Below are 270673 nucleotides of genomic sequence, written 5' to 3'. Positions count from 1 at the left end.
GCTCAATATTTTCATGACGGACTTGAACTAAAAGCACACTCAGATCTTTTGCCACCGAGAGTCCCAACGTCGAGGAGTCTCCAGGAGCGGGGTGGATGACACAAGGCAGGCTGGCTGGGTGCCTTGGGGGAGCACAAACCCCCAACACACGAAGGTGGAATGTGGGTTCAGTGCTGCGTATCTTTACATTTTGAAAGAAGAGCTGCAATCCTGATTTTTAGGCTAAATCTCTCAAATTCTAAATGGTACCAGCTGACTCAGAAGCTGATAAAGCACCACACAGCTGAACATGCACCTGTCTGATGATCCAGCAATTCCAATCCTAGGTGGATACCCACGAGAAACCTGCACACATGTTCTCCAAGTTGCACGGCGGGCTGGAACGCTGGTCACAGCCCTGTTACGGCAGGCACAGATCGGAACACCCAACCCCAGGAGGAAATGAAGCATGGGTTCACATGATGGAATACCAGACCGCAACGAGAACGCACAGACTTTGACCCTTGGCAACCACTCGAAGAATCTCAAAGTCATCATGTTGAGTGAAAGACACAGAAAGAGCAGATCCAGCAGTGACTCCATTGATAGAAAATTCGAAAACGGCCAGAACTAATCTATGGTGATCCCAGTCAGCTCAATTGCCTCCGGGGGTCTGGAGCGGATTCTGAGGGCTGGTCACGTCTCCTGATCTGTTTCCCTTGGGGGCTGCGTACACATTGAGTTGAATCTGTGCAAGTGACTGCTGCACTTTCGTATGTGTATTGTGTTTAAATTGGAAAAGTGGCTTTGTTTTTGTTTTGAGCGCCCACAGCCGTGGCGGGCCGGTAAGACAATGGACAGGCTGGATTCAGCCTCGGGCTCCCTGTTATGACCAGTTTGTCACAGAGAATGGCTTTGAAAGTGGCCGGGCTCCAGCCCCAGAACCGCCGTCGCGCGCAAGTGCCCCCAGCTCTGTGCCTTTTACCGGGACAGTCCTGCCCTCCCGCCCTCCCTCCCTCCTGGAATCCTGCGATCCCGAGGATGGAGACAAGTCAGCGGTGAAGGTCGGCCTACCTCCTTCCACCTCCCTCTACCTCTTCTGGAAGGGATGAGAGAGATGGTTGGGCCATTTGCAGTCACTTGTGCTCTCTGTTTAAAAATATTGCTCAAGGGGTGCCTGGGTGGCTCAGTCATTAATCGTCTGCCTTCAGCTCGGGTCATGATCCCAGGGTCCCGGGATCAAGCCCCGCATCGGGCTCCCTGCTCAGCGGGAAGCCTGCTTCTCCCTCCCCCACTCCCCCTGCTTGTGTTCCCTCTCTCGCTGTGTCTCTCTGTGAAATAAATAAATAAAATCTTTAAAAATAAAAAAAAAATTGCTCATGATGTAATTATCCCCAGCGAATGATGCAAGCTACCGAGGGGTGTGCATGCCCGGCAGCTGAGCTCTGGCAGCTGAGGTCTTCCTGTTGGAGGAATGGTTGCCCGCCTCCCCCCGCCCTGCTCCCCACCCCGGCCGGAGACGGAACATTATTGCAAGGTTACAGAGCAGAACATGAACTGGGACCTCAGCCCCCCACCCCGCCAAGGTGCTGGTCGCTTTTTGTGAGGACATTTTTCAAACAGGTGGAAAAATTGCAAGACGAGTCCTGCCTTGGCTCATAATTACTAGCATTTTGTCATGTTGACGTTATATATGAACGTATGGTTTTTTTCTGAAGCATTTCGAAGTAAACTAGACACTATGACATTTCACCTTGAATTCTTCAGCACAGACATCCAGAAAAATAAAGGTAATTTTCTATGGAACCACAAAATCGTTATCACATCAAACGCCAACTAACAAAAATGAACAATTCCCTAATGTCATCTGTGTCCCGTCCATCATCAGATTTCTGTGTTTCCAAAATGTGAGCTCTCGGCGCTCATGGACACGATTTTCACGGCTGAGAGACAGCAGGTCTAGTGGTTTCTCCTTCCAGACTCAGACAGGACAAGACTGGGGTGTGGAGAATGGCCAGCACATCCTCACCGCCATCGATCCCTGAACTCTTTCTGTGTACCCCACACTGAACCAAATACACATTCTCACCCTTCCAGCAGCCCAGAAATCAGGCAGATCCAGTTATTCTTCCATTTCAGAGATGGAAACACTGAGGCTTGAAGAGGTTAAGGAACCTGTCCTTGGCATCTGGGACTCCACACTTGGTCTGTCTGCTGCAAACCGCTCTGGGAGACCTCACCCTCATTTCACATTCCACCGAGACTAGCTTTTCTGGGGCTGTGTCCCTGCCTTGCAAGGGCAGAGGCCAGGAGAGGGGTTCAGGTTGAGAAAGAAACTCAAGGTGAGGCCAGGTGAACGTTCACCTGTGTTTGGTAACCTTAAGATTCCTCGGATCCTGCTTTTTACTGTTTAGTTAACCATTTTAAATCTTCATGTATCATTTTGAAACCTTTTTATGATAATAATGACCCGATACAACAGATATTGGTGACTATAATGAAGTTATGATTTCATGTATGTTTTAGTCAGGACGGTTGGCTAGTGCCCTGGGCCTGTTGCAGAAACATCTGCACACATCTTGTGGAGATGCTCAGCTCCTGCCGGAGTTCTCGCCCTGCCCAGTTGTGCCCCAGGGGGAAGCTAAGATCCCTTAGCCGGGGGTGGGGGGATGGCAAATAAGACATAGTCGTAGCCTCAAGGACTGCATGTCAGGGAGACAGACACAACTTACTGTAACAACAGCAGATTTAGATAAATATTCATGGAGTATAGCCATTGAGTTTTGGGAGTACAAGGAAATTTGAGATGGATTCTAATTGAGAGAATCCGAGGAAGATTTTTGCAGGCAGGGGCATTTGAGCTGGGTGTGGAAGTATGAGTAGGAGTTCGAACAGTGACTGAGAGGCTGAGAGGCGGGGGTGAGCTGGGTTTGGGCCTGAAGGGCGTGGAAGTGGGCTGATCCCGGCATGTCCCCCATGGGACGGTGCAGCACTCATGTCTGGTCATGGGGAGCCAGGCCGGGTCCTCTGCCTTGAAGAGCCGCCTGCAGTCCTGGTAGGGTGTCCCAGGGATGCTCAAGAGCAGCCTGGCTGAGAGTCTGTGGACCAGCAAATGAAACCCCCACAGGGTCACAGCACGTTTTAGGTCACAAATTATTTCCTGTAAAGTGTGAAGGGGGCCATAGAGGGTTCTCTCCTCCACACCCCCTCCCTTCCATGCCCCCCAGCCCAAGAAACATTTGTGTTTGCACAGCTGTCCTCAATGGCCTGTGGTCTGATGACCCTCCCTGGACACGTGGCCACAAGGTCTCTAAGGAAAAGGGTGTTATTCCAGGGCCGTTTGGGGTAAGTGGGTCAAGTGCGGTTCCCCGGGGTATCTGCTCAGCCCCATGAACAAGCCGATGTGCCAAATGCCTCTTCTAGACCCAGGCTGGCTGGCTGGTTGCAGCGTCATTCCCCCCCTTCCCCCGCCCCAGCTTCCTGCCTCCTGGATGCCCCCTCGGGGACAGGCCCCTCTCTGCTCTCCATTGCTGAGGGGGCACCTGGGACACGCCGTTCTGCGGGAGAAGGTCTGTCCAGGGATGAAGGTGGCAGAACGTGAAAATGCCACATGGCAGGAAATGGGACAGTTGAGGCCCAAGGCCTGCCTGTGATCTTGGCACTGGGAGGCTCTGGGGTGGGCACAGGGAGGGAGAGACGCCCATTGCTGGCCGGTCTTGCCTTTGGAGGCTGCATCTCAGGTGACATCCAACCTCCAGCAAGCACCCTCACCCCACATCCAAGTGCTTTGCTTTGCAAAGATGTGGCAAGATGTTTATTATTGGGCTTTAGGAGCTCATCTAATTTGTGATCCGTAAGGCTCCTCCTCCCCGCATTCTGCACCTCCTGCAGATGGGCCTCTTCAAAACGAGACAATAAAGCCACACAGTGTTTTTAAATGTAATGAAATATTTTGGCTGTGAAATTGGCCAATGAACAAATGGATATGTTAACCCTATTAATAGCAGTTGGCTTTTTCTCCTGATTTGGGCACTTTGTCTCCAGAATCATCCATCTTTTACTAGGTCTCTGAGGAGAGTGAGGGTCCCGGGGTCCTGGGGGCTAGAGGTGCCTAATGCAGGAAAGGGGGGCCGGGGGTGGACTGGGGGCCCTGGGGAACCAGGAGGGGCTGAGAGCCCACATCTCTGGGCCAGTGCCTCCTGTCCAAGGTCAGGATGTTCCGAGGAAGGTGCTAGAGTCCGGGGCCACCTGGCAGTGTGTGGACAGGGTGGTAAGGGCTCCGCTGCCAGGATCCTCAACAGGGAAACGAGGATAAACTTGAAAATAAGGCGAATGGATGGATGCCTGCGTGTCCTCTCAATGTGACACCAGCCCTACTAGCAGGCTGGCGGGGAGTTATTTATACTTCGTCCCCCAAGGAATCGTGCCTTTGTTCGACTCTTCTTAACTATTCATTAGGGTCCCGATTCTGAAGTGAACATCGTTCACTGGCAAACTCGCGTCTGGCCCAGGTGCCCATGACTTCTGTCTGTTGGCAAAGAAAACCAGAGGCTGTGCTTTCTCTGCCCTCCCTGCAGGACCCTCCCCGGGTCTGTGTCTCACTCAGCCCCTTCCCCACCATTCCTGGGTGCCTGTGAGCAGGGGGGCCTCAGGCGCTCCTTGACCAGCTCCCACCACCCCCGCTCCCTCCGTGAGGTGCACACTAGGTTTTTGGCACATGTTCATTCTATATTGGTGTGAGAGAACTAAAAAAAAAAAATCTTACAAAAAATTACTTTTTGATGCCCGTTCATAGCCAAGCCTGCTCCTGGAGGTCCAGGGGGGGAAGGCCAATGGGGCCGTTGGTATTTTTGAGGGGTTTTTGGTCTCCTGACACTTGCAATGCTTCAGAGGCAAGCAGAGTAATCCCCGAATGCAGCTCAAAGTTGGCTCAGGTCAGTCCCCATTCCCAGGCACCAAATTCTGGTCCAGGAATCTATTGCTGTTAAACAAATCGCCCCAAACTTATTATGGACAGAAAAAAAGAATCATGGATTCTGTGAGACAGGAATTTGGGCAGGGTGCAAGAAGGGCTTGGTGCACTCCTTGATGTCTAGAGCCTGTGCTGGAAGACCTGAAGTCTGGGGTGACTCCAACATCTGGGGCTGGAGGAGCCACTTCCAAGAGGGTGGGGTTGGCAGAAGGCTGGGCTCAGCTTGGACAGGGGGCCAGAGTGCCTCCAGCTGGCCTCTCCAGCATGGTGGCCGCAGTGGGTGGCTGGACTTCTCTAACATGGCAGCTCAGTGCTCCTGTGAGCCAAGTGGGAGCTCCATGGTCTTTTATGACCCAACCTCAAAATTCACAGGGCATCACATCTGCTGTACTCTTTTGGTCCAAGCAGTCAGAAGCCTGCCTGCACACCGGGGGAGGGGCCACAGCCCCCCTGCCAATGGGAGGAGTGTCAAAGAATTTGTGGTCATGTCAAAGCTACTACTCTTTGGGCATTTCTGATGACTTCCAACAACCCACAGAAGCCAAGGCAAGAGCAGACCTCCACATGTGATCTTTGCTCCCAGTTTGTCTTTGGGGTTTTTATATAATCATGTTCCTTCTTTTTCTTGGCTCCTCCAATTCTGGGGGCAGGGGGAGTTGTAGAGCTTCCAGTAACATCTGCCCATGGAACTCAATACACAGCAGACAACATGCCTATGTTGACGGGAGAGAGAGCTCATACTGCATTCGGTAAGTGAAGAAAACCAAGGAAAACTGAAACAGAAGAATATAAAGGTGCTAAGTGGTTATCTCTGGATAGAAGGTTTAGACATGAATTCTATCTTGTTGCTGCATATATAATTCTTCCCTTTTTTGTACAAAGCTCAAGTACCACGTGGGGATTAAGTTTGCGGGCTCTAGAGTCACACTGCTTAGGTTCACAGATCAGTTCTTTCCATTCCTAACTTTGTAACCTTGGGAGTTAGTTTGATTCTCTGAAACTCAGTTTCCTCATCTGTAAAATGGGGCTATTAGGCCAACAGTACCTGCCTCCAAGTGAGGATTATTGTAAAAAATACGCAAGACAATGCAAAACAGTGCTGAGTATAGTCCAGCAGAAAGTGAGCAACTGAAGTTAGGGATTAGTCTTAGTGGTATTATTCATAATAACTTTTTAAAGAGATGACAGATGGAAGGTTGTACAATTATACAAAAATAATAATAATAATAATAATAATAAAGGCAAACAAACCGTAGAATTACCCAGAACCTTTAAAAGTCAAAAGAGAACAGAGTCTTAATTGTTTCTAATGTCCTGAAAACAGCATTTTGTGTAGGTGTGTATGTATGTTTTATCAGAAGCATAAACCCCATTGTGTTGCTGGAAAAATCTCATAATTTGCTTTCACATCTTTTAAGGGCTGTTTGCTCCAGACATCCTGCTTTCATGAAGATTTTGAAAAATCTAGGGCAGTGATTTTCCTGAGAAGGGAGGGAGAAGGTCACCATGAGAGCGACTTGTCCTACAGATCCTCAGTCTTCTAGAGTAAGTACTCGATCAGGCAAGATGGAGAAGCTAAAAGCAATAGAATAATTGACCTGATTTTTTAAAAAGTACAAAAGCTTTGTTCTCTGCTGGAACACAGAAACATTTGTTACCCTAAAAGGAAACGTTTCTTTGACTTGCCTTGCTGTCAGCAGAAATTTTGGCGTTTGCATTCAACACCCTTCAAGACTAAATAAATAGGAGGGACAGACAGCCCAGAGCAAGTCTGGACAAGGAAACAGCGGTGCAGAAGTAGGGCGATGGTCCCCTTAGCTAGCAAGAGGGAAGACTGGGACCCCGGAAGCACTGTGTCGGGGACCCGGGCTGGCCTGGGTCTAAGGAGGTGCACTTGAACCTACCTCGGTTGCAGAGCAGAAAGTTGGGCCAGAGCTGGAAGTCTGCTGGTTATGCCCCTGGCCCGGGGCCGACATGGGAGGGGGTACAGTAAGCCCGGGATTGATGCATATGCAGAGGAATTGAATGGAGTGGGGGAAACTCTTGACCTCCGTCTCCAGGGGATCATGCTTAGATGCTAGGACCAGAATCCAAAGGAAAGGACACTTTTTGTTCATTTTTCTGCATCCCATGTAGGGCTTACCTGGCTAATGATGCGGATACTTATTAATGGCCCAGCATCTCTCCCTTGGAGAGACGGTGCTGGGGGGTTACAGGAAATAAGATTTATTTTCTTCCAAATAATTTTCCACATTTTCTAAATTTTCTACAATGAGCATATGTTGCTTTCATATATTTGTACAGAATATATCTATGTAAAAAAATCCAAATACACACCCTCCTCTCAAAAAAGAATCCATTCCCATCTTGTCATGCGTATCTCCAGACCTGTGTGGACACACTTCCTTCATAGTAAAGTCTTGAGGGCTTGCCGCACGCCTTTCATCACATCCTCAGCGCTCCCAACAACCAACAACTGTGAGATATGATCTTACAGATGAAGGAAACACGCTCAGAGAGATTAAGCAACTTGTCCAAGGTCACACGGGGTGGGGTGAGTCTGACACCTGAGTCCTTGCCCTTAAATATCCTGCTATACTGCTCCATCCTTGTAAACATAATATAGCAAAATTAATTTGCAATTTTTTTAATGTTTTAAAAGATGAATGTGTTTGCTTTTGCTTGTGTGTTTTTTGCAAGTAAAGGTGAGGATTAGAGGCAGCTGATACGTGCAGAGGACCTGATGACTTCTTTTCTTTTGTCTGAAAATGGCAGGGAGCCATTTCGCAAATGGCAGAGACCACCTGCCCAGAGGGGCCTTCTGGAACACCCCGGAACTGGACTTTTATGATCACCATGGAAAACACAGAAAGCACAGAAATAAACATACTGGTGGGCCTTTGGGGCTGCGAAGACCAGGATGGCCACCTCTTCCAGAGACCCTGCTCTCCCTGGCACACCAGGCTATTTCTGTGCTTTGTCACCTCTGAGTCCAACCCTTCCTTTACTTCCTGGTGCCCTCTGTGGCCCGTCCAACCAAAAGGCACATGATGTCACACAGGGGCCCTTGGGCAGGGCCCTCTCCGGTGGCCAAGCCGGCAAGTGGGAAGAAGGTACGGAAGGTTCTGGCTCAGCCCACTGCCCAGGCTCCAGAGGAATGCCCAACCCCGCCCCCAGCCCGCGCCCCGCCCCCGTCCCTTGCCCCGCCCCACGCACAGCTCCGCCCCCATCCTGCCCCCCCCGCCCCCCCCCGCCCCCCCCGCCCCCCCCAACCGGCCCAGGTGCAGCAGGGCCTCGACCTGGGCGAACTGGCTGAGGAGGTTGAAAGGCAGAAGAGTTGCACCTCCTTAAGTTTTTTTTTTTTTTTTAAGATTTTATTTATTTATTTGAGAGAGAGAATGAGAGACAGAGAGCATGAGAGGGAGGAGGGTCAGAGGGAGAAGCAGACTCCCCGCCGAGCAGGGAGCCCGATGCGGGACTCGATCCCGGGACTCCAGGATCATGACCTGAGCCGAAGGCAGTCGCTCAACCAACTGAGCCACCCAGGCGCCCCAACACCTCCTTAAGTTTTGAAACCCAGGTCCAGCCCGTCCTCTCGGTCATTTGGATGGAGCTCCGTTCCAGGGGGTCAGTAATCATTTTGATACCTTCAGAAGCTATTTCCCAAGCTGAGCGGGTGGGATTTAATTTAGCTGTAGCAGGAATGTAATTGTGTTAAGTTGCACCGCCTTACTCCAACGGCAGGTGTTGAGGGCTTTGAAGATTAAAGTATGAAGAGAAATTAATTATTTAAGGAAAAGCACTGGAACTGGAGACAGAATAAACCTAGATTAAAAACCAGGAGGTCCAAATGCTCTTCATGCTTGACAAAAGATGAGTAGCAGCTCACATCTGCGAAATGCGTTATAATTTACAAACTTGGACGATGTGTTTCAGTCTTACCTGATTTGGCAGGTCTCTGATACAGTGGTAGCACTTCAGTCTGACAGATGAGGATGTCCAGGCCCAGAGAGGTTGAGTGCCTGGCCCCGGGTCACACAGCTTCAAAAGACCAGAATAGAAAAATGGAACCCAAGGTCAAAGGTTCACTGTGTCTTTGAGGCCAGTTCAGTAGAATAATATATTCGTTACTGCAGAAAGTGTTCAGTGAGGGTCTCCGTGACTCTGCTTTTCCTATTCATGATATATTGATTTGTGGTTGAGAAACAACAATTTGCCAATGTATTTAGAAAGAAAAATAAGCTATCAGGATTTGCACGGAAGCCTTAACTCTTGCTTTGGGTAGAACGTGGGCTATTCGTTATGGAGTCAACGGATGATAACAGCACCATAAAGAGGCAACCAGATGGTTTCCCACAGCCCAATTTTGATCCTGGGCGCGCGGAGAAGCCAGATTTCCATCTGAGCTCAGAATCATCAAGCCCAATTGTCTTCCAGCCTCGAAGCTATTGAACGCCTGGGGTTGATGTAATTTTTAGAGGGTGAGATGGTAACTGTCTTTTAATGGGGCAGAATTTGCAACTGTGGTTAAGCACTGGATAATTGGACAGACCCACACAGAAAACTCTGCGGAGCCCCCTCCAGGAGGTATGGCTTCAGGAAGGACTCTTCCCTCCTGGGCTAAGCCTCCATCGCATGGTCCTCCCCTCGGGATGGTAGTAGTGTGGTAGGGGGAGGTCTGATGGGTGCCTCCTGGGTTCATAGCAGGTGATCAGTTAACATTCAATGGCTGCTACTGTTGCCAAGGGCCCTGGGTTGTGTGAGCACGTGCTTGCACACACGTGTGTTTTAACGCCATGACAACAACTAGAAATAAGGAATGAGATCCCAGAGACCTGATTTCTCATTTCAGCACAGCTCATGGAGGACTCTGAAACCCTGGGCACCTTGTTTATCTTCTTTGGTCTCCCAAGTTCCCCATCTATAAAATGGACTTAATTGAGATTATCTGTAAATTTCTTGTCTATATAAGAAATTCTTAGAATCTGTCATTCTTGTTACATTTCATATAGTTGGCAAAAACCTCACCAGTGGGGAAGGGGCAAAAACCAACAATGGGCTGTGTGGGACTGGGAGGCGATAGGGAAGGGTGGGGATTGTGGTAAACTGAGGAGGGTGAGTCCCAGCTGAAGGGGTCACCACTACTCCGAGCTGCCATGTGGAAGAGCAGGCTCCATCATGCCAGACTTTCTTGTTTGTTCAAGAGAACTGGAAAGACAGATTTTTATGTGAAATTTTGCATTTTTAAATGCTGGCAGCTAATTCAAATGAAAATCGAAAGACCTGACATCCCAAACAAAGCTGTCTGAGCATCAGGTTCAGAATCAGCCTGTATCTATGGTCTCTGAAACAGCCACATCTCCAGTCCAGCATCATGTCCAGGCAAGATCACCCTGAGGACTGGTGATCTTTTATTTTAACATTGTTTTATTTTAACATTAAGACCCACATTATAGCCTCAATAGCGCCAAGGGGGAGACAAAAAAGGTCCCTGTTCTAGAAATCGTTCATCTGTTTTTAGCTCCTGGGCTCAGCGTGGTTGATGACATCATCCTGCAGGGTTGCTCCTCTATGCAGAGTGTTTCAGGGAAGCTGAAAGGTCCTGGTGCCCCTAAATATTCCTCAGACACCTGCATTTCCATGATTTGTGCTGGCGCCTCCAACCTCCTTGGGTCCAGCCAGGGTCTCCCACCTCAGTCTGTTACCAGACATTTTTACATTAGTACTGATGAGTTTCAGAGTCCTTTGGGGTGCTTTAAAAAATCATATAAAAATATATTTATAAATAGATATTTACAAAAAAATACGCATAGCATAAAATTTACCATTTTCAACATTTTAAAGTGTATGGTTCTTTGGCATTAAGTACATTCACACTGTCGTGCAACCATCACCCCCGTCATCTCCAGACTTTTTCACTTGCAAAACTGAAACTCTGGCCCCATTAAATTCCCCAGCCCCTGCCAGCCACCATTCTACCTTCCGTCTCTACAAATCTGATGACTCTAGGTACCTCCTGTGAGGGGAATTATACAGTATTTGTCTTTTTGTGACTGGCTTATTTCCCTTGGCATCATGTCCTCAAGGTTTATCCATGTTTTCGCAGGTGTCAGAATTTCCTGCCCTTTTTAAGCTGAATAGTACCCCACTGTATGTATAGACCACATTTTGTTTATCCGTTCATCTATCGCTGGCCAACTTGGGCTCTTTCCACCTTCTGGCTGCTGTGAGTAACGCGGCTATGAACATGGGTGTGCAAACATCAGTGCATGTTCCTGCTTTCAGGTCTTTTAGAGATAGACCTAAAAGGGGACATTCCTGGGATCCTAAGTAGTTCTATTTTCAATTATTTGAGGAACGACCCTATTGTTTTCCATAGCACCTGCCCCATTTGACATTACTTCCGGCAATGCACAGGGTTCCAATTTCTCCACATGCTCACCAACCCTTCGTATTTTCTGTTTTTCGTTTTTGTAAAAAATAGTAGCCATCCTAATGAGTGTGGTGGGGTACGTTTTTTAAGGCTCAACATAAGGGGAAGAGGGAGAGACCATGAAGGCCCTTAAAGAACCTTCTGTAAAGAAGTGCATAAGAGGAAGCGGTAGAAACCACTTGGTCACATGCAACAAGTGCTCCAGAGCTGTGTTGTCCAATAAATGCAACTAAAAATCCCGGTCCTGGATGGTACCAGTACATTTCAAGTGCTCAGTAGCCACGTGGTGGTGGGGGCGGTAAAGGAGGCTGGTGGCTGCCATATTGGACAGTGCAGATCTAGAACATTCCATCATCACAGAAGGTTCTATTGCAGATCTAGAACATTCCATCATCACAGAAGGTTCTATTGCAGATCTAGAACATTCCATCATCACAGAAGGTTCTATTGGACAGTGCTGCTATGGAATTTACAAGATGCATTCATGCAAATATGTCTCACTTTGATGCTTGAGAATCAATATTGGCCCTGTTTATAGGTGAGCGCACTGAGGCGTGGAAGGCACGGAGACTGAACTAAGGCATGCCACGTCTGGGTGGCAGGATGGAAAGCAGAGTCCCCCAGATTCCTGGGCCAGCAGGCCATGTCCCCCAGCCCCCTCCCCCCACCGCAAGCTCACGTGGAACATGGCGGCGGGTGAGGGGAGGGAGTAGGTTACAAAGGGTACAGGCTCCACGGCATTTCTCAGGATTTCTTTCTAAAGACGAGTAGCCTGTGTGGTGATTTCCTGTGTGCTGTGCCAATATTTCTTGTCTAGCGATTTATTAAATGTAATGGACCAGATGTTCCAAGGATTATATCGCCCTCCTGGCTTGGTGGCGCTGACAGCCTTTAGCTTCAATCAGCTTCCTGACTGCAGCAGGCCCCGGAGATTTCATGACCTCCTGCAGCCAATTCTCTCTTCTTGCGCAGTAATGTAATGTCAGCTGGGTGCGTGGCCGTGCAGAATAAAGACTACATTTCCCAGCCTCCCTTGCAGCTACCTGTGGTCATGTGACCAAGTTCTGGGCCAATGGGGTGTCAGTAGAGGGTCCACATGGCAGCACCTGGGAATCTATTTTAAGATGCGGCTGGACTGCAAGCGCCCTCCACCTCTCCCTTTCTCCCTTATCCCTTTCTCCGTACTGTTGTCTGCAGCTGTCACCGTGGCCCCTGAGGACGAGGTCAAAGGTTAGGGATGGGGGAATGGAGCAGAGCCACCACGAAGCCCAGAACTGCTGACATTTGACTTTTTATGTGAAAGAGAGCCGAGCTGCTGTCTGGTTCAAGCCACTGTTACCTGCGGGCAGACCCGGTCTTCACTAATGAACAAGGTAGCAACAGCAGCTAACTATGTATCGGGCCCTCTCTAAACTGTTAACATTCAGAATAACCTTAATAAAGGAGAGATTGTCAACCGGGGATGATCTTGCCCCAAGGGGCCATTAGGCAGTGTCTGGGGTCAGTTTTGATGGTCCTGACCGAAGGGTGGGGTGTGTGCTGGGATACTTGGCGGGTGGAGGCCCAGGAGGCTGCTCAGCGTCCTACCACGCATAGCACAGCCTGTCCTACAAGTAAGGAAATTAAAGCCAAAGGGCTTAAGTCCTTTGCTTTTGGTGATATAGCTTGTAGATGGCAGAGTCAGGATTCAGACCAGGTGAAAGGTGGTGTGCACCATGAGCAGGGCATGGGATGCATTCAATAGGTTCCCCAAACACCCTGCATGTTCCCACCTCATGTCCAGGAGTCCAGCAGTCTCCTTGTCTTTTGGGGACTGGCTTATTGCCCTTGGCATCATGTCCTCAAGGTTTATCCATGTTTTAGCAGATGTCAGAATTGCCCGCCTTTTTTACACCGAATAGTATCCCACTGTGTGTATAGACCACATTTTGTTTATCCGTTCATCTATCGCTGGCCAGCTTGGGCTCTTTCCACCTTCTGGCTATGAACACGGGTGTGCAGGTCCTGGCTCTGCTGATCCCAGGAAGACTGACTTTGAGCTGGTTACCTCCCCTCCGGCCCCCCGGTTACTTCCACTCTATCAATGGGGATGGCCAAGCCCACATCCCTGTTGAGAGAATTGGTGAGCTCAGCAACATGGCACTGACCAATCAGTGGATCCAGCGGGCCGTAGGGTCCCAGGGGCTCTTTCTGTCCAGGGTGAGCCCTTCTGTTCCCGTGGGGAATCTGAGGGGCGGGATCATGGAGGCTGGAGTGGGGGGGCACCTGGGGATGGAGGGGGTTGGGCTGTATGCTAATGGATATGGAAAGATTTCAGTACTTTAATCACCTGTATGGTGGTTCTGGTATGCATGGGCCACCTGTCAGCTTGAGTAGGGAGATGTAGAAATTGCTCACATTGGGAAGGTTTGGAAGAATGGGTCTGCAGAGCCAGCCTCCTTTACCTCCAAGTTCTCCCCCTGCTGTGAGTTTAAAGAAATAAAACACAGGCACCACTCAGATGAAAGATGAAGGGCGAGAGATGATGCCTGATGAGCCCCACCTTAGACGAGGGGCTATGGCACTCACTGAGTTCCCTCGGCTCTCCTGGGATGGGGGTTTATTATTTGCTTTCATTTTGCAGATGAGGAAACAGCGACCAGAGGGACTGATACCACTTTCAGGATTTTGGAGCTGGTAGGTGAACTCAGGCATTTAAGCACCCACCCTGTCAGAAGGCAGGGGAGTAGGATTGGGGGTCTGAGGCCATCTGGGATTTGTGCAGTCAGGCAGCCTTTACGGTACCTCAGGAAAAATGGGGAAAGGATCTGGCCTCAGAGCGCCTTTGGCTCAGTAAGCATGCTCAGTGGGCCTGGCACCTAGAGTTCACCAGGGCAGAGACAGATGCTTTGGGACCTTGACCCCAGGGCCCACCTGCCCCATCTGCACTCCCAGACTGGCTCTCTGGGTCAGCACCAGCTCTAGGGTCTTCATGCTCCTTTTCCACACTCCCTGGCAGGGTTGAGCCGCCTTTGGATTAGGAAGGTGCTAATGATTTGATATCTCAGCCCAGGGATTTAATTGATCCTTTAAGCTCAGCTGGAAAAATTCCCTCCCTCAAATAGCTGTTTCATCTTCCGGCCCTTGTCACCACTTTAATTATACTAAGTTCTCATCAGATGCCTCCAACGAGAGGGAATTAAAAAAAAAAGAAAAAAAAAGGAAAGAAAAAGACAAGCTGTCATCGGGCAGGCTGGGTTTCCTTTCTAGACCATTTGGAACAGGATTGCTTGTTATCACCCTCCAGTCAGCAGCTTTCACCTGGAGATTAAAAGGCGTTCCCCCTGAGACCACTTGAGATGAACAATGAGGCGCACGGGAGCTTAATCTTCTCGGTGGTCGTGAAACCCATGTTTTATGGGAAATTGCAGCCTCCAGCCTCCCATTTCCCTTAGCAGGCTATCAGTCCCTGTGGCAAAAACGGTGCTCTGGGAAAATTCATGCCTCTACAAAGTGGTTAATGGTGCATGAAATCGTTTCAAAATGTAACTAGAAAGCCATTTCCAACATTAACCTTCCGTAGAAGGACACTGTGGACACGACTCAGGGCTTTGCAAGTTCCCAAAACTGGAGGGTGAATGCCTTTGTTTTCTTTTTGGTGTTTGATGTTAATGTAAACTTGACTTTAATGAAATTAAAGAATTGCTTTTTTTTTTTTTTTGCTTTTAGCATAAATTAAAATTTTTATGATTGACTTGGACCTTAGTAAAATTGGAAAAAAACAAGTTGAAACAACAGATGTGTGATTCAGAAGTTTCGAGACGGAACTCATGATTCACGGAACTCCTCTGTAAGTGGTGTGGGTTTACCAGAACTCAGCCATCCAAATGCAGTTCCTCGGCATTTGGAGGAACATGATGGGGCCTGACCTTGGACGGGTTGATATTATAACTTAGCCCTGTGAGTTCTTCAATAAGAAGTGTCAGCAGCCAGTGTTTACCAGTGGGCATGGGTTTTGATGGAAGGGGACGGACTCAGAGTGAGATGTCCTGGTGGGCAGGAGCGGCGGCGGCAGCAATGACAAATCCCATCTATTAAGCGCTCAGGTGCTTTCCAAGCAGCATTCCACCTGATCCTCCCAACAACCCCATGTAAGTGTGTTATTATTGCCCCATCTTACAGATGAGTACATTGAGGTTTGGAGGGTTGAACAATGTGCCTATGAACGCGGTGTTACTAAAACACAATGTGCATGAAGTGGAATTTGGAACAAACATTGTGAAAACCTGTTTGGCAGTATCTACTAAGCCGAGCATATGCCCACCCCATGACTGCCACCTCCTTACTCAGCACAGTGAATACTCTGACCAACAGACACGTCCCAGAAGAACGTCCATGGCAGCTCTCCTGGGAGTAGCTCCAACACAGATGTGCCCAAACGCCCAGCCACATGGATAAGTGGATTATTGTGTGTTTATACAATGGAGTACTCTGCAGCCATGAAGGTGGACCCTAAGCCAGATCCCCACAGGGGTGAATCTCTCCATTGCCAAGTGATAGAAGCCAGACATGACGGAACACATGCTGAATGATCTCATTCGTGGGAAGGACTAGAACAGGCAAAACTGGCATATTGTTCAAGGTCAGGATTATGATTACCTTTTAAGAGGGCGGGGGAGAGTGCAGAAAATGAGCTGGAGAATCAGGGGGCGATTTGGGCTGCTGGCAAGGTTCTGCCACTAAGCCGAGTGGTGGGTACTGGATGCACTTACTCTGTGAAAATCCATCGAGCTCCGTCCTTTTTCTTCTATATCCTTTTCATTTTTCGAACAGCTTTGTTGAGATGGAACTCACCTACTATACAATCCACCTACTTACAGTGTAAGATTTCATGGGTTTCCGTGTGTTCGTAGGGTTGTGTAACCACCTCCATATCCTGCTTTGGAACATTTTCATCACCTGCTAGTCATCACTCCCCATTTACCCCCACTCCCCCAACCCCGGGTGATCACTAATCTACTGTAGGAGTTAGATGCTTGGATGTGTATCTGTAGGGTAAATCTAGATTTACAACGTACTGAAATGACCACAGGCATTGCACCTACCTTCTAACTTCTATGTCGTGCGCTTGGCTGTGTTGCATAATCAATCAACCGCCTGGCCCTGTAGCCATTCAAAACTGTGACTTCTGGAATAAATGATCTTGAGAGTGTTTTCCAATGGGAATATCCCTTTTTTTCCTCATTTCTCCTGCGTGGGAGCAGGTCTGAGTCAAATCATCCTTTAATTTAGAGAGTTCAGTGAGGATGCGTTTTAGAGCCCGATGCTGACGTGGGTCTGTCTCCTGCACCCAAGCCGTGGGTTTCCACGGGTTGACGGGATGGAGTCATTTCTCTGGACTCCTTCCCTGGCCCCCCAGGGCCCGCTGCTCTGGGTGACTGGAAGACATCTGTCCCCATCCCCATCCCCGTGTGCCTGGCTGGGACAGCCCAGCACCAGGCAGGACACAGAAGGACAAGGCAGGGAAGAAAACAGAGTTGTGCGTCTGGGCAATTTGGGCACAAAAGAGTAGCCTGGACATGGGTTAGAAGGAACAGTTGTTCTCTTGGCTGATCCAAAGTTAAAAACTGGCAACCAACAACCGACCATCTTCATTTGCGAGGTACTTTCACTTAATCCTCATATCACACCCCGAAGGTAGGAATCAGTATCCCCTTTTTTCCTGAGAAGGTAAGGCCTCCTCTGGGGTGGCTCTAGAGTCCAGGGGCTAAGAGGGGGACTCTGGGGTCAGACTCTCTGTTGGATTCTGGTCCCAATTTCTGTTGCCAAGACCTTGAACCAATCACTTGAGCTCTCTGCCTCCCTATCCTCACCTGTAAAATGGGGAGAACATTTATCCCTGCTTCATAGAGTTGGGCCGGCAGGATATGCCTGTAAAGCATTTAGCACTCTGGCACATAGACATTCTCCAGTGTTAGCTGTCGTCACTAGTATTCTGGTTAACATGACATTGATGATGTGATATTGTTGAGGAAGATTATCCAGGCTAAGACGGGTAGGGAAGAGTGTTCCGAGCAGAGGGAATAGCCTCTGCTAACACCAGTAGCTGAGAGAACCTGAAGCCTAGGAGGAATTAAAAGGAAGCCAACATAGCAACAGGCAGAATTTGGGGGGATGGAGGCACACTGGTGGGGTAGGCATGGGGTAGACCAAAAAGCCCTTGTGGGGTCAGGAAAGGTTTAGGGGTTTTGTTCTAAGGGTAGCAGTGGCCTGCTGGCAGCAGGTTAAGGCTCTGTTGGGGTCTGGCTGGTTGACTGCAGCGGGGCTGAGTGGACAGAGCCAGGATGGGGATGGGGCAGTGAGTGTGGGGGCCTCTGCCTCATCTGGGTCGGAGGGAAGGGACCTGGTGGTGGCAGAGAGGGTGGGGGGTGGGGGCTGGGGGGCTTGGGTACTGCAGGAGCTAGGGCAGCTGACACTTGGCATTTATTGGGGGTAAGAAGGATGAGGGAAAGGCTGGTGTGGATCCTCCTGGGTCTCTGGTCTGGGGGACGGGATCGGATTGTCCCGATGGATGAGTGTGTATACGTGCTTGGAGGCCTGGGGCAGCAAGGTCTGTTCTCAGATTAGGAATCTCATATGGTGGCAACTGAGAAATGGGCCTGGGGAGGTGGGCGAGGGCCAGGATGTGAAGGACTTTGAGGGCCCCGGAATTTGTACCTGTCCTGTGAACCACAGATTGCTCCCCGGGGTTGCCAGCAGAGAAGTGATGTGAGCAGCGTTTTTGTTTTTGTTTTGGAAGAAGGCCAGAGCATGGAGGGACCCTGCTGGTGGTGGGAGGAGTTAGGGCTAATGCTTTGAACTGGGATTATCAAGCACTGTGATAAAGCAGCTAAATCAATAGCTGGGTGTGGGGAGCCAGGCATCAGGTGGGGAGTTCATTAAATATAGATATTTGCTGATGAGTTAAGACGATTATGGAGTCTGATTCAGAAGATTAGGGGCACAAACAGCCTGTTGACTTCTGTCACTTGGCAACAGAAGTCCCCATCAGAAAGGTACAGAGCAACCAGGCCCCTTCAAACACAGATGGGAGGTGTTTAGCATCAGCCATATCAGCTCAGTCTGGTAACCACTTCTTGGGGGATTTTACATCTCTCCTCCTTCCATCCATTTACCCATCCTCCATTTACCCATCCAACATCCTATCCATTCTTCCATCTTTCCTTCCATCTACCAGTTTTCTGCCCATCCATCCTTTTATCGAGCTATCTATCCATGCTTACATCTCCCCATCCATCCATCCATCCATCCATCCATCCATCCATCCATCCATCCAGTCATCCATCCATTAATATATGGATGTGTACGGTATTCCAAGTTCTTTTCTAGTTGTCAGTGTGCAAGATAGACAAGGTCTTCTCTCATGCAGCTGATCTTGAGCAGGAGGCAGGCAACACACAAAATAAAAACGAAAATGTGTGAGTGATAGGTGTGGCAGGATAATTAAAATATAGCCGTGAAAGTGATGGGTGACTGCTTTCGCTAGGGTGAGCAGGAATTCCTCTCTCTCTCTGAGGGGGTGACATTTGAACTGAAGCTTAAATGATAAGGGGTCAAAGAGGCAAACACTTTTTTTTTTTTTTTTTTTGGTAGGGGAAGAAGAGCGTTCTGGGTGGAGGGAATAGCAAATGAAAACGACTGGTCCAGAAATGGATTTGGTTGTTTGAGGGACAACAAGGCCAGTGTGACTGGGAAGGTGATGGGCTGGAGGAGGATGGAGCCAGGGCTAAGGGGACCACTAAAACGAGACCCTTCGACATGTCAATTGCAGTAAGCCAAACTGGTGTTCTCCTCAGGGCCTTTGCACCTGCTGTGTCCCTGGCCTGGGAATATGCCTTGACCTTTCTGCACAGGTGATTCTTTTTCATCACTCCCATCTTGACTAGGATGTCACGTGTTCAGAGACATCTTCCACATTTTCCTATGCACACATGCATAAAAATACACTTTTTTTGGCAAAAGCTGAAATATGCATTTTGTTGTATAACTCTTTTATATGTCTTAGCAATATGTTATAAACATTTTTTCTCTCTCATTTTTTTTTCTTTTTCAAGTCGGTGGAGGTACGCACCACTTTAGTAGAGGCATGGAATTCCACTGCCTAAATATATGGAGGTGATAGATAAAAGGTAGACTGGCGCTAGCCAAGTTAAGACAAATTTCATTTTATTAAGGTAGGAAATGAGTTAACCAGGCCCTCTAGCTTGGAACAAGTGTTAATGGGCTGTTAGTGTGAATACCCACTCCTTTCTTCAGCAATGGCTGGCTGCTTCCAGCAGGTGGTGTCGTGAGCCAGCCCCGCCTCAGTCCTTGACACCTGCTGCCAGCTCGGTAATTAATGGTTGGTTCCTGTCCCCACCGGATATTACCTGGGGCCGCTAGATTTCTCAGCAACTCCAACTCAGATAAATGTCCTTCCTCCCTTCCTCCCTTCCTTCTCTTTCTCTTATTCTTCCTGCAAATTCAGTTGTGCTCACTTACTCTACCCAACTTGGACCAATTTTCCCAGACTTCTGTTAGACACATTTGTCAAGAATCAGAGATGTTCCTCCTTGATCACTAGGGGACTTTAAAAACCCACACGGTGAATTAAATAAGGTAATATAAATGCCTCAAACAGTGGCTGATTCACGGAAACTCTATTAAAAAATACATGAGGCTGTTTTTAATTACTAAGATTGTCCCCCAGAAGTTATGAAAACTGCCCAGTTTCCTCCAGGGATGGGACGTGCTGGGTGCGGGTGGCTTGGTGCTTGCCCTGGGAGGGTCCTTGCTCAGTGAACAGGTGACACTGGACGGAGGTGATTGCACAGCTGCTCTGGTTGAAGGAAAGGGTTTCATGGTTCATGACTGAGGGCCTCACCTACTTGCCCTCCAGGAGCTGCCATGTCCTTTCCCCAACCCTAAGAGGCCCCGGGCCCTGACAACAGGGAGTAGGATTTAGTGAGGAGCAGGGAAGGGCACCAGCGAAAGCAAATTGGTGGGAGTGTGCCTGGCACAAAACACACACTGAGACTTCACCTCGAAGATGCTCAGCGAGGGTCCGGGTTCCCTTGCAGTCCTGGGGGAGCAGAGCAGGGTGTGGGCCCTTCTGCCAGCCTCTGGGAGAGAAAGTTCTCTTCAGCTAGGCCAGGCTGGCCCCAGGGCCAGGGCGGTTGTGTTGAAGTGGGGTCCTCGTTTCAGGGAATCCTGGGCTCAGGTGACCAGAGGTACCTGTGTGAGTGTGTGTGCGTGCGCGTGCATGTGTGCGTGCTCGGAGTGGGGGTGTGTGTGGATTGTCCAGGTCTTGGGCCATCATGTGACTTGGGCTCGTCTCCAAGGTGAGATGTCAGGGCAGGTGAGAGAGGGATTCTGATCATAATGGAGCCAGCTCATTCATTAAGCAGATGGGTGACCTTGGGCAAGCCACCTCTGAGCCTCAGTTTCTCCATCCGTGAAATGGGGATAATAGCAGTGCCTGCTTCTTCGAGTTTTCATATGGACTAAGTGAGTGTGTGGAGTTTTTGGTTTAGAGAAAGACTAAGTGTGATTGTTATTTTTATGACTAGAATTAGTTATTATTATAATCCTCATCCTCTGCCCTGCCCCCAGCCCCCAGCCCCCAGCCCCCAGTGGATGCAGAATTCACAGCTTCCCTTTCAGGGGAACAAGAGGTGGGTGGGGACTTCTCACGTTTTCTATCAGCTTGGAGGCCCCGGGGGCCCCACCTGCCACCTGCCCTCCTCATGAGGGTGGGGGTCGGGCACCCTCTGCTCAGCTGCTGTTCGCTTGTGGTGCTGAAGCTTTCGGCTTTGCTGGGGGCTACCTTTGATGTTGACACACAGGTCTCTTTGTCCCAGACATGTTTGTCACTCACCCCCGCCTGAGGCCCGTTCCTTCTGGCTGATCTGCAGGCATGAGATCACTCCTCGGCCTTTGATTTTCCCAGTGTCCTCAGGGAGTCACTGTGCGCCCCCAAATCACAAGCACCATGAAAATCCGTTATCTAGACTCTCTTTAGAGCTTCCTGTGAGGACACCACCCCGATTTACCCTAATAGAAGTACCATGTGCCGTGTTCTTTGCAGAGGACTCCGTGGGGTTTCTGTTCGATCTTGTGTGGCCGTCCTCCAGGGCAGATGCCATCATCATGCTGTTTGCTGGAGTGGGAGATGAGCTCAGAGCTCAGGGCATGTTTCTGGAAAGTGGCAGAGCCAGGATTTGAACCCATGGCCGTCCATTTTCTGAGTAATACTTGATCCACTGTAGACAAATCAGAAACTACAGGTAAGATTCAATGCCCCCCTGTTCTACCATCCTGAAAAAGTCACCATGAGCATTTCTGTTGGGAGATCCAAGGGTATAAATGGTATCCGCTGTGTATCTTGCTTGGGGCCTGCTTCCTGCCCACTTGATGTGTCGCACGTTGTTCTGGCCGGTGGAGCTGGGTGCCCGCTAACACCACAACTCTCAAACCCACCCCTTAGCAGTTTGCATTAGTTAATGCAGTTGAGAAGGCTCTGCTATTTTGGTTGAAAGAAGAGAGACAAGAGTCTCTGGCAGGAAGACAAAGGGCCTGAGTGCCTGGAGGGACAAGCCTGGTGTGTGGTCCCCTTGAGCCTCAAGCCTAGCTTCCTCTCCAGGAGAACTCTGAGCTCGGTGTGAGCTTGGAGTTTGCACAGGCCTGGACAGGATTTTATAACAAAGTGTCCTGGTATTGTACAGCGTGAAGCAGGGAGATTCCACATGACACCATTAAGATGTTTCCTGTTTATGCACCATTAAGTTGAGACGCTCTTACAGTGTCAATTACATTATGATTCTCACACAGCCCACCTAGTGTTCACCCCAGGACCTTTGCACCTGCTATACCCCCTCCCTGGAATATGCCTCGACCTTCTCTCTGTACAGGTGATCTATTTTCATCACTCCAGTCTTGGCTAGGATGTCACCTGCTCAGGGACATCTTCCTGCCCACCACCTTAGCCAGCTCATTCTCACTGCTCATCACCATTTCACTTTCTTCATAGTGCCCACCACTCTGGGATTATCTTGTTCCTTCATTTGCTTCTTGTTTGTAGTTTGTCACTCCCCACTCCTCCAGTTAGAATGCAAGCTCCCCAGATCCCATGGCCTAGAAGAATGTCTAGCGCCTAGTAGTTGCTCAGTGAATAAGTGTTGAACAAATGAATGGAAAATTTCCACCATCACTCTGGGTTCTATCAGCCTTTGATCTCATTAGAGGAAGGAAGAGAGGGAGGGGAAGGGAGAGAATGCAGTCACCTGTGTGTGTGGCTGAGGATGTGACCACCTGTGCTGGGCCTGGGCCTCTTTGCTCCTGGATCCACCCTCCTCGCCCACTCTGGGGGACGTTCCCAGGGGACTGACTCCTCAGGCAGCTTGTCCCTTGCTCTCATGTCACTGGGCTCAGCCTGTGGGAGGCCCTGACAGGAGGCTGGAGGGCAGAAGGAAGGAAGAAGGCTGGGTGTTTCTCCCCTGTCTCTGGGCGGTGGACAGGCCTTGGGCAGTGGCTGAGTCTCCTCTGTGGCTCCAGCGTCCCCATGCAGCCTTCTGTGCTTCACATTCTTTGGGATGACCCCAGGTCTGGGGCCCGAGAAACACCACCCCCTCTCTTTGCCCCCCGCCCCACACTGCGAGCTGCTTTCTGCTCTGTGTAATAGAGGTCCTGCAGGAATCCCTTTGTTGTAAATACCTGCTGTCGTTTCTACTTTCCCATGGATCCAAAACCTGTGCCTTTGTAATATGAACGATAGGTGAACAAAAGTTAGGAAAGCTGCTGACGGTCGAGGAACGGATGAAGAAGACGGTTGGACAGTGGGCGCAGGGGCTGGGCTGTCACCTTTCCCTCCTGCCCACCAGGACTGGGGCCCTGCATGCTCAGCCAGGCAGAAATCACTTTCTGAATTTATGTGCCCGTCACATGGTGACTTATGGCGGGACGGCTTGTGTTGGCCAAGTGATAGGTTTATTCACACCAGGCACTGAATAATAAGGGTGAAGGATTCTTGCTTTCTCTTCTTTTCCCACATTCCTGCCAAGCTAAAGCATTCTCCAGGGTCCCTGCTGGGAAGGGCGGCAAGAAGCTCAGGGCATCCTGGGGCGCCTGGGTGGCTCAGTTGGTTAAGCGTCCGACTCTTGATTTCGGCTCGGGTCATGATCTTACGATCGTGAGATCGAGCCCTGCGTTGCGCCCTGCCTCAGGCTCTGCACTCAGCAGTGGGGAGCCTGCTTGAGATTCTTGCCCTCTGCCCCTTCCCCCACTTCTGTGCTCAAGTTTCTCTCTCTCTCTGTCTCTCAAATAAATTTAAAAAAAAAAGCAGCAGCTCAGGGTGTCCTACTGTCCCTGTTGACCACTCCTGGCCAAGGGGCCTGACTTGTTGACCCCAGGGAGGAAGAAGGAAGAAGGAAGGGTCCACATGGAATTATTACGTGGGTCATGACAGTGGTGTCTCGGCAGTCAGATGGGACCCAGTCAAGTTCCCCACCTCTCTTGGTGGGCTCCTGGCTCTGGGAGCTGCTGGCTATTGGGCAGATCAGCATATTTTTAGGTGATGACATGTTGGCAGACAACAGTGTTCGGCTCAGGCTGAGGCCCCTCCCCTGCTGGGGCAGCAAGGTTGCACCTCTGGAAAGGGGCTGGCCAAGTGCCGAGGCAGACCTGGTTCAAGTCCTGGTCCCGCACCTTGAAATCAGGCAAGTGTCTTCACCTTTCAGACTGTTTCCTTTTCTCTTTAAGTGGAGATAATTGGGTGGTAGCTGCCTCGAAGGGCTGACCTGAAGATTAAGGTGGGACCTATGTAACGTGCCTGGCGTGCAGCAGGTGCTCAAGAAAGGCCACTCTCCTCTACTCTTTCCCCTGCAGCCTCTGCTTTCATGGTTGCTCGTCAGCCAGGCTGGACGTGAACTTGGTGTATATCAGTGAGGATGTATTTGGCAGTCAGTAACAAAAAGCTCCAACTCAATCAGCTTACTTAACCCTAAGCGAGATGAGTTTGTCCCATGTAGCACGAAACCCAGGTGGGATGACTCCAGGACTGGCCTCGTTTGGCAGTTCAGCAAAGTCAGCAAGGACTCAGGAATTTTTTCCCCCATGCTGCCATCTTCGTATTGGCCTCCCTCTCCCAAATGTCTTCTTATGGTGGTAAAGTGGCTGCTGGAGATCCTGGCATTGCATCCTAACTGGGTCAAGTCCAGATGCACAGAGGAAACATCACTTTCCTGCACGTCTGCCAGGTGTGAGGACCACCTTCCCAGAAGTATCGCACCTGACTTCCCCTGACACCTCATTGGTCCAGACCAGAAGGCCGACCCATTCCTGAATAGATCACCAGTAAGAGGGTGGGTGGGATACATGATTGGCTCAGGCCTGTGGGGGAGTCAGGCACCCTCACTCCTAGATGACTTTCCCTTGCAAATCTGCTCCCACCACCCCTTTCTCCACTTCCTCCCCTAATCTCTGGACGCAGTGAGTGCTTCCCCCTGCCCCTCAGACCCCCATGAGTTTACGGTGCAGTGGTTTTGGGGCCAGAAGCAGGTGGCCCCTGCCTGGAGGATTCTTCCCACCACACCCTCCCCCTCAACTTGCCAGGCTCCTTCTCATTTCTGGGTTTAGATGTCACCCCTTGGATGCTGCTCCTTTCCACCCTCTCTAAAGGGGGTTCCCCATCTGCATTTAGCACAATTTACCTGTTTTCTTGGTCTGTGTCTTCCCACCGGATCGTCTCCTTCCTGATGGGATGTCTCTCACGCCTTATCCGGGTCCCACTGGGCAGCAGGATCTGTCACCGGGGCCTTCCATGTTCCAGACATCCCAGGACAACACAAGATGAGGCTGCTGGACAGGAACAGGGGGGAGCGTTTACTTCCCTGGAGGGTGAAGAGTTTTCTCTGGGGAAGGGCTCTGAAATCTCCAGCTCACCTCCAGGCCATGAATCCTATCAGCAGAGAGGGAATGTTCTGATGCCCAACTGGTCTGAAGTCAGAGGTTTTCTGTTTTGTTTTGTTTTGTTGCTTTTGTGTTTTTTTAAGGACATCCTTAGCAAATAACATGTTGGATGGCCTGGCCTGGCTCAGGTTTTGTGGAGCCAACATCAGCGTCTCCTGGGTTTGTCTGACCTTGACCCCCTCCATCAGGTTGACCTTGAGCCCCCACCTGGACCACAAAGGCAGGAGGGGGCCCTAAGCAGAGAGTCGAGTGGCCAGACAGAAGCTACACACAGAGCTCAAATCCGTTTCCGCTCATCTCGTCCTTCTTAGTTTTGTTTCCACTTTACTTTTATTGAAGTAAAATTTGCGTTAAAATATTAACCATTTTAGGGGCACCTGGGTGTCTCAGTCAGTTAAGCATCTGACTCTGGATATGCGCTCAGGTCCTGATGTCAGGGTCGTGAGATCGAGCCCCACGTCAGGCTCCACACTGAGCATGGAGTCTGCTTAAGATTCTCTCTCTCCCTCTCCCCCTCCTCCCACATTGCTCAAGCTCTCTCTAAAAAAAATTTTTTAACCATTTTAAAGTGTTTGATTTAGTGGCATTTAGCACATTCACATAGTTGTGCAACCAGCATCTCCATGCAGTTCCAAAACCTCTTCATCACCCCCAAAGGGGACCCCATCCCCATTAGCCATCACGCTCCATCCCCCTGTACTCCCACCCCCGGGAACCACCAGTCTGCTTTCTGTCTGTAGGTTTGTCCATCCTGGGTATTCCTTCACTTGGCATCTTCTCAAGGCTCATCTGTGTTCTGGCGCAAATCAGTACTTCATTCTTTTTTATAGCTGAGTTTCCACTTTTTGGCTTTTATAAATGGTGCTATGAATATTTGTTTACAAGTTTTTATTTGAACACCTGTTTTCAGTTATTTTGGGTATTTATGTAGGAGTGAAATTGGCGGGTCATATGGTAATTTTGTGTTTACTTTTTTTTTTTTTTAAAGATTTTATTTTATTTGACAGAGAGAGACACAGCGAGAGAGGGAACACAAGCAGGGGGAGTGGGAGAGGGAGAAGCAGGCTTCCCGCGGAGCAGGGAGCCCGATGCGGGGCTCGATCCCAGGACCCTGGGATCATGACTTGAGCCAAAGGCAGACGCTTAACGACTGAGCCACCCAGGCGCCCCTAAGCAGGACCTCTTCTTCTTTTTTTTTTTAAAGATTTATTTATTTGACAGATACAGCGAGAGAGGGAACACAAGCAGGGAAGTGGGAGAGGGAGAAGCAGACTCCCCGCGGAGCAGGGAGCCCGATGCGGGGCTGGATCCCAGGACCCTGAGACTATGGCCTGAGCCGAAGGCAGACACTTAATGACTGAGCCACCCAGGTGCCCCTTAAATTGGGTTTGAATTGTCTTCTTGTTGAGTTGCAAGAACTCTTTATATATTCTGCCCTTTTAATTTTTTAGACCTCTTTATCTTGATGTCAGTCAAACCGAGACATGTGAGAATACTACAGGAAATATCGACACACCCTTCACCCGAATCTGCCAATAGCTCACATCCTGTCTCATTTGTGTCCTCGTCATCTGCTCTGCTTGGATGTCACATCTGTGTAACTCTATAACTGCTGGTGGCAGGGGTGCTAAGTGGCACTTGCACCCCACTGTGAGCTCAGTAACCCAGGGCCGAGGGGCGGCTGTGGTCTCCACTGTGGACAAGGAGCCGAGACCTGGGGAGGACAGGGTCTCGCTGCGGTCACCGGCCACAGCAGGAGCAGAAGCTCAGGCAGACCCCTAACCTCGGCTCATGTTTGCTGCCGAATTTATTACTGGGTGCTGCTTTTTGTTTTTTTCTTTTAATTGGGAGTGTGTGTGTGTGTGTGTGATTTATACAGACAGACAGACAGACGTGCACGGTTCGGCAATCTCTGTAAGGCAACGTCCCGACTCCACTCTGTTCTGCGCTCAGCTCCAGTGATGCAGGCATTCAACCTGGGAGCGATTTGGCTCCCAGACTAGGGGGCATTTGGTAATGTCTGGTGGGAGGGAGACTACCACTGGCATCTCGTGGGGCGAGGCTAAGTGTCCGTCAGTGCACGGGGCGGTCTCCATGACAGGATGAGCCAGCCCCGAACGTCAAGGATGCCGAGCAGCCTTCCAGCCCGGCTGGCAGAAAGGGACAGATGTGTCCCCAGCTCCTAGGACGCCGTCTAGCACAGGTAGTGGCTGGGGCAGGATGACACTTTGGCAGCAGGTGTGGCTGCAGGGGTTCACATCCGTCCATTCAGCTCAGGGGACTTCGGTGCCAGGAGGTGGGGGGTGGTGGGTGGCTCTAGGGACACTGACTGCCATTAGGAAGTCCCAGCAAAGTCACCTGGGCAGGAGCCCTGGGTGGGTCGTGGGAGCATCCCTTTAGCCACACAGTGAGTGTTCGCTGAGCTCCTACTATGTGCTGTGGGCCTGGGAGGTGAGAAAGAAAAAGACCCAAACAATGAAGAGACGATCCCTGCCCTCGGGGTACTCACTACCTATTGGGAGAGTCAGGCATGGTCACAAGAAACGTCACTTCTGTCCTGTCCCATGGGTCCTGTCCAGCAGAGGCACGTGGTCCATGAAAGCCTGTTCTCGGGGAACCAAGCTGACTTGGAGCTCCGGGAACATTCCTGGGAGGAAGCAACCCAGTGTTTTGATGAGAGTGGAGATGTGCGGAAGCCTGAACCAGTTTCCTCAGCAAAGACAACAGGGAAGGGTCTCAGGGAGAGGGACCAGCGCATGCAAAGGGGCAGGCGAGCAGCCTGTGACGGAGGCCAGGCTGCTGCGGCAGGGAGGCCGGAGGGAGCCTGGAGGTGGGGCTGGGGGCCCATCCGGGAGACGCCAGATGCATCAGGGCTCCTGGCCCCGGCTGCTCACTGAAATCAGCCAGGGACCTTTGGAAACGACTTGTTCTGATCTCACTGACCTGGGCTCTGACTTCTTTGGTCTGGGCTTGACCCGGGTGTGGGGCTGGTTCAACCCCCCTCCTGCAGGAGATGCTAACGTGCGGCCAGGTTGAGCGAGTCCAGGTTGGACCTGCAAGGCCTGTGGGGTTGCACCTGTTTGTCCTTGACCTCACAGGGCCAGGCCATGGTTTGGGGCCTAGGAGGTGGGCCGTGGAGGGGTTTCACAATCAGATTTGCTTTGGAGGGAGAAACAAAAACACGTGGCCGAGTCACACAGGTGTGACCACCTGGCCCAGCAGCTAGAGAGGCGCTGCGAGGACCAGAGCGTCGGCCGGGGGTCCAGGGTGCAGAGAGCCAGGCGGGCCTTTAAACCTGACCTTTTGACCCTCGTACATTGGCTTCAGGTCTTCCTACTGCCTGAAAGGGGACACTTTCTCCTGCAGCCACGCTGAATGGGGAGGAAGCGGAGGAGTTCCCATCGGCCAGAGCCAAGGGGTCAGCTCCTGGGAGGTCTGGCCCTGGGACCACCGGTCACTCTGGGGCAGGGGCAGGGGGACAAGGCGAGCAGGCTTGCTGGAGCAGGGACAGAAGCTGGGAGTTCCCTAACAGGGAGGGCGTCAGCAGTGAGTGGAGGGGGAGACAGACAGTGAGTGGAGGTCAGTAACGGGGCGGGGGGGGGGGGGGGGCGGTGAACGGAGGCCCGAGTCTAGCTATCCAAGAACAAGCAGCTCAGGGGACATCTGTTTTCATTCAGAGCTGGCAGCACAGCTGGGGACTGCCCGCTTGAGGCTCTCTTCCGCTCGGGGCGCCCTGGCTTTCAGAGGACATGGTCAGGAGGGGCCAGCACAGACCGGGCACCTCCCAGGCGCCCGGTGGGCTCATCCACACCACCCAGCTCCCTGGCTCAGAGAGTGGAGAGGCTTGCCCCACGTCACACAGCGCTGTTTGGCCCCAGGGCTATTCTCAGGCACGCTGCCTAGGGCCCAGGAGACTTTTAGGGGCTCAGGAAAGTGTCTTAATTTCTCTTAAAATCAGAACAAACAAACAGAATATATTCCAGCTTGGGTTCTATTTGTCTTTTCACTGATGCAGTTGTAATAGATCCTTGATACTTATTTATTTCACATAGAGGGCAGGCCCCACAGCAGCATGCTCTAACAGAGTCCATCTGTCCAGCCTCATCCTCCAGCGCTCAGGTGTGTGACCACTTCCACAGGGAGCCCCACGAGGACTCCTCTGTCTAACACCCCCCCCACCCCCTCACCTGCAGCTTGGCTCCCCTGTGAGCATATTGAGCACAGGCTATGAGAGCAAACGTCTGGGAGTGACTCCCAACTCTGCCAATTGTCTGTGCTGTATATTCAGGCAAGCTGTTCATGCCTCTGACCCTCAGTTTGCCTGTCTGTAACATGGGGATAGTAAGCGTACCCAACTCACGGAGTTCAGGTAGTTTAAATGAGTAAATATTTTTAAAGTCCTCAAAGCCATGCCTGGCACTGAAAAGTGTCCTCTAACTGTTGATGGAAATCACGGTTTGATTAATACTTGACTTCTCCAGTGGGCAGGAAGCCCCAGAAGGGCAGAGGTTGGGCCTGGTTTTACTGTCCCCGGTTTCCCAGGCCAGGCACATGGTAGGGGCTCAAATGTTTGCATGGATGAATGAATGTATCCTGGTCCTCTTTCTTGTGCCTCTATATTTCTGCTGCAAGTCATTCACACTTTAGTATGATTTATGGATGAATGCCACTCTGACCCCTTTCCTAGAGCACTTACTTTCTTGATCTGATTACCATGGAAAACATATTCTGCCTTCCATGGAAAGCCTCAGTGATCGGGTGGGGGGTTTTATCAGGGGTGGTGGGGCAGGATTTCTTCCTAGACCCTGCAACTGTGATTCCTGTCCTCTGCTCTGGAGAGGGAGGCCCCTACACACTTGAGCCCTTTATATTTCTAAAGGATACTGTTTCCTCTTTTTCCAGAGGGAGAGAAGCCCTTGGCAGGCAGCCGTGATCAGACCCCAGTGGGCCCCTCACTCAGAGCAGACTTGATAAATGCCTCCCCCGCTCCAAGGCTTTCCCAGAGGAAACCTCCCCACCCCCGATCTGCAGGAAGTCACACTCATGGGTCGGTGAGTCCTGGGACGACAGCCCACGAAGCTCGGGATCAAATCCAGGTCTCCAGAGCTCAGATAAACTAGAAAGACCTCCGCCGGCTGGAACATAAAGTTCTGAGGCCTGGCCGAAACCCGGGTGGAGCTGACGGCCCCGCAGTCCCTGCAGGCCGCAGACCCTGGCTGGTTTCGTGGGCGCCCGCAGGGCCATCCAGCCTGGCTGTCAGGCCAGGATCCCGCCTCGTATCTGATCAAAGGAAAGCGGCTGGTCTCCTGGGCAGGTTTGTTCAATGTTTACTTCTCTCCTCAGAGCCTGTCTCCTTCCATATCAAACCTGGAGCACATGTGTCACCGGGTGTCACCCCTCCTGTCCTGAAGGCTTTGAAAGGTCATTTTTATGAGTTAATCGCTGCAAGAAATGAACGGACGGGTCCCAGCTCGGCGCCTGGGTCCCTGGGATCCGAATACTGCTGTGGAGCTGATTTCTCAGCTGAAGAACATGTATTGAGCACCTACTGTGTGCCAGGCCTGTATCTTGTACTGGGACTGACTTTTGCCCTCCATCTCTCATCTGTAGATGAGGCATACTTCCTTGCAGGGTCGTCCTGATGGCTAAACTTACTCCGTGCCCCGAGCCAGGACTTGCTGAGGGCTGATGCAGGCCAGGCCCTGTGCAGACAGTAAGAGATGCCTGACCTTGCAGAGCTCACATCCCCCTTGGGGGTGTCGGCGCTCCTCCTGCCACCGTAGCTAAGACCACAAACCTAGTGTCATGGTTGAAAGAACTAGGGGAGGCTTTCCCAGCACCACGCAGACACGGCTGAGCTGGGATGCCGCCCGGGCGTGGCTAAGTCTGGGGCCCGGGTCCCTTTTGCTTTCCTGACGGTAGGTCACAGTGGTCAGACGGGCCTGGGGCCGAGCCAACTCGGCTACCTGCTGCCTGACCTCAGGCACGTATTTGTAGATTCGTACCTCTGTTTCCCCATCTGTGAAATGGGGGTTGCTTCGAGCAGGCGGCAGAATATTAGATACTGAGCATAGCACTTTATGTATGTGTACAGAACATACACAGGCCGACACACACACTCACGAGGCGTGACCCGGGTCACAGTCAAAACGTCACTGAACTCTCCCTAGGAACACATGACATAACTGGGCACGCACACACGAGGGAGGAGGACAGCAGGGTTCAAGGGGGTGAGTCTTCTTCCCACGGCCACGTGCTTAGCCAGTCCCCATCCAGCACCGGTCTCCCGAAGAAGCTTCTACGGGCAGACAGTTTGTCAGCTCAGCTCAAAACTTGGACGAGGTAGAAGCCGCGAACCCCCACCCACCCTGCTGGGCTGGTTCCCCTGCGTGCCCGCCCCCACCCGGCCCCCGCCAAGCCCCGCAGCCAGCACACCTCCTCTGGGAGGAGAGACCGCCCCAGCCTGCCAGGAAGTGCTCATTATCCCAGTGGGACAGGGCCACTCCCGGCCACGTCTCCAAGCCAGCCCGGTGCCCCCTCCTTTTGCCTCCACCATCTGAACTGCCTGGGCTGCAGACGTCTATGGTGGAGCCTCTGGGGCCAGATGTTATAGGGGCCAGCTAAAAATAACCGGGCGGGCCGGCCACCATCGGGGGTGGGGTAGGGGTGGGGGCACGTGCTGGGCGCTGACACATGATCCCAGCGACCCGGCTGAGTGGAGCTGAGAGTCCGGCGGACCGTGCACACTTTGGCTCCCCACTTACAGGACCCAGCCGGCCAGAGGGCCCTCTTCCCTGAACATGTGGGAGGAAATGCCTTTTTCCAGCCGCAGGATGGGCAGCGGCAGAAGGAAGGTCATCTGGGCTCTGTGCTTCCTACTGCTTCTCCTCGAAGCCGGCTCTGCCAAGAATCTCTGGAAACGGGCATTGTACACTAGGCTGGCCGAGAAGTCCCGCGTAAGTGCCCGGGAGGGAGAGGCGGGGAGGGGCTGGCTAGGCGACCCCCAGATGCTGTATGTTCTGCAGGTGCTCCCCCCAAACTCAGGCAGGGCAGCGTCTTTATGGGACTGTGCCGGGGGCGGGGGGGGGGGGGTTGGCAGATGAACTCACCGCCCTCAGAAGGCTCCTTGTCTGTAAGTAGACAAGCAAAGGGTGCACCAGAAATGTGCAGGGGGATTGGGACATGCTTTCGCCTACCAAATAGACTTTCTCCTGACAGCCCCCGATTTAAGACTCCAGGGACTTGAAACTGAGTGTTGATTCAATCAATAACCAAATGTTTATGAAATATAATTAGACATTTATGAGGTTATTTACTCATTCAGTAAACAGTGGAAACTGCTCCAGGCCAGGCACTGTGTGCGGTCCTGTGGGGACGAGATGGAGATACCAGCTCCCACCCTCGGGGGTGACATAGTCAAGTGGAGAAGGCAGTTGGATGACATGTGGTGGTGGTATGAAGGGACAGCGCAGTGTAGCGAGTGGCAAGAAGCATGCACCTTGGAGGCAGGTGTCTGGGTTTGCACCCAGCCTCTGCTGCTCACCAGCTGTGTGACTTTGGGTGAGGTGCTTGACATCTCTGAGCACCAGTGATCTCATCTGAAAAAGAAAGAGCAATGCATTCCCTTTGACAAATGCGTTTGATCACCGCTGTTGACCAGGCACCATCCTAGGCTGTGGGCACACGGAGCACAGATCTCTCCTGCTGTGGGGAATTCGTGATTTAGTGAGAGAGGCAGAGAGTGAGTAAGGAATAAGGAAAACATAGTATGTTTGGTGACAAGTGCCAAGGAGAGGACTAAAGCAGGGAGGGGACTAGGAGAGAGAGTGGGGGAGGGAGGGCGTGATTTTAGCGTCCTCTGCCTCCCGCACAGGGAGCACAGAGGCATGGAGGGTTCAAGGAATGGACTCTGGTGCTCTTAGGGTGAAATGACTCACAATGCATGAAGCACTTAACACCTAGCAAGTGCTCAGAGCATCTTGGTGACTTCATTAAATCATCCTGAGATTGGCTAGTGCTTGCCTCCGCAGGTGGAATGTAGGCTCCTCAGGGTGAGGCCTGATTTTGTCTCATTCAGTGCAGGGTTCCTGGTGCCATGCCAGGTGCCTGCCATTAGCTTGGTGCTCAGTACATTCGTGTGAGTAAAGTATGGGCAAATGCATTGGAAGCACAGAAGAGTGGGTTCAGCTTGGGACGGTTTGTTTAACGGCAATAGATTCCCGGACCAGAATTTGGTGCCTGGGAATGGGGACTGACCTGAGCCAACTTTGAGCTGCATTCGGGGATTACTCTGCTTGCCTCTGAAGCATTGCAAGTGTCAGGAGACCAAAAACCCCTCAAAAATACCAACGGCCCCATTGGCCTTTTTCCCCTTGGGCTTTCAGGATTTTGGAGCCGGCAAGTGAACTCCAGGCATTTATGCAAGAGTCAGGGAGGGTTTTCCAGGGTTGGGGGGCATTCAACATTGGGCTTTGCAGGATGAATAGGAGTTTGCCAGATAAGTGGGAAAGGGGAATGTTTAATGATTGCTGCTGTGGTGAGATGCATGAAACTGTATTGAGACTAATCTTAGCCCCCTAGGCTCACATTCTGCAGATCAGGCAGGCAGCCACTGGGAGTGGTAGCAAGTGAAATGATGGTAGTTGTTTGGAGAAGGGAGAGCTTGTATGGGGCAGTGTAATCACAGAAGGCTTCCTGGAGGAGGTGAGACCCTGGCCAGATGTTGAAGAACTTTTAAGAATTGGGAGGAAGGACATTCCTGGAAGAAGATTCAATGTGGGCAGAGGTACTGAGGCAAAAACAGTGCATCTGGGAGCCCCTGAGAGGGCAGTCCTTACTACAGGAGAGGGTTTGTTTGTGCAAGGAGGGAGAGAGACCCTTCTCGGGTTTGACACCCCCATGCTCTTTGCTGGCCTGACAGGACTATTTAGTCCTCCAGGGTAGTTAGCACTTTGGTTCTAGGACCACAAAGGGATTTTCAATACATCATCTGGTCTGATCCCTGCTTTGTCCCAGCATGTCATAGAAGCAGATGTTGTGGCATCTGTCTAGGAGGAACGGGGAGGTGGGGCGGTTGGGGACAATGTGCATGGGGGCCGGGGAGGTGGGCTTCAGAAACCACACTGCTTCTCGCCACCATTTGCCAGAACACAAGTGCTTCATGTTTGCCCTTCCCTGGATTGGAGCTCTCCCCGGTTATCAGCAGATACCAGCGCCCCTCCCCAGTGCTTGGACGCAGGAGAGGTTTGTGCCAAAAACCGGCCTCAGAAAAAGCATCTGGGGAGGGTTATGGGCTGTTGACTTGTGGGCACCAGGCCCAGGGATTCATCTCCGTGACATCTCTAATGAGCTGTGCAGCCTTGGGCCGCTCACTGCCCCTCTCTGGTCATTACCTGTGAAATGAAGGCAGAGGACCAGATGACCTCCAGGGCCCTTGCAAATGTCCAACAGGGAAATTAGGAATATAGGAAACAGCTCCCCCACACTCAGAAGCATGACTTTCGCATGCAGCACCCACCGCCCCCACCCCAGACTGAGGCAGGTCTGCAGCCTTGGCCATGGCCCCTGGAGGGCTGTGGGGCAGGTGTCTGGCTGTGTGCTGAAGCCCCGTGCACGGAGGGGCTGCTGCACGGCCCTGCCCTGCTCCTGGCCCCCCACCTGCACTCACGGGGGGTGCTCTCATCACAGGGGGACAGCGAGGCTGGTCCCTGGAAGAGCCCTGGGCTCTTCCTGAACCCTGCGTCCGTCTGACTGCCCAAGGACTTCGAGACACAGCAGCGTGTCACTGTGGCTGAGTCTGCTTTATCCCCTCAGCTAGAAACGGCTGGGCAGTTTGCACCCTGCCCCAGAGGGCCTGCCCAGCAGAGGGGGCCTTGAGGGGCTGCAGCAGTAGGATGCTTTGTGAGGCGTGCTGCCCCACCAGGACCCCTTCGCGCGCGCGGGCAGCTCTGGGCCCTGTAGGAGCTGGCCACCAACCCCTGCCCTGCAACCCGGCTTCCTCAGTCTCCCCAAGCTGGTTCTCCTTCCCCTTGTTACTTCTGGGAGCTCCAGAACCTTCTATCGCGTCTCTTATTTTTTGTTCAGTTAGCAAGAGTCGTCGGAAGACCATATCTCTCCGTTGGGGGGGGGGCTCGCCCAGCTTGCACCCAGGACAGGCCAAGACGCTGGGGGGGGGGGGTTTACACCATGGGAGCAAATGGAACTGAAGGACAGACCCTAGCGCCTTATCCTTGGGTGGGACACCTCTGAGGAGCGGTCTGTCCAGTTTCTCAGAGTTTTCCCTTGGGTCTGAGCTCCAGGCGCCCCCTCCAGTCTCCTGTGTACTAACCCTCCCTGGGTGGGCCCTGCCCCTTCCCTGCCTTACTTTCCCGCCTGCTGGAGCTTCCTGGGACCCCTCCCAAGGGCATGCCCTGCACTAGAGTCCTAGTCTCAGCTCTGTGTGCTGGGTCTGTGTCCCTCAAAAGTGACATGTTCAAGTCCTAACCCCTGGTACCTGTAAACGTGACCTTATTTGGAAACAGTGTTGTTGTAAAGGATGAGGATGTATGGGAGTAAGGGGGGCCCTCCCTTAATCCAGTGTGGCTGGTGAGAAGAGAGGAGAAGAGACACAGAAGCAGACACACAGGGGGAAGGCCAGGTGAAGTCAGGGGCAGAGATCGGAGGGGTGTGTCCCTAGGCCAAGGGATGTCAGGTCACCAGGAGCCACCAGAAGCCAGCAGCTCCCACGGAGCTTCCAGAAGAAACCAACCCTGCCAACACCTTGATTTCAGACTTCTGGCCTCCAGAGCCTCAAGAGTACGTTTCTGTTGTTTTCAGCCCCTGGCTTGTGGTACTTTGTTAGAGCAGCCCTGGGATACTCCTACAGTCTGCTTCTGAGCTTACAACTAGCACCCCGATGATGGATGTTTCCGGATGAGGAAATCGAGGCCCTGGGGAGGAGTGTCCAGCCTGGGGACTTCCCTTGCTCCTTGAAAGATGTGAGATCACTCCCCTGTAGGACCCATCAACAGGACTCTAGGATGCCTCCACCTAGGGTAGCAGGGGCCGCACCTGGGCCCTGGGGTGTTCCTGGCCAAGGCCCCGTGGCTCCTCCCTGGGGCAGGGGAGGGGACGAGGCCTGCGGAGGTGAGACAACCCCACTGTAGGCTTGGCCATGGCCTAGTGTCTAGCACGGAGCCTAGCACAGCACAGGCATGCAGAAACATTTTAAGAATGGGGCGGGGGAGGGGTGAGCTGGCGGCCTGGGCGAGTGGGTAGATGGAAGGAAAAAAGAAAGAGTAACTGGATAGTGTGACTTTGGGGGTGACCTTGGGCAAATCACTTTCTCCTCTCTGGACCCGGCTCCCGCAACTGAGGTTCCAGTCCTGAAATTAATCCCAGGTGGAAATGAGCAAGGGAAGAAGCATCCAGGCCGTGTGTGGTTATAACCTGGGAGTGTGCGTGCAAGAGGGAGTCAGGCAGGTGAGCAGAGGGAAAGTGTGTGACTGTTCGAGCAGCACTAGTCAAGACAGCCAAAGCTGGAAACAGCCCGAAGGTCCAGAAGCTCCGAATGAAATATGGAAACGAAATATGACCTCTCCACGCGGTGGAATATTATCCAGCCATGAAAGTGGGAATGAAGTATTAACACCTGCAACAGGATGGATGAGCCCTGGAAACATGCTGAGTGAAAGAAGCCAGTCACAGAAGGCCACGTGCCGTATGATCCATCTGTACGAAACGTCCAGAAGAGGCAAATCCAAAGAGACGGTGGACTAGAGGTGCTACAGGGGCCAGGGGCAGGGAATGAGGAGGAACTGCTTGATGAGAACAGGATCTCTGTTCGGGTGATGTAAGTATCAACATCTTAGAATATTGTGAATGTTGCCCAATATTGTGAATTAATGCCACTGAATTGTACGCTTAAAAATGGTTAAAATGCCAAATTTTATATTACATCTGTTTTACCACATTCATTCTAAAGAAAGGGTACATTGGAAACCCAAGGTACAACATCTTAGGGATTCTGAAGGTCCACGGGATCCATGTGGCCAGGGCCCTGGACCCTGGTCCCCGCTGTCCCCAGCATGCCAGGCAAGCGTTCCCAGTGCTTGCTCCAGGCACCCACCCTGGTCATAATTGGTCTTAGCTTCACGCTCTTCTCAGAAGGCCGTTCCCTTACACGTTTGCATATTGTCCCGACCTCTTCATAGCATTTAGCTCCATTACTATTATCTGCATGATTTTTTTTTTTTTTTTACTATGGCTTTAGTTTTTCATTTAACTACTTTTGCAGATGACCAAAACAAACAAACCAAAAAAAAAGCAATTTATTTGCTTTATCTGTGTGAGGTCTGGTTTGGGGTTGGTCACTCGTCCTGGAACTGAGCCATGTGAGGGCAGGGACATCTTCTGGTCCAGCTCAGCTGCCCTCGGAGCTAGCCCAGTGCCTGGCATTCCCAGTGCCTCGGCCTGGGAACTATGAATGTACCATGAAGTGAAGGAATAGATTATGCTAAAACCTCCCGGAACAGGATAGGAGGGGACGGAAAGTTCCAGAAGACTTCCTGTGCACAGCAGGGCGCGTGGACGCTGGGTTGCTCTGGTCATGCACTGCGATGGGGTCATCCCTGGCGTGAGATCCGGGTTTTTGAGTACCTCCCTGAGGAAGTCCCCTTAGCGGTGCACCCAGTTCCGCTCCCTGAGCCCAGCGCTGAGGTCCCAGGGCATCAGGAAATGGCATTCATCAAGGCACACTGAACTCGAAGCCTCTGTTCCAAGGAGAGACATATTTTTAGAACTTTGACGTCCAAATTCCAGAGGAAGAGCGAGTAATGCTTAGAGGAAAATTGGCTTTCTTCCGGCAGCAAGCACATCAGTCCTGGGGTGCGCTTTTATTGGTCTGGCCGCTAAGTCACTGGAACATTCCAAAGAAGGGTAAAGCTCTTGCACGCGGAATGAAGGGGGTGGAGAGCACAGAGGGAGGGATGCGGGTAAATTGGGGCAGCTTTGGAGATTGGATTCTTTCTCCTTAAATGGAAGTGGTGCAAAATTGTTTCCTTGTTATAAGAATAATGTTTACTGTAAAAGAAAGTCAGACAATACAGAAAGTTATAACCACTTAAGAAAGATCTAAATTCTTCCTCCAAGACATTAAGCTCTGTTGACATTTTGGCGTGTGTGCGCCTAGACTTTTCCAGGAAACAGTTAGACTCACACATTTTTTTCCTTAATGGTATTTATTCCCACTGTTGAAAAAATTTTTTATTGGGATGAAATTCACATAATGTAAAATTAACCATTTTAAAGTGTACAATTCTGTGACATGGAGCACATTCACGATGTGCGACCACCACCTCTATCTAGTGCCAAAGCATTTCCATCACCCCGAAAGGAAGCCCGGTCTCCACTAATAGGGGTTCCCCTTCCCTCTCCCCCAGCCTCTGGCAGCTGCAAGTCTGTTCTCTGTCTCTGTGGATTTGTCTGTTCTGGACACTTCGTGTAAACGCAATCCTCCACTCTCTGGAATTTGTGTCTGGTTTATTGGTACTGTTTTCTACCTTGTGTTTTTCACTGAACAGTATATGTTGATATATTGTTCCTTATGTTGATCCGGTAGCTCTGTGTCCTCTTTTCAAAGGCTTCTATGGTGTTCCACGGTACAGATGGGCAATTATGTCTTTATCCAGCCTCCTTTGGTTGGACACCAGGCTGTTTGCCTCAGTAGAAGCCAGACTTGAACTTGAAGAATTGGGCTTTCCACTGAAAGAGTCCACACCTGGTGTCTCCTTAATGTGCTTCCTGAGGGTATCAGCAGCAGAATGGCAATGCAGACCCACAGAGGCCTCCAGAACGATCTCCCTGAGGGGTGAAAAAAACATAGCCACCCGGTGGGAAACCTTAAGGGAGTCATTTTTATCCAGGTAAGGCATACAGAACTGGAAACTTTTTGTCTACACTGTACCGTAAATGTGTTTGGACAGCAGCTGTTTGGACATGGACTTGCAATACCCTCCCTTAGCAGGAATGAAAATAAGAGATGGAAGTCACAGGTTGCCCTGGGATTTTCATGAAGGATGTTGTCAGTCTGGGCTGAGCCCCCTCGTTTGTCCGGGGGACTTGACATGCCATTGTTTTATTTTCCACTGAGTGGCCAGGGAGGGCAGGGCTGACGGGGTTGCAGAGGATGAGGGCTAGGATGAGTTCTTTCTAGAATGTGTACCTGGGCAAGGTGGTTCTATGGCTGTGTCCTGAGCTGGGGCTGGCCCACGGGCGGGCAGGTGGTGGGGGCGTATGTGGGGGGCCCCCCCGAGCTGACCAAGCAGGAGGGGACTCACAGGCAAGGGTGGGAAGCTGCTCCTCAGGTCCAGACTCCCAGCGCAGGACAGACCCAGTTGTGACTCCTGTCTCTGCTGTTCACCAGCTGGGTGGCCTGGGGCAAGTGACCGTCATGTTTCTGTGCCTCCATTTCCTCATCTGTCAAGTGTGTTAATAACAGAAGCAGCCTTGGAGGCTTGTGTGAGGATTCAGTGAGATTTAGTATGTGAGCACCTAGCTAGGCTCAGTGTTGGCACACAATAGGAGCTTCGTAAATGCTGCCTACCCTGCTGTTATTATGGATCAGACGCCCAGGTTCCGGGCCTGGCCACACCTTCCGGGGTGGTGACTATGTGCCTCAGTTCCCCCACCCGTACAATGGGGACGGTGATCGTAACTACAGAGTGGGGGTGGACGCTACTTCAGGGCATCCCCGGCGCTGGGCAAGGCTGTTCCCACATGCTCCCTTCCTTTTAGGAATTCTGCCGGTTGTTTGCCCTCGTCTGACAAAGACACGACGAGGCTGCCAAGTGCCACATGGTGTTGTTGCTTGAGCATCTCCTGGAGGTGTGTCTTCAGTTCGCAGCTAGGTCCAGACTCCTCGGGGGGCAGGGACAAGCTCTCAGGTTTCTTTAGCATCTGCCTCAGCCTCAGACCTAAACCATCCTGTGAGTGATGGAGGGCAGGAAGGAGGCAGGAAGAAAGGAAGAACTGGGGAGGTGAAAGACCAAAGCTACCCTGAGCTGACAGACCCCTGGCTGTGGGGCAGGAGGCTTCCAAGGCTGCCAAGTCGACAATAAGAAAAGTAAGCCTAATTCCAAAAGGTTGGTGTTGCCAGTGGCACAGATTCGAGCTCCCACCACAAACGCGTGCAGCAGGTGTGACTTTCATGCCCATTTTGCAGATGAGGGAAACCGAGGCTCAGATAAATCAGTGGTTTACTGATCCCAGACTTGTATGAGAGACCACCTCACACCGGTCAGAATGGCTCAAAATAACAAGTTAGGAAACGACAGACGTTGGTGGGGGTGCGGAGAAAGGGGAACCCTCCTACACTGTTGGTGGGAATGCAGACTGGTGCAGCCACTCTGGAAAACAGTATGGAGGTTCCTCAAAAAGTTAAAAATTGAGCTACCCTTCGACCCAGGAGTTGCACTGCTAGGTATTTATCCAAAGATACAAACATAGTGATCCGAAGGGATGCCTTCACCCCAGTGTTTATAGCAGTAATGTCCACAATAGCCAAACTATGGAAAGAGCCCAGATGTCCATCGACAGATGAATGGATAAAGAAGATGTGGTATATATATACAATGGAATACTACTCAGCCATCAAAAAATGAAATCTTGCCCTTTGCAAGGACGTGGATGGAACTAGAGGGAGGGTATTATGCTAAGTGAAATAAGTCAGAGAAAGACAAATACCATATGATTTCACTCATGTGGAATTTCAGAAACAAAACAGATGAACATAAGGGAAGGGAAGGAAAATAAAATAAGACAAAAACAGAGAGGGAGGCAAACTGTGAGACTCTTAACTCCAGGAAACTGAGGTTTGCTGGAGAGGAGGTGGCTGGGGGGATGGGGTAACTGGGTGATGGGCAGTAAGGAGGGCACGTGATGGAATGAGCTCTGGGGTTGTATGCAACTGGTGAATCACTGCACTCTACCTCTGAAACTAACCATACAGTATATGCTAACTAAATTGAATTTAAATAAATTAAAAACAAAAACAAAAAAACTCCAAACAAGTGCAGACTTGTCTAGTTCCTAAGCCTGAGTTAGATCCCTGCTGAACTGTTTATGAGCCATGGGCTTAGCTCCATCCACCTGGGTACTTTTCGAACATCAGATGCAGCTCCTAAGTTCTTGCTCCAAAGGAGGAGGAGGCTTCAGCTGGGGAAACTTGGCGAGGGGAGGGAACAGTGTGTGGAAGGGCCAGGAGGAGTAAGGGGTCTGAGCAAACTTCAGAAATCAAGGCCACTGATTCTAGATTTATACTTGGGATCCATTACTTGGGCTTTGGGACAGAGGAATGGAATCCTTAGGAATCCCTTCTCAGCCTATGGCCTTGGGCAGACCTTTCATTCTCTGGGCCTCAGGGGCGTCACCCTCAGTGTGGATAGTAAATAGCTGGGTAAGAGGTGCCACATGGATCCGATACAAAGGGACGGCTCCCAGTGAGTGAAGGCCACCCGGACAGGAGCGCCCACCACACAGGGCCGCTGTGCATACGGATTGATCAGTCCGACACAGAAGCCCTTAGAGGGGGGCCTGGGGAACCACCAGCAAACGGCAGCCTCGTCTTCAACAACATCATCCCCAGGGTCACAGGTGGGAACAAAACTCAGGTGGAGGGGAACGGGCAGTGCAGGGGGAGGGCACGTGTTAGTAGAGACCTGGGCGAAGTGAGGTCACAGCCAGGCTGGTGTCTCTGGCAGGAGACACAGCCCGTGCAAAGGCCCAGAGGTGGGACTGTTCCAGGGACCTCAGAGAGGCCAAGATGGCCGAACCGGGAATGAGCAAGGGAGGGGGTGAGTCTAGGAAGTGGAGGGGCTGGGGGTAGGGGGGGGCCAGCCAGCTCCATCTGACCTTTAACCCTTTGTCCTCCCCGGGCTGGGACACCATGGGGTGGGGGTGGGAGGGTGATCTATTTATCTCTCTGATAAAAGTTAGATCTTCCTCAGAACTCCGGGAAACATCTTTTTTTCAGGACCCTCTTTGAGCATCACCTTGCATGACATGAAATATTTTCCCAAACATTTAATCCTTTAATCTGGGCCCCTTGGTGAAATCAGTTCTTTATCACCCACGACCATCTGTTGTTTGGGCCGCACCGTAAATAACTCTGGAGATTTGACTTCTAAGGCGCTTATCTCTTTTGTTCTCTCCAAATTCTGGGAGACGAACGTTTGAATTTTCCTGGGAGAGGAGAGCAGGGCCACATCTAAAATTAATCTCTCTGCACCCCCTCCCCGCACCCCGTGGGCCTCCTAATGTCCCTGGACCAGGAAGCCAGACTGGGAAGCGCGGGGAGGGGGGCTGGGGGGAGAAACAGTGTTTCACTTCTGATCTGCAGGCTCCAGTGAGGTCTGTAAATGAGGCCTCATGTACGAACAGGCTAGCCGGAAAATCCCACCGGGCCTCCTGACCACATGCACACCGGGCTCATCATCTTCCCGAGGAGGTGGGGATAGCTGTCACGTTCGATTAGGATGAAAATGGTCGGACCCCAACATGAGTCCAATTTTGTTAATTCTGAAGAAAATGAACTAAGAGCTAATGGTGTGGGATTATGTCCCCTGCTTGCAGCTTGAAAATTATTCATGATGATACAGGAATTACAAGGACTGGTCTGAGCAGGGGGTGGTGAAAAGGCTGAACCAGCTTGAAAATCTAGGCTCTGGTCTCCCCTTTGTTTTGGGGGAGAACCACCAATCTCCTGAAGCCTTCGTTTCCTTAAAAGCCAATTCTTGGGTTTGTGTTCGTTTTTACATTTCACAAATTAAATGACCGACATATCTATGGGAGAAAACATGAATTCTCTGGGAGAAGCTGGGGTGGGGCCATGAGCCCCATCCTCCCCAGGCTGCCCCTGCCCCACTTGGTCACTGCTTTCTTCCCTCTCTTGCCCTCCCTCTAAGCCCACTGGGCTCCCTGGGAGGTAGTTTGAAAACCCGCTGGTCCTTGTGCTTGCACAAATTCCAAGACGCACCTGGTCTGATACTTGTCCTCGGTGACCCGACGCCCCCTACAGGTCACTGGGAGCAGCGCATGGACTTGGCAGCCACCGTTAACAGCCGTAGGGTAGCGGGGGGCTGGGGGAGGACGTCCACACATCTTTGACCTTCCCTCTCTTTACTCCCTTGAGGTCAGAGGGCATATGCATTTTGTTCCTTGCTCTTTTTTTGTTTTAACTAACACAAGTGTTTTTCCTGTCATCAAAAATTCTTCAGAAGTACTTCTCTTGTTTTTAAAATTTTTGATTGCCTTCTTTAAATTGAGAAAAAGAGTGTGTGCGTGGAAAAAATCATACTGAAGCAGGGTAAATGAGTAGGCAATGAAGAGAAATCCTCCTTGGCTTCAGAACTGAATGCTCCTCTCTAAAGGCAATCTGTGATAACACTGTCTTGTGTATTCTTGTGATATCCTTCCAAAAATGTTCTAGGCTAACCCTATACGTAGTACATGAGTGTGCATATGCTTACTTTAAAACATCGTTAAGTGTGTAGCATACAAACTGTTCTGCACCTTAATATTCCTCACCCACCACTGTATCTTGGTAATTTTTCAGAAGCGGGCTAAGGGCACAGGATTCCGGTGTGTAGATGAGCATCACTTACTTGTACAGGAGGGCAGGAATTTGAAATACGGATACATTTGGGGCGCCTGGGTGGCTCAGTTGGTTAAGCGACTGCCTTTGGCTCAGGTCATGATCCTGGAGTCCCGGGATCGAGTCCCATATCGGGCTCCTTGATCAGCAGGGAGTCTGCTTCTCCCTCTGACCCTCCCCCGTCTCATGTGCTCTCTCTCATTCTCTCTCTCAAATAAATAAATAAAATCTTAAAAAAAAAAAAAGAAAGAAATACGGATACATTTGCAGGGGCGCGGGGTAGAGGGTAGGTAGGGATTTAGATGACAGGAGCACTTTAGGCACAGGCCAGGAGGCGGGCAAGCCAGGGTGTTTTTCTCCCAATGAACCTCGTGTGTGTGTGTGTGTGTGTGTGTGTGTGTGTGTGTGTGTAAGACCTGCCCTCCACACAGCCCACTTTCAAATCCAGAAGCAGAACGGTGTCCCCAGCATGGACGGGGTCTGGTGTCAGAGGGACCCAGTGTGAGTTGCCTGGTGTGACAGAGGTCCCCGACCTCACCTCTAAAATGCTTATTTTAGGGGCGCCTGGGTGGCTCAGTCGTTAAGCGTCTGCCTTCGGCTCAGGTCATGATCCCAGGGTCCTGGGATCGAGCCCCGCATCGGGCTCCCTGCTCGGCGGGAAGCCTGCTTCTCCCTCTCCCACTCCCCCTGCTTGTGTTCCCTCTCTCGCTGTATCTGTCTCTGTCAAATAAATAAATAAAAAAATCTTAAAAAAATAAAATAAAATAAAATAAAATAAAATGCTTATTTTATTGGTCATGTGCCCATATTTCCTACTTGTTAAGTACTGCACCTGATTTTTAACGTTTTATTGGAAAAAATATCAAAAAGTGGGAAAAGCTCGTGTCCAGCTTCCCACAGAGTGAGCACCCCCAGTGTAGCCAGCACCCAGATCAGGAAGCAGAACCCAGGCGGCCCCCGGGGACCCGAGGTGCCCTTCCCGGTCCCCACCCACCAGGTGACCACTCTGCTGACTTCTCACACCAGACGTCAGCTTCGCCTGCGTTTGAGCTTCAAGTATGGATGGAATCACACTGAGTGTTCTCTTTTGGGTTCTCTTTTGGCCTTTCTCCCCTTCCGCTCCGTATCCTGCGTGTGCTTTTTACCCAAGCGGCGCGGTTTCATCCACCGTCTCTGCGATCTGGAAGCGCCCAAGCTCCGCGCAAACCCAGGGCTTGCCTGAGACGCACGGAGAAAGCGGCGTGCGTGTGTCACGCGCACGCATCCCCGAGCGTGCACGTCCGCCCCTGCGCGGCCGCGGGGCAGACGGGCGCGCGCTCCCCGCCCCCGCGCGGCCCCGTGCCGCCGGTCCCCGCCGCTGACGCGCGCTTCCCCCGCAGGCCGAGGAGGCGGCGGGCCCCCGGCAGCCCCGCGCCGACCGCTGCCCGCCGCCGCCGCGCTCGCTGCCCCCCGGCGCCTGCCAGGCGGCGCGCTGCCAGGCCGACTCCGAGTGCCCGCGGCACCGTCGCTGCTGCTACAACGGCTGTGCCTACGCCTGCCTGGAGGCCGTGCCGCCCCCGCCAGGTAGGCGCCCGGGCCCCGGGGGGGGGGGGCGAGGGGGGCGGGGCGGGGGCCCCGGAGAACCGGGGTGGGCCGCTGCGTGCCCGAGGCGCCCGCGGAACTGGCACGGCCCTGAGCGCGCACAGCCCGGGAGGGGCCCATGCCGGGGAAGATGCCCCCTCCTGAGAAGAGGGGGGCGACTTCTCATTAAAAAAAAAAAAATCCAGGTCTCCGGCTTTTCTTAGAAACCCTGGACCGCATTCCCTGGGCCGCCATCTGCTGGGACCCCGGGTGCCCCTAGATGGCGGCGGGTCCTCCCGTTTCCCCCGGACCCCGCCAGGCCCACTTCCCTCGCGATCCGGGCCCCGGGAGTATTGGAGGTGGAGACCTGGGACCTCAGCAGTCGGGATGCGGTGTGGCCCCGAGAGGCAGTGGGAGCGCAGGCTCCTGGGTTCTAGTCCACTGGCCAGCTGGGGTCCCCACCCCCCACCCCGTGAAATGCCCCCAGCTGTAAAACAGGGCTGAAATGAGACCGTGCAGCTCCTGGAGGGCTCTGAACACTCGCTGTATTGGCAGGGAGCAGATAATCAATAAGATGTCTGTTGAATCTTAATGGCAATTGCTTTGGGAGAAACAGCCCTCAGGGACTCTCTTCGAAGGGAAGGGGTTTTAGATCCCTCTGGAGAGGTTTTTTTTTGGGGGGGCGGAGCCTTTGGGGATACTGAGGAGAGGGTGGGCAATGCATCCCCCAGGGTGGAGAAAAGGTGCCCCTAAGTGGTTAGGATGGGGGCAGTAAAGTCTCCTCCCCTCTCAGTTCTGCTTGGGGCTGAGCCTTTAGGTGACAACAGCCTGCTTGGACCTCATCTCTCAGGGCGAGGCCTCTAGGGGCCCTGGGCTAAATTGCTGGAGGCCACTTGAGAAGGCAGGCCCAACCCCTCCTCCCAAGGCCCAAGCAAGAATGACTGCACTTTGTTTTCTTTGGGGTGAGGTCACAGTGGTGACAGGTAGTCAACACCCTCAATAATGCTCGTAATTACAGTCTACTTGCGTTTGAGCACTGTCTCTTGGCCAGGGACTAGGCGCGGCCAGGAAGGCTTCTATAGGGCCCTTTATAAAAAATGACAACATGGCACCCCCTCCTGATGGAGGAAGCACATAAAGGTACTTCCCTCTGGGTGGGTAAGTCAAAAAAGGTGCCCCTTCCTCTGGACTGTGACAGTGAGCAAGGATTCTAGCCTTACTTGCCACCTATGCCCGCAGATTTTGAGCAGTGCACAAACTATACAGCTGTTCATGACATTCCCAATAGCCTTTCCCTACATCATCTCATTTAATGCTCACACAGCCCTATGGTGTGGAGACTGTTATCAGCCCTATTTTACAGCTAAAGACGCAGAAGCTCAGAGAAGCAGAGTTGCTTGCCCAAGATCACACAATAGGCAAAGCTGGTATTTCAATCCCGTCTTCTGACTGTGGAGAAGTGTCCAGTGCTTTAGGCCCTGACTGCAGGGACATGGGGTTCTACTCTTGCATCTGGGCCCATAAATGGGCGTCCCTCACTGCCTGGAACATCCTTCCCCCAAACACCCACACAGCTCACTTCCTCACCGACTTCAGATCTTTGCCCAGAGGTGGTCACTTTTTCAGGGAAGATTTCCCTCTCTAAATGGCAAACTCTCCTGTAGTTGTTCCTTACCCTCCTTTCCCTGCTTAATTTCTCTTTATAGTACAATCTAGAACATTGTGTTTTATTTGTTCATTGACTATTCTCCCCACTTGCAGGTCAGCCCCCATAAGGCAGAGTTTGGTCCCTTTCACTGCTGGATGCCCACCATCTGAACTAGTCTCTGGGCACCTGAAAAGTACTCAATGAATATTGAATGAATCAATGAATCGGTGAACGCCTAGCTATTGCTGGCCAGGCAGAGCAGTCCAGCTCTTCGTTAGTCATAGTAACAATTATAATAATAACATCTAACACAGGGTTTCTCACCCTTGGCATCCTGGACATTTGGGGTTGGATAATTCTAGTTTGGGGTGGGGTGGAGGCTGACCTGGGCACCGTGGGGGTGTGGAGTAGCATCCCTGGACCTCCCCCCATGAGATGCCAGTAGTCCCCACACCCCACACTGTGACAACCAAAAGTATCTCTAGACTTTGCTGTATGTTCCGTGAGGACAAAATCACCCCAAATTGAGAACCACTGATCTAATGTGAGCAGATGACCTGAAATGCACCAGGCCCTGCTGTAAGCAGCTTACACACTTCATTGCAATTTTCAGGTAGGTTCCCTCCACAGCAGACCTTGAGATAAGGACTTGGGTGCAGGGAGTTCATTTAACAGGTGATCCCAGGAAGTTCTACTGAGGCACGGAGAGGGGAGACCCTGAGCCTCCAGGCCTTTAGGCATCTGCAAGTTAAGGGGAGACCTTGACCAAGTTTCAGTTTCTAAAAATGCAGCAAACTGTGTATGTACATCTCCCGCTACCCAGGAGCCTTTGACCAAGGCAAAGAATACAAATAGGAAATAGTAATAGTTTCCTATTTGGTAAAAACTCACACTGAAAACATTTTCTATCACGGGGTCCAAGGTGGTAGGAAGGAGGGGGGAAGAAGCAGAAGACTGGAAATCAGCCTGCAGAAACTCCTCACGTCATCCCTCCAGTTGGAAGCTGCAAACTGCTCATTTGCTCTTCTGTTCCAGTTTGCACGCTGTGAGCAACTGTCTTACAATCATCTTGCGCTCTTTTAAAGAAAAGGCTAACCAGCATTTTTACCAAAATCCACCTATGTACCTTCAAAAGCACTAGACAGCACACCAACCTCTTTATTTTGTCATATTTTGGAGTCCAACAAAAGCAGAGGTCATAAATAAATGTGATCCCAGACCAGTTTTATTTGATCTACATAATGCATAAAACTATTTTTAAGGGGGGGGCAGGGGCAGAGGGAGAGGGAAAGAAAGAATCCCAAGCAGGCTCCATACTCAGCATGGAGCCTGACCTGGGGCTCGATACCACCACCCTGAGATCATGACCTGAGCCAAAATCAAGAGCCGGACACTTAACTGACTGAGCCACCCAGGCGCCCCTGTAGTGCATAAAATTTTTAAAAATTGCCAACACTTAAAAACCAGGAGTTTGTATTTTAAGAAATATCTACAAAGTTAAAAAAAAAAAATACAAGCTCTAGGAACATGGGGAATGGCTGGCCAGAGCTGACCAGCAGCTGACCCACTGAGGCAGGGTCTGTCTCCAGTTTGCCATGGTCCTACGGGACCTGCTTTTCTTATATATGTTACCTACCTGCTCCCTGGAAACATTTGGGCTCTCCACCCCTGCTTTGGGATTTTGAACGCTTTACAGTCTACCATGTGGGTTGCTCTTTTTGTTAAAAATATATTGGCCACAGAGCAGACTATGCTGGTATGACGCAAAGACCCATGAAGCCAGGAGTCCAACCTATCAGGCATTTACTCCTCTCTTGGTTAATAGGCCAGCGTAGACGGGTGGTTCATGGCGGGTATGTGGCTCCACTCCAGTCATCCAGTTACCCAGGTTCCTTCCATATTGTTGCTCTGCATGATCAAAGTGGCTCCCCAGCTGCAGGAAGAGGGAAAGCCAGAGGGAGGAGAGCAAACAGGCATCCATGCGTGGGCAAGACAGGAAGTTGTGTCATCACCTTGGCTCACATCCCATTGGCTAGAATTCAGTCATGTGGCCGTACCTAGCTGCAAGGAAAGCTGGGAAATGGAGTCTCCAGCTTGGCCACCCAGTGCCTAGAGGAAACTCAAAGTTGTGTTACTGAACGGCAGGGCAAATATATGGCAGGCAGCCTCTGTGTTCTTCATGAAGTGTAGGCTCCCCCACTCCCAGAGACTGGGGCATTTCTCGGCTGCTTGACCGGGGCGAGGGGAGGGCTCAATTTAACCATGTATTATTTGGTTAGTTTTAGATTGGCTAGTGCAGCCGAAACCTCGATGGCTTGGCGGCAACGGCTGGCTTCTGGATGGCCCTGAGGAGGTGTTGCAAGGTACCTGCAGGGTGAAGCCCAACCTGACGTCTGAGCCAGGGTCCCTCCTTCTCAGGCTGCCTCTGCTCCAGCAGGCGGTCTGCTCTCAAATACCTCAATATGTAGAAGGGTGGCGGCTGGGGCTTGGCCCGGCTCTCACAATCCCCAGAACAGTCTAGGGCTTGACGTTCCCTGCAAATGGGGGCTCCCCGTCCCCCACCACGCCGGGATGGAGACTTGAGAGGGAAGGGATTGGGGTTGGTTTTCAAATCTCTAAAATCATAATAAGGGGCTCACTGCTCCCTGAGGATGAGGTCTTCTGTGGGTGGGTGGCGAGCAGGCAGGCAGCCCCGGGGTCTAGAGAACTGGAGGGTACGAGTGTGTCTGCTTGTGTATGCGTGGCTCTCGCTGTGACCCTGCACACATTGTGGGCACGACCGCCTCTGGGAGCGTGTGCGGCTGTGTGTGCACCTGTGGGGCTGTTCTTGTGCTGTGTGAACCTGCATCTGCACGCGTGCAAACGTGTGTGATTGTAGGTGTGAGTGTGTGTGTGTTAAGAGCCATGGTGGTGAAAATGCGTGTGTGTCAGGGTTTGTGCATGAGCGTGTGTGTACGCCTGTGGCTGCAGATGTGAGTGCACGTATGTGTGTCAGGATTCGTGGGTACAGGCACGGGATCTGGGTGTGTGAGCACGTGTGTATCTGTGAGTGTGCGCGTGTGTCAGGCTCTTGTGTGTGCACACACATGACTGTAAGTGTGAGCATGCGTGTAGGTGAACGTGTATGTAGGTCACCGCGCACGAGGGTGTTTGGGATTGTTTGGCTTTGGACCGCCCTGTGTGTTGGTGTGCGTGTGTGTGCGTGTGTGTAGGAACACGCGGCTGTGAGTGAGACCCGAGGCACAGCCTGGAAGGTGGGGTGCAGATGGGAGGCAGACCCTCTGGTTCACGTGTCTGTCCCACAGCCGAGGCCTGCAGCACCACAGAGGATGGGGCGGAACCCCTCCTCTGCCCCTCGGGCTACGAGTGTCACATCCTGAGCCCTGGGGACGTAGCCGAGGGCATCCCCAACCGCGGGCAGTGTGTCAAGCAGCGCCGGCAGGCAGGTGAGTGGGGGCGCCCAAGCCATGCTCCTGGCCCCTGCCCCCCTCTCCCTAGAACATCCCACTTGGGACACCTGTCCCAGAGACAACCGCCAGCACCCCCAAACCTGGCCAAGAGCTCCTCCTGTCCTCCTACTCCCGTGCTTCTCCCTTTGAGTCTTCCATCCTTCCCCTCTTCGCCTGCATGGGACACAGGTCTTCGAGCCCTGCCACCTCCTAGCTGGGATCAGTTGCTTCAAATCTCTGAGCCTCAGTATTCTCGTCTATGAAATGGGGCCACTGTGTGCTGTTAGGGGAATTCATTTAAATCATACGTGTAAAGCCCTCAGAGCAGAGCCAAGCAATAATAGGTGCTCAGTAAACATCAGATATATTATATCCATCTATATATCTATTTTTTAAATTGTCTGAGAACCCTTGACTTCCCAGGGTCTCTGCCGGGAGCATTCAGTGTGACTTAATTCGTGTTTGCCCCTGGAGGTGAATAGTATACAGCAAATCGATCAGGGAAGGGCGTGAATGGCATTGCTTTAGTTTGCGTGATTTTTCCCAAGGAGAGCCAGGGCCACAGAGCACAGACTGCTGGTGATACCTAACTAAAGCCCCCCGAGCCTCAGGCAAGGTGTAAGGTCCACAGGACTTGGAAGAAATGCATGGCAAGCGAAGAATCTGGAATTTCAGGGAGATGTGAGTTGGCCTTGTCACAGCTGAGCTCATGGGACTCTGAGAGCCCAGACTCAGGGCCCAGTCCCCCCTGCAGCATCTCTCAGCCCTGAGAGTGGGGCTGGCAGCCTCAGTCAACACTGAGGCCCAAAGAACACAACAGGGCACGTGATCTGCCAGGAGCGTTTCTTTTCCTGAATGGAGAATGTGTTTCCCGGAAGTGTTTCAGGAAGGACACACTTCGTGCCCTGCAGTTAGCATCATTATCGCTGCAAGTAACACGATATGAGACATTACTACTCTCTCAAGAAGCCTGGTTCCTGGGATGCTGAGCTTTGAAAACATTGCCCATAAAAGGGGGCGCCTGGGTGGCTCAGTCGGTTAAGCGTCCTACTCTTGATTTAGGCTCAGGTCGTGATCTGTGGGTGGGGAGATCGAGCCCTGCATCAGGCTCTGTGCTGGGCATGAAGCCTGCTTAACGTTTTCTCTCTCCCTCTCCCTCTGCCCCTCGCCTGCCGTTCAAGCTCTGTTTCTCTCTCTCTCAAAAAAATTGCCCATAGTAGGCATCTTGGTGGTTTCTCCTACGTTCCACCTGCTGTTTGGGGTTAAGAGCCTGTTCTCTAGCCAGGCAGCCTGGGCTCTGGTGGCCCCTTGGCCCCTCACTGCTGCGTATGGCAAATAGCCTAGCCTTTTTGGGTTTCATTTTCCTTACCTGTAAAATGGGCTCATAATAGTTAGGCTACTTCATGCTGTCATCTGTCTTAGGGAAGAGGAACTTGGCCTATAGCGTGCACAGCTAACAAGGAGCAGAGGGGGAGTTCTCAGCCTGTCCATGGCCCGCAGGGCCTGTGGGTACGTGTGGGTGTATGTGTTCTCCCCCCCCCCCCCCAGGAATGATCAGAGCCTTCCAGATGGAAATGTAAGCGAAATTCCTCCTAGCCTTGCTCCCAGGGGCTGTCAGGGAGCAACAATTGTTGGTAATTATATGGGAGTTTGGACATGTCTTGATCTCCACCAGCTTCCCTTGAACGGTAGCCTCGGGGAGGAACAGGGGCACTTGTCCCAGGTTAAGCACAAAGAAGCCTCTTATTTAAGCTTTATCTTTTTAAACTCCATATTTGAAATAATTTCAGACTTCAGGGGCGCCTGGGTGGCTCAGTCGGTTAAGCGATCGAGTCCTGCGTCGGGCTCCCTGTTCTGCAGGGAGCCTGCTCCTCCCTCTCCCTCCGCCTCTCCCGCTGCTTGTGTGCTCTCTCTCTGTGTCAAATAAATAAATAAAATCTTTAAAAAAAATTTTAAAAATCAGTAATTTCAGACTTCAGAAAAGAGGCAAAATTAGGACCTTGAACCCTCCACCCCGATGACCCATCAGTTACTAAAATATGGTCACATTTGCTTTACCATTCTCTCTCTTCCTCTCCCTGGTCCCCACTGTCTCTCCGTATAAATCTGCATATTTATTTTCGGGACTATTTGAGAATAAGTTGCAGATCTCATGCCCACCCCTTAGGACGCCAGTCTCCTCCCAGATCCGGCGTTTGGAGGGTGCCAGGGATTGTTCGGGTTTTACAGTCCATCAGCTTGGAACCCAGCATTTGCGGGGTTCATGTCTTTCCCAAGAGGAAAATGAACGTTGACACAGGCAGTGAATCTGCCTCTTTGGAGAGCAGGGTCCGGGGAGTCAGTGCATTTCTCTGAGTGGGTTTGAGTGATGGGTTTGAGGTCACTCAGGTGGAGCGTCCCTTGTCCCGCAGGCTTGCCTCTGACAGAGTGCCATGGCTGATGCTGCATGAGAAGGACAGAGGATCATGCAGCCTTGAGCAGGGAAATCTATTTTGTTAAAATGACCTGTGATCATGTTTGGTAAACGTGGAGGCATGAGGGGGGTGACCAGCTCCGCAAAGACCTCTGACTCCTTCCTGTGGCACCAGCGTTGGTCCCTGAGGAGAAGGAAGGCACAGGAATGCTTCATCGTCGCCAGCCTGGAAAAACCCAGCCATTTGCTTGAGAAAATAGTTGTGGCCGGAGTTGCTGATAAGTTGTCTACCCGAGGGTGTGGATCGGCTCCGCTGGGTTCTGTCACCTCATACTATAATGTCAGTGCTGGCCCCAAACACCCTGATCCTTTTTAGGATGACCACAACACAAAGGGAAACAAAATGTCTAGCTATTGCACAAATGTGATCTTTACAATAGAGACATAACTGACCTATAACCTTCTATGAGTTTCCGGTGCATAAGTGTGCTTTGTTGACAAGGCTGACGTGCTGTGGTGAAGGAGTGAGCTCACCCCTGGCAGCGTTGCCCAGAGAAACTTCTGCGTGACCTGGCCAGACTTCTCAGGCACAAATGGTTCGCCGCCATGATAGGCTGGGGGCCGGGGGGAGGGGGGCGGCGTGGGGTCGATGACAACCAACAGTGGGAATCCTTAGTAATTCTAGATGTTTCAAGGTCCCAAGAGTCGACCACTTTTCACATACAAAAATGGCAGTTTCGTGTGGTTCCTCCTATTATTTGCATATCTGTGGTTTAAATGAAATTATTTTCGTCCTCACAATAACTTTATTTATGAGGTGCTAATTTTTAAAGATTTATTTGAGAGAGAGCACGAGCAGGGGGAGGGGCAGAGGGAGAGAGAGAATCTCAAGCAGACTCCCTGCTGAGCACAGAGCCGATTAACAACATGGGGCTCGATCCCAGGACCCTGAGATCATGACCTGAGCCAAAACCAAGAGTCAGGCGCTCAACCAACTGAACCACCCAGGCACCCCACGTGGTGCTAACTTTATGCCTATTTCCAGGTGGGCAAACTGAGGCCCAGAGAGGATTAGGGAAGCAGCGCAAGGAGATAGCTACTCCTTACTTGGTCACACGCAGTAAGGACATTCAAGACTCCTATGAGCAGACTCAGAAAAATATCATGTGTTGCCCATGTGAATTACATAGCTTGAAATCACACTCGCTGAATAATACGTTCAAATTCTGCTTCCGGTTCATCTGTTAAGACGGTGCGTCCTAAACTTTTTGGCCTCAGGACCCCCTTACACTCCAAAAACATTGAGGACCCCAGAGAGCTCTCCTTTGTGTGGCTCTGGGTAATTACCATATTAGAAACTAAAGCCGAGGCATTAAAAATATTTATGTGTTAATTCATTTAAGAATGACAATGATAAACTCATTATGCATTAAACAGAAAGAACGTTCCTTTTACAAGTAACTATACTTTCCAGCACACACAAAAATGGAAGACTGGCACTGGTTTACATTTCCGCTGTTCCAATATGCGCACGAAGAGAAGAGAGTTCGATTCTCTCGCCTGCTTCTGCATCCCGTCAGCCGTGACATCACACGTCACACAGCCTCTGGAAACTCCATGCGCACTTGGGAGGGAGTGAGAATGAAAACACAAATAATTCCTTGGTATTATTATGAACTGGTTTTGGCTGTATGAACTCATTGAAGGAGTTTAACCCTCTCATGTGTTTTCCAGATGGACGGTTCCTCCAACACAAATTTTACAAAGAATACCCAGGTAAGAGAAGAAACCACTCTTCCTTTGCAGAGGGTGCTAAAAGGAACAGTAAGGATTTCTTGGGTGAAAAAGAAAAATAGAATCCCGTTGATTCTGTTTGACTCTGTTGATTCCTGTTGATGACTGTTCTGAGAGCTACCGTCTGAAGCTGCTGTGAAGGGAAATGCCCATACGCTTCCTAGTTACCTTTATGCCATCAGATGGCCCTTTGGGGGTGAGGGGGCGGGAGGCCAAGATGCTTCTGGTGTGAAAACCTCTGCTCCATCCTGAGCAGCCCTCTAGGTGGCATCTGACATTGGCAGGAGCCATTCTAGGCTGCAGCCTGGGACTGAGGCAGTAGCTTAGGGATGTCTCATGGGGGATAAAATGAGAACTGGGATTGGAAAATAAAGTAGAAGCCCTGTTGCCTGATGGTGAGCAGAGGAGCTGGGAGCCAAAGAGGGGCTCATGGAAGAAAAATGGCTTTATGTTAAATCTTAGAATTTGAGACTGGATATGCTTAAGTCCTTCCTACTTTCATTCAGGGGATTGAAAATATGGCTGACACTCTTCTTCTATCCAGTCATTCATTGATCCATCCATCCAGTCTTCTAATCTTCCATCTATCCATCCTTCCATCCATCCATTCATCCAATATTCCATTCTTCCATCCATCTTTCCACCCATCCATCAATCCAGTCTTCCATCTATCCATTCTTCCATCCATCCTTCAATCATCCATCCATCCAATATTCCATTCTTCCATCAATCTTTCCATCCATCCATCCATTCTTCTCTCCATCTATCCATCTATTCATCCATCCAATATTCTATTCGTCCTTCCATCTTTCCATCCTTCCATCCATCCCTCCATCCATCCATCCTTCTATCCATCCGTCCATCCATTCTTCCATCCATCATATCTTTATTAAGAATTTACAGCACATATTTATCAAGCATTACTCTTTATTTTGTACTACATTTGTGATCATGGCAGACCCAATCCCTGCCCTCCTGCAGCTAATATCAAGCAGGAAATAACAGACATGAATAGCCTCCAAGGAGTTATTTAGTAATAATAGGGATTAGGGTGATTGAGGTCACATACAGGACACTATGAAAAGGACACCTAAGACTTGGATGTCAAGGAAGGCTTCCTAAGGAGGGGACATTTAAGCTCAGTCTAGAGAATAAGAAATAGTTGGCAAAGGAATAGCCACTGTGAAAATCCTGAGGTTGGAAGCAACTTGGCCTTCACTGCTGCTGGTGTGTAGTGAGTAAGGCGGGGATGGCAGTAGATTGGGCCAGAAACGCCAGCAGGACCACACCGCACAGGAGAGGAGGTGTGGCCGTGGTGAGGAGAGGGGAGAGGCTGCAGGTTGGGATTGGGTGACCTCCTTTGGGGGAGAAGAGGGGACAGGGCCAGGGCACCTGGTATTTGGACGTCATTTGGCAGTGGCTGGTGAGCCAGGGGCAGTTGAGTAGCAGAAGACATGCCTGCCCTCACACAGCCCTGGTCTTTTTGCAGAGGGTGATTCCAAGAATGTGGCGGAGCCTGGGAAAGGGCCCCAGAGGCACTTTGAATAAGTCTGCGGGCCGGTAAGTGGGAGGAATGGTGGCCAATGGCAGGGGGAGGGTTTGCACAGCCGGGTGTCCTGGGAGCTTTAATCACCAACTTGACCAGAGGAAGGGGTGACTGGGGCTTTACCTGGGGGTAGAATTTTAAAATTCTCTTACAATATCAAAGTAAGTAATATGAGAACTTGGTGTATAGCCAGAAGTGGAAGTGTCTATACCACGTGGACCTAAATCCAAACACTAGACTGGGTTGCAACTTTCCTTTCCATTCCTTGTCTTAATGCCTCGGTGAAGAGCAGATGAGTCCTCCGTTGTGCCCTGAAGTCCATCCCTGTGTCTCTCCCTCTGTCACACGATCCTCTCAAGTACCAACTCGTGCTTCTAGGGGCTTACCTCCTTCCGGGAGGCTAAGTAAGTCAACAAGGAAATCAGCCTGCAGTAAGTGTTGTCAAGGAACCGGACAGGGGCGTGAGGAAGAGTAGGCAGGTTGGGGAGGGGCTGTGCAGAGGTCACATCTGAGCCAAGATCTGCAAGGAGAAGCAGCTGCCTTGGGAAGACCCGGGGAGCAGGTGTCCGTGCAGAAGAAGCTGGAAGAGCAAACCCGGGGCAGGAGAGATCTTGGCTTCGAGGAGCCACAGGGAGGCTGCTGGGGTAGGGATAGAATGATGGTGGTGGGGCTGGCACCAGAGGGGGATCCCAGGGAAGGCATGGGCCCTGCTCTCAGACGCTCTCCGGGGCCAGATGCGTGCCTGTGGATGCCAAGGACTGGGAGCATCTCTGCCCGTAAAACCCGAATGCCCCGCCCACCCCTGTGAAAGTCAAATGTGTGCACAGGGCAAACAAAGGCCCTTGAAAGCAGCTGATTTCCCCAGAATGTCCTTGAAAGGCAAACATCGGGTTTCAGATTCCAGAATATTCTGGTGCAAGTCCCTCTTGGAAAGTCTTGAGTCCTTGGGGATGGGTGCCAGTGTGTCTATTACCTGCTGATGACAGGACCGGTCCTTGGAGTGGGTCTGACCCACCGAGGACAGCGAGCTCCCACGGGGAAGCACTGGGGGCCGGCGGGGGAGAGCGGGCCGTGAGAGGCAGTTTGTGGTGGTGTCTGGGAGCAGCCGGCCGGCCCGAACTGGGCTTAAATTCTTGACCCACCACATGTGACCTTAGGCAAATGACTTCAACTCTCCACGTCCCAGTTTCCTTATCTATAAAATGGGAATGATGGGGAGGGATGTGTTAGTAACTAAACAAGAGGATAGCCAGAGAGACTGAAAGTAAGTTAAGAATTCAGTCTTAGGGAAACTGGAATCTTACTGGTGTATGTGGGGGGTGACAAGGAAGAAGACGACGCGGACTGTGACCTCATGTTCTGCCCCAGCAGTGGCTCACGTTCCTTCCTTCTCTGCTTCTCTTCCAGCCAATGGTGAGAACATGCCTCCAGTTTTCTGCTAAGTCTTGGAAACAGTTGGATAAAACAGGATTTGACCCCCGGAGGTCATGCCCAGCTTGACAGAGCATGACCCCAAAACTACTTAGAGGCAAGACGGCTGGCTCTCAATGCCAGCATGATGCAACTGGCTGGGTGACTTTGTGGGAGCCCCTTGCCAACCCCGGGTCCCCGTCTTATTGTCCTGAAGGTACAGCACACCTAGCAGTCCCACTTGACCTGACGGCCCCACAGACCCCACCTTGGGAGGAGGTCACTGCCTTGGTGAGCTGTACGACGCCCCTTTCTCAGAGAGAGTTCAACCTCTTGTTTACTACACATTTCTTCCAGATGTGTCTCTGGGAGCCATGTACCTATCCCAGATGTTCTCAAAATAAATTGCTCCTTACAAAATGGAAATGAACTTAGCTACTCAGGTGGGAGTCATAGTTTTAACCCCCACTGATCTTAAATTGCATGTGCTGAAGCCCTTGAGCCCTGGGTGGGTGTGGGGGGGTGGGTGGGTGTTGAGGATACTGGGACGAGGTGTCAGCTCAGCTCTGCTTCTGGGACCGTGGAATATTCGGCCACGTGTGCACTGCTCTGGGTCGGATCCCTCTGAGGCAGACCTGGGAGGAGGATTTGTTGAAAGTGATTTGTTAGGAAAGTTCCTAACTTTCCTGGGGGAAAGGTAGGGAAGTGGGGAGGAGAGGTTGGGGTGGGGAGGAGGAGTAGGAGGAGGTCAGACAAGGTGAAACGTCAATGTCCCACAGAGGGTGACTTTGGTGAGATCCCCCAGGGCGGGCTCCAGGGGCAGTTGCTCAGAGGGGCCCACACTTAGCTTTAATGAAAATCTTAGGAATTGTCCACCAAGGGGCCCGCGTGTTCGTTTTGCAAATAGTGTAGGCGGCCCTGAGTCACACTGTGGAAGTGGCCCCCCTGGGGGGCATGGGAGCCAAGTCTGTGTGGGGCTCTGGCGCCCTTCAGTGACAAGGTAAGGGCTGCCCCTAGGGAAGGGGTGGCCACTTCCAGGGGCAGCCCACCTCTGCCAGGGAGGTGAGCCCATGGGGCTGTGGGCAGAGGCCTGGAGCATCGTTAACACACATCTCAACAGCAGCTGTACGATGCAGGCTCGTGGAGAGAAATGGCTCCATTTACCAATAACTCATCCCTCTCACAAGAGCCCGAGGTGATTGGTACTGATCAGTCCTGTGGAGGGCTCGACCTTCCAAATTCCAAAGTGGGCTTATGTGAAGACAACATCCACGTTCCCATATTTCAAAAAACAAGCAGCTCCCACTCCCCACCCCGGGCCCCTGCACCTCCCCGACCACGGACGCACCCTTTCTCCCATAAAATCCACACTCTCTTAGAAAACACTCCAAGCCCACTTTAAAGTGGAGACAGGTGACGGACGGGTCTCAGTGCATCCAGGTTGCTGAAGGACTACTTTGGTTTTTGTTTTGTTTTGTTTTGTTTTGTTTTTGTGTGTGGAACGTGAAAGAGAAAGTGTCCAGCGATTCATACACAAGCTGTATAAAGTGTGCCTTGGTTACCCCACACGGGGGGTGGGGGGATGGAGGTTGTGACCTTCCCACTGAAGGACTAGAAAGACGACTTTCTCCAAGAATGTCAAGCCCGACAAGAGACAGATCTGGTTTCCATTTTGGGGAGTGAGGATCATGTCTGTCCATGGCAGGCACGAGCCACTTTGTGAGATTTGTGCCCATGATTACAGGGGTTGCAGCTTGGGTCACCCGTGAAACCCCCAGTAGCCCCCCAGCTCCTGGAGGGTTGATCTCACTGGGCTGGAAGGGAGCTGGGCCTGAGGTTGGCTGAAGCCTCTGGGGGTGGGGGGTCCACTGAACAGCCACACTGCTCAAGACTGAGGGCACAGGGCTGAGGGACTGTCCACTTTGTGCCGACGGCATATAGTGGAAGCAAACGGGTACAACCAGCAGAGACTTGAGCGTGCCCGGCACTTCCTCCATCTGTAAATTGCACTGGCGCGCTGCCCCTCCGGAGCAGGGAAACTCACCAACTTCCCCACTGCCTTGTCCCTCCTTCATTCCCTCATTCACACATCCATTCTGGCAAGAAATATTTACCAAGCATTAACCACACTTGCCTGGTGAATCCAGGATGCCCTGTTTTTTCACCTTTCCATGTCCCTGAAGTTGGGATGTGTCATAGTCGTGGCCTCCAGGCAGCGGGCGTCATTGCCCACACACGAGTATGTCAGAACAGGTGAGACATAAGCAAGCTTCGTGGAAGCTTCCAGGAACAACGGAGGAACGGCCTTCTGGGAAATTCTGTGTCACTAGCACTCTCGGGGTTGCACAGGACCATACTGGCAGAAGGACTCGGACACTGGCAACCCGGAGTGGAAGAGCGATTGGATTCGGAAGAGTTGGATCCATACGTGATGACCTCCTGGGAAATACCTTATCCCATCCATTTCACTTTTATTTCCTTTGTGAGGTATGCATAAGAATGGTACGTGACGGCTCTGACACTTGCTGGCTGCATGACCCTGCCCAGGTCATTCGCTGTGCCTCAGTTTCCCCATCTGTAAAAGGGGGGTGAAGTTACCTCTTGATGCTGCTAGGAGGGGTAAAAGCGTTAGTACCTACGCGGCTTTCAGCGCCTGGCTCGCAGTACGTATGTGTAGTGCTCCCTGCTATTGTTGTTACTATTATTGCCTCTAAGGAAGATCTGACGGCCCCCGCTTGGGAAGACAGGGCCTCACCTGGGCTTGAGGGGCGGCAGGACCCAGGCATAGAGTCTCCCAGTTCTCTCTGTCTTCTCTGAGTAGAGTGATTGTCTTCCCCATGATGTGAGATGTGGCCCCGGCAGCTCCAGACTCCATCCTGGACACCCTGCCCCCCCCAGCCCCCAGCCTGCCACCCCTCTGGCACCTTGGGGAAGGCACCCATTTCTGGGCCCATCAACCGAGGCCAAGGGAAGGCTGAAGAAAGAACTGGCAGCTCTGCCATTTGCAATAGCAATGAGCGGAGCGGTGGGATGGTGCACCAGGAGGGGGTCCTGGGAAAACACACACGTCGGGGGCGGGCAGTCTCCTAGATGTCCACACCAGAGACCTCAGTTTACAAAGGAGGACAGCAGATCGCAGAATGTCTTGTGACCTGTCCAAGGTCGTACACAGCCAGGCAGTGATAGGTGGGCAATTAATCCTCAGGAGGAACTCCTTCTGCTCCTAGCCCTTGCCCTACATTATAACATTACTCCTCACGGCAACCTTACCATAGAAGCCAGCTCCTTCTGAGCACTTACTGGCTGCAGGCGCCTCTGGGAGCCCTCTACACACACAAGCAACTCATCTGAACTCTCCCAAGCCACGAGGAAGACCCTATCAACACCCATTTTACAAGATTAGGAAAACTGAGGCACAGAGCAATAAAGTCACCTAGCAGGTGTCACACAGCTTGGTAAATGGCAGGGGAAGGATGCAGACCTAAGTGATCGGATCCTAGTCTTTGGGAGGTAGGGATTTTTTTCTTTTTCCTTATCAAAGAGACTAAGCCTGTAATTTGTGTAGTTATATGAACACATAACAGGTACTGAGATTTGAATAAAACATTTGACTGATTATGACATTCTCCTGCCTACAGTCATTCAGGGCAGAGAGATATTCCATGCTTATTGTTGTTCTCCTAGGAAGTACAAATTACAGGAAGCCTTTCTGGAAAAGATTGTAGAAAGGAAAGAACACATTTGTTCTTTTTTTTCTCCCCATTAATTGTCAGAGTCAGATTATACCTTATACTAAGGTTGTCTACCTGTTTTTTTTTCTTATTTAAAAATCATTTTTAAACACTCTTTATTTGCAATATATGCATATATTGCATAAATGCAATAAATTGCATTTACCAGACACACGAAGAGACCAGCGGTACGGGGAGGCCCGCCTCCCCCGAGGTGACAGCTTGCGTAACTAGCCGCAGCGCCACCAGGAAGATGACCCTGGAGCCTCTGCCGAGCTTGGGAGGTTTGCTCTCGGTCCACAGGCTGAAGCAATTCGCCCAAGGCCTCGCGGCTTGGAACGGGCCTATCAGGAGCCCCACCTCCCATTTTTCTTCTTCCAGAACTAGAGGAGGTCAGCTCCGTTTCTCTGAATCCACAGTCTGGAGTTTTCTCTCTTGCCATATTGAAGAGGCAACAGAGGCTGCGGCCACTTCCATGGCTGCCTGGCCACTGGTCCACCGCCAAGGGGGCAGGGGTGGCCCGGGCTCTGAGAGGGCTGAGTCCCTTCTGACAGCAAATAGGGCCTCGGAGCAGGGCCTCGAGGAGGGGATGGGTTGCTGGGAAACAGCAGGCAAGCCCGGGGGCTGTTCCAGCCCTGCCTCCTGGATACAAAGGCCCTCGCAAGGCCCCTGAAAAGTGGCTGGACCCTGGGGGCAGCTGACGGCAGGGGCTGGCCAGGGGCCTCACCCACTGAGAAGGCTCTTCCAAAAGAGCAAACCCTGTTCCTTGGGTTGACCGACTTAGCTACAGTCTTTCCTGGGGCCATTTTCCATCTGAGCTGCCAGGATGAACGAACTCCCCCACCCCAAGTCTTTTCTAGAACATTCACACAGAGATCAGCAAGGTAGTCGAAAAAGAAGGCAGGTGGAGCCCTTCAGGTGAAGACAATGTAGGACAAATCCTATCTTAGAATCCCAGGAAAGGCGTCCTCATGCTTTCACCTGGGAAGAGGCGAGTAGGCCAAAACAGATTTCCTGCAATCACCTGTGGACTAGGGCCTAAAATTCCAGCATTATCATGTGATCTCTGCTCTGTCTTCACCTGGCCTTCCCCTCAGTGTCTTCGTCCCTCTGTGTCAAGTTCCCCTCTCCTTTCTTCTATAAGGACAACTTTCACTGGATTTGGGGCCCACTCTAAATCCAGGATGATCTCATCTTAACATCCTTAATTTAAGTATATCTGCCCTATTTCCAAATAAGGCCACATACACAGGTTCCAGGGTTCTGGGGATTAGGAGGTGGGTACCTCTTTTTGAGGGGGGGGTGTGGGGGGGGCACAATTTAACCAACCGTAGGGAGTAAGTTAGCTAACTTAGATTTGGGAAGTAGAGGAAAGGCATCTCAGGCAAAGGCACAGACCAGGGAAGTTCAAGGTTCAAAAAAGGGGGCCTCTGGGAGTGGGAGGACAGGGAGCAGGTCGTTAAAACAGGTGCCAGCCAGTTCACGGCTGGAGTTTGAACTTGACCATGAAAACAATGGGGAGCCACAGAAGGGTTTGCCTGGGTTATTGTCTATCTCACTGGACTCTCCCCACATCTCCGGGAGGCCAGTATGCGATCTTCATCTACAGCTGGAAACACTGAGGCTCAAAGAGGCGAAGTCATTCGCCCAAGAACAGACCATCAGGAAAATGTCAGAGAGAGGATTTGAAATCGAGCATCATGTAACCCCTTAAGCCGGAAGATGAACGCAGCAGAGCTTTGCGTGTCCACATAAGGCTGTTCGGGAAGGAGGAAGGGAACAGAGGTGAGATCCTGCAGGGACCAGACACCGGGCCCACCGCCCTATCCGAGAACGGTCTCCTGACGCTGGGCCTGGGCGACGCCATGTTGGTGTGCTGAGATCCCGCCCTGGCCACAGCTGATTGGCCCAGGTGTGGACCACCTGACTCGAGGTAAGCCAATCAGATTCCCCTATCCCCCGGCGCCCCTGAGTTTTTTTTTTGATGCCGGAAGGTGCCCAGGAGCCTGGCTCAGGAGGGAGAGACTTGCGCGTCCGGGTTCTGCCTCCGTGCCGGGCTGTGTGTCCTCACGAAACTTCTTGAACCTCCCCCCACTTCAGTGTCCTTCTCTGGAAGTCGGAGAAATGAAAACAGCACTGTCTTCCACGGCTACTGTGGGATACCGTGGAATCGGGTGGCGAAGCTTTTTGCCCAAGGCCTGGCACGCGGGAACCCCTGGGCAGATGGCAGCCGGCTCTGCTGGTTGTGTGAACAGAGGGAGGGGCCTCGCGGCTGTGCAGAGGCCACCTGCTGCCTCGTGTGTGAGGAGGAAGAGGAAGACGGAGAAGGAGCCAGAGAGAGAGACACCGTAGGGGCTCTTGACGGCGTTCCAGAACTTGAATCCAACTGATAAGAGCCTTGGCTGCCCTCCCTGTCCTGAGGTCCCAGGAAAGACTCCGTGGTTCCTGCCGCCCTGACTCGGGCCCAGGTTGGCATAAATGGGTTTCTGTTATTTGCAGTCAAAACCAAACCCAGACATGGGCGCCTGGGTGGCTCAGATGGTTAAGCGTCTGCCTTCGGCCCAGGTCATGATCCCAGGGTCCTGGGATCGAGTCCCGCATCGGGCTTCCCGCTCCATGGGAGCCTGCTTCTCCCTCTGTTTCTCTCTGTCTCTCATGAATAAATAAATAAAATCTTAAAAAAACAAAAACCAAACCCAGACAAAGCAATACAAAACACCATCCAAAACAACAGACACCTTGATTGGGACATTTTGGCAAAATGAAGCCCCCTTGGAATCCACCGGGACAGCCTTTGAACTGGATGCCAGGAAATTCCTGCCGCAGGCTTGGTTACCACATGAAGAAACCGGTCCAAGCGTATTGTGGGGCAGTCGCTGAGGCTCCTGAGAGGCCTCACCTCCCAAGGAACACGCATGTGATCTGCCACCCCGCATGCCACACCCACACGTCCTGCTCCAGATGGGCAGGCTCCTGGCAAGTTCCACGTTCAACTCAGGAACTTGTTGAACAGGTGCTTTGAGGTGGGAGAGTCCCCTGTCCATTGGGCTCTACCCATCCAGGCCCAGGCCGGAGAACGTGTGAGAGGGGAGTAGGCTGGGCCGTCGTGATTTCCCGAGTTACACGCCCAGATGAGTGCCTAACATCCATCACCTCTTCAACCATCGGGTTGGAAGGAGGCCATCATCTGCACGGATAGCGGAAAGGATTGAAGCTCGGATATGGCTGGCTTCTTGCTCAAGGTTATCCGGTCACTACATGTGGGAGCCAGAGATTTTTGTTTTGTTTTTTGTTTTTTTAAAGATTTTTAAATTTTTATTTATTTGACAGAGAGACAGAGAGAGAAGGAACACAAGCAGAGGGAGAGGGAGAGGGAGAAGCAGGCTTCCCGCAGAGCAGGGAGCCCGATGCGGGGCTCGATCCCAGGACCCTGGGATCATGACCTGAGCCGAAGGCAGGCGCTTAACGACTGAGCCACCCAGGCGCCCCTGTTTTGTTTTGTTTTGTTTTACATGAAATCAGCAAGATTGATCATTAACACCTTCACATATAAACAAGGTGTAGAAAAGTGGTATAAAGAACCTCTTGGGACTCACCAGCCAACTACCGTCTATACCCTCAACTTTTTTTTGCCAAGGCGGAGACTGCAGTATTTTAAAGTAAATCCTGGACATCCTATAGCTCACCTAGGAAGGTTCCAGAATGCTTCACTAACGGATGAGAATTTTTTTTTTTTTTTAAACATCACCATGTGCTCATTGTCACAAGACCACTAGTTGGGAAAGTTGGTGTTGGAACCACCACCCCATGTGTCCTGGGAGGAGGCAGACAGTCCCAGCCAAGTCCTGTTCTTCCAAGGTGAGCAAGTTCCCTAGAGCAGCAGTTCCCAAAGCAGGTTCCCCAGGCCAGCAGCATCACTAGGGAACTCATTAGAAATGCAGCTTCTCAGGCCCACCCCACACCTACTGAGTGGGAGACTCTGGGGTTGGGCAAGCAATCCCAACCTGTGTGTTTTAACACACCCTCCGTGGGACTCTGAGGCCAGCTCCAGCTCGAGAACTTCTGCTCTGGAGAAAGACACCCATGGAGGTGATTCCATACTTGCTTTTTGTCCGTTTATTCCTTATGCAGGTTCTAACTCCTGCCCCCAAAGGATGTTGAGGGGCTGGTCCTAAGTGGTATTGTCTTCTGGTTAGAATTGGTGACTCTGGAGCCCAGATGGTTAGTGGGTGGGATCTGGCTCCTCCCCTCACTTCCTAGGGGACCGTGAGCCCAAGCCTCCTCATCCATACAATGTGCAGCTGACAGGACGGGCCTCTTGGGCTGGCTGTGAGAAGGGCAAAGGGTAAAGTATAGAAAGCACCTAGAATTTTTCCCGGTGCACAGCAAGTGTTAGGGAAGGACCAGCTGTTCTTACCAAACGCGGGCGGCAAGGCCAAGGCAGGATGAGGAGGAGCCTGATTCTCAGGCGCAGGGCTGGGGGTGGGCCTCTGGGGAGGTGTGAAGGAGATTGGGGGGCTGCTGGGAAAAGTGGGGAACTCCCCTGAGGCAGGGAGGCTGCAAGGCAGTGACGTGGCAAGAGATGGAGGGGAAGGAGCTCACGGTTGCCCGGGGTGATGGGCTTCCCAAAGTCCCAGAAAGAGGACGGGAGGGGCCCGCCCCACTGTATGAGCTGTGATGCCTCTGGGAGCCCCAGGAAGGTTCTCCAGTCCTCCAGGGCTCAGCGGGGAAACAGGGACAAACAATCAAGGAGCGGGGAGGAGGGGCGGCGGGGGGGCGCCTCTGGACTCCAAGAAGATTCGGTGCCAGGGGGCTGGGGCTGGGTTCAGAGCAAACACCGAGGACAATCGCCCCGGGTGTGGTTGTCCCCGGCACTTGGACTGATCCTCTGCTTCCCTCCCCTCTGGAGCCTGCTAGTTTGTTCTTTATACTGATGAGTCTATTTCTCTTTTTGTGGTTTGCTTGCTTGTTTTGGTTTTGGGGTGTTTTTCTTTATTCTACGTATGAGTGAAATCATATGGTATTTGTTCTTCTCTGACTGATTCACTTAACACAACATCCTCCAGGTCCATCCGCGTCATTGCCAATGTCAGGATGTCCTTCTTAGAGCTGAGTAAGATCCCTTTGTCTGTATACACCACACCTTATGTATCCATCCATCTACCGATGCTCACAAGTTGCTTCCATATCCTGACTATGGCAAGTAATGCTCTAACAAACAGGGGTGTGTATATCTTTTCAAATTCCTGCTTCTCTTTTCTTTGGGTAAATACCTAGACATGGAATTACTAGATCATATCGTACTTCTATTTTTAGTTTTTTTGGGGAACCTCCATACAGTTTTCCACAGCTGCTGCGCCAGTTTGCATTCCCACCACTGGGTTTCCTTTTCTCCACATCCTCGCCAACACTTATTTCTTGTCTTTTTGATACCAGCCATTCTGACAGGTGTGAGGTGGTATCTTGTCGTCGTTTTTTCATTTCCCCAATGATGAGTGATGTTGAGCATCTTCTCATGTGTGTATTGGCCATCTGGATGTCTTCTTTGGAGAAATGTCTATTCAGGTCCTCTGCCCATTTTTTAAAAATCAGATTATTTGGTTTTTGGTAGTGTTATAAGAGTTCTTTATATATTTGGATGTTAACCCGTTATGCAATATGCAAATATTGTCTGCCATTCAGTGGGTGACTTTTTGTTTGGTTGATGGTTTCCTTCATTGTGTAAAAACTGTTTAGTTTGATGTAGTCCCACTTCCTTTTTTTTTGCTCAAGAATTTCATTTAAAAAGTACATTTAGGGACGCCTGGGTGGCTCAGTGGGTTAAGCGTCTGCCTTTGGCTGAGGTCATCGAGTCCCGCATCGGGCTCCCTGCTCAGTGGGGAGCCTGCTTCTCCCTCTCCCTCTACCCCTCCCCACTGCTCATGCTCTCTCGCTCTCTCTCAAATAAATAAAATCTTTAAAAAAATACATTTATATTTGCTATAAAAAAATCTAGGAATCTATCCATTAAAGTCTATCTTTAAATTCATGAGTTCACAAAAATATTTTTAAAAATCTAGTGGATCTTCTTCAGAGGATGATGAGGAACCAACGTGTTACTTTGAAAACCATTTCCTTTGAAATGGATCAAGCAGCGGCTCTACCCATCCTGTTCCAGTGGGTAACCTGGTTGGAAATGAGCAAAAACATCTCTTTGGGAAAGTATTCCAAGTGCTACTTTGAAGGAAATGTCAGGATTAGAATATCACGGTTTTGCCCAATGAATTAGTGAATCTAAACATTGAGAGCCAGTGAGTCCCAACATCACAAAAAGAGACAACCAGACATTAGGAGCCAGGGGGATGGCGTCCGAGCCCGATCCAGCCTCCGGATCACAATCACAGCACCAGTTTGTAGGAAGGTCGGAGGACAGAGGAACGTGCAGAGGTGCACTTGGAGTTTGTGATCCGCCAAATGCAGATGGTGGGGGATTGATTCTTTTTTTTTTTTTTTAAAGATTTTATTTATTTATTTGACAGAGAGAGACACAGTGCAAGAGGGAACACAAGCAGGGGGAGTGGGAGAGGGAGAAGCAGGCTCCCCGCTGAGCAGGGAGCCCAATGCGGGGCTCGATCCCAGGACCCTGGGATCATGACCTGAGCCGAAGGCAGACGCTTAACAACTGAGCCACCCAGGCGCCCCAGTGGGGGATTGATTCTACAGGCCACATGGCCTGGGTTCCTCAACAGGTAACTTGTAAGGGGGGAGGGGTAGATGGAGTGGCAGGCTGCAAAATGGCCCCTAAAGATGTCCATATGACACATGACCTCACGTGGCAAAAGGGACTCTGCAGATGTGCTTAAGTTAAGGATCTTGAGAGAGGGAGATCACCCAGATGGGCCAAGGGCAATCAAAAAGTCCTCGTAAAATGGAGGCAGGAGGGTCAAAAGGAAGGCGAAGCAGCATGAACAAGACGCCACCAGGCATTTCTGGTTTTGAGGATGGAAGGAGGCCTCATGAGCAGAGGAATGCAGTGGCTTCTAGAAGCTGGAAGAGATAAGAGCATGTATTGTCCCCTGAGCCTCTGGAAGGAGTGCAGCCCTGCCAACACTGGGATTTCAGTCCAGTGGGACTGTTTCAGACATCTGGCCTCCAGAACTGTGAAGACTCAGTTTGTGTCATTTTAGGCCACTAAGCTTGTGATGGTCTTTTACCGTGGCAACAAGCAATGAATGCAGATAGGAAACCTGTCGGTTAAAGAAATTCAAAGGACACACCAAGTTAGCAACAAGCACAAGACCAAACTAGAGTGGCGGGTAAAGAAGCCATGAACATGTGAACGTGAAAGTCAGGAGAATGGGCACATCTGTGGGGCGGGAGGTGGTTGCTGTCGGCGGAGGGCACGTGGCGGAGCTCCCGGGGAGGGTGACCATGTCCCACTCTCTGTCCCAGCTGGCTGGTGGCTTCAGGGGGTTCACCTGATAATCATTCATTAAGTTGCACCTTGGTTTTGTGTGTGGGGGTTGTTTTTTTTTTTTTTTTTTAGGATTTTATTTATTTGAGAGAGAGAGAGAACATGAGAGGGGAGAGGGTCAGAGGGAGAAGCAGGCTCCCCACTGAGCCAGGAGCCCGAAGTAGGACTTGATTCCAGGACTCTGGGATTATGACCTGAGCCGAAGGCAGTCGCTTAACCAACTGAGCCACCCAGGCGCCCTTATGTGTTTTTTTAAGACTGTTCTGTTTTGCACTTAACAAGGTAACCGTAATAACATTTGCGAGGATGGTTTTTTTTTTTTTTTAAAGATTTTATTTATTTATTTGAGAGGGAGAGAGAACGAGAGACAGCATGAGAGGGAGGAGGGTCAGAGGGAGAAGCAGACTCCCCGCCGAGCAGGGAGCCCAATGCGGGACTCGATCCCGGGACTCCAGGATCATGACCTGAGCCGAAGGCAGTCGCTTAACCGACTGAGCCACCCAGGCGCCCTTGCGAGGATGGTTTTATGGGGTAGAATCGGACTTCATCTGCAGCCACCAAAGATGGGCATTTTCTCCCGATTTTGCTGAGATTTCTTTTGCCAACAGTGCAGGAAATGGCACCGAGAGAAAAGAAAAACAGCTCTGCCGAGCTCATGACTCACATTGTACCCAGAAGCGGGGCAGAGCGGACTTGCCAGCGAACGGAACACATGTCCCTGTAAGCCTCAGTGCCCCCGCCCCAAATGCCACTCTCGGTGGTGGGGACAACTGTCCTGTGCTGTCGCTGCAGGTTTCCTGGCAAGACGGTGCTCCAGGTGCCCAGCATGGTGACGGGCTCCACGAGGCCCCGTTCTTGGTTCCTTCCCTCCCTCCCCTGCTTCATTTCCCTGCTCCCTCGGCTGGGGTTTCCTGGGGTCACCTCCCAGATAAAGCACTTGCTCTCAAACAAAGGTTTGCATCTGGGGAAACCCAAGGCAAGACACTAAGAGAAGGTTTAACCGGGTGGGAGGAGACACCCGGATGTAGACAATGTCTGTGGCTGTTTACCTGGCTGCTTCTGGCCCGGGCTGGCACCGCCCCGTTCCCAGCTCTGCACACAACCTCTGCTGGGTAGAGATATTTGGTGCACAGACAGGTGGGGGTCTGAAAAGGGCGCCTGCTCCCCGCCCCCAGGAGCATCTACAAATCTGTAATGGGGTGGCTGGCGCCCCCTAGCCTCTCCCCAGCCTGCCCAAGCTGACCGGGCAGCCCTGCTGGGGGCTGTCCCGGGCACACTCAGGACCCGGTAATTCTCCCGTGACCCGGTCATTCTTCATGAGCACCTGCAAGGTGTGTATAATTTTCTTCCTTTTAGAGATGAGAGAGGCCAAGGCTCAGAGGGTGAGATATGAGGCCCAAGGTCCCAAAGAAGTAGAGAAGCCATGAGACTGGGGCCTGGGTGCTCACGTCACACGACTGGCTTCCCACGGGACGGTGTGACACATGGCCCTGCCTGTGAACGGTGGAGGGACACCTCTGCGGGCGTTTCCTCCAGGGCTGTGCCAAGTGCATGGTTGCTGTGATTACTTGTCAGCCTGGAGCCCCGGATATTGTGCAACTGCCCCTCTCCTGGACTGTGCATCTCCTCCCCTTCTCCCCAGCCAGACTCCTCTGCACCACCTCCTCCCTGAGCTCCTGGCTAGACTGTCACGTGCCCCTTTGGGCCCCCGCAGGGTCCTGCACGCAGTGACATTGGGTGCGCGCCATGTGGTTTGCTCCTTCTCCCCCAGACCCAGAGCTGTCAGAGGACAAGGACTCTGTGTAACCCATCTCCCTGGTGCAGGCATGGTCCTCAATGTCAGATTGTTGAATGGGTGAATGATCGAGTGAATGAACGAGTGTCTGCATGGAGGCTTATAGCATGGCCGTTCCGTGGGCAGGTTCTCGAATCCAATTCCTGGGACATAAATTCTGTCTTTCCCACTTCTCCTAGCTGTGCGGCTGTGGTCAGATGACTCAACCACTCTGGGCCCTCAAACTGACAAAGATCTGCAGATACTGAATGTTAGAAGGGGAAGCCCCCAACACTGAGGGAGGGGAGCCCCAGAATGGGGAAAACGGATCCCAAGGGATCTGGGTGGGGGACCACGCTGCCAGCCACAGTTTCCTCTTCCGTGGCAGGGGGTGTGGGGGAAGGTGTGCGTGATGAGGATTACATGAGGGCAGAAATCTAAGTGAGCGTGGACCCCGGACCCGGTCAGCTGAGCTGTTGGCTCGTGTTGCTGTCACCCCACTTCGGCGGCCTCTCTCCTCTCCGCAGGTTCTAAGTACTTGTCGAATGAATGAACAAGCTTTCCTCCTGGTGAACCAGGCTCCCAGTGCCCCTTCTCGGCCGGGCTGGTTCCTGGAAGCCTCTGGGGCTGGGCCGGCGGGTACAAACGGCAGTGGGGCTGAGTGCCAGGAGAAAGCTGGCTGTTGTGGGTGTCCCTGCAGCATCTGTCGCACTCCCTGGAGGCACCCCCGTTGTCCAGAGGAACACGGCTGTTGTCCCTGGGCCTAGCCTCCCTTCTGCGTCTGAGGCCCTCTGTTGCCTGTGCCTACTGCTTTCTCATTTATCAATTCAGCCACATTGCGAGCACCTTTGTTCAGGGTTAGGAACAAAGCACGAAGGATCCACGGTCCCTGCTTGCTCTCATGGAGCTGACCGTCCACTGCGGGGCCAGCGGGGGCGGGGGGGTGCCCCGCAGGTAAAGGAACAAAGCAGTGAAGTCAGTGAACAACAACAGTGGGAGAGAACAAATCAGGACAGGGATCACGGGGCGACAAAGATAGGGCACCATTTCTTTTAGTTTTTGAACTTTTTCTTTTGAAATTATTTCAGATTCACAGGACACTGTGGAGATTGTACAGAGAGGCCCCGTGTCCCCCTAACTCGGGATCCCCCAGCAGTTGCTTCTCACATGGTTCCATGTTAGGTAGGTAGTAACTTCGGCACCATGTCAGAGCCGGGAAATGCAGCTACAACTCCAGTGGGAGGTTTCTAGCCATCTGATCCCATGCCTAGATTCCCTCAAATTCCCGCAAATTCCCACAAATTCCCTAGATTCTCAGCCAAGACACAGACTCGCTCCTTCCCACAGAGACTCCTTCTCCCACCCGCACAGTCACACCCACCCTCCTCCCCTTCAGCCCCAGACCCCACTTGGCAGCTCTCCATCTCCATGACGGTATGCCATCAAGAATGTTCTAGAAGCCAAATCATATCACTTGTGACTTTTTCAGATTTGCATATATTTGTCACCAGATTCTCCAGGTCTGTGCATGTGCTCCCCCTGCCCACCTCTCTCCGCTTCCCTCCCTCCTTCACCCCTAAAAACGTCAGGGCTCATTTCCAAAAAGGAACATTCTCTGACATAACAAGAGTGCAAAACCAGGAAATACACATCATATAATTGCATTATCTGCACACCTGCTTCAAATCCACTGATTGTTCCCCTAATGTCCTTTAGAGCAAAAGATACTTTTGTGTGTGTATGTGGCCCAGGATCTGATCCAGAATCACAGTGACGTTGATTGTTATAACTCCTTAGTGTCCTTTGATCTGGAGCATCCCATGGCCTTTCCTTGTCTTTCCCCGACACTGACATTTTTGAAGAGTCCACGTCAGTTTTTTCCTTGGATCCCCGTCATCCTGGGTGTGATATTTCCACACGATAGGATTCACGTTAAGCATTTCAGCAGGAACACCCATAAGCGAGTGCACTTTCCATGGAGCATCATACCCAGGGTCGCGCCGTGTCGTCTGCCATCGCTGGTCCCTCGGTTAAGGTGAGGTCGGCCAGCTTCCTCCCCTGTAACGGGACTGGTTTCCCTCTGTAATTAATAAGGAGCTTGCGGGGACATGCTGTAAGACTGTGTCAGTATCTTGTTTCTCGTTAAGCTTTCATCTGCTTTTGTTTGAATTTTAATAGAATTTTTTACTGACGCAAAATTTACCTAGAGAAAAGTACACAAAGTGCTCAATGAACTATTACAAAGCGAACAGGCAGCAGGACAATGTGAAGAACACTTTAATCAGGTGCTGGGGGCGTGCTTTCTGGGGAGGGGCTCAAGCCTGAGCCTCGGTGGAAGAAAGAGGAGTCCCTGTGGGTAGCTGGGGGGAGAGCAGGTCTGGGGAGGGACCCCGAGAGCCAGGAGGCAGGGTGCAGCCAGGGGTTGCTGGCAGAAGCCAGTATGAGAAATCTGATGTTCTTGTGAGGGCTCCCAGAGCCTAGGGGTGAGGTCCCAACGTTTCTGGAGGTGACCCCACAGGAAACAGAAGTAGGGGAGTAGAAAGAAGAGACAGGGAAAGCTGATCAAGGGTGTGTGCTCCACATAGGCACCCCTGTGAGCAACTGGATCCCGATCCTTTGGGAGGGTCCTGGGAAACTGCCCAAACAATCCTCAGGGCTCTCCCTGGGCCCGGGACATTAACACCGATTTCTGGCACAGCATATGCCAAAATAAAATCCTTCATGCAAAGAGCCACAGTAAGCAAGCTTCACTTCTGGGGTGATGCTGCCCTGCTAAGCCAAGGCTAGCAGGGCTTGGGTAGGGGAAGGGCACCCTCAGGTCACTCAGAATGTTGCACAAAGGACTGAGTTCAGGGGGAGCCAGAATGGGAGTAGGAAGACCATCACCTGTCTGTTCCCTGGCTAGGAGGGATTCCAAGACCCTCCTGAAGTTCTCACCCTCAGGGAGTGAGCCCAGGCCAGACTGCACCAAACCAGGGAAAGGAAGTTTCTGCCCCATTCCAACAGCTGCTTCACTAAGAACTCCCCACAAACCGCCGCCCCCCCACCTTCAGGCCACACCTTGCTTGGGAACCCTGGGGCCCTAGGAGTTTTCAAAGGGAGTCACTGGGAACTTTGAACTCTTTTTATCATATCAAAAAACCAATAGAAATTGTTCATTTAACTTCCGATCAGGTTTCCCAGTTTAACTACATATAAACTCATTCATTTTCCATTCAGTAAATACATATACAGGGTCTCCTTTTAATATACATCTTTATTGAGATAAAATTCATGTAACATCAAATTCACCGTTTCTATCGTTAACGTGCGCAAATCAGTGAGTTTATATATTCACAAAGTCTGGTGACCATCCCCTCTACTTTATTCCAGAATATTATCACCCCAAAAAAGAAACTCTATTATCTCCAGATTTCCCTTTCTTCCCAGCCCCTGGCAACCACTAATCTGCTCTCTGTCTCTATGGATTTGCCCATTTGGGATGTTTCATAGGGTTGGAGTCTACAGTGCATGGCCTTTTGGGTCTAGCTCCTTTCGCTCAGCACATTTTCCTGGTTTGTCCACATTGAAGCATGATCAGTACTTCTTGCCTTTTTTATGGCCGAGTACTATTCCATTGCAAGGATCTGCCACATTCTGTCCTTGTATCTGGGCTTTTTGTGCTCTGCACCTTCTTTGAAACTCATAAATGTAATAATGTGCTGTGAGTTTGTAGGATCCGCAGGGAGGGTAGGGATGCCCCGACTTCCCATCTCACCTGGTCCAGAGATCCAGAGGGGCCTCTCGGGAGAAGCCACAGTCAGTTAAAACCTGGGGCGAGGGTTTGGAGTGAGGTGGCTGCTGGAGAGTGTTCCAGGTAGTGTTCTTCTCGGCAGAGGCTGCCGGGGAGGTGCCTGTTCCTGGGGCTCAGGAGAAGGGCCTGCCTGGGGAGGTGGGGAGAGAGCCAGGGGCCAGGGCTTGGTGGCCCTGCTGTGGTGTATAAGAGTCCAGACTTTAACTCAGGAAAATGGGGCAGCAGGAGCAGGTAAGAGTCTCAGAACAACACAGGGGTGGGGGAGGAAAGCTAACCGTGCTGGGATTGAAGGCTTTTCCAGGATGCCAGGGCTATCAGTGCTAGAGCTGGGACCATCCCAGCCAAACATGGGTGGTCACCTCCAAGTGACCATGGGGAGCAGAAGCTGGTGAGTGGAGATATGGAAGGTGTTGGGCATTTTTGCCTCGGACTGAAATTCTCTGACTCTGGGTGATGGGTCCGAATACTTTTGAATTTTTTTTTTTTTTAAGATTTTATTTATTTATTTGAGAGAGAGAGACTGAGAGAGAGCACATGAGAGGGGGGAGGGTCAGAGGGAGAAGCAGACTCCCCGCTGAGCAGGGAGCCCGACGCGGGACTCGATCCAGGGACTCCAGGATCATAACCTGAGCCGAAGGCAGTCGCTTAACCAACTGAGCCACCCAGGCGCCCACTTTTGAATTTTTTTTTAAGATTTATTTATTTTAGAGAGAGAGAGAGCAGGGGGAGGGGGAGAGGGTGAGGGAGAGAGAATCTCAAGCAGACTCCATGCTGAGCATGGAGCCCGATGCCTGGCTCAATTGCACGACACCAAGATCATGACGTGAGCCAAAATCAAGAGTCGGCCACTTAACCAACTGAGCCACCCAGGCGTCCTGCTCTTGAATTTTTTAAAGGAGAGTAGATTTTGAAGGAGAGTCAAATTTCCAACTATAAGACAGTCCGAAAAAGCAAAACTATAGAGATGGTGAAAGGATCAGTTGTTGAGAGCAGTTTGGGGTGAGGGAAGGTGGAGCACAGGGGAGTTTTTAGGGCAGTGAAACCATCTGTATGATACTATGATGGTGGATCCATGACATTCCACATTTGTCAAAACCCACAGAATATACAACATGAAGAGCGAACCCTAGTGTAAATGATGGACTTGATGCACAGGAATCTTCTCTTTCAGCCATACCATGCATATGGAACCTTCTAGAAGGTTCCATGACTCCCACTGCTTGAGATCATTCCTTCCTCTTCCAGAAATCTTTTGGTAAATAGCTTTATTCATGTGCCAGGTCCGAACGACTGTAGGTAAGGAAAGTGATAAGGACAAGAGTTCCTAGGCCTGTCCCAGCCAACGGGGAGGTGTCACCCCGTGAGTGAGTGGCAGTGTCCACCGTGGGTGTGTAAGAGGAGGAGCTGTGGCATCTGTGCTATGTATTTACCTCTTGGGATTAAGCACGTCCCAAGGCACACTCATTTAGCACCTGGTGTCCTGATCCACGGGGCTGTGCCTGCTCCCTCCTCTTAAATGAAGTCCCTTGGAAGCCCAGAAATGCCCGCAGCTGTAGGAAGTACTCAGCCAACATTCCCCCTCATTTTCGCAAATGACTATGGAAGAAGTAACAAGGAGAGTGTGACCTGAACAATGCCCAGAAATTGGCCGTGTGTGTGTGTGTGACCATAGTTTTGGTGCACTTCACACGACAGAAATTGATCTTCTCAAACTGAGGTGTGGGCAGGGCCATTCTCCCTCCAAAGACTCAAGGGGTGAATCCTTCCTTACCTCTTCCAGCTTCTGGTGGCCCCAGATGTTCTTTGGCTTATGGCTACGTCCCTCCCACCTCTGCCCCATCTTCATGTGGCCTGCTCCCTGTGTCTGTGTCTTTCCTCTTCTCTCTCTCTTTTTTAAGATTTTTAAAACGTTATTTTAAAGTAATCTCTACACCCAAAGTGGGGCTCAAACTCATGACCCCAAGATCAAGAGTTGTATTCTCCACGGACTGAGCCAGCTAGGCGCCCCCTCCTCTTCTGTCTCTTATAAGGAAGGACACCAGTCATTGGACTTATCGCACATCCAGTTAATCTTGAGATTCTTAATGATGTCTTCAAAGATTGTTTTTCCAAATAAGGCTACAATCACAGTTTCTGTGGGTTAGAATGTGACATATGTCTTTGGGGTAGCCATTACCTGACACTACGTTACACATCAATTTATTTGCAGCCTATCACACCTACTAGGAGAGAAAACACAGAAGTGTGGGAATAATCTTTTGTGTTCAGGGGTCCATGGCCACATAACAGGTGCTTAAAACTATTTGCTGAATGAATGAAAGTAACTTTCCCTCCCTAAAATTCCAATTTCTTCATCTATAAAATGATTATATTATTGCCTGTGTGCATGACCATTAAAAAAACAAACAGAATTGAGGATTTGCATAAAGGGCCATAACTTAAAACTAATTCTTAAAATTAAATGCACACCCACATGCACACACACGCCGCACAATACCCTTTGTATGGTGTACCCTTTCGGAAAAGGATGCCTTCAAAATGCCAACCTTCTAATTTGTGAGTGAAGTTCATTACCAAATAAATTTCAGGTGCCTTGGGATTGCATCACATCTTTCCAATAGGATGTATTGTTGGGAGATAATTTATGGAAATGAAATGACACCACTTTCATATAGTGAATGAGAGTTGAAGAGTGTGACCTCATTGTTCAAGATGCCCAGAGCAGATATTTCAGGAAAGGCTGGATGCTTTTGGCTGAGTCCTGCCCTTGACTCTCAATACAGGCCAAAGCATGGGCATCACTGTCAGAGCCACAAATTCAGAAAGTTTCCCAGCAAACCATCTTGCCTGACTTGATTCCTTCAGAGTGGACTCTAGAATTTGGCCAGCTAAAGGCAGTAAGAAAACTCTTGAAGGAAACAGTCTTGAAGTCAGTGGTGATGATCATGGGATCCAAACAAAGTGACAGAGCTAAGAATGGATGTTCAAAAACAAATATAAAGAGGAGGTGTGATTCTGGGGGAAAGTGGAGAATATACAACAACAACAACAACAAAAAGAAAAAAAATAAGGTTTATGTAATCAGATTAAATTACCAAGAGTATGAAAAAAAGCAAAGGTTAGAAAAAGAAAAATGAAAATGAAAAAACTCCTTTACACTGTAAAAAGAAATTAAAACAGATTGTATAAATATTTGTCTCTATTTCTGAAATGCTTTCAGATTCCTGATAGAATTTTCAGCGGGATGTTTATTCTGAAATCAAAGTAAAAGATGACAGCAAATAGCAGAGTGCTTGCCTCAAAATGGCATGGAAATAAAACATGAAAGAGGATGATGGAAGTCAGTGTAATGGTAACAACTATAACAATGTAGACACAATACATTTCCACATTGTAAAGCAAATAATCTCAGATTAAGAATAAATTTCAAGAGCTACAGTTTATGAGAGAGAGACACACACCAAATAAATATTTGGGGGGCATTTAATATGTTGCAGGAGCTTCATCTACCATGGTAGACACTAAGCAGACACACAATGATGAAGATGTAATAGTCCCCTGCTCTCACAGAGCTTACATTCTAGGGGGAAATGAAACAAAACAGATAAAAATAAGACACCAAGTTTAGATCATGCAGACTTAAACCATGGAGAAGAAACACTGGCAATAGTAATTCTACAAAGTGGAATTTAAGGCATATGTTTTAATGAGATACAGGAGGCATTAAACAATTACAAGAGTCATCATGAGCAGGTAAATTATATGCACTAAACAACAGGGAAGCATAATACAAAAAGCAGAACTTCAGACATACAAGGAAACAAATGGACAGGAAAGCAATTAGACTGGGAAATTTTAAACTCTTCATTTTCTTCCTATGTCAGATCAAGTAGTCAAAAGTAAGGACATGAACAATGTCACTAGAAAGTTAGGATGAATAGACACAGAACTGATTAGCAAAGAAGCATGCAGCTTACCAATACCCTTACAAAGAATACAACTTTTCTAGTGCCATTGAAATATTTACAAAAATTGTATAAAAACCAGACAAAGTCTCAACACATTAAGAGAATTAGCAGACAGGTATGCAGGCTGATCACAATGCCACAAAAACGAAAATCAAATAAGCTTAAGCCTAAAGGTACCCATTCAGCTGCTCCCAGTCACATAACTTTAACTGCTTTCGCTGTGGTCCACTCCATTTTTGTTTTTCATGCCAACAGGTCCAGGTCTTCCACAATGTCATCTACCCAGAGTTTCCTTCCTGAATGCTCTAGGTGTTCTTAAACCTGATCCACAAATTCTAGCCTTAACATCTCTGAGCTGGAGCAGAGACCACTGTGATGGGATGCCAAAGGTTGGGCTTAAAGGGAAAGGCACCTGGCCAACACATCACTCCCTGCTCATGGAGGCTGCACCGCCTGGAGAAACCACGCCTGATTGACACCCTTAGGAGAATATGAAGTTCTATGCCAACAAGGCATTCTTCCTCCCTGGATCCAATACTATCTCAAAATCTCGGAATGCCAGTTGGAAAGGACTGAGAAATAAGTGCGCTGAGTTCCCATGTATCTTTTATATTAGTAATAAAATTTCCTGAGGACCTACTGTGTCAGGGACTAGATAGTACTATTAGGAACTCTACCTATGCAAACATTACAGGACCGTGTGGTTGGTTCCCTGTATCTCCCCTTTGCTCCCCCAGACCCTCTCTCCACCCTCCTGCCTTCTCCTTCGGATTCTCAACCCAGGAGTCTGCGTCTGTGGCTTCCATTCCGTTTCCCTTCACTGCAGTTCTCAGCTCCATACAGCTACCTTCTCTGGGTAATTGCTCCCTCCTCTTGCCTTCCAAGCCTTGGATGGTAGCAATTTCTCACTGTTGCTACTCTTGGGCAGCTGCACAATCCCTTCATGTTTCTTGGCACCCTGCCCACACTTTTGTACATAGTATGGTTATCAAACTCTCCCCAAATCACTCAGGTTGAAGGTGCCACCTGTTTCCTGCTGGGACCCTACTTAGGGGTAGGTAGTGCCATCCCCATTTTGTGGATGAGTAAACTGAGGTGGAGAGAGGTGAAGAAAGTTGCCCAAGGCCCTGCATTTGGAAGGAACAAGCCTGAGATTCAAAGCTGGACCAACTCGTGCCAGAATTTTGCTTTTTCTATTATTCCTAGGCCTTTGTTGAAATTGGTGGAGCCAGGCAGCATGACCCTGGTAGCCTGTTTTCTTGCAGTCAAGGGACAAGATGCAGGAGAAACAAGAAGGGCCACCAGAAGAGCCTGTCGGATTGAATGGAGGTGAGGTAGACACGTGGTGGGGAGTTGAGGTAGAGGTGGCATATATTTGCTCAAAAAGGGCAGCACAATTTAATGGACAAACGCCCATGTCATGTTCTATAGTTCTTATAGTTAAGAAGCCCACTCTATAGATAAGGAAACTGAGGCACAGGGGAGGGGCACAGCCTTCCCCAAAGCCGCCTCCCTCCTAAGTGGTGGGTCTTGTTATGGATTCCAGTGCCACTTGGAGCCAAAGCTCCTCACAGTTTCAGGACATCCACTTGGAGGCACATTCACGCATCTACTCTGGGAGCCAGTGGAGTCCAGCAACTTCCCTATGATGATGATGCTACCACCAACATACCCTCCATTTCACTATGAAGGAAGTGCTAACACGGGCATTTTACAAATCGGTAAATTAAGGCTCGGAAAATGTAAGACGCCTGCCCAGGTCCCATGATTAGCAAGTGCAGGAGCCCATTCTGCAAAGGATCTGCTTAGAGATCATCCAAGACCCACACGGATCCCAAAGGCAGTGGGGTCCTCAAGTTCTCCCCATCCTGGTATGCACTCCCAGGGCTCTCCCTGAGGGTGAGATCTTAGCCTTCTCCTTCAATTACAGACAAGGAACCGAGGCTCAAAGGGGCCACGTGGCTCGCCCCGAGCCGCACAGCATTGGTAGGAGTCTGACTCAGCTCCGGTCCGCGGTGCTCCCAGGGCCTTAGGACTGACCGCCCTCCGCTTCCCAACCCCCCCCCCCCCCCGAACCACCGGGCGCTCATTACAGTCCAGCTCCCCGGCCAGCTCCAGACCCAGTGACACAGGGTAAGGCGACGTCCGGGAATCCGCATTTTCAACAAGCGTTCGCTGGCCCACCTCCACCCCATCCCTCGCTCCAGGTGATTCTTAGGATCTGGCAAGATTGGGAAACAGCCCGAGCTCTCAGACGCCGGCGCTAAGCCCACGGCTAGCTCCCGGGGCCGGGCCAGGTGCGCCGGGTGCAGCCGGGCGCGCAGCTCCGCCCCGAGGGCGGGGCCCCACCTGCGGCGGGCAGGTAGGCGGCTACCTGGTAACCCCGGCCTGGCCCTGGAGGTTTGGGCGCGCGCAGCCAGTCCCGGCCACGCCAGGGACCGAGGGACGCGGGCAGGGGCGGCCGCCGGCGGACGGGAGGCTGAGCGAGGGGGCTCCGCCTGGTCATCATGGTCGAAAGACGCTTCTCTCAGTTCCTGCAGAAACTCGCCTTCTCGGGCGCGGGCCACCTGTACGAGCCCCTGGAGAGGAGCGAGTTGGAAATTTTGGTGAGTCTGGGCGACCGGGCGCGGGCCGTGCGATTTGACTCTCCGCCCCACCCAGCCCACCCTCCCCCGGGACCCCGTCCGCGTGCTGCGCTCCAGCAACTCGCACCCCTGCCCCCTGGCTCTGGAAAGAAACCGACTTTGGAGCAACGCCAGCTCCCATGTCTGCCCTGAGCCGGGCTCGCGCCATTTAGGTCTCTTAGGACAGCCCATTTTGTGGATATGATACTGAGGCAGAGAGAGGTCACACGAGTCCCTTAAGACGCACCCAGCTAGCAAACGACCCAGCTAGGAACTTCACCTGGGTTTCTCTGACTCCAGAGAATTTAAATTTCTAGGTCCCCGCACTCGGGCTGCTATGTGGATTTTTTTTTTTTTTTTAAGTTACTTGAATTGGAAAAAAAATCAAAGGGATGTAAAAAACAACAAAAGCAACACCTGGGGAAAATGTTTTAGCAGTAATAGTAGTAATAATGGTGGAAATCGGGTGAAGAGCAGCCAGGCCTCCCAGCTTTGCTTCCTACATCTCCAACACAGTTTTGAAAAGCACTCAGGTTTGTGTGTTAATTTGGAAACCTCCACGGGACCCTCTAGGATAAATCAACAGGATTATTAGGCTGGGTTGTGGGAGGGTTGGGGAGAGGAGGGGTTTCCCAGCGGCTGAACTGACACAGCTGTCCAAAAAAAGCCCTTCCACTTGATGAAGCCAGGGTCAGTGGATGACCCGGCGCCTTTCTCCATAGCTTTGTAAGAGTATAAGCTTTGCATCTCGCAGGATATGAGAGCAGAGAGCACTGAATTCCCGCAGAAGCATCTCGGGGGCATTGCATTTTTTTTCTTTTCAGCCTAATCAGTCATTCAAAAATAAAATTCCTGAAATAGTGCCTTGGGTGTGCTCAGGAGAATACAGCCTTTGCCATGGCCGTCTGACTGGGGAAGGGAAACCTCCCAGTTACATTTACTTTTTTTTTTTTTTACATTTACTTTTTAATGGAAAATATCAGATGGAAAAACAACTTGATTTAAACTATTTAATTTTCCTCCCAAAGAATGACAACAGTCAAAACGGTTTGGTGGTATGATTCCTAAATATTTGTGCATTAGAAAAATAGTATTTTATACATGAAGGTTAGCAAGAGAATTCCGGCTCCAGGGCGGTAGGACCACAGGGCTGTGTAACTAGCCGTTCTCACATCATCTCTGTTTCTGAAGTGACGTGTGGGTTCAACATGGATTGAATGTGGAGTTTGATTATTTTGCTGAGATCGATTTCTAGAGACCACGTGTCACGCCCTGGGTTCTGCTAAACGAGTTTGAAGTCAGTTTGTCAATACTGTTGCCTTTTCTTCGTTACTTTTTCTATTTTTTTCTTCCTATCTTTTGGTTTTTGCATCATGCTGGGTATTTTCTCAACACTCCTGATGTGTAGTTGGTTATGATTAGATTTAATAGGATGTCCAGGTGTCCCAGGTATGAGGGTGATGTAACATGACTAGAGATGCTGGCGTGAATTTGACCTCTGCACCAAAGTGCACTTCATTTCTCCAGATCTTTTGTGAGGGGTCCTCAAGGGTATGACAGGTCTTCAACCTGGGGGGCCTCACCCACCTGGTCGTGGACCTGGATTTTCTGGGTAGCACCCTGAAGGGTGGGTGATGGGTGACATGGCGGTGGGGAGTGGGGGGGAGACTGGTGACCCAGGTCGCCGGTAGCAAAGACTGGGTGAGAAACAAAATGTCCTATCTCTGAAGGCTCCTGGTACAAACCCAGGAGATTGCACTGACAGGAGCTGGGGGTGTGATGGGGTGGGGAAGCGACCTGTTTCCCACCAGCTTAGCTCAGAGCCTGAATCTCCTTTGCTCTCAAACTTACTTCCCCCCATTTGAACCCTTTTTTGCCAAGAAAAATGGAAAAAGAAGCCAAGTGTGATCACAGTGATCATTTCTACAAGAGTTGTAACTCTCTCTGATAAGCACTTGTTGTATGCAGTGTTCTGGGCAGCCTCTGAATGCCCTCTCCCCCCCCCCCCCCGCCACTTTGCCCAGCCACCTTATTTATAATACTAATTATTACTGAGAACTTGCTGTGTCTTCTTTTGGGTCTCTCTGTGCCGAGGTCAGTTTTATTACTATAATCATATGATAGATGAGGACATGGAGGCTCACAGGTGGGACCAGGCGCTAAGGATACAGCTGTGTACAAAACGAAGTTCGTGGAGGAGGCCAACAGATGACAGAGAAACCAAGAGATGTTTAATCGGAGATCCAGGGTCTGGGGTATGATGGGGAACAAGAAAGCAGAGTGGCCAGGGGGGGACATGTGGTCGAGACGGGGGGCCAAGGAGGACCCAGTTAGCGGCATCAGAGGCTGAATCTGAGCTTAGTGGTCATGGCTCTGAAGATACTCGTTCTTGCCGTATTTCCAGTGTCACGACAAGGAGGGGGTTTGAGAGATCCTCTTAATGCAGCTACTGGAAAAAAACCTTCTCTGTGTTAACCTGAATGGTGGGTGAGGAGAATATTGGACCGGAAATTCCTGCTTCCCGATGACTTGGTGCCAACTCCAGGGAAGTTATCTTTGACCCTCAGGGCTCCCATCTCTTGACCAAGTCTGGCTGGGCTCCACCCTGTGCTGCCTTCCTGGTTGGTGAACAGATTCATCCTCCTGAGGCTCTCCAGGGTGAAGACGGGGTTCCAACAGACTGATGTAGTGGTCACCCATTCATTCAGCCCAGATTCCCGGAGCATCTGCTGTGTGTCGGGCCAGTGCTGCACACCAGGGATGGGGTATAGAAGCACACTCTCCCTGCTCTCCTGGTGGCGGAGATGGGGACCAAACTTCAGAGCACTGTTTAATGGCAGGTGTGTAACAGCTGGGAGGGCGACAGATATTTAAGATTCCTAAGAGTGGCGAGGATCTGGAGGAGTGTGCTGGGAGAGGGACAGAGGTCATGGCGGTTCTGGGCCGAGGGGATAAGGGACAGGGGTGGGTGTGAGGATGAGGAGGTTGCAGAGGTGAACCACGAAAAGCCTCTGGGCCATTATGAAGAATTTGGGCTTTATCCCTAGAGCAACAGGGAATTATTGGAGGGTTTAAGTCAGGTCATGACAGTCATTTCACTCATTCACAGATGTGCCAAACATTAGGAATGCAATAAACAAAACAGACACAATCCGATTTGCATTTTGAAGAGATCACACCTGGGTTGCAGGAGGGTCAGGCACAGGAGGGACTTATGAGACACACACACACACACACACACACACACATCCTTAGTGTTTCTCAAAATATAGCAAGATAGGACTTCTTGAAGCAATGTATTGCAGCCTTCCAGTGTTGTCTTAAGTTATTTGTATCAAAAGGTGACTTAAAAAAGTATAAACAAAACTTGCAGTAAATGTAACTGTGTGGATAACACAACTCAAAAAATCAAACTAAGTTTATAATAAAATCATAAAGTACAAATGTAGCAAGTAAATTTTGACATGACTCGTAATTTTTTTCAAACTCAGCCACTGATGTTGAATGGTTGTATTGGTTATCTATTGCTGTGTAACAAATTACTCCAAAATGCAGTGGCTTCAGACAACAAATGATCATCTCTCAGTTTCTGTTGGTCAGAAATCTGGGTGCATCTCAGCTGGGTGCTCCTGGATCTGGTCTCTCATGAGGTTGTTGTCCAGCTGTTGCCTGGGACTCTGGTCTCATCTGAAGGGTCACGGTGTGGAAGAGGGAAGGATTCACTTCCAAACTCATTCCTGTGGTGGTTTGCAGGCTTTGGACCCTTACTGTATGGGCCTGTTTACAGAGCTGCCTCATGGCTCAGCAGCTGGCTTCCCCAAGAGTGAATGATCAAGAGAGATTGAGAAAGCATCCATAAAAGCCTAGAAGCCACAGGCTTTTTATAACCCAGTGTTGGAAGTGATAACTTATCACTTCTGCCATGCTCTATTCATTATAAGTGAGTCTAGGGACTCCTGACTGGCTCAGTCGATAGAACATGCAACTCTTGATTTGGGGGTCATGAGTTTGAGCTCCACATTGGGTGTAGAGATTACTTAAGTAAAAAAGAAGTGAGTCTAGGTCTAGCCCATGCTCGGGGCAGGGTAGGGGTTTGGATTATACAAGTGCATGAAAATCAAGAGGCAGGGTTGGTTGGGGGTGGAGGCTGCCAATGGTGGAAGGGAATAGTTTCTTACATGAGATCCGTCACATAAAAAGCAGAACCACGCCGGGTGCATCGTCTGCCCAATAGTTATCTTTTTCTTGCTGTTTTCATTACTCTGGAATTCTAATCTTTATTTAGGCTCCTTTTGAATTTTGATTTTGATAATGCTTATGCTGAGAATGTCTAATTACATGTATGTGTACAAAATGGCATTTAAATATGTCAAGAGTTTGCTAGTTTAGGATAACCAGCCCTTAAGCACAAGGCACAGCAAGCGACCTGTGAATGTCAGTTTTCAAGGCTGTCACTTGGTAACTCTAGAATTGGCTCGTGAACTTGAAGGTAAGGTGAGTGTCAGGTATTGTGGGGAAAATATTCTTCCCTTGGTATTGATTACCACACTTGATGCTCATCAGCTATGGCAAGTAGCTACGTTTGCAGACTGGATTCATGTCAAATCCCACTTGCAATGTGACTACACTACTCAGTGGTTCGGTACTGTCAAGTTGACTTGTCAATACTGTGTGTTGTGTGATGGTTCCATTCTCCTGCCAGTTTTTCCTCTCTGAGCCATGGAGAACCTTTCATCCCTGCAGGATGTCCTGTGATTGTCACAGATGCACACGTAACAGTGCTTTGTGATAAATTGGCCCCCAGAAGGTCTGTATTAATTAGGGTAATCGTTGAGACACATAGTCAAAGTTCAGAAGTTCTTAGAAAACTGTGGGCTCTTGAGAATATGTCCAAAGATGCCATCTTAGAAATCCTGCCCCAAAATCCCAGTGTCATGAGCCTTGTTGTTAAGGGCGGCAGATCCTAACACCCCAGAGCTCCTCCGGGGAAGGAACTAGAAGGCTCATAGATGGCTGTCTTCTCTCTCTGTCTTCACGTGGTCTTCTCTCCATGTGTATGTGTCCAAATGTTCTCTTCCTACTAGGATGCCAGTCATATTGGGTTAAGGCCCATCCTAATGATTTCATTTTTACTTAATCACCTCTTTGAAGGGCTTACCTCCAAACACAGTCACAGTCTAAGGTACTAAGGGTTAGGACTTCAACATAAGAATTTTGGAGAGATACAGTACAGCCCACAGCACTATGTTCCTTATAGAATCTTGAAGGGTATTGGTGAGGAGGGCCTGTGGGCCATAATGGGAAAATATATAATCTTCTATAGGGGTTACAGATGCTCTTGAAATTGTGTTATTAACCTCACCCATCCGCCCTAAGTTCCTAGGTAGGATATGGATGGACTGTGTTCTTGAAGCTCCGCCATCTTCCCACTCTTCTTCCCATTGGTAGGGAACAGAGCCCAGCAAAGCACATGTTTGCCCACCTTGAAACTCAAGTACACAATGGGGAAGAATTGCTCAGGATTCATGATTCTGGATTTGCTGGGGAAAGGAAGACTTGAATCATCTGGAACAAAAGCAGGCACTACATATAATCATTCTTTTTTTTTTTAAAGATTTTATTTATTTATTTGATATAGAGAGAGACAGGGAGAGAGGGAACACAAGCAGGGGGAGCAGCAGAGGGAGAGGGAGAAGCAGGCTTCCCGCGGAGCAGGGAGCCCACTAGGGGGCTCGATCCCAGGACCCTGGGATCATGACTTGAGCCGAAGGCAGACGCTTAACGACTGAGCCACCCAGGCGCCCCTACATATAATCATTCTTTATATTTCAAACTATTGAAACCAAACCACCATGTTAATTAGATCTGGTTATTTCACAGCTGACCCCAAGATTATACCATGTACTCCTCAGGAACCTCTTTTCTTTGCTTCTCCAGGAAGACTGAGCTTGGGGGTCCTTGTGGGTAGGGGGAGAGAATATTGACCCGGGAGACCATTCCCAACCAGGAGATCTTGGTTAGGGCTTCGACTGGGACCAGAAGCCCAGAGTTCCAGCCTGGAGTCCATTATTTATGGCAATGCAAATTAAGCATATTTCAAATGTCCTTGCCTGAAAGTGGAGACATTTGTTGTAAGAATCTGTGAAAATGTTGGATTCCCTTTCTGACTTTTAGGTTCCTCACCAGTGCCTTTCACTGGCTTTCTGTGGAGCCAATTAGATTATATAATGTATGCAAATGCTTGGCACACTTCTTGGCTCATGAATATGCCTTCCTTCGGTGAATGTAGCAATTAAAAAAGAATAAATGCAAATTGTTTAAAACTCTTTGCATATGCCTCGTCCAAAAAGTGATAATTTTTATTAAAACTCTTGGTACAATGCTTAGTTCAAAAAGTGACAGCAATTTTTATTAAGTATCTGTCACTGTCTTGGGGCACCTGGTGGCTCAGTGGGTTGAGCAACTGCCTTCGGTTCTGGTTGTGATCCCAGGGTCCTGGAATCAAGCCCTGCATCGGGCTCCCTGCTCAGCAGGGAGTCTGCTTCTCCCCCCTCCCTGCTCATGCTCTCTCTCTCTAAAAAAAAAAAAAAAAGAAAAGAAAGAATCTGTCACTGTCTTGTTGTCTGACTTGAGTCGAGTGTGTGGCCCCATGCCCAGAGAAGATCTCAGTGGTGGGGGCAGGACCGTCTCCATCATGTGTGGGGTCTAGTGCAAAAGGAAAATGTGGGGGAAATGACAAAGAATTTCAAGAGGACGACAGCAGGGCATTCCATGAAGCACACACCCTTCTGAGCACACCCATGGGGCTGGCCCTGTTGGGGGTCCCTGGGCATGAAGTCAGTAGTCAGACATGCTAACAAGTTTTTACTGTTTGGTTTCCCCCTTTTCAGCCCCAACACAGACTATACCTCTGGCTCTCCCCTACTTTTGTCCATTCTTTCTGTAAATCAGCTATTGTCCAGATGCGGTCTGGTACCAGCAATCTGAGTCTTAACAAGCCCTTGGGTGGGTCTGATGCTTGAGTTTGAAAACCACTGCTCAACCCAGTTAGCTTCTCCATTCCTTGGACAGGCATCCTCCTGTTTGCCAGACTGTTTTGGAGGCGCTGGAGACAAAATAGTGAGCAAAACACTGTGGAGCTTGCATTCTGGTGGGATAGACACATAGTTCTCAAATAATTTTAGTAGTATGTGTAGAATTACAAACTGAGATAAGCCCCACGAAGGAAAGCACATGTAAGACGTCAGGCTGGACACAGCCTGTGTACGGGGGAGTGGTGGGGACTTTACTGCTGCAGTCTGGGTGCAATCCAGGGAGACTTCCAGTGGCAGGGCTTTGGAGGTGGCAGGGCTTTGGAGAGTGGAGACTTGCATTCAAACTACTACAGATTTCCCCAAGGCAAGCTGGCCTCCCTCCTCTGATCTGGGAGGTACCTGATGCCCAGGGGGATTCTGCAGAGTTCTCATTCTCGTTTCAGGAATCCCCTCCCGGCAGCTGTCCCTCTCTCTGTCCCTCCCTCCCCCACATTCCAGCATTGAAATGTGAGTGATAGTTTTGCCTTCCTTGATCACTGAAATACACTAATAGTAGTTGCTATTCTTTGACTATCTTCTATGAACCGGGAACTATACGTATTTTTCTTTCCTTCCCTCCCTCTTTTTCCTTTCTAAACTTTTTTTTTTTTCATAAGCCACAATAAAAATGTGCACAATAGAAGATGCCTCCTCCACCGGGCACTTGTTTGCTCCCATTTTCCTCCTCCTCGGTGGGGGGTGGAGGGAGGTACTGTTTGTATTTAATCAGATGACTGTTTGCCTGGGTGTTCCTGGCCCCATTTGCTATGCAGTTCCTGAGAGGCTGGGTAGGAGCCCTGACACCTGACCACTGACGCCCGTAGCCCAGGCTACCTGCCTGCAAATTCTATTTTGCCACTTGCCAGGGGTGAGGCCCCAAGCAAATTCCTTAGTTTTCTGTACAATGGGGTATTCACTGCAGCGATCCAGATCCATTGTGGAAGGGAATGATTCAGTATGCGTAAAGCATTTAGGGCAGCCCCCCCCCCCCGTCCCAGTAATTATTATTTATATACAATTACGTAGTGTCTCTTTAAAACAAACAGACATAAAATCATACTGTGCACACCATCTGCAAGCCCTCCAGCCTTTCCATGCCCCTGCAGTATTTACAGATGGAGAACATTCTTCTTCAGTGGCTACATACGGGTTTCTATGTAACCCACCCCCTGCTGATGGGCATTTAGATGGTTTCCTTTTTTTTAATTTTTAGAAGAATGTTCCAGTGAACATCTATGGGTGCACCATGTTATTTTGAATCCTTACAAAAAGCCCTGCAGAAATCTGAGGTTTGGGGAGTGCCGCGGCTTGCCCAGGGTCACGAGGCTGTCCCGGGAATTGGGACCTGGGTCAGCCAGCGTGTACTGGATGGTGGAGTTCTCCCAACTCCTCCTGGTCAGCTTTCTCTTCCATAAAGTTACTGACCTCCCCATCATAGTTAGTAAGTATTTCACGGAGAGTCCTGTGAAGGCTGTGTCAGTACCCTGTTTCTCATACCTTTTCTCTCTGGTTCTAGCATCTGTGGATGGTCCCTGCCGGGATCGATTACTTGCTGATCTTCTATTTCCTTCGCTCGCTCCTTTCTTCCTTGGTGTTCTCGGAGGAGGGAGAGCTGCCCCTCTGCATGCTCGCTCACTCATTCATTCATTCATTCATCTTATCATGAACTCATGAGTTCCTGTTTTAAGAAGTGTGCCAACATTCGTTACCACCGTTTCTATTTTGATGTCCCGGGTCTCGTGAATGGGAGCTTCTGCAGGGTGCCCGCTCCGTCTTCTGGATGTTCTTTCCATTGCTCTCTGAGCACGTCCCTGCTTCCTGGCATCACAAGAAAGCCTGGGCTCATTGGATAGTTTCCCTGCCCGACCCCAGAAGCAGTCATTTCTCCGCGGATTCTGGGCTCTTTTTGGTAGAAGAATGGTCATTACAAATCAAGCTCTGATGTCAGGTGTCCTCATGCTCGTGCGGTGTTGGGGCGGCTGGGCTCTCCCAGGGGGTGCGGTGTGTGTGTGTGTGTGTGTGTGTGTGTACACGCAGTGAAATCCGCATTTATAGCTCTGTGTGTGTATAAATGTATATATGTGCATCGATTCCATCCAGTCCAGTGGATACCACCAGCTTGGTGCCGCTCTTTCTAGATCCGTCACTCCCTTCCCCAGTGAGAGTGGCGATATGTTTACTTATTGCACAATTGCCCTGCATGTACCCCGTCTCCTCCCCTTCCTGGTGGCCCCCGGTCACATTGGCCACACCTCGTTCAGTTGTCTCCTCATCGGGTCCCTGACCACCCTGGCCATCCCCGCAAAAGATGCGTGCGCCGTGTGTCTTGAGGGGTCACACCACCATCCCACACACACAGATCGCAAACACTGCCTAGATAGAATTTCAGGGGCTGGAAAACGCATCCGGCACCCACGTCGACCTGAGGCTGGGATTTAAGAACCCTGCCTCCGCAGTCCAGGGTGTGGGGATATGATGATTCCCATCTTACAGAGGAGAAGACTGCCTCAGAGAAGTCGAGGGCCTGGGGGGTGCTACACAGCTGACAGCTGGGGGAAGTAGAAGAGAGCCCAGATCAGTGAGTCATGGGCCAAGCAGCCCTCCCTCTGCCCAGTCTGCTCATTCAGGGTTGTTTCCCCTTAACATTGCAGAGTCCTGGGCAGGCCCCTTGGGTTACCTGCCTCAGTCCTCCCCATGTGAGAGTCCCCATGTGAGCCTCCCTTTGCTCTGTGCATCCTAGGAGGCTTGTCCTCCCCACCTGCCTGAGCCCCTGCGTGGTCTTGGATTCTCTAGCACTCCTTCCACTACGAAGCCCCCTCCCCTCCTGCACAGGCTCTGCCCCCCAGGCTTGGTCTGTACCGCCTTTCCCCCTTTGAATCAGCAATTCAGGCTGGTGACTCAAGATTCAAGAAAGTGCAAAAGGGAGTATCTTAGGAGTCTCTGGCCGCCTCTGTCTTCCAGCCACCCACTTCCCAGACCCAAAGGCAACCAACCCCGGTTTCCTTTCCCTTTTCATTATCTGTAGGCTAACTTAGTACTCACAGTATCATGCACCTTTGCCCCTTCTCTTGTTAATGGGACCACTGCTTGGAAAAACCGCCTGGCAGTGTCCAGCATCACTCCAGTCTCATGTGCCGATGACCCAGCATCCCACCCGGGAGAAATGAGGGCTTGTACCTGCTTACAGACCTGCACACAACTGTCAGTGGAAGTGTTATGTGTAATAGGCCAAACCAGACACAACCGAAATGCCCCACCACATGCAAATAGTTGAGTGAATTGTGGCATATTGGATCAGTGGAATTCTTGAAATATGACAGAGCAACAAGAGAGGATGGATTACAGTTTTTCATCCCTGTTGTTCATGGAGCAACACAGGTGCATCTTGCTGTGGTAACACTGGGCAAGAGGAGACAGACACACGAGGACCTATGTATGATTTATATTCATTTCTGCGGTGTTCCAAAACAGAGTAAGTCCACGTGGCTAGAAATACAAATGTGGCTCATCTTCCAAGGGGCCATCGACGGAGAGTGGGCACGGGCAGCGTCCGGGTGCCAGAGAGGTTCTCCCCTGCATCAGCGTGGGGGGTCCCTCAGGGGTCCACGTATGCAAGAAGGTGCACACTTAATATTTGTGCACACGACCGTATGTAGGTCATACTTCAACATATGTTTAATATTTTCCATACAGGTAAATAAAAAGCTTTCACCATCTGATTTTAATGGCAGCACCGTGTTTCATGGACATGGGGGTTTCCAATAGTTGGCTGTTGTGAACAGGATTGCCATGGATGACTTTGAACAGGTACTGCACTGCAGTTAATAAGTCGGAAAAAGAAATTGATGGAACTGGGCAGTTTTAGAGCCCGAGACTGCCCGATTGCTTTTTGAAAGCTCTGTCCCCTGGCACCAGGTGCCAGACTTGCATCTCCCCCAGGAGACAGGTGACGCCCTCGGGCCATTTTCAGACACTCTCTGGTTTTCAGTGAGTTGGAGTCTCTTTTTACATGTCGAAGGTATCGCCTCCTTTCTGGGAACTCTAAGTTAATATCCTGCATCCCTTTTGTAAAAACATGAGCTGGTGGTCTTTTGCTCCTTCATGATTCAGAGCACTTGGTTTGTGCGCGGAATTATCCATCGTCAGTGTTAGGAACCGCAGGTACTTTCCCCAGCGTGATGTTTGTCTTCGGACCTTGCAGAAGACATCCCCATTCTGCCTTTGTCTTGTGCTCAGAAAGTCCTTTTCTTTCTTTTTTTTTTTTTTAATTTATTTTTTGACAGAGAGAGAGACACAGCGAGAGAGGGAACACAAGCAGGGGGAGTGGGAGAGGGAGAAGCAGGCTTCCCGCGGAGCAGGGAGCCCGATGCGGGACTTGATCCCAGGACCCTGGGATCATGACCTGAGCCGAAGGCAGACGCTTAACGACTGAGCCACCCAGGCGTCCCCAGAAAGTCCTTTTCATGCTGAGATTTAAAACAAAACAAAACAAAAAACATAGTCCATGATTTCTTCTCATGCTTTTATGGTTTCTCTTCTTCCTAATTGTCCTGATTATTCTTTTAAACCAACTTCCTATGTAATTCCTCGATTTAGGGCAAGGACCATGTCTGCTTTCCTGAGGTACCAGGCCTGGGTTCTTGCACACCTTGAGCGGTTGGGGAGTGGATGAGGGGACCGACAAGGGCTTGCTTGAAGAGGGGACACTCAGCAGAGGACTCGGGCCGGCTGCACTGGCCGTGGCGTGGGGCATTTGCTCGGCTTCCGGGGGGAAGCCCGTCGAGTTGGGAGCACCTGTTCTGTAACGTGTGCTCGGCCACGTTACAGCTGCTGCCCCCTTCGCTGTCCGCCCAGGCTCTTGTCCTTGGCAACCCTCCCTCCTGTCCTGGTCCTGGCGTGGCTCCCGGCACCTGGGGGTGTGGAGACCTTCCAGGCAGCTCCGCTGTGTGCACCTTCTTCCCTCCTTGCCTCCCTCCCTCCCACAAACATTTTTGAGCACCTTTTGTTTGCAGCACTGTGTGGGGCACTTGGGTGTACACCGATCTGAGCAGCCGCTCCCCCGAGAGGCTGTAGGGCCGGTGCTGGAGGTGGGCAGGTGGATCTGCGGTGTGCAGGCTGTAGGGAGGACAGGGAGTCTGCGAGCTCGGAGCATGGGTTCCTTGTGGGGCCCATGGTGGCTGGTGTGTCAGTGTCTTTGGGCTGCTTTAACAAATGACCACAAACAACACAAGTGGCTTAAAACAACACAAGTTCATTGTCTCACAGTCCTGGAGGTCAAAAGTCCGACACGGGTCTCACTGGGATAAAATCGAGGTGTGGGCAGGGCTGCGATCCTTCTGCGGGGGTTCCAGGAGGAATCTGTTGCCTTGCCTTTTTCCAGCTTCTGAAGGTGGCCCACATTCCTTGCCTCGTGGCCCTTCCTCCACCTTCAGTGCTGGGAATCCTGTCGCCCCCCCACCCCCTGCTCCTGTCCTCACATCTCCTTTCCACCCCCTGCATCCCTCTTACAAGGACCTGTGAGCACCTGGGGCCCTCCTGGATCATCCAGGATCACCTCCCCGGCTGAAGATCTCCTTCAGGACACCTGCAAAGTCCCATTTTCTATGTGAGGTCACATGGTCACAGGCTCCGGGGATCAGGACAGGGAGGTCTCTTGGGGGGCATCATTCAGGCTCAGCTTCTCCCCTGCTCCCACCAGCCTCTACCCCTACTCCCTTTGGGGGTTCCAGAAAGTCGTGTTTCTCTATGTGCTTTCTCCCTCCTGCCCTTTGCTCAGCACAATTCCTGCCAAGATGTTTTCTCGTGTTTTATGGCGCAGTGACAAAGTGCTGGTACGGGAGGCAGCCAGTTTAGCCATCTCTTCATCTGTGGGATGGGGATTAAAAGTGCACCCGCAGGGGTACCTGGGTGACTCAATCGTTAAGCATCTGACTTTGGCTAAGGTCATGATCCCGGGGTCCTGGGATCGAGCCCTATATCGGGCTCCCTGCTCCGCGGGAAGACTGCTTCTCCTCTCCCACTCCCCCTGCTTGTGTTCCCTCTCTTGCTGTGTCTCTCTCTGTCAAATAAATAAATAAAATCTTTAAAAATAATAAATAAATAAATAAATAAATAAATAAAAGTGCACCCACCTCAAAGGGCTGGAAGGATGATTTAATGAGATTGTGGATGTCAAATGCTGTGTAAGCTGTCTGATACCAAAATGTTAGCTGTTATATCTGCTGCATCATTGCATTACATGTTATTGCTGGGGTTGTGATATGTTATCCTCATTGTGACCTGTTAACTGTTCTTAGCCACCCGTTCCTTGGGCATCTCTTCTCTTGTCTGCCCAACTTCTAGAGGGACGTGGGGGCCCCTGCTGCCTCAGGTCTCGTCCTCACCCCTCCCCCAGGAAGCAGAAGGAACTCTCCCTGCTTCAACTGACTCCACAGCTCTCCCAGCCCAGCACTCCCAGCCTGGTGCTTGGTCCATTGGCCCTGGCCTTCTGTCTCCAAGATGGCGGCCCCTTAAGACCAGGACTGTATAGAATTGCTCTTTGAGTGCATCTCCCAGCTTGGCATCCTCAGCTCAGCTCTGGCTGCATATTAGAATCACCAAAAAAAAAAAAGGGGGGGGTGCTTTTAGGATTCCTGCTGTCTGAGCGCCACCCCTTAGTTGGTTCGCCTGGGGATAGGCCACAGTAATGTATTTTTACAAGACCCCAGTGGTTCTCTAACTTTGGAGTGCAGTGCAGTCCCCTGGAGAGCTTCTTTTTTTTTTTTTTTAAGGATTATTTATTTGAGAGAGCGAGAATGAGAGAGAGAGAGAGTACATGAGAGGGGAGAGGGTTAGAGGGAGAAGCAGGCTCCTCGCCGAGCAGGGAGCCCGATGCGGGACTCGATCCAGGGACTCGATCGAGGGACTCCAGGATCATGACCTGAGCCGAAGGCAGTCGCTCAACCAACTGAGCCACCCAGGCGCCCCCCCCCGGAGAGCTTCTTAAAGCACAGATTGCAGGATCCATGCCCAGAGTTTCTGATCCATTAGATCCAGGGTAGGGCCTGAGAATCTGCCTTTCTAACATGTTCAGGTGATGTTGGCCTGAGGACCACTCATTGAGAACCACCAGGCTAATGCATAACCGGGTAATTCACAGACATGTGCCGTAGGAGAGACCGTTGCACAAGTCTGGGAAAGAAGGAAGAATTTGCATTGAGTTGGGTCATTTGCTCCTCCTCTCAAATGTCACCTCCTTAATGACCCTGGCTGCCTGATTGTTCTTGGGTTACTGTGACCCTTACATTGTTCCTCCCCAAGTGCCTTGATTCCAATGACTGCATCCACCCACATTATGAAATTCTTGAAGAGTCAGGGCTGTGTGGCTCCTTGGGCCCTTGACTTCCTCTCTGGCTCCCTCCCTCCCTCCCTCTGAAACCTGTCAGAGCCTCACTCTGTCACTACTTCAGGGCAACTTGGGGTTCCCCAAATGGACAATTTGCTCTGCTTGGCACCTTCCTGCCTTTTCTTCCAGAGCCCAGCTGGTCCCCTCTTCCCTCCCAGGGAACTCACTCCTCTACCTTCTTCAAGGCCTGAGCCCCACCCCCACTCTGAATCACACCCCTGCATGTCTCCTTTCTAGAATGAGGTGTCCCTATCACAACACTGCCAACTGGGGCATGAGTGTCTCTCGGCTTGTTCCTTCGCAGCGTCACCAGATTTGCACAGATACCCAGTTGCGTTTGCATTTCTGATAAAGAGTGAGTAATGTTTTAGTATATGTGTGTCCTGTGCAAGCTCCCATTCTTTCTGTTCACTTGTGCTTCCCAGGGGCCAGACGCTGCACTTGGGGCTCCGTGTCCAGTTTTCTATTAGCCCCCGGAACCTTATGAGTCTCTGCTATTGAAACCCTCTTTCCAGAGGGAGAAATGGAGGCACGGGGGAGGTTTTGGACAAATATCTTAAAGAAATCAATGTCTAAGCCCTTTAAACAGGGAAGCAATCACTGGGGTCTAACTCAGTAAGTGTTTGCAATGAACTGAATCCCCTGAGCCAGACAGGAAGGCAGAGAAAGCCTGGCTCCTGGCTCAGCGTAGGCTGGTTGCCCTGCAAGGTGCCACGTGAGCACCTGCCCCGCAGTGAGCTCCCAGCTCACTCTGTCAGCCAACTCATCTTTAAGTGAATGTCATACTTGCCCTTAGTGGCTCCTCTGGAAGCCACTCCTGGGTTAAACGTCAGCTCTGAGCCGTCTTTGCTTCGTGAAAACACCCTAAGAACGCTCTAAGTCCTTAGGTTCCAGACCATTTCCTTAGGGGTTGGGAAGGCCCCACATCATCACCAGCCCTGGCAGGCCCACGTGGGTCTCTTTGCCGTGGGCAAACAAAACTTTGGATATCACCCAGTGGTCACAGAAGATCACATATTGTATGATTCTGTTCATATGAAATATGCAGAATAGGTAAATCCCTCGAGACAGAGAGAAGATCGGTGGCAGCAGCGAGGGGCTGGGGGAGGTGGAGGGGAGTGACCAATCGATCGTGCACCCCAGCTCTCCTTTTGGGGGAATGAAAATGTCTTGGAACTTAGATGGACGGGGTGGCTGCCTAACATTGGAACTATACTAAATGCCACAGAATTGTTCCCTTTAAGATGGTTAATTTTATGTTATGTTAATTTCATCTTAATTAAAAAAGAGAGAATAAAGGAGAAGGGAGAGTTGCCCCCCCATCGGGTTTGATGGGAAGTGAGGACCAGGGGTGCCCCCAGAGAGAGCACCTGACCTCAGTGAGGGTGAGCCACTCTAGTGGCAGTGGGCACGTGCTGGGATTCTCACCAGATGGACGTGGATGAGTGTGTGTTCTAGAGGGAGTGAGCCAGCCACATGTGAGCATCCTGGGCAGAGGTCCCCTGCACGCAGGTGGGGCTCGGGGGGCATGCGCTCACCCCCGGATCCAAGGGCTCTGCTTTCTGAAACTGACAGCCCCACAGCGAGATAGAGCGAGCCTTGACTGATGGTGTTCTGGTCCACACCATGCCCCAGCAGCCGTGGAACCCAGGAGGGGGTTGGCCAAAGTGGGTTAGGAAGGAGACGGGAGGTCAGAAGGTAGGGAAGGCGAGTGTAGACAACTCCTTCCTAAGCTCCACTGTAGTGAATGAGAGAAGTGAGTGCGTACGTCTCCAAAGTGTAGCCCAGAAAGGAGGTGGGTCTAGACTGCATCAAGCCCTCCACGTGCCCATGCTTGCTTGATTCTACAAAAGCACTCTGAGGGAGGCATCATCATCCCCATTTTGCAGATGAGGGAATTGTGATCAGACAGGTTGTCACTTGCCCGAGGTGACGTGCTGGCAAGTGGAGCTGGGCTGTGACCTGGGCAACACTAGGGTGAGGGTAAACTGAGGCTTGTGGCTGAGAGCATGCATCCAGTCATCCATTCAGTGGAGCTGAGGGTGCGCGCCTTTCGACTGGTGTCCTCTGCTATGACTGAGAAATGCTCGTGGAGCACTCCCCAAGTCCCAGGCACTGGTTGCCACCCTGCAGAGTGGCCGCACTTTCCGCAGATAGCGACATTTCAGTGATAATCTCTTGCTGGCAATTGTATAGGTTCCATCAGGGAGAGGTCCAGGATGCTGAGAGGGTAGAGTGGGCTCTGATCTGGCCTGGGAAGACATCAAGACAGAATAATCTTTCCATGTCTAACACGGGGTTTCTCACCCTCTGCACTACTGAGGTTTTATACCACGTCATTCTTTGCATGCCCGATGCATGTAGGATGCTTGGCAGCCTGTCTGGCCTCCACTCACCAGGTGTCAGCAGCACCCCTGTCCCCCAGTGATGGTCTCCAGACATTGCCAAAGTCTCTTGGAGACAAAGCTGCCTCTGGTTGAGAACCCCTGATTGAAAGTAACAGTGTCGTGACCATGAATGTGCCACCAGGACCCCCACAGGAGCCCTGGAACAGCCTATTCCTGGGGGACACGGGACTCCTCCAACAGGCAGCATTGTGTTTCATGGGTCTAAGAGTTAGGGGTTTTAGCTGGAGGGTGGACATGAGGTGGGGTCTGCTGCAGCCATATGGAAAACTGGGGATTTTATCCTGACAGTAAGTAGAATCTATCCAATGTTTCAAGCATGGTGCATGTGTGTGGGGTGGGGACTGGATTTACGATTTTCAGGGTCATTCAGATGCTATATAAAAAATGAATTGGGTGTGGTTATGGCCAGAAAGAAATGGCAAGACCAGGAATGGCCAGCTGGGCAGGACTGAGTCCACGTGTGGTGTGAACAAGAATGGAGTGTCTGATTTGGGGTGATGGAACCAGAGCTTATGAACAGGACAAAAAATGTTCTGTCTCATTTTGTGATGCATGTTACTCTTAAACGCTGACATAAGGAGAGGTCATGAAAGTTGGGGGCGCCTGTTGAATGTAATCGTGTCCATGCTTTGTGGTCACAGCACAAGTGAGAACAATCCCAGGAAGTGGATGTGGTTGGCAGAGCGTTTCTAAGCAACAAGGCATTTGGGAGACCCTATTGGGGATGGGGGGCCAGCAAGAAGGAAGAGGGGAATTTGCCATCTCTATTCTAGCTGAAGGAAGAGGTTGGCCACTGACTCCCTCCCCTTCCTCCTTCCCAGTGCCTGACAACCTGCTGGAAAAGGAAAAGATGATTATCATGTCCTGGGGGATCGGAATACTAGGAATCACTTTGCAAAAATACCTAGCATTTTCCTGATTGAGATCTCCTGTGCTATCATGTCTTCCCATGCCCTTCAGGTATTTCATATGACTGCTTCCCAGGCCTACCAGATACCCAGAACTCAGCTGGTTCCTCCCTTCCCTTGGGTTATTGCAGATGAAACACAGAACAGGCTGTGATATCACCTGTCATCATCAGGGGGCTTCCTCTACAATGTGGCACGTACTTGACCAAGATCCCACAAGTTCAGGAATCAGGATTCTAAATGTGTTCATTATTGCCCTCCTCTGTCAGCTTGGTACATTCCTAGTCTGTTAAATAAGTTTGCTTAAAAATAGATGCATCAGATGCAGGATCTAGTTACAATGTAGCTGTAAAGTGCTGCCTTGTCTGCCCCCTGCTCAAAATAAAGCTGTTACCTTTCTAGCCCTGTCCGCCATGGTGCTTAGCAGCCAGGGATGCATGGTCTCAGACATGTTTACCAAGTAAAACACTGACTTGAGGGGCGTCTGCGTGGCTCAGTCATTAAGCGTCTGCCTTTGGCTCAGGTCATGATCCCAGGGTCCTGGGATCGAGCCCCGCATCGGGCTCCCTGCTCAGCGGGGAGTCTACTTCTCCCTCTCTCACTTCCCCTGCTTGTATTCCCTCTCTCGCTGTGTCTCTGTCAAATAAATAAATACAATCTTTAAAAAAAAAAAATAGATGCATCAGTAATAACCAATAACTGGAAACAACCCAAAGGTCCATCAAGAGTAGAACAGATAAATAAATTGTGATAGACTCAGTCAGTGGAATATTAAAGAGCCATGAAAATTAGCAGCCATCCCTGCGTGCAGGTCATGCATGAATCTCACTAACACCGTTGAGTGGAAGGAAGCAGACATGGGAGAGTAGCTATTGCAGGTTACTTTTTATATATGAAGTTCAGACCTGGCCAAACCTATGGTGACAGAGACCATGACAGTCGTCACCCTTCCTCCAGTGGGAGGAGAGCACGAGTAGCTTCTAGGGGCTGGTAATGTCTGTTTCTTGATTTGGAGGCGGGCTGTGTGGGTCAGTTTGTGAGAATTTGAGCTGTACTTAAGATATGTGCATTTTCTCTGTGTATGTTAATACTTTGAAAACAGCATATCAGTACAAAATTACAATTCACTTAACAGCAATCCTGCTTTTTTCACAGATTGGTGGGCAGTGTGAATTGAAAGCCATCGAAAAAGAGAAAACAGTTGCAGCTCTGTCACCCAAGGAGGCAAGCAAATGCCACAAAGAAGATTTGGCCAAAGCATTTTATGTAAGTATTGAATTTGCCTTTGAGGCTAGTATGGTAAGGTTTTTAGCTTCAGAAGAAAGCAACACAAATTATACATTTTTATCATCATTGCTAGAAAATGCTGCTGATGTTGAACTGTTTTGATGTCCCACATGGACTCTCATCATCATTGCTGTCAACGGAACCAACCCTCATGGGGTCCTTGCCAGAGGACAGGAACCCTACCCAATATCTATATCCTTGTTTCTCTTACTCAGAGACCCAGAGAACATGGGAACCCACACGGTTCCAAAGGAGCACAGTGAGACTTGAATCCAGGTGGTCTGACAAGAAAGTTCAAACTTTTAATCACCCCCTGTTCACACACTTCCTCCTTTATAATCCAGGGTGTTTGCAATTACTGAAACCAAACCCTTACATGTTTCTCAAGTGAATTTGACTTCCAGGCCAATGCAAGAAAACATACACACACACAAACACCCAACCAAACAACACCTTCCCTCCATGATGCTCTTCTCTGAGGCTAAAGAATATTGCTTGCCTTCTGTTTTTAATTTACTTAGAAAACTGAGCATAGTGATGTGTGTGTGTGTGTCTGTGTGTGTATTTACGCATAACCCACCACACTTTGGGAAAGCAAATAAAAATCCACTAATAAAGGGGCATATGCCACACTCTCAAGACAATTAGAAATCCATGTTTCATGCCAGCCTTTTTTCCTTCCTTCCTCCCTCCCTCCCTCCCTCCCTCCTTCCCTCTCTCCCTCTTTCTTTTTTGGAGAGAGAGAGTTGGGGTGGGGGGCTGCAGAGGGAGAGAAAGAGAGTCCCAAGCAGGCTCCATACCCAGCACAGAGCCTGACGTGGGGCTCGATCCCACAACCCTGAGATCATGACCTGAGCCAAAAGCAAGAGTCAGACACTTAACTGATTGAGCCACCCAGGTGTCCCATCATGCCAGCGTTTTCTTGAGAATAATTCAAACATCTGTTTAAATTCAAGTCCTCCTTGTTAGTATTAAGGGAAGGAAATAGTCTTGCCTCACCTAGATGTCTTCCCTGTTCAGCAAACAAGTTTGGTTTTCTTTCTCTCTTGAAATGAATCTAGAAATCAGTTCAGCTTTCTCTGTCACCTCTTTCACCCCGTACAACTTTCTTGTGGCCGACTTTTTAAAAACAAGGATACCTTTGCTGCAACCAGAACAACAAGGTTGCCTTACATAATTATCGATTTAATGTTAGTTTGTGTAAAGGACTTGAAATTGTATCTGGTACAGTGTATATACGATATAATAATTTTAGCTATTGTTCCTATGGAGGGGCCTTTTTTCTGTTGTTTTCTTTTTAATTTTTAATTATGGTAAAATGCACAATGTAAAATTTGCCGTCTTAAGCATTGTTGATGTACAGTTCAGGAGTATTGAGCCCATTTTGTGCAGCCAGCCTCCAGAACTCTTTGCATCTTGCAAAACTGAGGTTCTGTCTGCATGAAACAGTAACTCCCCGCTGCACACCATGCAGCCCCTGGCACCCACCTCCTCCTCTTCACCTCTGGGAATCTGACTACTCGCACCACCTCATGTAAGTGGGATCATATAGTCTGCCTTTTCCTGACTGGTATACTCAGCCACCACTGGGCCCCTGGGCTGTTCCCACCTCTTGGCTATTGAGAATAGCACTGCTAGGGGCGCCTGGTGGCTCAGTTGGTTAAGCCTCTGACTTGACTCTCGGTTTCAGCTCAGGTCATTATCTCAGGGTCATGGGATGGAACCCTGTGTCATCCACCTCCACGCTCAGCAGGGAATCTGCTTGAGATTCTTACCCCCTCCTTTTCCCTCCCCCTTTGTTCCTCCCCCCACTCATACTCTCTCTCTCAAATAAACAGATAAAAATCTTTGGGGGAAAAAAAAAGAATAGCAGTGCTTTGAACACGGGTGTACACACATCCCTTTGAGACCCACCTCTTTTGGTATCTCTTCGCCAAGAAGGGTAACTGCTGCATCGTGTGGGGATCCTATTTTTAATTTTTTGAGGAATCCCCATACCATGATGTATAGCAGCTGCAGCTTTTCAGGTTCCCAAGACCTGTTCGTTTTTTTTTTTAAAGAAGAAAATATAAGCATTTCTGTATTTCTGGAATCCCCCCATACAATCCCATTGAATTCTCCCTGCTACAATCTCATTGAAATTTAGGCTTAAGTTTGTCTTTTCTGCTGTAATTATAGGGCAGAAGTGCAGGAAAGTGAGAAAGAACTGGCCTGTGGGTGTTCCTTCTCTCTCTGTTCCTATTTGCTCGGGGTCTTTGAACAAGTTCCTTCTCCATTGTGGACAATCCAATTTCCTGGTCCATTTTGGACGCGACTGGCTTCTGAAGTGGGACTTCTGTGAGGTGGGCTCCCTGGCCACTCAGGGCCCATCAGTGAGCCCGTGCTTAACCGTGTCATTCCAGGTGGACTTAGAAAATGGGCTGTCTGAGTTCTCAGTGTCACAACGGAGACAGGTCCATGGCTGGAATGAATTTGTCGCTGATAACACGGAACCCGTGTGGAAGAAATATCTTGATCAGGTAGGTGTCATTCCTTGCATTAACTTGTAAAAGCCAGAGAGGGTGGGATAGTCATTCATTCTTTAAATATTGATTGGGGGTGTCTTTGGACCAGTCTTGGGGTGCAGGGGTGCAAAGATGAAGAAGGCTCCCTGCTCATTCAGGCTGGTTTTAGCCAGCAGGAGAGATGGCCATGAGTAGATCTGAAACTACCCAGGCAGCCACGATCATGAATAATAGTTGTTACATTCATAGAGGATTTTTCACATGCTGGGCACCATGCTGAGTGAGTAAATAAGTAAGCATTAACTCACTTTATCTTCCTCTTTTTTTTTTTTTTTTAAAGATTTTATTTATTTGACAGAGAGAGACACAGCGGGAGAGGGAACACAAGCAGGGGGTGTGTGAGAGAAGCAGGCTTCCCACTGAGCAGGGAGCCAGATGCAGGGCTCAATCCCAGGATCCTGGGATCATGACCTGAGCTGAAGGCAGACACTTAAAGACTGAGCCACCCAGGCGCCCCATCACTTCATCTTCCTCTTAATCGTCATTTTGAGATGAGGAGGGTGAACAGAGAAGTTGAAATATTTCCCCCAGGCTGTGTAGGGTTGCTAGGTTTAGCAAATAAAGATACAGAATGCCTTGTTAAGTTTGAATTTCAGATAAATACAGTTACTTTAATATAAGTATGTCCCAAATGTTGCATGGGACATAATTATACCAAACAAATTGTCCCTTGTTTATCTGAAATTCAAATTTAACTGGCTGTCCTGTAGTCTGTTTGGCAGCTGGAGCCTAACGTCCCACGGCAGTAAGTGGCATGCTAGGGAGTAAAGCCAGGCAGCTGGCTCCGGAGCCCCTGCCCTTCTTGGCCTCTGCCCTCGGTGCTGGCACCGTGCCGAATGGATGGCACAAGTCGGATGCCTGGAAGCCCCTGGGAGGAGGAAAGAAAAATTTGAAAGACACATGGCTGCAAGTTCTGGTCTAGAAGTCAGCACCCCCACCACCTACCCAGTGTCCATTCAGAAACCCCAGTTAACAGGCTGACTACCCCAGATACCCGAAGGCATTCAGACTGCCTCGGTTTCCCCTCCTGGTCTCCTGAACTCCCTCCCATCCCTGACACTTGTCGCTCCAGTCTGCGGTTCCCCGGCTGCCCCAGGCTGCAGCAGCCTTCCTATTGGCTCAGCGTTTAAAGTTTCGTGATTGGTCGGTTGGGGGACCAATCACAGCCCTCCTTGCAGCATCTCAAGCTCTACTCTCCTCCAGTCCCCACGCCACTCATTGGTTAGGTCTCTGCACACTGGGGACGTGATTCCTTGATGCATTTGGCACCAAAATCAGCTCCTGGGTCCGCAGGTGGCTCTAGCCAGCCCGAAAGCTTCCCGGAACCCCAGGGTTGGAAGGACGCGGCGGCGGCTCCTGGAAGCTGGAGTTCACGGAAGCAAGCTGACACGGGCGGTGGGGATGGACAGTCTCCCTTCTGTCCCCGGGCCTCGGTCTGTCCTGCTCTGGCTGCCCCTTCCGCCAGGACCGCTCTCCCGTTTCCGCGGCCATCCTCCCTCCTGCCTCTGCCCTGTTAACACTCCTTCAGACGCCAGCCAGGGCCTTTCCAGGAGGGAGATCTCTTAAATTTCTTAGAGCAGGGAACCTGCTTATTCATCTTAGCCTTGTCAGGTCAGGGATGCGTCTGTGGGCATCCTCGCAGGACTGGAAGACTGCTCCCGATGGCCGTGTTTTTCCATCCTCAACGAGTACGGAAAATCGTCTGTGCTCACTTAGTAGTTCTTTACATTCGCTGAGCACTTGCTCTGTGCCAGGTGTTAGGATTATCCTGCCCATGTCCTCCAGTGACTGGGAGCTCTCCACAAGGCTGCCCTACCTCTCTGTCTCAAGAGAATCACCATTAGGAATTCTACCTTGGCATGACTCAAGACATGTTGCCCCAGAATCATAAGGCAGAGGTAGATTAGGGTTCAAATCCCAGTTTCTAGCCTTGTGACTTTGAGCAAGTTATTGAACCTCCCTGAGCCTCAGTTTTCCCTGTCTAGAAAATGGGTCTAATACCCACTGTTCTGAGTTTTACATGAGAAAAGGACAGCTTAGCACATGTTAAGGACTTAATAAATGTTGTACCCCCCATGCCATGTCTACCAGTTGGCCCTAATTGAAGTGTAGCAGTTAAGAACACAGGTTTTGGATCGGGCTAACCTACATGAATCCTTGGACAGTTCAGTTTCTTTCAGAGCCTCAGGTTGCTCGTTTTTCAAGCAGGGATACTGAACAGTACCTGTGTCATCGGGTTAGGAAGAGGCTAAGAAATGGTACAGGTGAAGCATTTAGCATAGAGCAGGGCACATGGGAGGCGCTCAGTAAAATGTCGGTTGGCTTTATTGTTAACTGTAGCAGACCACCTTTCTGCCTGACTCCCTTTATGTGTGGGCTTAGAAGGGCCCCAAGCCAGGAAGAGTCTAGCCATCCATGGCCAGAGCAGCCCTAGTGGCATGTGGTGGGACCTTCCCGTTGGGTCTGGCATCTGTTTGCTGGGTCTCCTGGTGACTCGCTTGTGTTGGATGAGACTGGGCAGGTCCTTGGGATGGTCTGAAGATGGGGAAGGAGGGCACCTGGTGATGTCAGTGTTGAAGGACTGTCCAGGTCCAGCGCAGGCAAGGGCTGAGCCTATGGGATTGGAATCGGGGTTCAAGGTGGCACTTGATCCAGGCCTGGCTAGAGACCAGCACCGGTCCCAGCACTCAGAGTGGCCCCGGCCAGGACTGCACACCCCTGAGCTAGCCCTGAGCCCATGGCTGGAGGGGCCTGTTGTCCAGAAATAGACCTGCTGCTCCCAGAGTCCTGGCTGGGTGTAGCCTGGAGGGAGGGGAGGGCAGGGAGCCAGGTGGCATATTATGGAAGTGACCTGCGCAGGAGGACTTGAACCTGTGCTGATCTCTGCTCTGCTAGGTGACCTTGAGTAGGAGCTCTCACCCCACCAAGCCTCAGGTTTCCCCGCCCAAAACTGGGTGCTTGCTGTTTCATGGACTCATTCGTTCTAGGTCAGTGCTTTTCATGTTCCTGGCCATGGGCTGGGCACTGTGCAGGGAGCGGCAGCCAGACCAGCTTTGCTTTGGGGCATATGTGATGCATCAGCCAGTGAGTGTGGTGGGGAGAAACGAGTCAGGACAGGTGCTAGGAAGTGATCGCAGGGCAGCTATTTTGGACTGCATGCTCAGGGGGGCCGTTTGACTGGTTCCTGAGGGGCCAGTCTTTGAGCAGAGACCTGAATGAAGTGAGGAAGGGAGCTGTGTGAGGGTCTGGAGGAAGGATGTGCAAGAGGGGGAAGTGCAAAGGCCCTGAGGCAGGGGAGGCCAGGCTCATGTGAGGATAACCGAGCTTCAGAAGGTGGCCTGGAGAATCCCGGTGCCTGGTGCGTGCTGGGTGTTCGGCCCCTGTTTGTGCATCTCTCACCTCACTTCTATCCAACCGGGTGGCAAGTCTGTGATGGGCTCAGGGCTGAAATGAAATCTTATTCTTAGCTCTGCTGGACTGAGGTGTTTTTCCTCTCTGTACTAGGTTGAATAGCGTCCCCCTCAAACTCGTGTTGGCCTGGAATTCCGAATAGCACCTCATTTGGAAATAAGGTCTTTGCAGATGTGACTAGTTCAGATGAGGTCCTACCAGATTAGGGTAGCCCCAAATCCAATGCCTGGTGTCCTTGATAAGAAGAGGGGAGATACATGGAGATGGCCACAGGGAGGAGAAGGCCATGTGACCACAGAGGCAGAGACTGGAGGGGTGTGTCTACAAGCCAAGAACAACACAATGGCAGGCCACCACCAGAGGCTGGAAGTTGCAGGAAGGATTCTCTCCCAGAACCACCAGAGAGAGTCTGGCCCTACCAACACCTTCATTTGGAGTTCTGGCCTCCGGAAGTGTGAGAGAATCTGCCTACGACGTTCTCTTAAGCCCCCAGGCTGTGGTCATTTATCACAGCAGCCCTGGATGTTGCATGGGACAGCCCTCCACTGGGCTTTCCTGACCTCGAGTTTCCCTCTGCTCTTGGACTTCATCCTACCCGGATTTCTGAAGAAAGGGGTTGTCCACCTCCACTGGCGAGTGTGTGGCCTTGGCCGTGAGCTCCGCCAGGCAGCTCCGAGTGCAGCCCCTCCCTCTGCAAGCTCCCCCAGACCCACCCACGTCCAGCACTGTCAGATGCTCTCAGAACCAAAATTGGGACTTCACTGGCCAAAACCTTTTTAAAAATCTTTCATTAGGGAAAATATCAAAACTATGCATAAGTAGAGAGAATAGTATAAAGACCCCCACATATCCATTATCTGCCTTCAATAATTATCCATCTATTTGACCCACTTTTATCCTTCCCTTTTTCTCTGTAGTATTTTAAAACAAATTCAAGATATTAAATCCTTTTGCCATCTGTACTTTCCTATGTATCTCTATCATTAGAGGACGTGTTCCTTTTTCTTGCCCCCCCCCTTTTTTTTTTTTTGACCATAACGACAATACTCTTGTCCCGCTAGTACCATTATCACTTCATTGGCCTGGTCCACTTCACGTGCCAAGTCCGCAGTCCGTTTTCCCCACAGGCCTCAAAGACACCGCTTTACAGTTTTGTTCGAAGCGAAGTCTGAACAAATCCTACCTTTGGCTTTTGGGTGATGTGTCCCTGAAGCTGTTTTAATCTAAGGCCTTTTTCTAATCTGTGACTTCATGCCCATGGAATGCTTTACGAAGTCCACAATATTAACCGATGGTTTATTTATATCCGGAAGTCTTCACCCTTCTGGAGAAGCCTGTAGCTAATTAAATAAGGTCCATCTCAGAAACTTTGATGCATGTTTCAAGTTCTTGATACAATCCTAGAAAGATTGTAGCTAAGAAGGTAGAATGTTGTCAAGTTGTTCAGTCTTGAGGATTCAAAATAGATGCTGTGGCTAACTCAGGGCTGCTGGTGACATTACCCCAAAATGTTCTGTCCCTCATTCAGAGGAGATGAAGCCCAGCAAGTCTGGGGTGGGGAGTAAGGGGCATTAAATCCCTTCATGCACCATACTGGTATGACACTGATGTGCTTCTTTTCATGAGCAGCATGAATCACACATCTGATCATGTTTCTCTTTTTGCCTTGGCTGCTGGGAAGCTCAAGGCCAAACGCACAGCCCCATTTGACACCACAAAAATAGGGCTAGCATATTGGTATTTTAACTCCTACTTTGATCTTGATCTTTGGTCCACTCTCTCTCTTCCTGTTTTTGTGAGTTTGTCTTTATGTTTCCTTTCAATGGGCTGTAACATGAGCTACTATGTAATAGATCTGTGAAACGAGGGAGTAGATACATAAGGCAATAAAGTAAAAATCCTCTTGGGAAGTTTCTGTGGCACCTGTTCTCAGGAGGGACACCCCTGGAGCCCCCAGAGGCAGTTACAGGAGCAGGTTGGTGTGATTGGGACACATGGCACTGGGGACCTGGCGTAGCAAAGGGGACCCCTTGGCCATGCTGGACCAGAGCTGGCAAGCCACCAGAGGGGCTGGGACCTGGAGTGTCGTGGAGATGTGACAGGCTCAGTGTCGTGGAGACCAAGAACTCCAAGGCAGGGCCAGGGCTGCTGTCTGGACAGGCACAGTGTTGGATGACCCCCAGGAAGTCAGTGTCAGTGAAACTGCAGTGGGGGGGGAGGATTTTGGGTGGAGGAGAACCTTTGGAGGGGGCGGGTCACTGTAGTGCTGGCCTGGAAGCCCGGCCCTGAGCGCAGAGCTGAGGGACTAGAAGAGAACCCTGCACCCTTACCCCGCCACCCTGTGTTCTCTCTGCAGTTTAAGAACCCCTTGATCCTGCTGCTCCTGGCCTCCGCCCTGGTGAGCATCCTCACGAAGGAGTATGAGGATGCCGTCAGTATCGCCATGGTGAGTGGGGAGGGTGGGGGGCTGCGCTGCCTCCCAGACCCCGCTGCCAAGGGGCTTGCAGAGTGTTGGCATATTTTATTCAAGGAAAAAGAGTGTGGCTGTAGAGAAAAAAATAGGAAATAACAGCAGAAAGAAAGGAAAGCAAATCCTCGTCCTTCTCTTACCGCCCCCCCCACTCCCGTGGAGGTGTCCTGGGTCATTTTGCCATCACTGTCTTGGTAGATACCCCGGGGGGCTTCTGGTGTCTTTCTTTGGGGAACAACACTGCCGTGAAGTCCTCTTCCATGACCCCACTGTGCATGCTGCACAAAGCTATCATTTGTAAGCCCTTCCCCGGATGTAACCGCTGAGCACCTATTTAAAAAGAATTTTTTTTTTAATTTAGGTGAAAGTCACATGGTTAAAAAATTAACCATTTTAAAGCATACAGTCCAGTGGCATTAGCACATTCCCAGTGCTGTGCAACCACCAGGTCTAGCTAGCTCCAAAATACTTCACGGCCCTAAAAGGAAGCCCCCCTCCCCCACCCTACCTACCATCCCCCTCCCCAGACCCCTCCTTTCCCCCTCCCCACCCCTCCCAGCCCACCTCCCCAGACCCCTCCCCTTTCCCCTCTCCACCCCTCCCAGAACCCTCCCATTCCCCCTTCCCACCCCTCCCAGGCCACCTCCCAGCCCCTGGCAAACCCCAGTCGGCTCTCTGTCTCTATGACCTCTGTGGATATTTTATATAATGGAATCATACAATATATGACCTTTTATATCTGGCTCCTACTGAATACCTTTTGATGACTGTCCTTCCTGCTTCCCTCTGTCTGTCATGTGCTCTTTTAAAATGCAAAAGCAGGCTCCTTCCAAGCAATAGTATTTGTTCCTCTGTTTAAAAGGCTGAAGCTTCGTCCATATCTTCTGATATCGTGGAACAATATTTATAATATGTTGTGTGAAAAGGCTGTTTATAAAAGAATGTGTCTGTATCATAGGATCCTGTGTTGTATGTCTATGTGGAAAAATCTAAAAGGGTACCCTAAAATGTGAACCTTTGGATGCCAGAATTTGGGATGATTTTTCTGTTCTTTTTCGGGGCAGGGGGAAGCGGCTCATCTGTTTTATAAATTTCTTTGTGCTTGGTTTGCAAGAAGAAAGGAAATTTATTTGGAAAGGGGAGGTGCTGTGTCCCACCTTCCATGGACTCATTCACTCACTCACCCGACAGCTGGGTGCTCACGCCACCCTCCCCGTTTGTTCCCTAGGCCGTGCTGATCGTGGTCACTGTCGCCTTCATCCAGGTGTGTAATTAGTTCCTGTGGTCGTGGTCAGGGTAACCATGGTGTGGCAGTGTGGAGTTCCCACCCTTGATTATCATGTTCCATGTGCTGCCTGCCAGGAATACAGGTCGGAGAAATCACTAGAAGAGCTAAGCAAGCTGGTTCCTCCCGAATGTAACTGGTAAGTCAGAGTTTCCCTGGAACTTTCTGATTCATCGGAGGAGTCGGTGGGCTGGTGAGTTTGGCAAAAGTTGGGCAAAGTTTCTGTCACTTGTAGCGTGATGGAAGAGGACCATGTCTGTCTGGGGGTCGGGAGACCTGGCACCTGCCCTGCCAACAGATTACTGTGTGTCCTTGGGCATGTCATTCTACCTCTCCGGGCCTCGAGTCTCTCATCAGGGTCTAATCAAGGTGCCTGGGCTGGGGCCACAGCCGGCGGGAATGGCTTGGGGAAGAGGGCGGTATGGTGGGCAAAGCTGTGCCCATTTTTCCTGCAGAGAGCATTCAGAAGTTGCATTAAATTCTCCAAGAGGGAATGAGAGGAGCTGGTGATGCAGGGCTGGAACGGGCCGAGGCTTCAGGCCGCTGGACTGCGGGGCGAGATGGCACAAGGGTGACCGCCAGCCGGCCACGTGCCCTGCAGCCCCACCAGCCTCTTTCCTGCCTGGTCATTTCCACGGGGCCTCCTGTTACCCATCACAGAGCCCTCAAAGGAGAAAGGAAGGACCAAACCACAGTGCTGTGCGCTAGAACTTGCTGGGATGTTCTGTAACCCGCGCTGTCCAGTGCGGCACCATTGCTCACATATGACCCCTGAGGACCCGGGTGTGGCTGGGGTGACGGGGGAAGTGAGTTCTTCATCTCCCTTAGCGTAACTGGCTGGTGGGGGCTCGGGGCTGCAGTCCTGCACAGCGGAGGCTTAGAGCAGCGGCTGCGGCCCCCCACACGGAGGAGAAAGGGTTTGGCACCTGGCTTTTTCTCCATGTAATTTCTAGTACGCCAGTAATCCACATGCTTACTCTCCTTGTAGAAGTGGACTGATTTCAGAAAAGGTCCAGGTCTGCGCCCCCTCCGCTGACCAGCTCTGCTGAGGTTGGGGGCTGCGTGTCTTTCCTAGATCTGCACATGTTGTTCAAAAGACAGTAACTGAAAATATCTCACGACCCCAGGGGCTTCGGAAGGGTTTAAACATATGGTAACTGTTTCCTGAAAGGTGATGTTTGGGGAAGAACCTTCACATATATTTGGATATAAATGGCACAACTGCACCCCACGGCTGGGGATAGAAAGATCTAGTGGGATGAGTTCTACCTCTCAAGGAGCCAGCAAGTGAGGGGCGTGTGTGTGTGTGTGTGTGTGTAATACAAGGAAGAGAATAATGAATAACAGAGACAAAAAGGATGATGTGGAAGCATGAGAGAAGGTGAGTCAATTCTAGAAGGTTCACTGGGGACACTAAAAATGTCTGGGCTTAATAAGTAGACGAACAGGGCTGTCAGAAATCCAGATGTGGGATGTGTGACATCATACAAACAAACAAATGTAAATGATTTATGTGATTTGAGGATCTGATCTTAAGTTTAAATATCAAGTCTTGGCCTTTCAGGTGAATAGTATGCATTATTGATGTTCCCGGAAGTCACTTCTAAAAGATGATTTTCTGTTCAAGGACAGCGGTGGCAGGCAGGTGGGTAGGGCACCGAAGATGAGCAGCCTCCGCCTCGGCATCTGAGGCCTGTTGTACGAGCCAGAAGAAACACCTGCCACGCAGGTCTCTCTTGGGTTCCCTCCATCCTCTGTGCACTCAGTGCATCTTTAGTGAGCACCTACTGTGTGCTAGGAGGAATAGTGCCGGGGTTACACGGGTGAGCCAGGAGACGAGGGCTTGGCCTTCAGAGCACTCACACTCCTCCCAGGGGAGGCAGATAATAAACTGAAGGAGCAAGTTGACTTTGGACTGTGGCAGGTGCATTAAAGCCAAAATGGGGTCCCAGAGCTGGAGCCACAGAAAAACCTCCCAGAGATGCCATAGCACGCGGTAGAAGAGTGGGAATGGCTCCGAAGAGCTGCTGCTCAGGCTGCCCTGATCTGACGTTTGGGGAGGAACTGACATTTAGGTTGAGACCAGAGGAACAGCCGGAGCCAGCCAGGGGAAGAGCTGAGAGAACAGCAGGTGAATCTCTGATGGGTGCTCCTGGCTACACGGACAGCTCAGCCGCACAAACCAGAGAAATCATGTCATCTCATGGCAAGGGATGTGAGGTGGGAGGGCCAGTGTGGTTGGTTTGAGAAGGCTCCGAGGACTGAGTCCTTTGATTTCTTCACCGTGCCATCCTCGGCTCATTGGCTCTGTTCTCTGGCTGGCTCCACTCGTGCTCCCAAGACCCCTGCCATAGCTCCTGGCATCAGAGGCAGACATGGAAAGATCCAGCAGAAGAAGGGGTCGTGTGTATGTGTGTGTCTACAGAATGAAGAGACCTTTCTCTCGAGCCCCCAGCAAATGTCCACTCATGTCTCAAAAACCAGTGTTATGGAACGTGCCTGTGCCTAAGCCAATCGTGGGAAGGGGATGGGGTCACCCTGATGGTCTCAGTCGGTCAGGACCCCCTCCCTAGAACAGACGGCTCTGGACGAAAGGGTGGATGTCTGAACAAGAGTCAGTCCTGTTAACAAAGAAGAGGGGAATGTCCTCTTCAACGTCCAGGGTTGGCCGAGACCTTGAGACTAGAAAGAGCTGGGTGTGTTCGAAGGCTGGATGGCCTGATGGGGAGCACCAGGAACGGGGGAGGAGGCAGGTCCCGGTCAAGGGGGCCTTAGCAGGGCTTTTGGGTTTGAGTCCAAGGTCACTGAAAGCCATTGGAGGTTTGGAGCAGGAGAGAGTTGTGACCTGATTTTTGCATTTTCAGAGCTCTCTGGCCACTGGGTAGGGGCGAATCGAAGAGGGCCAGGGGTAGGGCAGGAGTCCAGCTGCGGCTGCGGCGTCCGAGGAGGGGGGGCTGTAACTGGAGCCTGTGCATAGAAGCACGTGCATTGTCCCCGGCACAGCTGGGAGGAGGGGTCGTGGCCCGATGGGGAAGGAGGTCCTAGGCTCCTCCGGTACTTACGATGCTCCCCCCCAACCCCGGCTCTGATGAGGCTCTTCCATGCTACTCAGCTCTCCATTGCCAGAGTGCTGTCTTCTCTGAGGACAGAAGCGCTGCCAGCTGCTGAGTCCATTAGGAAGCTTTAGAGCTGCAGACCTACACCTACAGAAGCTTCTGGAAGCCATGAGGCTCCACCTTGTTTCCAGGCAGGGTAAACAGTAGTAGTCGCCCCACGTTTCAGATGAGGCCCGGGGTCTCCCAGAAGCCACACAATTTTCCAAAAGTCTTTCAGGGTATGTGAATTTAAAATATAATAAAACCATAAAGGCACAAGGGTTTGTCCATAACTGAAAGAGAAAGTGTGATTCTCTATTCTTTGCTCAGGTTTATTAAAATGTGCAAAAATGGGATGTGATCAGCGTGCTTTTGCTTTTTCCCATTTCAAATGCAGCATAAGAGAAGGAAAGCTCCAGCATCTGCTTGCACGAGACCTGGTTCCCGGAGACATTGTGTCTCTTTCGATCGGAGACCGGATCCCTGCAGACATCCGTCTCACTGAGGTGAGGGGTCCCGAACCCTGGTCTGGGCGATATGCAGACGCTTAGCTTGTCGGAGGCAGGCATTCTCTGTTACACGCACGCACACACACACACGTGTGCTGACACACAAGGCATGAAGTTAGCAAGCAAGGTCATTGTAAACACAAAGCCCCTCAAGTTGTATTTCATAAAATATTTATTCCCATTTTCAGTAAAAGCCTAATAACAAAGTTTGGTGACGTGAGTTTCTGGTTTACAGCAGGCTGCAGGAGCAAATTAAGCCAGGCTCGGGCTGAGAAATGAGGCAAGAGTTGCTTCTAGAAACAGCTACTCTGATGTCAGAAAGAGGAGATACCAGATTGCTGAATGACGAGGAGGGAAGCAGACCGATGAAGACGTAACTCGTAGCCCAAGCTTTTACAGTGGTGTAGTTTGGGGACATCAGGCGGGGTTGGGGGGGGCAAGCTGTTTCCCTGACCTTTGTGGGTGTCCAGGTGTCACTGGCTTACAGGACAATCCCTGAGGCTCTCGGAGATAATCGTGGGTTCCCGAGAAAAGGTTAAGTCCAGGTCAGAGGGATCTGTTGATGGGGTAATCTATTTTATGAATCCTTCCAAGAATACTAAAGAGTTGTTGAAAATTCTCAGTGATAAAGGATTAGGCAGGTTATCTCCCCGAAGTATTTCTTTCCAGAGGATGTGTTTTCAGGAACTCTAGGATTGTTGGCCTGAGTTTGAACCGAGGGCCTGTCATTCACAAGCTGGGTGACTTGGAGCAAGTTACTTAACCTGTGTGTGCCCCGGTTTCCCCATTTGTAAGATGGGCAATGACGGTGCTGTAGGGTGACTTAGCATTACATGACATCATAGATGGAGAGTGCTCCACGCAGCGCCTGACACGGGTGAGTGACGGGCATGTGTTGGAAATCAGGGGGCCCTGGGTTTCACACCCCTGCCCTGCACCTCCCGGTATATGACTTTGGGGAAGGATTGGCCGCTCTGGGCCTTGGTTTCCTCATCTATGAAAGGGGATAGGCTTCGTTCCACCTTGAGGAGATAAGACCTGCAACAAGCTCAGCCCGGTGACGTGGCTTGCTTCACTGTGCTCTCTTCCCTGCCTCCTCAGCAGTCCCCGAAACAGCTTTTAACCCCCAGGTAACTCTCAGTTTCAACGAGTTTTCTTCCTGACTTGCTTATGCTAAATTCTGTTCTATTCTGTTAAATGCTATGGACAGCACAGAATGCTTTCTTCCTTGCCACCGGGCACAAACACTACAGATTTCCCTTTTGGCACTTTGCAACTCCATTGAACAATCAATAGCTTTGTTTATTCACAGTGGGACATTTGTGTCAGCTATTAAATTCTGAGCTCCAGGAGAGCTTTATATGTAGTGTAAAGCTATTTAAGTCCAGGAAACAGCAGGTTCAAGAACGTTCTTAAAATAAGTCACCAAGTACTAGCACTCTTTGCATCCTGTGGGGAGGGGGTCACAAAACATTTTCTCTTCCCACAGTTAACCAAGGTCAAGGTCTAGGGGGAAGGCTAACCTGGGCCAGCCAGTAGAGCAGGGACACGGCTCCTTCTTTTTCCTCTCCCATTTCTGGCATGAAAAGGGTATTGAATGGGATCTGTCAGGGCTCCAAGTAACGCTTTGTGTCCGAGGTGGGAGGCTGACTGGGTGTGAGGGACAGGAGGAGGCTTGCCCACAGATGAGCAGGAAGTGACCAGAGCCCTCAGTTGTCTTCAGGTGCAACCTCCTCTGGGTGACCTCTGGTATCATGTGGGTTCTGTGCTTTGACTGTTTTCAGCCACTCACCCCCTCAGCTGACATGGTGCCTGGGAGGTCACCAGAAACTACACACAAGCACGCACACAAACACACACACGCACACAACCAGCTTTGTTCCTTCTTGGTCCAGACACTCACCCTTACTCCCTGCCTCCCTGTTTCTCTCTTCTGGAGAGAACTAATGCATGCATATATATATATGTATATGTATATATATATGTATATGTATATATATGTATATATATATGTATATGTATATATATATGAAGTCAGGTCTGTGCTAACCGCTGGGTAGAAACTGCCTCCCTCCATCTCCCAACAACCTTAAGGAAACACCACTCAATTTTCTGACTTGAGCACAAGGATACAGAAGCCTGGAGAGACTGAGCAGCCGACCTGAGGTCATGCAGCAGTAAGTGAGGGAGGAGGTTTTGAGTTCAGGTCTGGGGGCTGCAGAACCCCATCTGTCACAACCCACATTGTGTGCTTTCCTGCTGCGATCAGCTGTTCTTTCTGACTTTTTCCAGCTCCCTGTCTCTCCTGCTGGGTTCCCCCCGTCTCTGTTTCCTATGGCTCTTGTAACAAATGACTACATACAGAGTGGTGTAAGCACAGGTATATTCTCCTACAGTTCTGGAGGTCAGAAGGAAAATCGTGTCACTGGGTGGGGAAAAGAAAAATCAAGGTGTTGGAATTTTAAAAAAGAACAAATAAACCTGAGGAAGGGTTAAAGCTCATGTCTTGGTTTGGAAGGTTGAGGTGTTGACTGAGTCTCAACCTCTAAGATTCCTGCCCATCCCAAATGGGCTTTAATGAAATATATTCAGGATTAAATATGCTTAATTGAAAGATGTTCTGTAGACCAGAATAAACTCTGAGTCTTACTGACCTCTGCCTATTTCCACATGCCTACTTAGTTCCAGTTACTGCCAATTCTCTTGTTCCTCCTGGCTGGCTCTTCTGCCCACGCCCACCACCACCCTTCATCGAGAGCCTTCCTCTGTTGCGCTTGACCTGTATTTCTTGGATTGTAGGCTTCCCATCCCATTATAGCCTCTTCCAACATCTAACATGATTTTGTGATTTCATTCACCTCTCTTCTCTGCTCAAGACTTTTCCTGGTTCCTCATTACTTATAAGGTACTATCCAAATTTCTTTTTTTTTTTTTTTTAAAGATTTATGTATTTGACAGAGAGAGACACAGCAAGAGAGGGAACACAGGCAGGGGGAGTGGGAGAGGGAGATGCAGGCTTCCCGCTGAGCAGAGAGCCCCATGCGGGGCTCGATCCCAGGACCCTGAGATCATGACCTGAGCTGAAGGCAGAAGATCAATGACTGAGCCACCCAGGCGCCCCACTATCCAAATTTCTTAAGCAATGCCAGATGCAGTTGAGTTCAACCACACGTTCCACAAGTGCTCTGCTCCATGTGGACCAAACCTGTCTTCTTGCCTGTGCCCACTCCATTCAGTACTGCTCAAGGGCAGGACAGCTCTCCATCCCGCCATGGCTTCAGCACCAGGGACAGCACCCACCCCCCAGAATCTGTACCCCAAAGAGGGTGAATTGGTGCCCATGTTCAGCATACGGGGTCACTGTCCTGTTAATGCTGGTGGGGTACTGGGATAAGAGAGGTCTTTTCTTGGCCTCCCCCTCCTCTCAGTTGCTTTGACTAAGCGTGTTATTACCAAGTTCAGGCATCGTCAGTCCCCCACCTTGCCTTCTTTTCCTTCCCTGCCTGATTCACTCACCAAATGTCTGGTCATCCTTCAAGACCCATCTCAAGTCCCCGATTCCCCAGGCACTCTCCTCTTCCAGATCATCCCCCCAACCCAGATGCTCTACCCTCCTGTTCCCCATTCCGAAGCCTTCTGCTGCAGATCAGACCTGACAAGAACATCAGATTATAATAATTACATCTCCCAGATTCAGTCAATAGAGGGGATCCCTTCCCACTATTGACTTATTGTTTTTGTTACAGGGTTACTTAATGTGAACAAACATAAATTTAGGTACAGATTCCATGTGTTTCAAACTTTATGCAACTGTAAACCTAAGCCAAATTTTCCAAGTAAGTACAATTTATTCAAATTATCACATGTCAGTTAGACAGTTAAACAGTGTTTTCTGGAAACCAGATCCCTGCTTTCCATGGGGATTTGCTGATTTCTGCTTCCTGCAGTCTGTGGTGTCGGCAGCCAGGGGTGCTGGATGACTCCATCTCCCCATTTCTTCCTTCATTGTGTTAGGAGCTACTCCAGGAAGTCCTTTGACTTGCCCTTGATGTCCTGGAGATTAAAAAAACACAAACTCTAGATCAGCTGGTGGTTGTCTTTGTGGTTAATAGAGTTAAGAGAAATATATAGGCTTCAGTGGGTCAGGGATTTACTCCTCTCTCGAATAATGAGAGACTGGAATTGGAGTGTCCAGAGCCGATATGGTGGCTCCAGCATGGAATAAAGAGCCAGGGCTTCTCCCAGCCCCCTCATTCATTCTGCCTTCCCATGCTTGTACTATGGCTTCTGGAGCTACTATAATGAAGGCCCAGGTAGGGAGAAGGAGGAAGCTAGAAGGGTGAAGAGGGCCTGTCAGCTCAGCCACCTTCCCAGATCCTACCCAGGACTGTTGGTGATTTCTTGAATCCCATTGTCCAGAAGGTAGAGACATTGTGAGTTGCAAGGGAGGCTGGGAAGTAATACTGTGTGGGAGGAGGGCCACATGGCCACCCCCAACCCCCGATACCATTCCCAGTGGGGGTTCTGTTAGGAAGGGGGACATGGTTATTATACATTCAAGGAGTAGCCCTTGTCATCCTTGGGGCCTGGGATCCCAGGGCAGTGTGCATATTTATAAAAGGGGGTTATGAATTTTTAAAATTTGCAAGTATAGAGAACTCACCAGCCCCTATTTGAATAGTGCCGATCTAACTGTTCTCTTGGGAGTTTGTAGGAAGAGGGCTTTTCTAAGTTGGTCGTCTTTGCTGAAATGGCAAGGTCCTGAGGGGCAGAAATCACCCTGGACCCCTTCTATGTCCTCCATAGTATCTGGCACAGTTCTGGTTACAGGGGACTCACCTCTTGAGTGATACCTACTGGGTCTGTGTTAGTTTTGCAAGATGGTTAAGAGTGCAGTTTCTGGAACCAGAGCCTTAGTTCACACTTCTGCTGTGACATGAAGTAGCTGTATAACCTGGAACAAGTTATTTAAACTCTTCATGCCTCAGTTTCCCCATTTGTAAAACGGAGAAACCAATAGCATCTTTCTTGGAGGGTGTGGAGACTAAGAGGCCTTGTGAAGTGCTTGGTGTAAGGCCTAGCACATCATAGGAGTTCTGGAAATGGGAGCACCTCCCTCCTCCTTTCCTGGTGTGTGTGTGTGCTGTGCCTATGTGTGGTTTCTTTTTTTTTTTTTTAAGATTTTATTTATTTGACAGAGAGAGAGAGGTAACAAGAGCAGGAACACAAGCAGGGGGAGTGGGAGAGGGAGAAGCAGGCCTCCCGCCGAGCAGGGAGCCCGATGCGGGGCTCGATCCCAGGACCCTGGGATCATGACCTGAGCCGAAGGCAGACGCTCAACGACTGAGCCACCCAGGCGCCCCTGTGTGTGGTTTCTGGTGTTAATGTAACCTTAGGCTGTCACTGAATGACCTGGTTCAGTGATGCTCAAAGCACATGAATTGTGTGGGGGTCTCTGAGGTGGGCAGGACGTGGAATGTCCGGAGAAAGGCACAGATGCTTTGAAAGGTATATTCTAAATTAACCATTGCCTAAGTTTTTTCTAACTTTACACATTACATTAAAATGTTAACTAATGTTACAGAAGGTATGAGACATGTTTTTCAAGAGGGGCTACACATTCAAAGCTTGTTCAGTTCCTCGAGGCATCTGAGGCCATGTTCTGATCCTGGTTCCCTGATTTCGATGTGTTCTTTGCTATCTGTTGGTAAATGGCATGATGGGGCCAGATACTGTCCTATGTTTTCCTGGTTGCTTTTTTTTTTTTTTTAATTGTGGCAACATTTAAAAAAAGAAAAACAAAACTTTGTTACGTTGTAAAATGTGATTTGGATTACCTAGTGGCAGAACATCCTCATGAAAACAGCCATAACTTTATGGCTGAGGTTGAGGAGGGCAATCTGGCTCACTTTCCAAACCAGACATCAGAGCCAGTGTCTCTGAAGACACCTGTTCGGGAAAGGCAAGCACTCTGTGCTGGGTACCAGCAGTCCCAGCTGCTCTCCAAAGGCATCTCCCAGGCCACCCCTCTGTTCGACACGGTCAATGCCAGACCAGTCATTTTGATAAATTGGCAAAATGACAGTGATTTCTCAGAACCTAAAGATCATGTTCAAATGTAAACATAGACACAAGCTTTCTTTAATGCACCTACGATAAATGTCTGAAGTTCCTGAATTCTATATCAAACTCAGGAGCTTCTCGTTTGTGATTTTAGAAATGACCCTGAGTATCAGGGATGGTCCCCAAGAATCTAATTTTTTCCCCCTGCCAACACAGTCTTAGGAGTTTGTTCAGGAAAGACTTATTTGAATATCCTGCCAGGTCAGTACAGATAACCCAGTGAAAAAATCATTTACAGCCCAACTCTAGGTCCTAGCAGAGGGATGTTTTCTGCTTAGAGATGCATGCCTATTATATAGATGCCCAATGGTCAGACTTCATTCTTGGCAGTCAGGGGCACGATCTCTTATGCACAGGAGACTTTTCCCAGTTGAGGAGTTTTACAGGGGAAGTGTGGTCCATTCTGTGCTTTTAAAATCCGTTCTCAGGGTGAAGGGGCAGAGTCCATCGTCTCTTCCTGTTCTAGGTCACGGACCTCCTGGTGGACGAGTCCAGCTTCACAGGAGAAGCCGAGCCATGCAGTAAGACGGACAGCCCGCTGACGGGTGGAGGGGACCTCACCACTCTGAGCAACATTGTCTTCATGGGGACCCTGGTGCAGTGTGGGAAGGGGCAGGTAAGCCCCAGGGACCTTGGCTGCCCTCACCAGCGGGCTTCCAGCTTCAGACCTCACGCTCCTCTCTCCTGAACACAGGGAGTCGTGATTGGAACAGGGGAAAGGTCCCAGTTCGGAGAAGTGTTCAAGATGATGCAGGCTGAAGAGGTAAGGGCCAGTGGTGGCTTTGGTTTTTCGGTAGTCTGGGGTTTGAGATTCCTCTCAGCTACCTACACCAGCCCTGCCCGCTCCTGGGGAGCGAGGATGATGTGGGTAATACGAGTTCATGCTTTTCACGCTTTTAAAAATTTATTTTTATTGAACAACATTTATTAGGATTTTGTTGTCAAGATATAATTTACAGACGCTCACATGCACAGCTCTCAAGTGTAGAGGTCAGTGAGTTTGTATATATGTGCCCGCCTGTGGAATTGTCACTCCGCTCAAGGTATAAAGAAGCCAGGCGGAAGCTGAGGGGCGCTACTGGGATCTCCTCTCACAAACCCATTGTTCTCATCCTTTCAGACGCCTAAAACCCCACTACAAAAAAGCATGGACAAGCTAGGGAAGCAGCTGACACTTTTCTCCTTTGGCATCATTGGTGAGTGAAGCATCTGCACTGGGTCGGGGGGATGGAGGGGAGCTGTCCTGAGCAGCTATGGCTGTTTCTCGAATATCTTGCTGCTGACTTGGGTGAGGACCGAGGGATGGGACTGGAGACTCTGATAGTACCAAGAGGTTTCTCTCTTAGTCCAGGCTAACTGTGACATGCAGCCCGACATTGTAATGGCTTCCCATGGTCAGGGTGTATTTCTTGCTCACACCAGCCCATGGGCACGTTCCTGATTGAGTGGCTTTCCTGGGTAGGTCCCCTCTACACACCAACTCAGGATCTCGGGCCCCTACCATATGGTTGCTCTCCCTCCCTCCAGGTCCTCAGAGGCTGGCCACTCTCCCCACTTGTTCAGCCAGCAAGTGGGCAAAGTGGGAATGCAGAGGCTTGTGGGGGAAATGCTTAAGGCATGGACCTGCAAGTGAGGTCATCACCTTGGCCCACTGCCCAGTCTTGATTGGCCAGAATGGAGTCACATGGCCTACCTAACCGCAGAGGAGACTGGGAGGTGTGGTTTAGCGGTGCACCCAGCCATATTTCTCTGCTACCGAGCAGGCTATCCCTGGGCTTGTGCCTCTTGGCCTTTGGCAACACACCAAACAGCATCCACATGATGCTGCGGACCTAAATGTAGGTCTTAAGCCTGAATATCCCCATGGGGCCACCCTGGTCCGTTCATCGGCTCCTTCCTGCTAGCTCCAGCTCTGGCTTTGATTCTGTGTTCTTCATTCCCAGCTTTGAGGACCCACTGGCTCCTGGCCCATGGCAGATTCTCAATCAACCAACAAACCACTGCCCATATAGCACAGGCAGTGATGAGAGGCTGTACAGTGAGTCTCCCTAAAACTGTGGAGCCAGGCAAAGTTCGTGGGAGAAACAGCTTTCCCTCCTAGAAGCACTTTCATTGTGCCTTGGGCCACCCAGATGCATGAATTCATTTATCGAGTGTCTATGACACGCTAGTCACTGGGATAGGGTCAGGGGCTATCAAGATGGATCAAACACAGCTTCTGCCCTCTGAAGGACCCCAGGCCAATAAGAGAGAGATAGCCGAACGAGCATGAAATGTGAAGGTAGTGGTTAATCTTGAGTGGGAGAGTTGGGAAGGTTCCAAGGGGAATGTGACATTAAACTGGGTCTTGCGGGATAAGTAGGAGCCTGCCAAGTGAAAAAAGAGGGAATTAAGGATTCCAGGCAGAGCAAAGGGTATCTTCAAAGGCATGGAGGGGATCTGCACTCCTTTGCAACTTTTAAGAGGTAGTAAATTTTGCAGAGAAGTTAAGAGGATGTGGTCTGGAGTCAGGGCTTTCAGTTCTGTCATGCTGGGGACAGACCTGCTCGCCCTTCCTTCCCTGGGCACCCCTTCCCAAAATTCCAGCATCTAGTTGCCTTTCCAAATTTCAACTTTGGATGTAAGTGCTCAGAGTTGGCTAAATCACTAGCTTTACTGTTGTGAGGTAGCTCTGTGCCTTTTTCCCTCCTTCCCAGCCTGTTTTGTCCTGGAGCCATAATGGAAGATGGGTTATATCTTAACCTGCCAAGTCTGATCTCGACTAGTGGGGGTCTGAGCTGTGACAGCATTTTGAGGTCATGCTCCTGCGTGGTGGCAAGGAGGACTGTGACAGATTCGTGATGGCTGTCATGGACACAGGTGGGGAATGAAGCCCATGCATTGCCATTCACTGGCCATCCTTGGGGTTGCATATTGACCAGACATCTCTGGGAGAGTAGAATGCCCACGCGGTCCTGGCTGCCCGGAAGCCTCTTTTGCTCTCTAGTGTGGGGATTGGAAACTCTGGCTCCTGGACCAAAATGAGTTTGCCACCTGTTTTTATATGGCCCACAAGTAAGAGATTTTATTTGAGAGAGAGAGTGTGTGCGCACAAACAGGGGGAGGGGTAGAGGGAGGGAGAAGCAGACTCTGCTGAGCAGGGAGTCCGATGTGGGGCTCGATCCCAGGATCCCCAGATCATGACCTGAGCCGAAGGCAGACGCTTAACCAACTGAGCCACCTAGGTGCCCTTAATAAATATTTTCAGAGCTGCTCTAGCATTTTGGAACTGGGTTCCACCGATCCCTGCAGGGCCCAGAGGGGAGATGCAGGGAAGCTGTGGTGGGCTGGTCAGTGCTTAAGAACCGACTTTTCCAGGAGAGGAACGTTTGCCAGGCTCCATGGTGTAAATACCCTCCACGTGGCCACTTTCAAACCACCCATGTACTGAAGTCACTGAGTGTGGGTTTGGGAAGAGATGCGCCGCACCAGCCCCTGGGGGTCCCGTGGGCATGCTCCAGCTTCCAGCAGGGGCCTTCAGGGCGGGGTCGGGGCCCAGTGCCTGGGGCTGCAGGCTCAGCACCCCACCCCTATTTCTAATAGAGTTGTCCGTCCAGTCTCTGCATCTGGATTCATTTGGGTTCCAGCTGAGATTTCATTTGCCTACCACTACTCATTACTGTATGGAAAAAGACCCTAACAAATCAGGTCTCGTGACGCTGCCCCCCAACACACACACAACCCTACACACGTACACACACAGAGCTGTCACCCAGCACAGAACCTGCCCTGGCTCCCCGTTCCCCGTGACGTGAAGCTGCTGTTCCTTGGCAGGTCCTCCGAGGCTCAAGCAGGCGACTCCGCTCACCTTCCCGCCTCTTCCGGCCGCAAAGGCAATAACAGCCCCCAGGAGCTGTGCTGAGCACTTGGAGGGGATTGTTGCCTCTTAAATCCTGAACCAACTTCTCGAGGGAGACATGGTCATTATCCCCACCTTACAGATCCAGACACTGAGGCCGCACCTGGCGGCCCCAGAACTTCTCCCCATTGCCGGAACGTCCTGTGCATTTTCATGGGTCCCAGCGTGACTCGCGCCCCTTCTCCGACCCAAGGGTCCCTCTCTGGCAAGTCCTGTAAGCAACGGGCCCATGTGCCCGTCAGCAGGAGCACGTCAGCTGCCACATCCCACACTGTGGGGGCGTCCCCACACGTGGGGCACCTGGGGAGAGCACGGGGATCACCTGTAAACATTTGCAAACAGCCCGAGAGGAACTAACTGGCTGATCATTTCCTTCTTGAACTGGCTTGGTCCTTGCCTGAGAAAGTGAAACCATTCTTTTTTGCAGGTGTGGAAGGTCTTAAGAAACAGGAGAGTGGTTACAATACTTGAGGTTCTTACTCGTCACCTTATTCATCTATTCCTGAAACTCTTAAGGGAATGAGTTGGAAACAAGTTTGCATGTCCGAGGACGTACGCGTGTGCACGTGTGTGCGTACATACACTTCTTGTCTCTTCCCCAGGCTTGATCATGTTCACTGGCTGGCTGCAAGGGAAGCAGCTCCTCAGCATGTTCACGATCGGGGTCAGGTAAGGGCACGGCGCCGACCTCGCCTCGCCAGGGTGGCGGGGAAGGTGGGCCAATGGGGGAGCAGGACCCTGGCCCTGGGTCAGAATGCTGTGGGTTTGTTTGAAGCCTGTCTCTTCTGCTAGCTGATTCTGTGGCTCTGGGCAAGTGTGTTGGCCTAAACAGAGGGGAGGCTGGCCTACCCCGCACAGCGGTGCCCTCGCGCGGCCTCTGGGGCAGGGCAGGAACTCTCCCGCATACCACCACCCCCTAGCTGGCCCCCCGGCCACTGGCCTTGGCCCTGCAGATACTCGTTGAGCGCCCGTTGACCCAGGGTGATGGAGCCAGATCAGAGTTTGCGGGCTGATGGGGAAAGTAAGTGTGAACGAGTCAAGCGAACGTTGATAAGATAATCATAGCTCACAGTCAAGGCTACAAAGGAAAAAGCTGCAGAGAGAGTAGAAGGGGGGCAGGAAGAGACCTGTCCTGGAAGGGTGGCTGGGGAAGGTGCTCTGAGGGGTGGGAGACGAGGAGGAGCCTGCTCGAGAAGGCAGGAAGGGGGTTCAGCGGGGAGGGTCCCACCACGGTGGGGGGTGGGACTGAGCTGGGGGCCTCTGGGGACACCAGGAGGGACTGGCTGGGCTCCATGAGCAGAACCACACAGTGGAGTTGGGTAGGGCACATAGTGCCAGCCGCTTATGGGTCCCTTTACTCCTGATTCTAAAAAACATCATCCGAGCCCTCCACATGGCATGCTGGGCCATCGCTACTCTTGTTTTGGAAACGTGTTGGCCGTTCTTGACATAGACACAGGAGGTGACAGGGCTGTGAGCCCTAGCTGGCTGCAGCCGAGAGGGGGCTCCGGGGGCATGGGGAGCTGGCTGTGGAATGTGGGGTTCGAGGCCAGGATGCGCATCCTGGAAGAGTGGGTCAGTGTAGAGTAGGGGTCTCCAGAATTAGCCTGAGGACGGGAGGGTCCTGGCGAAAGTTTGCTCACCAATCACTGGTGCCCTGATTCGGTGGGTCTGGGGTGGGTGGGGAGAAGCTGAGACTCTGCATTCCTGACAAGCTCCCTGGGGTGCCAATGCTGCTCTAAGTGGTGGCCCACTGCAAGAGGCAGGGCTGGGGAAGAAGGTTGAGCCCCTGACAAGAGTGCTCAGGTGACTAAGCCTTCAGAGGCAGGTGTGGTGGTGCAGGGACAGAGGAGCCTGAGCCCTGGGGCGAACTTCCAGAAAAAGCAGAGCACTCAGAAGCCGTGACACCTAAGAATGTCCCCCAAATAATGGCACATTCCATTCCCACCTTAAAAACCATAGAAAAGTCTTTATGAGCCAAGATGACTATTCAGTATTTCCAAGTAAGTAACAGAAAAGGCCTCCATGACCCTCCCTGCCCGCCCTTCCCAGTACCATTTGCTGGTCCCTTCTGGTTCCAGATCTCGACGTCCCTTCCCTCTCACTTCTCCCACTAGATCCATGGTACGCTTGCCATCCAGAGAAAATTTACTCTGTCCATTTCACTTGTGACTTTGCAAAGATGAACATTTTTAGTGGAGTCAGCTGCTTGAAATCACTGAATCAGAAGGTAGAAATAGCAGGAGAGCTAGTGAGGAAGAGATTCTCCAAAAGAAGTAACTTGAGAATTGTTCTTTCAAACAGTTTATCCTAATTCCCTCTGCCTCAAGTGACATTCAAGATGCTCCACAGTATACTCGCTTTTCCTGGCCCATGCTAATCTTTACTACTTTGTGGATTAATTTTTTATTATCATGCAAGCATCCAAGTACATGTAAAAACGCCCTTCCCACACCACATGGGGGGAAGTCCTCATCCTAGCCCTCTGCAAATGTTTGCTTAGCTGGTCTTGTCAACCTCTGCCATAAAACCAAGGAAGCCTTCTTGCTGTCACCATAGAAACTGGGCACAGTCCCTTGATCAAATTCAGTAATCTTGGTTCGGAGAACTTGCCCCTGAATGTTCCATTGTTGCCAGGGAAAAGGCCACGATTCATGTACCGTATTTCTTTGATTCTAAGACGCACTTTCTTTTTTCACACTTCTCAGGACAGACTGCTTCTTACAAATGAGGAGATAAGAGAGCACCCTGTGTTTAAATAACTGGCAGCATTTTTTCTTAGTGGTACGCAGACAGTGGGCCCCTTCACCATCAGCCATGTCTTAGCTTAGATGAAATAGGATAGCCATGTGCGACGCAGCCAGGCTTTCTGACGCTGAGGCAAGCCCGTAGAATGCTCGCTGTGTGCCGGGCCAGCGCGGCTCTCGCCCCGTGCTCTAGGTGTGCAGGCGTCCCTCGTTTTATGGTGCTTTGCAGATCCTGCATTTTTCACCATGTCAAGGTCTGTAGCACGCCTGTGTTGAACAAGTCCATTGGGCCATTTTTCCCAATAGTATTAGGTCATTTCACATCTCTGTCATATTTTGGTAATTCTCGCAATATCTGAGATGTTTTCATTGTCATTATTTTTTATGGCGATCTGTGACCAGTGACCCGGTGTGCTGAAAGCTCAGGTGATTGTCAGCAGTTTTTAGCAATAAAGTATTTTTAAATTAAATTCTACACATTGGGTTTTTAGACATGGTGCTCTTGCACACTTAATAGATGACAGTGCAATATAAACATATAACGTTTATGGCCACTGGGGACCAAAAGGTTCATCTGACTTGCTGTATTGGGACGGTCGCTTTATTGCGAGGGTCTGGAGCTGAACCCACAGTGCCTGTGAGGCGTGCCTGTATTCACTCATTCCTATCTGTTTGTCCAGCATATATTTGCTGAATGCCTACGGGGCTTTGCTGGATGTGCTGGTGCAGAGGGTGAGCCGTGGTGGGGTGTGGCTGGTCGCGTTCACCCACAGCTCTGCACAGAGGCACCCTCTCCAGCCTGGCCCCAAAACTCTTCAGCCTCCCCCACAGGCCTGAGACCAGCCGGAAGTCCCACTCCAGCCCTTTGCCTCATCCACACCTGCTCAGGGGTGTGGAATGGGGAATCAGTCCGCCATGATGTTCTGGAACCAAATCTGAGGCAGAAGGAGCCCCACCTTAACATCCCATCACCTGCGGACACACCTCCCACAAGAAGGGATCCACCCTCTTTATCCCAATTCAGTTTCCCGAGAGAGAAGCTCACTGGTTCAGCTGGGGTCACATGTTGTCTCTAAACCAATCAGCCGTGGCTATGTGAGGGTGGGGTCACATGGTACAGAAAGAGTTGGAGGGATAATGATGAAACGAATGGACACCCAAATGGCTCTGTTATAATTGTCAAAGGCACAGCTTTGTCACACTACCTCCCTTCAACCTCAATTTCCTTGTTTGGCTTCCTTATCAGAAGTGTCTAAACAACTAGACCAGTGAAAAGTGAAAATCAGGGGAGTCAGGGAGGATCCTCTGAACCAAAAAATTCCACTTCCCACTTACTAATTCTGGAAATTCCTTTCATAGGACCCAAAGGCCTTTCTCTCTAATAAACGACAGTAAATTAAGTGCAAAAGTGCTTTAAGAGGCAAAACAACTGAGGGACTAATTTATGCTATAGTGTGGATGTCTGATAGGGGAGGTCCGTTCCCAAGAGCAGGGTTTTGCAACAGGAGAACTCAGAGCCGTGGATGCTGGAGGAGACGGGTGCATCATGGGATTGGGAACAGAGACTAGAACGGGGACGTGGGGGACACCAGAGACATGCCTCACCGGGTCAAAGTGTTGGTGACCCCAGTTGGGATTCATGTCCTCCTTCAGTGCATGTGTTAAAGGTGATCCATCTGGCCTTTTGATCCAGCCTGGCTGTGGCTGCCATTCCCGAGGGTCTGCCTATCGTCGTCACGGTTACGCTGGTCCTGGGAGTGCTGCGGATGGCCAAGAAGCGCGTCATCGTGAAGAAGTTACCAATCGTGGAGACCTTAGGTAAGGGACTTTGCTGGTTGGAATCTTGTAAATGGGACTGAAGGAGTGGTCGTTCGGCCGGGCTATTTCATTAGCTTGAGGATGAACAGTGATGGTTTCTCTGTCCTCTGAACGGGGGTTGCCTTGTGACAGGTTGCTGCAGTGTCATCTGTTCGGATAAGACAGGGACGCTGACCGCCAATGAGATGACCGTCACCCAGCTGGTGACGTCCGATGGGCTCCATGCTGAGGTAAGCCCTGTGCCGCGGACCTTTTCCTTCCTAAAAGTACATGGAACCTTCTAGAAAGCAGTAAGGAAGAGACAAAAATGGGTTATTGTACAGTTTGCTTGGTACAAATAGCAGCAAGGAACGTGACCGAGTTAAGGGAGCCAACTTTATTTTTTTGCGATGATCTTTTAATAATAAGCTCGTTACATGACATAGAAGCAAAGAAGCAGTTGCCCGTAACGGCCTGTGATGAACTGACCATGACGGTCCCTCGGGGTTTTTCAGTCTCTCCCCTGTGCCTCTGGCTCAGTCGCAAGCCCCCGGAACGTGCTTGTGTATCCTGCGGGGTTTTTCACAGAACTTCCAGACTAAGGTGTCAGCAGTGACCGCTCACGGGCCAGGGCGTGTGTCTGTAAATAGAATGTGGCCGGCCAGCTGGCACGCCCTGTGGTTTACGTGTTGTCCGTCACCAGCTCCCTTTGTGCCCCAGCCACAGGGCAGCGTGGTCCTGGCAGACCCCTGGGCTGCAAAGGCTTACACGTCCGCGCTCTGGCTCCCTGGGGAAGATTTGCCTCCCTCTGTGCTAGAACGGAAGCTCCCTTCTGTGCTAGCACTTCGTTTTCTGAAGCAGTTTTCCCTGGCTGCTGAATATCCCGGTGAGGAAGCTTTCTGCAGTTTCCAAAGCTTGGCCCTTTTTGAGGTTTTCTGATGGATAAATGTGCAGGGAACATCCTCATGCTTAAAGCCTTGTTTGTGGGTAGGAGTCTGTCCCTGGGGTGGGTCCCCCAGAAAAGAGATGAGGGGACAAGCCGGGGCGGAGGGTCTTATTGACGCTTGGTGACATCCTCTCTGCGGCTTTGCCTTGCAGGTCAGCGGAGTGGGGTATAACGGCAAAGGGACCGTCTGTCTGTTACCCTCAAAGGAAGTCATTAAGGAGTTCAGCAACGTCTCAGTGGGGAAATTAGTAGAGGTGAGTGTCAAAAGCCCCACTGTGGAAATACGCATTTAGGAGGAACTGATGGGGATTCGCCCTGAAGAGAGGGCCAGCTGGTTCTCGGTGACACCTGGGCCACACCCCCGGGGGTCAGGTGTCCCAGTGGCCCAGAAACGGGTGGTGACCCTGGAGGTGAGAGAAGAGCTATATTCTCTGTCCTCCTCCCTACCTGCTGGAAAGGCTTTAAAGAGACACCTGCCTAGAGAAGGTACTCGGCGAATGTGGGACAGTGAGCCTGGTTGCGCTGTCGATATGAGCAATATTAGCCGGACTCGTGCCTCCCACACGCCGGGTGCCCTCCAAGGTCCGGATCGAGATGTTGTCTCACGGGCTCACGGAGGTGACGAGAGTGTCCGGGATCACCCAGCCAGGGAGGGAGGGAGCCGGGATTCACCCCCACGCTCTTTTTGTGTGTGTGTTTCTTTTTTTTTTTATTATCATTTTTTATCGAGATGTAAGTCCTATAGCACAGAATTCACCCCTTTAAAGTGTACTAGCTCAGTGGCCTTAGTACATTCACAAAGTTGGGCAGCCACTGCTGCATCTAATTTCAGGACAGTTCGTCACCCAAGTGGAAACCCGTACCCATTAGCGGTCACCCCATCTCCCCAGCCTCCCCACCCCCCATGATACCGCCTTACAAGGGCCTTGTGACAACCAGCGCTCAGTGGAATCAGTAAATATTTACGGTGTTTCTTTTGAAGAGCGGGGACCCCGATGTACTTTGAAGAGTAAATCTTGTCCCTCACCCTCACCCCAACCCCCGCCCCCAAAATAGGTCAGGCCTTCAGCATGTGACTTTTTCACATGGATGAGTGAGCCCAGGACCCTAAGGGGTGCCAGCTCCGAATATTAACTACAGACATTCGGAAATCCCCCCTTTCAGGCAGGCTGTGTGGCCAACAACGCCATCATCAGAAAAAACGCCGTGATGGGACAGCCCACGGAAGGTGCGTTGATCGCCCTGGCCATGAAGGTAGGGACCCTCTGATGGTCTGCACCGGGAGTTCTTGCACTTGGGGCTGAATTAGTGGCAGAATTTGAGCTCGTGTCTGAGCAGATGAGGAATGGGGAAGCTTAGTAATAACGGGAGAGAGTGCCCTCAAACGTCCTCGGACAGTCACTGACATGCCACGTGGTTCTGGAACATTCTCCATGCCACCCTTCCTGGCAGTCCCATACGAATCCTCGGGTGCCCTGTGGCTCAGATCCCATGGAGGTGCTGGGGAGACAGAGGAATGCAACCCACCTGGTGGCCCCCGAGCCCCCTCCAGGAAAGACCCCTTCCTTTTAGCTCATTCTACTGATTGCAGGGCTCTGAGGTCAGACCCTGAGTCTGGGACTTGGCAGAAATGCCCCCACTCTGTGCCCAGTGCCACGTGCAGAATGGCTACCCCTGGATGCCAAAGCGGTGGGCAGTGGGGTGGGGTGCCAGAAGCTATCACGAAGACCAAGCTGGTTCTGTCCCTGAACAAGAGAAACGAGACCTTTTTTCTCTGAGTGGGACATTTCATTTGAAAGCAAATGGCCTTTCTCTGTGAGCTTGGATTTCTCATCTGCTGGAAATGGTTTGAATCATGAATAATTTAAGTGGACTGAGCTTTGCATAGAGATTGGTTTAGGATGACTTTCTGGAAGCTTGCATGTTATTATCCTAGATGGACTTAAGTGATATTAAAGATTCGTACGTGAGAAAAAAAGAGATTCCATTCAGTTCGGAGCAGAAATGGATGGCAGTAAAATGCAGCCCCAAGAACGAGGTGAGCTTGCTTCTCTGCCCCTTCCCACCCTCTCTCCTACACCCCAAAGGAACGAAAATGCAGGCATCAAGGAGGAGAGTTTAAAGCTCCTAGATTCTATGAAGTTTCAAATACATGAAAATACATTTGATAGCAATTAGATCGTTGATTACCTTGGGTTCTCTTCTGAGATTTTTGCCTGAAACAGTAGTTCTCAGAGTGGGGTTCCTGGACCAGCAGCATCCCCTGGGAATTTGTTAAAAATGCAGATTCTCAGGCTCCACCCAGAACCTCAGAGTCAGAAATATCAGGAGTGCGTGGCGCCTGGGTGGTTCCTCGGTCCAAGCATCTGACTCTTGGTTTTGGCTCAGATCATGATCTCAGGGTCATGAGTTCGAATCCTCTGTCAGGCTCCTCGCTGAGCGCAGAGTCTGCTTGAGATTCTTTCCTCTCTCTCCCCCCTCCGCTTCTCACCCTGCTCGCAATCTTTCTCTCTCTCAAATAAATAACGAAAGAAAGAAAAAGAGAGAAAGAAAAAAAAAGAAAGGAAGGAAAAAGAAAGAAAGAAAGAAAATCTTTAAAAAGAAAATCAGGAGTAGAGCCGGTAACCTGTGTTTGCTGGGAATTTTGATGCATGCTCCTACCATTGACAGTGACCCCCCCCTTGCTACCTTGGGGGTCCTTTCTTCACATCCTGGTGCCGAGTTCTTTACAGGTATGAGCACCTTTGATCATCACCAGGTGGGGACAGTCCTTCCCTCCTGAAGGGGGATCAGGAGGTGCATCCCAGCACGCAGCACAGATGGTGTGAACAGTGAGCTCACGCATCACATGGGTGCATATAGACACGTGCATGTGTGTGCACCTGGTTTGAGTGACCAGAGGAACATGCACCAAACTCCTCATGGCTAACCCTGCGTGGGGATGACAGCTGACTTCTTTTTCCCCTCTTTTTCTTTTTTAACCTTCTGTAGCTTTTCAGATCTTCTACAGTAAAAGGGTTTTTTAAGAAGTTTTTTTGTATTGCTTTCCACCTTTTTCTCCAGCCCTTTACTTCTCTCCTATTCTTTCTGGAACCTGTCACATCTTGCTCGTGCTGAGATTCCTCCTCTGTTGTTCAGGGCAGTGGGCGGCTTGGCCAGCGCGTTCCAGGCCTTTGCTATGAGTAGATGGGTGTACAAATCCTCTCTGCTTAAAAGGGGTTACAGATTTTTTAAATGTTTTAATACCTTCAAATCTTTTTTCTTTCCTCCAAAGACAAGAGTAATATATTCTCATTGAAATAAATTATGGAAGTGTAACTTTAAAAATGGGAGCTCCTTACAATTCTGCCCCTCTTCTCTCCTGACCCATCACCACCCCCACCCCCCCCACCCCCCGCCCAGCAGTCTGGGATGGAATATTCCAGGTTCTAAATATGCACATGGCAACATATGGGGTGGTAGTTTTAAAACTAGGCCGTGCTGTAGATAGTGTTTGTAATTTGCTTTTTTTCCCCTTACGGTGACGTCTTAGACACCTTTCTGTATGAGCTCATACGAGCTCATTCCTGCCCGCCGTGGGCACTCAGGCTCAGTGCTAATGCCATGGACAGAGTGACTCACAGCGGCACAGCGCCTTCTGCACAGAGCTTACCGTCTACGGGAGACGGAGCTTAAACACACAGGAAAACAGGGGCTTTAGGTTCCCCTTTATGAGCCATGTGCAGCGGTGAACTCAGCAGAAACGGTACGTGCCCGTTAAATCGACCTCTAGCGCGCAGTCCCGCACGCACAGGTGGAACGGGGCCTGGGCTATGCCGGGTTCGGGCCACGCGCTGGCCTTAACAAGGATCAAGGATCCGCCTCAGTCCTTCCACGGGCTCTGTGGTATTCTGTCATGTGGCCTTCCTGTGATTGATCTAACCCGTCCTGTATTGGTGAGCAGTAACGGTCCACCAGAAAGAGCCCCGCCGTGAGCATCGCTGTGTGTACGAGGTGACGGTCACCAAGAGCTGAAGCATCCAATGACAGCGGACTTTTTTTCTTTTCCAAGGACCAGGAAGACATTTACTTCATGAAGGGGGCCTTTGAAGAAGTGATTAATTACTGTACCATGTACAACTCCGGAGGCATCCCCCTTCCACTGACCCCCCAGCAGAGATCCTTCTGCCAGCAGGAGGAGAGGAGGATGGGGTCGCTTGGCCTGCGTGGTCAGTACCTTTGGTCCCCAGCCCCGAGCTTTAAGTTCAAGTGCACCACTGACTTTTCAAGTGCATTGATGCAGGGTTCTTAGTAAGGGGATTGATCAGAGCAGCAGCCGGGCGGTGTGCTAATGAAAGTAAGGCAAACATGGAATCGATGGGCAGATGAAAGACAGACAGCCGCCCCCCCCACCCCCCTGCAAGCCCAGCCACCAAATGACACCAGTTAGTCCGGACGCAGCTCATGTGTGTGAGAAAAGCTGGTGCCTCCCTGCTGACGTTTCTAAGACAGATGAATGAGGCGTACCGGAAACACTGATTTTCCTGATTGGTCGTCTTTGCTCATTGCTTACCATCAGGAAAACCCAAAGCTCTTTGAAATCAAGGCAGACATGTCATTCCTTGGCCGTTTCCAGTTTTCCGCACCAGGGGCAACGCCTCCCCTGACGAGCTGAACATGAAAGCTCACGTTTCCCAGAGCGCTGTTTGTCAGAGGAAGTATTTAAAAACACTCTGGAACCCTTGTCTTCTCTCTCTGGGGACAATGAGAAGCTTTGGGCTGGGTGCCAGTTGCCTTGGTTTTTCCCTTCAGGAAAGAGACATGATAAATTGCTAGCAGCTTGCGGACAAGCGTACAAAGTGAGGATGTCCCGGTCTGCTGAGATGGAGCCGAGCAGGGCGGGGAGGGCAGCTTTGGGAAAGGGAGGAAGGGTACCACGGCCCCCCCAGTATCAGGAAGGTGACAAAGTAAGGTCATTTTCACAACACCCCCTCCAGGAGCACTGGACCCCGGAGTCAAGGCCAGGACAAGCCAGCAGACAGCCTGTACCCCATAGTGCCCTCCTGCACCTTTTCTTCCCCTGCAGCTGCTCCCCTAAAAGGGCAGGTGGCAACAGCAGAGACCAGAAGAGCCGTTGGGACCGTGCCATCGCTTGCCAGCTCGCAGATTTCATTCTGGTCCCTCTGGTTGGGGTGTGGTTGGGATTTACGCCACCAGCGGACAAAAGTCTTACTTTCTGCCGGTCAGGTTGTCTCTACATTTCTCTCTACCTCGGGGCCAGCCATCCAGAGCCCCGGGGAGCCCCGCGCAGGCAGAGGAGGATCTGGGATGCCGAGGGACCGGGCTGCCTGGGGACTTCCTGGCCCTCGCCCCCCGTGGACCCTCTGTGGCTCTTGGTGTCTCCTCAGTGCTGGCCCTGGCCTCTGGGCCCGAGCTGGGGAGGCTGACTTTCCTGGGGCTCGTCGGGATCATCGACCCTCCGAGGACTGGAGTGAAGGAAGCGGTGCAGGTGCTCTGTCAGTCGGGCGTGTCGGTGAAGATGATAACGGGCGATGGCCTGGAGACCGCCTCCGCCATAGGTAAGCGGAGAGGGCGGGCGGCCAGCGGGTCCTCGTCGGGACTGTGAGCTTCGAGAACCAGCGCTCCACCTTCACACGGTTGGCCCTAAAATGTCAGCAGATCCTCCGAGGGGGGCAGAGCCTTAGTGCCCGCTGACAACCTCCCGCGTGCTGGGGGCCTTTATCCCCGAGCTCACACCCCCTTCCCAGGCAGCGGCATTCCCCGTGTTCACTTCTGGGCTGGCTTCTGCCGCGTGCCGTGTGCCCACAGGTCATTGAGCCCCTCTGACCTCCAGGCTCTTCGCCCACAGAGGGCCAGTAGCCCTCCTCCTCTCATTCTACTTAATACCATAATGAGGGCGTCACACCTTGGTCTGCTCCCCGCCCTGTCTCAAGGCACCCGGCCCCGAGAAAAGATTAGAGGCTCCAGAATCAGACAAAACCATATCTGGTTCCAGCATCAGCCCTCAGCAGCTCTGTGACCTTGGGGAAGTCCCTGCCCTCCCTTTCCTCACCTTTAAAGAAGGGATAACAAGGCCTCTGTTGCAAGTTAATTGCGTGGATGGCATTGAGATCTTGTGACAGGGCAGGTGCTCAGTGCATGATGTCATCATGGTTTTCTCATCATTCTCTGTGGCCCAGGCAGGGCCTGGGGGGCAGGCAGGTGCAGTGAGGGGTGGGCACAGGAGCGGTCTCAGGCTTGGGAGCAAGTGCTCAGAATGGATTTTCGGCACCGTGCAGGAAGGAACATTGGCCTTTGCAACGGGAAGCTGAGAGCCATGTCCGGGGAAGAGGTGGACAGTATGGAGCAGGAAGAGCTGACTGACCACGTCAGAAAGGTGGGTTCCTCCCAGGGGGTCTTGTTGCGGGGCAGGGGGTAGTTTCAGCTCCAAGTTCACGGATTCTGCTCTTCTGCGCCTCTGTGTCCAGGTATCTGTCTTCTTCAGGACCAGCCCAAAGCACAAGCTCAAAATCATAAAGGTAAGCTGGGTGCCTCATTTGTCTGTTAGAGTCAGTCCAGGACGATGGGGGGTTCTGCTCCAGGGCTCAACCTGGTGGGAGCCTCAGCCGTCCTCAAACTGGCAGGAGAACAGGGGGATCTTTGCCACGTCCACCAAAAACAGGAGCAGGGATTGGGTGGTGCAGAGAGAAAAATAAAAAGCAGCTAGCCTCTGTTAGCCGAGTGCTCTTTGGCATCGTTCTCATTACTCACCTCCAGGCCTCAGTTTCCCCATCTGTAAACGGGGGAATGAATGTTTGAATGATGTCAGCTAATTCACAAGGCTGGTGAGAGGACTAGAGGAGGCCAGGCCTTGGAGTGCCTTGCGCAGCGCCTGGCACACAGCGGGTGCCCAGCAGAGAACGGATGTGGTTTTCTGTCGTGCAGGGAGGAGGGCCCTGCCGCTGTGCTCGGCCTCCCACCTGTACGCGCTTTGAAGATATGCTCTGTAGCTCCGGGCTGTTTTATCCTTTATGCTATTTGGGGGGGTTTTAGTTCTCGGGAGCAAATCTCCATGCACGGTATCCCTAAGAGAAAACATTAGTACTTACTGGGCACCGTGTGGTTTCAGGGGTAAGGTGACTTTTCTTTGTTAATGGAGATGGATAACACGCATGAGCCTCCCACCCGCGGTCTTAGTGGAGCTCTCAGAGGAGGAGGGACAGTTGCCCCCACTTTGCTGACGGAGAAGCTGAGGTTGAGAGGTTCAGGGCTTGCCCAGTTCCCACAGCTGGTGCAGGTGGGGCTGGGATTCAGACCCCAACCGGCTGACTCGAGAGAGGGGCTTCTGCTGTCGGCCATGCGGTGGGAGAGGCAGAGCATCCAGAGGGAAGCAAGGTTCTGGAAGGGCTGCAGCCTCCACTCGCCTCTTCCTTACCAAGGCTTTGCAGGAATGGGGGGCGATCGTGGCCATGACAGGGGACGGGGTGAACGATGCGGTCGCCCTGAAGTCCGCGGACATCGGGATTGCCATGGGGCAGACGGGGACAGACGTTAGCAAAGAGGCTGCCAACATGATCCTCGTGGACGATGACTTCTCAGCCATCATGTAAGTTGCTCCGTAGGTGTTTCGTTTCGTTTTGTTTCGTTTTTTAGTAGCAGAAATGCCTGGCGTAAGCAGCTGCCCATCCCCCAAATCTGTTCTGCTAGGGATACGGGTGTCCCAGGCCCAAGAGCACCTGGGGGGGATGCTACAGACACGTGCAGCAGGCGCTACTTGCAGCCCGAGGGCGCATCTGGCGGGAACGCCGGGGTCAGGTGGGCGGATGGAGGCGCACGCCCGAGCGGTCGCTGCAGCGTTGATGGGGAAATCCTAGACCGCCCTGGCTGCCGACAGCGAGAGCGGGAGGACTCCGAGGCTTTTGAGAATGAGGTTTTGAGGGACGCATCAAAGACACAGAAATGCCACGCTGTAGTGTTAAGTAAAAATCACTGAAAGTGAACGTGCGTGGTTTGAGTCTAGGGTCGTGTTTGCACCGACACGGACGTTTCACGCGTTGATGGAGACGAGGCAGGAATGTCTGTGTCGCTGATGTGATCTCGAGCTGCCAGGATGACAGAGCACCTGTTCTATTCACTTTTTTCTGTTTTCTTAAAAAAAAATTGCCTGCCCTCTAGATCTAATTTTAATCCATTCTAGTTAAGTCTTTCCTCGTAATTGAAGTAATTGGGGGTGGGAGCGCCCGAGGGTGCCGGTCAGGACCTCCTCCGCGGGCATGGCCTGGAGCAGGAGGGCAAACAGGAAGTGGTGCCCAGGCATGAGGTCATCTCTGGTGACACCATCGCTTCCTGTCGCCGCTAACGCAGGCGCCGGAACCTTTCCGCCGGGCCCATCTTTGTGCATAAACACTCTGTCCTCTCTTGCAGGAATGCGGTGGAGGAAGGCAAGGGGATTTTTCATAACATCAAAAACTTCGTCCGGTTTCAGCTGAGCACGTAAGTCCAGGCCAGCGGCCCCCAGTGCCGTCAGGTGCTGCGCGCCCGTCTGGCAAGCAGCCATCGACCGTCCCTGTGTGTGCCCCGCAGGAGCATCTCCGCCTTGAGCCTCATCACTCTGTCCACTGTGTGCAACCTGCCCAGCCCCCTCAACGCCATGCAGATCCTGTGGATCAACATCATCATGGACGGGCCACCAGCACAGAGGTGAGGCTCCGGGTTGGCTGGGGAACTGCGCCACTTCCACCAGGCTGCCCCCCGCTGCAGCCTCGGGCCCCTGCACAGAGTGTGGGTGCAAACACAGTCACTGTCCCCAGGAGTCCTAGTGGGGGAAGATGGCCAGCGGCATGCCCTAGGCCTGGGAGGAAGCGCCTGTGTGTGCAGCCAGGGTCAGTGGGGGATGCTGTCCCTGTGCAGCTCCAGGGCTCAGCCCCTCTCTTCAGGTCACCGCCTCCAGGAAGTCCTCCCTGATTACTCTAACAGCAGCCTCCTGGCTCTCATTCACCTCCCTGCTTTATATTTCCCTAGGGGAGAAAATATGCACGTATGTCCTTGCTTATCTGATTAAGATCTGTCCCCCCTTGGGCAAGGTTTGTGGTTTTGTTCCCTACAGTATCCCCAGCTCCTAGAATTGTGCTTGGCACACAGTAGCTGGTCAATGAGTTATTTGTTGGATGGATCAGAAGGGAGCGTTAGGCTAGCCGAATGGTGCAGGAGAAAGAATGACCTCCACGAGCAGGGGAGGCACAGTGTGTGCCGTTTCATCTGATTATATTTGATACATGTTACTAATATTAATTCAATATCACCAGTTACAGCTGCCAAGAGTCCTCTTTCTATGCTGGGAATAGTGCCAGGAGTGAAGCGGGGTCCCCCCCAGTGCCCCCCCCACCGCTGTTTTAGTCTGCTCAGTCAGTGGGGGGCTCTGTGGTGGATCCCATTTCTCCAGCCCGCTGCGGGAACCCGGGGTGGTTCCAGGACCGTGGTGTGGCCGGCCCTGGGGGAGGGGAGGGCTGCCCGTGGGGCCCAGACCGGGGCGGGGGGGGGGGGGCACCATGGAAGGGGCTAGGCTGTTAGGGAGGGGGCAGAGAGTGTGAGGGGAGGCTTCCAGTGCAGACAGAGGGCCCTGGCTTGCGTGGACAGCCTGGAGGCGCTGGGCCCCAGCTCCCCAGCCCCCCACACCTCCGCCGTGCCTGCGAAGCTGACCAGAGAGCCTGGAAGGATCGTGCTCCGCTCCAGCTGCGCTTGTTCAGCCACTGCCCGGCTGTCTGAAGTGACCCTTCTCAGTGGTTAACGTCAGGGCGCCCCACGTCTTGTTCCGAGCAGCTTGGGGGTAGAGCCGGTGGACAGAGACACCCTCCAGCAGCCCCCACGGAACGTCAAGGACACCATCCTCGGTAGAGCCCTCATCCTCAAGATCCTCCTGTCGGCTGCCGTCATCATCAGCGGGACCCTCTTTATCTTCTGGAAAGAGGTGAGGCAAGTCCTCCCTGACTCATTAAGCCGGTATTCGCTAAGCCCCTGAGGTAGGAGACTCGGGGCCGGGGGTGTGGACAGTCCCTGCCCGGCCGTGGGGCGCAGGCTCTGAGGCGGGGAGACACGTGCACACGCACAGGGGGCTGTCAGCGAGGGAAGACAGGGGACCCGGAGCTGACCACAGAGGGGGGATGGGCTGGAGGATAGGAGGCCTCCCAGGCGTGGAAAAGAAAGGAGATTTTATTCTAAATGGGACCCGAAGCTGCTTTCTGTTCTCACGGCAACAATTTGAAATTTACTGAAAGGAAGTTTATTCCCTGGAGGGGAGTATTTGCAGGAACTTAGGGGTCACCTGTTGGTGGCCTCCGTGCCACCATGCAGTGCTCTGGCTGGAGAACTTGTTGCCACGTGCAACAAGAGGGATGGGACACGGGATCCCCCACAGGTTCTCAGTTTTTCTCCAGAGGAGCAGCCTTGCTTTTTCCCAAATTCTCACCTGCCAGGCAGGGGAGGCCTCCCCTTCCTCCAGCCTGTGTGCTCCACCTGGTGGGGACAGGGACCCAGGCCCTCCGGGCTCACACAGTGGCCCTCAGCAGAGGGTCCCCACAGCAGCCTCCACCTCTCCGGGACCTTGGGCCTCCACCAGGACTCCGGAGTCGGGCTCTAACTCACATGCGCCACCCCCTGCCCCCCAACCTGGGGAGTCTGCCGAGAATCATGGTCCAGCCGACAAGCCCAGGCAGGGCGGGCTCCCCTCCACCTCCCACAGGCAGGGGGAAGGGCGGGGGAGAACGTGCGTCCCTCTCACCTGCGGCTCCAGGCCCGGCCCTGAGAGGTCAAGGGGAAGGAGACCTGCCTCAGGTCCTGAGCAGCAGTGCGCAAGCCAGGGAGGGTCTCCGTCCCCTACCTTCCTCTGGGAAGGGATGTTCTGCTCAGGGGCTGTAGCAATGTCCCCTCCCAGGAGACCAGGTCACCTGCTGGAGGAAGGGACGTTCCCTTTCTCTGCGCAAGGTTTCGGCTCGGGTGTGGGAGGCAGCCAAAATTCCTGAGGGCGGGCTGCTGACCCCCCCAGCTGTTGGGGTTGATGGGGGGGGGGGTCCTGAGACCAGTGTCACCTGTTACAGCAGCTGCTTCCAGCCCGAGGGGAGGTTCCGGTCCGTTCCCAGTAAGGGTGCTCCCCGCGGGGTGGTTCAGGACGAGTTCATCGCGGGAAGCGCACCGCCTTCCTGGACCCGCTCAGCCCGTGCCTTTGTGTTCCAGATCCCCGCGGACAGGGCCAGCACCCCACGCACCACGACCATGACCTTCACCTGCTTTGTGTTCTTCGACCTCTTCAATGCCTTGACCTGCCGCGCTCAGGTGCGCCCCGGGCTGCCCTCTCCTTCCTCCCCTGCAGGACCCAATCCCTTCTCAGGGAGAAGCGCTGAGCCAACACGTGTCCTCTCCTCTGCAGACCAAGTTGATATTTGAGATCGGTTTTCTCCGGAACCCCATGTTCCTGTACTCGGTGCTGGGGTCAATTCTGGGGCAGCTGGCCGTGATTTACATCCCGCCCCTGCAGAAGGTCTTCCAGACGGAGAACCTGGGCGCACTGGGTGAGTGGGAGGGGTCAGCACCTGCCCCCCCATCTGCCTGCGCACTGCGGTGGGCACGGAGTGGGAGCGCGATGTGGTCGGGGAGGAGCACACAGGGAACCAGAAAAAGAGGCACCTCAGCCAGGAGGACCACCGAGGGCAGCAGGCTCCTGGTCCCCTTGTCCCAAGGCTGGTGGCTCACAGCATATACAGCAAGGCCCCGGGGCTGTACCGTGGGGGGCAAGTCTGGGCTCCTTCTGCCCCCAGTGGCAATGGGCACCATGTTCGTACTGAAATGGTGGCAACGGGCAGCCAGGGAAGGTTCTGTGGGGTCAGGGCAAGGTCTAGGGATTGACCCACTGGAACGAGTCAGGGAGGGCTGCCCGGGGCGCCTGAAGCAGGGGTTGGGGCATCTGCCTTCATGATGGTTGGGAGGAGGATGAGGGGCCTGTTCTAGCTGAGGTGGTGACATCCCCCCACCCCCAAGCCCAGAGCCACCTGGAAACAGGGAGGTCGTGGTGGAGCTTGCTCTGCCGCATCGTGCACGCTGGGTTGAGATCTGCTTCCGGGAAGGGAAAGGTCTGGTCCGCAGCTCCCGGGTCCTCCCCGCTCACCTCCGGGGTCTCTGTGACTAAGGGCAAAATGGAGGAAAAGGAGCTCCGGGCCGAGGCTCCTGCAAGCGGGCGGGCGGGCGTCATCCTGTCCTCTCTGACCCCTTTTTTCCTTTCCCCTTTTGGCAGATTTGTTGCTTTTAACTGGCTTGGCCTCATCCGTGTTCATTTTGTCAGAGCTCCTCAAACTATGTGAAAAATTCTTCTCCAGAGCCAAGCCAGCCCAGACTCACCCAGAAGACATCTAGTGGACCGCACCTGTGTAAAATCCCTATTTTTACGTGACTCTGGCCCTTCCCCAGCCCCTCGTCGGCGGGGTGCTTTTAGGACACGGTGCGGCCGCCTCCCCCCTTCCCCCCGGCTCTGCCCCGGGCTCGAGGACGGGCTGGGAGCAGACGGCACAGAAACACCTCACTATTTATTAAACCACAGTGATTTGTACGAACCTTGGCCGCCTCCCTCGCTGTACCACAGCGGCCCACGGGTGAGTAAGATGGGGAGCCCGGGGGGCCACGGCTTCTGGTCGCTCTGAGGCCCCGTCTCCTCCCCCGTCAGGTGGGGGCAAGCAGGCATTTTGGGGGGTGCTGGGCCCACGCCTCATTCGCGTTTTACCTACAAGCGGCCACGTGGGAAACCTTATGCCACTTCTGGAAATCCACGAAGCCTGTTGTTCCCAACCATGTCCCGGGCGACCAACAGTCCAGCCCTGAGCGGCTTGAACCAAGCTGCCGTCCTCTAAGGTCCACGGTAAAGGGCCTTTCCCTTGGGCCCCAGGACCCAGCAAATTTCCCGGCTGCCTAAGGATGAGCCCCAGGACCATTCATAAGGGAGGGCAGCGGCCAGGCAAGAAGCTGCCACAGAGGAGCAGCATCCGTGAAATGAGGCCACAGCTGTAACCACTAGCCCCTGCCCCCTGTTATTAGGATGGGGACAGGGAGGAACACAGCCGTGTCTAAGAGACTCGCTCACACTACTGAGGGGGCTGGCGACTCAGGAGCACGCCAACATGAGACTCCTTCCTTCCCGGGCATCCCAGGCCTTTCTCTTAAGCCTTCAACTGATTGATTGGATGAGGCTCACCCACGTTATGGAGGCAACCTCCGTGATCCAAAGCCAACTGATTGAAATGTTAAGCACACCTAAAAAATCTCACGGGAACAGCGAGACTGGTATTTGACCAAACAGCTGGGCACCACAGCCTGGCCATAACCCTCTTGCCCAAAACCGGCTGCCTGGGGTGGTGACACCTGGGCCAGACCAGGGAGAGGGAGGTCAGAGTGGACCCCTGCAGCTCCCAGGCAAAGTTCGGAATCCTCGGAAGGAAGATGCATGGCCTGGGGTCACTATCCTCCCTCCATAACCCCTGCTGGTGACACCAGAGTTAAAGGAAGAGACACGCATGTGCCGTCCCTACGAAAATAGGATTGAGGGGGGCTGCCCAAGAGGAAGCCATTCGGGCGGGGCTGATACCGGCTCAGCAGCTGCCAAGCCTTGGTAACTCCTGCCCGCCGCCCCCCCCACAGCCTGCTGCCCACCGTGGCTCTAAATCAGGGGCGCCTCCAAGCACCATGCTGCCCCTTAAAAAATAAGAACCACCAGGGTCGACTGATACTTGCAGTAACAACATAAAAAAGTACTCTTCATCCTTAATACCATTACAGAAATCCTTGAATAAAATACCATACAAAACAGCCCAAGGTAGACTGTGAATGTCAAAGATAAAATAATAACAACTACAAACAGGGACAGGTGAAATCTTACTAACCAAGACCCAAAATGCTGACCGTAAAGTAAAATGGATAAATCAGACTACACGCAAATGTAAACCATCTTTTCATCAAAATATAGCAGACTTGAACACTGTTAAGCAATTTAGCTTGACTCCCATTTATAGAATGCTCACCCCTCAGCAGCAAAGGGACATTCACCAAAATAAAAGTAGGAAACAGCAGAAATCAGTGAAGTCAAAGATTTTTGATGAAAAAAATCAAATAAAAGCTAGTTCTTTTAAAATCTCAATAAAATCGCCAGTCTTGCCAGAGGTTTATCCAAGGGAAAAAGATACAAATTGCCAATATTAGGGACAAAGGTGGTTGATCATGCCAGCTCCCTCGAGATAGTCCAACAGTAATACTGAGAATCTCAGGCACAGAAATTTAACAAAGGAAATAAACCAATTCCTTGAAAACCACAAACTATTGCAACACATTAATATGCAGTAATCTGATTAGTCCCAAAACGTCTAAGGACAGTGACGTAGTTTAAACTGTTCCCCCAAAAAGGAAATGTTGTGACTCTGGACAACAATTCGGAAGCAAGTTAATGAAGAAAACATCGTCACTTCAATAAATGGTGTTGGAACAGCAGAAAGAGCCACCCTCGACTCAAGCCTCATGCCTTCCACAAAAATGAACTCAAAATGAGCCACAGCTCAAAACCAGAAGAAAAACAGGGAAAAAAATCTTTGGGATCTAGGATTAGGCAGAGTTCTTAGACCTGACCCCACAAGACCATCCCTAAAAGATAAAAGAAACTGAGTAAATACACTGTAGTGGAATTACTGGGTCATATGGTAATTCTGTTTTTAACTTCCTGAGGAACCAACGAAAATGAAAACCCTAATTCAAAAAGGTATTTGCCCCCCCATGTTCATTGCAGCATTATTTATAATAGCCAAGACATGAAAGCAGCCTCGCGTCCATCCACGGATGAACGGATACAGAAGATGTAGTGTATATACAGTGGAGTATTACTCAGCCATAAAAAGAATGAGATCTTGGGGCACCTGGGGTGGCTCAATCAGTTAAGCGTCTGCCTTCGAGTCAGGTCATGATCCCGAGGTCCTGGGATCGACCCCGTGTCGGGCTCCCTGCTCAGTCGAGTCTCCCTCTCTTTCTGCCCGCCCCCCCCCGCCCCCACCCCTGTACTCATCCTCAAAATCTTAGAATGAGATCTTGCCACCTGCAGAAACATGGATGGACCCAGCAAGTATAATTCTAAGTGAAATAAGTCAGAGAAAGACAAATGCCATATGATTTTGCTCATAAGTGCAATCTCAAAAACAAAGCAAATGAAAAAAGAAAAAGAAGACACAAACCAAAAAACCGACTCTTAACTACAGAGAACACACTGATGGTTGCCAGAGGGGAGGGCGCGGGGGATGGGGGTGAGTGGGGGTGATGGGGATTAAGAGAACATTTACCATGAGGAGCACAGAGTCATGTACAGAAGTGCCCAATCACTATATTGTACACTTGAAACTGGTATGACACTGTATCTTCACTCTCCTGGAATTTAAAAATAATTTTTTAAGTACACTGCACTTAACACTGAGAAATACATAGAATTGTTGAATCATATTGTACACCTCCAACACTAAATTATACTTGAATAAAAACATAATTGTTTAAAAATCCAGGAAAAAATAAAGGCTCATTGAATTTCATCAAAAATCAAAACGTTTTGCCCAGGATAGTCACTATTTAAGAGAATTGGGGAAAAAAAAACCAAAAACAAAAACAGACTGGACAACAAATATTTTCAAATCTCATACTCAAAAATGAAAATAGACTTTAATCCAGGATATTTTTTAGACACTTAAAATTTAACACTGAAAAAAAAAAAGTAGGAACAGGGCAAAAGTCTTGACCTGAGTCTTCACCAAGGACGACACACACAGGAAATGATGTTCCGCCTCAGCCTGCAAGGGGATACACTACACATCTATCAAAGTGCTGGCGAGGACAGGAGCGACTCCCGCGTGTTGCTGGAGGGCAGGTGCGTGTCACGGCCACTCTGCAGAGCAGGCTGATCGCGTCCCGTCAGGTTAAACACACACTTAGCTTGTGACCCAGCAATGCTAGGTCCTAGGGTCCCAGATACGGACCCTCACGTGCACACACAAATCTGCACATGCTCAGGGCACCTTTACTTGTACGAGCCAAATCTTAGAACAGCCCAAACATGGTTCTGTGGGGGAATGGATGGAGGAACTCGGGAGCACCCCCACGATAGAGGACGCCCTGGCCATGAGGAGGAGTGGACATGGGAGCGGACACGTGGCATCCTGGGCTGGTCTCATGGCTATCATGCCGAGTGACAGAAACCAGTCTTACTGGTTATGTACTGTATGGTTCCACTGACCTAACATTCTCTAAGTGACAATAAGGGTGACGGAGAATGGAGGAGAGGCCACCAGGATGCAGGGTTAGGAGGGCGTGCCTATAAGCAGGGAAGCAGAAGGGAGTTTTGGGGGCCATGGAAGAGTTCACATCAACAGTGGTGATGGTCACATGAATCTATACATGAGATCAAGTTCCACAGGGCTGGTGCCGGAGGTCCCCAAGGCCACCCCCAGGCTTGGTGATTCTCTAGAAGGACTCACTGCGGGGAAGGCCCGGGAGCCCTGTTCTTGGAACACTCAGATTCTACCCTCGGGCTGGTTCTGATTTGTACCCTTCCCTGTCATAAGCCTGACCAACAGTACAGTGGGTTTCGGTGAGTTCTGTCTTTTTAGTGAATTGTCCAACCCAAGGGTAATTTGGAGAACCCTCTGAACTAGTAGTGGGTATCAGAAGGCTTGGGCAGCTTTGCCACCAGGAAGACTGTGCCCTTAAGCCTTGCGTTTGCCTAAAAGCAGGTGGCATTCGAACAAGGTTGGTGTTTAGCTGAGAGTATTGTATCAACACCAATGTCCTGGTTTGGGCAACTGTGCTAGGGGTAGGGAAGACGTTTTTATTAGAGGAAGCTGGGTGAGGAGTCCACAGGCACTCCCGGGACTCTAGGTCAATCTAAATTATTTCAAAGTTTATAAAAAAAAACCAAACAGACTCAAAATCGAGCTACAATCGTCAGGCAAACACCACACACACTGGGGTGACACAATGTCAGACAAGGTGAAAATCGAGGCCAAAAGCATTAGGTGAGACAGGAAGGGAATTTAATGAGACGCAATCACCACTAAAACCTCAACGTTTTATCTTGAGCGTCCAAATTCATAGAGCACCATATGGAAAATGTAGCAAAGCGCACGGAAAATTCAGTAGGAGACCAACTGGCCGTGTGTAAGGACACAGCTAAAACTCAATTCTTCGAATCACTAATCAGCAAAACTGAAAATCAACATTACCATTTGTAGGAAAATTCTCCAGCACACCAAAATTTTAAACCTCCTGGGTCTAAGGAGAAATCGGAGTAAGAACGGCAGAAAATCTAGAAGTCAACCATGAACACACGCCTCAGAATCGACCCAGTGCCGCCAAAGAAGACAGAGCTTGAAGAAGAAAGTAACACCTCTGCTTATATACCTACTTCCACTCTTTTTTATTTAGTAATTTGACAGTCAACTCAAATTTGTAAAAAAAAAAAAAAAAAAAAAAAACAAGCTGGAGAAGATAACAAGCACAATTAACTTCAAAAAACAAAACTGGTACAACGTCATGTAGAAAAAGTGACAGCAATTAAAACCCCACAACTACAGAAGATTTCACGTATTTCGCTTAATACTACGTAAAGTCATTTGAAGACTTATATAAAATGAAAAACTTACCAGGAAATTTAAAAATCTGGGACGCCTGGGTGACTCAGTCGGTGAAGCGTCTGCCTTCGGCTCAGGTCATAATCTCAGGGTCCTGGGATCGAGCCCCGAGTTGGACTCCCTGCTAAGCGGGGAGCCTGCTTCTCCCTCTGCCTCTCCCTCCTCTCCCCCTGCTCCTGCATTCTAATAAATAAAAAAAACTTAAAAAAAAAAAATTTAAAAATCGTCAGAACAAACCCCAGCAGACATTTAAAACCACCCAGATGATAAGAGACATGGATGAGGTTCTCAAGTGCTCACCCCTCCTTGCCCACCAAACCAAAAAGTTCCTGATGAATTTTACCCATACCTTAAGGGACTCTCATTTGCTTTTGTTCTAGAACCTGCAGAAAAGCAAAGTTCTAAATTGTTTTTGTAAGCTTAGCACAATGTTAAAGCATGACTTACATAAAATCAGACCCCAACAGAACTACACACCAACTCCTTTGCACACACAGCTACAGAAGTCCCGAATGCGGTCCAACTGAATTCACACACTCGAAGCAGGTCAGTTAACATACAGACGTAGCTCAGTGTCTGGCGCCCTACTGATTTGATATTCCTTATTTAAAACCTCTGAATCAGGCAATCATGGGTGTTAAAACTTTTTATAAAATTCAACATCTGGGGCGCCTGGGTGGCTCAGTCGGTTAAGCGACTGCCTTCGGCTCAGGTCATGATCCTGGAGTCCCGGGATCGAGTCCCACATCGGGCTCCCTGCTCGGCGGGGAATCTGCTTCTCCCTCTGACCCTCCTCCCTCTCATGTGCTCTCTCTCTCTCATTCTCTCTCTCAAATAAATAAATAAAATCTTTGAAGAAAAAAAAAATTCAACATCTGGACAGAAACTCTTAACATAAATACAAATAAGGAATACTTCTTTTACACGAAAATCTATCCTGCTTCATGACAAAAGACCAGAGGCGTTTCCATTTAAGTCAAGAGTAGGAAGCGGGTATGACTGCTACTGAAATTCTGGAAGTATTTGCTGATACAATCAATCAAGAGAAAGAAAAGGTCTAGAAATTGTGAGAGGAGGGAAGCTATCCCCATCTCCAGGTACACAATCATAGGAAGTGCACTCAACACATTGTAGGTATCAGTTACAGCTGTTAGGCTGCAGGGAAAAAGAAGAAATCACGGGAGGCAAAAACCAGCAGCACCGGACCTGGAGATTCATTAGAAATGTCCACTCTCAGCTCCCTCCCCAGCCTAAGGAGTCAGAAACTCTGGGGGTGGAGCCCTGCCACCTGCCCTTCAGCACGCCTTCTAGAAGATTCTGACACAAACCCAAGGTTGAAAACCCCCCGATCAAAGAATTCAGCAAGGTAGCTGGGTACAAAACTAGGTAGAAGAACTTAAAAACCTTCCTATGTTCAATCAGTCATCAGGGAAAAAAGTCCACGTCCAGTACCAGCAGTAATGAAATCTAGGTGGCACACGTAGATGTTCCCGTCCTCGGGGGCGGGAGAAAGCCACCTCTGCCAGGTGTCAGTTCCGCCTACGCTGGTCCACGTGTAAGGCTATCTCCAAAATGCAACCATCAAACTTTTTAGAAGGGTTCCCCAAGGTCAGAGAAAACAAACAGGCAAGCATAGGAAGGAAATTTCCAAAACAGAGAAGTCATCGGTGAATAGCTTTGACCCCTTTAAAACATGAGGCAGAGACTGAAGTTCATACAGAAATGCAGGGGTTGAGAAAGTGGTCCTCTACTCCCTCCCCTCCCCTTCTTTGGGGGTGGTGGGGAAAGGGCAGGCGGGGAGAGAGAGAAAATCCCAAGCAGGGTCCATGCCCAACACATGCCCTGACATGGGGCTCGATCTCACGACCCTGAGATCATGACCTGAGCCAAAATCAAGAGTCAGAGGCTTAACCGACTGAGCCATGCAGGCGCCCCAAGAAAGTAGTACTTTAAGTCAGTGGGAAAGAAACATACCATTAAATATAAAAGATACTGGAATTCATTTTGGGGCAAGATAGAGGTACATTTTAAATTACATTGTGAATGGATCAAAAATTTAGAAGGAAAAATGGAAAGCAGAGCAGAAGAAAACACAATTTTTTTTTAATCACAGAGTGGGGAAAAAAAACTTTCTAAACAAACTACAAATCTCAGAAGCCTTAAGAGGATATGCTGGTAAAAAAAAGGACAAAATGCATAATTTACACATAGGAACATAAAGCCAAACAAACTGGAAAAAATACTTAGCAAACAATTGCTTCATTCGAAAAAGCACTCCTGCAAATCAGCAAGAAGAAAACCCACGTCCCAGAAAACCAGGTGAAGCGTAGGACACAGACGGCGTTTGAAAACTGAAGCCCTTCACTGTCACTCAGAGAAGACACCAGGTCCCCAAAAACTAAGCTGTATCGGAGTGTCAGTATATACACGGCCCGCGGGCACGGAGGGACGTCAGGAGCATCAGCCGAACTCAAGAGGTTTGCTCATTTGTCAGCATCTAAATTAAGAAGCACCTTTTGATCCAACAATTCAGCTTCTGCGAGTTCATTCTTCCGGACAAAACGCACACCGAGACACACATGCGGGAGCGGGGCCCCGGCAGCGACCAGCCGCAGACACACGGTCCCCGGCCGCGGGGCCTGGGCACCAGCAACGACGGGGCGTCCGCATCCCGGGGCACGGCACGGTCCGCGACGTCAGAGAGGGAGACAGATGGGTCGCTCTGAAGCTACCTCCACCGAGAACAAGCGGGGCACGCACCAGCTTGGCACGCACAACTCTGCTGGGCGTGCAATGGGTCCCCCCGGCCGGAGACCTAAGCGGTTTTCTCCTGAGTGGCTCTGCCTTTTGGGAAGGAAAACGGCTGCAGGAAGATTCACCTTTCAAGTTACATCCTTCATAGTTCAACCTTTTTTACCATGTCCACCTATGGCCATTGTTTTAATAAAGACAGCATGGGGGGGTGGGGGGAGTAACGGTAGCCCTGTTTGCATCATGGACCCCATCCCTTCACCTCTTCCTTCCGGCACCTTCCGGGGCCCTGACTGGTCTTCATTCACAGAAAAACCACTAGCCCTGAATTCTTATTTCTGTTGCAAAGAACCACCACCTCTTCACTGTTAAAACCAGCACCGCGTGTTTCCCAGGCCTGGGCGGAGGGAGGGTGGCCAGGTATGGTGGCCTTCGCCGTGGCCACACCCTCGACAGGTTTGTGTGTGGAGAACCTCACAGCGAGAGAAGCCCACTGGCAGGGCTGCACCCCCCAGGTGGCCAAGCGCCTGGGCTGGGCACCCGCCTTTCCCTGTCTGAGCGTGCCGTCCTGGGAAACGGGTCCCCGCCTGTCACCTGCCCTCTGATGAGAAGAGGCACAAGGCCGAGTGCGCCCACAAACAAAATCCAAGCCTCTCTGACAGCCCTGAGCAGAGGAAGCGCAATGGGACTTAAGGTACAAATACCAACAGGCCTGACATTAGTGAGGTATTCAGTTGTTTTAAAGAAATTCCAGAACAGATGGAAGGTGCAGGACCGACCTAACGCTCTGGATTTATGGTAAGGATCTGAGGAGCCTCACCTCCCCTATCTGCTATCCCATCGGTTGGGGAGATCACACGATGTTCCCCAAGCAGCTTATTAAAAACTGGCTTTTTAGGAGGAAAATCCATCATGACTACGTCTGTGCGCATCAGTCTGCTGCCCCTCTGCATACTGTCTGGGCACGCACTTTTCTTTTTAAAAGCGCATTTGCAAGGCCTTCTGCTCAGTCAGGGGCACTGCTAAGTGCCAAGTTGGGGGAGCCTCCTGGGAGAAAATGCAGCACCTGCAAAATGCAAACGGCTCGGCTCACTATGGCTTATAAGCAGGTATGTTCTATAGTAAAAGGTCCCATTCTCGTCAGATGTGCAGAAGGTCCAAGTTTACAGCAAAAGACCCAAGAAGGAGGTGTAGGTCTCCAAGCCGAGCCCACGGCTCCGTCCGTGAAGGAGGGACTTAGATTCTCACTTAGAATCTAGGCTTAGATTCTCCTGCCCGGCCTCAGACACCCACCCAGGTCATCAGTCAGCATGCCGGGGTCACTCGAGTCCATTTCAAGTGAGTCCCTGCTGTCAAATGACCCGTCACCCCTTTGGGGGCTACTGGGCCGGAGGGAGACACTGAGGAGGTGGTGCCAGGGTCAGGAACCCAGGACAGTACGGTCAAGTTACGCACCACTAATTCATGCCACGGGGTGTCTCAGAGCTTCCGAATTCCCCACATTCAGGTTAGTAAGAGAACCACCTGGAACCTCCGTAGACCGTGGCACAGACTCATTTAAAAGCAGCTGAGAAAGGTGGGGGAGGAACCTTATTACAAACACCTATGGAGGACCCTACCCCCACGGGGACACCTGCTCTCTCACTGTTTATGCTTTTTTATAAATACAGAAATTTCAGGTCGTAGGAAGCTTCTCCCAAAAGGCACTGAGACATCGCAATGCCTCTGCCCTTTATCAGCTGGAATGCAACATCGAGGCATGTTTTTAACTGCAATGGCTTGAGCAGGGGCCAGGTGACCCCCAGCAGGCAGAGCCCCACCCTGCACGGCAGGAATGCACGTGCCCATCAGGCACTAACTCGGGTAGAGGTCCTGCCCGTGTCTTCGGATTCCATTGACAAGAAATAAAGAGCATATAAGGATTAAGTTGCTAACGGACACTCGGGATTTCTGCGAGATGCACCCACCAATCCATACATAACATCAAAGGAATTTTACTGTGTTCTGATTCAGCATGCCCTGGACCACCTGGACATGCGCAGTGCAGCCCTGTGTTGAACACAGTGAGATGGGGAGGGCTCCGCAGGCTGCGCTCTGTCCAGGGGGCCAGCATCCAGCTCTAGGAAGGCCCGACCTCGGGGGCACCTCCTCATTCATCCTCCGGGACGTCCCGGAGCCCTTCGCTGTGGCGACTCCGCCCACTGATTTCCAGCAGGGCCTGGGCCTCGGGGTCCACATCCAGGATGCTTTTGCTGCTCTTGGCCTTGGGAAGAAGGGAAGGGACATGAGCGCCTCCCTCACAGCCAAGAACAAGCAGGGACGTCCTGCCGGTCCCAAGCTCATGACAGTAGGACCCCTACTTTTGCCACAAGGAAAACACTGTGGGGGCTCCAGCACTCTCACGGAAGTACCCCCGACCCCGGGATGCCATCGTTGGGAGCTCTTGGGGTGCAGAGGGCCCAAGAATGGCTCATTGCAGAACCACGGGACAAGAAGGAAGCCTGGACCTTCCTCATCTGGTAGACAGGCCACATACCCAGCAGCTTCCCACCTTGCGCAGGGCCCTGCCTCCAGGAGGGTCCACTCTACGAAACCCCACGGACCCCGACAGGACTCCCAGCCCTGCTGTGCACCCACCAGCATCTCTCTGTCCAGCAGCAGCTGCTGGGACCAAGTTTAGGATAAACTACCTCCAGACGGAGCAGCAAAAGGGTAGCCTGGAGAGTGGAGCAGTGCCCCCCGCCGCTCACCTGCTGCGACCCTGAGGCGTCTCCCACTGCCCACACCTCCATCTTCTCAAAGCCAAAGTTCTCCCGGGCCGACAGCTGAGGGCTGTTGTATGTGGTGCACTTGGGCTTGGCCTTGCTGTGTCCTTTCCCGAAATCCACATCGATCCACAGCCCGAAGTAATTGTGCTGTCCTCCCATGCCCTGCGGGGGCAAGAGCAGGGCCTCCTCAGTCAGAGCTGCCAGACCCTCCGAGCCTGAATCAGCCTCAAGAACCAGGCTGACAGGGGGGCCGGTAAGAGGTGGATACAGTTTTCTTCCCTTTTTTTAAAACTGGAAACATACAGAGGGCTGCAATTTAAACATCCCATCCCAAGCTACTAAAATAACCGAGGTGTCCAGACGCCCACCCCGCGGCTCCTTCTCCCAGGGCTACACTGGCTGGGAGCGTAGGTGACGGCAGAAGACCAAAAAAAAGGATTCAGGCCAGGGCCCAGAGACCCAAAGCATTCAACCAAGAGGGGAGAGGTCGGCACCGATCCTGACACTGGAAAACCTGCGACTGGGCCCCCAGACAGGGTGCTACTCAGCCAGCAGTCACTTCCTGCGTGGGGCCAACCGCAGGGACAACCAACAGGACGCAGACCTGGGGGTGACTCACACCCAATCTCTCCACCATCCATCGCTCCGCCGTCACACTAACCTGTGGCCAGCAAGACAAAACCACCGTTCAGCCTCCGGATGACCTTCCCCGACGCCCCCCTACCACTGCCTTCTCGGGCCCCTGGCGGCCCGGGGACTGAGGTTGAGCGAGAGGCCAGAGCAGAAAATGCCGACTCTCAGGGCAGCTTCTCTCTTGGGCTGATTACTGGCGATTCCTGAGGACCTACCGGGTGCTGCTCCTGAGGCCACCCAACTGTCCTTTCTGGGAGGTGTCCGGGGTCCTCAGGGGGCCCCACGGGAGCCTTACGGTGAGCCCGGGAAGGAGCACTGGGGCCCTCTCCAACCTGACAAGCTGGACCAGCCTTCTTGGGCTCCTCAGCTCTGCAAGCACAGAGCTGGAATTTCCCAAAAGGTGCTCTGTGTTAAGCAGCAAAGGAATCGGCTGGGGTGCTGGCAGGAGACCCATGTTTCACCCAGAGTAAGCAGGCTCACAGGTGCGGGGTGGGGGGTGCACATGTGGGGACACCCAACCCAGCTCCTCCCCTTGGCCCTGGCCCCCACCCCCCTTCGCCTGCATCCTCGTCCTCTTGCCCCCATAGCTGAGTCTCCAGGCTGCAGACGGAGCAGACAACAGGTGCACTCACCCTGACGAGAGCCCCGGTTTTAGGAGTCACGCGGGGACAACTCCGGATGGGTCCAGGGAGCCCAGATCTGGCGTGCCCCTCTCCCAGCTCATCTCCAGCCACAAAGGCCACAGCCCAACCAGGTGACCCCAGGAAAACTGGCAAATCCACCGTTTGCACACAAACCATGGACACGCCTCAACCGAGCCCGACCTTGCAGGAGAGAATTCTGTCCTGACTTGCAGGGAAGTGTCAGCCTGGGCACGTCGGGACGGACCCCGTGGCAGGAAGGACATCACACAGGTGGGACAGCCCCTGCTCTCCTTAAGTCCTTACCAGTCCGTTTGGGATGGTCTGCTGCCCGTGATTCAGGTACATGTAGTGGTCGTTGTAACCCGTGGAGGTGTACACGGCCATGCGAGGGGAGATGGAGAACAGGAAGCATGTGTCATCCCCTGGAAGTGACCAGAGTGGGGACAAGCTCACATCAACGATCCCACACAGCACCATTTCGCACAATTCTGAAGGACCAGGGGCCCAGAGAAAGCGAGCCCCTTGCTGCTCAGCCCAAAGCCGTGGGTCTTTCCACCGCACAAACGGTAAACCTCAAGGGACTCCCTGGTGCTACATCACCTCACGTCTGCAAGGTTAGGACGGCTTCCAGGACAAACAGACTGGAAGGCGCTGAACAGGACCGCGTCTGTGATGCGAGGCTGCCCTCTGCTGGAATTCCGCTCATGTCTCAGGACAGCATGGACTCAAGTTTGAAAACCTGCCACTGTTTTTCCACTGTTCTTCGGGGAGCCTAATCCTGCTTCTTAATCTAACACTAAGACCAGCGGAGCCAACGTGGAGTTAATACCAGAGGAGCTGGGAGAAGCAGGAGGTCACCTGTTGGGATTCTCTGTACCCTAAAGCACAGCCTCCAACCCTGAAGACAGCAGCTCATTCCCCCATTCATCCCCCCAGACACTGTGACAAGGAAGGTGGGGGTGCAGAAGTGAGCAAACGCAGCAGGGTTGAGACTGCGGCCCCCAGAAAGGCCCCTGGGCTGGCGTCTGGGACCGTGGATTCGGGGAGGGTCCCCCACTCCCAGAAATGGCAAGTGGGGCTCCCTGTGCAAACAGTGTGGTTGATGCAGAACACCTGCTTTCCTCCCGGACTCTGGGGTTTGGGTGCTCTTGTAGCCAGCACCCAGGAAAACCCAGGTGCTGAGCCCCTAACGGGCATCGCTGGTAGACAACCCTGCTGGGGAATCGAGTGCGTCCCGTGTGAACCCCTGGGAGAGGGCTCTGGAAGCTGGTGCCTCTCCCTCTGCCGATCTTATCCACATCCTCTTGCTATAATTAATCGTGGCCACGAGGGTGACTGTACCCTGAGTCCTGCAGGTCCTCCTAGGGAGTCCCCAACATGTGGGTGGACTTGGGGATCCCGGACACAGTGGGGGAAAAGCTAGTAGCAGCTCCTGGATTAAAGATCTGACATATTCTGAAACCTTGGAGAAAACTAAACCCTAGAAACAACAGGATCTCAGGGATTCTGCTCATGATTCCCATCCCCCACCCCGTGGCTACTATGATCTCCCTCGTAATGTCAACTCTGCACCTGGACGCGGCCTCCCGGCAGGCAGAACCCCACCTCATAGAGAGAAGGTGTGCAGAGGTGTGCAGTATGACAGAGGACACACGGGGCACACATGGCCCTCCCAGGTCTGGGAAGGCTTCCTGGAGGAGGGGACCTTGGGCTGAGTCCCCACAAGGAGCTGGTCATGCAAACGGGTCGGGAGGAGAGAAAGCGCAGCATGCGCCAAGTCTGGGAATGAGAGGGAGCCCAGCCTGCAGGTAGTCTGAGGAGACCGAGCACGGAGCCCCGGGACACAGGCGTGGGTCGTGAGGCTGCGCACAGGAGATGCGCCTCCTGCAGGCAGCATTCAAGGGTCAGACGTGCTGGGATGTGGCAAATGGACTGGAGGACAAGATGGAAACCAAGGGCCTGATTAGGAGGTCCCCACAGCAACGTAGAGGGATCAGCATGAGAGAAGGTGGGGGGATGCGAGAGGACCCTCCCATTCAGACTCGCGGTCCCTGTCCCGGAGGACCATGTGGCATTGGTCTGTCGCATCTAGGGACCCGGACAGGAAGGATATTAACCATCTAGCTCCTGGGTGTGAGGGCGGGGCTGCATCGGGTCTCAGAGCCTCTGGGAAAGGCCCCCCCATTTCACCGCTGGGAAGACTCACTGAAGACACGGGCTCGGGCAGCCAGGGCCACACGCCGAGGCACCTACGGGGACGTCAGACCGGTGAAGGCAGGTGCAGCTCTGAGTCCGAGAACAGCCCACTGCCCAGGAGATAAAGGACCCTTGAAAAATGTTGATCAGGGGTGCCTGGGTGGCTCAGATGATTAAGCACCTGCCGTCAGCTCAGGTCACGATCCCAGGGTCCTGGGATGGAGCCCCGCATCGGGCTCCCTGCTCCGCGGGAAGCCTGCTTCTCCCTCTCCCTCTAATGCCCCCCTGCTTGTGCTCTCTCGCTCTGTCAAATAAATAAATAAAATCTTTAAAAAGAAAAATGTTGATTAGAGCACATTTCTTTAATGAAGGGCAAGAATTTACTTCTGAGACTTTCATCCAGTGCATTGAAAGCCACACAATGAGTGATCCAATTGCAACAAAAAAACACAAGACCGGGTGACCAGGGCAGAAGGGAAAGGCAGACCCTGCAGAGCAGATGCACCAGCGGAGAATGGGGCTGTCCAGGGATGGGGGGCGGCCTGCGAGAAGATCCATCCATCGGACTGGACCAGCAGAGGCACCACAGCCCAGCCGCCCCCGTGGCCTGGACCCCATGTGATTTAATAACGCCAAGCCCCCGCCTCCTCGCCTGAGACCCAGAGTTGGCATACCTGTCCTGTGTCCCTTCCTCCGTTGCCAGAATCACAAAAGAAACTCAGGAAGCGCTAGACCACACAGAGCAGCATCTCCTCCTACTGTCCTACCGACCATGTCCTGAGAAGCAGTCGGAGGAGCCGGACGAAAGGCTCTGGACACGCACGCCCTCGGTCGGCTCAGGGGTCCCCAGGCAGGAGCCACGAGACGGAACTCTCCAGGAGCACCGTGTGACCGCGTGTGGGGCAGGGGACCCAGGCTCACCTTGAAACTGAGGCCTGACCTCCCAGGAGCAGGAGGCAAACCCGCCGAACACCTGGCCGTCGCGATCCTCCACCAGCAGTACACAGGGGCCCCGGTGGGTGATGCGGCCGCAGAGCTGCGAGAAGCTGTGCCCGTGGAGCTCGGACGAGAAGAGCAGGCGCCAACGGCCCTGCTGCTCCCTGCGCAGGTGGGAGTTGACGTAGATGACCGACAGGACGTCCAGGATGCTCTCGAACACCCTCTCCGGGTCAACGTGACGCTCGGGGACCAGGGTGGCCAGGTCGAGGGAGGAGCGCAGGAGGAGGAAGCCTCTGTGGATGACCACGCTCAGAAACGTGGCCACGTGGGGGGTCCTGAACACCCAGTCCTCGATGGTGGCTCGGTCACACTCACAGTCCAGCTGCTGAGGCCCTGGAAGCTTCTCGCCACCTAGGGGAGGGACAGACCCAAGCCGTGTGGCCACGTTACCTGACATCCATTCCCGGCACCTGTGCAGCCCAAAGTGGGAGCCACGTGTGGCTTCTGAGGGCCTGACATGTGGCTGGTCTGGACTGAGCCGTGCAGGAAGTATAAAACACCCGATTCCAAAAAGCCGGTGTGAAAAAGCAAGTGTAAGATCTCCCTCCCTTTTTACATTGATTACCGATGTTCAAGTGTACTTTGGACATCTTAGAAATAATTCCCCTGTTCCTTTTTGCTCTTTTCATGTGGCTACTGGAGTATTTAACATTTCACACGTGGCTTGATTGGCGCCTGCACTGATCTGAACAATTCGATGTCCATACCCATCTTTTCTCTCCTCTGCAAGCTGCACATGAGGTGCCCAGGACACAGCCAAGGCTCACCCCTGCGCCCAGCCCTGAAGCCCTCTGCAGATGTTCCCGAGAGAGCCACGCCAAAAAACACTCTTCGAGGGGCTTCCACCCAACACAGCCATTTCGGAAGGCCCTAGAAGCATGACACCCTCCAGGCAAGTCAGGGTGGGGGCTGTAACTTACGGGACACGCCCACCGCCAGTTATCTGGGAAGAACGGGTATCATTAACAAGGAATTATGCTTGACCCCACAGTCTTGTTTTCTCTCTTACCCACCGAGAATGGAGGTGATATGGTGGTGATACCGGAAGGCCGAGTACTGGTATTTTACATGTATTACGTTATTCTCCTGTCCAAGTTCCAAATTCACCACTTGATTTTTGAAATAGGACCTATTTTCCAAACTGCATTTTAAAATCCAGCTTTATAATAAAATAATGCTTTTATAAAAACAAATCTACTTTGCAAAGAGATTCACCACAGGTATTTTTAAATCCCAAGTAAATTCAAATGTATATGGTTTCTCATCCAATGATAGTAGAATACACATTATTCTCAAGGGCACATGGAACTATTCTCCGGAATAGATCGTACATTGGTGCATGAAGCATGCCTCAGTAAATTTTAAAGGACTAAAATCATACAAAGTATGTTCTTCAACCACAATGGAAAGAAATTATAAATCAACAACAGGAGGCGATTTGGGAAATTCACAAACATGTAGAAGTCAAGTAACACACATCTAAGTAACCAACAGACCAAAAGAGGAATCACAAGTTAGAAGATACTGAGAGGGCTGAACACACATACACACAACACACCAAAGCTTATGGGATGCAGCTAAAGCAGTGCTTAGAGATAAATGTATAGCTGTAAATGCCTATATTGAAAAAGAAGAGAGATCTCAAATCAATAACCTAACCTTCAACCTTAGAAAACTAGAGAAAGTAGACCAGACTAAATGTGAAGCAACCAGAAAGAAAAGACTAGAGTAGAGGGCGCCTGGGTGGCTCAGTTGGTTAAGCGACTGCCTTCGGCTCAGGTCATGATCCTGAAGTCTCGGGATCGAGTCCCGCATCGGGCTCCCTGCTCGGCGGGGAGTCTGCTTCTCCCTCTCCTGCTCTCTCTCATTCTCTCTCTCGCAAATAAATAAATAAATAAATAAATAAATAAATAAATAAATAAAGACTAGAGTAGAGAGGAATGAAGAGACAGAAACCCAACTATATCAAAAGCTGGCTCTCTGAAAACATCCACCAAAATCTGACAGACCTTCAGCTAGACAGATCAAGAAAATAAAAAGCCTCAAATGACTAAAATCAGAAATGAAAGTGGGCAGGGGGTGCCTGGGCAGCTCAATCCATTGGCATCTGCCTTTGGCTCGGGTCATGATCTCAGGGTCCTGGGAAAAGCTCACTGGGGCGTCTGCTTCTCCCTCTGCCTCTGCCCCTCCCCCTACTGGTACTCTCTGTCTCTCTCAAATAAATAAAAGCTTAAAAAAAAAAAAAAACGTAACTGGGGACATCACTAATGATCTTGTAGAATAAGTATTAAAAAAATACTAGAAACAATTAATTTCTGCATATTTGTGAATTTCCCAAATGCCTCCTTACTGATTTGTAATTTCTTTCCACTGTCGTTGAAGAATCATACTTTGTATGATTTCAGTCCTTTTAAATTTATCACGAGGCGGGGCGCCTGGGTGGCTCAGATGGTTAAGCGGCTGCCTTCGGCTCAGGTCACGATCCCAGGGTCCTGGGATCGAGTCCCGCATCGGGCTCCCTGCTTCTTGGGAGCCTGCTTCTCCCTCTGCCACTGACTCTCTCTCTCTCTCTCTCTCTCACTCTCATGAATAAATAAATAAAACAAAAATAAAAAAATAATAATAAATTTATCACGAGGCATGTTTCATGGCCAACCAATACGATAATCAGAGCAAACTGGGAGGACTCACGTGTACGGATTTCAAAACTTCGCTACAAAACGACAGTCACCCAGACCGCGTGGTACCAGTCTATGTGTCAAGGGCTCAGTGGGTGAGCACGCAGGGCACTTGCCTCGAAGGTCCATCTCGGAGAAGAGCTGGGTGGCCAGCACCTGCACCCTGGAGGGGGGCCCCGGGCCTCTCTTCTGGGTCCAGCCTCTCAGCTCCTGTCTGTAGGTGAGCACGTGAACCACAGAGCCAACCAGATCCTCTGTAAACTGAAAGACCACAGTTTTACCATTCGTCACATTTCCACCATGACCCACAACCTACATCGTATCAATACAGGGAAGGACGCTTTATCTTTTCAATGCCGACTACAATGGGTCACAACATGGGAAGAGATTACATTACTTAGGTAGGTGTTCAAGCTCTATTTCACCAAGGCCTGTGTCCAGGAGTCCTGACGTCACCAGTGATGTGGTCTAGGGTCCCTGAGGGGGACATCTCCATGTGCCTCCACCAGCTGCGCGATCGAGCTAAGTCCCCACCTTAGGACCCCCGAGGCTGCTTGGCATGGCTGCAAACGGCCTCGTGGCCTCTCTACCTTCTGGACTTCTCTTGCTTTCACAGGACATTCTGTGGCAGAAATCATTTTCAGGATCACAAGACTCTTCTCCTCGGAGTTTCCCTTCAGCAAGTGGTACATGGACACGGTGAACTGTTCCTGGGAGACGCTGTCGCTGGGCTTCGTGGCCTTCCCTGTCAGGTCAACCCTCCGCATGCCGTCATAGAGTCTGGTGACCATCTCTGGGGGAAGAGCTTCTCCAACGTGGCTCTGTTGGGAACAAGCAGCAGAAAAGCCTGGATGGGGTTGAGCTACGCGTGGTAGGGTCGCAGGAAAAGGACCAGGGACCAAGACCAACCACTGCCACTCCCAGATGCTTCCACCAGCACTCAACCTTCCTAAACCCCGTAGGTATCCTCTCTCCCCCACCCAAGAGAATCACATCACCCCAAAACGCACACGCCTGATGTGTCCTGGCTTGTGGATCATCATGGCCATCAGACTCTTCCACAATCTGTTCCCATCCTGCCCTCCAAACTTTCCAGTCCCCCACCACACCAGATTGGCCACGTCATTCCTGCCTCTGGTCACTGTCTGCTCTTCACTCTGCTCAACACCTCTTCATTCTACACTAACAGCTGCCATGTGTGGGTCTGAATTTATTAACACGTGGAACGTATGTGTGTGCATAGCTTATCTGTTCTCCCCTATGAGACGAGCCAGCTCTTCCTATCCAAATTCTTGTGTTTAATATGCATTTTTACTTAAGTTTTATTTAAATTTTAAATCTAATTCTGGGTTTTTTTTAGATATATTTATTTTACAGATAGAGCGCGAGCAAGCGAGCATGGGGGAAGGGACAGAGGGAGAATCTCAAGCAAACTCTACGCTGATTGTGGGGCCTGATGCGGGGCTTGATCTCATGACCCTGAGATCATGACCTGAGCCAAAATCAAGAGTCAGACGCTCAACCAACTGAGCCACCCCAGGTGCCCGGATTTTAAATTTTTTTTTTTTTTTAAGATTTTATTGGGGCACCTGGGTGGCTCAGTCGTCAAGCGTCTGCCTTCGGCTCAGGTCATGATCCCAGGGTCCTGGGATCGAGCCCCGCATCGGGCTCCCTGCTCGGCAGGAAGCCTGCTTCTCCCTCTGCCACTCCCCCTGCTTGTGTTCCTGCTCTTGCTATGTCTCTCTGTCAAATAAATAAAATATTAAAAAAAAAAGATTCTATTTATTTGACAGAGACACAGCGAGAGAGAGAACACAAGCAGGGGGAGTGGGAGAGGGAGAAGCAGGCCTCCCGCGGAGCAGGGAGCCCGATGCGGGGCTCGATCCCAGGACCCTGGGATCATGACCTGAGCCGAAGGCAGACGCTTGACGACTGAGCCACCCAGGTGCCCCTTAAATCTCCTCCTTAATTAACGTCTTGCCAATAACATAATGTAAATACTGTTTTCCTTTTTCACTCCCAACATGCAATGCGATTTGCTCCAGGGCTTATAAAAAGATGGATAGAAACAGCAAATCACAAACTGAATCATGAGCTTCCTCCGAGCAGGTTCTGAGAACCGGGTTCTTTCCAACGGCTCCCTGTGTCTGGAGTCTGGGACAACACGGATATTCAGGGGCTCTCTGTCAGTGTTTTCCAGGTTCTCCTGAAAAAGTAATCTCTGCTGCTTCCCCCGAAGAAACTTCCTTCCGTCACCAGGGTTTTCTGACCAACTTTTCGCCCTCCGTGCTGTGATACACACACCAGAACACTGTTCCCCACCCTGCACTCAGGCCTTTCATCGGTCTGGCTGGTCCTCCTGCTTCGGCTTCGTGGGTGCCTGGGTCTAGTGGGGATCCATATACACCCCCCATGTGCACGCATGCATGCACACACCCACGTAGCCGTGACCCCGATAACCTCCCTCATCTTTGAAGTGAGCATGTTGGGGGATCCCCAAGGCCCCCACCAGCTCCCACTCTGCACGTACTAAAGAGGAGACTACTAGATTGCCTTCCCCTGATGCAATCCTTCCCCATCACCCAGGAAGATGGGCTGGTGGGATCTCTTTGCCACGGTCTTGCTGTCTGGGCACTCAAACATGCTGTTAAAAAAAACCCCATGGAGGGGCACCTAGGTGGCTCAGTCAGTTAAGCGTCTGCCTTCGGTCAGGTCCTGGGATCAAGCCCCGCATCAGGCTCCCTGCTCGGCGGAGAGTCTGCTTCTCTCTCTGCCTCTGACCCTCCTCCCTGCTTGTGCTGTCTCAGATAAATAAATAAAATCTTTAAAAAAAAAAAAAAAAAAGCCCCATGGAACAGGGTGAAAAGATGAGGAAACGGGCAATTTTAACCCCTTGGCAGGTAAAACTTGAATGTGAAACTTCATTATTTTGTTAGGAGTACCAGAAAAATCCTAAGACTTCAAACACTCACAAATACATCTGAAGGCAAAGTACACTTGAAGCTGTGGTTACTGGACCCACAAACCCCGCTAAGGCAGCCGGTCACCCGGTCTCGGAGGGAAATCAGGAGACAAAGGTTTAAGAGATGGGACGCAGGGCTGGCCCCTTTGGTCGATCTCAAGGTAGAAGTGTCCCCCAAAACACAGCACTACAGAGACGGAGCAGAGCAGCTGAGACAGAGCCCGCAGCCTGCAACATGGAAGATGCAGACCACCTGCCTTTTTTTTTTTTTTTTAAAGATTTATTTATTCATTTGAGAGAGTGAGAATGACAGAGAGCACATGAGAGTGGGGAGGGTCAGAGGGAGAAGCAGGCTCCCCGCCGAGCAGGGAGCCCGATGCGGGACTCGATCCCGGGACTCCAGGATCATGACCCGAGCCGAAGGCAGCCGCCCAACCAACTGAGCCACGCAGGCGCCCCAGACCACCTGCTTTTTCCAGAGAATGCACTTGGCAGTGCTGCCGAACATGCGTCGGACCACCACGGAGAGCTGCTTCCGGCCCGAGGGCCACAGCGCGCAGCACCTGCGTGAGACCACCCACTGAAAGCCACGCGTGGCTCTTGCCTTTAGCGCCTTCAGAGAGAAGGATCGGGGCGAGGTCCTGGAGCTGTGCGTTTCCGACGACAGAGCATCAAAGAGTCTATCGATCTCCACCTGCTCCTCAGGAAGAAACTGTGAGCAAAACTTCTGCCCCGACTGGCTTCTGCTGTTCCCCATCTCTCCTCGTATCCGGCACAATTCTCTGCAGAAGACACCAAGGTAGAGATCAAGTTAGAGAGCTCAGAGAGAGTAAATGTTGGTTAGGATACATAGTCAATTACTCAATATTGAGTTAGCTGCAAACTCATCAGAGCTACATCAGGGGGTGAATGCAAATCTGGCGGGAAAACCGGCCCCCGAGCCCCGGGGTCTCTGTAGGCACACGCGTGCTTGCCAAGCAGTCTGGATTTCTTTATTTGGAAACACAATTCCTACACTAATGTACCTAAAAGGTAGAAAAATCAGTATGTTCATCGAAATACTCTTGTTTTCAAAACCTAACTTGAAAAAAGTCTGTAAGGCTGGCTGATCACACGTATTTGAGTAAAATCGACATCTTGAAAATACCACCTAGGAAGCGAGCGTGGGACTGGGCCAGCTCTGCCCTGTGATCCTGGCTCCGCCCCCTAGCAGCTACGAGGGCTGGGGCGGGCTCCAGAAGCTTCCGTGCCTCCAGATCCTCCTGCGTGAAATGGCAACCAGCACGCTCTCTGACAGAGGTCGTGGTGACCACTGTGTTAGTCCAAGCAAAGGGCTAAGAAGGTGCCCGTGACCTTCAAGGGACACAGACACGGGCACCCCAAGGCCCAGGGGCCTTGTTCATTGTCACAGACCCCATTACAGAAAGGGGTCGAGTGCCATCATATCTGGGAGTCAAACAGAAAAGCAGAGAGAAAAAAAAAAAAATCTCTTAAGAGGCCAAGTGCGGTGGCTTATTCCTTCCGTCCTTAGACTTCCCCTGGAAGCTGGCGTCGGTGAAACTGCTGGAGAGAAAAAACACCTTCTCCCCCAGCCCAGGAGTGAACAGCCTCCCGCCATGTCAAGGCAGGGAGCCGAGAAGGGGAGGGCAGGCCAGCCCAGGCCCCCCAAGATTTGGCTGATCAATCCCCCAAGAGGAAACGGGGTACAGTCCCGAGTTTTCTTCCTTCTTACTAAGGGGAGATTCACTTAACGTGAAACTAACCACTTTAAAATCAACCATTCAGCAGGATTTAGTGCATTCACAGTGTGGTGCAACCACCACCTCTACCCAGCCGAAATATTTTTGTTGCCCCCAAAGGACACCTCGTGTCCATGGCAGTCACTCCCCGCCCCATCCCCCAGCCCCTGGGGCCACCCATGTGCAGTGTCTGTGGGTGTCCCTGTTCCAGACAGTCCCGTACATGGAACGACACGATCTGTGGCCTTGTGGGTCTGGTCTCTTCCCATCAGCATATGGTTTTCGAGGCCCATCCATGGCCCAGCCACGGTGGGTTTACCCATTCATCCATTGTTGGACAGCTGGGCCGTCTCTACCTACCGGGTATTGTGAATAGTGCTGCTATGAACACAGAGCACACAGACTTGTTCGAGTCCCTGTTTTCAGACTGTGGGGTACAGACCTGGGAACCGAGAGGCACTGGGTCGTACGGTAATCCAATGTTTCATTTGCGAGGAGCCACCCCACGGTGTTCCATTTTCCATTCCCAGCAGCAAAGCACAAGGGCTCCAATCTCTCCACATCCTGCGTGATGCTACTATCTCCATCCTGGCAGGGGACCCATCTGCCCTGCAGAGGACGCCACCGGCCGGGACTCGGACACGGACCTCGGCCCACGTGCAAAGGCAGCTGGAGAGGAGAGCTCACACAGGCCAGCTTGGGCTATCACTCACGAGCCACCTGATCTAGATGCTTCCACTCCTCAAGCTTCTCAGCAGCATGACAGCCAAGAAGGAAAACCTCCAGCCCTGGGCTCAAGGGCCAGCCTGCACGAGGCTCTCCTGGTCTCTGACACAGTGGGGACTGCGTCAGCTGGTGCCTGGTCCCCTCCAGGGGCACGGCCCAACCGACCGCCAAGAAAACACCTGATCGTTTTCACACAACCCTCCCTGGGCCCCTCATCTTGTTATTCTGCTGAAGTCCTGAAAATGGTAAATGTATAAAAATGCAACCCTAGTGATTCTATTTCACTCTCAGATGGGGGCTTCTAGCCAAAGATCACCTTTTTCACTTCCAGAAAACCTTAAGGTTTGTGACCGGAGAAGGCCCGAGACTTACCGAAATGCTGGAAGGGAGGAAGGTCTTGCCAGCACCTGGGAGGGGAAGGATTTGAGAGGTCAGCACAGCATCACGTCAGAGCTGGACTCTAACGGAGGCATGTGGTCCACTCGGGACATCAAAATCTAGTCCCCTATCTGGCTCAGAGGGCCCTCACTGTCCACCTCTGCACACCACCACCCTACATAGCCTCTGGGTTCCAAGCCTGCTTGGTGTTCCTGACCTTCCTAGAACGGACAGTCGCCTTAACTGAAATGGGGCACAGGCCCCCCCATCCCTGACTCTGCTCGCTCTCCCCACACACCTCTCCAGGTTCATGCCTGACTTGCCTGCTCAAACCTGAAAGTCCCAAGAGACTCTGTCCTCCAACCACCTGCCTAGCACCTGAGCCACCTGGGGCACGCAGGCACAGCGCCATGGCGTCCCGGGCCAGCTGGTCAGGTGCACCAGCCCCTTCTCCACCTGCCTGCTGGGCTCCCATATGCAAATTCCAGGCCGGCCTGGCCTGGGTGCTGAAAGAGCCCAAGTGCTCCCCCCACCGGGACTGGCTCCCAACCCCTACCGCACTCAAGGGCCCCTTGGATTAGGGCCACTCGCTCAACCACCACGACGTGTCCCCTACCCAGGGATGGGCTCCAGGATGCCCCCATCCCTGCATCCCACGCCCCCATCCCTGCATCCCACACCCCCACCAGGCCCGAACCACAGCGGGGACTCCACCTGTGCGATTCCATGTGCTAGCGCAGAAGCCACCAGGGAGAGCCAGCGGCGAGGACGGAGGTCCAGCCAAGCCGCCTCCGGCTCGCTTTACCACTGATCCCATCTGACTGCCTTGCCTCCCAATTCCCCAAATCCTGAAAAAGCTTCCGCCCTCTCAAAGTCAAGGAATCGCTCTACCAGCGGGATGCCAGTCTCTTTAAGGGGGACACCTGGAGCTAAAAGACTACTCGTCAGACGTTTCCATGTCCCAGAGGAGGGAACAGTGCAGGTGGGGGCTGTGCCCCTAAGGGGCCACAGGTCGCGCCTCCTCCAGCACGCGGGCCATCCTGCATCTACTCCATCAGGGACTCCGTGTCCCCCCGGGGCCAGGCCCCGTCACAGAGCAGAAGAGCCTCAGGCGGGCACCGGCCTGCAGGAGCAGGAACATTCCGTTCACGGGGGAGAGACAGACAAGCAGACAGACAAGCGCAGCCGGGGCAGTGGGGATCCAAGTGAGAACACAGGAGTCAAGAGTCGAAAATGTCCCGAAGGACACATTCCGGCTGGGTCTTCAGGTGCCCACAGGTGGCTCACCTGGGCAGTGGGGACCCTGTGCGCAAAGGGGCCGGGGTGCAAACCACGATCACTGAGGCCTGGTGTGGGGAGGGGAACCAGAGGCTCCAGAGCAAGATCCCCTGGTCCGCCCCTGCCCATCCCAACCTCCTCCGCCGACCTGCCAGAACAGGTTCCTCCAGTGTTGGCTGAAAACAGAGCAGCCTGGCCAGCCCTCCTGGGGGCCCGATGGCTGCGGGGAAGGAGCAGGGACGGGCGAGCCGCCCACACGGACAGGGGAGGTGCAGACCATCAGAGTGGGGTGGGCACAGGGCAGCACCAGGAGGAGACATCAGGAAAGGCCCAGGAACAGGCATGCTAGCAATCCAGGAGGGGAAGGGGGAGAGAAGCCTCAGGCAGGAGCTACAGGCCCAGAGTCAGGAGGGCGGGGAGGACAGCAGCTTGAGAAGGGCCCCGGGCCCCGCACCACTGTTCCTGGCGGGAGGGGACGCAATGGCCAACAGCTCCCAGGACAGGGACAGGGGCAGGGGCAGGATGAAGGAACAGCAACTGCAGCAGGTGTCCCCACCCCCCACTTCGTCCATCCCAGCCTCGGTCACGGTGATCCTGCCCGAAGTCTCTCCAATCAATTCTAGGGAAGAAATGAAGACCCTCGATGCACCCCTACACCTCCCCAAATACAACTCCCTGAACTTTCTTCCCGTCCCTGACAACAGCTTTCTCCTGGGACCATCCCAGGTGTGCCTCCCTACGGAGGACAGCCCATTTTCCTGGCAAGTTGTGCACAAAACAACCCTACGCTGGCCTAAGCCTTCAGGAAGTTTACGTATATCAAGTTCTCTTTCAGGAGGAAGCACCTCCATGTTGCTTTAAGACTCCTTGCATCAGGGGTTCTCCACTGGGGGTCGTTCTGTTCCCCAGGGCACATCCGGCAGTGAGGCTTGGTTGTGATGCCTGGAGTCCAGTGGGTAGAAAGCAGGGGTGCTAACTATCCTACACCGTACAGGACAGCCCCCTCACAACAAGTTACCTGGCCCCAAATGTTAGTAGGGCTGAAGGTGACAAACTGGTTTTCCAAGATGCAGAGCAGTGGGGCAGAGCTCAAGGGCGGGCACTGAAGTGCACAAATGATCCTTAATGCTTGCCTCTCGGCACAGAGACCCTGGGCTCTGCCCTTAGGGTGGAAGCAAAGACAGGCAGCTCTGAGGTCAAGTTCTGACACTAGTTGGTTTGAGGACTACGCGCAAGTTACTAAGCCTTTTCCAACTTTAGTATAATGAGGAAAGTACCACCAGGCCCGTAATGAGGTAGAAGCGATTAAATCAGGTTAACACAGGGCATTTAATTCTGCTTTCTGGGGTCCAGAGATGGAGACAGAGGGGCCCAAGCAAGGCAAGTTTGAATCCCTGCGCAGGAACAAGGGAAGCAGCCCAGCTTGGAAACAAGGAACCCCCTCAGCGCTGGGGGAGTGCCAACAGTTTTCCTGCAGAACGGAGCTGCAGTTCCGGCTGGCGTCCTAGGATAGCTCCGTCAGTCCTCACAGCCTCCCCAACTGGCTCCTGTCCTCGGGGTGCTCTCCCCTCTGGCCTGCCAACATCCAAGGGGCCACTATCCTGACAGCAGTCACCTGGCCCTCAGTGCCCCCTTTCTGCTGAGAGTTCAACCACCACATCTGGACATCCAGACTTCAAGCCCTGTTTACATCCCAGCATCAGGAGCCCTTCTGCCAAGGGTCAGCTGGGGCGGGGGCAGACTCCCTGGGGGCCGGAAGGTGCTGGACCTGTCCTGCTCTGCCCAGGCTGGCTTCCCTTCCTCCAGGGAGCCCCGCTGACTCATCTGCAGGGGTGTTAGCCTGGGAGTGGTTTTGTTTTTCTCCCCTCTGTTCTAGGTTTAGCCACCAGCTCCACTCTCTTGGGACAAAACAAGTAAGACGTGGTCAGTACAACACCCCCCAACCCCACCCACAGTCCAGTATAAACCCCCTGAGGGCTCCTCCCACAGATGCCCCCAGTTTTTCCCACGTCTATGTGCCTCTCTCACTGCCCCTCCCCAAAACGGGCAGCAACCCTGGGGACCCTCTGATCTTGACCACGCGAAAGGCAGAAGATGCGGGGTGATCTTGTGCTCCGACTGCCCACACGGGGAGACCCTCGCTCCCTCGCAGCTGTCCCCCGAGGGCCCCCCACCTCTCCCACCCTGGGGGCCCAGAGGAGCAGGCAGCCAGAGGGGCAGGGCCCAAGCCCACTCCAGGCACCGTTCCCTCCCGGGTCTGGTGCCATCGCCCCCGATTCCCCCCCGCCTCCCCGGGATCGGCGGCTCCCTCTGGGCCACTGGGCCAGCGCCCCCGCTCAGCTCACCGCAGCCCACCGCCCCAGCACCCACCGGAACTGGCCAGTCGGGTCGCCCGCATGGATTTTCCCTTCAAGCAGCCCGCCCCCGTTGCCAGGCGAGGGCGCTGACGGGCAGCTACCCGCCCCAATAGCAGACGTGGAAGCTGAGGGGGCCGAGCCCTAGAAGGAACTCAGCCAATGGCCATGCACCTCATGGGGCGTGGGCCGGCGCGGACGGAGGCGGGGCCGGGGCGGGGCCCGCAGGCCGGAAGGAGCGCCTGGGCGGGGTGCGGTTCCCGCGGGGGCGGCTGGGGAGGAGCTGGAAGCGGGCTGGGGAAGAGAGAAGCACCTGGGGAGGGAGGGGGAGTCCGGGCTGGGGTCGAGAGGAGCCGCTGGGCCGTGGGCCCAGTGAAGACAGTGAGGGAAGAGGCGGGTAACCCGCTGGGGGACGCTCCTGCGGATCCGGACCCAGGCAGCTCTCCTGTGACACCCCTCGCCCTGCCACCTCTGGTTTTGGCCAGGGGCCCCCCCCACCTGGGCAGAGTGCAGCCTCCTGAGCTGGAGCTTGTGCCCCTTCTCCCCCCCCCCCCGCCCCCCCTTACCTCCTCCGGGTAACCAGGTCCTCTGCCTGCATTCTCCTCCTTCCCAGCAGCATTTAAACGTGCCCACGGGGCGCCTGGGTGGCTCAGTGGTTAAGCGTCCCACTCTGAGTTTCAGCTCAGCTTGTGATCTCAGGGTCGTGGGTCAAGCCCCATGTCAGGCTCCGCGCTCAGTGGGGAGTCTGCTCCTCTCTCTCTCTCCCTCTGCTGTCCCCCAGCCCTCTCTCTAAAAGAAGAAAAAAACGTGCCCACGTCTGTTCCAGCCTTGATAAACAGACTCTCCCTGCCCCCCATCCCCTTCAGTCCTCAAACTCCTGTAACCCGGCCCCAGCAGCTTGTCCTTAAATCCAGCAGGCACTTTCACAGTGGGCATCCTCCTCCTCATTAAAGCCCTCCTTTCTGGGCATCCGGGTCGCTAGTCGCTGGCTTCTCTCTTCCTCTCTCCCAGGTAGTTTTCACCCAGGCTCTGCTGGCTTCTGCTTTGCTGGAGGTCCTCCCGCTGCTCTCCCCAGGCTGCGCATCCCTCCCTGAGATAACAGCCTTCCTCGTGACTTCCGCTCCACCTGTCTGCTGTGCTGACCCCCAAGCCTGCACTTTGACCCCATATGTTTGCTTATCAGGCATCTCCACAAGGTTGCACCTGAAATTCAGCCCAGCTGAAACTCAGCCTCTTCCCTCCAAAACCGCTCCTCTTTACTTCCTTCCTTAGGGCATGTCAGCACCTCCCATGCCTCCTCCCTCTTCCTCCAGGTTGTTTTACTTCCAAGATAGCTCCTGCATCCACCCCTTTTCTCTCCAAGTCCCCAGGAGGCCCCTCTCCAGGCCAGACTGCAGTAACGGCCTCCTTCCTGGCCTCTTTGCCTCCTCCAGCCCATCCCCCCTGCTCCCTACTGGAGCCAATGGAGCACTTAACGCCCAAATACCTGTCTGTCCTGCCCCTAGACTGAGAGCTAGTAGCCCAAGATCAGCTGGGCTATTCATCAGGCCCCAGTGACAGACACAGGCGAAGCCAGCTGATGGGTTTTAACTGTTCCTAAAGTTCACAAGGAAGGTTATTTCTCAAGGACACATGGCCGCACCTGTAAAGTAGCATAATGATCCCTTGAGTAATAAATGTTTTTTTTAAAGGTTTTATCTATTTACCTGATAGAGAGCACAAGCAGGAGAAGCGGCAGGCAGAGGGAGAGGAAGAAGCAGGCTTTCTGATGAGCGGGGAGCGGGACGCGGGGCAGATCCCAGGACCCCGGGATCATGACCCGACTGTAAGGCAGATGCCTAACAGACTGAGCCCCCCAAGCACCCCAAGTGATGAATGTTTTACTGAAAAAGAACTTGGAACTCCAAAATCATAGATCAGCAACAACTTGGCTTTTTGACATTCCATCCTTAAGAATGAAACTTCCTGCTCCCGCCTGGAGAATTTAAAAACTTTGCCAGAGAAGAGCCTGGATTTGCAACCCAGGTGCAGAGCTCCAGAACAGCTTTGCGGTTCCCAAGAGAACGGGAGCCAGTCCATTTTGCAGGCCTGACCTAATGCTGGTCCCACATGGCCCTGCGTTGCCCCAAGCCCGTGGAAACACTGCTTCTTTCAGCCTTCACCCAAACTCCACTTTCCACAAAATCCGATGAAAGCTCGCTCTTTACATTTGTCAGGTGAGCTGCCCCAGGGTTCCTGGTGCAGTGGGTAAAGAAACCTGCTTAGCCAGACTCTGGGGTTAATCCTGGGGTTCTTAGGCTGGTGGAATTTAAGTCTGAAAGAGCAAGGGCAGTACTTGTCTCTCGAGTTCATAGATGCACATGGAACAGAGACAGGCTCTCAACATCTTGTGCTTCATCATCATCATCATCATCACCTGCACCTGCTGAAGCCATGGGAGGTGGGAGATGAGGATTACATTGAAGGGAGGGGCTGGCTGGGGGAGGGTCTGTAAAAGAGTGGTTTGGAACTGATCAAGGGGAAAAAACAAGCACGTTGAGACACTATGTGGGGAAACAGGTGGGAGGGAAAGAAATACACAGGGAGGTCTAGGCTTAAAAACTCAAAGGCCGTCTGAACATTTTCCTTTCTTGTGTCAAAGATCTATTGCCTTTCCAAACTTTTTTTTTTTTTTAAGATTTTATTTATTCATTTCACAGACACAGAGAGCACAAACAGGGGGAGCAGCAGGCAGAGGGAGAAGCAGGTTCCCTGCTCGATCCCAGGACCCTGGGATCATGACCTGAGCCGAAAGCAGACGCTGAACCGACTGAGCCACCCAGGCGCCCCTTTCCAAGCTCTTTCTGCCCACCTTTGTCTCCATCCTCCCTACCACTCAGATGCTTCCTGGCCATTCTCCAACTCAATCTGGACATGGGAGTTCCTTCCTTCCAGGGGCCCTGCCTCAGGGCTGCACCTGGCTGATGTCAGCTTGCAAGACACGGCTTCTTGCAGCAAAACTGGTCTGAGCCCCAAGGCCTGTGTGCCAGGAGAGGCAGAGCCAGGAAAGCCAAGTGTCCCAAAGCCCAGCCAACCCCATGTCCTGCAGACCAACGACCAGTGAATGGTCCCAGCTCTTCAGCTCATTCAAGTTAGCTTTCTGCCACCTGCAGTCAAGGTGGTAGAAGGATTGGGTCCCCCTGTATTTATGCACACATGGCGGCTCAGGGGAATAAGGAGGAGACCGACGTAGTTGGTTTGATAGTGTTCCGATCTCTAAAGCCAGGGACTCCCCCTGTGCCCATTGCCTGCACCTGGGACAGTGCCACCACCCCGTCTTGGCTGGGCCCTGGCTGGCGGGAAAGCCCTTAGTGACATCCATGGTGGCTGCCCTGTCCACAGGGTCCTCCCGCTCTCCCTCACCACGAGCCGGCAAGGCTAAGCCACATCATGGATACAATTGTCCTCCACGAAAAAGGCTTTTACTGGTCTAAGCACTAAATGAGGGGCTGGCCGGCTTACTCTGTGAAAGGCCAGATAGTAAATACTTTACATTTTTCAAGCCATTCAGCCTCTGTCACAACCACGGGATTCTGCTGTCCTTGCACAAAAACAGCCACAGACAATATACCATTGAACAAGGCTGTGGGTAGGACTTTCAGGAAGGCCGCTGAAATGTCAATTTCATGTAATTTTCACACATCCTGAAATATTCTTCTGTTGATTTTTTTCCCCCATTTAAAACGTGAAAATCATTCCTCACTCACTGGCTATCCCCAAACAGGCAGCCAGCCAGATTTGGCTTACAAGTTAGTACAGTTCCTGTTGTGTTTTAATAATATTTATTTAAGCTTCAATTTTGCACATTTGTATTATATACCCTTTAAAACTGGGGGTTTTGGGGGGGAGAACTCCCAGTCACAGTTCTGGCCCCCAGCACACATGGACTCCACTGCAGGCCTTCCTCTCAAGAGCAAGTTTGAAATATCTAGAACTTTCCAAACTCCCTTAGGGTGTGGCTTGGTTCTCCAGCCCCTCTTGGGGTACATTTTGTGTTAAAAGAGTGGATTTGAAGTAAAGGTTGGAAACATAGTGATGTCAAAGACCAAGAAATGGACCTTGGGCTACTTGGATGAGCTCATTCGGCATGACCACTCAGTTTTTGTGATTAGCAATTCTCAACGACAGAGCAGCCTAAAAGCCTTTGGAACGAATCCCAAACACACCAAGGTATAAACAGTTTTTCAGTTTCTGGAATGTACTATGTAATGAAATTTGGATCCATCTTTCCCTGTCAAGCTACGTGTCATGAAGAAATTTGAAAGGTTATTAAAACATGTATACCTATGATTGACTAAATAAAAATGTAGAAGAGGCAAATCTTAAAAAAAAAAACCCCATAATTTACATAGATGATCCCGAGTCAAGGAGGTGGAGCCTAATTACCCAGTCCTCAGGTGGACTGGGCACAAGCACTTCCTCCCAAAGGGGACAGGATAGAAACAGGGGAGGGGTTAACCCTACAATGGACAAACCGACAAAAGCGACCTCAGCCATGTGATCAAGGTCAACATCAGTAGTGATGAATTGTGTTGATGCCGTGGGCCCTTCTGGGCTGAGAACACCCTTGGTCTGGGGAGTCCCCTCCCAAGGTGACCACCTCCTCTCCCGAACCACAGCCCATCATGGACCCGGCAAGCACAGCTCATTCATCCAGTCAGGTTGGTCTGCATGGCTAGGACTCCCAACCATCCCGTCAGGCCGCTGTGTTTTAATAATATTTATATAAGCTTCAAATTTGCACATTTGTATTACATACCCTTTAAAAACTAACCTGACCTGAGTCGAAAGCAGACCCTTAACCGACTGAGCCACCCAGGCGCCCCTTTCCAAGCTCTTCTGTCAGTCCGTCCACGTTTCAGCTCTCTCTTGGGATCTTCTACCTACTCACCATCTCCTCCCACCGCACCAGCCTATTCTTACACTGCTCCGCACCTTTGCACCCCTGTCCCTCCCATGAGCTCACATCTCTGCCCAGAAGGAGGGTCTTAAAGGCCATGGAGAAGAGGGGAGATCTGGGGGGGGGGCTTGTTGGGGACACTGAGACCATTTCCCCAGCACTAAGTGGGGAGCCAGTCTCTCACCTCAGGGCCAGTAGGGGTGGCGGCCTCTCCAAGAGCTCCAGCCAATGTCCACGTCACACATGCATTACCAGAAGTTGTAGGGGCAGCAGAGAAGGGTCTGCTCCTGACAGTGACCACCCTGCCACCCAGCTTTTCATTAGAGGGACAGGATCTAGGACAGGATTCAGAAGGCAAGGTTGGCACGGCCGCCTGGAGTCACCGTGAAAAAGACCGTCGCCAGGGCGCAGAGGCGACGGCCAGCAGGGGCATAAGCCAGCCCAGGACAAAGGAGGAGCCACCAGCCAAGGACGAACACTGCCCAGTCTGGGGACTTGCGGTGGGCAAGGAAGCCTCCCAAGGACGGACGGAAGTGACCATTCGATCCACATCAACTGTGGACACGGGCCAGCCCCAGGTGGCTGGAGCCAGCTTGCCACATGCATCCACATTCGGATCTTGAGAACCTGTGACCTTACTGTGGCAGATGTGATTGAGGGTCTTAAAAAGGGGAGATAATCCTGGATGATGCAGGTGGGCCTGATGTCACCACGGGTCCTCCTGAGAGACAGGCAGGAGGGCCAGAGGCAGACAAGGAGACACGAAGATGGAAGGGGAGCAGGGAAGGGAAGACAGATGCTGGGTTACTGGCTTGGAGATGGAGGAAGGATTTCTAGAAGCTGGAAAAAGCAGGGGAGAAATTCTGCTCTAGAACCTCCAGCAAGCACGCCGTCCTGCTGACACCCTGACTTCAGAAGTGCGACCCCCTGACCTGAAGAGAATAAGCTAATACTGTTTTAAGCCACTGAACATGTGGTAGTTACAGCAGCAATGGGAAGCTAACACACTGTTCATCAAGGAAAGAATTTCTGCCCGCCATCTCTCCTCCCTCCCTCAGCTGTGAGCCTGCAGGGGTCAGAGACAGGCTTGCCAGATGTAGCAAATAAAGATACAAGATACCCAGTTACATTTTTTTAGAAGATTTTTTATTTATTCATTTGAGAGACAGAGAGCACAAGCAGGGGGAGAGGCAGAGAGAGAGGGAGAAGCACACTCCCCGCTGAGCTGGGAGCCCTACGAAGATCCCAGGACCTGGAGATTGTGACTTGATCCTGAGCCAAAGGCAGACATTTAACCATCTGAGCCACCCAGGTGCCCCTACCCCCAGTTAACTTTTAATTTCAGATAAACAGTTTTTTAGTATAGTCCCCAGTGTTGCATAAGACATCTTACACTGAAAAGTAATTCTTCATTGTTCTTCTGGAACACAAATGTTACTGGGCAGCCTGGTTCTACCTGGCAACGCTAGCCAAAAAAAAAATAGCAGCTGTGGGGTGCCTGGGGGGGGTGCTCAGTCGGTTGGGCGTCTGCCTTAGGCTCAGGTCATGATCCCAGGGTCCTGGGATCGAGGCCTCCTCCTCCCTAGTCTGCTTCTTCCTCTCCCTCTGCCTCTCCCCCCACCACCTTGTGCTCTCTCTCACAATTTTTTTTTTTTTTAATAGCAGCTGTAAGGGAAGAAGGGAGCAAGGAGGAGGAACACATTCCCCTGATGTCCACAGCAGACTCCAAAAAGGAGGGAAGAAGTTTTAATATTAAATCAAGGTCCAAGCCTTATTAGCCAAGACTGGACATTTTTTTTTTTTTAAAGATTTTATTTATTTGAGAGACAGAGAATGAGAGACAGAGAGCACATGAGAGGGGGGAGGGTCAGAGGGAGAAGCAGGCTCCCTGCCGAGCAGGGAGCCCGATGCGGGACCGATCCCGGGACTCCAGGATCATGACCTGAGCCGAAGGCAGTCGCTTAACCAACTGAGCCACCCAGGCGCCCAAGACTGGACATTTTTAATTAATAAATTGAGACCACTTGCAATCTCAAGTGACCCAAGACCTAATTTCCCAAGAATGGACAGAAAAAAATCAGGGGAAAGTTCTGGACCTTTCATCCAGGATAGAGAGGGTGGCTCTCCCCGCCCATCACCACGGAGCAGGTTCAAGGGGCCACAGAAATGAAGGAGATGGTATGACTGCACCTGCCAGGCAGTCTTGGGCCAGTGGCGGCGGGACAGATGAGCTCAGGCTCTAGCCCAAGGTCCAGGTGCAAACAGAGTCAGCCCCGAGGAAGAGCCCTGTATTTGCTTTGCATCCTTTCCACCCCAGCTGGATTAGGAGCCACTGTTGGGCGGGGAAACAGGCTCTTCCCATTTTCCTCCCATTTTCCAATGTGGCCATATTCCCACAAGGTGGCGCTCGGGATCACGACACGATACCTTGCTACAGTCCTTGTTTATAAAATAAAAATCTTAGGGGCACCTGACTGGCTCAGTTGGTAGAGCGTGTGACTCTTGATCTCAGGGTTTTAAGTTTGAGCCCCATATTGGGTGTAGAGATTACTTACAAATAAAATATTTTTTAAAAATTAAAATTTCAGATGAAGGTTAGATTTTAAGGTTGTTGAGAACATAATACAGAGAATTCCTGTGTGGCCTACGCCCAGTGGCCCTATGACTAACATCCTAAGCGGGTATAGTACCACGTCACCACTCATTAACCAACACGGATTCCTCATTACATGAGCTCTCCGGGCTGGGACAGTTTCTCAGACTCTCCTTGGTTTTTAGGACCCGGGCAGTTTGAGGGGGCTGGCCCCTCGGTTGGGATTTGTCTGAGGTTTTTCTCACGGCTAGACTAGGGTTGCGGGTTTGGGGGAATGAAGACTCCAGATGTAAAGCACCTTCTCATCCATCGTATCAAGGTCATGGGCCATCACTGTGACTTATATGGCCAAGGTCATGTCCATCTGGTTTCTGCATCATACAGTCTCCCCTTCACCTTCCCCTTTCTGTGCTGGGCTCTCTGAATCATGTGTTTTTCACAGGTTTGGAGGATATGACAATTACTTGGGGTTCTAGCGTCTCCCTGCCTGTCCAGTTCTCCAAGTAAGCCTTCATCAGTGTCCTCAAACGGGTCATAGGAAGAAGGCAGCTGGAGAACAGCAGTGTGAGAAGGGCAAAGGGGTGCCGTGTGAGCATCACCCCCACACCTGTGTCCCCACACTGGGCCCTGTATCTGCCCGACAGGAGGTGCTCAGGAGAGGTCTGCTCCCCTCTCTGTCCCTGCCAGCCTCCTTGTAACCGTCAGCAAGATCCCACTGAGTAAGTCAGGTCGCACCCCTCACCTGCTTAAAGACCCTACAGTGAATTCCACCCTCCCAAGCAGACCCCACGACTCCCCACACCCCGAGCTTGGCCATCTGTCCCTACACACACGCCGAGCCACTCCAGGAGCATGCCGACCCCCCGGCTCTGAACCTTCGCATGGGCCCTTCCACTCGACCAGATATAAGCGCCCCACTTGCCCCACAGCCTCACCCTCAGGCCCCAGCTCAAGTTCCAGCTCCCAGAGACCTGCCTGCCCCTCTGTACCCCCTTCCCCCCAGATGCTGGCATGAAGAATTGGAGGCAGAGGAGGTAAAGTCCTCCGAAGACAGAACAGGTTCTAGGACAATAGGAGAAGACACCGCGGATGAGCCCTGGGGCTTGGGGAGTTTATGCCCCATCCTGTTGACTGCCTCTTGCCGCGCGGTGGTGACCTGGGGACACACACAGCCCCTTCACAGTATTCTGTGAACTCCACAGTGTTCGTTACATCCTGGTTTGACAACCCACCATTTCTCACCACGACGAAGCTGTGCTTCTCCTTTTGTGGTACACAGATCTTTCTTCCTCCAAAACCATAAAAGGTGTCAAGACCTCCTCGTTGCTAAAATCCTCTGTGCACACGCTCAGTTGGAGGTGCCCTTGCAGCTGAGCTGAGTGGGTCACAGCTGCTCACCTGTGAACCCGGCCGCTCAGGGGATTGCCTTATATGGTGAAAAGCTCACGTTCTGCTGGGAGCGCCGCGGGGCTCATAAAGGAAGTCCAAAGTTTCAAAAGAGGCTTTGCACGGATTTTTTGCAGAAGGTCTGGCCTCCAAGCCCACAGCATGCTCACTAGCTTTCCGGAAGGGACAGTGTAACTATGGCAACCAGGAATTAGGTGTCAAAGATACACAGAGGGGTTATCCTACTTCCTGCCCAGCAGTTAAAACAAGCAGAGATGTGTGGGGAACTTGGGGGCTTGGCTTGGGAAGGCCAGCAGAGAGAGGCAGTAGGGTATTAAAGATGGAAGGGAACCAGAGGAAGCTGCCGTTTTGGATCTCAAATACTGCAACAGTGGTGAATGTCGCCACCAGTGAGCCATGGGCCAGGCCTGTGGGAAGCGTCCAGCACTTGGGATCTCAGCAGCCCAGCAGGAAAAGCACCACTATTCGTCCCACTCTGCAGACAAGGCAAACTGAGGCTCAGAGGGTGGCAGTAACTTATCTAAGTGACTGGTCTACCAGATACCTGGCGAGTGGGAGGGACAGACCAAGCCTCCGAGAACCCATCCCCCATGACACTGTGCCAGAGGGAAGGAGCAAAGTTTGCAGGAGCTGCGTCCAATGCCATGGGGCACAGGAACGCTGGCTGGTCCCAATGTGCTGGCAGCATGAAACCCACCAGAGTTCAGAGACCAGTTTGGGTTGTTTGGTTTTGTTTTAACTTTTAAAATTGTTTAAGACAAAAATTTTAATTGTAAAATATCTCATTAAGTTTCATTTTGAAATACAGTTTCACAGGAAGTTGCAAGGACAGGACAGAGAGGTTCACTCAGCTTTGCGCTTGGTGACACCCTCCATAATCACGGACGTGATGTGTGTGCAGGATCCTTGTCCCTTCATCCCACGTGTCGGCGCGTGCAGCCGTCATGCCATCAAGTGCAGAGCAAGTCCCTGACCACAAGGCTCTCCCTCATGCTACCTCTCCAAAATTTAAAGTAGAGATAACATGTTGGAATAATATCTTAGCTGTATCAGGTTAAATAGAAACTAGAATTCATGTCGCCCATTTCTTTTCACATTTTAGAATGCAGCCACTAACACGTTTAGATTCCTGTATGGGGCTTCCTGTATGGGAAACAGCATAATGTTTTCACTGGACAGCCCTAGCGGGCTTCAGACCCCAGGTCCCCGGTGGGACGGGTCACCTGACCTCCCCGAGCCTGGCTTCTCTGGAGGAGCCCCGTTCCTTGGAGTAAGTGTACCCCCGTCCACGCACTCAACCCATTTGCTGCGTGCGGGGCACTGTGCTAAGCGTGCGGACACAGAAGCAAGTCCTGCTGCTAAGAAACATCAAGTGTCCCCGCCCCCAGAGTGAGTGAAGCAAGCAGGGGGATCCCAGAAGGCCGCCCCTCTCCCGACACCTCCCCGAGCTCAGGCGCAGGCAAACAGCAGGCAGGGGCGCTGGGGGAAGAATTAGGTACCCTCCTGGAGAAGGTGCTGGTGTGCATCGCTCTTGTTCCCAGAGCACTCAGGGGGCCCCCTGCAAACCAACACCCCACTCATGTGTCCCCCACCCCCACTCGTCCGTCTGTCTGTCTTTCCATCCATCCATTGCCAGAGGTACTTAGCCCCCACCGCCCCCTTAGACTCACCTGGAAAGATTTTTTTTCATTTATTAAGAAAAAAAGTTTAACATAAGGAAAAGTGGAATAAAACAAATCCTCTTATACCCACTACCTAGATACAACAATTGTTAACGTTCTGCCGTATTTCCTACTGTTCATAGTATTTAAAAGGAAACCAGAGTCATCCTGATGTTCAGCCTTAAATAGGTCCATCTGCATCTCTTTGTGAAATAGGACCCTTTCCTATCCAACCACAATACCATTAACAGAAATCCTTAGTGTCACCTGATCCTCAATCTTGGGATTCTGGTTAGGAAGCCTGGGTCTCAGGTCTTGCCCCAGACCTACTGAATCACAATCTGTGTTCTAAGAAGGTCCCCCCAAGTAATTTGCTGCACATTACAGTTTGAAAAAGCAAACTTGATGCCCAGTCTGTTATGAGCTGCTTTTTTTTTTTTTTTTTTTAAGATTTGAGAGAGAGCGAGCATGCGAGCAGGCAGAGGGAGAGAGAGAATCTCCAGCAGACTCCACGCTGAGTGTGGAGCCTGACACGGGGCTCGATCTCACAGCCCTGAGATCACAGCCTCAGCCGAAACCAAGAGTCGGAGGCTTAACTGACTGAGCCACCCAGGTTCCCCGATGGGCTGAATTCTATCCCCTCAATTCATATGCCAAAGTCCTAACGCCCGGACTCAGAATGTGACCTCATCTGGAAATAGGGTCATTGCAGATGTCATTAGTTCAGATGAGGTCACACTGGGGCAGGGTGGGCCCCTAATCCAATAGGACAGGTGTTCCTACAAAAAGGAGATTTGGACACAGAGACAGACACACACGGGGCGGACGATGTGAGGAGATGGGGAAAAGGTGGCCGTCTACAGGCTGGGGGCGGGGGCCTGGACAGATCCTGCCTCTGGCCTCTGAAGGACCAGTGCTGCTGAGAGCCACCTTGATTTCGGACTCCGGGCCTCCAGAGCCGGGTGAGGCCACGCGGCTGGGGTACTCGGCCACAGCAGCCCCGGGACATGATGCACAACCCATACTCAAAACCTCCCCTGCAGTGTTTTTCAGCTACCCGAGGCTGAGGCCATGCTGAAAGGTTCCGGCATCTCTGATCTGGTGTGGTTTAGGCGTGGGTGCTCAGCTGCAGCCTGGGCTGAAATCCTTGCTCAGTTTTCCTCATTAACCATGAAACAGCCTAGCGAGTCCCCCCACCCGCTGCTGGTTGCTTTGTGCAGAAGGGCTAGTGAATTATCTGGGGAGAGAAATACCCAACGGCAGGGTAGGGACCCTCAGAGCTGTGGTCCTCAATGTGGGGTCCCGAGCAAGCAGCATCCACATCACCGGGGAGCTTGGGAGAAATGCAGATGCTTGTGCCCCATACAGACGTCAGGAATCAGAGATGGTGGCGGGGGGCCGGACAAGCTATGTTTTAAGGAACCCTCCCAGCGATTCAGATGCACACCCAACCCTAAGAACCAAAGTCTTAAAGAAGTGTGGGCCCCGGGCGCCTGGGTGGCTCAGTTGGTTGAGCAACTGCCTTCGGCTCAGGTCATGATCCTGGAGTCCCTGGATCGAGTCCCGCACCGGGCTCCCTGCTCGGCAGGGAGCCTGCTTCTCCCTCTGACCCTCCTCCCTCTCATGCTGTCTCTCATTCTCTCTCTCTCAAATAAATAAAATCTTTAAAAAAAAAAAAAAAAAAGAAGCGTGGGCCCAAACTCTGCATGTGTTCTGACAACCTCCATCCGTACCAGCCCGTGGGGACTTTAAGAGCATCAGCTCTACTCTGTCCAGGTAAAAAGCAGCAAAATCCCACGTCAATAGACTCAGCCTGTGTATTTCCTTCCCGGATCTCAAACTAGCATCTCCATCCAGCTAGGGCTCCCAGAGGTTCACTTTGTTAACTTGTGTGTTGAAACATTAACACACCAACACAGTAACAATTTCAAACGCCCTAAGAGAAGATAAAATAAAAGGGAAATCTCGACACTCCTTCCCAGTCCTGCTCCCCAAAGGCAGCCAAGACCAGAAGCTTCTCGGGGTTTTTCCCAGAGCTGGTCTCGGAAACCACATCCGACTGCATCTACACCCCTTAAACACACACACCAGAAGCCGACGACAACCAGCGTCACACCTTGTCTCTTTCCTCCATGTACCAAACAATACACCCCTCCCTGGAGCTCACGCAACCCCTTATTTTCATAACGTGCTGCCATCCAAGAATATATAATTGAGCCAAACCCTTACGGACGAGTGTTTTGGTTGCTTCCCATCTTCTGCTTCTCTGCACAACCCTGCATTTTAGCATTCTTGGACACATGCCTTTGCACAAATGGCCGGTTGTTGAGTTTCTGGACTTGTGGATTTCACAGGCCAGTTGAAACATCAAGGGGCTGCTACAATGTTAAAAGGCCGTTTAAAAATAATAATACTGTCTATCTTGCTTCTGTTTCATCAAGTAAAACCATTTCAACAACTAAGTCTTAGAAAAATGAGATTTAAAAAAAACAATAAACAGAATGCATTGTTTTGTAGAACGCTCGCATTCCTTGTGTTACTACAGACCTGGGATGACTTCATGCTGGACTGGCCGGTTCTCCACACCTTCCTCGACGAAAGAAGGGGGCCGGAATCCCACACCGGTGCTCATCCACTAACATCCCCGAGGGCACGGTTTTGTAAAGGGGGCCCCACCAGGTTTCCCCCCATTCTGTCTTCAATGACACGACCCCGCTGCCGATGTGGAGTGAGCCCCCCTCCATCCTCATTAGGCAGGGCCACTGAATTGCGGGAGATGGTAACTCTAAGCAGGTGCGTAATGAGATTAACGAGGCAAGTGGACAGCTGTTTAGTTTTCAAAACAAATCCGTTAGCAGGTGCTTATCGACTCAGCTCTGTTAAATGCCAATTGCTCCGTAATTCCAGGTGCTAAAATGGCTGGAAAACAGAATGGGTTTGCCTGTGGTCTGACCCTGCCCCCCCCCCTCCCCAGGGACCCCTGGTCTCTCCTCCCCTATGCGTAATTGCAGATGGACCCTGCAGATGGCTGCTAACCCATGCGGATCTGAGGGCAATGGTGTTGGCATCACCTGGAGCCAGAACTTGAGTTTTACTGGGTTATTCACGGGCACATCAACGTTTGAGAAGCTCCGGCCTAAACGGAGCTATACCCACCAAGACCCAGGGAAGGGGTGCAGTCAGATGGCGTGAGCTGGGGGGCACTGTGCATTGTCACACAGCTGGCTGGCTGGGATCCCACTCTGCCGCGTGTTTGTGGGACCCCGGGTAAGATGTTTTGTCTCCCTGAGCCTCACTCTCCCCATCCATAAAATGGGGTAAGAACAAGAGCTGCCTCCCAGGAGCTGTTCTGAGGATTAAATACACTAATGAATATAAGGCTTTCTATCCCAGGACTTGGCACAGGATAGATGCTCAAAAAACATGGATACTGTTTTCCTTGCCTCCATCAGGAGGGGACTCAGACTCCCTCAGAGACCGCTGTCTTCCCAGATCGGACCATCGCAGAAACCCATATAGTCCTACACACTAAATTCAGTGTCCTGGGAAGTGGTCAAATATGTGGATTCCAGGAATTGGTCCCAGAAAGTCAGAATCTGTCAGGACTGGTGCCTCGGGCCATCGTCCAGGGAGCACTCAGACACACACCAGCCCAAGGCCTCTGGGCTCAGTTTGGTGCACAGACCCGCTGCGTCTCTGGGAGCCCCTTGCAAATGCAGGCTCTCAGGCCTGCCCCAGACGAGTGTGACTCAGGACCTGCATGTTAACAAGATCCCCAGGAGACCAAGCATTGCCCTAGGCGGTCCCTGTACCTATAGTTCCCCACAGGCAAAATGCAGGGATGCGTAGGTGGTTTGGCTCCGGGGTTTGGTGCCTCCCAGCCCTCTCTACCTGCTCTGCCCCTTCTCAGATGGCAGGTGTCAGTGATCGTCCTCCAGGGCTGAAGCTTGATTTTTCGGGACTGGGTATTGGGACTGCTTCCGGGCTCCACTCTAACAAAGGACCACAAGCCGGGTGGCTTCGAACTCCAGAAATGTATTTTCTCCCAGAGGACAGAGTCCCAAATCAACTTGGTGGGTTGGTTTCCTGTTGGGGCTCTGGGAGAGAATGCACTTTGGGCCTCTCCTGGCTTCTGGTGGCTGCTGGCTGTCCTCCAGGCCACGGCCTTGTCCACGTCTGTGACTTCTCTGCTGTCTCCTGGCAGGACACACTGGTCATTAGATTCAGGGCCTGGCCTGATCCAGGATGAGCTCATCTTGAGATCCTTCATGACATCTGCAAAACTCCTCTTTCCGAATAAGGTCACGTGCACAGGTCCCGGGAGGTTAGGGCTCAGACATGTCTTCTTGGAGGCCGCCGTTTGACCCGCCGCAGGTCCGCCTGCGGTTGGCTCTTCTCTGAGGAGTCTATGCTCATCATATCTCCTCTCCTCTGGGAGGAAGAAGGGCTGTGTCCTCCAAGAGATCCCAGCCGTCCGGAAGCAGGGGCTGCGGCGTCCTTTCCTGCCACGTTGCAGACAGCCCCAGCCAGACCACCGCCACTGGGGCCCCGAGGGCCAGACAGGGGCAGCCAGGTGGCAGCCTGTTTGCAAGTGCACTTCTGCCTCTGTCCCCTGGGCCCCCCCCGCCGGCAGCCCTCATCCGGGGACCCTCCTCACCTCCTGCAACGCACATTTGCTTCCAGAACCCACCCTCTTTGGGGCTACTCTGCTCTCGGGTTTGTGGCATGGGGGCGCACTGCTCAGCTGTCCCTCTGAGACAGAACCGGGCAGTGTTCCTGATCCCAGACAATGACAGAGCCGGGAACCCCAACACGGTCATCTTCACTCACCACGGGGCTCCCCGTGGCTTGGCTGAGACTTGCTCCTCGCTGCCCTGCAGGCTGAGCCTCCTCCTGCTTCTCCTCTCTCGGGTGTCAGACCCGCCCTCCGGGCACAAGGTTTCCCACCTGCTCCTCCTCGTCCCTGGATCCATCACAGGGGTCACACCCCATAAGTGTCTTCCAAATGGGTGTCTGCTTCCCACGGGACCTGAACTGGCTCAGAGCTCAAGTTGACTGTCAGGTGGGTGTGTCCCCACGAACAGGAATGGGATTCAGGAGACATGGTGGCCACAGTGTGACAAGTGTCCTCTGCACTCATCTCTGTCCCAGAGTCCCACCCTTCTCCCACCTGTCCTGCCGTTAAGCTCTGTTCTCTTGCCTGCATCTTGTCGCTGTGTCCCTTCTCATAAACGTAACCCATTTCCCTGGTCCAAACTATCACCATCTAAGCTGACCAATCAGTGCTGCCATCAGACCCACCTGGAGGGGCAGAGAAGGACGTGCATACTTTTTGTTGACATTTTGTTTACTTAAGTCCTCTCTACACCTGACATAGGGCTTGAACTCTCAACCCCAAGACCGAGAGTCACGTGCTCCTCTGACTGAGCCAGCCAGGTGGCCCGTGCATACGCTTTTGTTAATATTTTTTCCCGGTCCCACGGACAGCAACTTAATAATTAGAATCCTTACTTCAATGACTCACTTTTTGTGTTACTCCTAAGCATCCCTTACTTGCATGGAAAAATGAAAGTCCTGGGCATTGCTGACCTTGGCCCAGAAGCATCTCCGGAGGGTCCTGGTCTGCAGGGGGTCCTCAGCCTACACATGCACGAACTCTGCCTTAGAAACGCCCCAGCGGCTGATGAGTCCTGACCCCCATGTCCCCCTCTCCCAGGCCAGAGCAGGGAGTGACAGCCTCTCACCAGTGGCCTGTCTGTGCAGAGAAGCATCTCAACCCATGGGCCACGGGAGGTGGGGGGGTGGTTTCCCCCTCTCCTGCTCCTCCCCAGCCCCCCTCCTCCCTGCCTGCAGCCCCACTGGCCCCATGGCCCTGCTCCCATCTTTGTTCAGCGGCACCAGCCAAGCTAAGAGCATAAGGAGGTTCTGTGCAAATGCCCCTTAGAAAGCACCGTCCGCCCTCCGGCAGCCCAGCCAGCCCAAGAGGCTGCCCAGACAGGCCAGAGCCTCCGGCTCAGCAATCATGTGACGCCCCAGAGTGGGGACAGTGGGCCAAGCCCTCTTGCACTGGCAGCGGGGACCGCGGCCCTCGGAGAGCCCGGGCACACTGTCGTTTGTTAGGGCTGAGCGTTGCTGACGCCCTGTGGATACCTCCCCCAGCCCCAAGTGGAGATGACAGTCCCAGCCCCTCAGCAGCCCCGGAGGTGGCAAACAGGCAAAGCCAGCAGCTGTGACTTTTGAGGCCGTGCTATTTAGCGACCCCAAGGGCTTTCCAATGGTGGTATGCACGAGGCTCTGAGAAACACAATCACCCCTCCGATGTTTCCTTGGCTGTGTGAGCCTCAGATTCACTGGTTAGAAAGAAGAGGCTCAGATTCAGCCATTGCTTTCCAGCCAGTATTTCTGGGGACGCTCACAGCAATCGGGTGTGGAAGGAGGACACTTGATTTCACAGACGTCGGAATCGGGGCTCAGAAAGATCTAGTGATTTGTGCCAAGTCACACAGTGAGGAAGGGCAGGGCCAAGGCTGGAGCCTGGGTCTCCTAGTTGGAAGCAGAGCACACTGCGTGTCTGGTCCCCCAGGAACCAATTAAAAGAATTTCCCAACCGAAGTCTGTTCTTTGAGCAAATGGGGATGTTGCTATTTTAAAAGGCAATCAGACCAAGCACACAAATGGCGTTCTCTATGCGCCAAGCCCTGTTCTGAGCCCATCACCAGTGCAGATTCATTTAATCAGCCCCCAGCTCCATGAGGCCGGCTCAGGCATTAACCAAGTCCTACTACTTCCAAGGACACTGAGGCAGAGAAAATCTAACGGACCTGCTCCAAATCCTATGAGAATGTCTGAGCCGGGATTTGCTTCTGGAATCCCTGAACTTAACTGCTGCCCTCTGCGGCAAAGAAACGAAAGGTCCCATAATGAAAGGAGAAGCCCGTCCAGCTTATGAACGGGATCAAAACTCACTGAATGTAAGGTCAAAAAGGCCCTCCACCTGCAGCATCGGATGGCTGGTTGTGATGCACGCACCATCGACCCGAGATGGCAGAGCCTCCGGGTAAAGACAGGGCACGCTGCAGACCCCCCAGTTGTGTGCCCGGGCTGCTTCTCAAACTGGCTCAGTTTCCCCATCTGTAAAATTGGGGTGGTGTACCTACCCTGTATTCTAGGCATTAAGGACAGCTCTTAAAATGGCACCTGGCTCTCAGCGCTCGGCAGAGGTTAGCCTTTGCTAGTCCCGTTTTTCTGCTCATTTCAACACACCCAGCAAAGCAGCACCACTCACCCCTCGCCGCTGTCTGCAAGCAGGGGTGAATCTGCGGGGATAACGCAGGCCCCACCCCAGAGGTTGGCCCGGCCCACTTCGCGACAACCACGTGTGGACCACAGCGGCTTGGGATTTCTGACTATGACTTTTTAAAAGGTCAGAAACGGGGCGCCTGGGTGGCTCAGTTGGTTAAGCAACTGCCTTCGGCTCAGGTCATGATCCTGGAGTCCCGGGATCGAGTCCCGCATCGGGCTCCCTGCTTGGCAAGGAGTCTGCTTCTCCCTCTGACCCTCCCCCCTCTCATGTGCTCTCTCTCATTCTCTCTCTCAAATAAATGAATAAAATCTTTTAAAAAAAAAAATAATAAAAGGTCAGAAACGGGTTGCGGCTGTCTCCGTGGGTAGTTCCTCTCATTTCCACACCAAAGCCCTGGACGTGAATTCCGTCAAATGCAAAACTTGGTTTCCTCACTCCACCTGTTTCCTCCCCCGTGAAATGGGCAACTCCGCAGTCAGAGTCGTCTACCTTCCTGTCATTCAGTGTGGTCGGGGACCAGCAGCAGCCTGGGCTGAGAGTCTAAGAAATGCGGAGTCTCAGCCACCACCCCCAGACCTCTTGAGTTGGAATCTACGATTTAACGAGATCCCCCCAGGGAATTTGCGAGGACGTCACATTTTAAAAAGTCCTGCCCTGCCTCACAGGATTCTTGGAGTAACTAAAACGTAAAGTTCCCAGGACATGATTGACTTTACGTAAAGGTTACTCCTTCCCCTGACCTTCTTTCCTGCCCACAGAAAGGTAGGAACTCCACCCTCTCTGGAACATGCGATTGTTGTGAACCTGGGCCGGGGACGTAAAGGACAGCGCTTGCGCTTTGGATGCATAATGTGTCATCCTCACAGCGCCCCTCTGAAGGAGAAGCTACTGTCCCCACGATACAGACAAGGAAACAGATGCAGACGGCCCCGTGACTTGCCCAAGCTCTGAAGCTGAGGCAGGCTGGGCGATGCCCGAGCCCTCATTAGACCACCGCGCTCTCCTCCCTGCTGCGTCTCCCAGCCTGCGCCCCTTGGGACCCCAGGTCTGGTGCGCTGCCTGCTCCCAATCTCCACCATGGGCTTGTGTCCCCACGACTTCCACGGGCTGGGGAGGCGGCATTGTCCTGCGGGAACCGGGCCCCCCGGGGCCACCCTGGGAAGTCTGGATACACACACCCCCCAAGCAGACAAGCCAGAACTTGAACAAAGAAACACCAAAATGTCACCAACTTGCAAATTCATGGGCAGTCAGGGCTGCCAGGTTGGCATTTTTAGCCCAGTGTCCTTTCTGCCCACTCTGCTTGCTTAAATCACTTCCTTCTGACTCCGTCACTCACGAGTGTAATCAGGGCGGTCCCTGGGACAGGGAATGTGACGCAAACGGTGACCCTTCCGGAACAGAAAGGCCAGTTGCCTCCGCGTTCCTGAAAGGAATTCCCCAGACACGCCTTGAGGACCTTGGTGGCTAGCGTCTCTGGAAGCACCTGCCTCCACTGCTCGAAATCTCATCTCCGGATTTGGGAGTCCCGGTTTCTTGTTGGGCACAAGTTCGGTCCCCTCCCAGGGACACCCCAGCCGTCTCCTGGCTGCTGGAGAGAGGCGGGCAGGGTCCCGCCACCCTCATCACAGGGAAGGATATATGGAGCCAAGGGCCAGGAGCGAGCAGGAAGCCCCACAGCAGAGCGGCTGCTAAAAATGTCGGGCAGATGCTGCACCGAGAACCGGATCTCGTTGCTGACGCGGCATCCCGGATGCACGTTCATTCGACCATTTTCATGCATATTTATTTGTTCCTTATAAAAGCGGTATGACCACCTTCCAGAAACAAAAAGCAAGAAATCAGGGCGCCTGGGTGGCTCAGTTGGTTGGGCGACTGCCTTTGGCTCAGGTCATGATCCTGGAGTCCCGGGATCGAGTCCCGCATCGGGCTCCCTGCTCGGCGGGGAGTCTGCTTCTCCCTCTGACCCTCCTGCCTCTCATGCTCTCTGTCTCTCATTCTCTCTCTCTCTCAAATAAATAAATAAAATCTTTAAAAAATAATAAAATAAAATAAATAAAATAAAAATATTTTTTTAAAAAAAGCAAGAAATCACCCACACACCTTGTGTTGAGGGTGCCCAGGACCATGCCACCCTCAGAGATTCACTAAAAGGACGCCCGTCTTCAGCATGGGGTTGTATTCATGGCTCAGATGGATGTGCAGCGAGACGGCCAGGACACACAGCCAGATCCAAAGGCAAAACCCACAGATAAGAGTGTTTCCAACCGAATGTTTGTGTCCGCTCAAAGTGCATCTGTTGAAGACCTGCTCCCGCCCCCGTGCTTGGAGATGGGGGTCTTTGGGGGTTCAGGAGGGACGGGAATATATGAACTCATGATGGAGAAAGAACAGGATTCAGTTGGTTCCCGAACACAACGATCAGCACCAAAAGGCAGCCGTGCAGAGACCTTACTGAGAGGTACCAAGGGTGCTTCGTGGCTCTTCTGTGTGTGCAGCTGATGGGGCCCCTTGGCTGCCCTGGGTGAAGAGAAGGTTCTCTTTGCTCTGATCGGGTCCAGACCCAACTCTTCCCTGTCAGGCACCTATAGTCGTCCCCTTTGAGGTTCGTGGGCTGCAGTGCTCTGCCCTCGAGCACTCCTCCCTGGACCCTGGGCTCTGTCTGCACACGTCCTAGTAACATGGCATGTATGGGAGTTTGCCCCCAGTTCCCACCAACCCACCCCCCAGCCTGGGGGCGGGGTGCTCTCTGCCAAACATCTGCCCCGGGGATGCCTCTTCCTTCTTGTAATCACCCTGGACTTTTCCTGTCCTCCGTGGTTCCCCTGGCCCCTGAAATTCTAGGAGGATTCTGAAACCCACTGCTTTTGAATGGGAAGACCACCTTTCCAACCAGGTCTGTCTCCCTCAGGTTCCTTTAGTTGCAGGTAACAAAAGCCCCGTCTCCACAAGGAGTGCATAACCTGGACAGTCACATGGGGCCCCGGGGCTCTGCTATCACTCCTCTTGGTTTTTCAAGCCCTGCTTCCAGCCGTGTGAGGCCCAGCCACAGTCTTGTCTTTGGGTTCTCTGACATACCCCCTGGTCCTTCCATTAAATCTCCTTTGGTAATTGGAATTTCCTGAATGGCTTTACACAGGACCAGCTACATAATGCGTGGGGTTCAGGGATGCGAGTGCATCCTCTCGTTCGAACATTTTTAGAACTCCAAGGAGCCCAGGAGGCCCCTACCCGCCTCCTCAAGGGAGACACAAGGTTGCTGGCCTCACCCAAGATTTCATCTCCTCTGTTCCAGGATCTGTCCCTCCGACAATTTCCGGGGACAGACACTGACTGGCCCGGCTTGGGTCAGGCATCCAGTCCTGATACAACCAGGTCTGGCTGAGGGGTCAGGGTCCCGCAGCACCAACCCAGCTTCCGTGCGGAAGCAGAAACCAGAGTCAGCAGTTGGCAAAGAACAAGCCTGCCTTGAAACTTGCAGCCAGACACATTCCATGGCCCCCTGGCTGCAGGGGCAGCCAGGGGCACACTGCTTAACCATTTCCTGCCCATCCCTCCCCGCTGAGAGCCTCCCTTCCTGGAGGGAGGTCCTCAACTCGACCTTGGGTCCCTTTCCAGCGGAGCTACTGATTTAGGGAAAATCTTACGGCCTCTTGTCATTTTCCTTCTCCTCTTGTTTAAAAACCAACCAACCAAAATGAACAAACAAAACCTCACAGCAGGCTGGGAGGATGAACTATACAGGTGTTTGTGAAAATGCTATTTGGAAAGAAGCCTCACATGCACTTGCTCGAGTATGCACGAGCGTGCCCCCCCCCCCACTCACACACACGAATGTGCGTTTCCTAAGACTCTAAGCAAGCTCTAGATCCTTGGCCCTTCAATGTCTGATCCTTAGTAACTCATTGCAAAGCATTCTTTGGGGGGCATTCAGAGTTCTGTGTGGGACAGATAGGGGCCTCTCCAAAGGAAGTAGATTAGCCTCTGGGAGATAAATCTTCTTCGCTTCCTTCCTCCCGGAGAGGATATGAGCAAAGTGCTCCAGCAGTCCTTGCCGGAACAAAGGCCCAGTGTCCAGCGAGGCGCCTCCACCCGACCTCTTCTGCATTATGAGTTGTAACCTCATGATCATTTCACAAAGCTTTCCAGGCTCTGCAGTGGCCACTGCCATCCTCGGGCTGTGGGCTGCAGGACACCCCTGGGTCCCTCCAGACTGCCGTCCTCCCCACGGCCCCCTCTCCGGCCCCAGGGGGACTGCCAACCCCCCAGCCATAAATGCAGCCAGGCCTCCTGCTGAGGCCACCCTGGCTGTCATCCAGGCCGGGGGGTGGGGAGAGCCTTCTTCATGACATTCTTCTGCTTCCCCTGGATGATCGCCCTGGGCGAGGGGACCCTGCCCTGCAGGAAGGCCAGGTACCCTGAGGGGATAATGAGCACAGGCTTTCAAACCCACCCAGTGCCCATTTCCTGGCTACCCCTCGGGAGGGTGACTTCCCAGCAACCCGCCTCTGTCTCCTTGTCTGCAGAAGGGGATGATGACAATAAGGCTGAGCTCCCAGGGGGGCCGAGAGGCTAAATGCGGTCACGTGTGCGGAGTGCTTGGCAGAGGGCCTGGGCCACAGCAAGTGTGGGATGAACTCTGGCCAGCAGCCGCCAAGGCAAAGGGAAACTCTGTGCCTACTCGTTCAAAGGCAGGAAAAACCTTTCGCCTTTCTTCTGCAGCCCCCCACCCCCCACCCCCCACCTGTCGCGGTGTTTTTAATTTATTATTTAATGATGCGCTCCCTGGGGCACAGGATGCTCTCGGACAAGTCGGTGGAGAGCAAGAGTGATCACCGGGGAGGGCCAGCGAGCCGGTGGCTGCAGCGTGGGCCGGGAGGCAGGGAGGTGCCGGCAGGCAGGGCCACCAAGCCCCCCACCCGTGCTCTGCTGTCCCCATCGCATTTCACTTACGAAACACAAACGCAAAGATAAAATCATCAAGACTTTCAAGATAGCTGCCACAGAGCATTAAATCCCACCGGGAATGAAACCCCAGCAGGGGGCCAAACACCTACCGTGACACCAGCCCTGACTGTGGCCGTGCTTTCGCTTTATCTGTCCACCCCCCCCCCCCGATTCTTTGATTCCAGAAAGTCATTCATTGGATAAACAGCTCCTGACCCTGTGGCAATATCTAGTACAGCTGGACTCAGATGCACACGAGCCATTCCACTCCTCGGTACACACACAGCAGGACGGGTACACGTGTAAGAACTTGTACTGGAATGTTCTCAGCAGCACGACTCACCCTGGAAATGACCCCAATGCCCATCAACGATAGAATGGTGAGAAAAAAAAATGCGGTCTATCCATAGGACAGAAAACCACCCAGCACAAAGGAGGGCTTACAAGTGCACAGGGCAACAGGGCTGGGTCCCACGAATGTCACGCCGCGTCAGGGGAACCGGACACAAAAGAGCACGCGGTGTGCGTGTGTGTGCGCGTGCATGTGTGTGCTTGGCACACAAAACAGGACAATGAATCCACACTTTTAGAAGTCAGGATAATGCTTACCGTTGCAGGGGGCCTCAGGGAGGCACGAGGTGGGGCTGGTAACGTGGCGCTCAATGCCAACAACGTGATCCGCGCTGCTCTGTGTATATTCTATCAACAGAAAGTAAAAGTAAAATGTAGCAGCCTTTCCCAGAGGGGATGACTTAGGGGGTCAAGGAGCTGACTCAGGGCAGCCCCCCAAGTCCTAGCTTTCCTTTGTCTCCTGTTTGGCTCCTCACACTAGATGCGATTTCACAACACTCACAACACCTCTTAGGGTGCAATAATGGTGAGAGAGAGCCAGCGGGCTCAATACCATGAAGTACAGTGTCTGGGCATCCTCTTGGTTTGATTCATGGCCCCCCGCAGAGGTTCAGCCAACATTAGATGAGCACCTACTATGTGCCAGGTCCTGCGGACACAAGGATAAGGACATCTCTGTCCTCGAAGAGCTCAGGGTCTGGTGACAGTCAGAGGGATGACTCTTCCTGTAGAGTTGAGTGTGTTAGGTGCTCCCCAGGGGGACTCGGGAAGATGGGAAGGCTGGCACGGTTCTAGGGGCCAGTGGGGAACGCGGTGGGGAGTACCCCAGCAGCTCTGATCCGTTAGGCCTCAATCTGTGATGGGATCAAGAGCCATGATGAGCCAAAACCAGGGGTCCTGTTGCTCTACTTCTTTCTGACTTATGGCATGGAAAGAGTCACATGAGAGCAAAGTTTAGCTCCAAGAGTGCTCGTTGCAGCATTGGATAAATAGTGAAAACATCAGAAATAACCTGTGTTTCTGACAATGGAAGATTGGTCCAAAGAGGGACAGAAAAGCAAAATGAGGGAATGTTGTGCGGTCACTGGAGTAAAGCTGGGGAGGACCTCGGAGTGGCCCAGGGACCGTGGACAAGCAGAGACTACCCTGCACATGCCAGGTACCTAGACTACCTAGCACAATGAGCTAGCCTACCAGGTCCAAGGCCACAGACAGAAGACACGAGCCCTCTGGGTCAGAGGAAGGGTTCATGACTCACAGCCCCACAGCAACCCGAGCTTCAGGTCTGCATCTGTCCCCTTCGCCCCAGGCCCCTGGGGGGCGATGAGAAGCGGCCGAGCATGCTCCTCCCCACAGAGGAACCCTGAGCTCAGGAAACCCAAGCCTCTTCTGCTGCAGGAAGCCTGCCTGACCTCTGTCCTGGAGTGAGACTCTGTGTCGTGGTGGGCAGAAAACCACACTGCCTTTGGCTATAGGAGGAAGACGCTACATCTAACAAGGCCCTTTGCTACACAAACATCCTTAAAAAGAGAGTCGGTGCTTCTGCTTGCCAGACATCCAGACACCTGAGAGCACCACAGAGAACTATGCCCCAAAAATGACACAGAGAAACTGGGGGGGTCGCCGAGAAATGGTTTACAAAACCACCCCCTTGTCACGCATGACCTTGAGTTCTGGGGATACACACATGCATATTATAGAAGCACAAAGCCTTGCACAACCTCTGAGGCAGGTGCGATGTATTATCCCCATTTCCCAGATGAAGCTAAGTGAGGCCTGGAGAGGTCACGCCGTGGGCAATCAGCACAGCTGGATTCTGAATCCAAGCGGCGTGGCCACAGACTTCATGGCCTTAAAACCACTTTCTGGGGCGCCTGGGTGGCTCAGTCGGTGAAGCGTCTGCCTTCGGCTCAGGTCATGATCCCAGGGTCCTGGACTGAGCCCGGAATCGGGCTCCCTGCTCAGCGGGGAGTCTGCTTCTCCTTCTGCCCCTCCCCCTGCTTGTGCTCTCGCTCTCAAATAAATAAAATCTTAAAAAAAAAAAAACAAGAGAACACCACTTTCCTCTATGCCTTATTATTACAGGACAAAAAGCTCCCTCTCCCCGAAAAATCAAATGAAGCTAAAACCACTTGTAGCTGGATAGGAAGACCATGTAATAACATGCAAACGCTCAGGATTCAGTCAAAAAGGCAGGCTAATTTACGTACAGCGGTACCGCAAATCTATAAGAAACGCGTACACACACGGAGGGCAGCGCTAACACGATCTACAAGGCTACCGAGGTGCTCGCTCTCAGGCACCGAACTCCCCAAGATGTGTTTTTCTGTGCTCTGTTTTCTGAATGTTCTACAATAGTTACAATTCTTGTATAATGAAAAAAGTTACACACATTTAAGATGATAAAGCACAAATGAGGCTGATTGGAAGCTATGAGGGATAAGGGAGGTCAAGTCCAACCCAGTCCAGACAGGATTCACCACTTGGCTGAATCCTGGTGTATTTATTAATTCATTAAGCTTTTATTATTTTTTTAAAGATTTACTCATTTGCGAGAGAGAGCGAATGCACACGTGCACAAGTCGGGGGAGGGGTGGAGGGAGAGAATCTCAAGCAGGCTCCCCACCGAGCGCAGAGCCCTATACAGGGCTCGATCCCAGGACCCCCAGATCATGACCTGAACCAAAAACAAGAGTCAGACGTTTAAAAACCGACTGAGCCACCCAGGTGCCCCTTAAGATTTTACTTTTAAGTAATTTCTATACCCAACATGGGGCTCGAACGCACAGCCCTAAGATCAAGAGTCACATGCTCTACTAAGCCAGCCAGGCACCCCAACTGAATCCTTGTTTAAACAGATATTCAGGGCGCCTGGGTGGCTCAGTTGGTTAAGCGACTGCCTTCGGCTCAGGTCATGATCCTGGAGTCCCGGGATCGAGTCCCGCATTGGGCTCCCTGCTCAGCGGGGGGTCTGCTTCTCCCTCTGACCCTCTTCCCTCTCGTGCTCTCTCTCATTCTCTCTCAAATAAATAAATAAAATCTTTAAAAACAAAACAAAACAGATATTCATTGCTTTCTGTCACTGGAAAATAAGGAGATTTCAGATAAAATCCATGTTTCTCGGAATGCTTGCCTTGCTCTGACCCAGGAATCCCACCGCTGGGGTAGATTCGGTAGCAATGTGCATACGTGCCCCACAAAAGGTGTGGGCTAGAATCCTCAGGGCAGCCCTACCCATTCCAGCCCCCACCCCAAGGGACCACCCAACACCCATCGAGGTAGAAAGACTGAACATACGCGGTGTATTCACACCATGAACTACAGTACAGAAGCTGACCGTGAATGATTTACAACTACGCCCACAACCTGTATGAGTTTCAGCTAGAATGCGGGGGTGGGGGCAAGAAACCAGACGCCAGAGTACACCCTGCGTGCAAGGTGTCAGCCTAAGTGTCAAAGCCACCGTGGGTGCTAGAGGTCAGGACCTGGGGGGGGCAGTGGGGGTTGGGGCGACAGTGATGGCAGGGGGTGGGGATAAGGTGCACTTGAACACCTTTTTTGGGCATGAATGTTGTACTTTAAAAACCTCAAAATGACAAAAGCCAGTATGATAAAAAAAATCTTAACATTTAAAAAAAAATCCAAAGTTGTGGTTTCTTTCAAAAAATCCGATGTTCTAGAAACCCGAACGCTCGTTTGTTCTCAGTGGTAAGGGGAGGCTGGCTGTGCCCCGGCCCCCAGAGCTCACTTAGCCCAAGCACCACCTCCCTGGCACTGGGGCTCTGAGAGAGGATGCGGTTTGCCTGAGGCCCCACACAGCCACGTGGGGGACAGAGCAGTGGCTGAAACCCAATTTCAGGGCCCTCAGGCCATCTTCCCATGCAGGTTAATGTCATTTGGGCTGGAGGGAGGAAATGTCACCTTCAAGCTGACGCTGAAGTCTTTCTACGACCACAGCGACGGGGACCAGCTGGCCCTTCCCCTCTGGGGGCTAATTCCGTACACGGCCAGGGACAGGGCATTGTTTCAAGTCGTACTGCTCTCAATTTTTCTCTCCTTTTTAAAGCAACTGGGACCCACTGGGAAAGGAGTACTGGCCCCCAGGGTGAGTTCTAAGCAGAAAGGTGACGGCAGCCGAGAGCAGAAGCCCTGGGTACCCTTCCCAAGATCCAGGAGACCTGGGGACATTCATGCAGGCCAGTGAATCACAGCAACACAGAAATGGAAAATCTGGGGTTCAGCTCCCTCCACAACCTGGGCCCTCTTACTGCAACCAGTTTCCCAGGGGTGACTTCTGGGAGCAAAGCTGATGCCTGCAATCCCACCACGGAAGTTTCCATCCCTGCGGCCTTTGCTCTTCCTCCGAAGGGCCCTGCTTTGCTACTACCGGTCCTTGGCACCTCGCTGTGGAAACCTTGCTGACGGCAGGTTTTCTAAGGTGGGAGGAAGAGCCCTCATAGACGGCTAGACACCTGAGATCTGAAGGTCGGGGTCGGGGAAGAACAGGACAGTGGGGAGCAGGGAAGGCTCTAGTCCCCTCCACGAACGCGTGTTACGCACTTTCTGTGCTCGGGTGCAGTCCTTGCCCTCCGGAGATGGACAATGAACCAGGATGGAGTGGCGCATAAATGTCCTGGGCACGCAGAAGAGAGAGCAAGCTACCCAGATGCGAAGAGGGTTCAAGTCGCTTCCTCTGGCCAAGCCTCAGTTTCCTTATCTGCACAGTGTGGGTGACAGGAGTGCCTGCAGAGGAGGATGGTCATGGAGATGGGAGAAGAAAATCAGATAAAGCACTAAGCATAGTGCCTGCCATGCAGAAGGTGCTCAATAAATGCCAGGGGGGAGGGGGTCTCACCGTTGCCCATGGGGCTGGCCCCGGCCTGGTCGTTCTCAGCCAGTCTCACAGCTGAGTGTCATTGGCCCAGACACTGGCAAGCTGCTTCGCCCTCCCTCCCTGGGGAACTCGGTTCCCCAGCCCCGAGCTCTAGGAGGGCAGGACCTTGCTGCTTACCTCCCCGGTGGGTCCCCAGCACTGATAAGGCCTGCACTGGTGACTGAACACATGCATCTTTGAAGTCCAGCTCAAAGGGCGCCTCCCCTCTGGAGCCTCTGCCTGCCCCTCCATGGGCTCTGGTAGCCCCTGTGTCCCTCGTGAGCACGTCAAGGGCAGGAGCAGGGTTTTCTCCTCCACCCAGCACCCGGTACTGAGTGTGGGCTCAGTCGGAACCTGCCAGAAGGAATCGATAATGGAATACTACTCAGCCATCAAAAAGAATGAAATCTTGCCATTTGCAACAACGTGGATGGAGCTAGAGGGTATCAAGCAAAGCCAAATAAGTCAATCCGAGAAAAAGAATGATCATATGATCTCACTCATATGTGGAATTTAAGAAACAAAAGAGAGGAGCATAGGGGGAGGGAGGGAAAAATAAAACAAGATGAAATCAGAGAGGGAGACAAACCATTAGAGACTCTTAAGCATAGGAAACAAACTGAAGGTTGCTGGAGGGGAGGGAGTGGGGGAAGGGGTAACGGGAAGATGGGCATTAACATATGATGGAACGAGCACTGGGTGTTATACAAGACTGATGAGTCACAGACCTATATCTCTGAAACCAATAATACATTATATGTTAATTAATTGAATTAAAAAAAAAATACACAGGTGGACCGAGCAAAGACTGGGAGAGCAGGTGGTGGGAGTGAACGAGGAGGTAAAGGATCTGCTGACAGATCCAAACGCCGAGCCTCCTGTGGCCACAGGGGAGGCCTTGCTTCCTGGTTCCTCCCTGCCCCTCCCCCCAACCAGAAAAAACAAGGGGGTCCTCCGTGCCTCCTGGCTTTGCGGGGACCATTCCAGCTCAGAGGAGCCATGTGAAGAGCTGGCTGGCCAGGCAAGCTCCATCCTCTCCTGGGTCAGAGCAGGAGGGGATCCCTGAGGACGTGGGCCGGGAGCCTGGTGGCTAAGGGATGGAGCGAGCCGCCTGAGGCGCCCTCCCCCTAACTTCAGGCTGTAGGTGGGGTCCTGGCGAGGGGTCTGCCAACCCATCAGCGAACAGAATTTAAACATGGGTCCAATGTATAGTTGCTACTTCACAAATTCACATAAATGCAGTTATAAGGAATAAAACCTGCTCCTCTCCCATTGCTGTCTTAACTCTGCAGCAACCTTTTGTCCTTGGGCATTTTCTGAATCACCAGATGATAGACAGCATGGGCGGGGGCTCAGTCCTCGAGCCCACCCAGCCTACCTCCTGGTGACCGTGCCTCCAGGTCCCACAGGAGCAGACCTCGGCCACTGGACGTGCACCTTGCAAGTCAGCTGCTCTGGTTGCAGCTGATTGGACCAAGGGTGGTCACCTGACTCAACCTGGGCCAATCAGACGCTTCCTCTTAGCACGTGCCTCCTCCAGGCTGTGTCCTGGATTTGGGGCTCATCAATTTAGCTGCTGAGGGCAGCCATCTGCCTCCTGGATGGGGAGTGAGCAGATTGGCAGTGAAGGAAGACGGAGAAGGGTCTCTGAGGGCCTTCCATCTGGCTCTCACTCCTTCCCGAGGCCCTGCTGCCCTTGGTCAGTGGGAATCCCCCATGCATCTTTCCATGGTCTCCCCTTTCCCCTTCAGCAGGCAAGGTGGGCCCTAACAACGTTAACAACTGCACCACACTTCCCAGGTTGGCATGAAGTAGGTGGCTTGCATTTGAAAGGGTCCAGAACTAATGGTCTAGGCTGCAGGAAACCCCACACTTCTGTAATTCAAAGTGATTGTGTGTTAAAGCAACATCAGAGGAGATCTGACTTCTATGCGTAACAGGAATCTTGAAAAATAGACCAGGAAGGGGCATATTTATCCCTCCTTCTAAAGACAGCGTTTAATAGCCTCCTTTAAAAAGAAAAAAAATCAACCAGGCACTCTCTTTAATTGGGCAGATCTCCCTAACAAAATCATGAGAGCAACATGTTCCTCAGCCCTTCCCATATGTCAAAAGATCTTGTTACTTTTCTCTCTGAGGCGCTTGCCATCAAAAAAGAAACATGCAAAAAAAAAAGAGAGAAACAGATGCTGTAATAGATAGAAAATCTGGAAGGAGTGGCTAGACCGAAGAGGCCACTTGTATTTGGGTTGGGATATGAGGGCCGGGGTCAGAGAGAAGCAGGGAGGGGTGAACCATGGGAGTTCATAGTTTGCTGTGTGGCCTTGGACAAGATTCTCCCGTCTCTGGGCCTTTTTGGTGAAATGAGCTGGACTCCGGTATGCTCAGCTCCCTTCTGTGGGGGCTTTGTAGACCCAGAGAGGGCCATCCTTGCCCGAGGGCTCCCTCCTGGGCACCCACAGATGGCCCTGGACCCCCTCACATGCAATGCAGCCAAGAAAGCAAAAGAGCAAAGGACTAAGAGCTCTGTCCCAGTCCTCCTTGGTGCCTCTTACTAAAGCCGTTACTTCTGACCATTTACCAGGGAAGCTGTCTCCATCATCCCCTGGACGCAAAGCCTTGGACCCACCTAGAGCTTTTTAAATGTGGATTCATTCCAATTAAAATTGGAAAATTTCACATAGGATCCAGGTTTCTGACTCTTCTTGAAATATTGGATGATCTGGCAAAACGGAGGCTCACCCCTAACATGGTAAAGTTCGCTGAGCTAGGTGGTGGCTGTCACTTGGGAGGGAGCACCTGCTCTGCATGACACTGCAGTCTACACAGGAGGGACCACGCATTCTGAACTGCCTGGGACGTGCGTCTTTCAGTTTTAAAACCAGATAGCCCGAAGGCCAAACCTGGGCGGTTGGTGACCCTTGTCCCCACCCAGACCATATGCTCATTTGTGCTCCCTGTCTGGCCCTGGAATTGGAGTTTGGGGGGCCCCCTGTTAATGATATGTTAATGATATGTTAATAATACATTGGTCATACACTGCCCCCCGTTCTTTTGCCACTCTAGCCCCTGACCCTGTTGCATGTGATGCCCCCACCTGCTCTCCACCCCGGACACCCGCTTTGTTCTTGCCTGGTAGCCAAGACCACTCTGCCCACCTGTAAGGGAAGGAAGTGCGGAGGCCCGGTGCTCCTGAGAGCAGCTGTGAGCCGGTCTGAGGGAGCAGAGGGCCGGCAGCGGCTGCCTTGACCTTAGGGGAAAAAGACACACGGGGTGGCCTCCAGGGTCCCCCGTGGGACTGAGTGCCTACTGCTTATGGTGATCACAACCCTCCCATCACAGCTCCTTCCCTCCTGACTCACCTCGACTCTCCTGCTCATGTATCTTGGACCACATTTATCATTTATCCCTCCAATATACATTTATCCCTCCTTCTAAAGACAGCGTTTAATAGCCTCCTTTAAAAAGAAAAAAAATCTTTTTTTTTCTGGTTTAAAAAAAAAAAAGATAAATGTATCTTGGTTCGAAAACCCAAATTAAGCCCACTGCGCAATCGCCAGCACACGGAGCGGCACTCAGAAAAGCCTTTTTGAGCAAATCCGTGAAGCAGCGGGTTTCCCGACGTATGTGAAGTCTTCCTGATGGCTGAGAGGGGCACCCGTGGGCCCAGAGTCAGACCTGGACTCCAGCACGTCTGTGTCACTTGCCAGGGTCCGTTACTGCCCCTCTGAGCCTCAGGTCCCTCATCTGTGAAATGGGAATACCCCTCACTGGCCCCACAGCGTGGTTGGGAGGCCGAGGGGGGCGTTTCCGCTGATGTTACTGGCATCTCCTCTACCCAGACCTGAGGACCCCCCCACCCAGTCTCACATTGAGACTGTCAGCACCACGAGGGGCAGATGCCTGGGGGCTCAGGCCTGTTCTGTCCAGTGCACAAGAGGACGTACCCACCAGACAGAGCCGGTCCTCCTTCCAGGTGAGAAAGGCCTGGCAGACAAGCTGTCTGAAATTGACTCCGTGTGAATATTTTCCACCAACCACTGCAGAAGCAGAGTTCTGATAGAACATCCTGGAATAGTTCCTGGATCTCGGGGAAAGAGCCAGGCAGAGGCAGGCAATCTGTGTTCAATAGCTCAGCGCTGGAGGCCTGAGTTCTCCCTCTCCAGCGAGGGTTAGCTGCTGCGGGGAAACTAGACATCAGAGTGGTGGAGGCACTGTGTGTGTCTCGGTGGCTAGCACCCACCCCAGCCTCCATCACTCTCTATCCTGGCTACACTGGCCCAGTGAAAGCTCCCAGTGCAGAGCCTGCCTTTGTACCACAGGGCCTTTGCATAACCTAGTGGTTTCCTATTTCTCCTTACAAAGTTTGGGAGTCCCTAGGCCTCCTCACTTCTGATACCAACTGCAAGTGTTTGGGGGCCCCCAAGATCACCCTCAGATTTGATAATTTGCTAGAAGGACTCAGAAAAGCCATTATACTCATACCATTACCATTGCCTACAATGAAAAGATACAGACGAAAATCAGCAGAGGGAAGAGGTGCATAGGGCAGAGCATCCCCTCGTCCCCTCTCAAAGGAACTGTGTGGAGAGCACTTATTTCTCCCAGCACTGATAGGCAACAACATGCCGGGACTATTGCCAGACAGAGATGCTCACCGGAGCCTTGATGCCCAGCTTTACTGGGGCTCGGTGATGGGGGGGCATGGCTGACCACCTGCCCGGCTAACCTGAGTCTCCAGCCCCTGCAGAGGTCTCCAGTGGAGACTGTGCACCCCCCCACCATAAATCACATTTTTGCATAAATTATACACAGTGGCCCCAGGCTCCCGAGAAAGACTCTCTTATCAAGCAGGACATTCTGAGGGTGTTAAGGTCACCTCCCAGGACAAAAGCCAATTTGGTCAAGGATAATCCTTTGCACTGTTCTCACAAATAACCACACACACAGTGGATTAACATTTACCCTGGAGTCTGAAGTTTGAAAAGAATCTTATGGGGCTAAAATTAAGGTGTCTGCAGGGCTGGTTCCTTCAGAGGCTCCAGGGGAGAAGCCACCCCCACCTTTCTGACTCCTAGAGGTACCAACATTCCTCGGCATTCCTCCGCTCACGGCCACATCCCTCCATCCCTACAGCTCCCCCCTCCAAAGCCACATATCCCTCTGCCTCCCTGTTACAAGGACCCTTGTGGGTACACTAGGTCCCACCTGGAGAATGGGGGACTAGGAGAATGGGTTACACTAGGTCCCACCCGGACATGGGGATGTCAAGAGTCTCACTCACACCCACAGAGTCCCTTTGGGCAGAGCAAATAACATTCACAGTGTCAGGGATCAGGCCTGGACGTCTCAGGGGCCATTATTCAGCTGACCACAGTTCTCCCCCAAATGCCCCCGTCTTTCCCGGAGGACGGTTCCTCAGCCTTGCGATTGCAGCCTAACCTTTATCCTCCACGGGGGGCTTTTCAGAAATTTGAGGTCAGGGTGTGGAGTTGGAGGATTTCCCTGTAATTTCTCTCTTGTCAGTTTCCCCGAGCCGCAGTCAGCAGGCTGGCCCTACAATGTGATGTGATGTCAGCAATTTAGCCCAGCACATCTGAGGGGTGCAATCAACCCTGGTTCTGGGCCTGCCTTCACTCCCCCCACTCCAACCCTGCAGCTGGAGCTTTGTAAACCAGCAGAGCTGGATGGCCCAGTGAGCCCATGCATCTCACAGACCTCCTCATCCAAGGCCACCCTGACAGATTTTCTCATTTCCAGGCACGACCTAGGGTGGATTTCTCAATCTCCTTGTTTTCTATTTACCTATCAATAAGATCTTGAAGGCATGTGCATAGATCCAAATTTGAGGATGAATTTGAGCTGGCATCATTGTTTAAAAGTCAAAGCCAGAATGTGCAACTCGGACATCTAAAAATAAATACGCTGATCTCCCCGAGTCCCCTGCTTGTGGCCACCAGCCCCAGCCCCCCTACCGGTATGAACCTCTACACTGCGAAGTGCTTTGGAATCTTTTCTCCAAAGGAGGGCATACCCTTCCCGTGTAAGTAAACCCAGGGAAGCCCATCTGAGCTGACTCTGTTGTCTGCAACACAGCAATAAGTACTGTTTCTTAGTTCATATTTTTAAAAATCAACCTCCAGCAGCTTGTCTCTTCTTAGCTTTGGGAAAAATGCATGACATTTGGGTTTTGACAAGCCGTGTAGCTGAGCGATGAACAAGGCAGACAGTGCATTCAGAATGTCTAGGTTGACAGCCTGGGTCCGATACACCTGCGCGATTTGGGGCGAGTTACTTACACTTCCCGGATCTCCGTGTCCACATCTGTAGAATGGGACCGAACCATCACAGCAGCTACTGCCCAGGGCGGTTGGAAGGATTAAACGAGTTAATCCCTGTAAAGAGCTTAGAATAGCTCTGGGCACGCAGAGGTGGGCTGGCCAAGGTGTTTCCAGCTGCCTGTGAGGGAAGCCCTGATGTTTGCTGATGCCCAGTGTCCCTGGTGCAAATACCTCCATCACGGCTGGTTGCAAGCTACAATGTGAGGTCACCAAACGTGGAGTTGGGAGGGGGTGAGCGCCGCTGGATCGTGTAAACCGGTTCTAGCCGGCTCCAGCACACCACTAAGTGCAGAGGCCCCCGGGGAGTGTTCGTTAGTCCGGGGTGTCAAGTGCGGTCCCAGACCACCTGAGGCCTTGTTAGCAATGTAGATCCTCGGGGCCCCCTGGGTCAGAAATGCTGGGGGTGGGCCCAGCCATCTGCATTGTAACACGCCCTGCAGGTGGTTCTGCGCATGCTCAGGTGTCAGACGTGCTGAGCGAAGTGTGAGCCTCGGTCTGTGTGTGTTTTAATACATTCCAGTGACTATGTAGCAATTAACATAACAATTGTTCCTCCTTGTGCTCTGACGTCACTGCCCCAAGTCGCCAGTCTCATATCCATCACGTTCAGGAAGACTGACCTCATCCCAAGGGGACACTGAGTGCCAGAGAAGCGAAGGGACAACCTCAGGGCCACACAGCGTGAGCTGGGCAGATGGGCTGGCCGTCCCCTTCGTGCGGCCCTCAGTCGGCAGATGGAGTCGTGGGGCCTCCTCCCTGGGCCAGCCGGGGCCCCAGGGGAAGGGACCGTCAGGTCATCCCAGGGTGGAAATCAGAAACCCTGAAACAGGAGCCCAGAAGCAGCGTTTCAGAGGGGAACCCCAGGGCACCGTGAAAGTGGCCTCTGGAGTGAGCCGTTCCTTTTTCAACGGAAAGGGCGCATCATAAATAATTAAATAGCTATCCTGTCCTGTCTTTACAATGGGTTCCCCGGGGTTCCCAGAGCATTTGCGGATGTGGAGATGTGGATCATCACTGCCAGGGGTCCCCAAGATCAGGTCCTCACCACCAGGGGTGCCCAAGGTCGGGTCCTCACCTCTAAGGGTCCCGAGGGGGCAACACTTATCCCAAGTAGCATCTGTACCTTCTTCCTCCTGAAGTCCAGGTTTCACCACTCGGCTTTGGGATCCCAGGCAAATAGCTTCTGAGCCTCCATATTTTCCAATCCCGCCGCCCTCACAGATGAGCACGGTGTATGCTTGTCACAAACATCGCAGGCCCTCGGTTAAAATGGTAGCCACTCTTGCATGGGAAGCGTTCTCGCTCCCCTTCCCCAACCCCCCCCCAAGTTTCCCATGTCAGCATGGAGGTTTGGCGGCCCCCCGGGCTGCATGGGAGGCCCCGAGCTAGCGCTTTCCCACACAGAAATGAAGCCTGAGAGCCTAAGTTAATGTGACTGCAGACTTTCGGGCCTAATGGCCATTGTCAAGAAGAGCCTTTTAGAAAAACTTTCAAGCCCGAGCCAGGTTTTAAGGCCCCTGTGGGCTTGTTAAAGCCAGCATTTTCCCCCACAGCCAGGCAGCCCCAGGGAGGGCAGCCCACACAGCGCCCCCCCCAGAACTCTCCAGCACTCCCCTGGGGCGGGTGGACCCCTCCCTGCTCCCTGACAGCTGTCGTGCGTGCCCCCAGCCTGCTCCCAAAGGCCTGGTCGGGTGGGTGGGGGTTTTCTCTCCCTCTTTCAGCCCAGGAACAGCCCCAGCCCCCAAGGCCAACTCAGCACAATGCACCAGGCTGGGGAGGTCAGAGCCCTCCCACAGCATCTGCTCCTGGTGAGCATAAATCCGGCGAATCCTGGGGGGGAGGGGGGCATCTCCATGTCACGCGGGGTGGGGGTGCTGGGCCCAAAGGAGGCCTCGAGATGCTCCTTGGGGAAAGCAACACACACAGGCTTGCTTTTCCTTAGATGCTCTGTAGCGCTATGGTAACAGCCAGTGACACAGGCAGCCGGAGAGAATGTTCTAGAATCTCTAAAGAGCCTGGCAGGAGCGAGCTGGGCCTGGAGACCGAGCTGGGGGTGTCTGTCCGGGGCATTCCCACACCTCTTGCTCCCTTGGCAAAGGAGCCAGCCTGTGGGGCAAAGGGCTCCCTGCCCCCCACCGCCCCCCGCCGCTCCACGCTGTCCAGAACAACTAGAATGTGCTTTCTGGAAAAGATGCTGGTGCCTCTTCCTTAAATATCCAAATCTGGGGCCTCTTTTGAAAATCAAAAGGTCTGAGAACACAGGACCACCACCATGTGGGGCGAGAGCTGCCCTCTGAAGCAGGGCACGACCTCTTCCCTGGCCACCGTCCCCACCTCTCCGTGCTGTCCCCTTGGCACTCAGCCTCCTTCCCTGCCCCCTGCCCCTGCCCAGAGAGGGCACAGGAGGGCCAGATGAGATGCAGGCGGCTCTCCCAGTTAGGAGCCACAGACCGCGGAACGAGGAAGGCAGGGAGGGCTCGGAGGGTCAGGGATGTGCTCATCTGCTGTTTGTTGAGCCCCTCACACAAGTCGGAGCTTGAGGAGCAGACAGCCTGTGATTCTGTCCACGTGCATATCCTGCCTCAGAGCAGTTGAAATAAATACCCGTTTGCATATCCGACCTGCAAAAAGCAAAAAGATTCATAAGAGTGAGAAAGCAGAGTTGGCTGCCTTGCACTGGGGGGTGGGGGGGCACTGGGGGTAGAGAGAGGCTGCTTAATGGGTAGGAGGTGTTCTTTTGGGGTGATGGAAATTTCTGGAACTAGACAGTGCTGGTCGTTGCATACTGTTGTGAATGTATGTAATGCCACTGAATTGTTCACTTTAAAATGGTTAAAATGGTAGATTTTATGTTATGTGTATTTTACCTCAATAAAAGAAAAAAGGCATCCTCTCCAGGGCTGGGGGGGTGTGGGGAAAGGGGGGCGTGCCGACAAGCACAGGGCTTCCCCAGGGTGCGCTTCCTCGTGGCTTTATAACTGAGATCCTCATCTTCTTGCTGCCCATAGGCCAGGAGCCTCTCTCAGCCACCCGCCCCCCAGCAATGGAACATCTCCCTCACACCAAACCCTCTCACACTTTGAATGTCCCCGCCAGGGAGGCCCTATCCCTTTCAGGTCAGGCCCATCGAGGATAAGGTCCCTTCCTTAAAATCATTATGTGAAACAGGCCCCAAGCCCGCGAGTGAGACCCCTTCCTATTGGTCATTCCTCCCCACTCAAGGGCAAGGGATACCCCAGTGGATCACTGGGGGTCGTCAGAGAATTCTGCCTGCCACCGTGTCCATCGATGGGGGACTTCTTCAGTCAACTAGGATACCTCCATGATCTCGAACACAAAGAATTTAAATAAAAGGAGATCATCTACGCAAGCTGTTGACAAACATTTCCCGTGAGGCATCAAGGGAAAAGAGCACATTGCAGAACTAGACATATATATATATAAATAAAATTTCACAGATGTGTACCATTTCACTTACACATAATTTCATTTTATCAAGAAAATTATATCTAGGCATGCCCGTGTGTTTGTGTTTGCGTGTGCATGGGCGCACAAAGTCTGGAAGAATACAGGTGTTGAGCTGCAGACCATTCATAGTCTGGTCTATATCCTTCCAGACTTTTTTCTTAATTTATATACTTCTGAACTACTAGAATTCATTCCATGGGATATCTGTTACTTTTGTAGTTAAAAAAGATTAAAGCATTAATAAGAAAAAGCTCATGAAGTAGTCACTAGTTTAATTTCCACATTTTTAAGGCACGTAAAGGAAAACTGGTCCACCCCCACAGGCCCTTTGATGTGATGACCCTGGGCATCCTTTTCAAGCCAGGCTCTTTCTTTTTAGCTTTGAAATACTCCTTTAGTGACTCTTGAACTTATTCATTGCTAAGTGAGAGATTCCAGCAATCAGTGTGGTGAGAACCTGGAACCATTCCCCCGGCACAGTGCTCTTCTCCAGGAGCAGGGACCAAATGCCTCTGCACAGGTGGGCGGCGGGCTGAAGCGGGTTGTCTACACTGGAGGTGAGCAGCAGCCGGAGATCGGAGTCAGGCTGGGAGGCAAGACCAAGCTACTCCTGGAAGGTCAGGGCAGGTGTATGCACACCAGGTGGCCGGCAGGGATGGGGGACCCCGGGAGGTGGCATGAGTCAGGCTCAGGGCAGAAAGTAGAAAAGATTCTAAGTATTTCTGGCAGAAAGCTGGTACAAGGTATCAGGTGCTTACAGGAGCAATGGCCATAGTCAGGACCCCCAGAGGCCGCAGGGCTGACCTGCCCGGGGAGCTGCCACGGGAACTGCCACACTTCGGAGGACTGAGCATCAGAAAGCTGTGGAAGAGACCATCGAGTCAAGGACACACCCTTAAAGCTGCAGCCCGGGGCTGAGAGCCCCCACGGCTGCCCTGCACCTCCCTTGAGACAGGTACCCATAGAGCTGGGAACCCAACACCAGCATCCCGATGACCTTGGGGCCAAGAGGAAACAGGCCAAAGAGACACAGCTCCATGTCCCCCCACCTTCCAAATCTCACGTGAGCACATCTAACTGGCACACCAGAACCCTATGGCAAGAGAGTTTGGGGAATTCATTTTTAACTTTTCAACAAAGTTAGAACCTATGCTGACTCCAGGGATCCTTACCCAGGAGGGGGGACAACATGCCGCAGGAGGTCAAGGATCCAGCCAGGGGCCTGGGAGTCGGGTTCCCAGCCCCAGGGGCAAGAACTTCACCACGGCCCCCAGTTTAGGTTTCTTAGATGACCCCAGGGGTCCTTAAGTATAGTGGTGGGGGTCAGGTTTCTCTGCTTTAGCCTTGGTGTGGCTACAAAGATTAACTCCTGCGAAGCTCACACTCTGATTATTGTTGATCATCCAAGTTGTATTGGCCAATTCTGTATCCGGGGGCTGCCATTATTAACCAAGCTCTGTGCTGAACGTTTCATGCATCACCGTGTATCAGATATTTTACAGCAAACTTAAAGGACAGGGACTGTGCTATTATTTAAAAGGTGATGAAACAGAGGCCCAGAGGAGTCGTGTAACTTGCCTGAGGTCACACAGCAAGTGAATGGCAGAGACAAGATGAGAACCCATTTATTTAACCATATGACATTTAATTAACGATGTGACATTGAGCTACCACAATTCATCTTCAATTTTCTTTTTAAAGGAGAAAACAAATCTGTGCTTCCTAAATGCAGTTTGGCAGACAATTGTTCCAAAATATGGGATGCATGGGGCCATAAACAATAAAAGGAATCCTTTGTCAGGGAGGAGCCAGAATCTACAGAACTAAATGATCCCTGGGGCTCCCTTTCAGAGCTAACATTCTGTTCTGAAAGCAAGCCTGCTTCCCCTATTACACAGCAGCTGGAACCTTCGCTGAAAGTGACTACCCACGGGGTCGGGGAGGTGGGGGGGTGCTGCTTCTTGGAGGATACTCTGCGAGCGCTCTTGAGGCAACCTGCAATATGGTCCCAGGGTTGCCATAGCAACTCCCCATCTGGGCTATTTCAATGAAATATAGGAAGCATCTTCTGCTTCCAGCCTGGTGTGGCTTTGAAGAGGGATTCCTTCATTCATTCAACAAATATTTAAAAGTGGCATCCTGGGGTGGCAAACTCGGATGCTTACAGGAATCAGACTGTTAACATCGAGGAGTTTTTGTAAAAGGGTAGCAGGGGATTAACCAAACACCGGGGGCTGTAGGGCCCTGGAAAGTGCACCGCCCCCCAATCCGTATGGGCACTCATCTCAGTCCCAGCCCCTCCCAGCCCAGCAAGAATGTGATCCCAGTGTTACAGATCTTCTTTGGATTTGTCAAGAACAGTCAAGAGCTGGGTTTTTAGGTGAAATCTTTCCATTTTTAGACATTGATGGCCAATTCAAAATTTGGGGTGGGGCTTCTGAGTACCGTTGTGCAGGTCGTGCACTGCTCTGGGGTCACCCGTCTTGTGTAAATTCAAGGGAACAGCGCTCTCTTCAGTTGTGCATTGGCAAACTGTGCAGTCCAACTGTGACAGAGGGGCCAGATCTGGCTGGTGGGTCACCAGCTTGCCAATCCCAACTCGAAATATCCAGCCATAGATGTTTGACTAAACTAATGATTGTACTACCATCCAGGAGAAGATAAACACCACGACTCTAGCAGTTTTCACGGATGTGAAAAAGCCCTCACCATATATTAGCAGGTGGAAAGAGTGGGTTACAAAAACATCAACAGAGTATAATCTCAGTTTTTTAAAATAAAATGTATATTCTCAGTTAAAGTGAAAGACTATACCCCTAAATGTGACAACAGTTACAACAACCACCTCTGGGAGGTGGAAGATCAGATCATTTTGATCTTTGTCTTTTTTTTTTTTTTAAGATTTTATTTATTTATTTGACAGAGAGAGCAAGAGAGCACAAGCAGGGGGAATAGCAGAGGGAAAAGGAGAAGCAGGCTCCCCACTGAGCAGGGACCCCCGTTACGGGGCTCCATCCCAGGACTCTAAGATCACAACACAAGCTGAAGGCAGATGCTCAACCATCTGAGCCACCCAGGCGGCCCTGATCTTTGTCTTCTTAATCTCTGTTCTCTAAATGTCTTGATGATGGCAAGTAATACTTAACAAAATGGAAAATGTTTTATTTCAAAAATTCTTCTGAAATGCAATCAAAGTTTCTTTTTATGGTCAAAAATAGTGGTCCCCAAACCCAAACGTGCATCCACATTGCCCTGAGTGTTTGGATGCAGACTTCCTGCCCACCCCCCGTCCGTGACTCCACCGCCCAGGGACCAGGCTCGTGGAATTTGCCTTCACCATACTTCCAGGTGACGCTAATGCAGTCCCGGACCCTACACATTATGAACCACCAGGAAAAGCCATCATTAGGTTCTACCTCAGCGAAGACTTTCTCATTAGAGTAGCTAAGAATCACTTGGCAAACTTGCTAAAAATACAGGTTCTAGGGACGCCTGTGTGGCTCAGTCTGTTAAGCGTCTGCCTTCAGCTCAGGTCATGATCCCAGGGTCCCGGGATCGAGTCCCGCATCGGGCTCCCTGCTCAATGGGGAGTCTGCTTCTCCCTCTCCCACTCCACCTGCTTGTGCTCGCTCTCTCTCAAATAAACAAATAAAATCTTTTAAAAAAAAATACAGGTTCTAGGATAATCCCCCAAATCATGGCCCACTGGGTGGGTGAGTGGGGTGCGGGAATTTTATCTGCATTTTAGCAAATATGCCGGATGGTTTTGCCATGGCCTGTCTGGGGACACCCTTTGAGGTACAAGCCCTTTTAGGTGGCACCCATTTGCTGAGTAGTCACTGGGCTCCGACTGTACGCCAGGCACCATGCCAGGAGCCGGCAGACCCGGACAGCTGCAGAAACAAGCCTCTGCCTTCTGGAAGTGACACGGGGCAGAGCCAGAAGCAGCAAGCACCCCCAGAGTTGGGTGAGGCAGCCTGGCAGAGGGTGCTGGGAGCCTCTGGAGACATTCTTCCTCTCGATCTTTCAGACCAACAGCGTGGGTCTCAACAGCAACCAGCCTCCTTTCAGTTGGTGTTTGGATCTTCAAACTCAAAACTCACGCCACTGGGCAGCAATCCGCCTGCTTGGCTCCTGGTTAGACCTCCGTAAACGGGCTTCTCACTTTGTCCCTTCGCTTCCCGGGACTCTGCCGTCAGTTCTATTTCAGCTAAAGTCACCTGTTCCAGGTGAGAAGTCTGATGTGTCCTCCCTGCCTTGCTGGGTGCGCTCTGTGAATTGTTTCAAAATCTGTCTCAACATCTGTATTCCAAACAGACAGGAAAATAGAAAAAACTAATCTAACGAATCCCCACCCGCCCATAACACAGATGCCTACTTTTATCGTATTTTCTTCAACTCTTTTAAAAATAAATGAAAGCAAAGACATGCAGCTAAAGTCTCACTCCGACGCCGCCTCCCTCCCTGGGACTCAGCACCCCTTCTCCCAGCACTCGAGGTACTTTGCTTGTATGTATATATTCACAACCGATATATCGTCTCATTGAAAATTTAGCTCCGGTGTAATCATTCCGCAGCCTTATCATTTCGCAAATTGCCTTTTACACCCACCTTGATGCTTTGGGATTTATGGGCATAATCCCATTATGTCTTGCCTGTGCATGCCACCACGGCTTGGCAGATCCTCAGCAGTGACCTCACACTCGGGAACTGCTGGGATAAGCCAACCCAAGAACATGTCGAGATCTGCCCTAGCTCTCTTGAATTGACAAAATAACCCATGGCCGAGTTAGCTCTCCGTTCAAAGGGGCCTCTTTTCTCCCATATCCCCCAGCTGCAGGGCAGCACCTCTCCCCCCGCCCCCAGACCAGGGATGGAGCTCCCTGCTCCAGGTCCCAGCCAGCCTCCTCCCAAGGCTCCTAGTCTGCAAGTCTCCGCAGAATGACTGGTAGGGCTCTTGGCCTCAGGGCATATGTTCTGCCCCTGCCCCTTCTGCCCCACCCAGAGGGACCCAAGGTCCCCCACCTGCCCCAGCCCTGGGGTGCACTCCAGTCTCTCTAGTGGTATCTTAAGGCCCCTCCAGAGACAATTAAAAGGGAGGAGCATAGGGGATGGTTGGAAGCCCCTGGAGGCCAAGGAGCTGGACGGGTGCACCAGATAGGTAGACAGATACATAAGATATGTCCTTGTCCTCCAAGGGCCGACCAGGGACAGAGCCAGAGGTGGGAGGGAGCCAGTTCCCAGATGAGGAAGCCGGGACCCCCCCTCTCCGCCCCTTTGCCCAGTTGGGCGCAGAACAGATCTGACCCAGTGGGAGCAGGTGTGGGTTCTATGTTTGGCTTGGAAAACAGGTGAGGCCCACCTGTTCCAGTTTACCGAACACCGATTGTTGACTGAGCACCTACTATGTGAGAGGCACTGGGGAGACCGTCCCCGCCCTGGAGAGGGTCACGGTTAGTGGGGGATGGGGAGAAGCAAATAATATAAGGAAGTATCCTGGGCTCCTCTAACTCTGACCACCGACGACAGGGAGGCTGAAAACAAGAGAAACGTCTTTTCTTACAGCTCTGGAGGCCAGAGGTCTGAAATCAAGGTGTGGCCCAAGCTCCAGACGCGGGTGGCTCCGGGGACACTGCTGGCTCACCCCCCAGCTGCTGGGGCTTCAGGTGTCCCTCCTCCGATCCCTGCCTCCGTCTTCACCCGGCCTCCTCCTCTGTGCCTCTGTCTCAAGTCTCCCTCTGCTCTCTCTTACAAGGACCACCTGCCATTGCATTCAGGGCCCATCCAAAATCCAGGATGATCTCATCTGAAGATCCTTTAACTTAATTTCATCTCAAAGGCCTTATGGCCAAACACGGATGTGTCTTTGGGGACTGCCATTCAGCCCATGACAGAGTGTGGGGGTACCTTCTAGAAGAAGCAGATCAGAGCAGAGACCAGTCGCTGTCTAGAGGGACAGAGTGAAGGAAGGACGACTGGATCAGGGGTCCAGGGAGGGAAGTGCACAGAGTCCTGGTCTGAGAAACCAACAAGGCCTACCTGGCCCCTTGTTCCCCGGAAGCTTAGACTTGACCCCAGGGCCAGGAAGCACTCCTGGGGCGGGGGTGGTGTTAGCAAAGGGCTGATACGGAGCTGCAGTCTGGGGAGCAAAATTCTCTTCTAAGTTTAGGATGAGCTTTTCTGATGGGCAAGGAAAGGCCTGAAATTAAAGCATAATGTTGGAAAGAAATAAGTTCTAAAAATGCCTTTTAGTTTTATGACTTAAGAACTTACACTGAAACATAAAGCGAGTCTTGGAGGTGCCCGGGCTGCTCTGGGCTGGGAGGCACGTGGGTGCTGAGGGCAACAGCAGGTGCCAGGCAGGCTCACACACGAGATTCCTCCAAGTCTTGAGCGAGCACAGGTGTGGCGGGATTCCTCCCCTGACTCTTCGTGGTGTCCTGTGGCCTCTGTCCCGTGAGGTCCTGCGGAGCCAGGTGAGGCCAATCAGTCACTTTCATTGGGCAGAAGGTTGGTGCTCACTCATTCATTCCTGAGTGGCAGACCCGCAGCGGGGGCTAATGAGAAGCTGCTTAGGACGACCTGCGGCACCTGGGTGGCTCAGTCGGTTAAGCGTCCAATGATCTCAGGGTCATGATCTCAGGGTTGTGATCTCAGGGTCGTGAGATCAAGACCTGCATCGCATCGGGCCCTAAGCTGGACTCGGAGCCTGCTTGGGATTCTCTCTCCCTCTCCCTCTGCCCCGCTTGCTCTCGTGCTCTCTCTCTCTCAATAAATAAATCTTTTTTATTTTTTTATTTTTTAAAGATTTTATTTATTTATTCATGAGAGACAGAGAGAGAGAGAGAGAGAGAGGCAGAGGGAGAAGCAGGCTCCCCGCTGAGCAGGGAGCCCGATGCGGGACTCGATCCTAGGACCCTGGGATCATGACCTGAGCCGAAGGCAGACGCTTAACCATCTGAGCCACCCAGGCGCCCAATAAATCTTTTTTAAAAACGGACTCCCTGGGTTCAAATCCTGCCTCACTTACTAGGGGTGTGTGGCGGACTGTGTTTCTGTTCACAAATATTTGGTGATATATCCCTGCCCCTCTGAACTTCAGCCTAGCCATATGCCTTGCCCTGGCTACTCCATAGGGAGGTGAAGTGTCCTGCCTAAGATCCTGCCTCTAAGTGGTGGAGCTGCGACTGGAACCCTTCCACTTCGCCTCGTGCTGGCTCCCAGCGCCAGCCCAGCCCTTCCCCCCACCGGGGGCGGCCGGGAGCCCCTCTCAATCCCCATCCAGGTGTCAGCCTGCTCTGGTAAAACACACCACAGAAGGCATTTGTGCTCTCTTCCACGCCAGACCCAGAGCTGTAATGGTGGGACCCTGGACAGTGGCACTAACGAGCAGGGATAGAAGGATCTAGATGCTTTGTCACTGCCTTGGTGTCAGGCTGGAAGCGGCTCACAGCCCAGCCCTTCCCCAGAGCAAGGATGGTCTTCTGGAACCACTTAAAGAGTGGCCATCATAATACGTAGAGAATATCCTCGTGCTGCGTAGTTGGCGCGGTCCATCTCATTTGTTGTCCTCGAAGTGTGTGAGGGAACAGCGTGGTCTGAATGTGTGTGTCCCCCCCATGCACATGGTGGAATCCTAAGGCCTGGTGTGATGGTGTTAGGAGGTGGGACCTCAGCGGGGGGCGGGGTGGTGGTGAAAGGGTCATGCATGTAGAGCCCCCAGGAATGGGATTCGTCCTTGTAAAGGAGACCCCATGGAGCTCCCTCACTCCTTCCAGGTCGAGAACCAGGGGAGGGCCCTCAGCTGACCACACTGGTGCCCCGACCTTGGACTCGTGGCCTCCAGACTGGAAGAAGTAAATCTCTGCTGTTTATAAGCATTCGGCCTGCGGTATTGTGCGTAGCAGTCCGGCTAAGACAGAGAAGTACCGTGGTCACGGTCCTGGCTTTGAGAGGAGGAAACTGGAGCTCAGAGGGTGAAGGAACCGGCCACCTCCAGCCCGACTCGGCCTGAGCGTAGAGCTGCCTCCTGGCCCAGGTGGTGCCCTCTTCACAGCGGACCTTTCGGTTCCTGTTTTGGCCTCTCTTCTGCAGCTCACTGACAAATGGGGACCAGGAAGCGGCGAGGGACTGTGATGAGGACCACCTGTCCTGGGACGGGGGCAGCAGGGGGCCTGCTCCCAGCAGGGTGGCACCCGGGGCTGAGCTCCTTCCAGCCTCGCAAAGCCCCCTGGAGAGTCAACATCCATCAGGAGCCCGGGTAAAGCGGAGAAACAGAAGCCTCCCCCAAGGATCAATCAGCTAGGAGCCGCGACCTCCCGGGAGGGCACAGAGACACGAGGGCAACGATCGGGGTCGCCTCTGTCCCACCCCCACCTAGGTCAGCCCCTGAGCAGGAGGGTGCCCCAGCCCTGGCAGCATGCCTGGCCACAAACAAGGTCACACATGCCTTGGCACTCCCCCCACTGAAAGGTGAGGTCAGTGTCCCCTCCCCTCGAACTTGGGGAGCTCATGACCCCTTCCCCAGTAGGGTCTCGCAGAAAGGCTGCTATGGGACTTCTGAGGCTCAGAGGCCATACAGCCTCCCCCTGGTCCTCGGGGACGCTTGCTCTGGGGGAAGAGGTCCACAACCCTGACCCCGCCGGGCCAGAGGGGGAGGCCATGCTGGGCGCTCAGATCCACACCCCGCTGAGCTGCTGGACAACCACCTGCATCAGATGCCAGCAACCAGGACGTCCGACCAGTGGATCTGACCTCAACCAAACGAGACCCCTGCCAGTGAGAACCACCTCACCGAGCGCTTCCTAAATTCCTGCCTCACAAGATCAAGGGCAAAATAAGATGGTGGTGGTTGTACATCATTTGATTTTGGGTAATCTGGAGCACGTGTTGAATGACCAGGTAAAGTAATTCAGAACGCATCTAAGCAGAGACTTGAGTCCCCAGAGCTCCATCCCCAACCCCTCCGTCAGGGCTCAGGGCTCAGGGCCGGCCCAGAGGGCAGCGGGTGGAGGTAGTTCTAGGCAATGTTACCCGATACCTACTCGGTGCTGGTTACAGGGATAAAGACATGCACAGGCAGGGCCTCTCTCTGCCCTCAAAGACCTCACAATCCCATCAGGTGCCCTCTGAAATCCCAGCAAAGGCCCGAGCTGCTACTTTAGATTCAAACCCAGTTCCTTGACCCATAAACCCAGCTTCACCCTCTTTGCTCTTGCCCGGAGCAAACATCCCCATGGAGCCTTTGTCCATAGTCCCCTTGTCCCCCCAACCCACCCCCTTTGCCCACCTCACTGCTCCTCTCCTTCAGGTCCCAGGTGGTGTCACCTCCTCGGGGAAGCCCTCCTTGATGCCTCTGACCAAGCCCAGTGTCTTTACAATGTTCCCTCCCAGAGCCTGGCTTTTCTTCCAGAAGGCGCTTATCCTTATCTGTAATTGTCCCGAGTTCTCTGACCAGAACTAAAACCCACATGCTACAAAGCCGACCTAGTTTGGCTCCCTCTGTTCTGGGTGTAGGAAAAATCTGGGGCATGCAGAGCTAACAAGACCTAGTGGTGGGCCTGACATAAGGAGACCTGAGGCCCTACGGGACATCTTCCTGATCCTTGCCGTCCCTTCTGCCTTGCGACCCATCCCAGCAGGTACCATTGCTGCTGATTTTGCAGATGAGGAACCTGAGGCCCAGAGACGTTAACTAACTTGCCTGAAGCCACAGAGCTGCAAGCACGGGGAGGGGGAGGAATTGGCACCCAATCGTGGCTGGGGGCGGGCTGGAGGGCGGCCTTGCCCACACCTAGCAGGGCTCCTTCCCACTCTGATTTCGGGTTCTGCCCCATCCCCACCCCACACTCAGCTCCTCACACCTGGTCGCCTGTATGTCTGAGGCTCCTCTAGCCTGATTCTGGTTTTCCACCGGGCTGGCGTGCTGGCAAGTCCAGTTTCTGAGCTCTAGAAAAACCCCAGAAAGGCTGCTTTCTCTCAGCTTTTCCTGAAGATGGAGTGGAGGATTCTGGCCACTCGGGAGATCCCACAGTCCCGCAGCACGTCACCGTCCCAGCTACAGCGCCAGGGGCATGGGGAGACCTGGGTTCGAATCCCAGCTCTGCACTTGCTAGTTGGGCAGCCTCAGGGGACTCACTCTGTCTCCCCAAGCCTCAGTTTCCATAAAACAAGGACACAAGCGGCGCCTTTTTCTTCAGGTTGTTGTGAAAAATTAAATAAGCCACAGAATATGAATGTGCCTCGCCCCCAGTGACGCCACGAATGTCTGTTAGATTTGAATATGACGGCGGCCTTCGTGTGTAAGTCAAGAAAGCAGCATTTTCACACACGCCAGACAAACCTGTTTTTTGAAAAACAAAAAAAAATTTATTTCTGTAAACTGTTTGAGGGCAGATGTTCTTCACAACCCCAAGACAGCACAGATTTCCTACCCCCAAATGAAATGAGCAAGGAAAAGAAGAAAAAGAACAACACAAACTGTGCTCATGAAGAACCAAGCCAATCTCATCTTTCTCTGGGAAAAAAAAATCCTTTTGAACGCGTGGTGCCCACCCGGGAGGAACACCACAGACCTTCTCGTGCCACGAGGGCAGGGACCCGCTTAGTGGCAGAGCTGGCCCCCCCCCGGCGCAGAGGGCCTCCCCGAAAGCGAGGAATCGGCCCCCAGTTCTACCTGAATTCCCGCTGTGCACCCTGGCCTCCCTCCCAGGCGTCCTCACCGGGGGAGCCCCTGAAGGGAACCCTGAAAGATTCCTCGTCCCCACTGGACTCGGCCCCGCGCCCCCACTCCATGCTGCGATGAGACCTCAAGCCCAAGGGTAGGAATGAGCCACTCCAGACCGTGTGCCCAAGCCGCAGCTGGGCAACTGTTAAGGCAAATTTTCTCTCTTCCGTTGGGTCGGAGTCAGGCCTGAGCGTCTCACTGCCGAGCACCGTCCCCGTTGGACGGATGCGCAGCTTAGGCAACTCTGAGTCGGGGGGTGAGGGACCCTGAAGCACGCTCGGGGGTGGGGGTGGTCTGAGCCTGATGCATGGGATCGACGTGTGTGCTGGAGACGGCGGCCCCCCGACGGGCACAGCGGCCTCCTCCACCAAGCAGGCGGGCGCCACGGACACCAGACGGCGGCCCAGACCCCCAGGCGACGCGAGCTGGTGGCGGGAGAGGCCAGGCGGGATGCAGTGTAAGAGAATGCCAGAAAAAGGGGGCACCACAGGAGCCTCAGATCTTGGTGATGTGCGTGGCCTTGGCATCAAAATGATTTTTCCTTAGAACAAGCAAGAGGGGGAGAAGGAAAAGGAGATAAAAGAAAGATGTTCCATGAGCTTCGGGAGATAGGGCGCAGGGGGGCTCGGGAGGGAAGCAGGGAAGGGGAGATGAGCCGCAGACAGGGTGGCGCGCGTGGCCTCGCACGGCGTCTCCTGTCCCTGGTGGGCTGGCGGGCTGGTGGCTGAGGCCGCGGTCCCCTTCCCCGGGGAGCAGGCGGATGACATTGCAAGGGGCAGGGGAAGGGCTGGGGTTACTCCGTCTGTGCGTCGTAATTGGCGCCCCCCGCCTTCTTGAGCTCGCTCTTGATGAAATCTTCCTCCAGCTCCTTCCGATCGCTGATCACAAACTCTTTAGCAAAATTCTGCAAGAACAAAATAAAACACAGAGTTCCCGTGAAGAAGGGACAGGATCAAAGTGTTGCTCAGAAAACACACCAGAAAGTCCTGGCACCCAAAATACTAAGAAATGATCAAAATGAAAATCTGGTGGCAGCGTGGTTTGGCAAGAAGAGGAAAAACCGTGACTGGAGATCAGGAAATGGGTGAAGTCAGGATACGGTGTAGTCCCGACCAAGGCGATGGGCCAAGGTCAGACCGGGCTCGAATGCTGCGCTGTCATTTTCTGGCTGTGTGACCTTGGGCAAGTTCCTTCAACTCTCTGTGCCTTAGTTTCCTGGTCTGTGAAAGACCAACCTGTCAGAATAATAGGAGAAGAGGCCGGAAAGACAGGCGGGTGTGCTGGGAAGTGTTTAACATCAGGCTGTTCCAAAATGAGGGGTGGGGGCAAGTCCTGAACAGAAGCTTGTGCTCATTTCCATGGTGTGAACATTTGCACCAAGGTGGGTTTCAGCCACAGTGATGAGCTGAATCCGTGCAGACACTGTCTGCCCTCGGAGCGCACAGACTTCACCATAAGTTCCCCCGGGCCTGGCCCCTGTGAGGTACTCAATAAATGCCTGTGGCGTGAACGCCTGAGGCAGGTGATCTGGCTTATCTGAGAACTCCGAGCCACGAAGAATCAACAGTTATTTTGATATGTGGATCACGAGACTTCACCAAACAAGGATGGTGAAAGAGAAGAAAACACAGAAATTTACCAAAATACGAGTAACATGTCTGAAGGTCAGAAAATCCTCCATACACACACACACACAAAATCCACAAGGAAATAGTGTAAACAATGACCACCATTTATTTTTTTTTTAAAGATTTTTATTTATTTATTCATGAGAGACAGAGAGAGAGAGAGAGAGGCAGAGGGAGAAGCAGGCTCCCAAGGAGCAGGGAGCCCGATGCGGGACTTGATCCCAGGACTCTGGGATCATGACCTGAGCCGAAGGCAGACGCTCAACCATCTGAGCCACCCAGGCGCCCCAATGACCACCATTTATTAAGCACCTGTGGGTACCAGACATGGTCACACTTGGCAAACTTAATTCTTTTTTATATATATATATATTTTTAAAGATTTTATTTATTTATTTGAAAGAGAGAGAATGAGAGAGAGCACATGAGAGGGGTTAGGGTCAGAGGGAGAAGCAGACTCCCTGCCAAGCAGGGAGCCTGATGCGGGACTCGATCCAGGGACTCCAGGATCATGACCTGAGCTGAAAGCAGTTGCTTAACCAACTGAGCCACCCAGGCACCCATGGCAAACTTAATTCTTAAAACCCTTTAAGATGACCCAGCAACTCTACCCCTAGAGATCTACACAAGGGAAATGAAAGCACACATCCCCACAAACACTTGCACACGAATATTCCCAGGGGCATTATTCATAACAGCCCAAAAGTGGAAACCACCCAGATGTCCATGGGCAGAAGAGCAGGTAAATAAATTATGGTCTGTCCACATGATGGAATATTACTCAGCCATAAAAAGGAATGAGTTGTTGATACACAGTATCATGGATGAGTCTCAAAACCATCATGCTGAATTGAAAGAAGCCAGACATAAGATCACGTACTGTATCATTCCCTTTACATGAAATGTCTGGAAAAGGTAAATCCACAGAGACACAAAGTAGATTTGTGGTTTTCGGGGACTGGATGGGGAATAGGGGGTGAGTTCTAATGGGGATGGGTTTTCTCCTGGGGAGGGGGGATGAAAATGTTTGGGAACTAGATAGGGATGGTGGTTGCACAACACTGTGAATGTACCAAATGCCAATGAATTGTATAATTTAAAATGGCTAATTTTATGTTATGTGAATTTCACTTCAATTAAAAAAAAAAGACTACAGAAAAAAAGTCACCATGCCTCCAAGAAGAATGAGTAAACCAAGAGAACACTCAAGGTCAAGTTTCACAGTATAAAGACAAACCATTTGCCATACCAAGCCACTAAGATTCTAACAGGGAGGGGAGAAGGGAAGGTTAATATTTGTCAAGCAACTCATATGTGCCAGGTGCAGCCTCATACATCTCACTTAATCCTCCCTCAGCATGTTAGCTTTTTTTTTTTTTTTTAAGATAAGACCCACGGGGTTGGGCTTGAAGAGATTGTGTAACTAGCCCAGAATGACTAAACATCCTTCTGACCCTTTCTATTCCCATCCACCATCCTGTGCTTAAAATTTTAAGCATCGCTGTCTGTGTTCAGTATAGTGAGTGAACACAAGTTGGACGTATGGGCCAGGAAGGGGAACCGAGAATTAACGTGTTTCTCAACCTGAGCCCCAGTGGCAGTGGGGGGAGGGGCAGAGAGCAGAGGAGGAGGAAGCCAACAGCTCGAGATGCCTCTAGCAGGAAGTGCAAAGTTCCCCTGCTGTGTGATAGCTATATATGGTGACAAAAGAAATAAGAACACTCCTGTTCATGTCTGTTAGCCATTAGGAGATTTAGATTAACAAGAAGTTTGATAAGGCACTAAGAAATCTACAGTGAAACTGTGCACGGAGCTATGCAGAGTCCAACTGAAAACCACCAGCATATGGGAAATCAAATCACAGCCAAAATAAGGAGCAATCCAGAATAACAGAATCTAGTAAAAACGTAACATAACAATAAATGTAAATGAGCAAAATTATCCCCCAAAACAGCTATGTCTTAGACTATCAAAAAACACCCCCCCCAAACTCTATGCTAGATACCAGAGACATGATTTAAAAACCAAAAGGTGAGGCAAAAAATGATTATACCAAAAAAAGTACACAGAGAGGCAACCTCACCTGCTCTCACTATGGGAGCAGCATCCGCCCTCCAGGGGGCCAAAGGAGTGGGAGGGCATGGAGACACGTGGAGGGGCCGCCCCCACACAGGATGCTCAGCACCCCCAGAGGCTTCGAAGGTGAACTGACACTTCCCCTCAGGGTGTGGATGCTACAAAAAGTCCCCAAAAGGTCTGAGTCAGCCAAAACCCAACTCAACATCGACCCCTCCCTTCCCCATCTCGGTTCCTTCCAGCAATCCTCAGAAGGGACCTTGCACTTGGCAGGGTGAACACCAGCGCCCCCAGGGAGTGGGCTTCATTGTGACATTTCAAAAAGAGGCAGAAACAGCAAAACCAGCTGTGTAGGCAGCCGGACCCCCAACCTGGAAGCAACACACCGGACGGCAAGGAGCCTGCATAAGGACTAGCCCACAGCTGAGAACCACAAAGAGCACATCTGAGCAGGGCCCGACCACCACCCCCCTTTGCTCACACCTCTACCCTTAGCCACTGTCCCTAGCACCTTCCCGCTGTCACCAAATGCCTACAGGGCAGAGGCAGGTGATACCAAAGGCCGCAGTTGTCAGAAGGAGACAGGGCCCAGAGCAATGCTAACACATAGGGAATTTTTCACTTTCTAGCAACCACGTTGAAAAAAAGTAAAAAAGAACCTGGTGATAGCAATTTTCATAGGATTTTTATCTAACTTTACAGATCCAAAATGCTGCCATTTTAACACGTAACCAACGTACAAAATCATTAATGGGACCTTCCACGGTTCGTTTCTGTGTAGGAAGTTTTTGAAACCCAGTGCACATTTTACACGTACAGCACAAAGCAGTGCAGACGGGCCAAACCTCAAGTGCTCAGCAGCCCCGTGAGGCTGGTGACGGGGCGGATCCAGATAGAACAGGAAAGAGTCTGAAAGAATAATGTGCTCAGTCAAGGAGAATCATGAATCATAAAATAGCTCAACTGATATGAGTGGAGGAGGGGGAGCTTTCGGAGGCCTGGAAATGGGCCATATCTTGATCCAGAACTTAAAAAAAAAAAGTCCTTAAAACTCTGACATTCACCCCCCATCTGATTGAAAAGCAGCAAGAGATGCATTCCTCCCAGGGCACACAGCAGCTTCACGGCAGGGGCCCTGTGGGGCAGGTTCTGACCCTGGTCTGTCCTGTCCCCTCCCTTCCTCTGCTCCAGACCACCCATCCCTCCCACCACAGCCTCTGTCATACCCTCAAGGCCACAAAGCCACATGGCAACAGCTTCAAAGCAAAAGGTGCCGGTCTGGAGGCATGGTCACCTGTGGTTCTAGAAAGATCTTCTCTGTCATATTTGGGAACACTCTGTCCCTGGCTGATAGCTTCCAGAAAGGGTCACTCCTCCCTCTTTTCCATGGAAGAGGCCCATGCATCTAAACCTGACTCCAGGATGTCCTTGAGACATGCAATACCAAGTTCAGGACGCATTTGTCCCTGTGACTTTTCTCAAGTGCATATATGTTCATATTTCAAAGATGTAAGACAGACATTGCTTCCATTAGAAGCTTCCAATGGTCTGTCCCTAGGAAGGCAACTCTAGAGAAGGACAGGTTAGAACCAGGCTCTGTACATAGTCTAGAATCTATTTGCGAGACTGGTTTAAAAAGTGTTTAAATATTTGCCTGTCTTTTGTTTTAAACCATCTCACTTTTTTTTTAATTCTTTTTTTTTAAGATTTTGTTTATTTATTTATTTGACAGAGAGAGAGAGAGCGTGGAAGCAGGGGGAGTGGCAGACAGAGGGAGAGGGAGAAGCAGCCTCCCTGCTGAGCAGGGAACCCCATGCAGGACTCGATCCCAGGACCTGAGCCCAAGGCACACATTTAACCACCTGAGCCACCCAGGTGCCCCACCTTTTTTTTTTTTTTAAGTAGGCTCCACACCCAGTGTGGAGTCCAATGTGGGGCTTGAACTCACAACCCTGAGATCAATACCTGAGCTAAGATTAAGAGTTGGGCACTTCACTGACTGAGCCACCCAGGCGCCCCTAAACCATCTCACTTTTAAACAGCTCCCAACTGCCTGGGTTTAAACCCCAGCTTCAGTCCTGAAGTGTGCTGGGCGTGGGTTTGGTCCAAACACAAACAGGAACAGTTGTCCACTTGCATCTCGGGCAGTTGGCCCTCCCCAGGGTCTTCCCCTCCCCCGCCACCCTGGGACTGACCACCCCTCCCCCACACACACTCCACCACCCCGACACTCCACGCCCCCAACTCAGTCTCCTCGTGTGTAAATGAGGACAATAAGACCTACATCCTGGGGCTGTCAGGAGGATCTGATGAGTGTGCATAAGGCTTGGATACTCGATGAGGGTTCCCAAGAATGAGGAGGTGATATGTATTTTTTTTTAAAGATTTTATTTATTTATTTGAGAGAGAGAATGACAGAGAGAGAGCATGAGAGGGGGGAGGGTCAGAGGGAGAAGCAGACTCCCTGCCGAGCAGGGAGCCCGATGCGAGACTCGATCCCCTGACTCCAGGATCATGACCTGAGCCGAAGGCAGTCGCTTAACCAACTGAGCCACCCAGGCTCCCTGAGGAGGTGATATTTTAAGTGATCCTGGGTTCACCTTTGTTCTCAAGATTGTCAGGGGAATCTGAGATGGAAAGTTTCCTGAAACACTCAAGAGTGAAGGCACAGGGAGCAGCTGGTTCCTCTTCTCTCACCCACAATGGTTTCTTCATCCCTGCCATTTATTTTAATGAAGGAAAGTCCAGGCGATTCCTTAGCATAACCAAAGGAGCAACATCGGCATCTCCTGGCCCTTGCAGAGAGAAGACAGCAAATCCAGCTGCACACCCAAAAGCTGGGCACAGGGTTAGCCACAGGAGGACAGGCAGGAAGCCTGTTGGGGTAGAAGCGTCGGGTCTCCTACCCAGAACACTAGGACTAGGGTGGGTCACTAAGCTATGCAGAGAATGTGGGTACAGAGAAAGGTCTGGGAAGAGAAACTGAGTGTGGAGTCTTTGGCAGTTAAGTTTGTGATGTCAGCAATGCACGTTTCTACAAAGTGGGACGAGGGAAGAGAGGTGACTTTCATTGCATCCAAAGAGAAGGAGAACTAATGCCATGCATTTCTTCCAGCAAACACATGCTTACTAAGCACCTGTTGTATACCAGACATTCTCCTAGGTCCTGGGAAGGCAGAAGTCTGGTGCTTCGGGCTCTCTTTTTAAGAGTCTGAGAGCATAGGAAGAGAACCAGGGGGGGCTCTAAAATGCCCCAAGGGAAGCAGTCAATGGCTCTGGGCCCTGGTCTCTATCTCTGTGATAGAAGAGGGAGAGACAACAGGTTCTCCTGGCACTTTCCCAGCAGCCATCTGTGGCTTTGCACCTGAGCCCCTGGAGCATGTGGGGCACAATTCCACCTCGGATGCCAGAATCTGAGGGGCAGTGGGGAAAACTGGCACAGGAAAGTCAACTATGGGATCAGAGACTGGCTTTCAAAGGGAAGACGTGTGCTAGCTTCAGGTCCATCCCCAACCCCTGCAGAGAAGTGCGGGCAATAGAATCTCTCCTCCCCTGTGTGTGAGCTGGGGCAGGGAGTGGACAAGACACATGCTGGCCGCAATAATGTATCTCTTCCCCAAGTGGGTGAAGGTTAATTATAAGCCAAAGACCTCAGTATGCTAAGGAAAGCAGTCAGTGTCCCACAGCCTACATCGTGCTAGGAGAAAGGACACCTCCGAGAAACAAGTGCAAGATGAAAATGCACAGTGCCAAGCCCGCTGGGTGTTCAGCTGCCAACCCCTCCTGGGCCCCCCACACTTGCCCTCCTCCAACCATTCTAATGAGCTTCAGAGACCCAGGTTTTCCAAAATCCTTCCAGCAAGGTGTAATTTACTCAAAAAGAACAGGTTCTTGTAACAGGCATGAGTCATCATAGAAAAGAGAAAAAAAAGACAGCAAAATGGCACCGTCTAGTGTTTGGCAGATTCGGGAACAAAGGCCCCTGCGTCACCCACGCAGCTCATGAGTGACATGACCCCACTTCGCTAGGGAGAAAACAGAGGACAAGGGAGGGGCATTCGGTCACATTTCAGGGGGGCACCGGGGAATTGTCCAATCTTCCAAGGCAGGTGGCAAGGAGGCACGACATCTTGGAGCATGCTGGGCGTAGGGTTGGGCCAACACCAAACAGGGGCAGTTGTTCATATGCCTGGAATCCTGACCCCTGCAGGGCCACCCACCTCTTCAGCATTTGGGTGACCGCCTGGAGTCTGACCCCTGCTCTCCTGACCGTGGATATTTACAGAAGCCCCGACACCCCTCTGCTGATGTCCGACTACGGCTGCATCTAGATGGGGAATGGCAGGAATGTGGGAAACATGCTTCACTCCTCCTGCATCCACGGCAGACATCATCATCAATCAGTGCACTTTTCTCACAAGTCCAGACTTAGCATCAGAAGCCTTCTTAACCCAGAGCCCCTGCTATTGATCGACTGACAAGCACAGTTAAATCCAGGCTGACGTTTTCAATTTCCGCCTGGTCAAAATTGTGCCCAGCCTTTCTTCTCAGCCACACCCACCTGGGGAATTTTTCCCAGGAAATAATTCAACAGACTTTTTTTTTTTTTGTAATTATAATATATACTCACAGATGTTCATTGTCAGTAAACACCAGATTGTTTCCCCATTTCAACAAAACTTGAATAAGTAAAGAGTATCTGCATCGAACACTTCATATACATCAGGAATTTTATGCCATATTTTATTTAATTTTTATAATCCCATGAGTTAGATATTATCATCCCAAATTTTCAGAGGAGGAAGCTCAAGTTCAGGGAAACGAAGTAAGTAGTCAGCAAAAGGTGACACCGGCTGAGTGGTGGGCTGGGCCTGGACCCCACAATGGAGCCCGTGACAAGGTCTTTACAAAAGTGAGGCGTGGTCCATGGAAGGGACGAGAAACAGGAACAACCCCAAGGACACAAGCTGCAAAGAGCACAGGAAACTCCAGCCCAACAAGGTCGTGGGGTACATTCATGTCACCCGTGAAGAGGAGGGGACTAATCTCAGTGGTCCGGGCTCCTTCGGTGAAGACCTCCCCGAGTTCTAGCTAGGTCCCCGCTGCAGGGAAACCGTATGCCAGTGGCCATGCCACCACCGGCTGGCCAAGGGCTGGGACCCATCTGGGGCTTAGCGAGGGGCACCCAGGCCCCAGCCCGCCAGGCAGAGCTCTTGGCTCGTGCAAGCAGCGGCCAGTTATGTGCCAGGCTCAGCATGTGGGGCATCCTCCTCTCTCTCCTAAGAGCTGTAACTTCTTGGCAGCAGGAGCACAGACTGGGTCCCATGGCTCCCCACCGTGAAAGTGGCCTCTGATCCTCCACCAGCTGCTTCTGCCTCAGCCTCCACATCTGAGTAATGGGGGTAGTAACAGCACCTGGTCCATGATAACTAATCCTGGCCCCCATCCGTGATACCCACACCGCCCTTCACAGGCTGCTTGGGGCTTTGTATTTCTGATCAGGTCGTTTGTGTCTTAAACATAGGACACAAGCAACAAAAAGCCCCCTTGCCTGAGCCCAGGCCCAGGTGAAATGCATGAGCACAGAAGGCCCTTTCTGGTTCGGAGAATAAAGGGCCTTTCCATAAACCACGAGCTTGAAGAAGCATCAACATTCCTGGTGAAAACAAACAGCTGACACCCTCTGGAGAGCCTCGAAGCAGCCACAGTCGGTCCCCAGAGAGCCGGGTCCCCAGAGTGCGGGCGGCATCAGCCCCTTAAATCTCATGACACGGACGAGTGCGGGTTCTCCCGGCCAACCCCGCCAGCTCGCACTTCTGCTTGCTACAGAAACAAAAGCAGAGTGTTTGGAAATCCCAGGCCACCCCCAATTCCCTCCCTGAGTGTAACCGGCTTCCACAATTTAATGCAATCCTGAGACCAGTTACTGAACATTTAGGAATGTTCTTCCTCTGTCCTAGGAATGTGCAAAAAGTAAGACACGGTCTGAGGCCTGTGTGAACAGATTTGTTTCTTCACTTTTTAACACCTGTTTTCCTAGCTCTGTAATAACGTTGCCATGGTCCCTGCCCTCGGGATTACCATCTAGGGTCATTTATTTATAGTTCATGGAATCTATAATTCATGGGATCACAGTAGAAACACACATGAAGGAGCAATTAATTCTGATGGAGGCTGGTAGGAGAATGGCATAAAGAAGGAAGGTTTTGAAGGATGAATAGGAGTTCATGGGTCACCAAAATAGAGAAACCCTTGCCCCTTTGCATTTCTTTAATCCTTCCAACAGCCCCACGGAAATTTACATTCTCTTTTTTATAACATCTTTTTCATAGATTCGAAAGACAAAGTTACTTGCCTGAGGTCCCAAAGCAAGGAGTTCACGGAGCTAGAATATCAACTTGCGTCTCACATCCCCTTAAGCCCATGCTCTTTTCCATTTGACATAGCAGCATTTTTTTTTTTTTCAAACAAGTGCTGAGCAATGATATTCCATTTCCAGTTTTTATTTTAAAGGCTCTACCATCAAGAAGACTGAGTAAGTTTAAAAATAAATCTAAGAGGTTTATTTCCCGCACAACTCAGAGCCTTTAATGGGCCATGCGAATCGACAAAAGTAGGGTTTCCAAACCGCATGTGGCCTCAGAACATTTTCTTGGTGCTGAGGACTTTGGAAACAGGCAGCGGGGCCAGGTGACTGCATCGGGGCTCTGGGGCCAGGCGGTCTGGGCACCAGGCAGGGCTCCACCATGTCCAAGCCCTGGGACCCTGAGCAAATGACTCAGCTTCCCTGGGCCCCCAGCCCCTCATCTATAAAATGAGGAGAGGGACAGAACCAGGCTGTGGCAAAAAAGTAATGATTTCAATATGGGGAAAGTCCTTCAAAATGCCAAGCACACAGCGGAGCACAATAAAACCATCGTTAGGCATGTTATTAGCACAGGGATACACAGATGTGGCCCTCTTGCTGGAGCCTTGGGTATACCTGGTCTTGGCCCTGTGGGGTGAGAGGGGGTCCAGCATGACCCCGCTCCTGGGGTTTCGAAGCCATGACAATACACATTAAGCTGAGAGTTCCACACAGTCACTGAAACGTCCGTCCTTGTTGCCCTCACTGCTCCTTGGGGGCACAGGACTGCCCTACTTTCCCAAGGGTGAAAGCGGAGATGGACCTTGGTCACTCCACGCCATGAACATTCATAGGATGTTAAAAAATAAATAAAAGGGGGGCGCCTGGGTGGCTCAAGTCGGTTAAGCATCTGCCTTCGGCTCAGGTCATGATCCCGGGGTCCTGGGATCGAGCCCCGCATCGGGCTCCCTGCTCAGCGGGGAGCCTGCTTCTCCCCCTCCCGCTCCCCCTGCTTCTGTTCCCTCTTCGCTGTGTCTCTCTCTGTCAAATAAATCAATAAAATCTTTAAAATGAATAAATAAATAAATGAAAGGATCACACGAATAAAGCCATTCTGCAAGGCAAGCACGATGCACCACCGACCGAGTCTGCTCTAAATCAAGCCAGCCTGGGCCAGCCTGGACAGCAGGCCCCTAACAGTGGGGCCTGCCTTGTCCCCGTAATCCTGTACAGACGCCAGAACAATGGCCCGGGTGTTCTGTCCCCGGCACCAGCCGGGCCCTTCTGTGTGGCAGACGACAGCCGGGGCGGGGCAGCCAGGCATGCTGTCCGTCCGGCCAAAACCCCCGACCCCAGTCTGGGCGTCACCACCGTCCAGTCCGATTTGCCCGGGAGACTGTCTTGTTTTGTCTCCCTTTCCCCTGGGCACAGTCCTTTCTCGGTTTCTCAGCCTGGCTGAGAAACAGACTAGAGACCCCAGGTCGAACCTCCGGATTTTGAACTCCTCTGCTGCTCCAGCCTGGGTCTGCTGCTTGGGAGCCAGGGCTTTCGGGCAAGTCCTAGCACTGCCCTGGGCCCAGTTGCCCCATCTGTTAATGCAGCTGTGCACCAGGCCCCGGGGGAGGGAGGAACTGGCCAATGTCAGCACTGGCAAGGGTGGGCCAGGCCGGGACCTCTGGTGTTGCTGATGGCGGGGATTCTGGTCCAAGCCATGTGCAGGACAACGAGGCGATGTGGCTCAACCACAGACTTACCATCTTCTAAGGAAATAATGCCCAAGGGAGATAGAGAGCTGTGCCTCACGGGTCTTGTCGAAAAGGGGAAGCTAGGAATAAGGGCAGTTACCACAGCCAGGTCTTTCCCAGACATGCTTCCAAGCATTGCCCTCCATTTGCTCAACCCTAAGAGGCAGATACTGTATTACCCCTGTTTTGGACTTCAGAGGACTGAGGCCCAGAGAAGGTAAGCAACGCACCCGAGGCTGCACAGCCAGGGCTGAAGCTGAAATCTGAACCCACAGCATCTGGCTCAAAGAGCTCCACTTCAGACCACAGCACTGCAATGCCCCTCTGCCCGACACAGTAAAATGAGGTTCCTTCGAAGGAATGACGCCCTCAACAAAGTGCCACCCTTTTTAAATGAAAACGTTTCAAAGCGGAATATGACCTAGCAAGTCAACCCACTCAACTCTTCATTTTCTAAATAAGGAAACTACAGCCCAGGAAGGAAAGAGACTTGGTCACGGCCAGGCAGGGGGCACAAAGATCGGCCTTTCTTGATTCTAGTGTCTCTTATGTCCATTTACATTGTCTACATTTCAGGCAAAGTACAAGGATGTGGGTCTATTACTTTCATTACAATAAAACCCAAGGGTTTATCAGCAATCTTATAGGCAATCCACTGATTTTTCACATGGAATTCATGGCAAGAGGCATGTGGAGAAGTGCCACAGTCCACAAGACACAGAATCCAGAAAGGCCCATCGGGAAGGTCTCTTAGAGAACATCTGTTCTGAGTCCCTATTAAACAGAGGGGAAACTGGCTGGTGTGCCAGGATCAGCAGGATTTTAGTGACTGTGGAAAGACACATTGTGCCAGCAAAATTGACCCTTTGTAACTTAAATGGCTGTATTTGCAACTGGAGCATAAATGTGAGGTATTGTGATAGCTTCAGATAATAAACCCTTTTAAATGCATTAGTGAAAATGGCAAAAGGTAATGGTCAAAATACTACACTGCACCTGCAGTTCGAGACGGCATCCCAGCTCCCCGGCCACAGGGGACAAGGGGGTCTTTCCATCTACCAGCATCCCTTTAACAACTGGGAACGTGCCTGAGCTGCCAATCATGAAGCCCGCCTCCCTGCCCGTGGGATGTGCATGTGACCTAAGTTGAGCCAATCAGGGTCCTTTTAAGGGAATGATTGACACTGAGGGCTCCCTCTTCCCCTGGGATCAAGACCCAGAAGAAGCACCCTAGCCTGGCCCGTTGCTCCTGTACAGAGGCCACCAGAGGCCAAACCCAGAGAAAAGAGAGATGAGAGGAAGCTACTGCTGGACCCCTGGATCCAGCCACACCTGAAGGCTGGAAACCCTGCGCTTCACAGTTTAGAAAGCCAGGCAATCCCCCTTTCCCCTTCAAGGTCTCTGAGCTCGCAAACAAATGTATTATGACCAACAGTTCCAAGTGAAACTTCACACCGAAAAATTCTTTTTTTTTTTTTTTTAAAGATTTTATTTATTTATTTGACAGAGAGAGACGCAGTGAGAGAGGGAACACAAGCAGGGGGAGTGGGAGAGGGAGAAGCAGGCTTCCCGCGGAGCAGGGAGCCTGATGTGGGACTCGATCCCAGGACCCTGGGATCATGACCCGAGCCGAAGGCAGACGCTTAACGACTGAGCCACCCAGGCGCCCACACCGAAAAATTCTATTTCCCGAAAAATCACCCTCGGCCCCTGGCTCACTCAACCAAACTGAGCCGAGTTCTAGACCTGAAAGGAACTCTGTAGCCTGCTCATGGGGACGGGGTTTCCTTTGGAGGTGATGTAAAAGTTCTGGAACTAGACAGGGACGGTGGTTGCCCAACACTGAATGTGCTTTAACACCACTGAGTCATATGCTTTAAAATGGGGAAAATGAGCAATTTTATGTTACTGCATTTTACCACAATTTTTTAAATGGAAAGAAAAAAGGAGCCCTGCAAAATTCAAAAGACCGCCCCACTGGCAAGCGTTCTCTCCCCACATCCCCTCCCCTGCTGGCCACACAGGTCCGGGCTGGCCAACGGAAGAGGAACACGCATGGAAGGTGGAATGCAGCAGGCGACCTTTGGCCACAGAACAGGCACTCTGTCATTTTTCATTCTGCTGCCACAAAGGAGACCCCTGAAAACTGGGCAACCACTAAATCCCAAAGGGACCTGGAGAAAAACAGCCCGCGGGGTTGAGTAGGGGGCTTTCCAGAGCAAGGGTGTCAGTGCTGAGCAGGGTGCAGAGCGGTGTTAGCTAGTGATGCTCACCAGGATGTGAACTCAATGACGTTTATTAAATAAACACTTACTGGGTCCCAGACCTGGTACTAACGCGCTCAGAGAAGATCATCTGACAACTCAGACCTTTTAAAAATGATTTCACATCCGTTAACTCTGGAACCCCACCTCCTGAAAATGGATCCTAAAGAAATAACTCCGTGGGAGAGACAAAGGAGCTGCATGTATTAAAATGTGGGTTGGAACATTATTTATAAAAATAAAAACTCGAAGCAACTCAATAGGCCAACAACAGGGGAACATTTAGTACGTAACAGTGCACTTGTAAACCAAATAGCACCAAACTCAGCCACCAGAAAAACGCTCATTACAGAGACTGCAGCTGCATCATTTATGAAATTAGGTTGGCGGTCATGGCGGGGGGGATGCCCACCTAGAGTGCGCTTTGCAGGCTGAGATGCGCTGGGGTGGGGGAGCTCGCCCCCAGAGCTGGCAGGGCGGATGGAAAAGACAGGCCACGATAATGCAAGGATGGGAATTCTTTTTTCTTTCCTAACATTATTTCTTAAGTCAAAGTTTTATTTGCAGGATAATTTTAGACCTACAGAAAGGCTGCCGGAGAGACAGTAGGAGAGTTCCCACATACCCCACACTCCGTGTGTGTGAGGGCTAACATCTTACGTTCCTGCACTAAGTTGGTCACAGTTGAGAAGCCGACACTGAAACATTACTGTTAACTAAACTCCAGAACTCGTTCCGATTTCACCGGTTTTTCTGTTCCAGGATCCAATCCACGAGACCACGTTCTATACAGCCTATTTTTGTGTTTGTTCTGTTTTTGGTTTTTACAATTCAATGGTTTTTCACATAGTCACAGATACATGCAACCATTGCCATAGTCAATTCAAGAACATCTTCATCCGCTGAGAAAGCAAGCCCGTACCCGTAAGCTACCATCTCCTGATCGGGGGCTTTGAGAAACCCTTTTGCAAAAGAGAGAACCCTTTGGTAAGGAGAGAACTCTCCATCAGCTCCCTTTTCCCCTGGTTTATCTTTCTGGAAATCAGATTTTCTCTTCTCAGCGTGACCCCAAGCCCTCGCCCCACCTGAACCACCTTGGAAGTTTCCGACAGTACCAATTTCGGTTACATCCGGACCAGAGAAACACCTGGAAATAGAGAGCCCTCTAAAACTTCAGGAACTCAGGGACAAAACCCCTCTTCCTACTAACCTAGCAAGGACTGGGGAATAAGCGTTATTACTGAGCACCTACCGCCTGCCCAGCACTGTTTAGAGGCCAGGCACGAAGTCTCCCATTGGGTCCTCGTGGCCACCACTGGAAGTCAGCCATGATCACCCATGATCCAAGTAGACAGTGGCTACCATTTTGATCATCCTTCCAGCCCCCTTCTTCATGAACCACCTGCCCCATCTCAAAGGTAGGCCCTCAGCTGCCATGTTTCCACTATGTGGTGGTCACAATCACAAACCTGGCTACCTGCCCGCACCCCGCACCCCGCAAACAACTCTGGGAACATTTCCTCAGTGGCTCTGGGGGTCCAGAGATGTGGCGCAGTTTGTTTTACGTCCTAGGAGCCAAACCCAGCCCACCCCGTCCCTGGGGATGGTGATCCTTTGTGGGATGTGGCCCGCCCGGACCCAGGAAGAACCCAAGACCAATTACCTGCACGACCTCCTTCACCAGGGTCTTGTCCGTGCCGGTTTTGGCTCGCTGCAGCCCGCTGACATTCTCGCCAATCCACGTGATGAGGGCAAACTTGGACCTCTTGCTCATGGCATCCCCGGTGGTGAAGCGCACGAAGGCAAACAACCGGACGTCATCTGTCGTCAACAGCAAAAACAGGGCACAGTGCTCAATGAAAACGTCCCAAGACTTTGCTCCCAAGGAGGAGCCACGAGCCAGAATGCTCCCAGAGCAACAGGGCAGGAGCCCGACGCTGACCTTGCACAACATCCCCTCGTATAACCCAGCAACGGCACCACAGGCTCTGAGACCCAGTTCACAGCTAGGAACGGAGGGGCACGTGACACTCCCAGGGCCGTGGGGGCAGTTCAAGGCCATACTGGCCTGGGAACACAGGCCCCTCTGGCCACTAAGCCTGAGACACCCCCCACCCCCACCCCGCATCCCTCACATGGTCAAGGAAGGCTCAGATTCTGGATCTGACTTAGCGAAACCTTCCTCAAGTCCTCTTGTCCCCTGAGGTGCTGCTCAGAATGGGAACTAAGATGGGAAGTGGGGGGTGGGGGGACAGAGTAGCCCCGATCTTGGCGTGGGGTATGGCCCTAGGACCGCTGGGCCTGTCTAGATCATGGCTGGAGGATTAGCGCAATAAAGAAGGCTGAGTATTGTCCCATTGGACACGTCCTGTTGGCTATATGTTACAGATCTGTTGTTATTAAAAGGCCTCGGGGCGGGAAGGGGGGGTTTGTTCCACTGGTCCACATCTATCTACCTTTTGTTTCATTACCATGCTTTTTTTCATTATTGTCCCTTCAGATAGCCCACCATTGCTATGCATTACCCAAAATATCTGCGACAGTCCTGAGTTTTTAGAGTGACCCGTGTGTGTGTGTGTGTGTGTGTTTCCCACTAGGATGAGCTAGGGTTTCTCCACCTCGGCACTCCTGATTCTTGGGGCTGGATCGCTCTCAGTGGTGGGGACTATCCTGGGCAAGTCAGGGTGCTGAGCGGCATCCCTGGCCCCCCACCCACTAGATGCCAATATCACACCACCCCCCGCGCCCCAGTTATAACAACCAAAAACGTCGCCAGACATTGCCCCGCGTCCTTTTGCCCCCAGCTGAGAATGAATTTCTGGGCAGTTTGTGTCCCCACTGAATCAAGACCCTCTTTGTGTCTTCCACCAACAGTCTGTGTTTTTCTTTGAGGAAATTATATATCCTTAGTCAGCTTAGTTCCTAAACAGTCCATATTTTAATTGCGATTATCGGGGAGAGCTCATCACTGTCCCTTGCTGGAGACGGCGGCCCAGGACCGGCTTCAGGTGTTCCCCTCCGGCTAGCTGCTCGGCTCAGCTCTTCCGTTCTCAAAGGGCGCCCAGCTGCTGGCTTTAGGATTTCTCAGGTCCCCAAAGCGAGTGGAGAGCTGTGCTTCTCAAGTGTTCGTGTGTGTCTGAATCACTTGGGGATCTCGCTAAAATGCACATTCAGAGTCCACAGGTCCTGGATGGGGCCCCGGAGCCTGCATTTTCTAAGTGGCTCCCAGGTGACGCTGATGCTATGGGTAAAAGGACCACATGGGAGCTTTTCTGTATTTTCATTTTTTTGTCAATCAAGGTCTCTTCCTCCTTAGGCTTCCCAGGGCCTCCCTGCTGAATCCCACACAGAGTATAGGTTTACACCAAGACCCAAGGCCAACGCCCTCTGAGTATAAAGGAGATCTGGAGCTGGTTAAGTTCGCTGCCCGGTTAGGACATCAGAGCCTGAGCACATCCTGGCCTACAAGCGGTGCTGTCTCATGGGCGGCCAGGGAAGCCAAGGAACACGGTTCTCAGCTGACCACAGACTCCTGATTGGGACCCTACGGTCCAGGCCAGGTGGCTCCATGGCGTCGATGTCTTAAAGGAAACAGGTCACCATCACCCAGTCACAGTTTATAAAACACACTGATGTTTTACTATCTCAGGTGCTCTTTAAAATGATGCTGTGAGGTGGGCCATGGGGGAGGAGGGGACACCACTGTTGCCTTCATCAACATGCACTTCACCCTCTGACAGATGAGGCTCAGAGGTCATGGGATGTGCCCAAGGTGACACGTGACGGTAAGCCGAGGCCTGGGTGGCCTGGGTGTGTCTGCCCAGCCCCCTTCCTTTGGGGGAACTGCCCCCACCCGGCCACAGGAGTCTGGCAGACACCCATTGTGGGAATGGACCATGGGGGTCAGTGGGGACAGAGAAGGACAGTCTCAGGGACATTTCACGGGCCAAATCAAAAGGGCTTGGTGGCAGACTGGCCGTGGGAGGGAAGGAAGCAGGAGTCCAGGAACTCCCACATGGGGGCGAGGGATCTATCTCTTATCCTCGAGGACTGACTTAATCTCCAAGCCCGGAGCCTCACTGCCTCATCTGTAAAATGGGGTGATATTTTTTGGTCCTTCCTTTTTTTTTTTTCTAAAAAAAGAAAAAGTCACAGTAAAAGGTAGAAGTCACAAAACATAAGATTCACCATTGTAACTACTTTACAGGGTACGATTCGGCGATATTGAGTACATTCACAATTCTGTGCCGCCCAACCCCTACGCATTATAGTCCTTCCCCTGCCCCTCTGCCCAGCCTGAAGCAACACTAATCTGCTTTCTGCCTCTGGATCTGCCTACTCTGGGCATTTCACATAGATGGAAGCACACAATCTATGGCCCTCTTTGACTCAGCACGTTGGCAAGGTTCATCCACATCGTGGCATCATTGGTCCCTCATTCCCTTTAGGGCCAAAGAATACTCTAGTTTATGGATATGCCACCTTCTGCTCATCCATTCGCCTGCTGATGCACGTCTGGGAGGTCTCCCAATCGGGGTGATTGTGCACCTCCCTCATCAGTCGGCCACAAGGACTAAATAGGAACAGCGTGCAACCCGCCGGGCCCAGCCACGGTGGGAACGTCTCCGTGAGCTGCCAGGTGGGCAGTGAGCACAGGAAACAGGGTGGCGGGGCGGGGGAACTGAATGTACGCAGCCACGCAAGGCTGGTGCAGACGGCGTGGGGGGAGGCCCCCCGGTTCCGGAGCTGCCCTCGGGAAGCCATCACACTCCTCTGAGCAGCCGAGCAGCCGTAGTGGAGGAAACCGAGATGCCGTGGCAGGCGTTTAATGAAATCGCTGCCCGATCTGAGGGGGAGGCAGGGCCACACGTCGGGCACCTCCCGACGTGCTCATGCCAAGGCAACGCAAGCAAAAGCACAGCAGCCCGTTTCCATGGGAACCACTCTGTGTCTCCCAGCCCCACCTTGGAAGCCTGGAGGCTCGGGTGCCCATGACTGCGGCTGGATTCCCAGCGCCCCATCAATGGCCAAGGCCTCCAGGTGGGAAAGTTGCAAACCGTGTGCCCCACGTACCAGCCAGGGACCAAGTGTGAGATGCACAAGAAGCGAGTCACGCCCCCCCGCCCCCCACCCCCCACCCCCCACGGGCATGGGGAACCTGGCAGCCGTGGACCTTGCCCAATGTCATTTACATTCTAACGGCAGGAGGGACGGTTTTCCTGGGTGGCTGCTGGGGCTTATCTGACAATGCTTTGGCCGACGAGATTGCTGACGTTTTTGAAAATCCAAGAGTCACGTTATGCTTACAAATGTTTGCGGCCCCAGATTTGGCCCGACCTGCAAGGTCAGCTGAGTCTGCAAGGGAAAGTCGGTCTGTCCGAGCGACCTTGTCACAGCCGCCCACGCGGACCTGAAGCCTCTCTATCCCACTCACCCTGAAGGAGGCTCTGAGCCCGTTCTGACCTCCAGCCGGCTGGCGCAGGGGAAGCTCTTGTTCTTAGTCATGACTTGGGCCACCTTCCCTCTTCTGGACAAACGGGGCTGACAAAACACATGCGCGCGCCCGGCCCCAGCATGGCATCTGAGTGCCGAACAGCCCTCCCCTCCCTTTTCTCCTGCTGGTACCCGGCTCACACACAGGAAAACGTGGGTGTACCAACGGAAAGGCAGAGCTAAGCCACATCGTACACGTGGATAACACGTGCTCCTGCATGTGTGTGTGCACGCACCCGGGTGTGCCCACTGTGATGGAATCTGGCCGGGAGGACGTGGGTCCTTGAGATGGCCGTCACCTTCATAGTGCCACTCGGTCCCCAGAGGGCCAATGGCACATCTTTCCAGCTTGAGGCTCAGGAGCTGAGGGTGCAGCTCCGGGTAACCCCGGTGGGGTTACAGACAGACCCCTGAGCTCCCTGTCTTCTACAGAGACTTCCACACAGCTGTCTACACCGGCTGCCGCCTCAGCCATTCACCTTCTGCTCCCCAGCACCCAGGTTAACAGCGCAAGTTCCGGAATCCATTAGAAGCTCCCCCACCTTCATGCCAGCTCTGTGACCTGCACCAGATGCACCCACAGCTCTAAACCTCAGTGTCCCCCATCGGCATAGCTGTGAGGATGACAGGAAACAGGATATGCACCGGGCGTGGCTCCTGGGTCCCCACCTCTCCGCTAAAAGTGCCCCGGGGGCCTCAGTGCCTCCCACCCACCAGACCCAACAGTGGCCTTCCTGCCTTTCCCTCCCCGCTGGCTTTCTGCGCCCCCCACACTTACACTCGCTCCTCTGAGCGTCAAAGCAGGGGCGTTCCCAGGCACACAGGCATCGGCCACCGCTTGGCGAGCACTACTCACAGGCCTACTAGGTGCCGAGCACAGTGGCGGGCAGATTAGACAAACAAGGGTGCTAAGGATAACAGAAGCCGTTTACTGAGCACCGAGGACATGCCGGGCACCGTTCAAAGCGCATACACGTGCTGGCACGTTTCTGCATCCCAAGCTCTCCGTGCGGTCGGCTCTGCTCCCAGGCCCATTTTACAGCTGAAGAAACTGAGGCTCAGAATGCTGACGTGATAAGCCGCCAGACACCACTTTCCCTGCCTGCTGGAGCACCGGTTGAGAGCCGTTCCCAGAGCGGGGGGCCCGGACCAGCCGCATCAGCATCCCCCAGGAAACCATGGGAACGTGGCTACTCAGGGTCCACCCCAGACTTGCTGATTTGGGAGCTCTGGGAAGCCATGCCCCTGGGGGATTCGGGTGCCTTCAAAGCTTGAGAAGCACTGACCTAGAGAAAGTGGGGGAGGGGAAGAGAACCTGCACCAGCCCTGGCAGGAGAGGGGGGACACGGAAGGTCTCAAGGGCAGAAAAGCTGAAGTGCCCCAAGTTCAGCCCACCCCCTTCCTTCCCACCCACACTTCTTTTATTTTGAGGAAGTGATCATGAAAAGGAGCTTCCTGTATGGCCTGGCTTCTCAACATCAGAATTTACACACTCAGAGGCATCTAGGCAGGACTCCTGAGTACCTCAACACCGAAGACCATCAGGACGGTCCCCCCAAGACTCTCCCTCGCTCAAATCCCACAGCCCAAGGAAGAGAAGAGCCATCTTTAGGAACAGAGCTACTGAGCCGCGGCACGGGGTAGCAGGGGTCCTGTCCCCTCCAGATTGCCCATTAGACATGAGCTATCACTGATGAGGAGTCACAAATGCATCACGAGATCACATAGAGCTCCGTCTCGGAGGAGACGCCAACCCGCAACAAAGCAAGGCCAGGAGCGCCATCCTTGAGGACCGTCAACGCCGCCCCCATTGCCTTCTGGCCAGCACTGTGAGCTCAGAGACCAGGCTGACTGCGTGTCAGGCCTCGTCCCTGAGTGAGGGCTGTGGACACCTGCCTCTTCCCACCCAGCCAGAGTCTCAGTCATGGAAAGATGGCCCTCACATGGCGTGAATAAATCCCACTCGCAAAAGAACTTGACCTTCTGGGTGGTCTGTGAGGCCTCGCGGTGTGAAAGAGCTCCCACAGCCCCACGGCCCGGCCAGCTCAGGACCGAGAGACACCGGACAGGGTCCGCTTGGTTTCACGTCCTATTTCTCTCTGCAAGGTCCTTGCCTTCATTTACTAAGCAAGTTAATACGCAACATGAGGCCGCCACTGCCAAGTTTGCGGGCGCGGCCTGGCACCAAGCAAGCACCCAGACAGTCACTGTGGTCACTGTGCACTCTCCTCCACAGCCCCTCCCTGCCTCGGGCTCTCCTTTCACCCCTTTCTCCACCCTGCGTTTCCCTCCCTTCTCTCCCGATGGCCACCTTTACCCCTCACCACCTCCTCCTCAGCTCTGTCTGCGGCTGGACCAACAGGAGGGATTCAGAAGCGAGAGAGGGGATGGCAGGAGGACCAGGGGGTGATGCTAAGTGCTTAGGACAAGGCGGGTGTGGGAGGAGACATGAAGGGGGAGATGACCGAGATGACCACACAGGGCATGGGAACAGAGGAAGGAAAGGAGGAGTCAGACTTCACTGGGATCACTGCGGCCACCAGGATGAGCCGCCCCGTATTTTCCCAAAAACTGCGAATGGCACAGAATCTCCACCAAGCTCTCAAGGACTCCCCCCCCCTCCCACCCCAACTTGAAATCCCCCTCAGCTCAGGTCATCACTGAGAGGCAGATTCTGACCATGCCACCCAGCATTCTCACCAGGGTGACCCTGATGCAAGGTCCGCACTGACCGAGGACCCCCACCTTCTCCCAAAAGGGACCGTAGTCTTTCCCTCTGCCTCTCCTTGAATCCAGCCCTGGCTGGAAAGGGACAAAACCCAGAGGAGACTGAGAATTGTTTATAAATGCCCTGAACAATTTTTTTTTTCATTTCACACAGAACACAAAGTGGAGAATAATCCGCAAATTTGTACAAATAAGCTAAAATAAAGAGTCTAACCACCTAAGTAGCCACTCTGGTGTATGTCCTGTGGATCTATTTAGCTCCTTTCATATCTGTCCAGTCGCTGTTACATCCCCCAGCACCAGGCACATAGTAGGCCCACCACACACGTGCTGGCCAACAGAGAGACAGAGAGAGTACCTCGTTTCATAATTTCCACCCAACAGTGAACTTCAGAGCAAGACAAAAGAAAGGGGAAGGAGAAGCAGGGAGGAAATTGCCCCAGAGCTTGCTCTAAAGCTGACCTTACCTTATATAGACTCCCTAAGAAGTTATGCAAACAAGGTTCAGTAAGGAAGAAAACAACCCACACACCAAAAAGCTGAGCTGTCAGCTTCCACCAGGCGAGCTCCCTGGAGCGAGGACGAGAGGAAATGGGAAAGAATTCTAACATCCTGCTGCCCAGGGCGAGGGGATGAGCGGACCGTGGACAAGAGCCGCATCAGCTCTCCCTCCCAGCGGGCTGCTCACAGGGTGGGCGGCGGGGGGCGGGCAGGCAGTCACAGACCAGGGCCTGGGAAGTCGAAAGTGTTCTCCCTGGGACTCTGAGGACAGAGGGTTTGTTGGGTGCCCCGGGGAGGGGACTGAGGCCTGAGGGTGACAGGACCCAGTTCCTCCCTCGAAGGGAGGAGACCTATCATTCCTGAAAAGCCCCAGTTACTCACTCTTTCTTTTTCAAGGTGATTTTTATTGTTTGCCCTGATTGGTAAAACAAACAACAAAAAAAAAAACCCTCCTGTCCCCCTCAAAAAATGTTTAGAAAACACGAAGCACAAGAAAAAAATAAATAAATAAAGCCCATTATCCTAGGAATACAACCCCGCTGTGTTCGCTGCTCAGAGAGCGTGGAGATTTGATTTGTTTACGAGCTCTATACTGCGTGTGCGCACGTGGATGAGCACACGGTCTCCGCATCCTTGGCCACGCTGTGTGTGCAGGTGGATGTTGGTGACCCCGTTCCTCGAAGCGAGAGACTTCTCCAGTGATTCCTTACTCACTGCATTTTCATTAAATGCGAAATGACCCAGCTTCCTACTTTGCCGGAGAACACGAGAAAATGGAGTACAAGATAGCCAGAGGAAAAGCAAGATGATTACTTCGGTAGGACCCTCCGGGACTGAACTGATCTGGATACCCAAATTATCTGGGTAGCTGAAGGCTCTCCCCCAATGACAAGGCACCAGATTTTTTTTTTTTTTTTTTTTTTTGATGGTTACTTTTACTTCCTTAAATGGAAGTCAGCGTGTTACACCAGGCTCTACCTTCTGGCTTAGAGAACAGAGGCCATAACCAGTTCCCCCAGACGGAGCCCATGTCTCCGGCACCTGCAGTGGGACACCCTGGGGACACTGAAGTGTCTGTCCCAGCGCAAAACTCCTCTGTTGTGCTCGGCTCTGCATTCACGTTGCTGCAGGGTCCTCCCCGGCCATCAGTCTGTCACTTGACAGACAATAACAACCTGTGATGTGGGCACTTTGCTGAAGAAGACGCAGTCCGTACCCTCAAAAGATACCCAGTCTAGCCTGGCAAACAAAAACAAAGGGTAATTACACGATGGAGTCAGTGCCCTAGCAACAAGTTGTCACAGGGCGAATGGGAACATCAAAGAAAGAAGGAAACTCATTCTGCCTGGGGAGTGGTAATCAAGGCAGGCTTCACAGAGGAGGTGATGTTTGATCTGGGTCTTGAAGGACAACCTAGAGTTCATCCAGCTAACAAGATAAGGACAAAAGGGGTCATGTTAACAACTCAGGGGAGAGATTCTGACAGAACTCCACAGGCAAGAGCAACAGCTTCTGGGGGCAAGTCCAGACGCCTTCCTCTACAAGCCCTTCTTCTATCTCTGACTTGCCACAGGCGAGAGGAGCATATAACTGGCTTATTACTGCATGTAAAATCAGCATTTAAGGGCTCAGGATGGCTCTCCTGAGGGCTCCTATAGTTGGCTCATCCCTACACTGCAGGAGGGCAGGAGTCTTGTCCCCTACTCTATCAAATGCCCAGGACAGTGCCAGTCACACTGTGCATGCTCAATAAAGATGCCCTGAGTATGCGAAGAGCCCCTGGCCCCTCTTCTATGGCCGCTAGAAAGCTCTCCAGTCCCCCGTTGTCGGCTGCATTCAGTTCAGCGGAGATGCCATTTTAGAAATATAAAACCAATCCCCTTCCTGGATTTTAGAAGCGGGGCTTCCGCCCCCAGGGAGCAGGAGTGAACAGACAGGCAGAAATGATCCGATGTGGACAGACGGATAGCAGCTGACTGACTGGTCTGGACAAATGTGCCCTTTAAATAAAAGCACGAGGGGAAAGCAGACCAGCATGATGTTACTAGAATTATCGAGAGACGCATAACATGGGGTCTTCTCTACCTCTCATGTTCATGTCACCAAGGATGCTGCCACAGGTGAGCAAAGCAAGCGCTAAACCTCACCAGCCCGGGGGGGGGACAAGGACACCCAGGCTAGCATGCCGGCTCCGCCTCTTTCCGTGGATTGACCGTGGCCCAGTGGCCTCCCCCACTGATCCCCAGTTCTCTGGGCTGGGGCGTGGATTTCCCATCGCTGCCTCGGAGCCCCTGGGTGGTGGGGACAGAACTCACGAACGGATTTTATCCCCACGGCTGTTAACATACCAGCCTTCAAGTCTGCCAGGACACTTAGCTGACTTGTTTTACTTTTAGTCACTCACTTATTTATTACCCCTTCTGAATATCCAAGACAGAACCTCCTCTTTTCTTTAAGCGCTCATTTCCGACGCCAGGGTTTCAGGCAATGAAACAAACAGATCGTCGGCACCAGCCTAGTGCCGGGTCCTGGATCAGGGGAGATGAGGACCCAGCCGTGGGCACTGTGTCTCTGGATATCAATCCTCATCAGAATTGATAGCTAAAGCCCTCAGAAGGGGGCCCGGCACAGAGCTGGCAGTAAAAAATGCTAGACAGTGATGACAGAAGGTCAACTATCATGGAGCAAATGGAAGTGGCAAGGAGACTGGAAACCCAGGAGGTCAAATGCACATGGCAGGTGGAGGGGCCCACAGCGCTGAGTGCATCTGAGGGGCTCTTGGGGTGGAGGGTCGCCAAGGGGACGGGCAGGTCTAAAACAGAACAGGTCTGAAACAGAGCTAAACATACTGACCAGGGAGTTTGCCACAAAAAGGACCAAGGCTAAATGCTAGAAGGTTGTAGAACTGAAGCCATAGGAATAAAATGCTCAAGTAAAACCCAGAGTTGTCACCGTAACCCACAAGGCCCGCCACGCTCCGGACTCTGCTCGCCCTGCCCCCCACCTCCCTCCAGGCTCGCTGCCACAGCCCTCCTGGATTTCTGTCCTCCCGCTCACCCCCTTTCTTCTACACATTGTAAAGACTGAGATATCACTTACATACCATAAAAAGGTACACGCCCTTTTAAGTGTATGGTTCACTGGTTTTTAGTATGATCACAAGGTCTAATCCCAAAACATTTCATCATCCCCAAAAAGAGATTTCATGCCCACTAGTGGTCACTCTTCCTGCCCTGTCCCCACCCTGGCAACCACTCATCTGCTTTCTATCTCCACGGGCTTACTTGTTCTGGAAACTTCGAACACATGGACTCTTACAGTATGAGCCTCTTGGGTCTTGGCATAACGTCTCCAAGGTTCGTCCAGGTAATAGCATGGTAATTCACATCTCAAAAGGTACTCCATCCCTTTTATGGCTGAATAATAGTCCACCATATGGAGAGACACACTTTGTCTGTCCTTCATCAGATGATGGTCGTTTGGGTGGGTTTCCAATAATGTCGCTGGGAACGTTCATATACAGGTTTTCGTGGGGACGTGTCTTTTCATTTCTCTTGGGTAAATACTAAGGAGTGGACTTGCTAGGCTTAAACTTTTTAGGAACTGCCAAACTGTCCTTCACAGTGTTGCCACCATTTTCCTTCCCCACCAGCAGCGCATGAGGGTTCCGATTCTCTACACCCTCACCACGGCCTCCTAGTGCGTGGGTAGTGATATCTCATAATGGTTTGATGTGCATCTCCCTAATAACTAATGATGGTGAGCGTCTTTTCATTTATTAGCCATCTGTAGGTCTTCTTGGGGGAAATATCTGTTCAGATCCCTTGCCCATTTTTTAATTGGGTTGTTTATCTTGTTCTTGTTGAGTTATAAGAGTTCTTTATATATTCTGGACATGAGGCTATGATCAGATAATGTATGATTTGAGGGCCTTCCCTTTTGCTGGGCCCACTCCTCACCCAGGTACCCGAGAGTCCACCTCCTTCTCATTCAGGTCTTGCCTCAGTCTCCCCTCCTCTTCAGGCCCCACTGTGGTCTGTCTCCAGGCTGTGGCTTCGTTTTATTTTCTTTATGGCACTCGTTCCATTCTGAGTGGTCCAATTTGCCAGCCTGTCTATTATCTGCCCCTGCACTCCCCAAACAAATGCTAGCCCTGTGATTTAGATCCCTCAATTTCCCCAGCACCCAGAGTGGCCACACTTAGCAGGTCCTCGACGTATATTTGTTGGGTGGGTGAGTAATGACAAGTCGTCGAAGAAGAGAGTAAGCTACTTTCTCAGAGTTGGACACATGCCAGTGGGTTTCGCTAAATTGAAAACAGGGCAAGTGGCATCCCTTCCAGGGCTGCGTGGCTCGTGGGGGTGAACACAGGCCCACCTCTTTTGGGCAGGGGGCTCACATGGGGGCTGCCCGGAGCCCGGCTCTGCTCCCTCCTCCCCACAAGCCCAGCGTGACCCAGAGGGGACCCTGGCCTGCCTGAGGCGGCACCTTCCTTTACTTGCCAACCGTGAATAATACACTCCAGTCTATAGTCAGGGTAGAACTATAGCCCAAAAAGGGATGAAACTACTTCTGGGTCAGATCAGATGACCTCCCAGGCACATCCTTTCAGACAAAAGTCGTCAAGTCAGAATTTTACCCTGGGAAGGATAGAGGCATTTGAATCACAGAGCTGCTCCTCAGAGGCCACCCCAGGTTTGCCACTTCAAGGAAGGCAGAAAAATTACCTCCGAGCTGCGTATTCCCACAAATGTGCCACCAGCCAGAGACACGGGCCTCAGGCCTGTCCCTTAGCATTCAAGAAAAGAGCTCGTGGAAAGCTATTTATGAGCGTGGATCCTAAGGGTCCTCATCACAAGGAGAAATTTCTTTTCTTTCTCTTTATTGTATCTACATCAGATGATGGATGCGTGGGAAACCTACCGTGGCAATCATTTCGTGGTACATATAAATCAAACCATCATGCTGTACGCCTCACACGGATAGTGATGTATGTCAGTTATTTCTCGATAAAGCTGGGGGTGGGGAAAGAAAAGAGCTTGCCTGTGGTCTTCCCTCCTTGTTTTTTTTTTTTTTTTAAGATTTATGTATTTATTTTAGAGGGGGGTGGGGCAGAGGGAGAGGGAGAAGCAGACTCCCTGCTGAGCTGGGAACCCAGTGCCGGGTTCCATCCCAGGACCCTGAGATCATGACCTGAGCTGAAATCAAGTCGGATGCTGAACCGACTGAGCCACCCAAGCACCCCTTCCCTCCTTGTCTTAAAAGAATTTCAGTGGCAAGTGTAGGGAAGCAGCCGGGCATCGGGAGTGGTGGCCAGGGAGGCAGGCACTAGGACAGGAGCAGAGCTGGGCCTCTGTGCAACCCTGGGCCAGTGTCTGCACATCTCTGAGCCTCCGTTGTCCCATCTATGGAGCGGAAATTACAACAGGGCCTATCAAACTGGGTCACAGTGTAGATTAAATGAAATCATTAGATCACGTGGCTGGCAAAACAGCGGCCCCCGAAGATGTCCGCGTCCTAATCTCTAGAACCTGTGACGGTGTGAGCTGATAGGGCAAAAGGGCCTTTGCGGATGCGATTGTTAAGGATCTGGATGTGGGGAGATCACCCTGGGTGATCCAGGTGGGCCTGCAGTAATCACAAGCATCCTCATATCAGGAAGAGGGGGACAGGAGAATCAGAACCAGAGAGATGGCATCATGAGAAGGACTTGACCCACTCTCGGTGGCCTTGAAGGTGGAAGAGGGGCCATGAGCCAAGGGCCACAGGTGCCTCTAGAAGCTGGAGAAGGCCAGAAAGTGGATTCTCACCCCGGAGCCTCCAGAAAGAACACGGCCCCACTGACACCTTGACTTTAGCCCTGTGAGACAGATTTTGGACTTCTGGCCTCCGGGACTGTGAGATGATAAAATTACATCATCTCAAGCCACTAAGTTTGTGGGAATCTGTTACAGAAGGCACAGGAAAAATGAGATAGGTGACCATAAACTAAGTCCAGAACCAAATCAGGATGGAAGGCAAGTTGATTTCAAAATGCACTGATAAAATGCTGAGGGAATAGCCCTGCCTGTCCATCAGGTCAGACACAGGCCTCTGGGGACCTGCCCCTGCTGAGGCCAAGAAGCTGAATCTGAAAAGCCAAACCCATAAAGTTAGGTGGGCGAGGAATGCAGCCCTGCAGGGGCCCTGGGGCAGGAAACCCTGGCCAGAGGCCAGCTCGGGCAGAGGCAGCCGCCAGGAAGCCTTAGCACCTGCAGACGTCTGTATGGGTCACTGGGCTGCTCCGTCGACAGGGGATGGCATGCCTTCCAGGGGTGAGCTCAGCTCTCAAACCTCTCAGGGGACGGTCATCCATTCATCTATTCACCCAGCATCTGGGGAGAATGTCAGGTGCTGTTCCAGATGCTGAAGGTACGGCCCAGAACCCGACAGACCAGGACTGCGGCCAAGGAGCTCAGACTCCAGCAGGAGAGTCAGACGACAGACGTGACTCGAGGAAGTGCTAAGCACGGTAGCCCCTCATGGGCCCACATAAGGGAGCGACACACCCCTGGAGAAAAAGGGATTGGGGCTGGCTAACCACGATGGGTGGGGGGGGTTCACCACCAAGGAGGCCACCACCAGAGCCAGAGTCCCTCTCTCCAGGGCCTCGCCATGGAACTGAAGAAACAGACACACAGAACCACCGCACAATGTGGTGAGCATCACAAAGGCAAGGAGGGCATCTAAACGGAGGGGACACTTACACTGGGCCTTGAAGGATGTATAGAAGTCCTCCAGGAAGGCAAAACAGATGAGGACAGTGCAGGAGCAGGGAGGACTGCCCACAAGCCACAGGGAAGGGGGAGGGTAGGGCAGGGGGAAAGCTGGGGGGCTTGGACACAGATCTGGGGTCAAAGCCCAGTTTGTCCACTTATTACGCCATCTTGAGCAAGCAACTTTTGACTCTCCAAGGAAACGGTCAGATTCCTCATCAGTAAAATGGGATAACTCCTCCTTACTCCTTTCATACACATCCGTCAAAGATAAGAGACGTGAGCTGTGCTAATATTACATGCAAAGTGCCTACATGGGCATCTGGGCATCCATGAGGTCAGAACCCTGCGTGTTGGGGACGTGCACTGGAGGGCTCACAAGGGGCACTCCGTGTCATCTCTAAGCATTTGGACCTTATGGGCAAAACCCACCAAATGTTCCAAAGGGAGAACAGTTGATGCCATCTGATGTGAGGTTTAGAAAGCTGCCTCTGGCCTGGGCTACAGGCTCAGCACACAGTAGGTACTCACCACATCTCCCGAAGGAAAAGCCATGATCAATGGTGGAGCCATGGGAAACACCCACACTTAGAGGGCAGGAAGGGAAAGGAGAAGCAGCAGTAGGAAGTGAGAACAAGAGAGATGAGGGGCGTAAAAGGAGAAGTGTTGAGTTTGCAGGGGAACCACAGGGAGGGGAAAGTGTGTTTTCAGTAAGTTGTGCTCACCGACAAATGCTGGGGGGACATAAAGTGGAATAAAGACAAAGAAATGACCACTAATTTTGGTAACCGGATTACCAAAGACCTATGCAGGCGGGGGGTGAGGGGGTGGGCAGGTTTCCATGCTCTAGGTGTTGGGGGGGCACCAGAATGTAACAAGGTGAAAAAGCGAGGGGAGATGAGGGGGTGGACGGAATACCTGGATTCGATCCCCAAGCAATACTTCCAAAAAGTTTGCAGTAACTCCCAAGGATTTGCACGGAGCAAAAACTCAATTGAGGGCGCCTGGGTGGCTCAGATGGTTAAGCATCTGCCTTCGGCTCAGGCCATGATCCCGGGGTCCTGGGATCGAGTCCCGTATCAGGCTCCCTGCTGGGCGGGGAGCCTGCTTCTCCCTCTGCCTCTGCCTCTCTCTCTCTCTCTCTCTGACTGTCATGAATAAATTTTAAAAAAAACAACTCAATTGAATTCAATGAAGTGAACATGCTTTCTGAATAAGGGACACCCTACTGATCAGGAAGATGGACATGTAACAGCCTTCCCTAGGGAAGGAGAAGACCCCAAATTCAAAAGCAAGCCCCAATATCACCCAGGAGCAAATCCAAACAAGCTATCACAAAGCCCACGCATCTTATGACACAGAAACAATGCAATGTGGCTCGAAACCTCCCAGCAACAGATGTGTGGGAAAAGAAGGCAAGGAGACACTGACTATTGCAGAAAACTATGAAGGTAATGGCTCAGTAGCCTTAGGGTGCCACTTAAAAATCATAACCCAGCACTGTCCCTGGAACAAAAGAGATGCTCTATCAATGTGTGTTGAATGCACAGACTGATAGACTGCTTAGGACTTTACAAAGTTCAAAGCACGGTCACAGATTTCAAGCTTCCTTTTGACCTCATATTCCCTTCGACTCTACTAGACAATATCTCTCCTCACCTTCTCTCTCAAATTTCTGAAATTTCTATGTGTGTGGGCCGCTAGGGTGAAGAAAACCCACGGGCAGAAGAGCATAAGAAACCGACCTCCAACTGTATTGTATCGTATGGCCCCACATGCAGGAGCCACAGACAAGTGGACTTCTCAATTTGCATCCCATCCCTGTTCTTTTGGTGACGGCAAAGAGTCTGCCCTTGACCAAATTTGAATCTGGTCTTCTGAGCTCTTTTTCAACTAGGTCTCAACTTTTGGACTTCTGTGTTCATCTGTGCATTACCCAATCTCAGCAAGAATCCCACTAAGTCAGTTCAACCAGATCCCCCATCCTCCATGTCTGATCATCCCTTATATCTCATCAGGTTCCTCATCCTCCATCACCTACCAGGTGATGTGTGATCACCAGACCCATCGGCAGCAAGAATCCTGTTAGGTCAGTTCAGCCAGAATCCCCCCCTCAGCCCTGAAGTTTCCTCTTGGTAACTCCCCATCCACCAACCTCCACCTTGCTCCCTGGCTCCTTGACAATAAATTTGTACTTTTTCTTGTATGTATTCAGAATTGAGACTGACCTCTCTCCCCTATTGCAAACCTCCACTGTATTGGTCCCTACACCTGTCACCCAGTGCCCCTGAATAAAGTCTGCCTTACTATTCTTGAACAAGTGTTAAAATAAATCATATTTTCTTCCTTTTTTTTTTAAGATGTATTTATTTTTTGAAGGAGATAGAGCACACATGGGCACAAGATGGGTATGAGGGGCAGAGGGAGAGGGAGAAAATCCTCAAGCAGAGTCCCTGCTGAGCAGGGAGCCCGAAACAGGTCTCAATCCCAGGACCCTGAGATCATGACCTGAGCTGAAATCAAGAGTCGGCCACTCAACCAAATGAGCCACCCAGGTGCCCCAAATCGTATTTTCTTTAACAGTAAACACACCTCCATTTTCCTTAGGGACCATCCTATTGCTACTCTCAGTCCCTGGTAGGGCTGACCTCATCCCACAGGGGCCCTGCCCCCGCCTACACTAATACCTTCTGTTTCTCTTCCTGGGAGTAGAACAGACCAGAGAAGGAAGCTGTGAGAGAGGAGGAGAGTGCATGGTCAAGGACGGTCCCTTTCAAACCCTTTCTTAAACATCTATGCCACATGGTCGGGCAGCCTCTCCTGACATACTTCCCATGATGAGGGTCTCACTACCTTCACTGAGCTCATTCTAATTTGAAAACAGTTCTTTCTCAAGTGGACCCAAAATCTATCCCTGAAACTTCTACTGTCTGGTCTTATTCTACCACATGGGATTGGGGGGGCACAGGAACACTGAAGAAATGCACACTTCTCACATGGCAGCCTCTTAATCGCAGAAGACAACAGTCATGTCCCCTCAGGCACCTCTCCAAGTTAAATATGTCCAGATTCCTGAGCCAATTCTCTTATGAGAGCTTTTGAACTCCTTGCCCAACCTGGATACCCCTCCCTTAGCCTGTCCCAGCCATCTACCTTGGGGGTCTGCAGGCCATTTCCATTTTAGATGGAAATGATAAAGAACCTACTCAAACTGGCCTGAGAAAAAGAAATTTTAACTGGCTCCTAAAAGCAAATGGCCTCAGGAGAGAGCTCTAGGCATGGCTGGACCCGAGAGGTTAAGCCATACCATCCGGGCCCCACTCCCCATCTCTGGCTCTGTTCCTGAGTCCTCACACAGGTCCTCTCTCCACATGGTACATGGGTCCTGCAAGCTCCAGGCCTTCCTTATGCTCACAGGTCTTAATCCCAGAGAAAAAGGGTTCTCCAGGCAACTCTGTCCAAAGTTCAGGGATTGGGGTGCCTGGGTGGCTCATTCGGTTAAGCATCTGCCTTCGGCTCAGGTCATGATCCCAGAGTCTTGGGATCGAGCCCCGCATCGGGATCCCTGCTTGGCAGAGAGCCTGCTTCTCCCTCTCCGTCTGCCTGCCACTCTGCCTACTTGTGCTCTCTATCTCTCTGTCAAATAAATAAATAAAATCTTAAAAAACAAAGTATCAGGGATGGAGCTGATTGGCTTGACTTGAGTCACAAGGGCCCAACCCCGAGCCAATCAGTCAACAGAAGGCATGGCTTACTCTGATTGGCCAGGCCTGGGTCACATGCCTTCCCTGTAGGCCCTGCAGAGTCAAGTCAACTTCCTTGGAACTACATTGGCTGTGCAGGATTATAATGAAATAGGAAAAGCCCCCCACCTCCACCCCAAGGATGGGATGTTGGACAGACAAAAATATCAAACCCCATTTTTCTCTGTGAGTGATATTTTGAGTGGAAGACCCCAGGCTCGAGAAAGCATCATGGGAATATCATCCGCACCCAGAGCATCATCTAGCCAACATACCAGGGCATCTATCCCCATCAAGCTTCATGCTGACACTGCCCTCCATGAATGCAGATTTTTGGTAACCAGTTTATTTCAACCTACCCACTGATGGGCAACACCTCAAGAAGGCACTCTGTTAACAATAACCATAGTTTTGAGCACTGACTCTATACCAGAAGCTGCCCCACGAGCTTTATACATATCGTGTCAACTTATCCTCACAACAACGCCGTGCGTGACGCGCCATCGTTATCCCCATCTTACAGAGGAGGAAACAAAATCTGGGAGACTTGCCCAAGGTCACACAGCGCGTCAAGGCTCCAAGTCAAGGCAAGACACCCTGGCTCGACCAGGGATGCTCATAACCGATCGACTCTGCAATATATACCAACAGAAAACTGGATCCATTCCCAGGTGCTTGGATTCGTTCCAAAATAAAACTGCTTGCAACAGAGAACTTTGAGGTCCATCAACAAAGAATTGACTAAACAATGTTACATTCATATGAGAGAACATTATGTAGCCATTGGAAAGGCCCAGCAATGACAATAAAACATCAGCTCCCTGAGGACAGGGACTTTCTCTGTTTCTCTATTTATCCTCAGTGCTTAGAAAAGTACCCTGCAGAGGAGCCACTCATATACATGAGAGGAAAGAGGGAAGGAGGGAGGGAAGGAGGATGAATGAAAGACTGAGCAAATGAATTAATGAACCCATTTCTGAGTGGTAAAACTGTTATCTGAACTAGCTTCAGAAACCAGTTTCCTAGTTTCTCTTCTCTTCTTTTCACTTAGTCATACTTTTTCAATATTCTACTAGGAACACGTGTTATTTGTAAGGTGCAAAAACAAAACAGTGATTTCAGAGACAGCGCAAGCCACTGCTGGTCACATATACATGATCTGTGAGCCCTTTCGGCCGCAATCCGAGAGATCACGGGTCCAGGCAGCCTGGCAAATGGCTCCTCCTGGCTCCTCCTGGCTCCTCCTGGCTCCCGAAGGCTCTGTCGGGGGTACCACTGGCCCTCGGATGCAGCTCCATGCCCGTTTCCTCCCCATCATCTCTTTACCCTCCCACCTTTCTGGTGCTGTCAGACCAACACAGTCCACTTCCACATCAATTAAATTCCACCAACAAGAGGACAATCACTGTAACTAACACTTAAGGAGCACTTACTATATCCTCACCACTGTGGAACTGCTTCCTTAATCCTCCTAATGACCACGTTATAGCAAAGGATGAGCAGGTGGGTCACTCACCTACCCCAAGTCACACGACTGACCAGACTTGGAACCCAGGCCATCCAACGCAGCCTAAACCTTTAACCACCGGACAGTAGGTGCTTTGTACCGAGCACCTACTGCATGCAGACCCAGGCCAAAGGTCTAACCCACGCCCACATGGGGCCGAATGTCTACTGCTTGCCAGCCTGGGGTTGAGCGCCTACTAGGGCTAATCAGGAGCTGTGTGCCTACTGAGCACTGAGCTGGGGCATGCACAGAAAGCACAGCGTCATCCTAAGAGCTACAAGAGCAAAAATAATAAAAAGTAACAGTAACCACAGCCACGTGCACCAGGGGCCTATGCTCCCGTTTTAAATGTGTTATTTCAGCTCACATTCCCAGTCACTGTCAGAGGTAAGCACTGCCAGGATCCCCATTTTACAGACTAGAACACTGAGGCACAGAGAAAGGGATGTCCTTGCCCAAGGTTACACAGCAAGCAAGGGACACAGTTGGGATGTAACTCAAGAGCCTTTCTAACTCTGGGCTGTTGAAATAAAGAAGACATCACACTGGCTTGGTTGGGGGCAGAGATGGGGAAGAGGAATTCTGCCTGGAGGGACCTTCCAAAATCAAAGGTCCGAAGGTATCGGGCTGCAGGTGCACAAAGAAAGGTGTGGGCAGGAGAGGTGGGTGGGGACAAACTGACTGGACCTTCAAGCAGAGAGCCTGTGCCAAATTCCATGGGCAGAAGGGAGCCAGAGAAGGTTAAGGAGCAGCCGAGTCACTTGGGTAGAGACGGGCTTTAGGAAGAATTACTCCAGCAATGGGACTAGAATGGATAAGACAAGAAAGATCAGGGCTAAGAGATTGTTGCAATAAGGGCCAGGAGGTGAGGAGCAATGGACCTGTGTTTGGTTTGCCCCCCTTCTGGAAACAGCCTGCCTCCCGACACACACACTGCCACTCTTCCCTTAAGAAGCCACCCTCCCCGAGACTTGGTCTCCTGGTTTGGGTGGGGCTGCCCCTCCCCCACTCCAGGGGTGGGCACTGACTCAGGCCTAGCCAGCCAGAGTCCCACTGACTGGCCCAGGATGGGCACATGAACCCAGCCAGGGCAAGGAGTGTGCGTCAGTCTGGAAGCTTCCACTGAAGTCATTGGCCGAGGGTGTCCCTCTCCTCACAGGGACGGCTCTGCCCAAGGCCTCGAAGCCCGGCCGGCTGGTGGCCATCTATATCACCACTCCGGGAGAGCAGGCCCTCCTGTCCCCAAGAAGAGTAATAAAGGAGAAACGCAGAGCTGGGGGATGGAGCAGGGAGGGGGTTCTGAGTCTGGGCAGCCTTACCTGCAGCAAGCACTTCCCCAGGGCTTCCTAAGAATGGAAGCTACAGACTGACGTTTGGCTTAAGCTCATCTGTGTGAGGTTTCTCTCTCTGCACCTGCAAGCTCTCAGGGGACTGAGGTGCGGGCCAAGAAGCCAAGAGCGCAGACGCTGATGGACGGCTAGTGCCGAAGGAGGGGGCCAGGGGCATCCAGGGCCAGGGGAGCCTGAGCAGAGCACAGGGAGCTCCAAACCCTGCCAGCAGAAACACAAAGACGAGCGACCTTTCCAGAAAACAGCTGCAGTGGACAAGGAGAGGCCAGGCCCGGGGACGAGGAGAGATGAGAAGCGGAACAGGCAGGGCACAGGCGTGGGAAAGAAGGGTGCGTCAGAGAGGATGCCGGAAGAGGGGCCGTCAGGGAGGAGAGAAAGCCCAGAAGGAAACTCCCTGCCCACCCCCGACCCCCAGGTGCAGACGGAGGGAGAGACCAGGTGCTGGTTCTGGTTTCCAAGTCCTCCGAGCACCTTGTTAGAGGTTTGGAAACAGGAAGGCTGGGCCAGAAGGGGAGCCTGTCCTCATCGCATGGGCCCCTCGGGCTTGTTGGGACACCTGCTTGGGAATTAGGGCCCCAGAGAGCCCTCTCTGCCTCCAAAAGTGGGCAAGCATGTCTCCTGTAACCTGCAAACAAACAATTTCAAGGGGCCTGACCAGAACCTACCATACTGAAGAAGCCTCACGGCAGGGAAGTGAGACCGTAAACCACTTCCGGGGCTCCTGGCTGGCTCGGTCAGAAGTGCGAGCAACGCTTGATCCCAGGGTCAAGAGTTTGAGCCCCACATGGGGTATAGAGATTACCTCAATACTTAAAACTTAAAAAAAAAAAAAAATCTAAACCCACTTCCTTAGAGAGATGAGGCCAAGACTATGGGCCTTTGAGCCAGTCTGCCGGGGTTCGAGTCCCAGCTCTGCCAAGTCCTAACTGTGATTGCAGGCAAGTCACCTAACTTCTATGGGTCTTGCTGTACTCATCTGTGGAAGGGGGACAATCTCAGTCATGGAGACAAGGCACGTCGAGTGCAGCGACTTGCATGGATAAAGTTACTAGTCTGCGTTCTGAGTCCTCTGTCGTGGGTTATGAGGACACGGCTGGGGGAAGGAACGCGTTTTTCCAAGACAAACCGGAGCAGACACAGCCACCCTAACTCGCCTATATATTTGTCCAACAGATGGCCGGGGAAGACAGGCAGATTTCCAGCCAAAGCAGACGGAGCCTTCAGATCCCACAGCCCATTCATAAGATCAACAAGCAGCAGGGGAAGCATTTTTAGTCCCTGGCAAGGCACTCCCAGCCCTGCCTCCCTGCTGGTTGGGGGAAGGGTCAGGGTAACACCCCCCTCCCCACCCCCTGCAAAGCCCAAGGGAGGAAGGAAGTGTTCTCTGACTGCACCAAGCCTTTCCAGCTTTGCCCAATGGCCCAGAGCATCTGTTCAAAATCTATTCTATTGACAGGATGCTCTTTCATCTCTGGGTCACCTTCTCCTACTTGGTGGGGAGAACAATAGCTTCAGGAGCAAAACCCAGTCTGATGGGGGGGGGTGATGGATGGTCAGCAGGAGGAAAGAAACTGCTAGTTTTCTGTTCTTGAGGTCAGCGAGGAGGGAAGCTGGCCTGGGAGACAAAGCTTCAGATCCGACAAGGCAAAAAATACTGCTGAATCTCCTAGATGTGCACCCAATTGGGGGAAAGCCAAGAGTTTGCACTTAGTCTACTTGCAAAAGCATTCACCACCACCACCGGGGAGGAAGTGTAGAGGTGGTAGAGAGACAGGGCTCCTGAGTCAGGGGGCTGAGTTCAAATCCTGACCCACTGACTCTCCACAAGAGGCCCTAGATGCCTTATTAAACGTGAGTTGTTACAGTACTTTACACATCTGGTATTTTAAACCAACCCTTTACAAAAGCAACGACTGATGATTTAGAGGAAGCTCTCAGGAAGACATTTGAATTGGAAGAACATTAAAAAACAAAACAAAACCTTCGTACCACCCAGCCCAGAGCAGACATTTCATAAATATTCTTTCAATTAGACTAAATGCAAACTATCACTTGGTTAAGGAAACAGTTAAGGAAAGGACCCGTCACGTGATCCATGGCACAATTTCGTACTTGTTCTTTATTTCACAAATGACCATGTAGTTTTGTATAGGCACTGTCCTGAGCATTTTCCACTCACGGATCCTCACAACAGCCTTCCAAGATTACAGGTAAGGAAACCAAGGCCTGAGGGGTTAAATAACTTACCCAAAACCACACAGCTAGGAAGTGGCCACACAGAGATTCAAGCCCAACTTGCTAGCTCAGGGTTCCTGCCTAACCTCCAAGCTGCACTGCCTCTGTCTGCGCCTCTGTTTCAAAGCCAAGGACCAGAGACCCGGAAAGAGCTCATTCTCCACTCTCCGCTCCGAAGGGTCCTATTACCAAGGAGGCTGAGCCTTTTGCCACTACTGAGGGGTCTGTGGTTCCATACACCATGCGTTCCTTTCTTTCAATGGTTTAAACACCCCAGGGAAGGGCAAGAAGTTTACAAATCGTCAATATTTTGCTTGATGATTTCTTACCTACGTACACACCTGTGTACCCACCTCCCAGATGGAAATATGAGACATCTCCAACACCCCAGAGCCTTCTGTGTGCCTCCCACGCCAGTCAGTGGCTATCTACTCCAAAATGTGACCACTATTCTGACTCTTCACACCACAGATTCGCTTTGCCTTTTCTACAGTTTCATGTAAATGGCATCATAGGGAGTGTACTCTGTCATATCTTGCTCTATATTCTACAAATAAAGCACACACATGTCACCAGCACACTGACAATGAGCCTGGGAGAAGGGAGGATATAGCTGACAGTTTCCTTCTCCGGCAATAAGCTCCAGGATTGTGTTTTTATTTTGGCTCACTGACCAATGAAAGGGGATGGTGCGGAGAGCGAAACGCGAGGTTGGAACCACACTGAGTTGACCCTTGAAAAACCAGTGACCCGCATGGGCAAAGGAGCTCTCTCTTCTGGACCGGGCACTGCGGGGAGCAACGAGCCAGGCGGCCACCTCTGTGGCTCTGGATGTCCAGAGGGGAGTACGCTTTATGAGGCTTTAAAAACCTCAAATCTGGTTCCTCCAGCGCCAGAGGCACCCGGGATGGCCAGGCGCCTCCCAGTTTGGCCTCTGCAGCTCCTCCCCCCCCCCCACCCCCGCGTTGACAGTTGCCCAAAAGATCAGGAATTCCCCCAGAAGGCGCGCTTCCCTACCTGTGCACTCTTGGATGAAGTCCTGATATTCCGCTCCCTGCTCGCCGGGGACGATGGTGGAGCCGTCGTACTTAAAAGTCACCCTTTGGATTGGGAGAAGAAAAACACACACACACATGAGCGACGGTAGTAGCTGCACGGCGCCGAGCTTCCAGCAGGGCAACGTAAAAGATGCTCTGGCTAGGGGGAAGCCAGCGCTGGCCTTCCACGCTGTCCTGAGTTAAGGCTGCGGGAGACAGCTCGGGATGACCCTTAATCCGTCCCGTCTGGAAGACGGCTCAGTGCACCAGGCCCCTCGCGAGCTCGGGGAGCGGGGTTTGGAGAGCAATGGAAAGTTCCTCACCAGATGACTGCCGAGCCGTCGTCGCGCACCAGGTTGTACGCCGTCCGGCAAGCCTCCTTGTCGATCTTGGTGGCCATGGCCGCAGGGCCGCAGCGGGAACACTCTGCCCCGAGCGACCAAGCGCCCCCCGGGCCGGCCGCAGGGATCGGAGCGCGGCGGGGACGCGCGGAGGACGGGCGGCAGCGGCGGCGGCGACAGCGACGCGGGGCGCGAGCGGCGAGCGGCGACCGGCGAGCGCGGCGGAGGCTCCGAGTGCGCACCGAGCGCGCGCCGGGACCCAGGCGGCTCCGCCACGCCCCCCTCTGGCCATTGGCTGCCTGGCCGCGGGGGCGGGGCGTCTTGACTGGCCTGCGACCAATCCCAGTCCGGGCGGGTTGCGCAACTCCGTGGCGGGGGCTGGAGGAGGGGCTTTGTGCTCCTCCCAACCCCCTTCCCGGTCTCCCACTCCCCCCTCTTACTCCCCGCATTTCCTCCTCCCCAACCCCTCTTTCTCCTTTCCCTCACCCTTCTCTACTCCCTCTCCCTCCTCCCCCTCCCCTTACTTGTGTCTCCCCCTCTTTATTCCTTCCGTAGACATCTCCTCCCCTCCCCCTCCTTGCTCCTCCCACTTCCCTAACCCCTCTGCCTCCTCTTCTTTTACCTCCTCTCCCTTCCTTTCTTCCCCTTCTCTCTTCGTCTTTTCCTCTCCCCATTATCCCCAACACCAACCCCTTCTCCTTCCTCCCTGTTCCCTCCTCCTCAAGTTCTGTTCCTCCCCTCCTCCCTTCCCCGCTCCTTCCTTCCCCGCTCCTTCCTTCCCCGCTCCTTCCTTCCCCCCTCCTTCCTTCCCCCCTCCTTTCTTCCCTTCCTCTTCCTTCCCACTCCCTGCCTCCCCCTCCTCTTATTCCTCCTCCTCCCTCCCCCCACCACCCAGGCTGCAGGGCTGCGGAGCTCCATGCCTCCAAAGGGAGCCTCCAAGTGGGTGACTTAATGCAGCAAGCCAAAGGAGTCTGCTCCCACCCCAGTGTTGGGCTCTTTGGTTCCTAGGTGGGGAGGAATTGGAAAGAATTAAGCATTTCAAATAGGAGGGGATAGAAAGTGGATTGCTTCCAAAATGCTGGTGGGATCACTGTTTACTTTGTATTCTGGTTATTTGCATTCACGTCTAATCTCCCCCTTTGGGTTCCTGAGTGCAAGAGCTGACTCATTCTGTCTTCCTCACTCCCTCACTGACTCACTCATTCATTCCTCATCCTGCCATTCCACAAAGACCAGTTACAGTGTCGAGGCAGGTAAAAGGGTCGGACCCTGGAAACCAGGCTTTTGAATTACATCCAGTGCTGCCATTTTCTAACTGTGGGCCCTTGGGCAAGCCTCAAACACTCTGAGACTACCTTCCTCAAATGGGATAATAATAGTACGAACATTATGGGTTTGTCTGTGTTTTAATGGAAACATACATAAAAACAAATATATTAGATATTCAATAAAAGGTCATTGTTGTTGGTTATTAAGTAATTAAGATAAATCCTAAATAGAAATCCAAAAAGTAAGGGATGATGTCCAGTTAATAAAATTCTCAGTGGCAAACAAGATGAATCAATCAGTGTGTGGATAGGACAACATTTTGAGAAAAATAGGAGCTGGTGTTGCTGTAAATAAAAAGACAAAAACAAATTCCAGTTTGAAGTAGCCCAAAGCAGTTCCTATCTTACTCCTTGATAAAGGTAATGATACAAGTGGCCTTCGGAAAGAAAAACAAGGATGGATTCCTACCTCACACCATTGATCAGGATAAATCTAAAAGCATCAAAGATTTAAATGTGAGTAAAGGAAACCACAGAAGTTGCAGAAGAAAAGCATGGGGAAGCTGTATTCACAAGTCTGGAGTGGGAAAGGTACTTCAGCCAAGTCCAGAAGCTAGAACAAAAGATGGATACACTCAAATATATAAAAAGTCTTCTTCAAGGAAAAAAAAAAACCATAGTGTCTCATGCAACGTGTAAAAACAAAAGACTAAGCAGGGCATAAGTATTTGCAACCCACATGACAAAGAATTCCTCTTGTCTATATATAAAGAAGCCAATCTAAACAAAAATAAAAACAGAACGGGCAAAGGCCACCCCCAGACAGACCTAATGGCTCTTAAATATATGCTCACTCTCAGCCCAAATTAAGGCGGGACTGAGATACCTTCAAAATAAATTAGCAGGGGGGAGCCTGGGGGGCTCAGTTGATTGATCAGCTGCCTTCGGCTTGGGTCATGATCCTGGGGTCCTGGGATGGAGCCCCACTTCGGGGGGGGGTCCCTGCTCGGCGGGGAGTCTGTTTCTCCCTCTCCTTCTGCCTGCTGCCCTGCTTGCTCGTGCTCCCTCTCTCTCTCTGTCAAATAAATAAATAAATAAATAAATAAATAAATAAATAAATAAATAAATAAATAAAATCTTAATAAATAAATGAGCAGGTCATCAAAGATCAAAGTTCGACAAGCCTGCTTTGCGGTGAGGCTAGGAAGACCCAGGCCCTTTCATGCAGGTGGGAGTACATGTGGACATAACCCCCAACAGAGGCCCCTTGGCCGTATCTAGCAAATTTGCGAGTCTCTGTGCTCTTGACCCATCAAGCTCCCCTAGAGGTCAGGGTGCCCAGGGCTGGCTGCACCCTGGGGTTTCCGTGATGCCCTGGGTCCCACAGTCAGAGATTCTGATGTAACTGATCTAAGGTTCTGGATATTTAAAGGCCCCTTCCGTGATTCTCACGCACGCAGGGGAGGCAGCCACTGCTATACTCAAGCTCACATGTGTGTAACTCTTTTCAAGGTTATTCACTGAGCTTTATTTCCAGTAGCAGGAAGTTAGGAGCAACCTGAGGGCCCATCAGTAGGGGGCCTGGACAAATAGAAATGACGTAGGTCTGCCAGGGAGAACCAAGGCAGCTGTGAAAGAGAGATGGGGGAAGGGGGGGGAGGCTGCGATTTCCTCTGTGGACTGATGTGGAACATTCTACAGATACATCATGAGCACGCAAAGCAAGGTACAGACCAATATGTTCAGCATACCTTTTGGTGTTGCTACATTTTGGTTAAAGTTGGGGGTGTAGATAGATATTTCTATTTGTTTATACGTGCATAGAAACCTTTGGAAGAGCACACAAGAGAAGAGTAACCGTCGTACCCGTGGTAGAGGTGAGGTTGGAAATCAGGCAGAAGGGGAAGGGGATAGAAGGGAGATTTCACCAAATGCCATCCTATTTATTCCATTCTATTCCTGAACCATGTGAATGCATTATCTATTCAGAATATATTAAGTAAAGCCCCCCCCCCAGTCCCTCGCAAAGGTGGCCCCCATCCTGAATATGACTCCACAGCTCAGCATCACTGGAGAGAGCACCTTGCCTGGATTTCGCCTTTAACGTTGTTTTCCTTCTATTCGTTGCTGCTGTCGCCCCCTACTGGACGGAAAATGTAGAGGGTCGGTTTTCAAGGGAAAGTGATTCTGACCGCCGAGGTCAACTTGCCCAGCCAAGGCAGGAAAAGAAACTTCACACCGGAACTAAATGCCTGTCAATATTGGTTTAAATTGAAATCCACACACTATGAAAAGCAATCTAATTCATGTTTCTTTAGAAATCAAATAAAAATTTTTGACACTTTGTGTAATGTACTGTCAAGAATTGAGGGAGTGTTATAAATGCATTCATTCATTCAGTCAGTCAGTCAGTCATTCCTGGCACTGGGCCTATTATGTGTCCAAGGGGGATCACAAACTCACTTACCTGCAGGGGGCAGGCACGTAATGTAAATGATCTAAGATGCACTCCGTAAGGAAAATTTTTCTGGAGAAGGTGATCCTCTCTATTCCGCCCTCCTCTGGCTGTCATTTTCATCTTCAGAACTGACATCAAAAGGGAACCACTGGTCTTCAGCTCTGCCCTCGTTGCCATCAAGGAATCTTAGCTTGGTGGTGCCAAGCCCTCCAGTGGTCTAAGAAAAGCAAACCAGGGGCGTCTGGGTGGCGCAGTCAGTTGGGCGTCTGACTTTTGGTTTCAGCTCAGGTCGTGATCTCAGGGTTGTGGGATCGAGCCCCGAGTCAGGCTCCAAGGTCAGCGTGGAGTCCGCTTAAGACACTTTCTCTCCCTCTCCCTCTGCCGCTCCCCACCTGCTCGTTTTCCCTCTCTCTCAAATAAATAAATAAATCTTAAAAAAGAAAAGAAAAGAAAAACATCTGGACCTCTTTATGAAAACTCTTGATTCTTAAACTTGGGCAATAGAGATGTTACATACAAGAGCTCCCTATGTGCAAATTTGAGCTAGACAAACGCTCCCATGGCCCTCATGGGGCTTACAGTCTAGTAGGAGAACAAGCAGTCCCTTCAGTGTGAACACTATTGCTTATTAACAACGGAAAATTCTATTCAAATAGGCTCCCACAGTGGAGGGCAACTAATAGCTCAGAGACTGAAAAGCCCAGAGCTAAGGGGGCTTCAGGCATGTCATGATCAGGATTTCCCCTCTGTCTTTCTCAGAGCTTCTGATGCTCAAGTTTTCTTCCTTGTGCATCAGTTTCCGCTTCATGCAAACTCTGCCCCTCTGCCTGGCACAGCCCGCCCCAAGCACTGCAGAGCTGACCTCTCATCCAGACCTCCGGTGTTAGCCTCGGAGAGGCTTTCCCCAGCACCCCAATGTAAAGAGCCCCCTCTGTAATGTCCACTGGTCACTCTCTATCACATAACCTCCTTTTGGTTTCCATGGCAGTAATCACTGCCTGAAATCATCTTTTTCATTTATCTCTTTACTTGCATATTGTGCACCTGCTCTCAGAAGAATATCAAGTCTGTGATGGCAGGGACAGTGTCTGCCTGGCTTACCATTGTAGGCCCATGTCCAAACACAACACCAATCCCAGACAGATGCAGAGTTTACTGCCATTGAGTGGATGGATGGAGGATGAAGGAGAGGGAAAGGCCAAGGAAGGGGATACTTGCAGAAGGATAAACATACAGATCAAGGGAACACCATTGAGAGTCCAGAAATAAACTCTTACATTTATGATCAATTGCTTTTCTTTTTCTTTTTTTAAGACTTATTTATTTATTTGAGAGAGGGGAGAGGGGCAGAGGGAGAGAGAGAATCCTCAAGCAGACTCCCCGCTGAGCACAGATGCGGGGCTCAATCCCAGGACCCCGAGATCATGAGCCGAAATCAAGAGTCTGCCGCTTTATCATTTGAGCCACCTGGGCACCCCTGGTCGATTGATTTTCAACAACGGTGCCAACATCATTCCATGGGGAAAGAATGGCCCTTTTAACAATGGCGCTGGAACAACTGGATAGCAAATGCAAAAGAATGAAGTCAGACCCTACCTCACACCATATACAAAAATTGACCCAAAATGGATCTTCCTTTTTTTAAAAAAGATTTTATTTATTCATTTGAGAGAGAGAGAGAGAGAGTGAGCATGAGTGGGAGGAGGGGCAGAGGGTAAGGAAGAAGTAGGTTCCCCACTGAGCGGAAGCCCATCCCGGGGCTTGATCCCAGGACCCTGAGATCACGACCTGAGCAGAAGGCAGATGCTCAACCATCTGAGTCACCCAGGCGCCCCTCAAAATGGATCTTCTAAGAATGCTCTTAGAAGGAAACATGACTTTGGATTAAGCAATTATTTCTTAGCTATGATGCAAAAAGCAGAAGCAACAAAAGAAAAAATTAGATAAATTGGACTCACCAAATAAAAAAATTTTGTGATTCAGAGGCACCATCAAGAAAGTGAGAAGACAATGCATAGAATGGGAGAAAGTACATGCAAATCATATATCTGATAAGGATCCAGGATATATAAAGAACACTTACAAAAAAAAAAAAAAAGACAAGTAACCCAATTTATTTTTATTGTTTTTTTTTAGAGAGAGAGAGCCCAAGTGGGGAAAGAAGCAGAGGGAGAAGGAAAGAGAGAATCCCAAGCAGGCTCCATGCTCAGCACAGAGCCTGACCCTGGGCTCGACAGGGGGCTCAACATAGGGCTCCACACAGGATTAGATGCAGGACTTGATCTCACGACCCTGAGATCATGATCTGAACCAAAATCAAGAGTCAGACACTTAACCGAGTGAGCCACCCAGGAGCCCCAACCCAATTTAAAAATAGGCAGTGCTCCCTTCAGCAGCACATATACTAAAAATGGTCAAATTATTTGAATACATATCTCTCTAAAGAAGATATACAAATGACTAATAAACACATGAAAAGATGCTGAGTAAGATTAGTCATTACAGAAATGCAAATCAAAACCGCAATGAGATACCCTCCACACTCACTAAAACAACTAAAATTAAAAAGATAGTAACAAGTGTTGCTGAGGATGTGGGGACACTAGAACCCTCATCCCCTGCTGGCGGGAATGTGAAATACTGTAGCTACTTGGGAAAATAGTTTGGCAGTTCCTCAAAATGTTAAACATATGACCCAGCAATTCCACTCCTGGGAATATACCCAAGAGAAATGAAAACCTACGTCTACATAAAAACTAGCATGTGAATGTCCACAGCAGTATTATTCATATAGCTAATGTTCCAGAATTTTCACCAGCGGTCACTCTCTATTCCCTGCCACCTTCCCCAGCCCCACACAGTCACAAATCTACCTCCTGTCTCTAATGGATTTGCCTAATCTGGATGTTTCATACAGATAGAATCCTACCATTTGGTCTTTTTTTTTTTTAATATTTTATTTTATTTTATTTTATTTATTTATTTTAAAGATTTTATTTATTCATTTGAGAGAGAGAATGGGAGAGAGAGCACGAGAGGGGGGAGGGTCAGAGGGAGAAGCAGACTCCCTGCCAAGCAGGGAGCCCGATGCGGGACTCGATCCAGGGACTCCAGGATCATGACCTGAGCTGAAGGCAGTTGCTTAACCATCTGAGCCACCCAGGCACCCCCATTTGGTCTTTTATGGCTTCTTTCATTTAGCATAATGTTTTCAAGATTCCTCCATGCTATAGAATGAATCTGTGACTCATTCCTTTTAATGACTGAATAATATTTCATCGCATGGTTAGACCACATTTTGTGTATCTATCAATGAGCTCATGGATATTTAGATTTTCGCTTCTTGGTTGCACAATTTGTGAATATGAAAAATCACTGAATTGTACTCTTAAAAAAATGTTTAATGAGGTTTTTTAAAAGAGTGAAGGAATGTTCTTGGGCTTGGGGCTGAATAGTGGAGCAGGTGGAGGAAATGAGTCCAGTTTGGGACAGGTGGCATTTGAGTTGCTCATGGGACATCAAAGTGGAGACGTCCAGGGCGCCTGGGTGGCTCAGTTGGTTAAGCGACTGCCTTCGGCTCAGGTCATGATCCTGGAGTCCCTGGATCGAGTCCCGCATCGGGCTCCCTGCTCGGCGGGGAGCCTGCTTCTCCCTCTGACCCTCCCCCCTCTCATGCTCTCTCTCTCTCATTCTCTCTGTCTCAAATAAATAAATAAAATCTTTAAAAAAAAAAAAAAGTGGAGACGTCCAGCAGAACCACAGGTCTGAGACAGGACAGAGACTGGGTCAGAGGTGCAGATCTGGAAGCTACGAGTCTATTGGGTGGGGGTAATCAGGCCAGGGGTGTTTGAGTTGGCCCAGGGAGGATGCTTAGATAAAAGAAGAAGGTCTATAGCAGAGCCTCCAAAATGACTAGCACTTAAGGGAAAAGGAGCCAGTGAAGTGGACCGAGAAGAATTTTCCAGAGTGAGAAAGAAGCCCAGGAAAGGTGGTATTTCAGGAAAGGGGTGGGGGGTGACCAGCATTGGACAAGCTAGGATGCATCCCTATAATATTAAGCAGGGGAGAAGAAGGAGGTCAGCTAGGAAGGAGGGGATTTAAGACAGTACACAAGGAAGTTTTTTTAAAGATTTTATTTATTTATTTGAGACAGGGTAAGAGCGAGAGAGATCACAGAGGGAGGGGGAGAAGCCGAGTCACTGCTGAGCAGGAAGCCCGATGCAGGGCTCGATCTCAAGACCCTCAGATCATGACCTGAGCCCAGGGCAGAGGCTTAACCAACTGAGCCACCCAGGTGACCTCACAAATAAGTTTTTTAATCTGTTATTTGAAATGGGCAATGGACAGAGATTAGTGTGTGTGAGCCCCCCAGCTATATCAGTGTGTCCCCAACATGGACGAGGGAACAGAATTCACTCCCCAAGTTTACACAGCTAGAACATGGCAGAGATACTGGTTGAACCCAGGCAGTCTGACCTCAGGGGTCTGAGCCACCCCACCAAGAAGCAGTTTGGAGACCTTGACATTGGCCCAGGGTAGCTCAGCTATGCATGCGCTGAGACAATTAGAAAAATCTGTGCTGGCTTTTAAGACCATCACTTTTGCATGGGTTTTCTTTCTTTCATTGCAAAAACCTTACAGACTTTGTAGGGTCAGCATCCTGGCTTCCACATTTTCCTCGGGGCTACAAATACAAAAGAAAAGAAAGAAAAAAAATCCCACGTCAGCTGTAATTAGAGACGGGAATAAACCATAACCCCAAAACTTGCTGTTCTCAGCAAGGTGGTTGTCATTCTGAAGCAGGTGCCTTCACGGAATGAATATTTATCGAAAATGATATTTATAGAATCGGTGCTGAGCTCACGCATTGTCAAATCTCTGAAAAGAAGTTCCCAGGAATGTTTGAAAAATAAAGATGCTGAGCCAGTGACTGAGTGTAAAATGGAGCTCTTGAATGGTCTTTTTCAGGAACTAGGAGTCCCTCAGAGACAACTCCACTTAGGTCCCAGAAATCCAGCAAGAAAATGCTGGAAAAGCAATGTGACCTTAGCTGCCGGTGAGCAGGACACTGGTCTGATGGTTAAGGGTTTGGAACAGCCACTCACCCAAATCTGGGCTCAACCGAATCTCTCCTCAGCCTGTTTCCTCTTGCACAAAATGGGTACCTCCCACAGAGGAGTTGTTTGAGCATCACATGTGGAAAATACATGGAAAGAGATATAACAGCAGCTGGTATCTTATTTTATTTTATTTTTAAATATTTTATTTATTTATTTATTTATTTATTTGGGGAGGGGGACACAAGCAAGGGGAGTGGGAGAGGGAGAAGCAGGTTTTCAGCTGAGCCGGGAGCCCGATGTGAGGCTCGATCCCAGAACCCTGAGATCGGGACCTGAGCTGAAGGCAGACGCTTAACCAACTGAGCCACCCAGGCACCCTATAAATGTATTTTCTCTTCCTTGTGATTTTTTTTTAAAGATTTTATTTATTTGAGAGAGAGAGAGAGAGAAAGACAGAGCATGAGCAGGGGGAAGGGGCAGAGGGAGAAGCAGGCTCCCCGCTGAGCAGAGAGCTCGATGTGGGGCTCAATCCCAGGACCCTGGGATCATGGCCTGAGCCGAAGGCAGACGCTTAATGAGTGAGCCACCCAGGTGCCCTTGCTTGTGATTTTCTTTTCTTTTTTTTTTTTTTTTTAAGATTTTATTTATTTATTTGAGAGAGAGAGAATGAGAGACAGAGAGCAGGAGAGGGAGGAGGGTCAGAGGGAGAAGCAGACTCCCCGCCGAGCAGAGAGCCCGATGCGGGACTCGACCCCGGGACTCCAGGATCATGACCTGAGCCGAAGGCAGTCGCTTAACCAACTGAGCCACCCAGGCGCCCCGAGGTTTTTCAAGCAGTAATTTTACCTGGAACTTTGAATACTTTCAGGTTCATCTAAGATTGTTTTCTGAGCCACTTATTTCGGGCTGGAGAAGGGAAACCATCACACCGGGGAGATCCACAGGGAGGAAGAAATTAATGTGGACAATATGCAAATAAAAAGCCACAATTGTCTGCAGCATGAAGTTAAAGTGAGCCTCCCTTCGGCACGAAGCAGCCCATAACCGCAGCTTGCAGCCAGTAAAAACACTGTGTGAGTTACTTAACAGCGAATATTCCATTTAATTCAAGAAGTACAATACGTCAAAAATTAAATATTAAATAGAATTACAATTAAATACATTTAAAAAACAGTTCCCGGGGCGCCTGGGTGGCTCCGTCGTTGGGCGTCTGTCTTCGGCTCAGGTCGTGGTCCCGGGGTCCTGGGATCGAACCCCGCATCGGGCTCCCTGCTCGGCGGGAAGCCTGCTTCTCTCTCTCCCACTCCCCCTGCTTGTGTTCCCTCTCTCGCTGTGTCTCTCTCTGTCAAATAAATAAAATCTTTAAAAAAAAAAACAAACCAGTTCCCTTTTTGGACATTTAATAAACAGAGGAAAAGGCAGACAAAATAGCAGAGAAGAGAGAAAGGGAAACAGGAAAAACAGGGAAAAAGGGAAGACAGAGAACTTCAGAAAGACAAGGAGGCTTTCTTATCCTGTAAATCAGGACTCCGGTCAATCAGCTAATTATGGGGCTAACAAGTCAGCTGTCTCAGGAAGCCCCCTTAAATGCACCCCTTCCATGTGGATTTCATATGACCCGAGATGTCTGAGCAGACATTCTTTCCTGGGCCATGGGCTGGTGACACGGTCCTGTGGCATCTCCCCGTTCTCCCGCACAGATCACACTATTACCCATCCGCTACAGTTTCCCGTTTCCTGTTCTTTGCCGCAGCTGGAGAAACTAAGGATGCTTTCTGAGCAACCTGTTGGACAATTGTGCCCTTTCCCTCTGGCTCACACTCCCTCCCACCTTGCCTTCCCGGGTTCCACAGCTAATTCGGTGTCACCCGGCCCCAGACTTCAAGTCTTCCCAGATTTCATAGAGACCCTGTTCATTCCTTCTTGTTACCCTCATGTTCCCACAGTGTATGTAACACTTAATTAAATCCATTAATGACAATGATAAACACAACCGCCAGGAACAAGTTTGGGCACAAACCCAGCAGACCCTAGATGAGCGTGTAGGCCAGTTGGTGGGGGAAGGAGGGCATAGGGGCCAGGCTGAGGGTGCTGATGTGTTCCATACACGAGACGGGACGTGTCTGCTAACCTGGTGAGTCAAGTACGTGGAAGCTGGCTCAGAGAGCATCTTAAAAGACACGTGTTTAAAATTAAAATTAATTAGACATTAGAAGTTAGGGGCCTTTTATGCATTAGCTCATTTTGTTTGGTCATCCATTCCTTTTTTCATTCAATAAATATTCCTTCTGTGACCTGATAATACTAGACACAATGCTTAACGCAGGCTGATTGGCAGGGTCGGTATTACCGTGTCCTTGTTATTGATGGGGAGACTGGGACTCAGCCATTTGTCCTTCGTCCCTTGTGCGGCCAGTCAAAAGTGCCAGGCTTCAAAACCAGATCCCATGAGCTTCCTGCTATGTAATGCTGTGGGTTCAGATTTGTCTTCCCGTTTGACCACAAGTTCAGATCCTCCACGTTGACAGTATGAGGCAGAAAACAGACAACTCTTAAAGCCACTTCGGAAAACGACAACTGGCCAGAAAGGCAAATTTTCCCAGGGTAGGGAACCAGAGTGCTGACAGCAAACAGAGGGCATATCAGATGGAATTCTGAAGAGAATTTCATTAAGGGGGAACCAAGTTAGAACTAGCAAGGGCTATTGAGGCACCCGGAGCTAGCAAGAATGGAGCTCTCCCCCTGCCCCCCCGAGCCTGGAGACTCGGGGCAGGAAGGAGCATTCCCCAGGGTCTGGGGGGCTGGAGCCAAGGAGTGAGCATTGCGAAGCCTCCTCCTTGACCAAACAATAGTCAGGCTCTTCCTTGACCTCAGCTCCCATTCTGTCTTTGGCCTGCCAAGCCCAGTTTTAGCAAAGAATCCTGCTAAGTCAGTTTAGGGAGATTCCCCCGACCCTTGGTATCTGACCAAATTCCCCATCCCCCACCTTGACGTCTTCAGCAAGAACCTCCCACCCTGATGGCTCTTCTAGCAGGTTTCCACCCACCACCCCCATCCAGTTGTAAACCCTCAGCTGTCTCTACTATATTTGGAGGTGAGCTCAGAGTCTCTCCTATTGCCATCGCCTTTTTTTTTTTTAAACATTGGGTAAAATTGTGGTTTTTAAAAATAGTTATTTATTTATATATAGAGAGAGAGCAGCAGGGAAGGGGTGGAGGAAGAGGGAGAGAGAGAATCCTAAGCAGACTCTCACGCACAGCGTGGAGTCCGATGCAGGGCTAGTCTCATGACCGAAATCAAGAGTTGGACGTTCAACTGACTGAGCCACCCAGGCACCCCTCCTGTTGCCATAGTCTTAAAACAAGCCTACCTTGCATCTTTAAAGAGTGTCAGAATGATTTCTTTTTGATAGGATGCCTGGCAGGAGCTGTGGTCATGGAAGGGAGTAGCCACGGATGGACCCTCAGCCAGAGCATGGAGCATGCAGGGAAAGAAATGTCCCAATCTCGGGCACCTGGGTGGCTCAGTTGGTTAAGCGACTGCCTTCGGCTCAGGTCATGATCCTGGAGTCCTGGGATCGAGTCCCACATCGGGCTCCCTGCTCAGCAGGGAGTCTGCTTCTCCCTCTGACCCTCCCCCCTCTCATGCTCTCTCTATCTCATTCTCTCTCTCAAATAAATAAAATTAAAAAAAAAAAGAAATGTCCCAACCTGTCCCCTCCCGCCTCCCATTGGCTGAAGCCAACAAGAAGCCCTAGGGGAGGGAGCCCAGGTGATGTCCACCAATGTCAAACTTCTGGGATCTGGAGAGACTGGGGAATGGAGCTGGGGGATGAGCAAACAGGGAATAACCAGCCCACCCTGCTTGCCAACGGGTGGCATAATTGATGGGGTCAGAATTCTTTTTGCCCTTACAATGTTGAGAAATCTCTGAGATGAATACAAGAGGAAGCGGCAGGGGCAGGAGGAGGACGTGGCAGCCAGGGCAGTACGGGGGTCAGAGGGAGTGTGCAGGGGACAGGGACCCGGCCAGCCAAATCTCTGGATGCCTAGGAGGTGACCAGAAAAAGAACTTTGCCCCAGATTGAAGGTCAAGAAGGCAGATCAGAGGTGTGGCAGGTAGACGTGACTCCAAAGCTCTCATCCCATTCAAGAAAATCCCAACAAGGGGTGACTGTGGCCCTCAATCTGCTAGATGACAAATGGTCACTTGAGGAGGTACACACCCTTCACATCCTCTCCCCGACCTCTCACTCATGCCCCTGGCAGTTCTGAGCCCCAAAGACCTCACCAGCTTTGTAAAAGCAAAATGATGGGGACACCCAGCCAAGGCCACCTACATCTTGCCTTTGGCCCCCAGACCTCTCAGACACCATGGCGTGCAACACCGCGGAGCCCTTGGGAGACTCACACAGGCACCACCCAGTAGCTGGCGATGGGGTTCACACCCCTGGGCTACCCTTGACCAGTGGGGTGCAGGAACCCATACACAAATGTATCCCCCTTTTGTCTCCTGGGTGGACAGTTCTGAAATTCATTACATGGGCTCCCCAGAGGCCCCATGGGCTCAACCACGCAGTCACCCCTGCATTGGTCAGCTTGAGGGTATATCCCTCTGATTCCCTGTTCCACACCCCCATCCTGCATTCCTACTTCCTGGAATCACATGTATTACGTAACTTGGAAGAGAAAAA

At 51.7% G+C, this 270673-nt stretch overlaps 4 protein-coding genes, 1 long non-coding RNA gene and 1 other non-coding gene across 21 annotated transcripts; 3 read left to right on the top strand and 3 right to left on the bottom strand.

Annotated features, from left to right (window-relative positions):
- Positions 1–31857: 31857 nt before the first annotated feature.
- On the top strand, positions 31858–58249 carry WFDC1 (WAP four-disulfide core domain 1). Of its 7 annotated transcripts, none has more exons than XR_010408269.1 (9): positions 31858–32323; positions 45375–45558; positions 49483–49566; positions 50509–50649; positions 54540–54700; positions 54800–54841; positions 56349–56419; positions 56693–56809; positions 57813–58249. XR_010408269.1 is itself a non-coding variant. In XM_064581591.1 (8 exons), exons 1-8 carry the CDS (start codon positions 32168–32170, stop codon positions 57820–57822), a joined length of 849 nt encoding a protein of 282 aa, XP_064437661.1. In that variant the 5' UTR covers positions 31870–32167; the 3' UTR covers positions 57823–58249. The 7 variants fall into 7 exon arrangements, 3 of the variants coding, with proteins under 3 accessions (XP_064437661.1, XP_064437662.1, XP_045746604.1); XR_010408268.1 differs by having other exon boundaries at positions 56693–56836; XR_010408270.1 differs by having other exon boundaries at positions 31860–32323; positions 56698–56809.
- A 4650-nt stretch (positions 58250–62899) lies between these two features.
- Positions 62900–141644, top strand: ATP2C2 (ATPase secretory pathway Ca2+ transporting 2). The gene is made up of 27 exons (XM_054511234.2): positions 62900–65404; positions 100087–100197; positions 102621–102737; positions 108550–108639; positions 109892–109927; positions 110026–110087; positions 113441–113549; positions 120142–120291; positions 120370–120438; positions 120796–120871; positions 124176–124242; positions 128014–128138; positions 128271–128368; positions 129216–129317; positions 130228–130317; positions 131000–131101; positions 133115–133271; positions 134451–134621; positions 135342–135439; positions 135531–135581; positions 136482–136648; positions 137467–137535; positions 137626–137742; positions 138862–139009; positions 140272–140370; positions 140465–140606; positions 141326–141644. The coding sequence occupies exons 1-27, from the start codon at positions 65354–65356 to the stop codon at positions 141442–141444; spliced, it is 2793 nt and encodes a 930-aa protein (XP_054367209.1). The 5' UTR covers positions 62900–65353; the 3' UTR covers positions 141445–141644.
- LOC123856306 (small nucleolar RNA SNORA63) lies at positions 99254–99382 on the top strand. Its single transcript, XR_006793705.1, has one exon. It is a non-coding gene; the product is annotated as a small nucleolar RNA SNORA63 (small nucleolar RNA).
- Positions 140322–197425, bottom strand: MEAK7 (MTOR associated protein, eak-7 homolog). Of its 10 annotated transcripts, none has more exons than XR_010408197.1 (12): positions 197051–197423; positions 196600–196782; positions 192298–192387; positions 165201–165235; positions 162968–163145; positions 159992–160222; positions 159518–159662; positions 156646–157074; positions 153832–153950; positions 152234–152413; positions 141084–141216; positions 140322–140458 (listed from the first exon to the last, which is right to left on the bottom strand). XR_010408197.1 is itself a non-coding variant. In XM_064581194.1 (11 exons), the coding sequence occupies exons 2-11, from the start codon at positions 196663–196665 to the stop codon at positions 141196–141198; spliced, it is 1494 nt and encodes a 497-aa protein (XP_064437264.1). In that variant the 5' UTR covers positions 196666–196782; positions 197051–197423; the 3' UTR covers positions 140600–141195. The 10 variants fall into 10 exon arrangements, 7 of the variants coding, with proteins under 7 accessions (XP_064437264.1, XP_064437262.1, XP_064437265.1 ...); XR_010408195.1 differs by lacking the exon at positions 140322–140458 and adding an exon at positions 146745–146932 and having other exon boundaries at positions 140600–141216; positions 197051–197424; XR_010408196.1 differs by lacking the exons at positions 140322–140458; positions 141084–141216 and adding exons at positions 141672–141808; positions 146745–146932 and having other exon boundaries at positions 197051–197425.
- A 2949-nt stretch (positions 197426–200374) lies between these two features.
- LOC123855209 (uncharacterized) lies at positions 200375–213343 on the bottom strand. Its single transcript, XR_006793477.3, has 3 exons — positions 212995–213343; positions 207480–207582; positions 200375–205874 (listed from the first exon to the last, which is right to left on the bottom strand). It is a non-coding gene; the product is annotated as an uncharacterized LOC123855209 (long non-coding RNA).
- Positions 213344–217066: 3723 nt separating this feature from the next.
- COTL1 (coactosin like F-actin binding protein 1) lies at positions 217067–257434 on the bottom strand. Its single transcript, XM_045890642.3, has 4 exons — positions 257177–257434; positions 256834–256916; positions 233170–233327; positions 217067–218351 (listed from the first exon to the last, which is right to left on the bottom strand). The coding sequence occupies exons 1-4, from the start codon at positions 257251–257253 to the stop codon at positions 218241–218243; spliced, it is 429 nt and encodes a 142-aa protein (XP_045746598.1). The 5' UTR covers positions 257254–257434; the 3' UTR covers positions 217067–218240.
- Between the last annotated feature and the right edge of the window lie 13239 nt (positions 257435–270673).

This window comes from Mirounga angustirostris, unplaced genomic scaffold (assembly GCF_029215605.1).
Source record: "Mirounga angustirostris isolate CCGP_5_RB_7025 unplaced genomic scaffold, mMirAng1.0.hap1 SCAF_16, whole genome shotgun sequence".
Classification (NCBI taxonomy): domain Eukaryota; kingdom Metazoa; phylum Chordata; class Mammalia; order Carnivora; family Phocidae; genus Mirounga; species Mirounga angustirostris.
The sequence above is the reverse complement of the archived record's forward strand: the minus strand, read 5'-3'. Positions and strand labels throughout refer to the sequence as shown.

Coding starts and splice junctions, on each gene's coding strand:
- ATP2C2 (XM_054511234.2), top strand. CDS start 65,354: ATGTGTCCTGGGAGGAGGCAGACAGTCCCAGCCAAGTCCTGTTCTTCC. Junction 124,243..128,013: donor ATGTTCACGATCGGGGTCAG/GTAAGGGCACGG, acceptor CTTTTGATCCAG/CCTGGCTGTGGCTGCCATTC. Junction 128,369..129,215: donor CCGATGGGCTCCATGCTGAG/GTAAGCCCTGTG, acceptor TTTGCCTTGCAG/GTCAGCGGAGTGGGGTATAA.
- WFDC1 (XM_064581591.1), top strand. CDS start 32,168: ATGTGGGAGGAAATGCCTTTTTCCAGCCGCAGGATGGGCAGCGGCAGA. Junction 32,324..45,374: donor GGCTGGCCGAGAAGTCCCGC/GTAAGTGCCCGG, acceptor CTTCCCCCGCAG/GCCGAGGAGGCGGCGGGCCC. Junction 54,842..56,348: donor ATTTTACAAAGAATACCCAG/GTAAGAGAAGAA, acceptor GTCTTTTTGCAG/AGGGTGATTCCAAGAATGTG.
- MEAK7 (XM_064581192.1), bottom strand. CDS start 196,665: ATGCGCCACTCCATCCTGGTTCATTGTCCATCTCCGGAGGGCAAGGAC. Junction 192,388..196,599: donor ACTGCACCCGAGCACAGAAA/GTGCGTAACACG, acceptor TTCTGTTGATAG/AATATACACAGAGCAGCGCG. Junction 152,414..153,831: donor AGACCATCCCAAACGGACTG/GTAAGGACTTAA, acceptor TTGCCCCCGCAG/GGCATGGGAGGACAGCACAA.
- COTL1 (XM_045890642.3), bottom strand. CDS start 257,253: ATGGCCACCAAGATCGACAAGGAGGCTTGCCGGACGGCGTACAACCTG. Junction 233,328..256,833: donor CTTCATCCAAGAGTGCACAG/GTAGGGAAGCGC, acceptor TGTTGACGACAG/ATGACGTCCGGTTGTTTGCC. Junction 218,352..233,169: donor TGGTGAAGGAGGTCGTGCAG/GTAATTGGTCTT, acceptor TTGTTCTTGCAG/AATTTTGCTAAAGAGTTTGT.